This window comes from Ochlerotatus camptorhynchus, unplaced genomic scaffold, assembly GCF_037179485.1.
Source record: "Ochlerotatus camptorhynchus isolate MF236.1 unplaced genomic scaffold, CSIRO-AGI_Acam_v1.1 ptg000220l, whole genome shotgun sequence".
Taxonomy (NCBI): Eukaryota; Metazoa; Arthropoda; class Insecta; order Diptera; family Culicidae; genus Ochlerotatus; species Ochlerotatus camptorhynchus.
In genome coordinates this window covers 3026109-3236368 of record NW_027040710.1, presented here as the reverse complement: position 1 = coordinate 3236368, position 210260 = coordinate 3026109, and the positions used below count along the sequence as shown (strand labels likewise).

Sequence of the window (210260 nt, the reverse complement as noted above, 5' to 3'; positions counted from 1 at the left end):
AGTATTCATTTTACCGTGATGCTGAAACAGATGACAGTCACTCAAATTAAATGTCACTTGAAGTAAACACAAAATTGCGGGTTGCCAAACCTTGCAGAAAAATAAATTAGTTGGCCGTGAAATCAGATTTACTTTTATTCTCTCCGCACGTCTCGCCTATGTTATTGAAATTCTTCTTCGCTCTCAACCTGGTCTATACAAGGTGTGGAGATCTAGCCCTGACGTATGGGTTGGTAGAGGGAAAAATGTAAACTTTGTGGGAGACGATGGTGACGACGTCATAACACTCGAAAGGAAATTTGCGAAATAAGAAGTAAAACAAATCCTAGCTATTTTAGCATGATGATTTTGCTTGACTGTATTCTTTTGTAAAGTCGCCGCGAAATATCAGCTGGTGATTTGTTAACTCCTTACTTGAAAACAGGCAAAAACTCACAAACCGGCCGCTTTTTCATGGTATACAGTGTGATAGTTCAATAATTAATAAATTATCTCAACATTTAGTGGCAGACCATTCGTAAATTTTGGTAACATACATAAATTCTATCATCCACATTAATTTTCCTATGCAAGCGCCGATCGAAACAAACGCTATGACGTCACTACAAGGGTGATTGAGTGAACGAAAGAAACGAATCGTGCGAAGCGGAATGAAAGCCGAATGAAAAACGAAGTGCACCAATACATTCAGGCCTTCAATTCCACACCTTGTATAGACCAGGTTGCTTCGCTCTCACTATGGCAGCGACCTTAGTGTTCTACATGCACTTCTACAGTTATTAATTGATTCGATGCCTGTACCATTTCTGGAATAGTATAATTATGTGGCAAATACATTCATACTCTATGCCAAAGGGTGTGTTATAATTCATCTCAACCAATAGGAAGGGGGATCACAAAACTTCACGATCACTCTATTTTACAATCTAAAGGACGAGTACAAGGAGTGCAGCTCTACGTGTAATGCATTGTTAAACCAGTTCTACACCTACGGGAAAAAGTTCCACTGTTCTTCTCCCGTTTCCACCAACTATGCCTAACACCGAACTGGACCCCTTTACCAGTTCATAAACATGCTTACATAAATGTTTGTTTATACACAACACGAAAACTACATCAACACGGATCATAAAACTAAGTTCATTGATTTGATTTCGTTGTTCTAAGCTTAGCGCGGATTATTCTACAAAACACACATACTTGTGTCGCAAAAAAATAAGAAGGCAAAGGAAAAGATGAGGACAGCGCGCGATGGACTAGAATCAGTGGTTCAATTTTTCTTTATAAGCTTCCGTCCCGCCCCCTGTTACTGGTTGATCGATATAGCGATCGTTGGAATGTTTTACCACCCCTCTCTTCTAAGGTTGGTAGGTATAGGTGCAGAGAACAACAAAAAGCAAACAATTTGAGAACGGGGAAATTTGCGTCGATCAACAACTGCTGCAACGGTTACGAATAACAATGTTATAGAAAGATGCAACGAAAGAAGAATTAAGATGTGTTAAAGAGTTCGTTGTATGACTGTTATACACATTTCCCGAGAGAGAGAAAAAACGCACATCGAATGTAACAACAACACACGACAAATGATTAAACATTTCCCTACGGTGGTGGTGATGAAAAGTTCCATCATTTCTACCAGGGGAGGAGGAAACACGAAGGCGCACACGCGCGCGAGCTTGGGATTAGTTAACTTAAGGATTCGGCTTTTAATTGAAGCGTGTTTTTTTTTTGGTTACCTTTACATACGCTGCAACTTGTTCTCATCTCATTTCAAAAAACGAAACAAAATAAACATCCCTTAAAATAGTGCCTTAATACGTCTAGTTATGCAACTCATCTCATCTTACTAGCTCTCAATCGTTATTCACACTCTTAAAAGAAAGAGAGAGAAAAAAGAAAAGAAAATAGATAGTTTATTCAAAAAGTTCGGATTTTCCATTTTTTTTTAAACGTTATAGCTTTTACATAGCTTGTTCTCATCCTAATTACTACTGCTTATAGTTTGTTCAAAATGTTTTGATTTTAATCTCGTCAATTTTTTACGATTTTTTTTTGCATTGTGGTAATGATAAGGGTAAATTAATACAATTGGGAAAATATGGTCAATGGTCAAGGTGGTTGTTGTTGTTGTTGGTTTTGGACTAAGAGCTTCTCCAAACAATCACATCCCATACGCTTGTGGAACCGAATGTAATGATTCAAAAGCGAAACGGTTAAACAATAGGAAAGAAATGGGAAGTTTTGCCTCGTAGGTTGCGGATCCACCGCTCTCTGTCGGAGTGCATTGTCTAAGTTAGGATAGATAGCTGTACACAGACGCACACACACACAACCCATACAGCCTCTCTGCTCCTGGTAGAGTCGACTTGAGGGTGGTGTGAGTGGTGGCGGATAGGATTGTTGTACAACAGGTTGTAATAGATTGGGCGGTTGTTGTTGTTGTTGATGATGATGATGATAATGTTCACGCACCTACAAAACCGTACACTTCGAGCACTCGTATTTCAAAATCGCCAGAGGCACAGAGCGGCGGATTGTTGAATGTCTGGCAGCGGTCCGTCTTGCCGAAGCGAATGTTTTCGTCCATCCAGATTGCTTGTCCTTGACTGAAAAAAAAAACGAAAAAAAAAGTGTTTTTATATGGTTATAATAGAGGAAATCTACGAATTCTTCATTAATATTTCAAAAGGGCTTTATAAGTAAAAAATCTCGGGAATAAACGCTCACATATCAAGATCAACAATATTGAAAACGCCTCAACTCCATTTTGTAAACAAACCTTGTAAGGCCATTTTCTCAATCTTGATATACAAACTAATAACATCACCAAGTAGAGGAATGTTTCCCCTACCAACTGGTATGGTTAGCTTTAGGGTTTTTTTTTTTTTTTTTTTTTTTTATTATAGTCGCTTTAACACTCTTGGGTCATTCGTGACTTGTCCGGGGGTGAGATTTGAACTCGTGACTTTGGCGTGAGAGGTATGGATGTTAACCACTACACCGGGGTCGCCCCAGCTTTAGGGTTGTCAGTACCGGACCCTTTTTGCGAGTACCGGTATTACGATACCGAGAGATTCAGTACCGGTGAAATACCGGTACCAAGGAATTTTATAAATGGATATCGAAAGAAAAAATAAGAAAACACTATTTATATAAAGGAGTTTGGCCAGGTGTAGTACATATTTCACATCAATTCCTCGGTCACAACTTCAAATCTTTTTTGCAAGACAAGTCCCGAATAACCTAAAAGCGTTAAAGCGGCTATAATGAAGAAATTATGCGTTTATTCAATCTCCAGAATATCATATTATCCCACGTATTTTTATGATTATTCATTTCCAAAACCCGCAGTACCAATGTACATTTTAAGCATTGCCTTATGCGAGAACTAACAATGGCTTTAAACGCAAATTCCTCGAGAATCAAAGCACATCCAAGCAATTTAACACCGTCTTCTGATAGAGCAAGCTTCCTTTATCGAATGGCATTGTTAGTTTGTGTGGGAGTGTTTTGATTCTTGAGAATTTTGTGTTTAAAGCCATTGTTTACGTTTGGTTGTTCCGCCTATTTCAATTGTTGGTCTAGATTTCCAGACACATACAAAAGCTATCACTAATTCATTCTGAATAAAAAGACTGAATTGGGTAAAGAGGTGACATCTTATCCATTTGACAGGTCGCCTCTTTATAAATTGAGCCTCTTTAATTCTGAAGAATGGTAAACCCTAGGGGCGGGACAATTGGATCAATATATCAAATTATTTCGTTGATATTTATGATTACTCAATTACGTATTTGTCGGTGTTTTTCCTACCAAGAATTAGAGATTTTATGTAATCTTGAAAAATGTTCAATATCTATGTTTTGTTTTCCGTGTAGTCAGTCAATTGGGTTGTTTAACTTAGAAAAATATACCAATTTTTATACATCATCTGATAGAGCTTCGTTTTCTGAGCACAACAATATTTCTATAAATCCCGTAGACATTCATCTCGATTCTTAAATCAAGATTTAAATGTTTGATCGTTGGCACTAAATCTATCCGCTGACAGCTCGCTCCCATACAAAGTCCCACCAAGGTGCGCTAAGATGGTGATTTTCGTTAATGTAATCGTACTTATTTAAAATAGTTCTAGTGTACCAAAATTGACGAAATTTTGGATTTTGGTTCCATTTTTAATGCAGATAACGAATATGTATTTACCTCAATACCCCTAAACAACCCAATTTGATCGAACACGATGCATTTTGCAACTTTAACCCAAACTGATGAGTTTTTTTTACGTTTAATCGACTTTCTCTGCCTGTCTTCTAGCGGAGATGCTATTTTCTGTTTCTCCCTTTTTTGGTCCCCTATTCCGTTAGTCATACACACCTAATCTAGCTCGATAAAATCTCCAACAGCCGATTACTTCGGCATTCACTTTTGCTGACATCTCTGCAAAATATCACTGTTTGTTAACTGATATCTCAGCAAAATGTTATTTCTCGCGTAACATTTGAAAGGGGCCTATGATTGTTGATTGATTCTCTTCATCGACTTTCTCTTTGGTTTACCACGGCTACATAAACGAATTTCTTGCTTAACTCGCAGCACAGTGCGACAGAAGATGATGTTAGCTTGCACCTGTAATAACACACTCAATGGAAAATTCAGTTGCAGTCGGGTTATTCGCGAAAGAGAAAATCGATGAAGAGAATCGATCAACAATGATAGGTCATTTTCTCGTGTTGCGCGAGATTTGTTAGCTGAGTCTCGGCAATTGTTTGACTGAATCTCAGCAAAATAAATTGCAGAATTACTCGGCTGTTGGAATCTCGGCGAAAAAATTTAAGTGTGTACTAACACTTACTTGTTATGATTAGACTAGAGTCGGTGAATAATGAGTCACGCCAAGAGAAAAACAGTTGAACTCGCATCACGGTTTTCGAAAGATTCCCTTTCGTTTCACTTGGCAACAGAGGACTTCAACATCAACTTCAAATGACTTTCAAGCGAGAAAAAAAAATAGCGGCTGCAGTAAATCATTATATCAGTAGTTTTGTCAAATTATCTTAACAAAAAATAGTAGAAATTCTGATCATTACCAAACGTATCCCATGACAATTTAATGTTCATTGCGTGTTTATGATCATTTCTTCGATTATATTTTATATTTTATTGTAATGCCTTTCGTGGACCTTTCATAGCATCGTAATATTTTTTTACTTTGCACGATAGGTAGCCGGTTTGACAGTTCAATAGGTAGACTTGGCTTCACTTTTGGCGTGACTCATTATACACCGAGTCTAGATTAGACTATCCAATGTGTGAGATTGAAGAACTGATTGCTCGGTCCAAAAGTCCAAAATTGCGCGTGATTTGTTTTCATCCTTCTCTCGCTCGCAAAGGTTTTATGTTTCGCGAAGCCTTCTTAAGACGGCCTACCGATAACTACCGATAAAAGTTTTGAGAAGCTACCGATAATGAAAAAATAATCTGGCCACCCAGTTACTTGCAGATATCTAGATAGAGCTATAGATGATTTCTAGGAATTCAAGGCACGCCCACGCAGATCAACATAACCATCGGATAGGGAAAGTCTTTCCCTACCCGATGAGGATGTTGGTTTGCGTGGGCGAGCCTTGAATTTCTAGAAATCATCAAGAGAAGTCATTGTTTACAAAAACTCTTAGGCCCTAATTCCAGCTCTATTCAGATAAATATAACATTGAAAACTTGTGTTTATTAGAAACCGGCAAAAAAGGGGGTGGTCTCCAGCGGCTAGGGGTAGGCCGATTGGCTTAAGACTATGGATTTTACAATATGAAATAGAATTGTTGTTGTTATTCACATCGTCTTGATTTTGCGCTGTTAAATTTGATGATTTTTTATCACACGGTCTATCATTCTTCGTTTTTCCCGTTCTGTAGACTTGCAAAATTGTACCGGTTGGAGCATATTTCTTGTTGTGAAAACTGTGAAAAAGTTATCTAATCGGACATCTTGTAGTGTTAATGTTGTGTTATTGTCGATGTCAGACGCTCTGCGTATCAGAGCATCTCCACCGCTGTTTCTAAATTGAAACTGTTTCTGAGTCAGCATGACTTCCGCCTATGACCAATGCGCTAAACCAGTTAAATGTGACGAAGAATTCGTTTCCTGCATGGCTTTTTGCGACAGGATGATTCACCTGAAATGCGGTGGCACAAAGTTGAACAAGGCTTTTCTGAATATTGTCCACACTAGCCCGAACTTGTTTTGGATGTGCAACGAGTGCGCTAAGCTGATGAAATGTGCTCGGTTAGGAAGGAAATGGCTAAGTAAGGACAGCAGATCGCTCAGCTGTCGAAACGAATCGCATTGACAACTCCAACACACTTGGGTTCCGGCGATCTTATGCGTCAAGCACCATTAAAATGGCGCCACGACGAAGGCTCGCTCACCAGTAAACCACTTGTTGGTGGCACTAAAGTAACGGATGACAATGTCTTTACCGAGGTCCTTACTGTTCCTGAACCCAGCGAACTGTTTTGGCTGTACCTTTCTCGTATACATCCTAGCGTGAAATCGGAATCAATCGAGAAGCTGGTTAAAGGTTGTCAATTTCATCTCGTACAAAGTCGGATTGGTTCCCAAACCACCGACAAACCGACATGACACTTAATTCTGACTAAGGGGAAACGCTCCTATAGTTGCGGTACGTTAGAAGCGGTAGGTTCCTATATTTGTGCATGGAGACTCAATACCCAACTATAGGAACCTAACGCTTCTAACGTACCGCAACTATAGGAGCGTGTACCCTATGTCCGAAAATCGTAAACAGCCGATTTAAATGTGCAGATAAAAATAATTTGTCCAGAATAGATCAGACACGAACCAATTCATAACTTTTGCATGCGGGTTCATGGCTTACCTAAATATTTCCCGCAAACACGAAGCCGGATGTCAGTAGTGTGCTTTGGTCAGAAATTTTATTGTTTTCACCATGGTCATTAGACTGATGCAAATTTTGAGATTTTTGCTCCACAGTGCTCATACGGTTTAAAATCGGGTCCTGACTAGCCTCCCAAAATTTGAACTCATTCGATAAGAAACTGACTTGGCACAAACCATTTGAAGTTTATATGGGAATTACTATGGGAAAACTTATTTTTTTGTTCATATCTATCTAACAATTCACCACATCACCATGCTTTTGAAAATGATTGCAGTGATTGTAGAAAATTTTCTCAGCTACAACTTTGTTCATACCCACTTTTCAATCAAATGTAAGGAACAAAAGTTATTAATGATTCAAGTCACTGATGTCTTATGATTATGCTCATTCAACTGTTCAGCAGGCAACATTGGTGTTTCTGGCGCTTGGAATAGAGCACAAAAATCATGGCTACTATGTCACACTGCAGAATACAGTGTTGCTCACAAACAGCTGCTTGATCATGCCATAAGATTATCAATCTCTTAAACAATTAATAACTATTTTATTTGACGTTTAACTCAACAACTATATTATGCTAAGTTGAAGCTGAGAAAATTATCCATAAGGGTATAGCTTTTGAATGTTTGAACAGTGCAATATGGAAAAAGGTAAGAAGATAATGAACAAAAAGTTTGGATTTCCCATAGTAATTTCCATATAAACTTCAAATGGTTTGTGCAAAGTCAGTTTCTTTTCAAAGGAGTTCAAATGTTGGGAGACTAATCAGGACCCGGTTTGAAACCGTTTGAGCACTGTGGAGCAAAAATGTCAAAATTAGCATCAGTCTAATGGTCATTCATGTCGGTTTGTCGGTGACCCCCCCCCCCCACAAAGTAGCTCTTACATCGGATACATGGCCGAAAGGAATTATGTTCCATGAATTTGAAGACGGTTCAAAAAACATGTGGATGCCTCGTTTGAACACGCCTACCATCACGATCTATCCTGTTCCGGGACCTTCCGGACTAGACCCAGTATGCTGATTCAGAATTGGATGCCGCGATGTGAATTGAAACACTGTAAACAGAACGCACTGCCTGTCGCATTATGGGAGACCTCGAACCACTCGATCCAGTCACATTAGCAGTTTCCGCCATCAAAGTCGTTCTATTTCCTGCCATCAGCGTCGTTCTGGACCTGCGGTCGAGTTCAGTGGTGGGGTCTCCCAACCATCGTCTTCAGGCAAGTATGCATACTTTAGTTACAGTAATTTTCCTGATCAGCTTCCGTGTTCCAGTGCAACGCATCAAGCGTCTACCGGCTGTTTCCAGTTGAGAAGCACTTCTGATACTGCTCATTCACAACATCCGCCTTACTGTTCGAACAATCCTAATTCAACACCGGGACGCACAATATAGACCGCTCTTTGGAAGCTCCTGGTTCCTCCAGCACAGTCGTGCCGATTCCTGCCAGCGCTCATCATAGTCGTGCTGCACCTGTGGCTGGATATGAATCAGGAGTCTTCCACCTTGTTTCTACAGCCAGTGCAATCAATATATTGACTATTTACCGCCTAATGCCGATCAAATTTTCAGCAATTCGGACTATGTTAGTCATTGTGATGATGCTTCTGGAACTCCCAATCCTGGGAACCCGAACGTGCCGTAGAAAGTCCCATAGAAGCCCCCCATCCCTTCGTCTCAGTCCTGCCATCAGCAGCCTTCGTTCATCATAGTCGTTCCGGCCCTGCTGTCGGATGTGGAGAGGCGGTCCACTTACTATGGCGAGTATTCAATCACACTTGATGATGGTCAGTTATTGCCTGATGTATCTGTGACTTTCAGGGAGAACAGTCGTTCGATTCCTTGCCGCAAGCAGGACGTCGTGATCTTCTACCAAAACATTCTGATGTGGAAGAGTACCGGCTAGCTGTATCGTATCGTTGCTAGGATGTAATTGTCCTGTGCGGAACGTGGCCCGATTCTCGAACGCTTTCCAGTCATGTCTTCGGTCCTGACTACTAGGTCTTTCGTTGCGATCGGAATCATAACAAAAGCCGTAAATCTACTGGTGGAGGTGTCCTTGTAGCTGTCCGTGGCGGGTTGGAGGCAAAGGCCATCGAGAACGGTTCATGGAACTATGTGGAGCAGGTTTGCACAGCCTGGGAGATCGTACACTATTTTTATGCGCTCTGTACATTCCCCCTGATCGAGTCCGGGACATTGAACTCATCGATACTCACTGTTGGTCAGTTTTCACAGTTATCGAAAGTGCCACTCCAGTTGATGGGATATTCATTTTGGGTGACTTCAATCTGCCTGGCGTTTCGTGGAGTCCATCTCATAGCGGATTCCTGTATCCAGATCCTGATAGTTCTCCATTTCACGCAGGAGCTATTAGCCTTCTCGACAACTAAAGCGCAGCAACGCTTTCTCAAATTAACCATGTAGTTAACGAAAATGATCGTAGTTCGAACCTCTGCTTCGTGAGCACTCAGGACAGGGCTCCATTAATTTCATAGGCTCCTTGTGCACTAACTAAGCTAGTTCTTCTGATTGTCACTGTTGAGGACAAACTCGTGCGTGATTCCGACGATTATCCTACTGCGGTTTCTTATGACTTCCGTAAAGATGACCACCGTAGCATCATAGATGTATTGTCTAGCATGGTGTGGGAGAACATCCTTGATCTAGATGACGTTGAGGCTGCAGCGCAAACCTTTTCATATGGCTTGGCATATGTCATTGACAGACACGTCCCGAAAAGAACTCATCACAAAGTTTCTCACCCTCCTCCCTGGCAGACGATAGAGCTACGTAGGTTGAAGATTTACGAAGTATCGCACGCTTCCTTTGAAACTGAAACTACATTATTTGAGGCTGAATCACATGTACCAGCGAGTCAGTCGTGAATGCTTTTCAAGTTTCCAATGAGGCATCCAGTGCAAACTTAAGCTACACCCGAAATCCTTTTGGAACTACGTGAACGAGCAACGCAAGGAGTCCGGCCTCCCATCGTCTATTGAATTTAACGGAGAAGTTGCTACCACCGTTCAGGATATACGGCGCCTTTTTTTCGACAAGTTTGCCAGTGTATTCACTAATGAGATACTAACTTACGACCATATTATGATGGCTGCCAGGAACGTTCCAGTAAATGATCAAACGCTGGGTGCAATTGATGCTGAGATGTTGTCCAAGGCCGCAACTCTGCTTAAGTCATCCTTCAATCCTGGAGCTGATGGAGTTTCATTTGCATTTTTGAAGCGAAATATTGCTATCTTGTTAATTCTGCTTCATCGTCTGTCCCGCATGTCTCTCTCCAGTGGCATATTTCCATCCTGCTGGAAATTGGCGCACATGTTTCCCGTCCACAAAAAGGGAAGGAAACGAGCTGTGGATCACTATCGAGGAATTACATCGTTAAGTGCCGTTTCGAAGCTATTCGAGCTAGTGATTATGGAAGCGTTGCTGTCCCAATTCAAGCATTATTTGAGTGCTTATTAACATAGCTTTACTGTCGGCCGCTCTACAACCACCAATCTGCTGTGTTTTACATCGTATATAACCGAAAGCATGTCGGATCGGGTTCAAACGGGCGTTATTTATTCAGACCCATCCGCAGCATTCGACAAGTTGAACTATGCTATTGCGATTACTAAACTCGACAGGCTCGGTGTACGCGGTAATCTTCTGAGTTGATTTCGATCGTATCTTACCGGTCGCCAACTAAAGGTTGCCATAGAAGATTGCAGATCAGCTAGCTTCTTCACCACATCAGTTATTCCTCAGGGAAGTCGGCTGGGACCGTTGATTTTTATACTGTACTTCAACAACGTGCAGCTGGTCATCGAAGCTCCTCGGTTATCATATGCAGATGACCTCAAAATATTCCAACGAATCTGCTCCATTGCTGACTGTCACTTTCTTCAACGTCAGCTGAATGTATTCGCTAGTTGGTGAAGTTTAAACAGAATGGTAGTGAACCCAGCCAAATGCTCCGCTATTACAAACAACAACTGATAATATTTAGCTATGATCTGCTTGGCTCGACAATCGAACGCGTGAACCAGGTGAAAGACTTGGGTGTGAGCTTGGATTCGCAGCTATATATCATTCAAGCAACACATTGCATATGTTGACGATAAGGCGTCAAGAACTTTAGGGTTCATTCTTAGGATAGCTAAAAACTTCACCGATATCTACTGTCTAAAATCTCTCTATTATTCGCTTGTTCGATCAACGCTTGGGTATTGCTCAGCGGTTTGGAACCCAAACTACAACAACGGTGCCGAGAGAATTGAATCTATTCAACGTCGCTCTCTTCGTTTCGCGCTACGTAGTTTGCCTTGGAATGATCCGTTTCGATTACCCTTGATTATCGACCTTGAACTTCTCCGGACTAGAAGAGGCACAAGCAGAGCCCTAACTGTGGCCGATATCCTGCAAGGAAGGACAGATTGCGAGGCTATCCTGAGGCAAATTGACCTGAATGTTCAACCCCGACCGCTTCGTAATAACCTTATGCTAAGGACTGCCTCAACGTTGCACAAATTATAGAGCATACGGTGCGATTTTCGTACTGCAGAGAGTAGACCTTAATCTCTCCCGTAATGCGTTTCGTCGAAAGATTTCTTCTGTTTTCGCCGGCAGGAGTAACTGACTACCTATAAGATATATGTTTTTTAACATTTCTTATGTCATGACCATGCTTGAATGTAGGTATTTCTTTTACTATAGTTGATAAGGTTAACATCATTGGGAACTGGCTAGGTCACTTGAGATGAAATGACCCATATGTGTCCCATTCTTAGAGTGGTAGATTCTAATGGAAAATTCTAAATAATTCCAAAGGTACTTACCCTCCCCCGATCGTGATCATCTTGGAATCGGCGGCCATAAACAGTTCTGACGCGTGGCCCAGGCCCTTGTCACCCTCGATGCCGACCCAGGGATACTTTGCGCGCTCCGGATAGAGAGAGAACAGGAACGTTTCGCCGGTACCAAAGTACGCTTGCCGCTGGCCGCGGTCGTTCCTCACGTTACGCTCGTACCACCGTGACGAACAGTAGGCACCAAACACCTAAGGAGATTGAGGAAAGGTTCATTTAGTAGTTGTAAATAGGATTAATTTCGACTTCGAAAAAAAATTACCTCATTATTGCAGGTTTTGATCATCAGCAATGTGGGTTCGTGCTGTTCGACTCGTACGTAGAATGTCGTCAGTGAGCAACCGTGCTCCTCCGTTGTGTAGAGCAGTACAGGTTGGTACATTGTTATTCTAACTGGCAGCCAGGACCAAAGCGTAAAAAGCTGTTGGTATCGTCGTTGGAAGGGAAAGAAGAACGAAAGCCGTCAGCGAATAATGTTGGTATTTTACGACACGCTATTCAGAATGCACATTGTGACAATCGCGTTAGTAAAAAAAAAAGCCAATGATGGAAAGCTACAATGTTTCACACCTTCACAAAAATGACGAAATATCAATCACTCTTAGTACAAACACACATAACATTCACACTACCTCCGTATAGCAAACGTAACATAATTAGACAACATAGAAGCCAGTTAGTAACACTTACGTCATCCTGATCACAAACTTTACTCTTTATTGATTGAGTCGGGAAAACTCCCATCGATAAAACTCTGACATCCGGAGAATGGGCACCCTACCGGCACAGCCAGGCAGAAGTATTTGCGTATCCGATTAATTAACGCGCGCGATTCGCGGAAATCGATTTGCGAGCGTGATCGAATTAAGAGGAACGATTTCCATACAAGAGGCGCGAAAATTGGATCAAAGAATTTTTTTATCGATGGTGGATTTTCCGAAACCGTAGTGAATTCATTAGTTGATTTTTTTTTCCATTTGGGGGATGGTGAGTATGTAAGAGTAGTGCGTGGAATTAATTGTTTAGTAATGGTATTCCCATTGAAAAGCAGCGTGAATTAGAAGGGGAGAGAAAAGGAGAAAACGGTTAGATGCGTTTGATGGAGGCCTTATTGGAGTACAGTGGGAGTAATTGTGCCTTTTGGAAGAATTTATTGAAGATAAGAAATTGTAATTCACTACACATTGCGAAAGAACATCGTTTGATAACTCATAAGAAAGACGGGTTTCGCTTGGAAGTAAATGATTTTTCATATTCGATTGATAATTCCCGTAAAGTTCACTTAAATGTAGCCTAACCTAACCACCGTTATCAACATCTATGTCTTGACCATTCAGTTTTCTAGGTTGTTTGTGCCTTGTTTTCATAGAATCGGGTTTTATCTCGATCGTTAATTGCACGGGATCAAAAGTTTTGCAAAATTTTACGAATCTCACGTAGGTAGTCATGACATTTGATCTTCGAAACCAAAATGAATCGGAAAAAGGTCTTTGGAGCATACCTGTTTAAGATCTTCAGAATGAATTTTATCAACCTGAAGTCTTGAAAAATATCCAGAGAACACTTGACGATCTTCTGATCACCATTTTGATCAACCAGAAGTTTTGAAAAATGAATCAGAGGCAAACATTTTTGAACAGCCGAAGATCTTCATAATAATGCTTGATTAACCTGCAAAACTATCCAGAGGACTTAATTGAAATCTTCGATCAACTGAGGAACTTTGAAATATTTCCTGATCAACCTGCCCTCTGGAAAGAATATCTGAGAGATAACATTAAAATTTATGAATAGTAGAAAACAGGGTGTCCATTTTTTTCATTTCCCGGTTTTCCCGGCTATTAAAAAAAAAAACAAAATCCAAACATCACCCCTGCCTTAAACAAAAAAGGCGTTAAAAATAACCGTTTATAGATAATCATAATTTTTTTTCAGCAGATTTGCTCTACAATATGTCTACTTTGTAGAAAAAAAAATAAGATAATATTTTCATAGATCTCCAAAATCTCATGAAATCATGAATTCGTATAAAATCAAAGAGTCTCCTGTTTTGGTTTGTCGGAAAAAGCATGGCAGGAGAAACGCAGTACTAAAAGTCCTTCAAATCTTCGTGGAATTTAGATCTTGAGCTTCTATAAGCCAAACAACATTTTGTGGGATACAAAGATATTTTACCAAAATATTTAGCATTCTCCGAATTGTCCTGGAGATACTACAGGTTAATCGAAATTTTGTTCGATTTCTCGATTTTTGATCTAATTTCCGTCCTACTAAGCACATCCCGCACTTTACCTCTCTTTTTTGAAAGGGTTTGTATAAAACATGGAATGTTTTCATCAAAGATAACTTCTAAATTTATTAACCTTTCCATACGTACCGTTGAATTTGATAAAGAGTCAATCAATGTTGAGATATTATTACAAATCTAACACTGCTTCTTCATTCTAAATTCGTCCTACGAGTTTTAATTCCGTCCTAACGCATTGAAACGCCATTAGATTTTCTTCGTCCTACGGATGATGGTAAAAAAAGTGGATTCGCTAGGATTTTTTTTTTTTTAATTCTTTATTTAAGAGATTTTTAGCCTTAGGCTAGTTCATCTCTAAACGGATTCGCTAGGAGCGCTTCTTTTGTTTTGAGAACAATGAGTGTAAATATTCATACAATACGCTGTAATTGGCTTCATATTGTGGCTTATGAACTAACGGATCGGATCAAACGTATTAATGTTTTGTGCATGGTGAAACCATTGATATTATTGATGATTTCTGCTCGATAGAACGGAAATGGGCGATTACGACGAAGTAGCGCTCTTCCCTATATGATATAAAATTGATTGATTCCAAGTAACATTGCAAATTTTATAAAGATTTAAAGAATTCTTCAAGGGCAAATTATGGCTTACAAGACTATGATAAAACCAAAATTGTTACTTGGAATATGTACATATCTAGATAGAGCTGGAATTAGGGCGTAACAGCTTTTGTAAACAATGGCTTCTTTCGATGATTTCTAGAAAGCTGAGGCTCGCAAATCAACAACACCATCGGGTAGAGGAAGACTTCCCCTAGCCGACGGTTATGTGGGTTGGCGTGGACGTTCCTTCTTGAGTTACTAGAAATCGTCGATAGAAGTACGCTGTTACGCCCCAATTCCAGCTCTATCTAGATATTCTCTTTCGCTGCAATTTGGGTTTTCCCAAATTTTTCCCAGATTTCCCAGTAGGATGGACACCCTGAGAAGATCTTTAGAATAATACTTGATCAAAGTCCTCAAAAATATCCAGAGGACTTTATTGATCTATTATTGAAAATCCGTGAATATCAACGACATTATCTAGAATTCTACGAAGTTTCCTGTTCTTCCACAAAGTTCCTTAAGCTTAAACTTAAATCCATCAACTCAAACGAATCTCCCTGAACTTCTTTTTAATCTATTGAGCTCTTCTGAAGTTTCCTGAGCATGTATGAAGTTCCCTGAACTTTTGGGAACTATTTGGAAGTTCCATCAACTTCTACAAAGTTTCCGAAACTACTAAGATTTTTCCATAGCTTATGCGCAATACAACTGAAAATCTTCCAAGTTCAGTAAATTGTACCAATTTTGTATAACTTTTACAATGTTTCCTGAATATCTAAAAAGATTCCTTAGCCTTTACTTCTTGAAAAAAAAAATTCAACTTCTGTTCCCTGAACTTTTTCTAACTTTCATAGTATTTTTTTGAGCTCTTTAAATTCGACCAAGAAACCAGGACATCCATGAACTTTTACAAACTTCCGGGAAGATCATGAACCTTTTTTACAAATGTTCCTGAACATAAATGCGAGACTTAGTAAATCACTGAAGTTCTAAAAAGTTTGCAGAACTTCTTCGATATTTCCTGAGCTTCTATGAAATTCCCTGAACGTTTACGAAGTTCGCTGAATTTCTGTATAGATGGCCGAACTTCTACGAAGTTCCCCAAACTTTTACAAATTTCCTTGCACTTTTTTTGAAATTTTACGAAGTTTCTCGAATTGCTACGTAATTTGCTTAGTTTCTAAAATGTGTACCTTATATGCTAGTATTTCAGCACTTTTACGAAGATTCTTGGATTTTTGAGACTTAAATTGATTTTCTGCGTATTTCCCTGACAACGGTTCCCGAACTTCTACAGAATCCACTGAGCTATTGCAAGTCCATTAAACTTGAACGAAGTGTCCCCCTTTAATAAAGTTGCTTGAAATTAAACAATGTTCTCTTAACATAACGTACACTGAAAAACGAATCTTATTCAGAAATTGAGTTACTTTTACTAATTATTAGGGGAAATGCCGGCTTCGGCAACACCTTAACCTATTATCTACAAGGGGGTAAACAAAGTTCCAGAGCACTCAAATTTAGCTAATAGATTCTCTGAAACACATTGTATCTACATGCCAAAATTGAGCTCTCTAGGACATTGTTTAACTCCTAACGATAATAGGTTAAGGTATTGCCGAAGCCGTCATTTAACTTATTTACTTTATGGAGAAATTTCGAATAGCGTAGGTTACTCATGCGATAAGTGATTTACGCTTTTAGATTGTTCTCCATACGCATGAGTAAAAGTGACTCACTCTTTGAGTTAGTTTCGTTTTCAGTGAAGCTTCCGAGTATTGTACAAGTTTCCCATTTCTACGAAGTTTTCCAGACAAAGCTCCCTGAATTTCTACTAAGTTCTCTGCAGCTCAACAAAGTTCCCAGAATTGCTAATGCCTCCTCACCAGAGCTGGTAAATATCACGGTCATGTGACGATGAGAAAACAGGTCCTCTTACTATCACGAGACGAAACTACCGATCATTAGCTTTCTTGTCATTTTTAATGATCAAGCAATGGGGGTGACCTCGGCGTAGTGGTTAGCATCCATACCTCTCACGCCAAAGTCACGAGTTCAAATCTCACCCTCGGACAAGTCACGAATGACCCAAGAGCGTTAAAGTGACTATAATAAAAAAAAATATGATCAAGCACTCATGAGAATAATTCTGATGCGGTTTTGACATCAACATTCCTAATTGATTTAGATGAATTTAAGCAAACGACCGTATGTAATCAGTAGAGTGAATATATTATTAAGATTTTCTCGGTACAAGTAACTTTAATATAATTAAATGAGCTAGTAATAACGATGATCGCCACACTGTCACGCTCTGTCATGACACAAAATTCGATTAGATTTGTGCGACTATTTATACATTTCATTTGACACAAGATCTTCATTAACTTTTTTTCAAGGCACCTGCTTATTAGTTGACTTATACATTTTACGAATAATCAGTTATAGAAATTTGCCAAAAGGTATATGGGGATTTATATCCGTGTACGAAATGCTCTGATATGAAAAGACGTTCTCTTAACTTCTACAAATTGTCCTTGCCTTCCAATAAGGTCTTGGAACTTCTGTAAAGTCATTTCATAAATCCGAAATATTGAACACCTTCCCTCGCCGGAAAATTTTATAAGTAGCGGTGTAGACATGTGAACAAATTTCGTCGATCTCGTTGAAGATTTTTTGTTAATACACCTGGCATCCCTGCCGAGAACATGGAAAGCAGTGTTTGCAGTGGAAAAAAGAAATCCAAAATATTGATGATGAATATTCGAAAATGATTGAGATAGGAACAGCGCAACTTTTACAAACTTTTATGGCACCGCCACGATACGTATTATTATCGAGGACCAGCGCAGTCTGCATTCATAAAAATAAACATATTTTTATTAATGAAACATTCAAGAGTAAATTTTCAAATAGCCGTATCTGCTTTTGTAAACAAAGATTCGAACGTCAATGTGTGGAAGCTCTTAGCTCACCCACGCAAGCTAATAGCACCATCAGATAGGGGAATTTTGGTGTTCGTTTGCGTGGACGAGTTGAGACTTTCGACAAATTGACGATTGAATCTTTGTTTACAAAAGCTATTTGAATATTCATTCTTGAATTCAGGGTACCTTCCAATCAATTTGGCTAAACAATGTTTTAAGAAATTATGGAATAATAAGGTATTATGAAAATATTTTGATTGTGTAAGCAACAAGAAAAGATTGTGAAATTTGAGAGCCGCAATAAGCGATTTTGTAATTTATCTCACCCACTCTTCGCGAAGAGGCGATCAGAAAAACGCTCATTGTGACCAGGCTTGCCAAAAGCTCCATCAAGAGTCATCAATAAGCTGAGCTCCAGCATATTTTGATGATGAAATATTTTGCTCTCACGGAGCTATACTTGAAGCTCAAGCTGGGCTCTTGCCAACCCGCATCTTTGTGAAGGATGCGGAGCTCGTTCTCGGGTGTACATCGACTCTGCCTGCCGAGCAGAAATTTTAACTTCGTGATGCGCTCGCGCAAAGCAGTAAACTTGGAGCTTCGTGATGTATTCGTAGAGAGCATGGCTCTTGATGGCTTCTCCCAGAGCGCATGAATGAGTGATTTTGTATTGTATTCGAGAAAGAAGTGCACAACCAAGAAATGAAAAAAAAACATTATGGAACGTATGCATACATTCCGTCACGCAAAAGTGGGAAATGGATTCATAGGGTAACTGTCTATATTCTATTCTATATATTCGTGTTGAAAATAAATGTATTGGTTTTTGTTTGGTTTGACAGCTATGCGAACAAAATAAACATATTTTGAAATTATTTTAGTGTTTGAGTGCAGGGTCAAGCAAAATAAAACGGATTGCAAAGAAATGAAAATAAAAAAGATCTTCGGGCAGGGCATCTGAATCCCTGCTTATTTTCGGCGAGGGGCTGTCAACTTGAGTATTTTCGATTCATCTACCCGACTTGAAAATGTGTATTTTGCATTTTTTCGTATTTATATATGCGGGGACCCGTCGGGGTGAAGTTGATACAGTTGGGTTCCGCCGGTTGTGTCATTTTCGGGCCGTTTTCTGTTAAGTTGAGCATAGCTGGGGCAACTTTTTCCGAATGCGTTTCTGCGACATCTTGCAACCAACTGAAGGTTATGAATAAATCGATGCAGACTCCACCTGATTTAAACAACGCTAGACCAACAATTGAAATAGGTGGAACAACAAAATGTAAACAATGGCTTTAAACATAAATTCTTCGAAAATCAAAGCACATCCAAACAATCTAACGCCATCATTTGAAAGAGTAAACTTCCTTTATCAAATGGAAATTTTAGTTTACGTGGTAGTGTTTTGATTCTCAAGAAGTTTGTGTTTAAGCCATTTCTTACGTTTGGTTGTTCTGCCTATTTCAATTGTTGGTCCAGAAAGATTTCCGAGCTACCGTGTGTGCAACGAGGGTACACGGAGAAAAAATACTACCCAAAATTTGAGTTCTTTTTACTTAATATTGACTTCAGCCTCTCACTTGCACTCGTTATTGTTGTCAAAAAAGGAACAAGAGATTCGACCCAACGATATAGTTCAGCCCAATAAGCTACTTTTGAGTAAAATGCATATTCTCAAATTTACGTGAATTAAACTTAATTTTGGGTAGAATATACTTAAGAGTAGGTAATTTTTTTTGCTGGTGTTAAATGGAAACTACTATATGCGATTTACTCAAATTTGGGTTATTGGGTTGAACCCCGGAATTGAGGGAAAAGTTCTTAATTTTGGGTAGTTTTTCATCTCCGTGTAGCGAATTGATTGAATGAACATGTTAAAAGGCAACAGGAGAATACGAAGACAGCACCAAGGGATAATCCATAAACGGAGTAATTAGTGCTTTTACTAGTTTTTGCCTCGTACATTCTAGGTCAGAAATATAATTTCGTTTATGCACTCATAAAGCACTTAGCGGAAAAAATGATCAAAGATTTTTGTGACTGAGTGGTCCGCGAGTTAAAAAAAACATCAATCTCTCAAAACGTTACGTTCTCTGGGAATGATCCTATAGTATTAGTATAGTATTGTTGTGTATCATAATATTGAATGGAAAAACCGTGCATAAATCAAAGGCCGTGCGTGCTCTCTCCGAATGCATAACGAAGCTCTATATTTACAGTTTCACCGAGTTCATCCCGAAGTTCAAAATGTTGTTTGGTAAGCAGAGCCGATGTAAATCACGCCTCACTCAAGAACGAACCCCGCATCACTCATCGTGATGCGTGTTTGTGGAAGTCCAGCTTGAGCATCAATATGAGCTCGAGCTCTTTTGCGCGCTTTGGATTTGACACCTTGGCTCTTTATATGTGAGGGATGAACTAGCTCACGATGAATGAGCATCTCTACGGCATAATCTGAGTTCGAGGAGTTTAGGCAAGCCTGATTGTGACTCTGTCAAAGCTAAATTTGCAGGTTTGATGTGTCAAACACAAACTTTACAATCTTTTCTTGTTACTTACACATACTAAATATCATCATAATATCTTATTATTCCATAATTTCATTTTTTTTTTAGCCAAAATGAATGGAAGGCACCGTGCTTGAATTACATGTCATGTGATCACACTCCAAATCTCACATAAAAATTATGTGTCCGATGTGAAGTATAGGACAAATCAAACACAATCCATGTGGTCCCATGAATGTTACGTAAACTCTGATAAATGTAATTTTGAGGAAAAACAGTTATTTGCGTTTCCAAAGGAAACTATACACAGCAAAAAAATAATTTTGATATCACATCAAAGTGGATGCACCACAATCATGTCGAAAATTTTATGTAATTTTTATGACCACATAAATAAACAAATGCAGTAAAAGCAGCGTAATGTCAGTTCATGCATTGTATTAATAATAATTTTGTCCTTTTTAGCAAGTAATATTACACCATATTAACGACATGATTGTAGTGCATCCACTTTGACGTGATATCAAAATTATTTTTTTGCTGTGTATGAACATTATTTTTCGATGTGGTTAGGCTACATTAAGGCGTGCATTTTGATTTTTGTTTTAAACTAAATCTGATCAAATCTGCTATGAACTTCACTTTTAACCTCGATACTTTCGCCAGCAATTAAATTTTTACCAATCAGATGAAGGATAAAGGGGATGATGAATACGGAAATACTAACAACAATCCGGCGCACAGCACTGGAGATTAGTAATATAATTACACCGAAAAAGAAAACAATACAAAACGCTAGGTTAGTACAAAAATTGCACCCATACCATCGCCCGACAGGAATCCCGATCTTCCTTCAACTTCTAGACAGTTTTCGTTTGGTATTTCGTGTTTCGAGAAAGGGAAAAATATGATGGAAGCAAAGGCACGTAAACGAGTTTCAATATGAGGGAAAGAAAAAAAGAGAACAGACATTTCTTAGAAACGAGTTTCATAAAAAAAAAAACTAAGGAATTATGATGACGCCCGCCAGCAGACTTAAACCCAGCCATGGAAGGATGGATATGATGAAGAACGACGGGGGCAGCCAGGACGAGAAAACTTTTCTAATAAAGTGGAAATGTTCATGTTTGGAACAGCTCCCCGGTCGGTCGTCTTTTAGTGTCAGTGTCGTCGGAAAACCTCAACCAAGTAGGAAAAATGAAATTATGGTAAACTTGGCAATGACATTGGTTTCACTCACCTCTCTAATGGTTAGTGTATGTGACATCATTTGTACGTTGACTTGGGATTGACTCGTTGGTAAATTATCGCTAGAACGTGATCTTACCATCTGCTTTGAACCACTAAGAACTGACTTACTCTTTAGTACCATTTCAGTCTTTAGAAAAATCCTAGATATGTAGGTTGAACTGAAATACAATTAACACAATTAAGTACGTGGTTAAAAATCTTTATCAGAAAGAGTAGCATCCTACCTAAGTGCTCTTATACTAAAAGCTGTCCGCAGGAGCTTGGTCGGAGAGACCGGGATGTTTTTGCAGAACTTGGGTAGCGCGTTGTCGATGTCGTTCTTGATCGTGTCGGCGTCCCACTCGGAATTGGTGGCGGTCGAGTGTTTGTGAAAGAGAATGAGGATGGCGAGGGACACCCGGTAGAACACCTTGATGCCCTCGTGGAAGAAGCAGTCCATCACCCGCACCAGGTGCGGAAACGGAAGCCCACCGAGGATCCACCAACACCAGTCCATGAAGATGCGCTCCGACTTCTGGCCCGGACATAATCTCGTTAAATACAGTACTGCGGATTTCTGTAGGGAAGGAAAATGGAAGAAAGCATTGAAAGGGGTTAAGTAAACTTTATAGCAATTTGTTAATGAACACATCGAAATAAGGCAGGTTCAATCGAATAGCCGGCATTTCTCAATCTATCGGCCGTAGCCCATCGGTGGATCGCGGGTTGGCCTTAGATAGGTGACAGGAATTCAGACAACTTGGTCATACTAAGATAAAGTTATATGGAAAATTGCATTTTTTTTTCTGTTTGTTAGCAAAAGCGATTTGAATTTAAAACTATCAAAAAGTTTTTGATTGGAAACAATGCAATTTTAATTAAACGGAATCCTTCATGAAGAGTTTCACAAATGGGTTGAGTTGTTTTCAATTCGCTGAAATTGCTATTTTAGCACCTTTTAAGTCCTTTTTGCGTATTTAAATAAAAGTTGGAGTTTCAAAGGATATTTATGGCGTCATTTTGGCCTTAAAAAAGTTATTTAAACGAAATAGGCCATGTAGACATTTTTACCGGCGTTTCGACATTTTTAAGATTATTTTGATGGCTTTAGGCCGCTTTGACGTCTTTGACGTTTTAAAAGCAATTTTATGTTCTCAGGTTTCAGTTGTAAATCACAGCTACTTAACAATCATTTTTAAATGTTTAAGCTGTTTCGGCGTTTTCATGCTAATTTTGGCATTCAAGATTGATGTTCCAACATGGCCCAATTTAAAGCAGTACATATAGGTTGGTAGATCTGCTTAAATGTTAAGTTTTTTTTATTGTGTTTTGACCATTCAAGCGTTTTATGGCTCTTTTGGTGATTGCAAAACCTTTTCGAAATTTTAAGGCCATTTTTTATTAGATACTAGCTGAGTGTGCCTGGCCTTGCTCGCGATTCAATATTAGCCGATTAAAAAAAAACATACTATATTCAGGGTGTCCATTCAAATCCAATTTTTCAATACCCGGTTTTTTTTCCCGGTTAATTAAAAAACCTCTGCCTTATACAAAAAAGACTTTCAAAATTAACCGTTTATAGATAATCATATATTTTTGTCAGCAGAATTGCTCTACAATACGTCTATTTTGTAGAAAAATATGAGATGAGATTTGCATTAATATGTTGATGTTCTAGATCTCCAAAATTTCATGGAATAATAAATTCGTATAAAATCAAAGAGTCTAGCAAAAATGAGCCTAAATGTTGTTTTGTTAAGTCGGAAAAATCATGTATTAATGGTACCTGAACAGGAGAAACGTAGTATTATTTTCTTTTAATCTTCCTGGAGTTTAGATCTTAAAGATCTATATGATGCTCTGTTTATGTGCTGTAAAAATTATATCGATACGGACCAACATGGTTTTTACCCCAAGCGATCGGTTTCCACGAACCTGGTGCAGTTTAGCTCTGACTGTCTGCGAAGCTTGGATGCTGGATGGCAAGTTGATGCTGCATACATGGACTTAAAAGCCGCTTTTGACAGGGTGGATCATGAAATCCTGCTTGCTAAGTTGGAGATACTAGGTGTCTCGTCTACGGCTGTGAAATGGTTCAGATCGTACTTAGTGAATTGCTCTGTACGAATCAAGATTGGCGCGACGGAATCAAATGTTTTCTCAAACAACTCGGGAGTCCCGCAAGGCAGCAACCTGGGACCTCTGCTGTTTTCGATCTTTTTAAACGACATCGCTCTGTTGTTACCATCTGGATGTCGTCTTTTCTACGCAGATGACGCCAAAATCTACAAAATTATCAAAAGCCTCTCGGACTGTTGGGATCTCCAGCATATGCTATGTATTTTCGCTGACTGGTGCACGAGAAATTTGATGGGCCTGAGCATCGAAAAATGCAACGTCATCTCCTATCACCGTAAAAACGAACCAATTATGTTTGACTATGTGCTCTTTGGACGTTGCATTGCCCGTGTAGAACAAATAAAGGATCTCGGTGTTACTCTGGACTGTGGGCTAACCTTCAAAATCCATTATAACGACATCATTTCCCGAGCCAATCGCCAACTGGGTTTTATTTTCAAAATTGCCGATGAGTTCCGGGACCTGTTATGCCTCAGATCACTTTACTGCTCACTTGTGCGGTCTATATTAGAATCAAGTGCAGTTGTATGGTGCCCTTTCCAAGCCACTTGGATCGCTAGAATCGAATCTGTTCAACGAAAGTTTGTGAGATATGCTCTTCGTTTCTTGAACTGGCGTGACTCATCGAACCTGCCACCGTACGAGGAGCGTTGCCGTCTTCTAGGCATCGAACCGCTAGTGGTGCGACGGACGGTCGCTCAAGCTATGTTTGCTGGAAAGCTTCTCACGGGTGACATCGACTGTCCAACGTTGCTGGCCCAGCTAAATATGTATGCTCCTGAGAGACCTCTTCGTCAACGCGAATTTCTGTTTTTGGAGCCACGAGGCAGAAATTATACGCAGAATGAGCCAATTCGTGCAATCAGCCGACAATTTAACTACTTTTATGGCGAATTTGACTTTAACGTATCAGCAAATGTGTTTCATCACCGGTTACTTGACCGTTTTCGTTTCGTTGACCATAACTTTATTAAGTTAAGATTAAGTTTTATTCATTAAGACATTAATTGTCAGTTGAATTATTAAATAAACAAATAAACAAATAATAAGTCAAACAACATTTTGTGGGATACAAAGATATGTTACCAACATATTTATCATTCTCATTTTCATTATTTTCTTGGAGATATTTTACAGGTTAATCGAAATCTTGTCCGATTTTCACTTTTGAGCAATTTTCATAACATAATTTAAAATTATCAATTGTGTTTAAAAATAACATTGTTCGATTAACAAAATCATCCTGGATATCTGTTCTTGAGGTTCTGCAGACTCAACAAGGCATACGATGATTCGACTTAATTCTTAATTTACCATTCTATCGGGAAACCCCATAATATCATTGATTTGGATTATTTGGTTTTCCAAAATGCCTGAAGTTCAGATCTTATTCTTCTTTAATATAGTCACTTTAACACTCTTGGATCATTTGTGACTTAAATTTGAACTCATGATAATGATGATTACCCCTAGAAAGGTTTGAGCTGTGGATGAATTATCTCTAAGATAATTAAGTACTTTGTCTTTGGCGTGAGAGGTATGGAGTCAAATCTTTTTGTTTTACAGACTAACCTAGGTATTCTACGATGTCCTAAATAATCTGGTGTAGCTGATTAGCACAAAGTGCAGAAATTATTTTAATTTATCTCTGGACCAATCATCTTTGTTCGTTGATTGTGTCTGGTGTCAAACATTTGCATGCCAAGTATGATGGAGCATGTATGGAGTTTGAGATCGGACATTTATTTATTGGCATGAATCTGCTTCTTATATTCAAGTAGCTTCGTAACAAGATATGTCTCGCTCAGGCTTAATACTAGAACTTCTTCACTCGGAAAATTGCAGCAAAAGAATTCAACTATTTTTCTTCAAATGACACCAACAGAAATTCTAAAAAATTACTCTGTAAGCTATGGTCGAGGCTATGGTAGTATGAACGGCAAAATCACGGGGCAGTGCGCGAACAGATTGTGAGTGAAAGAAAAGAATAGAGTTTTTGTAATTTTGGGGATTTTTGATACTTTAACATATTGTATGTATACGATATAAAATTGATTGATTCCAAGTGACATTGCAAGTTTTATAAAGGTTTACATGATTCTTCAAGACCAAATTATGGCCTACAAGACTATGATGAAATCAAAATTGTTACTTATATGATCTTTCCCGGTGCGATTTGGGTTTTCCCGGATTTTTCCCGGCAACTCCAAATTCCCGTTTTTCTCCCGGATTTCCCGGTTTTCCCGGTTGGATGGACACCCTGTATATTGTACGTAGCCCCATATTACCATGTCCTTATACCTCCACATGCCAAATTTGGTTCCATTTGCTTGATTAGTTCTTGATTTATGCAGAAATTTCTGTTTCATTTGTATGGGAACCTCCCCCCCCTCTAGAAGCGGAGGGGTCTCAAACCATCATAAGAACCTTTCCCGGCCTCAAAAACTCCTGCATACAAATTTTCACGCCGATCGGTTCAGTAGTTTCCGAGTCTATAACAGTCAGACAGACAGACCCGGCCTTGCTCGGGATTCAATTTTAGCCTGAGTTTATGCGCCAATTAAAGAAAGCATGCTATATTGTACGTAGCCCCCCCCCCTATTCTTTAAGGGGCTACCCCCTATGACCTCCACATGTCAAATTTGGTTCAATTTGCTTAATTAGTTCTCGAGTTATGCAGAAATTTCTGTTTCATTTGTATGGGAGCCCCACTTACAGAGGGGGAGGGGTCTCAAACCATCATAAGAACCTTTCCCAGCCTCAAAAACCCCTGCATACAAATTTTCACGCCAATCGGTTCAGTAGTTTCCGAGTCTATACGGGTCAGACAGACAGACAGAAATTCATTTTTATAAATATAGATGTTATTTTAGTGCCATTTTGCCATTTTAAGCTACTTCACGGTTTGCTAGCTGTTTTCCATTCTATATGCTTTTTTTCTATTAGGTGTTTATGGGGTAGTCTTGACTTCATTTTGAAATTATGTTTTGGCTAGTTTGATAGTTTGATATTTCGGTGTTTTTGGGCCATTTTGGCCCTACAATATCTAGCTTTCAAATTGGTGGATCACAAGTTAATGGCATCGCTCAAAATGGGTAGCAAAGAACCGCTGAGTAGACTACAGAGGGATAATTAAATTAATTGAATTTAGTTACACTCCTACAATCTTCAAAAAAGTAGTACTTATACACTTGCATGACAAATTATGAATACGAGCACAAAAAAGACTATACAAGTGTGATCTCTATTGCAAAAACTCTAGTAATTTCATGAGCTCTCGCAATATCATAAACTTTAGAAACATCCAGAACTGCGATAGCTCTTGATACTCTAGAAATTTCCAGAAATTCAATACTGAAGGATTTTTTGGAGCTCCTGGAACTTCAAGAAATCTTGTACTTCGGCAACCTCCGGAGCTGTTCGAACTTCCGGAACTTATAGCAACTAAACAAAATTTTAGGAACTCTGAAAAATCCTGGCGATGCTTCTAGAATTATCAAATCTTACGAGTTCTAGTAGAAACACTACTTCAGGAGATTCTGGTGTTTCTTATGGAGTTCTTTTCTGGAATATAAGTTTCCGAAGTTCCGGGAACTATCGAAGTTCTCAAAATATTTGGATTTGCTAAAAGTTATCGGAATTACGATATGTTTCCCATTAGCATGTTATTGTTGTACCAGTTTTGAGGTTGCACAGACTGAACACTTAACATTAGACAACAGCCAACACACAACGTCTAGTAAACCGGTAGGAAAATTTTCTTTTGTCGAAGAGCTCCACTGGCTGGAGCGGGAATCAAGCCCTCACTCACACTAACACTGATATCCGCTCAATCACAAAAGACACAAGATATATTAAAATTGCGAAGCTTCTGTAGGGCAAGTATTTACAAGCAGTGTAGAAAGCGAGCAAGGACAACTTTAGGAATTTTCAAATCGGTTTGATCATCTCTCTTTATCAAACTCCCCCGTTGGAGAGGGATGGTGAGGGGTATTCCCCTCAGCCACCACTGGCAAAAAGATATGATCGACCTACCCTACCCATGCCCCTCGAGATCGTCAAGTCGACGATGACAGGGGCACATACCGTGGTAGAGGTAACAATTGCTGCAACCTACGACTGGATGCCTTCCTTCAGATGACAACTTAAGTGCGGTAAAAATCGATAGAACTGTTTCAAACACATCGTCGGTACATGAGCGAGTCGGCGATCATCTCTTTTTGAAAGTGGAGGCGGATGGGAATACCACTCACCATCCCTCTTCAACGGGGGAGTTTGGTAAAGAGAGATGATCAAACCGATTTGTACCTTCCTAAAGTGGTCCTTGCTCAATGAGGTACAGAGAGAGGTTGCGCAGATCGTGAAATAGAGTTGTATTAGTAAACCAAAAAATCAACGTAAACGCAAGTAGTGACGTCACTACTTGCGTGTACTTGCGTGTATCGTACAGTGGTTGTGTGAGTGATTGCTTCACCTCGGTAATCCATCTCATTGGTCCTTGCTCGCTTTCTACTCTCTATATACAATTTTCACACTGCCGTACTCTAACGGAACTATCAACTCTATCTTTCATCTCCTCATATATCGTATACAAATTATCACTTTAGTCTGTTTTTTGAAACTAGCATTTTCAACTACGGTTTAACAAGCTAAAACAACAAGGTTTTTTTTGTCAATTTAAATCCCAACTAAATTTTAAAATGTGATGAATTTACCATTAGACTTTACATCAACGTTAGTCTAATAAGCTTTTTAAACCGCTACAGATCTGTATAAATCTATCTATACAGATTTCTGTATAAATTTTAAAAAGATTCCTAAAATCTAGTTATTGCAAACACATTTTGAAGTTTTAAATACTAAGCATTTTGCACCAAAGAAGACTGCTGCGCCAAAGATAATTCCCAAGATTCACTTGCTTGGTTAGTAAAAATAAATATTGATCATTTTGAATATAATACAGCGCTGCATTTTACAATATGGAGCTTAAAAAATTAGCATAATCTTAGCATAATCAGCTCTGCGGGATCATCCCTAGCGCAGGAATTCACTTTCCTCTACTTTGATCACTTTAGGCGAATTTCACTTACTTTAAACTTTTATTGGATGCTTAAAAAATAACTGTTGCTTCTATCAAGCAGATAACTGCAAATAGACTCGGTACTGATAGCAGCAGTAGAACGAAGCAGGCGAGAAACTGAAAGAAAATGAAAAACGTTCTCACCCACTGAACAATAAGATCATTTTTGACTCAAATTACTCTCAGACCAATTTGGATTGATTTTATGTACTAAAACATAGTAATTAACTCTATTGCAGTAACAGTTTCAAAATTATGTGTAAAGGTGGGATTGATTCGGTCCACCTACTGCCAGTAAACATACTTGAAAACGACTCAGTAATTAATCACTTCACTTGACAATTTTCACTCGATTCTGCAATCAACGAAGCACTTCGCTATCGTCAATACAATTGAGCCGAAAAAATAATCTTAAAAAGAACGATAAATACGCAATACTTTCACTAAACCTTACTTGAGGTACAATTCTGTACAACTTGAAGCATATTTTAATTTGTGTTGAAGTTTTGTTTGAACAAAATGATTAGTTTTGAAAATGTTTAAACATGTGCTAATATCAGTTATATGAAATTCAGAAACTCTCAGAAATACGTTGAGAACTATCAAAACTATAAAAGTATCTAAAACTCGCTAATTCCAGGAGCTCTAGGACCTCCAAACACTATCAGACCTTTGAAAAATTTCAGAATGACAGGAATGTAGAGACAGTTAGAAATCAGAACACTGAGCTATTTACACTTTGCGCGACGACCACAAGGACTGTAGAACTCATTCATCATTAAGTGCTCCATGAGCTTCTGTTTCTAAGTTTCTAGAAGCGTAGATACCTCAGCGCATGCGTAGCCTGCGCTAATAGAAATGTCTCCATACAAATCTGAGTAAAAGTGACTCACTCTCTGAGTACGATTCGTTTTCGGTGAAGCACACTGAACCTCGGAAGTAAGTTAGGTCGGTTATACCAAACGATAGCATAACAACTCACAATCAACCAGACTCACCGCATGTTTTTTGGCAATTTGCATCACAGTCTTCCAGGTGACTTCGTACAGTAGTTTTGTCTGTGTGATAAACACTTTTTCCTTGGGTGCCACCAAACTCGCCATACAGTGGTAGCATTCTTCCTCTGAAATGAGACAAAAGGAGAACATGGAATGGAATTAGAGCGATTACCTTGTCGTTATTGAGTAAGTATAGGAACGTGTTCAATTAATCAAAATTTGTGTAGGAAAATTGTTGAAGGGTTTGGAGCAAGAACATGTTTTAACACTCCGTATTCTGTATTAAGATAAATCATAATGTTTTTTGAATTTCTGAAAAATTTCCTTTATTGTAAAGCTTTGATATTCTGAGTCAAAATACTAACTTTTTTTTATTGAGATTTGTGTTTTGAAAAAAAAAATCTTTCTGGATTCAGAACAATAAAAACTTGATCGTAGTTTTTCAACAATCGAGAACTGAGATAAAGATTTAAAATGAGGGATTTGAAAAAATCTAAGATTAAATGTTTGTACAAACAAATAACGTTTAGAGGCTCTGGGAATTGGATGAATTTTCTGGTTTCATACAATTAAAAGAATATTGAATTCAGAGGAAGTATAAAAAACAACAGTGCCGGTGGTGTAGTGGTAACCGTGATTGCCTCTCACCCACAAGGCCTGGGTACAATCGCAGTCGGAGCCACAGGGATTTTTTTAGGCATAAAATCTCTGATCGAGCCTTTCTTCGGAAGGGAAGTAAAGCCGTTGGTCCCCGACCTCCGGTTGATGGGTCGATTGGTAGGGTACAGGTGAGGGAGCTGCCTCCCTGGGATTGGTAGCATAGGTAGCAAGATCGACGGAAAACAAATCAAGAAAAACAAAGAATAACAAAAGTGACAATTTCAAAAAAATGTTGACGAAGATCCAAAGAGTTCTAAAATTCAAAGATAATTTGAGATGAAGTCCTAAGCAATTTTGAAGAAGAAGTTTAAGAGATTTCTTGAGAGATAAAAGTAATCAATTGAATTACTACGCAGTTCTTGAAAGAATTCCAAGGTAGTTGTGTTGTGAGGAGAACTTCAAGGGGAATCCCTTGATGATGTTGAAGAGAGTTGAATGGTGATCTTGAGAAGAACAATAGGTAAATTTTAATGAGAATCCCAAAACGATTCTGATGAGAATCAGGAAATACTTATAAACCGAATGTAAATGTATAAAGAAAGAGAGAATGATTAGTAATTTCCATTTAATTACACTACCTTATTTGCCTATCCTTGACAGATAGGCGTATTTCGTCTACAATGTGCAAACTTCTTCAGTGTATTGTACTAATACTCGACTGTACAAGATACTGAAGAAGTGTGCACATTTTAGACGAAATACGCCTATCTGTCAAGGAAAGGCAAATAAGGCAGTGAAATTAAATGGGAACTACTAATGCTTCTCTCTTTCTTTATACAGGTATTCCACTAAGACACCCACATTCATCAGGAGAATTTAAAGGGTTCAACAATAATTTTGTAAGGAAGATTCATAAGAGAGCATCAAAATAATTAAAAAAAAGTACGGTATGGTATTCTGAGGTTAATTGCAACGAAATTTGGAAGCAGATTTAAATTGAATTCTTACAAAAGTTCTCAACTTAATTCAGAAGAAAATTCCAAGGGATTTGGGATGAGGAGAATTCTTTGTTAAATCTGGGTTTAATATAATGGAAAAGAATCGCTCGAAAATTTAAAATTTGATTTAATACCGTATACAAAAATTCCGAAAATTGATTAATTCTGTTTTGGTTTTCACATATGTTTATTCCAAAGTTTGACACATAATATATTTCTCTCTGAGGTTCATGCACAAGAAATATCCGGATTTGAGTAGGGACGAAATGTGTTGGTTGAGTTAAATTCTAAACGAACACGAATGTCTACATTTTGCAGCAAAAAGAGCAACTCTTATTTTTTAAACTCGCTTGGTTTAAATAATTGCATTGTGATCAGTGAATCTAGATTAGCAATTTCCAGTTTTTTCCCAGTGTTTGGAAAATTTTTCCCGGTATGCGATATACATTTCAATTGAAATTAAGCATAAAACTGAAAGCAGACATCAGAATTTTTCTTGGATCTCAAAGTTGGTTCTTCGTTCGAAGTCTTCAAAATTTGTCTGTTTTATTGGAATATTCTCAAGCCTTTCCTTTAGAATCCCTTAGAATTTTGTTTCAGAATTAATCTACAATAAATTTGAGATTCTCTCTGAGATACAATTTCTTATTAAAAGTCCAGAAATTCCGTACAGAGCAATCCAAAAAATGCATGAAATTCATTCTAAGCTTCTCTTGGAATTTTAAAGTTTTTTGTAAAAATCCGCTTAAGCTTTCATCCATATATCTATTTAAAATTCGCTTGAATTGTTTTTAGAATTTCCATGCAATTCAACTTAGAAATGTGTTAAAACTACCCAAGTAAATGGTTACGTTATTTCGCCCTTTTGGCTATAAACGAGCCTCATCAGAACTTGAAAACACTGGTATAGCCGTTGTTCAGCTGTATATAGCCAAAAAGGCGAAATAACGTACCTATGTTTACTTGGGAATCCTGCTATGCAGCTTAGAGTTCTCTAACTTACTTTCGTTAAAATTCTTTAGAAATTATTTTTGAGAAGCCCTTGGAATTATCTTCGGAATCCCCTTAAAACTCTTCTCAGAATTAACTTCGAATTGTACATAATTGGCAGCCAGTGCTAAACCACCCTAACTTGACGCCTATGACCCAAACCAACTTTGGTGAGAAAGCAGTCACACTTACCACTCAACAACTGGCGCCGTCAAAACCTGACCCTAGATTTTTTTATTAAATTTTGAAAGGGGCGTCATTTCAAAAGATTTCAAAGGGCGCAGTACACCCTCACTAGTCACAACGCCTCTAACAACTCATGAAAATGTGTTGCAGGACCACCCTCCTACTAACAACATGCATTTAATGACATCATCTTTGAGTAAAGAAAAAAATAATTCGATCGATCCAGAAGCACTGACGCCATAACCGACGCAATAATCACCATCGTATACCTGGAGCCACTACCAACCTCCAGCCACCCACTGGCTAGACTGCAGTAGGCGTACAAAATCGGCTCACAATTTGCATACGTACCGTGTAGGGCACCTAGCTACATACATATGTCAGTACATAGGTTTAGATCACAACTGGCCACCGGGCGAGGTGTGTCCTGCTACTCTCTGTCATCGATTGAATGTTTCCTTGTGGTTGTTCCGTTTTGAACGCGCGCTGCATGCATCGGAGCTAAACATAGTGTACCTCGGGCACCCGTCGTTACAAATGTAATTTAGCCGTCACAATCTAGCCATCAGCAGCGGTCGATGGGGCGGTTTATGGCGTTGGATAATTAACTCCGATCGTATAATGAACCTAGAGGATTTCGCGCGAGACTAACCGGCGAAACGTGACGATGCGAAAGTTTGCCGGACGGCGGATTCTATCCGGTGACATACTATACAACGAAATGGGCTTGAAATTAGGTGCCTTAACGATGGGTTCAAATTTATGCTAAGTGTGAATTATCTAGTTTGAGGGATACTCTTGACAGGTTATTACAGTTGTCGATGATGGAATATTAAAAAAGAAGATTTTCCGCACGCGTGCGGTGTAATAAGATGGAAACTCAAAGCTTCTCATTACACGTCAACAAATAATTATTTTTAGAATAATCTACTAGACTCACATCCTTTCTATTCACTGCTATCATTATTTTAAAACAACCTTGTGGTGCTGTAATGATCCCGCTGAATAAACGTTTCGTTACATCCTTTGGTTTAATAATGTAACGACACACCTCTTTCCATCCCGGTACTGTTGGTCTAAAATTAACCTATCGCGGAGCATGATTCCATTAAAACGAGTTAACTTCCAGACGAACATTTTTGACACGCTAACGGTTGACGTAACCACGGGATCCTATTTCCAGCGCCAATCTCAAGATCAAAACCGGCTTGTAATAAGTCGAGTCATGGGCATACATTTTTCGTATTGTTCTTATCACCACTACCGAACGTGACCCGGAGATGAGTTACCAATTTTCGTTGCAGTTTCGAGAATCTCTCGATTTAGGTAATTTCATTTAGAATCACTTCATCATCGTCGCCAGTGGTAGGCGGGGAACAAAGAATGGAGGTTTATTTTAAAGACGCCCTAAAAAAAAACACGTGACCATTCGGGGCGTCATCCTTTGGTTAAAACTTTTTTGCTCTCTTCGGAACTGCGGGCTGAAATGGATTTGGATTTAATTTGGCTTGATGGAAGAATAAAAGACGGTTACGTCGATTACGGAAAGTATCGGATTCGCATCAGGATATGACTATGCAAAACGGTAGGCTTAATACAAAGCACAACAAAAGGGCTTTGAGATTAACGGGAGTCCTTCAAAAAGAGATAAAACCGAGTAAAAATCCTGATGAATGTGGGCGGCTTAGTGAAATACCTGTATAAAGAAAGAGAGAAGGATTAGTAATTTCAATTTAATTCCACTACGTTATTTGCTTATCCTTGACAGATACGCGTATTTCGTCTCAAATGTCCAGACTTCTTAGTAGACAAGACACTTAGTCGAGTATTAGTACAAGACACTGAAAAAGAATATGCATTCTGTGAAGACAAAATACGCGTATCTGCCAAGGATAGACAAATAATGTAGTGAAATTAAATGTAAATTACTAATCCTTCTCTCTTTCCGTGTAAAAATGTTCCACAACACGTCGCGTCGGTACAAAAAGAACCTTGCACATATATACAAATTACACTGTGCAACAAGGCTTTCTACGACTGGGAAAATTTACTTTATTTGACTTTCTCGTGGTCTCCTGAGTAAAAGTCTCGAACAAACTTATACCCTAACACGTCCTAATTTTGTGGTACCACCCTCTTTATGAATTTTGGTATGTTGTCCTGATGTCAGTTGTATGCTGCCTAACTAAAGCATGTTACGACATTGTCGTCGAAGAGTTTTTTTTTAGAAAATTACATGAGGAACATTTTTTTTAGAACATTTGAAAACGATATCTCGTTGTCCTACCCCTTGTTTGGGTGATTTTTCAAATTGTGTACCTCCCTAAAAATCTAGAATTCATGGAAATTCACTATGAAAAAAAAACCATAATATGTGCTGGTATGTTGAGATTTCCATAAAGTAATTATTTTAACAACCCAAAAAAATGAAAACACTCTAAATCCGATGATCTTAGCCATACTTTATTGTTATTTTATTCATTTTAATATTGTTACCGGTCTTGTCTGATTATAAGAATAACACGACCTTCTAGGACTGAGAAAATTCACCATACACTGAAGTCGCTTTTTACGCGGTTTTTTTTTACACGGTTAGTGCCGCTGAGTCGCAATTTACGCGGTACGTTTTTAACGATTTCTCGACAACGATACGAGCTATCGACTTGATTCCAATCACATTATCCGTTTCAAACTATAGGTAATCGAATGGCATACTTTTAAAAAACAAATCGCAATTTTTGGTGTAAATACAGAAATTTTTAAAATATGTCTATATGGACCACAGCATGCTATAATAACGAATGGCATCAAAATCCGATTTATAAAAAAAAATATTTAAGCATGTGAAAAATCAAAATTTCGGTAGTTTTTTTTACGCGGCACGTATCCCCCGCGTAAAAAGCGACTCCAGTGTATTTGACTTTCTTGTTGGCCTCTGATTAAAAGTCTAGAACATACTTATACCCTAACACGACCTAATTTTTTAGTACCACCCTCTATATGAATTTTGGTATGTTGTCCCGATGATGGTCGTATGCTGCCTAAGTAAAGCATGTTACGATATAGCTGACTGAAAGTTTTTTGTTAGAAACGATTAGGGGAACATAAAACAGCAAAAAGGTTATCTTCTATTTAATTCCACTTAATTAATTTTGGTATCCATGACAGATACGTATTTCGACTACAATGTGCAGTCTTCATCAGTGTCATTCCCACTAAAGAACAATCTAACCCCCTTAAGTACTCATCCCATAGGTAAAAAAGTCAAGATCACTTGATTAGGGGAACATTTTTCTAGAATATTTAAAAACGATATATCGCCGTCTTACCCCTCGTTTGGGTGATTTTTAAAATTGGGCTCCTCCCCTCAAAAATATAAAATCCATATAAATTCTCAGTACAACCATTACACATACTATTATTCCTCATTTTGGTGATTTTTCTTATAAAGTACTCACTCAAAGATCTAAAGCTATGGGAAATGTTCAATAAAACCAAAATTGCTACTATTAATTACTCGGCTTCAAATAATTCCAGCATAATTCTGTCAACAGAGATACCAATTTGTTTCCTGCATAGCAAGCTTCAAATGGTGCAGCAATCTGATGGAATCTTTCGCCGTGTTCATGGGTTTCGGTGCTCAATTGTTTTTCGCGTTGATCGAGATAGCAATACAGGAAATGGATTTTCAGGGACATGTGCACATTTATATCGTTGAACGCGATCGATTATCATACTCTCAATAATTGATCAGAATCTTCGAGACCGATTTGTTCCGAAACCTATGAATCACATCTTTAACGCATCTCCAGGCAACTGGTTCCTTTGGCAAAAGATTGTTTTCGTAGACTGTACTCTTCTCTAGATTCCTGATATCCGGACCATTAAGTATTCCTGTCGAACGAATAAAATTAAGATTATTCTATCATATAGATATTTACTTGCTACCTTTTTAAAGGTTTAGCTGGTCTTAGTTTATGGAACATGTCACGCAAACATAGAAACGCTGGCATTTGCTTGTCCAATGACTTAATAGATGAAGAGCTTTGAGTTTGAATTCCGTTATAATTGCTTATCTTTTGACAGATACGCGAATTTCGTCTACTACTTGCTTGAATTTCGTCTACTACTACTACTTGAAATAAACCAACACACTCAAAGCTCTTCATAAAGGGATTCCGTTAAGAGGTTCAACAAATTTAAAAAATTGACTTAATAAAGTTTTTAACTATCCCTAGCTGATATGAAGAGGAAGAAGCAAGATTGAGTCTCTGGGAACGAGTGGTGGGTAGATTACATTAGAATTCCCTAGCTGGTGTTGTCCACGCATTTCCCAATCAGTTTTCAGTATACGACCGACATCGGGACAACATACCAAACTTCATAAAGAGGGTGGTACCACAAAATTAGGACGTGTTAGGATATAGGCATGTTCAGGACTTTTACTCAGAAGTCTACAAGAAAGTCAAATATGGTCAACTTTCTCAGTCCTAGAAAAAAAAAAAGTTTCGATTTGTTGCACAGTGTTATTAAGGGGGGAGTACACTTTGATTTTTCAAAAAAATGCATTTTTTTTGCTTAAAATGTTCCTTGGGATGTATACTTTAATTTAGAAAAGACTCCAAGTCCGCCAGAATATTCCTTACCGCTTTACGAAGCGATTTCCTAAAACATGTACCGGCGCGCTGAGAGAGCATTTTTATCTTTAAACGCGTTTATCTCGAAACGGGGTTTTTCAAACTGGCGTGGGAAATAACTTTAACCAGTTATCATCAAATTTGGATATCGCCTAGGTTTTCTTGTTCAAAATTAAATTCTGCTTAGAAATACGTATCCACATTTTAGATTTTGTCAAAAATCGATTTTTAATCCACGATTTTGTAAGTATTTTTAGGGTGAAAAAATGGACTTTTTTTTCCTAAGGCCACAACTTTTGAAAAAATTAATTTAAAAAAAAATCGGAATACGTATTTCTAACCCAAATTTCATTACTAATCAGGATTTTTGTTCGATTTATGTTCCAGGATCACATGGAAAGGAGTATTTCCCCACGCCGTTTTCCGACTTCCGCGCGAGGACGCCCGCGCGACCTAGTGCACCGGCCACGGGGAAACGCCAATCGAGTTCAAAAAAATACAAATTGCAGTTCGAAGGATGACTAATAAATGGGTTATAACATATTTGCCCTCCCTGTTTTTTTTGCTTAAAAAAATTAACGAAAATGCCTTACTTTTTGGACGTTCAAAGTGTACTACCCCCTTAATTGTAAACTTATAATATATTCAAAGCAATATTATTGCAGATTTGATCATTTTAGAAGTTCGATGACTGTTTCTGCTTTTTAACTGAATGCTGCAAACTTCCAGAATATCTTTTAGAATTATTACTATACAAAGAAAACATTAATAAATAATGACAAGCAGTGTTCGGAAAACGATTCTTACATATAATTTATTGAGCACTCCTGAGCCAGAATCAACTCACGTACGAATTTGCAAGCAAATTCTATGTTTGAAATTCGCATGCATTCTTTTATCTAGGGTGAATGTGCCAATTTTTAACCCAAGTGGTCCAAAATGTATTTCGATACAAAGTTAGGACATACATAGGGGTCATAAGTCAAAGTGAAATTTACATCTTCCGATTTGGACCAAATTTGGAGGGAATGTTCATTTGAGTTCGAATTTTTAAAATCCAAATTTTTATGCTTTGTTCATATCTCCGGAACGAATGAAGCTATCAATTGCATTAGGTATTGTTTTAATAAAGGAATTAGAAAAGGAATCTGAACCTGTAATCTTTCTTTCTGCACAATGTTGGCAAGTATGTATTATTTACGTTTGAAAACGTTAAATGCAGTTTTCTCATAATACATGTCATTTAATTTTTAATTGAAGGGGAAATTCACCGCTCCGAAAAAATAAATACGTTATGATTTTTCTAAAAATATTGAAAAAAGGTATCAACAATCTAAAAACATAACATTTCTTCTTATTTTTCAAAGAAAATTCACGTGCAAAAACATTTTTTATAAATCATTATGGCGTAAGGACTCAAAAAACCACAAAACATCGATTTTTCGGTTTTGCTGATAGTCCAATTCTTTTTCATGATGAGATAGAAAAAATATGTTTACATGTAATTTTTGACCAAAATCTAAGGAAGAAACTTAAAACTTCTTTGATTTTTGAAAGTTTTTCCCAATATTTTTATAAAAATAAAAACGCACCGAAAATATTTTTATTTTCGGGTTAGTAAACTTCCCCTTAAGGACACCATCGTGTTCTTCATCCTTTTTTACATAAGACAAACCGCGGTCCATAACTTTTAATTGCACATTAGCACAGTCAGAACAAGTCATTGAGGTTAATAATTATTTTGTAGGCAGTGTTTCATTGATTAATCAATCCATTAAATTGGTCGATGAACCTGACAAAATAAAACAGCCAGTTAATAGTAGTTACAGGTTTGCAGTTTTTCACCCAATTACAGTAGATGAACTTAGAGTTATTTGTTTTTCATTAGGAAAATCGACTGGAGTAGATAATTTTAATGCTAGAGTTATTCAAGATTGCTTTCATGTCATTGGCCACATCTTGCTGGACCTTATTAATGAATCATTACAAACTGGACATGTGCCACAAATTTGGAATGAATCCTTAGTGGTCCCTATTCAAAAAGTTGCTGGAACGATTAAAGCCGAAGAGTTTCGTCCCATCAACATGTTGCACACATTAGAGAAAATTTTAGAACTTGTTGTTAAAGGCCAGCTGTTGGAGTATTTAAATAGTAATAGTTTTTACATTCAAAGTGTATTTATTTTACTTCATACACGAAATTAGCGATTTTCTGAATTGGTTGGAAATGCTAACATGAAGCTTTAGTGTGATAATTTATTAGCTAGAGAATGATCTTTAGAAGAGGGTAGGTGGATAGTTCCGTTGAAGTACGGCAGTATGAAAATTTAATAGAAGTTGAAAATAAGCGAAGGCCCATTAATGCGACAGTATAAAATCAAACGCACATCTTTTGCCTAACGATGTACGCGGAGACTTGAAGTATGTCTTCAAGCCTACAGGCAAAAGATGTGCGTCCGCTTTTTGTTCATTGCGGCTGTGGCATAGTTCTAGCGACGTTTCATCACTACCTAAAGCCCCACGTTGCGAGAGCATTTCCAGTCGATGGTGTGTTATAATGCAATTCTTCTTTACCCAACTATTCAACTATTCATACTGCCGTACTCTAACGGAACTATCCACCTACCCTCTTCTAAAGATCATTCTCTAGCTAATAAATTATCACACTAAAGCTTCATGTTAGCATTTCCAACCAACTCTGAAAATCGTTAACTTCGCGTATTAAGTAACATAAAACACTTTGAATGAAATCAAAATAAGGTATGATTTAATGTGATTTTTTAAGGTAAATTGACTTTAGTGACTACATTTTAAGAGATAGTGACATTAGTGAGTTCTTGGTGAAAAAAGTTACTTTTTAGTCCAGAGATTAACCAGCCGATAGCTGAAAATCTTTTTAATGAAGAAAGATAAGTTAAGATACTTTTTAGTGACTGACTTGAAAATAGTGACCTAGCCACTAAAAAGTGACCTTCTACCAGTCCTGCAATGAATAACATCAAAATATAAAGCAATGAATTTTTGGACCGAAAAAAATACAGTTCATTTTCGCAAGGCAAAACTTATAGACAAACAATCTCACGCATGAGATTTGATTTTTTTGAGATTGTCGCAACACTGACCAGACAAAACATTGTGCATTTTTCTCTGCTAAAAATTCCACTGAGCTGCTTAATAGTTGGCTGCTGGTTGATAAGTATTAGAGTGGGTCACCGTTATATGGAAAAACGTAAACTTTACCTCACCAAGCGAGAACAACCCTTTTTGGTTCCATTTGGGGTCCCAAACAACTGTGCAACATTTGCGGACGATTGGTTGTAAGTGTTGTAACCCAGCTTTCCGCATTGCGTTTGAAATTAGTATGGGAAAACCATTTTATGCCTAGAAACCACAATTTATCTTGAACCATGCAACAAACCATGCACACATATAGTCTAGGAAGTGCCTAACATCTTTGCCAACTGAAGTACGGTGCTAGAATGTCTCTAGAAAATAGATATAACTGTTCAAATATTTATGGTTTGAATTAAATGCCAAAAATCGCTTTCTCTGCCAACACTGCCGGTGTACCAATGGGAGTCAGATTCCAAACTTGAAATAATTTCGGAGTTTCTTACCTTATCGATTTGGTATGTTCAGATGAATTATTCAAAAAACAATTGCTCAATCTTTACACGAAGATGCTCACCAAATCGTGTTGCATCGTGATGGATGACGAAACTTACGTCAAGGCCGACTTCAGTCAACTTCATGAGCAAGAATATTTCGTTGCCAAGTCTAAGTTCGAAGTTCCGGAGGATGCTCGAAAGAAGAAATTATCGAAATTTGCAAAGAAGTTCCTGATCTGGCAGGTGATTTGCGAATGTGCTGAAATAAGCGCCCCTTTCATAATTTCATCATTTACACGGAAGAGTGCCTTAAGAAGCGTCTCTTGTCATTCATAAGGAAGCACAAAGGATCAGGTCTGTTTCGGCCTGATCTAGCATCCTGCCACTTCGCGCGAAACGTGTTGGAGTGGTACCGAGCCAACGGAGTCAATTTTGTGCCAAAAGATATGAACCCACCAAATTCATCGGAACTTCGCCCAATTGAAAAATTCTAGGCAATTATAAAGACAGAACTTCGCAAACATCCCAAAACTATTAAAACAGAGCTGGAGTTGAAGAAAATTTGAGTAAAAACAACAAAAACACTGGGAAAATCGGTTATACAAAATTTGATGGGAGGAAATTGAAAATTTCAAGAAAATCTGATAATCGGTTTAATTTTGGTGAGTAAATATGTGTGTGCCATTTTTTATCGAATACACCCTTTAGTGACCTTTGAACTTCAAACACAGAGAACAGACGTTGAGACGCTCGAACAAAATTTCTCTAAAAACTATTGTAAAGATTCCTATTCGACTTAAGTGCCAATAACGGCGACTTACCCACTTAAAAATCCTCTTTGACAACCTGATGGCGCTGGTGTTGGAAAACTTACACTAGACACTAAGTGCTGGTAGCGCCAAGTGGCAATTTTCAACAGAATATGTATCGATACGCCAAATTGGTCGAAAGTGGAAAATTTATAGATGAAATCAGGAGATGCTTGCACCACGTAACGGCGATGTTCCAACTTATCTTTACTCAAGTTGCTGACCGAAGTTGGACGTCTGTTCTCTGTGCTTCAAATGACTAGTCCAATGTCAGGTTGCTTAAGATTGCTAAAATTTTAAGAAAAAGCTCAGGATTCAATTTGGAATCAATTGAGCTACGTAAAATGGATATTTTCAACCTTCACTCAACGATGGATCTAAGCAACATTTTTCAAGACGTGCAAACAATCTGTGCAAATACATTCATTTGAAGCCTGCTCCAAATCTCCGTAGAAGTAGCACCGCTTCCAGTGAATGATGCTATTATATGTGTGCGACAAGCTTCGTCAAGGATCCTACCTCAGCAATCAACAACCTACACATAAGAATGAGGAATATTTCACACCACAGGTGCATACCCGTCCTCGTGTTCCCTCATCGTTCCTTTGATATGAAAAACAAGCATACCGAGAGCGCTTGTTGACGATGAATGAGAATTTCCCCGGCTCAAACACGACTGTACCGCTAATTTTCAATTACTTTTCCGCTTCGGATACTCGGCCAATGAATCTGATTCATTTTTGAGTTGCGTTCACTCAAATTCGCAAAAACGAATGTCACTGAGTAAACCTCAACTTTCCAGGCAAAACTTTTCGAATGTGAGGAAAATCAATAGAGGTTTCACTAAGTCTATTGGTATACTCCTAGACTGAGTATAATTTACGTCGATTTTCTTCATATTCGAGCTGAATTTTGATGAAAAGTAAGAACAATGATGCTCAGTCTATCAATGAAATACCACTCCGTTTTGAGTCGATCTCATTGGCCGTGTAAACTGTGAGATCGACACAGAAATATAGCTTTGAGCGCTTTGAGCATCACCAATCTAGGTGCAAAATGTGTTGGCAATTGTTGAGCATAACATCGGAATTAGAACACTTTAAGAACAGACAAGCAGACGTAGCGTTTGATTTTGACGTTCGATTTGCTCATTATTAGTTTCGAGATTTACCTACCGCAGCGCTTTCATCGGATCACTTTGACGTTTCGAGATAATGTATTTACCTTTGTATGCAACATTGAAGCTAAGCAACCAAGCTTATGTTCAACGGTTAGGCTCACGAGGAAGATTGTTATTGTCTGTATGTCTGTACCTTTAGGATAAAATCCAGAACAAACTCAATTCCTGACAAACTTTCCGGCATGATAACGAACCATCCGTTTCGTGCATGAGGAATCATTTACTAGCAACATTGAACGTTTTAAAGTTACATTTCCCGGCTGCTTCCGGCTCGTCAGGTGCAATAATGCTTCTCGTTTCTAGAACGTTCATTCTTGAGAAAAAATTTGCATTTCCATGCTAAGAAAAGCAAACAACCAAGCTTGATGAACGTTGGTTGTATTCGGAGCTTCCGTCATCGTCCTGATTCACGAGTGTTTTATGTAGTTTTGCTGATGTTTGAATTTTAAATTCGACACCATTTTCATGACGCCCTGTCAAGTACCTACCACGTTACTGATTTTTGGTCTTCCTCCGTATATTTCTAGAAAACGACGTCAAGTCGAACAATGGATTAGGTCCTAAGTAACATTGACAGATTCTCTTCATCGATTTTCTCTTTACATCCTCACGGCAGTTGAAAGACATTTCCAACTATTATCAAATCTAATATGCCAAACACGAGAAGAATCGTTGTTATAGCTAAGTTATTAACGAAAGAGAAAATCGATAAAGAGAATCTATAAATGTTACTTAGGACCTAATCCATTGTTCGGCTTGATTTCAAGAAAAAAAAAGTATAGCATAACGTGAATTTTATCATCTGGATAAATCGTTCCATCAAACACAACCATACGGCATCGTAAGCCGGAAAACCAGCACGTTCTTCTTCCATCATCTGAGAATGGAGACTATGCCAGGCAAAATACATACTGTCAATATAGATATAAACTTATTACGGCTCAGTAGAAGCAATAAAAGCCGACTCCAGGCTGTTTGTTATTGGCTAATAAAGATTAATACACAAACGCAATTTGGGTTGAATATCGGTCGGTCAGATTGTCTGCCATTTTCTGCTGATCGATCGAAGTCGCATAATAAATGCAATTTATTTATCCCTCGCAGGTCGAGGAAAAAGATGGAAAAGCGATACTATGTTCTGCGTAGATGGGAAAACGGTTCGACCTTAGAGTAACCTTCTCCCGAGGGAAAGGAGCCGTAGAAGAAAAGTAAAATTTATTAAATTTCTCTTTCATTGTCGAAAGCTTGTACCCCTTGGGATGAGAAGGAGCGGGGACTGGTTGGCAAGGCGGTTATGTTTTGCTACCAAGGCAAGGTATTAGCGCAAAGTTTGCGATAGCTTTTATCCACCGTTCATAGAATTTCCACAGGGAAGCACTAAGTCATGCGAGAATTTGCGTTTTGATTCGCGTTTTTGGTGCTGTTACACTTATGATGAGAGGAGCATGTGTATAAACACCTCATGTATTTCATTCCTCGGAAAGATAATGTCCACCTCGTTTTCACGGTTACTTATTATCGGAAATCTCACTCTTGAATTCCATATCTTTGGGTCCGTGCGCCAAGGTGACCCCCTTAGTTTGCACCCTTTTACCCTATAGCTAAACGCCTTCTTGAAAAAAAAAAACTAATTACAATCTGCAAGTAGTCGCTTATGCGGATGGTATTTCGGTTATCATAATCGATGATAACAAATTGGACCGTGTTAAACAAGCTTTTTTTTTATTTTGGAGTCTGTTCAGGAGCAGTTTTGGAACAGTAAACATTGAAACACAACGAGGAGAACATTAACCAGCATGGCCAAACTGCAATGAATCAGTTAAGGTGCTCGGCGTAACCTACTATAACACCCTGAAGAAAGCCATCGATTTCAACTGGGGAGAAGCCATCCGTAAAGCATCGCCTATTATGTGGTTATTCAAAACAGAAAACCTGACTCTGCATCAGAAGGTAATTGTTTTGAATTGTACATAACGGCACGTTTGTGGTACTTGGCTTCAGTTCTTAGAATGCCAAACTCTGCAATTGCAAGAATGATTTCCTACAAGAGTACCTATGGAGCAACTTACATTGTGGCGGTCTTAATCTTCATCTTCATATGCACAACAGCATATCACTTCTGGTGAACAGATTCTGCCGCGCTATATCCGTGCTTTAAATATATAGGGAAACTAGTGGCCTATGTACCGGAACAGATCATAAGAAACCCGTCATCACAAGGACTTCGCAGTTTCTTCCGTGACAAGTTGAAACGTCGAACAATTGTTCAAGAAGACCGCATGGAGGAAAGTATGGAGTAATATGCAAACATCTCACATCGGCTAAACGATCAACATTCTTCCTGTTGGTCAACCGGAAAATACCCCAGCCCATGTGTCAGTTCTTTCCAAATGTTCCTGAGGAGTTAGAACATACATTTTCTAGATCGAGTTCGAGATTTATGAATTTATTATCTCCGTCTGAAATTGGAGACAAACTTAGATAAAAAAGTGGGATTTAGGGACTTTTTGATTCCTGAAATAATTAATGTCAGAAGAAGTAGTAGAAGAAAGGCCCTAAAATTGATTATATGTTTCGTTAACTTTGTATTAGATGCCAACAATGTTTTGTCTGTTCAAGCTCCGGACTTTGTTTTGGTCAAGAAATTAAATTCCCGGTTTATTTCCGGATGTCCAACTTATTTTCCCCGGTTGCATATAAACAGCAAAATATGTTAAGAAAAGGAATACCGGAATTATTAATTTCAGCCCAATCACGAATCGAAAAAGCTCGACCTTCCCCGATTTGCATAAAACTTTGTATAATTGTTTGTTATGAGCAATGATTCACATTTTTGCTAAACTTCGACCATTTTGAAATTTTCAAAATTGTGTTCTTGATTTCAAAATTTTTTAGCACGGAATCGGCATTTCTGATTGAAATGAAGACTATTGTAGAGAAAAATAATGTCTTTATTGGAGAAATTATCTAAAAATAGTTGGAGATGCTTAACGTCAAATGTCAGACTTAAGGTGGACATTTTACACGATAGATGCGGAGATGAAAGTATAGAGTTGATAGTTCCGTTAGAGTACGGCAGTGTGAAAATTGTATATAGAGAATAGAAAGCGAACAAAGGACAATTTTGAGGAAGGCACGAATCGGGTTGATCATCTCCTTTACCAATCTCCCCTGTTGGGGAGGGATGATGAGGGTTATCTCCCACCACCACCACTGGCTAAAGAGATGATCGCCGATTTTCTCACGTACTTTCGATGTGGGGAAACAGTTCATCGATTGTTTCACCACTCAAGTCGCTATCTGACGTTATAGGTTAGGAAATTGCAGCAATTGCTGCCTCTACCGCTGTACGCGATTCGTGCCTTCCACATCTACTCATCTATCGTATAAAATGACCACTTTAAGTCTGATATTTGACGTTAAGCATCTCCAACTATGTATACCGTTAACTTCACGTATGGAGTTAACATGATTAGTTAAAGTACATAACTATAGATGGGAGTTTATCATCAATCATACTGTCATTGGTCGAAAGGTACTGCACCTCCCCTACTCGCAGGGCTGGTAGTGGATATGTAACACAATAGTAGTGACTTTAACGACTAAAATAACAAAAATTGTGACCATATAGTGACTTTGAAAGAAAAAAAAGTTACATTTATTAATTCTAAAGATATTTATTTTTTTTATTAAATTTTTGGTGATTACGACCCACTTCAAGAAAAAAGTAAGAGGTTGTATTCAAGACACGATCGTAGATTTGACGTAGGATTACGAAAGGTAGCTTTGATGTCACAGCAAAAGTATAGTAAATATTAGATTGATTTCTTAACTCGTTATCAGTGAGAAAGTTTTATAGGTTGAAATTCGGCAGCAGTTTGAGGGTTCTGTTTTTGAGGTGTTCTGTAGTCAATCCTGGACGATGAGTCTTGGATACAAGCTCTTACTTGAAGTCTTTAGTTAACTCTAACTCAGTCATTTGTGGCCCTGAAAAGGACCGAAGGGTTGAAAGTTTAGAATCCAGTTTAGAACAATGCTGTGGAATTCACACCAGAAATGGCATTCGGAAATTAAATCGGTGATAGGAAAAGCACATCAATCACAGAATCTGAGCAAACCGGACGGTACGTACGTTTTTGATTTTTCAAGCAAATTTTAGCACCTCTTATTGAGAAAATTCGTGCAATTTTCAATGGTGACCTTTTGAAAATTGATTAAGTCTTAATTTTAACAGATTCGTAGAAAAATTTCATACGATTGGCGCATTAAGAATTGAAATCCATCATCTCTGGATCAACCCACTTTCATGCCGCAACTGACTTTGGTTTTCGAAATTGCACCCCCAATGTTGCCTTAAAAATACATGGTATGTTAGATTTGAACTTATGGGAACTGAAATCCGATCAGTAGCGGTGCAACTTTTTCCTCCTTCTTCGGCGAATGGACTGCGCTCGCGCTTGCGGGCAGCCTTTCGTCGTGTACTGGAGAACAATCTACAACACCACACGCTGCTGCTGCTGATGATGATGACCCCTGGACACCACTACTCACCACACGCGGTGGTTGAATAAACACTGTTCCACCAGAGTGAATTCGATTTTTAAATCTGTGTTAGGGAAAGCGCTTTTCGCAGCAAAATTTTCATTATAATAGCAACAGTTGCACATTCATGCAATTTTCAATAGTGACCTTTCGAAAATTGATAAATTATTCATTTTAGCAGATTTGTATATGACACTTCAATCGATTGGCTCGTTTAGAATTAATATCCATCCGCTATGGGCAGAGCTATAAGTGGTCAAGACCTGACCACTTTTCGTAACGCGGTCGATTTTGGTTTTTTTTTTAAATTGCACCCCCAATATGTTGCCGTAATCCTACGTTAAAACAATTAAGCTCACACCAGGGCTCTCTTCCGAAGGAAGATTGCAAGTTTTAACGAAGTTTTAAAGCATTCTTAAAGTCTAAATCATGGTCTACAGAACCCTTATAAACCCAAAACTGTTACTTGAGATCCGATCACTCAATGCGCGCAGTACGCTGATTTTCTGAAATCCACAAGGTTAATAAAGTCCAACTCAAAATTTGCTAACCTTTCTCCCTTTGTAATTGTAAAACAGCGCAGAAGAAAAGAAAGACACACACCCAGAAATAACGAAAACGCAAAGTGTAGCCACCGTATTCTATTTGTTCCCTGCGTTAATTTTACCACCACTCTTTGTGTGGATTGCTTTCTCAGATAAGTTGGAAAAGAGTGCGAAGCAAAAAGGGAGAACCACATTCTCTTTGCCGAGTATTGTGAGATGCATATAAATCAGGCCAGTGACAAGGCCTATACCAACAGCAGCGTTTGACAGTAGGCAGCATGTCCCGGGCTCAAATCATTTATTTTGCTGTGCTGGGCCCGCTGTCACGGAATAACATGTTGCCTACGCGCCTGCCACTGGGCTGATATAAATAGTTGCTGATTTCCAACCCTGAAACCCATCATGAACATTTTTCATGCTTCTTGAAAATAAAGCAAGTGGTTTAAGGATTCCATTAATTTGTTCTCGAAAAATCAGTATTAATGAAATAAGCAAGAATACGGCCCAATTCTAACTTCCTTTTCGTCACTCTGCACTCATGTTTCTACTTCGATTTTTTTAAACATTAGCAACTTAGTAAGTTGATTTTAGTTGAAATTGAGATACACAGAAAAATATTCAAGTTGTCGGACTTAAAGGGTGTCCACGATGAAATTACCACACACAAAATTGATTCGCAAAATTCGAGTTTTCATCCAATTGCCATCAAATTTTCAGGGATTGAGAAATAACTATTAAACTTCATTTTACCATTTTACTCGTATTTTATTTACAGTCCATACGCAAATGCCCGCACCTTGGCCTTAACCCCGGCCATAAGATTCTGCACAACCTGTGAATCAACCGTTTTTTGCATGTAAACCCATACTTTCTTCAGTTCCTCGACTGTCTTCACTACCTTAGGTCGTTTAAGAAGGTGCTGCTTCATAATCGCCCAGTACTTCTCGATGGGGCGGAGCTCCGGAGTGTTGGGAGGGTTGAACATTTTCGGCACGAAATTGACCTTATTGTCCGCATACCACTTCAGCACGTCCTTGGAGTAGTGGCATGAGGCCAAATCCGGCCAGAAGATTGTTGGGACGTTGTGGGCCTTCAGGAGAGGAAGCAGCCGCTTCTGGAGGCACTCTTTTATGTACACCTGTCCGTTCATCGTGTCCTGGGTCACGAAAGGTGCACTTCGCTTCCCGCACGTACAGATGGCTTGCCAAACCAGGAATTTCTTCGCAAATTTGGACATCTTCTGAGTGCGAACATGCTCCGGAACGCTGAACTTATCCTTGGCCGTGAAAAACAGGTTGCCGGGGATCTGTTTGAAGTCGGCCTTCACATATGTTTCGTCGTCCATGATGCAGCATTCAACTTTCGTCAGCATGTTGAGGTACAACTTCCTGGCACGGGTTTTGGCGGACTTGTTCTGGTTCTCGTCGCGATTAGGGGCCTTTTGTACCTTGAACGTTCGAAGCCCAGCCTTAGTTTTGGCCTTCTGGACAAAACTTCGGCTTAGGTGCAGCTTCTTAGCCACATCCCTAACGGAGGCGTTCGGATTTCGGTTGAAGGCCCCAACTACGCGGTTGTGATTTTTGGTGTTGTACGGAATACTTTTTCCTTCACTTCTGGGCTTCCGATCGGTGGTCAACCGTTCCTCGAACCGCTTAATCACTCGCGACACCGTGGAATTCGCGATTCCCAACGTTTTAGCGATGGAACGATGCGAGAGATCCTTGTTCTCGTGATGAATGCGCAAGATTTTATCACGCACGAGCTGTTCTTTCGACTCCATTTCCGCGAGTTTTGATCACAGGACTTTAAAACTTGCAGGATGTAAATAATGCACTATGAACTAAATCCACCCAAATTTTCATTAAATTCTGCCCAACGGTTAAAAAGTTAGAACAATTTCATCGTGGACACCCTTTAGACAAATGTTGACAATTTTAAGACAAAGATAAAGAATCTTCTGTACTTCTGGGATCAAGACAACTTTTCAAGATCGTAGTCTATAAAAAATCTCATTAGGTTTTTTGATCTAATTTCCATCCTACTAAGCACAACCCGCGCTTTACCTCTCTTTTCTGAACGAGTTTGAACGAAAAATGGAATATTTTTGTCAAAGATGATTTCTAAATTTATTCACCGTTGGATTTGATAAGGAGTCACAAATTGTTGAGATATTGTTTAAAATCTTATACTGCTTCTTGATTCTAAATTCGTTCTACGAGATTCAATTCCGTCCTAACGCATTTAAACGCCATTAGATTTCCTTCGTCCTACGGATAAACGTAGGAAAAGGGGATTCGCTAGGAGTGCTTCTTTTGTTTTGAAAACAATGAGCGTAAATATTCATATCATGCGCTCTAATAGGGTTTACGTTGTAGCTAATGAACTAACGCATCGGAACAAACCTATTATTGATTTGTGCATGGTGAAATCATTGATAATATTGATCTTTTCGAAGTATTGCAATACCTTATTCTAGAACGAGGAAAATTTTGCAACATGGAACGATCACGGGCATAGAAAATGTTGCATGCGTCATGAAAAGACATTTTAAGATTCCGGGATAAATTTAAAAGAACCATTTTTTTTAATTTAGCGGTCATGAAGCTTTTTTTTCGATAATTTGAATATTTAGTTCACAGTCCTACAACAATTCAAATGCTTCTGAAACATAGAAAACATTTCATTGACAAAGATTTTTTTTCAAACTGGGCATGGACATTTTCTGATGCCAGATTACAAGTTTTGAAAAAATATCACTGATATCACTGTTTCCGCACATCGAAGGTACGTGAGCAAATTTTCGATCATCTCTTTTGCCAGTGGTGGCGGGGGGAGTTTGGTAAAGGAGAAGATCAACCCGATTCGTACCTTCCTCAAAATTGACCTTTGCTCGCTTTCTACTCTCACAATTTTCACACTGCCGTACTCCAACGGAACTGAGCATGTATTTTACCATTACACAGTGGAACGAACCAATTGAAACCGTGAGTTTTTTTTTTAAATTGCGTTTAAATTTGTGCTTTAACAAGGGCAATGCCTTCGAAGAAGTTTATTGGACTAAAATAGTCTATCTTTTTGTTTCATCAGTGTGATGATGTATCCACGTATTAGGGTGATACAAAATTTACTTTTTTTTAAATATTCATAAAATGAGCTAGTGTCTTCGCAAAAAATGTAGATCACATTAAAACAAACAACTTTGCTGAAAACAGAAATTATCTCTATACGTTGATGAGATAAAATGTTGTGCATATTTTAGCCGAAAGTTAGTATTTTTCCATGAAAGTTGACTGATCTGCCACAACTTGCCTCAGTTCAAGATATACTTATTGGAAAAGTGTCAAAATTAAAAAAAAGCATTAATTACTTCTCAAATATGCATCATAGCGATACACAATATTCGAAAAAAATGGGAACTTTGATGCATTGATAAACTTTGTAGAATATTTTAAAGCAATAAAATGATTGTATTATTTTATTGTAAATGCGGCATTGAAGAAAAAACTGTTCCACAAACAATGCATTATATCTCGTCAACGTTTAGAGATATCAACTTCCTGTTTTCAGCAAAGTTGCTTGTTTTAACGTGATGTACATGTTTTGTGAAGACACTAATTCATGTTATTTTGTATCACCTACGTGGATACATCCATCATCACCCTAATGGAACAAACAGATAGACTATTTTAGTCCAATAAATTTCTTCGAAGACATTGCCATTGTTAAAGCACACATTTACTCGCAATTAAAAAAAAGCATGATTTCAATAGGCTCGTTTCACTGTGCATTAGTGCAAGTAGAATGAGAATCTGAGTAAAAATGATCAGTTTATGGCAATCTAAAAAGACCCACAGGGCAAGAATGCAACTTTTGTTTTTAGGAGACATATAACATGCACCTAAAATTCTGAAACTTTACCATAAGATTGAACTCCAAAAGTTAGGAAAAGTCGCCAAATTTTAAGATCATTGAGCGTGTAGCTCAGATACTGTCATTTGAATAGTGCGTTTGGATCGAAAAAGGTGCGTTAAGAAATATTTATCTAAATTTGAATGAAATTCAGTGAGATTTCCTGATTTTCCAGGTCCACAAGTGAACTCTCTGATATTCCTTGATTTTTCATGGTTTCTAGGTAGTTGACACCCTGATAATTATCATAGTAGAGACATGCGACATTTTGCACATAATCAACTTACCTTGCATCTAAAACAGAAAAAAATAAACTCACATTGAACTTAACCGGCATACGAAACGCATATCACACAAACGATAAAACACTGATTATTACAACCATAACACAACGCCTACCGGTGGAATGCGATATGACAGGCGAAACGCCACCGCGCAATTCCACCTCTCCACTCAACTCAAGACTCGCTGTAGCTCTGTGTAAACAGTAAACAGCAATTCAATCAGCTTCCCTCGGCCATACTTTGGGTGTGCAGATTAAATAAATTATATTGTTATTGCCACCTTTCACTCGCGGGTTCTCCTCCTCCTTCCCCACCACACACCACAACGATCGTGGAACGTCTAGTTCCCGGTGAACAAGGGCATCGCATTTCCAGTTTGCAGCGGATCACTGTTGCACTAACAAACCGACTGGCTCACGTGGGATGTAGGGAAAATATTTTGAATTGTTCGATCGTGCCACTCCATCATCGCCTGGTATGGGCCTACCATAGGCGGTCCCCTGGATCTCGCAGATAGCAGAAGTTTGATAAGATAAGCATCTAAGCGTACGTACACGACACCGGAATGACACATGCATCGGGTGAATGGCTATTTACAGCAGCCTGTTTATTGCCACAAGCAGGAAATCCGGTAGTTTTTGAAAGTGTCAATTTTCAAAAGTGCTTTACTACTGCAGCAGCAACCGTGGCGAACTTTTGTACAAGTTGTCTAAAAATAACGTGATAATCAAACTGCCACGACTGCGTATAATCTTGTTACAGTAAGCAAATTGAGTTGTTCTTCTACATTGTTAAAGAAACTGGATACAACCAGAGTGGGTAGCCGTTTCAATAGCAATTTCCATGTACAATATATAAGTCTCGCGTCACTTTTCGATAGGTCCTATCTACATTGATCGACTTTCTCTTTGGATCGCCACGGCCGTGTTAAGATGTTTCCAGATATTTTCAACAAGCAGATCGATGGAAGAAGCAACAATCTAGCATCTAATACAACGTTTCTGTAGCCGAATTATTCACGAAAGAGAGAGTCGATGAAGAGAATCGATCAAGGTAGATTGGTCTATTTGAAAAGTGACGCGAGAGGTATAATAGCGTTTAACAAGAGAATAAAATTTCGATTCCGAGAATGGGTTCGGAAAGCTATCAACCGTCTGTGAAGAAGTTGAAACTCAATTTCTTCTGAGAAATTCGTATAAAGCATGGATTCATTCTAATCCATTGGAGATGGGAATTGCTACCGAACCGTGTAAGTTTCAGGAATAAGAAAATTGAATACCGGTTCTTGGTTGGATACTTTCTTCACCATCCGGAAAATCCATATAAGAAGGTCGATTAAGTATTTTTTTTTCTTTTTTCTTTTCATGTAAAATTTTATTCGATGGTAATTTTCCACCGGTATTGCGCGTACTAAAGCAACCTAGGAATGGCTTCAAAGATTTCAACATCGGACACTGTGTGATTGTTCCGGACCAGTCAAGCCACTACTAAAACATGAATCTGGATTCACATTTCAGGACTTTCTAAGTAGCTAGTACAGAAAATTTTGAATCAACATTAGTTTTAATTTTAAACACACTAAACCATTGTATAAAAAATGAATCGGTCCCCGAAAAATAATAAAACCGAAACGAATTGAAACAAAAATAACTTCCTTCGGTTCGGATGATGATAACAATAACAATGATACCCATTCGCTTGCGGTGAGCGCGAGATTCGCGCACGCGATACACGGAAAGTGCGATCGGTGGTATGGTGGTGGTGGTGTCGAAGTGGGATGGTACCATAAGCGAAAAAGCAAAACAAACAACGACGACGACGACGTCAATGAACGTTTCGTGCTATAGTTCAAGAGACACAGAGGGGTGTGTTTATGCGTGAACTCAGAATTTGTTTCCCCCAAAAATAGCAGAAAATAAAATCTGTTTTGATGTAAAGAAGTAAATCTCCTGCCGTTTGTGAGTGGTTTTGTCTGTTTGATTTGAACTCGATATCTGTTTCTTTGAACATGTCATTCAAACGAGAAGTGATGAAGCTCTGCGGTATCAATTCGTTTTGTGGTTGTTTTGGATTCCATGTGGAATCGAATTTCGGTTAGTTCGAACAGTGGAACTAGATTCAGCGGGATCTTGTACGGAAAGCAAATATTGATAACGTGGCTATCAGAATTTACGAGCAGGTAATTGTCGTAATTCAATGCTATGAAGAGTTATGTTGTGTCTGGCTGGTAAATTTTCAGACAGCGCTGATTGTCATATCACTCTCGTTACAAGTAGACAACAGCTTAACAACGTGTAATGGCAAAAATGGCCAAGATTTATGACTTGGCATCGAATCAACGAATTTAGGGGCCTTAAGGAGAATAATCTTATCCCACGTCTAATATGCCAGCTGTCGCTATTAATTATTGTGTCGATCGGGTAGTTGTACACAAGCGTTTATTTTTTGCTAGCGAGTTCTCGCTGAGATTTGATGACTAAATAAATCCACTTCAAAAACCGATTTTTGTCTCAGAATGTATTAGAGATGTTTTACGTCTAGTAAATGACTAGAATTTCTAGATTTCTTGAAGATAACTCTTCAAATGATATCTTTGAAATTTTCTCAACAATTTCCTTACAATGATCCAAGATGCATGCAGAGTTACTTTCAGGATTGATTTGAATAATCTTATGATTCTTTCTGGTATCTATTTCCCTGATATTTTCACCATACCAGTCCAAAATTAACTGCTCTATGCATCCTAAGGACTCCATTTATCTCCATAAGGCCGAAAGTTTTACATTGATCACCCCACTCAAAAGTTCTGAAAATCATGAGGGGGAAATACAAAAAAATATATGTTTAATCTGTCTTTTTTTTTCTTCTGTATGTATAAAATTTCATGCTTTTTCAAAAATTGTAACACGTTTGATTGCTTGCTCATAAAATCTATACATCTATATGTTTAATTGGTATTTAATTTATTAAACAATACTTTATAATTAAAAAACTAATTTTAAAGAATATGTTTGTTTTCGTTTTCCTAACTCCAAAGTATGATAATACTCATCATTACGATCATTGGGTTGTGATTGGCATTCACACTTTTCAGATTTGAGATTTATTTACGCAGACTAGTACAAACACACATAGTTTTCTTTCTTAAATATCTAAAAAAAAACTGAACGAGTTTGTATAAAACATTTAACGAAATGTCGTTTTAAATTGAACTACAGACCTGATTTAGCAGTTGTGAATTTGGATCCTTTTGTTAAGTCCGCTCATAAAACTTGTGGCATGATCTTTAAGTTGATGCCTATGCACTGTTTTATTCAAGAATTCCCCAAGTATTATTTCCTCAGTATTATTTACAAAACTCCCTAGATAAATTTTGGAATTCTTTTCAGAATGCCCCTGAAATTTGCTGCACAAAATTTTAGAACTTCTCTCCGCAGAACAGATCAATCTATGTATTCATTTTACAATACTCTTCGATTTTTTAAAAAAATTCTACAATTTATTTCCGTATTTTTGTTTAACGTCTCCTTGAATTATTCAACTCATTTTTATTGTATTCTGAATTCCCTTGGAGTTCTTATCCGAATATGTTTGCAAATATCCATCAAGCATCATCCAAGAATTTCCCCATCGTTTCGGAGGTGTTTCTGATGTACCCTGAAAATTTTCTCCACAACTTTCTTTGTAGAACACTCATGAAATTGTATCCAGCAAAAATTGCATTCACTTCATAATTCTTTTCAAATACGTTTACATACTTTATTTTTAATTCTCGAGAAATATTCCTCAGATATTTGTGGCTAAGAATAACCTTGGATTGATTCTTCGAATTTTCAAGTAATTCACCTTAAACATGATCGGTGGGGTCTAGAGGCACAATAACACCCGATCCCGATAAGTTTGATTTCACCCCTTCTGCAATTACCATGAACCCTCATGTTTCTTTATTGCAAACCCACACATGTCAAACCGCACGCACAGCCAAGCCAAGTAACGTTTGTCCTTACCCTCATATAAATCAACTGGCATTGATACTTTGATGATTGGAACAAATATATAATCATTCAGCAAGATTGTCCCATAGCAGATCGCAACTTTTATATAATTTTTTAAAAATCTCATTTCATTCGAAACAATTGGAGCGCTTTTAAAAGATCTTCAAAATATGATCCGTGAAATCCACGACTTCAACTACTAATCCGCTACAATTAAAAAACTGTTTTCAGTGCTTAAGAATACCATTTCAAGCTTATTCCTTATAGCATATTAGAATTTTGCCTGCTCTCAACTTAGTGTTATATTGGAGGCGAACCAGCCTAAGGCTGAAAGCCTCCTAAATAAAGCTAAATAATAATAATAATAACTTAGTGTTATTTGAAGCACTTCCACAATTTAATTGAGAGCTTTCTATGCCTGTACCATCCACCGGGAAGTCGAGAAATTTTCCAACCCGGAAAATTCCTAGACCGGACGGGAATCAGACCCAGCTGCCTCCAGCATGGGCTTGCTTCGTAGCTGCGCCTTTACCGACTGAGCTAAGGGAGTATCGTTTTTTTCCTTGATTTGTTTTCTCGTTCTTGTTTTCCGTACTGAGTGCCAATGCTACTGAAGTCAGGAAGGCCTGGACCCTACCTATCGACGCATGATTATGACTTTGAAATTCAATAGCTGAATCCCCTAATTTTCAATTAATGTTGTACAAAGCACCTACTTATTGGAAACCAAACGTTTAATTTGAGAAAAGTCACAGTATTCTATTTTGCAATCATTCTACGAACATGCTGTTAAGTACATAATGATGATGCATGGTAATTTTATGTTGGGGTTGTCCTCCAAATTGGAGAACAAAGAAGTGCTTAAACCCCGTATGATCGTTATACCCCTTCCTCCCATACTTCGTTGACATATGAACCAACATTTTGTTCAATATTTATAGTACCGTCTTCTGACAGGTAAAACAACTGCCTGTTGCGTTATCATAAAATGCAATCTTCACTTTCTTATCTGCTTCAGAAACCTATCTTAAAACTAATGATGGAGCTATTGAAAAAAAATAATGTATTTTTTGGCAATTGTTTTATCCCACCACATGCATGGCGTTTTTTGTGTACTATACTGAGGTGCAAATCAACAAAAACTGTGTGATGAAATAGTGTCAGTTCTTATGGTAGTCGATGTCGATGTCAAATTTAGTGTACATTGATCACAGCAAAACAACTTAACATTGATCAACCCAAGGTAATTATGTAGGGGAAATTCTGTCAATTCTTAACCATTACATTAAATTTAAAGTAGTGCTGATGCGATATAATAGTAGTGACTTTAGTGACTAAAATTACGGAAATAGTGACCAAATAGTGACTTGTACATACTAAATAAGTTGCCATTTATGTGGTAACTTAGAAATTCAAATACGGTTTGATATTGAAATAAACTTTTTATGACATGGAACTTACAATCAAATTTCATAAATTCGTCTCATTTAATCGAATCTCACAACGGAATCTCCTGTGAAGAGCATTTGAAGTGATTTGAATTATTTACTTTTGCTTACGTTCTACATGATGACTAGCAAATAGTAATTCCCATTTTTTTATGATCTTGAATTTGATTCTGTGTCTGATATTTGACGTTAAGCATTTCCGACTATGTAAAACGTTAAATTCACTCCCTGAAGGCTCCTTCCATAAATCCATTTTAAATTTACTTGAATTCTCTTTAGAATTTCCATGCAATTGACTTCAGACATTTCATAGATTTCTGCTTAGAATAATCTTGGACCTCTCCCCTGCGTTCAATTGGAAATTCAATTCGTATTCTCCTTAGAATTTAGAATTCCCAAAGTATTTCCTCAGAATTCTCAAAACAAAAATCCATCACAGAATAACTTTGAAAATCTTCTCAGAATTCCTTTGAGATTGAACCCACAAAAAGCTGATTGGAATTCTTCTCGGAATTTTTTTTCGAACTCTTAAGAATTCTCTTGGAAGTATCTTCAGAAATCATCCCAGAATTCTTTTAGAACTATCCGCAGAGACCATCTTTGGAGTTCACGGGATTTTCATGGAATTTTCATCAGAGCTCCCTTAAGCCAAATTTCAGAACAAATTTTGAATTCTTATTATAATTGGACCTAGAATCCTCATCATCATTCTTCTCAGAACTCTCGTTAAAATTCGCTCTCAATTATATTGGAATTATTTCCAATATTTTGTTTCGGCGCTGAATTTTGCGTCTCTAGTAATTTAAACAATAATCAAAAGCGGCGCTCGTATGTGTTAAGCCAAGTTTAACTATGTAGGTAAACCTGGCTTTAGATTTAAGCGGAGATGGAGAAATCGGTCCTCAGAACACTTAATTTTACATGAGACTTTCGTAGTCTGTACTTTGGTATTCTTCTCTGATATATATTGGTGTCATTCAAAATTCTCTTAAATTTACTTTGGATTTTTTAAAGTTCTTAATCATCCTTGAAAGACTTTTGAAAACCTATTACAGATAAATACCTTTGAAACATAGCCGGTCGAACTCCAGACGAATCTAATCGAAATTGAAGGCATTTCCCAATATTTTTCCTGGTGTTCTAAAGTTTTGCGGTTCACTGGTCACCCTGATTAAAATTTTCAATTTTTGTTAAAACTACTGTAGACTTTCTTAGTGCCAAGTACCCAATTTAAACATTTTGTTGATATTCTTAAATTTCATTCTATTTTAGTAGTTAAAAAGTGACTTTAGGGACTATTTTTAGGGAAATAGTGACTTTAGTGACTTTTTGGAGTAAAAAGTAACCTTTTAGTGACTGGCTTCAAAATAGTGACCAAGTCACTAAAAAGTGACCTGCTACCAGCCCTGCATGCGTAAGGTGAACCGTGGTCTGGTTATGCTAACATGAATTGTCGCGAGTTTTGAACCATAACCGAAACATTGGAATACTTTAAAAATTTAAGATAAAGTATAATAATCAAAATGCATGACATACATCAATTTTGCGTAGTTCTACGTCCTACTGCGGTCGTGTATAGGACACAACCCTTTGATTTTTTTCCCTTTTTTTTATTAAAGTCACTTTAACACTTTTGGGTAATTTGTAACTTGAGGTTTACATTTTTAATAAAAATAATACTGAAAATAATTATTCTTAGGAGTATTTCAAAAGAGTTTTAAGGAATTTAAATCCTGGATTATGAGGATAGTTCTAACAAAACTTTGAGGAAAATTTCTAAGGAATGCTGAGGAGTATAATTTTTAGAAAATTTAAAAGAGATTTCCAAGAAAATTATTAGGGGCATTTCATAGAGTTAATGGGAATTCTGGAGAACACTACCCAAGTAACAATCTAAATGCTTGGAAGATTTATTCTTATTTTATCATTGTTTTATCATAGCATCCCTTCCAGCCTGTGGTTGTATTACGGTTTTGTGTGCTTGTCATAAAATCAGGCCGTGAAGTCGTCTATAAAACTGTTTTATGACTACTAAATTAAAACTCAGACTTCATAGTTTTAACGGTAGCTGTAAGGTGGTTCTGCATCACTACTTATAACTGAAGAATAAAACCAAAACAAAACATACAATTATGTTTTATGATACACTTTTTATGACCGATATAAAACTTGAAGCAGTCTTAGACCTTCATTAAAGCTTCATTACAACTATCATCTTTATCAGAGGCCTAAGATTCACAGATAAGAAATATACTGCTACAACAAAAAATACTCTGAATTTTTTTGTCATTATAAAAAACAAATCTATTCAGATATATGAAATGAAAACCCCTTCAGTGCTTCTGAACACGATGAAGATGAGACGATCGACAATATGAAACTCCTGGAGGAACTACAGTTATACGATCCCTACATAAGGCACAGTGCGGTGAAGGAGCTCTTAAAAATATTGAACAAGCGGCTTTCCGATACACTTCCGAAAGATCCACAAACCCTTCTTAAAGCAACGCCGACAGTTTCACTAAATCCGTTTGGAGATGGCCAGTATTGACATCACGGCTTAAAACCTTGTATTGAAAAAGCTTTTAGTGGATCCAATAAGCATTTCTTACATCTTGATTACAAGCGAAAATAGGAGGATCGCTTGGAATGTTGACTTTTTGACAGGTGGTCATGGTTTTTGTTTTGTTTTGATTCGCTGTACCGAATAAAACCAGCAAGCTAGTTATATAGCTTAAATATAACTTAACGCTCTCAATTTGGACTACGAATTGCTAAGATACAACCATTAGGTTTATGTTATGCTATAGAATTCCAATCTAGGAGAATATGTTATATTGAGGTTTTTTTTAAGGAGTAGCAAGTTATAACGAAAAAAAATGTCGCCGTATGCACAAATTTCACACAGTATGAATAATTACGCTTTAATTGATAGGCAATAAAACACTTTCATACATCTATGTATAATTAAATAATATGTGACTGGTTATTGCTCAACAGTAGTAACAGTTTTGTACTAAATAGATAACCTTTGAACGTCTCTTTAATGCATGGTGCTAATGCAGACAAATTAAAAATATCCCTATATTTTAGTATTCATATGGCGCACTTAATTTATGCTCCTATTTGGTATAATAATCACCATAAATATTGTACGGCATGCTGTGAAGCATATACAGATTGGTTTAAAATTATAATAAAGTCGTCTTATTTTCAATGTACAATAATATCAGCCATTATTACCAACTGACAAGGATCATGATTTCACATCAAACATCGAAAGAATAAAACCACAATAAAATATTTCTCAATATTAACTATCATCCAAAAACCCCAACTTAAAACCTTCAAAGTTGTCAAAATGTTTTGCGTATCATGTTTTATCAACTTCTTCAGGAGCGATTTATGCGGTTGTAATATAGTTTTATGGTAGTCATTAGAAGGCTGCTAAAACTTTCTGACCTGGAGGAGGTTTTATGTTTTCATTTTTAACAATCACGTCTAGATTGTGATAAAACTGACATAAATCCTATGCTCCTAAAGTAGTTCGCATATCAAGTTTTAATGACTGCATTAAAACTGGGCCAATTGGCCATGACATGGCTGTATTGCGGTTCTCAGGAGATTGTTAAAGCAATGTGGTTGTCAGTGAAGGTTTTATAATTTGGTTATATCAACTGCTATAAAACTTAAATAAAACAAAAATTGTTGCTTGGGTAAGTTCATTTCAGGAGAACACTAAGTACATGGGGATTTCAGGAGAACACTAAGTATATCCGTTTCAAGCCATAGGTAATCGAATGGCGTACTATCAATTTTTGGTGTAAATACAGAATTTTCTTGAAATATGTCTATATGGACAAGAGCAGCATTGGCATCAAAATCCATTTATTTTTAAATATTTTAACATGTAGAAAATCCAAATATTGGTAGGTTTGTTTTTTACACAGTTTTTTAAACGGTATTATCCCCCGTGTAAAAAAAAAGACCTGAGTATATTATGGAGGAAATTCTAATAGAATTCAATTTTGCCTAAATTGAAAACAGAAAAGATCACGATTTAAGGTTTGGGATAACAATGAAGATTGTGAGGCTTACATTTTTTTAAGATTTCATGCTTAGAAAATTATATGATCCTTGATTTATAAAAATCTTCAAGGTTCAGGGTGTTTTATTAAAAATTCAATATTCCGGACATGGAGCGGGGGATTTGGAAGAAGATTAGGGAACGTGAGAAGTTTCCAAAACTAGCAATATATTTGAAACGCCGAACATTAAAATTTAAGGTTCCGAACTTGAAATTAATCAAATGGCTGAGACTTCACTCATCTAATTCTGGGATCATGGAATTTTAAAAAAATGTTTAGATCTCATGGTGACCAACAAATTCCGATTATCCATTTCCCGGTTGTGCGATTAAGCATAAAACCGAAATTCGAAATGATCACTAGGTTGAATGAGTCATTACTAAACAGCAGCATTTTTCCTGGGTCGAATTCAGACCTGTGTTCGAATTCTTCTTAATTTGACTATATTTTTAACTACCCCGACAATAAAGGATTTTATTAAAATATTCTCAAACATTTCCTTTTGAATCTTTTCCCAGAGTTTATTTCAGAATTCTTTTGAAAAATATTGAGATTCTCTCTGAGAGTCCCTAAAAATATATTTGTGACAGTCTAGAAAATTTCTGCAGATCCATAAAAAAAAACATGCAATTCATCCTTAGATTTTCTACGAATTTTAAGCTTTTTATAGGAATTTACTGAAGATTCATGGTATAATTATATTCAAAATTCGATTCAACCATGTTTAGAATTCCCAAGTAATTCACTTAAAAAATTCTTGAAATTTTGTTGAGAATTCAGAATCCTCCTTGCTCAAATTTCTATTTACTTGGTATTGTTCACGGATCCTGGGATCCTCTTCATAATTGATTTGAAATTTTCCACAGAGCCACTTAAAAATGTTACTCTGCACTCACACAAGTCAAGTTAAATTCTAAAATCATTATGAGTTCTTTCCGAAACTCCCTTTAATTTTCTCTAAAATACCTTGGTGTTATCCCTGACATTAATTTTACAATGTTCTCAAAATTCCTTCGAAAAAAAATCTAGTCCGAGAAATTAAGTATTTTTAAAGGTCCATTTTGCTAACACCAAATTCAACGCGGTTTCACAATAATGACCTTCCCTATATTTCGAATTACTATTAAAATACTCTAACAGTTTTCAAAGGAATTCAGACGAGAACGGTAAGAAAGTTCCATGGAGAATTTTTAACAATTTTTATAAGAATCATAACGAGATTTAGGGGGACTTCCAGGAGGAGGATTTCAGAAGCCTTAGTTGAATTTTAAGGGAATTTCCTGAAAACAAAAACGTGAGAATTCCTAGATGGTTCTATTTAAGTTTCCAATCTGAGATTAAACTCCAAGGAGGTTATTAGGAATATTCCAAGGATAAATTTCCAAACGGTAACTTTTAAAAAGGATTATGGAGATAAATTAAAATGTATTCACGTGTACTATTGAGAATACTAAGGCAATTGTAGACTGAATTCTAAGTGATTCCTAGAGAGGATTTCTAAAGTGGCTACCCTGGAGTGATCCTGTGATCGCTGTAATTTGATGTCCATACAATTACTTAGTGTTCGCCGTGGCGTCTCTAAGGTTACCTTCATTGCTGATATCTTACGGTCGGCAATCAATGTCCGGCTCACTTCTACAGCAGTTGAGTGTCAATATCAAACGAGTAAATTTAGATTCTTAATATTTTTCAACATCTCGGCTTCTCGTACAAATTACGGTGCTAATGAGCCTTTAAATAGCATGTGCAAGATTTTCAACAAATGTTATAGCTGATACAGGATACAGGATGTGGTAAATAGCATTTCAAACACTGAAACTTCTAACAGTTGTTAAGAGTTCATGCTTACAAAATAATTGAGATCCAGGTCTAAGAAAACTCTCCAGAAAGGAAAGTCGGGGTGCAAGTTCAGACAACCAGAAGTCGTATAACAATGAACAGATAAACTCGTAATTTGCTGAGGCATAAAATCTTTGGTCAGGGAAATAAAGCCGTTGGTCTCCCGGTCCATGAGTTGATGGGTCGATAGGTAGGGTAAACACCGTTTGAAAAATTCATGTAAAATTCTGCGAGATATAGCGCACATAAAATTAACGCTAGATTTGGCATAAATTTACGCGATATTTTGTGTAAATTTAAGCGCAATATAGAATAATTTAGCAATATTGTATGCAAGCTTGTAAACGATTTCGCTGTTTATGCTACACCCAACCGGTGCATGTAAGATTCGCTTACAATTATGTGGGATTCATCATCAGAGGATGTAAGTGGAGACCGCATGAACCGAGGATGCGATATACCTAGCTGCGGTCCAATGCAAGAAAATTGGAGACCGAAAAATGTAGAGTGTATTAGTGAGGTAAATTAATTATGTCGAAAAAAAAAATTGGAAAAAGGTTGCCGACTGGACTCGAACAACGAACGTTGCGACCTGTGCTTTCTCCACTACTCTCTCCATGCTTCTGAATAAGGATAGCCTAAAAGCAAACAAGAAGCGCTTATTTCCTCTCACACTCGACTTCGTATGCTTTTTCTGCTGGAGAGATTCGAGGCAAGGGTGTGCGTCGTTCTACCATGTTATACATAAAAATCAAGGCAAATGCTTGCTTGTGTAGGTGAAAGCACAGACAAAACACGAAATAAAAAAGGCAAAAAACCATAACATCGCCTGCAAGGTGAACTTCTAACATTCGCTGCGATGTTCATGAACAGAGGATGATAGGAAATGGAACTAACAGTCATTGTAATAGATTTTTGGTTTGCGTGTAATGATAGCTCAAAATCAAACGAAGGGAGATTTTGCGCGATGGTTTAAATTCAGAATTTTTTTCTGTGCAGGTGGGGGAGTTGCCTCTCGAAGTAATCCCGAAATTCACAAGAGAAGATGACGACGGCATACCAATCCCCGATAATTTCAAATAATATTGGTAGATAAACAACAGAGATAGTCGAGTATTATCACAAGACACTGAAGAAGTCTGCACATTGTAGATGAAATACGCAACAGATAAGCGAATAAGGTGGTGGAATCAAATGGCAATTACTAATCCTTCTTTCTTTATACAGGTATTCCGCTAAGACACCCACATTTATCAGAATTCAACAGAGATACATCATTAATATTGATGGAAAGATTTGTGATAGTTCCATTGTTCTGAAACTTACTGATTTGTTCCAAGTTCTCAAGCTCAAACGAGTTTGATCGTAGCGTAACCACGAATTTTGTAAATTTCAATTGTAATATTACATTTCAATTAAATACTGCATTTCCAGATTTCAATTACAATATAAAATTTTAAAGTGCAAGCACTTAATCATTCTGTACTGGTAATCATACTTCAAAATATGTTGCTATTAACAGAGGAAAACAAGATAAAACTGGGCGAATTCTCAAAAAAAGGAAGATTTCAAACTTTAACTTTTTGAGTGTGTTGATTTATTTCCTTTTACTTTCGTTATAATTGCTTATCTTTTGACAGATACGCGTATTTCGTATACTACTTGCAGATTTCATCAGTGCCAAATACTAAACACGGGGGAGACCCCGGCGTAGTGGTTAACATCCATACCTCTTACGGCAAAGTCACGAGTTCAAATCTCACCCCCGGACAAGTCACGAATGACCCAAGAGTGTTAAAGTGACTATAATAAAAAAAAAAAACAAAAAAAAACAAAAAAAAAATACTAAACACCAATAATTGGCATTAACTAAGTCTGCAAGTAGTAGACGAAATACGCGTATCTATCAAAAGATAAGCAATTATAAAGGAATGAATAGGAAATAAATCAACACATTACAAAAGCTCTTCATAAAGGGATTCCGTTAGAGGTTCGACAAAATTAAACAGATTAAACTTTAACTGTTTGGCTGGATGCGTCCAAAAAACTGGAAGAATCCAGTTTAAACTGAAATTTTGGCATCACTGTTCTGTACATCATAATACACGATAAAGAGAAAATTGTGATAATTTTTCCTAAAAATTGCCATACAAAATTCGCGCCATTGACATGAATCTTTAATGTTTCCACGATTTTGACGGCTGGAATCCGCAACAAATCCGTAAAAGTCGTGAAATCCGCGAAAATCGCGAAATTTGCGGAACCCGCGCCTGTTGTAACAGCCTTGCAATTGAAGCATACTTAATCAAAAACAACTTCAAACACAACGATAATGCCGACAAGCCAACTTCAAAAATTAAAAAGAAAAGCATTTCACGTAATCGCGAATAGTCTTGGACTTCAATCAAAATCAAATAAAAATCTTGATATATCGATCAGTGGCACAGCCAGGATTTCTGTCTGGGGGGTTGAATGTATTGAAATACCAGTACCGGCATCCTGGGAATCAATTTCCACTACTTTCACCAACAATCACGTTTCCCAATTCTAAGGAAGTTATTTTGATTTAGTGTTAAAAAAGGCATGCTAAATACACATTCTTTCCGGAAACATTCTATATATAGCATTCCCGGGAAATTAACTCTGCGACGAACTATCAATAAATTAAAGGAATTGCAGAGGTTGGAAAGATCTTCCAAAGCAGTCAGAAAAAAAAAACTTTCGGAGAAAGTTAGAAGTAACTCCCAGAAGAAGACAGACAGAATCGCGACATCCAAGCGGGAAGAAATTTCCACTGCAAGTCACCGATTTCTCTCGGATGAATGCTAAATCTCGCAACAAACTATACCAATGGTAGAGCAATCGAGATTAGCTTTTATTCGAAAGAAATCGGCGATTGACGAGCTTTTTTTTACAAAAGCCTAATACAACCTAATCACGGATCCATCCGGAATAGTTTTTTTTTCCTCTATTTGTTTTCCGTCGATCTTGTTTTCCGTAATGCTACCGACGCCGGGAAGGCAGCTCCCACACCTGGACCGTACCTATCGACCCATAAGTCCGGTATCGTGATTATATATATACAATTTTCATACAGATATACCCCTGAAAATATGAAAACTTAAGATTTTTGGATTGATTTAAATTATTACTTGTAGATTATTAGAGTTTATCAGAATTAACGTAAAGCTTATAATTACTCTGAGTGAACTAATAAACATCAAACATTAGACACATAAATTACCGGTTTTCAGTTTTAAACCGGTATTTCGGAATTACCGGTAAAACCAGTTTCGGCAAAACTGGTTAAACAGCCCAAATTTCAGATTACACCGTAGGGATAAGATCTTTGATTTGTTTTCCAGATTACTGCTGCTAGGATTTGACCTATCCAAAGTTGCTGCTAACTCATTGCTGACAATTTATTTTGCAATGTTTATTATGTCTAAGACAAAACGATGATATGTCGACTCGATCTCTAATCTGAATACCACATCGATGTGTAATAAACACACTCCACCCAAGTGTATCAAACTATTTAGGACACTTACCGCGCTCTACACGTGTACATTGTTCACGGAACTGCGTCGTGCCGTCTTGCCGACCCCAAGGAAGATTTGCAGCAATTATCACTGAACGGAAGGATAAACATCCGACACACCTAAACAGTCCCAGTCTAGCCCCGTTTGTTGCCGTTCCGAGCTCTCATTTGATTTTATAAATATTTAAATGAAGATTAATGGTAATTATAGCCGTGCAAGTTCGAATTGGCTAATTAAATACGGTTTAGAGCGGTGGCAGGGTAGTACAAACAAAAGTAAAGGCGACGCTGATCACGACACGATGTCATAAAATTATATTTTCAAGCTGTCAAAGATAAATGGCGGTAAAGGGCAGCAGTGAAAATTTTCCATTGCTTTGAAAAAAAAAATAGCAGGTAATGTGTGAATTTTGGATTGGAAGCAACATTTTACGTTTTAAACAGGCGTCGAAGATGGTGCTTCCAAGAATGCGATGCTTGTTTTCCATACAGACTTATAGTCGTCGACGACGACGACGACGGAAGCAATGAGTTCATAATTGGATTAGCCAATGTTTGTGTTGGTGGTAGAATTCATGCATCGCCGCGTAAATTGAAATTGCAAACATTTGGTGGTTGTTCCACTTATTATTTTAAGGGGATTATTCGCGCTCTGGGAAAAGGTGGAGTGATTTCCTCTTGTGAAATGAGAAAAGCATTTTCTCCAGTTAATCCTGTTTTACGAGCAACCTATAGCGGGGCTATTCCGGTGAAAGGCGTCAGTTTGAATGAAAATACTTTAAAAGGACTTACCGGACATAAAATGTAGCAGAATAGCTGTTATGGGATACAGCGTGGGACTGTAGGTGATGTCGGGGCACGCGTAGCCGAGAACACTGACAACCCGATCTGCCACCGCCCGACCTTTCCGCGTTAAGTGATATGGTAGACAGTGGGTGGAATCGACGAAGGGCGGTAGCATGATGGGTTTCTCGGGTAGTTCTGTCGTGCCAAAGACCTGGAATTGAACAAGCACATTTTTCCTTACTCTTCAGCTTATTTTATCAACTGTGTACAATGGAACATACCTGATTCACCATATCCCAGTAGAAGCCATCCAGCATCGTTTTGCCGACGTGGTGCTGAGTGCAGAGCGCCGGCCATAGCTGCGATCGGATCGGCGAATTTGTGGGCCACGAATTTTCCCTTAGCACTAGTTTGGCTTCACGTTTCTTACCCTGCTGTATGAGTGATTGCACATCTTGAAATGTTTTTAGGTTTGGTTTCTTCCCTGAAATTGAGTGGAAAAAAGAAAAAAAAAATTGACAAGGGTTGAAAATCGATCGGTTATCGAAATGGATTATTCACGTAATTAATAGTCATTTTTCAACCACACTCAGTCACGAACGTTCGCACACAAACTGCTGCAGCAGTCGTTAACCTCACTCAACTTGTGATGTCAGAGGTGTTTACACAAAAGGGGGCAACGGACGTCGAGGTAGGTTCAGGTACAAATTTACAGGAACAACAACAAACTGCATAATGGACGAATCAACGAGTGGGTGACGTCCCCAGCGCCCCAACTGCCGACGATGAGCCTCAGTCTACAGAATAGCAATGCGTCATAACAGAATCGATCCTAGCCCACACGTTATGTGACCAGTTGGAGTATAAAGGGATACGGTATATTACGCGACTGAATGCAGAACACTTAAATGATTGGAAGTTCATGCAACAATTGCCTACATGCCTTGTAGAAATGTGCATGGATGGAGCTCTTATCGTCATTGAATGCCTGATGACCCCGTTTAGTAGAGTCATCGACCAAGTAGTGTATTTCATACGCAATCTACCGTTCCCCATAGATTACTCTGGAAACGTTCAAAGGATCAAAGGCTTACACACTTCCAGCTCGTTTCCCTCTAAAATAACGCGTGGAAACTTACTTTGAGGCTGCTATTAATTGCTGTTGAAAGTTTACCGCTATAGATTGATTAGCTCTAGAGCAACTATCAAGCTATGATTGATATAATTGGTACTTGAGATCGACCGCGAGCTTGATTACCTTCAACGTGTGATAAAAGTCATGTGTGCTACCGTGCGCACACGATAGACCTTTTCCATCGAAGTGTTTGGATGATTGTTTTAATCTAGTTTGAGTTGTTATGCTCGAAAAACGAAGGCAATTAGCTTCCGATGGATTACAACTAAAACGGTCAACGATTATTATTTTCAAGCGTTATGGGGAAGCATGGCGTGATTTAAAGTAACATAGTGGATAAAAGAACCATGTGTGTCCATGGTTTTTCTTCAAATCGAGTTGTGGGTGATTAGATGAGTATTCTTTAAGGTGACAAATTTTTCAACTCATATCCACGTCCTAAAAATAGGGCAATATATAGTTGTTTTGTACACATGGCCATGAAGGACATTTTACTTCAAGCTTTGCTTGAGCTTGAGCTTGAGCTTGATTGACCGCCCACGGTTGCTACTCTGTTATTGCCAGATCAGCTGTAATTACACAGAGAACCAATAGACGATGCTTGGGACTAGCAATCATCCTCAATGTGTAAAAACTGGTGATCTTAAATTAGGCAATACCAGCGCCGGCCGCGCCCGAACACAGGTCAAGAAAGGAATGGGAAGGATTGTGTTGACATGACACTCGCTTTGATGGAAGCCGAGAACACCTCTGCACTTCCACGAGGAATCACTGGGATGTTGGATAAGAGGGTTGGGTTTGCAGCAGGGTTCGTTTTGGTAAACGATAAGCTGAATTGATTTCCTAACGATCATATAACGCGAAGGAGCTTGGGACTAAACCCACGGTCTTCGGCTCAGTAAGCAAAAACGTTTGCCACTAGGCAGACGAGCACCTTTTTAATCACCGAGTTGCTGTTATTACCATGTAGTCATATTAACAAATAAAACGATTGACGAATCTTGAATGTGGATGGGCCTGAGATTAGACTCATGATGTTCTGCTCAGTAAGCAAAACGGTTGCTCTAAGGCCACCAAGCCCCTCATATCACATAATACCGTTGCTCAACTTTTTGTATCCCTTCAAACCCGGAACCAACGACAACAACGAGTTTCGCAAAATACACGATACACAAGCGATTTTACCATAAATCTCTTTGATATGTAAGGACCTGGGACCGCGTTTTTCTGCTCAGTAAGCAGGCCACTGTAACCGACGATCTTTCAAATCCGAAAACTAAAAACTATGAAAAAGTACTTAGGCCTTCATTAAGTTGCACTTTCACGCGACGTTCAATGACAGGGTCCTATCCAGGATTATATCTGAAAAATCCAAATCTGGCCAACGCCCACCTAAACCTGTTCTAATCCACCTGAAATGACTAACGAATGGAAGACTTTGACTACCCAGCCATGCAATAGTCTCACTCCGTGCCTTATGGCAACTTGATGATTCTATTGCGCTCATCTTTTGGCACCACCCAGGGGAGACTTGGTCCTGTACCCAATGCTTAACTTATCTCCATTCCACTCAGCTACTCGCAATTTCTTGTGATATAGTGGGCGGAATATTATTATATGAGACAATTCAATGCAGACGTCTTTCCAAATTTGGCAGATCGACAGGTAATCGGTGAGTTACCACGATAGTCGCTATTCAACAACTCGCAACGTCCCATCGTCAACGCCTGCTATGAGAATTTCCCATTGCAGACGCTACCGAAATGATGTCATCGAGCTATCGATCAACTACCCTGGTTATCGCCTGGTACCTTATAGCACGATGCTAGGAGGCGAACCGGAAGAATCGATGAGCTACCTCCCCCAACATTTTACTTCAAGCTTTGCGACTTAAAAGTCTCAGCTGTGAAAAACGGCGTTAGAGATGCAGGGCTGTTACAACATTTTCAAAATTTAAACTGCGAAATCCGCGATTCCTCAAAAGAAATCCACGACTTCAAATACTAATCCGCGACAAATAAAAAAACTGTTATCATTGCTTAAAAATACCATTTGCATTACTACTACATGACATTCCAAGCTTATTACCTATACCTTATTAACATTTTGTCTGCTACCAACTTTTAAGTGAGAGCTTTTTATGCCTGTACCATCCTAATGCCCAAGAAATTCGAGACATTTTTAACCCGAAAAGTTAGTTTTTCAAGGGGAAGTTTACCGCTCCGAAAAAAACTGGAAAAAGATATCAGATGTTTTCGACCGAAATTGATACCGAAAGTGTTTAAAAGAACGTGTTTCGCAGTTGGGTGTGGTGAAATTCGTGCATTCCCGGTTGATTTTCAGGTGAGATTCCGTATCACAAAATTGCTCACCGATCTCCTTTTCTTTTTTTTTGCCGTTCGAAGACGACGGGTTTGCTTTCGCGAAAGTGACATTTATTGGATCCGTTTAATTGCACGAGTGTGTTTTTTATAACCAGCGGTGTGTAAGTGTGTTTGTGATTTTCATTGCCTACCGGGAGGCCGGTTCACTGTGTTCTGATGTGACGCTTTCGGCGTGTAGTTCTATCGAGATTCTCGTTACCGTGTGCGAGTTTGAACTAGGTCCGGTTGGTAAATTAGCTGGGGAAGTGCTGATAATGTGTCCGTCGTGAGATTTGGTGGTTTCGATGGTATCGCTGGATACGCAAAAGACTGGACGGATGATAGCAGGTGGACGTGAACGGTTCCTGACGCGGACTAGACGCGAACCTCCTCCCAGAATTACCATGGAAATGCAGGAAGTATTACAACAAAGGTAATTGCTATTAGATATTTTTGCAAACAGTGACAGGATAGCAGACATGAAGCTCAAGTGGAGGTGCCGGGCAAAGGTGTTATATCCTGGATAAATGGTAAGTTACAAATTCGCTGTTCGTATTTTATCGTATTAGTGTATTTAAAATTTACCATCAACCGCTGAAACTATATGAATTATCGCATATTTCTGTTGTGCATTACATACCAAGTGAAATTCGAGAACGTAATTTCATTTAAATACCTTGTTTAACCAGGGTATTGCCTGAACCATGCATAAAGAGCAAATCGAAACATTGAACGTCGCGTGAAAGTGGAACTTAGTGAAGGCCTAAGTACTCTTTCGTAGCTTTTAGTTTTAGGATTTGAAAGATCGTCGGTTAGTGGTTTGCTTACTGAGCATCCAGATCCTTTCATATTGAAAATGTATGGTAAGATCGGTTATTTATCGTGTATTTTGTAAAACTTTTCGTTGTCGTCGGTGCCGGCTTTGAATAGTTGTAACAACTTGAGTAACGGTATAATGTGATATAAGGGGCTCGGTGGCCTTAGAGTAACCGTTTTTGCTTACTGAGCAGAACACCATGAGTCTTATCTCAAGCCCATCCACATTCAAGATTCGTCAATCGTTTTATTTGTTAACATGACTACATGGTAATAACAGCAACTTGATGATTAAAACGGAGTTCGTATACCGTGAGTTCAATCCTAAGCTGCTTCGCGTTATATGATCGTTATGACATCAATTCAGCTTATCGTTTACCAAAACGAACCCTGCTGCAAACCCAATTCTATTACCAAATATCTCAGTGATTCCTCGTGGAAGTGTAGAGGTGTTCTCGGCTTCTATCAAAGTGATTGTCACGTCAATACGTTCTTACCCCTTTCTTTCTTGACCTGTGTTCGGGCGCGGCAGGCGTTGGTATTGCCTAGTTTGAAATCACCAGTTTTTACAAATTGAGGATGATTGCTAGTCCTAAGCATCGTATATTGGTTCTCTGTGTAATTACAGCTGGTCTGGCAATAACAGAGTAGCAACCGTGGGCGGTCAATCATGCACATGCTCTTGAAATCGTTTGTGGAAATAAAGATGTTAATCCAAAATAACATAATTTTTAACGCAATTAGAAAACAGCATTAGAAATTACCCAAAAAGTTCTGGAAAAACCTGCAAAATTCGAGAAATTTTATTTAGCTAAATGAGTAGACATCCTGCATAAGCAGTTAAGCGCTGCAAATTCATTTGTCTTAGTACCTTTATCTTAATTTACTTTTAGATAACCAATATTTTTAAGGCCACTTGGCCAAACGTTATTGAGCTGAATGGGTCATTAGATCGAATTGTAAAGAGTGAGAGATTGAATTAAAAAGGCTATAACTTGATACAAATGAGATCTAGGGAAAGTTGTTCAAGAAATATTTCTAGATTAATAGGTTACGTCATAGGGGGGGGGACCTCAACTTCAGATTTATGAAGCGACACAACTCAAAAGTTCTGATCTCTAATGAGTGGAGGCTATGGCCTATGCCAGTGGTTCCCAATCTTTTCAGCTCCCCAACCCCCTTTGTGAACAATTGGGTGTTCCGCGGCCTCCTGGAAAGTACCTTGTATAAATTACACTGAGATGAATAAAAACTATTCATTTGATCTGTTAGTTTTTAGTTTTATTTCAAAATACTATGCTAACAACAGCTAACAACTCGTTCAGTGCGATTGTTGTATATCTCAAATCTACTTACGATGCTAAGTTTGTGATCATGCCAATCTCATGTCTTCGTCAACGTTCAATCTGTTTCTTGTCATGGTTTTAATGTGGAGAATAATTGAAAATCCTCTCTCTTACGTACGTACGAAGATGCAAATGGGACAAGGATCTTCAATGTCTGCTAGGAGACTTGGGGCACGTCGGAACCACGGGTTCAAATCTTTTTCACGGAACAAATCACGAGATGAGGAATCATTTCTCAGGTCCAAATATTTATCCTGTTTTAAATCAATACTTCCACATCTATTGAGGAAGAAAACGGATTGCGGACTACATCAGCATCGTCTTGTATCAGCTCAGGGAAACACAGCTCACATTGATAATCCGGTGAGTGAAAATGAGCAATAATTTATGATTAAAGATCCGAATTTAGATCGTTCGGTCTTTTGTCAGTTATACTTCAGAGTCTATGGAACATGGCAACATTTCCAATACTAACCTTTCGGGGGCCAGTTTTGCTTGAATGCTTGAAGATCGTCTTGGAAGTGAATTAGATGGGTTTGCTAACCCTCTGAGATGAACTAGCCATCGGCTAAAAATCTCATTAATAAAGTATTTAAAGAAAAGTTTACAGGCTCCGCTCCGTAGTTCATAGTCCAGCGAATTTTGATGCACAAAATTGTATTGAACAAGCGAGACGTTTATGCCAACCTTCCAGACTAAAATTAGCAATCAATTTTCCCTTGGACTTCCAAGAACGTTTTGATTTCGTCCTTCAATTAAAAAACTACAAGGGACAGGGGGTTGTACGCAATGATGACGTAGGACTATGTGGTCTTATATAATAAATCTTATTTGTTAACTGCGGCAGAAGCTTTATTTTGTGTAGGAATAGGAATTATAGCGGGATTCTCTCTGTGTATACTCTTTAGTATGCTGCTGATGCCAACGACCGGACACCACCACACACGGTGATTGGAACTGAATCCGATCAGCGATTGAGGTCGCCTTGATAGCTAACTTGTTGTGTATTGGAGAACACCACCACTCACCACGCGGTGATTGAATAAAAATCGTTTGGTGAGACCGGATGGAATTCAACTTTGAAATCTGTGATAGGGAAATCGCTTTTCGCAGGCAATCGGTGATAATTTTAATTATCATAGCTACAGTTACACAATCGTGCAATTTTCAATGGTGACATTTAGAAAAATGATAAAGTCTTAAATTTAACATATGCGTCGACATATTTTTGATCGATTGGTGATAGAACTATTGAAATTGGTCTAGGGGAAGCTGAGTTATTAACGTTCAAAATCTTTCATTATTATGTTACATGCTCCATTTTCGGTTTTCACAAAGTGTACCCCCATATAGAAATCAAAGACGTAGTCCTACGTCAAAAAAAAGCACGGTTGAGAACATTGTCCTGGGACAACCAGCGCACAACAGTGTAGAAAAGAAGAACCACGTGATCTGAATTAATTTGCTTGTAGAGTTCTTTCAATAAACGAGTGTTCAGAGCTCCAGATTTGACATAGTTAACAATTTTGATGACAGAATCAAGTTCTTTTAACATTAGTTCCGGCAGAGTCTTGCTCTTAATGACAAGGGCATGTGAAACACCTGTGGCGTACGGAGCAAGCTCTATAATCTTTTTCTGAAATCTTGATTTGTTACCAAGCATTGCTAGAGCGCCATCGGTATTAACTCCACTTACTTTTTCCCACTGTAAGCCACCCGATTCAAAAAATGGTTTTGATTTTAGCCACTATCGGCATATATTTTTTAGACCAATCAAACCAAGACCCTCGCGGTCACCCTGAAAATTACTTGTTACTTGTTTACTTGTAACTTAAAAGAAGAGGTTGTAAAGTAAGTTCTTGACACATCAAACCTTTCCATTTCGCTTTCAGAGTTTCACAATCAGCGATTTTATGATTCGTGAGCGTTCAATCAGAGTGAGCGCTTACGAGTCGTAAAATCGCTGATTGTGACTATTTGAAAGCGAATTTGACAGGTTTTATGTGTCATGAAATAGATTAGAAAAATCCAAGTTCAGATTAATTCACTCATATTCAGTGTTGGAAAAATATCATAAAATCAAATGTCACCAATGCCAATGCCCAAGATCACGCTTGATTTTCGTAGACACAAATCAACAAGCAAACAACTGCGGTAGATTTTGCAAGCTGTGATGTCAAGCTAACAAAACTGACCAGTTGCAAATCTCTCCAAACTATGGTGATTTTGAGTTTCATGATTTTTGCTTTACATTCGAACGCAACCGAAACTTCCATAACGACTGGCAGCAGTCCCTTCGTGTCTGCCATCGGCGAAGATTAAAAAGAGATAGCAAACTATACTTTCTCTTTTTAAGAAAACAATGTGAAACGGAATCAATGTTGTGTCGAGTCAGCTCTCAGCTTGATTGTTGCACGTTGTGAATAGTCTCGCAATATCAAAGGAGCTTGTTAAATCAATATCAAGCATGATAGTAATATTTAGAGCGTATGAGAGCGGAAAAATATTATTTGATTTATAATTTTGCCAACACTGCTCATATTCTTGAAAACGTTAACTCATAGACTGAGTAAAAGTTTACGAGATTTTACAAAAAATTGTTTTCTAATATGAGCATCATTTCGATGAACACTCATAAAATAAATCATATAACCAGTGGAAAATATCCATGTGACTTTCTCATAACATTCATGTGATCCTATAATTGGAAATTGCACCATTAAATCACATGAACGTAATGTGTCCAATGAAATCTATATGATTACACACATAGAATTTCTTATGTTATGTGATATTCAGATTAAAATCATTATTTTTGATATTGAAGGTTCATGTGATTTTGTGGTGCGATTCCCAATTTGAGTAATTTAAACTTTAATTTGAGTCGATCTTATATGCCATGTAGTGTGTGCCATCTTAGTGAAAGATTCAACTCTCCACCACCTAAATATGGAGAAATCGACAATCAAAAGAGCAATTTACTTCGTGCTCAACAAGTGTTGATGAATCTGGATCAGGGTTGCTGAAACAATTCAGATAGGAAGGAATATCGAAATAAAGATCATCGAGAAATGGAGAGTACTGTACAACGAAGCCAAGTATGATGAATTGGTGCTAAACACTAACACTGTTGTAACTATTTTACAAATACAGTTCAAGCAACATATTCATTACATTTTGCAAAAACTGGGGGAGAAAATCTTGGTTGAATACAACACAATTTGCTGTTACCAACCTTTTTGCCTTTCACGTACACCAAGTTGTACCGAAAGGCTTGATATCACTTGAAAAAAAAAAACAATTACGTTCCAAGATCCGGAGAGACGAATGGCATATACCAATAAGCTCATCTCAATGGGATAGGAAAATGTTTCTGTATGTGTGTATATATGTATGTATGTAAGTTCGTATGAGTGTAGCTTACTCAATTGTCCAATTTGAGTGGAACAAGTTCCAATAGATGTGTTTCAGATCCCCATAGATTTCTATTGATTTTTTCCCGATCGCGAATTTCTAATGCGTGTTGCAAAATGCATCGCTCGTGTAATTTGTGTAATTTGATTAAAGATGTAAAACAGTGTAACGAAATAAATTTTAAAATTTTCCCTTGATTAAAAAAGTCTGTAAATATCTGTGAAAAAACTAAAAAGTCTGTAAATGCTGTAATGAAAAAAATGTCTGTGAAAAAAAACAAAAGTCTGTAAATTTAAAGACATGTCTGTAAATTTACAGACATGTCTGTAAATCTGGCATCGCTGGTGTGTCATATAAAACCTGTCAATTTCACTTTCAGAGAGTCCCAATCAACGATTTTATGATCGGTGAGCGTTCACCCAGAGTGAGTACCCAACGATCATTAAATCGTTGATTTTGACTCTCTGAAAGCGAAACGGACAGATTTTGTTTTGAAACAAGTCCAGATCTTTTGAAAAAAAAAAACTATAAACATTTTATTGAGACATGTTTAGAGGTAACACCCGTTAGACTTCTGATGGTAAAACAAAAGAAATTTGGAAATGACCTGTAAGGCCCTTGGCGTTAACTCGTATGATTATCGAGATAAGCTCAGAAGACGTTCATATTAAACGATGCGATCTGTACTTTGGGTTTTCCTATTATGGTTTGTTCCAATTATGGCCAACGGAATTCCCATATTCCATAATTGGAACACACCATAATAGGAACGTATAGCCACGAAGTGAGGGTTCGATTCCCACTCCAGCCGGTGGATTTCTAGCCTTCTCGTTAACCCCACTGGTCTACTGGGTGTTCTGTGTTGTCCGTTGTTTAGTGTTAAGTGATCAGTATATGCAACCTCTGGTTGAAGACGGTGTCAGTTGTCTTTTCATAACTGGTATACCAACCCTATTTCAATAATTTAAAAATAATGCGGCAATAAATTTCACGTTTTTTTTCAGTAGCGAATAAGCATGAGTCGTGATGAAGGCAGTTTCATTTCTTTGATGTACTCTACTGTTCACAATGTCACGATTCTATTCTAATGGCAATCACAATTCCACAGCATCCCGCCATGTCAGTTCGACTTCTGTTAGATCAAATTTACATTCGATTATTGATTGTTTTCATGCAAACACATCAATCAATTAGAGGATATTATCAAGTCTAATAGGTTTTTATGTCTATTCGCTCCATCATGAAACCGGTACGACGTCAAACATACGACAAGCGTCAGACGTGACCCACGAGTCCCACAGTCAACACAGTTTAATTTATGGCCAAACCGTGGCCGGTAGCAGTCGATTAGGGCACTTCACAGCTCGATAGTAATGTTACCTGGTGCTAGCAAGTGCAAATCGAAGCAGTTGCATTTGTTGAAATCCGCCGCCGCCGACTGTAGGTACTGCAGTTCCAGATACAAGTCACAATCCGGATCAATGTATACCGAGGCCCGTTTGCTGAGATTCTCGAGCGAAATGCCTTCTGGCGTTTTGGCCACCATGTTGTTTTTCTTCTCTCTCTTTTTTTCCTTTTCTTCTTCGTTTTCAACCCTCTCTGTCTCCCGAAAATAGACACCACTAAATCCGCACGGGGTTCTGCTGCTCGCACTCGTAAACAAATAAACAGCAGTATCTCTTGGCTTCTCCTTTGAACAGAGCTTTCGCTGGGGGTTTCTTCACTCACTTGTCTGCTCGTTTTGATTGCGTTTTAATCACTACTGATCTACTTCTCCACCAGCCGAAACGATGCACAGTAACTCACTCATCCTCGCCTGGTGTGTTTCTTCTAAATATAGAACCTTCTATTAAAATTGCACATATTTCTTCGCTTCGTTGAACCGGTCGAATATCCAACCAAATAAGGCCGAACTGCGGCGCAATCTCCACTCCGATTGACTCGATCAAAAAATCATTATTCACTGCAAATTAAAACACCATCAATTTCCATTTGATTCCCGCTGCTGCTGTGGAAAGGAGGAGCCGTTCAATAAAAGACAAAGGAACCGAACGAGACGTCCTTCGAAGAAAATTCGCGCAATACGCGTACGTGATCGATTAGAATGGCGTACGCGGCGCGGCGCGAGATCGTTACCCAGTTGCTGAAATTTACACACGAGATGTAAACACAAAGATCAAACACTCTTTAATTCCGGAGGCGCCACCGGATAGCGCGATCGCTCTTCCTTGCTTACTGTCCGGTTCAAGTCCAAAGTATCGAATTTCAAGATTCAAAGCAAACACACGTCCGCTCGATTTCACCGGCTGATCTCGACTAAGTCGAATCAGCAGCAGCGGGGCCGTCGACGGCGGCAGAACAGGCTCTCTACCACGCCACACTCAGGAGAGGGTGCGATAATTGTATACAGTGATTAAAATTGAAACCGACGGAATCGAGAAGCTCGTATGTAGGTGAGCACAATCCCGCATCGTTGTTGCGATGATAGTGATGCTAAACAATCACACCAATACAAACTATAGGTCACCACGGCAGAAAACGACTTTGGGACGAAATGAGCGAAGCACCGCACGAGATATACAGGCAGATACGAAAGTAAACAAACAAACATACATTGAACTTGTGTGTTGGTTGGGTTGATCGCAATTTTCTTGGGTTGATGTCGAGCAGGTTGCGGTTCTAGGAACGAGATCGTAAGAATTTCTGGTGAAATTTGTGAAACTTTCAATGTAAATGTTACTTAGGACCTAATACAATGTTTAGCTTGAATTTTCAGAATGTATATTGTTACTGATGGTAAATCCACTTCAGAATTATTATGTTGTGAGTAAAAGTGAATAACGAGGAAGATGAACTTGGTTGTATTATAAAAAGTTTTGAAATTAATCGACAAACTTTAATATATTCTATTCTTTTTGAATGCTTAAATAAATTCCCTGAGGATTGCCAGTTTTCCAGGTTTTTCAATGTAGTAGACTCTCTGTAGTATTATATCTATGGACGTAACTTCCTCTCTAGCAAACCGCTAACTAAAGTCTGGAACGCGCAAAAATTGGTCAACTACAAATTGGTGTATTTCTGTTAAAAATGCATAAAAAACCTGAAATGCTGCATTTGGAAGTTGAGTTGCAATGGTACAATGGTTGCTTTGATGAGTTTTCACCGTTTGCTCTCCAGTTTTCAAAATGACGTCCTAGAAAGAGGATCAGCGTGTCAATATTTTGCTCGCGCAGCAAGAGAATCCGACGTTCTCACACGCCAAGTTGGCAAAATTGCTGGATGTGACCAAATCGAACGTGACAAACGTTTTAAAAGTGTTCGGGGAGCATCTGTCGACCGCCAGGAAGCCTGGAAGCGGCGGCAATCGTAATCCGGAAGTGGACGACGAAACTTATGTGAAGGCGGATTTCAAGCAGCTTCCAGGACAGGAGTTTTATACCGCATCAGGAAAAGGGAAGGTGGCTGAAATTTTCAAAACCTTCAAACTATCAAAGTTCCCGAAAAAATATCTCGTCTGGCAGGCCATATGCACGTGTGATCTAAAAAGCGGAATTTTCATTAGTACGGGAACCATCAATCAAGAGATCTACGTCCAGGAGTGCCTGGAAAAGTGGCTGCTACCATTCCTAAAGCAACATAATAGACCTGTGCTGTTCTGGCCGGACTTGGCGAGCTGCCGCTATGGGGAAAAGGCAATCGAGTGGTACGATGCGAACAACGTGGTTGTGGTACCCAAAGACCACAACCCTCCCAACACCCCAGAACTCCGCCCTATCGAACGGTGTTGGGCCTTGGTCAAACGGAATCTCAAAAAAAAAAAAAAAAAAAAAAAAACTAGTAAATCCATGAAAAACGAGCAGCAGTTTAAATCTAGCTGGCGTTCGGTGGCGAGTAAGGTCGATGAGACCACTGTGCAAAATTTAATGGAAGGGGTTAAGCGGAAGGCACGGCAGTTTGGATTTGGCAAACCAAAAGAATAAACGAACATTTTTTTCTTTAAATATATGAATTGAACTACCAAAAGAAAAATAAGAAGATTTTTGTGATATGAATTTTGACTGAAAGAAACGATTTTTGTGTCGACCAATTGTTTGCGCGTTCTTTACTTTAAAAATAAACACCATAGTCAAATATATAGAATTCTTTACATCACGACAACCACTGTGAAGCGTTCATCTTCAAAGTCGAGGAAGTGAATCTATTACATCTCAAAATGAAACGTATTATTTGCAAGCGCTGTAGTGTCGATATTTGTGTTCCATTGGTTAAAAATAAAATGGAATTGCAAAAATCCAGCTGAGGATGATGATTGATTTGTATAGCTGTATTTTACTGGTAATAGTTAAATCGTTTTTCAATCGACATAGAATTTCATACTTCTTGACAATTTTCTAGATGACATTCTCAATGTGAGAGTTGAACTTAAGTCTGTCATCAATAATCACGCCAAGATATGTAATCTCCCGAACGTGATCAATAGCCTCATCATCAATTACAACGGAGACGTTCTCATTTACTCGATTCCGTGAAATTACACATTAGTTTTACTTATATTTTCGATACTTTAACTACTTCGATAATCTTAGAGAATTAAGAGAACGCAAATCTTTTTTTCCTTGATTTGTTTTCCGTCGATCTTGATTTCCGTGCTGAGCACCAATGCTACCGACGTCAGGGAGGCAGCTCCCACACTTGGACCATGCCTATCGACCCATAAACTCATTAATCGGGGACCAACGGCTTTACGTCGCGTGATCAGAGATGTTATGCCTCAGAACATCCCAGCAGCGCCGACTGGGATTGAACCCAGGCCTGATGGCTTGAAAGGTAATCACCACCGGCGCCGCTGATCGCAAATCTGCAATCAAGTGTAAAACGACATCATCTAAATTCTTAGCAGCAAAGTATAACATAGTATCATCTGCAAAAAGAATAATGTCACAAAATCGTAAAACACGTCGCATGCATTTATATACATAATAAATTAAAGGGGCCCAAATACACTTCTCTGGGGCACTCAAAGGTTATTCCTCACGGGTTTGAAAACATAATCATTAAAAAACAGTCTATTGAGTTCTATCACACAAATAGTTTTCAAATCATTTAAATGTGGTACTCGTATGTCCAAAGCGCTTGCTTGTTCTTGGCAATAAGGGCTCAGAAATTGTATCAAAAGTGCGTTTTAGATTTCAAAAATAGCAACAATCGTACCTCCAAGTTATCTTTCCATTGTGCTAACACCAAATTAAACACGGTTCCACAAGAATGACCTTCCCGATATCCCAAATAACTATTTAAATACTCCAACAGGTTTCAAAGAAATTCAGACGAGAACTGCAAGAAAATTCCGTGGAGAATCTTTGACAAATTTTGATAAGAATCTAAACGGGATTTAGAAGAACTTCCGGGAGGATTATTGAAGAAGCCTTAGTTGAATTTTAAGGGAATTCCCTGAAAAAAAAATGCTAATAATTCCTAGATGGTTTTATTTAGGTTTCCAATCTAAGATGAACTTCAAGGAAATTATTGTGAATATTCGAAGGATAAATTTTCAAACGGTAACTTTTAAAGAGGATTATGGGGATACAAAAAGAGTATTCTCGTGAGTATTATTGAGAATACTAAAAGAGTAATAGATTGAATTCTAAGAGTTTCCAAGGGAGGATTCCTAAAGTGGCTGCCCTGGAGTGATGTTTTCAGACTCCTTAGTAATGAAAATCGCTTTAATTTAATTAATAAAATAGTAAGTCCCTACAATTACTTACTGTTCACCGTGACAACATTCATCTGATAGCGGCCCACTTCTGCAGAAGTTGAATGCCAATAATAGACGAGTAAATTTAGGTTCTTATTATTTTTCATGATCCCGGCTTCTCGCACAACCCAAGTAACATTTAGGGTTTTGTGAGGCTTCTGAAGACCATGATTTAGACTTGTTGAATGCGTTAATACCGCGACAAAACTTAAAATGCTACTCTGGAAACTACGGTACTAATGAGTCGTTAACTAGTATGTGCCAACAAATGTTATAGCTGCTTTGATTTCAATATCTCCCGTGTTTTCTGTATATAAATTAAGTTAATTATGTTATCATTAATATAGTTTTATATGTTTAGGACTTAGTTCAAGCAAATTTATCTGTAGGATTCCATGTTATCTGTTGGTACTGAAATGATGAGGTTTTGCACTAACATGTGTGCGCTTTTCCCTCCAAAAGAAGAAATAAATAAATAAATATCAATTCAAGCTAGAATCATAATATTATTCAGGGAAATCCTGAAAGCAATTCTGAAGACATCTTGAGATGGTCCTAAGGAAATTCTTGAAAAAATTCCAAAGGTATCCTATAAAGAGTTATCTTTTAGAAGTCTAGGTTTATCTACGTAGGTTATTAAGACATTGATAATTTTCACAGAAATTCAAGATGTAGGATTTCAAATTCTGAAACTTCGAACAGTTGTTAAGATTTCATGCTTACAAAATAATAAGATCCCGGTCTAAGAAAACTCTCCAGAAAGGAAAGTCGGGGTGCAAGTTCAGACAACCAGAACGCGTTTAACAACGTACAGATAAACTTGTAAATTGCTACTGATGAAATCAGTAGACACATTTTTTTTCCTCAAATTTATTCCCTCAACATCATCATTTATCGATAAATAAATGGATACATTTTTTTCCCAAAACAATCAATATTCTTCCGGTTACGTCGCCTATCACATTACTCCATGGCTACAAATATTACTACTTCCATTCCAGTCGTCCGGCTCCCATTCGCCTGATTCACCTGATTTGTTTACCACCCTTTGCAACGTGACAAATCACATGTCGATTATTCGCCTACGACCACAGCAATATCAAAACAACCAAACCGAGCTGAACTGCCAGCCACTTCCACATCCATAGTGTAAAATATGCAAATTTTTCATCCACCTGTACAGTGGGGCGAAGCCGGTCGTAATTGAATTATTGTTTTCTACTAAACATATTATGTTCACAGATTTTCAGATAGATTTACGCTTCAAATGCAAAATTTCAGGATAATCCAATGTATTTTGTTCATAGCGGTAAAGCTGAAAATACGTCTAAAAACTGTATTTTTTTTACATGAAGTCATGAAGCATTGATCTTTCAATAAATTCAATGTATAAGAATAGATGAGTTCAATTGCATAATTTTTCATTAACGAGGAAAACTAACACTAAGACTATTATAAAACTTAATCACTACTTAGACATAATTTTTAGACATCTATGTATAACTGAAATGCGCCGAATTGCGTCAATATCGGATTTCTGCTGTCTGAAAGGGATTTACAAGACCTATCTAAATACCTGGACCACATTTTGCACAAGTTTGTGCTTCTATGTGGAAATTGATTATTTTCATGAAGATCATTGTTTTTCGTTTATATTTAGGAGCCACCCTAGGGTTGCAATTTTGTCTTGATCTAGAGCGTTAAAATGTTTAGCGATATAAAAAGAAATGTAGTCAACGATCCAGAAAATGATCCCATTATTATTTTCCGCTTTATATGATATTTGCAATAAATAAAAGCACAAGCAACATGTTAGAACCACCCTAAAATATATAAATATAAATTTATACATACGAGCATCAAATTACTTATGAAGTACATCTGTCCGTTACGATTTTAAACAAAAAAAATAATCATTACGCCCTGCTTTTGTATGGGGTCGCCCCACTGTGCACTATCAGCAACCTGCATTTGGCATCGAATTTCCGCGGCAGTCATTCCTCAATTTTGATCAAGCCACCCGTGCAATGCCCTCCTGATGATGATTACGATGCACACACGTGCAGGGCCATGTTTCGGAAGTCAGCGAAATTTGCCGGTCAATCCCGGGACATTCGACTCGAAATGGGTGGATCTGCACACTAATGATGGATCGAATGGCAACAACATCGACATTAGACGATGACTCAAACCGTATCGTTTTCCAAGTAGCCTGATAGGCTTGAGAGGTTAGATTAATTCGTATGTGGTGCTGCTGCTGCTGCTGCTTCCTTGGCGTTTCGCTTGAGCGCCTGACTGCCCGTGTACGAAAAATAATATTGCGACGGACGTATGTTTGTATGTATGAGGACAAGCGCACGCGGGGCACCGGGCGGCGGTCGGTGGCATGCCTTTTGAGACACCGGTTGTTATTAATGCGGTCAGTGTTCCGCATCTTGGCGATAAAGAAGAGCAAGGTCGGAAACTTTCTGTTTTTAAGTTATACTTCTTCCGTTTTTGCTCCCAACCGATGCATGGGCGGTGGGCAATGCGAAATCCGATGCGGTAGTCAAAACATGATTGAAAGTGCTTTATGAGCGGGACATAAATCGAAATCCAATATGCGAATGTATTCGGTGGTACTCACATCAACAATTTTCCAATGTCAAAATGACGTTTGATTGATTAGGGATTAGGTAGAGTGACAACAACAAGGTGGTCATTATCACTGCGAGTAAACGCGAGCTGAAGCACGAACACAGCCAGCGGGTTTGAATTAGGTATTCAATGACAACCAAGAAAGCATCCGGCTGCTGATAAAGATCGACATTGGCTTTGAAACTGGTGCTGAAGGTGTGAATTAGTTTATTTTAATCGTGGACAATAGTTTCTGTCGATGTGAAAATAAGATCAAATAGCATAGTTGACAAACATACGGAAATCCTTCTGATTCTATCAGTACCGGAGTGAGGCAGTATTTATACAGCGTACTTGCTTTTGGCTAATAGCAGCGATTTAAGTCTTCACGTGACATGTACCAGTCACCGGACGGATTGTTCAAAAGGTTTGAATTATCATTCATTCAGGTTTTGCATGCATACAGTGAAGGATTCAATTATATTTTAGAAACTTGTTTATAGATGCTGTTACGTTTCAATATCTGCAATTGCATTTATGAAATAATGAAACTACACGTACTGTGATGAAAAGTTGAAATTATAATTGCAAGCAATGCTGAGCTGCTCTATAATTAGTTGGCTTAAACTGTAAATCGATGATTTTCTGATGAAATTGATTCAATGTTTACTAATCATATGTATTTTTTAATAATTCACCTAAAAGTGCAAAATATCATTTTCTAGGTGTTTAACTATTTACGTTGAACTATTTATCTAATTCAATTTATGTGAAATGTTAGAACATTAAGGACACCCCCAAAAAAACATGACAAATTTGTTATGTTCATATCTCTGTCATGTTACGTCCAATTTTCGTTCTCTTTAGATCATTTGAAAGGTATTGAATGGAACTTTCCTCGTAGGCAAATTGTTCAATTTAATTTTCAAATTTTTTGTGCTTAAAGTTCACCCAAAGTTACAATATTTTTCAAAATTTACTCTGAAGAATCGTGACTATTTTTCTCAGAATTTAGTTGGTCTAATTTTGAAATAAAAGTAGTAGTAGAACACTTATGCTATACCATTCTTAACATTCAAATACCCTTTGGAGATCGAAAATTGAACGTAAAATGAGAGATCATTGAACAAAACATATTTGCATGGTTTTTTGGCGGTGCCTTAAACTTATGATCGGTAGTGTATGTCATAAAAATTCTCTTTATACAGGGCTGGTAGCGATCAGTGCTGTCAAAAATAGTGATTTTATTGACCATGTTGAAGAAATAAGTGACCAAATAGTGACTTAAAGTTGTAAAAAAGTGACTAAAAAGTGACCTAAGGGAAGAAAATTAGTCGTTCTGATGGCATACCTAGACTTAAAGGGTGATACGGTCAAAATTTGGTCAATATCAACTCGACGTATTTCTTTCAATTTTGCATTTAAAAAACCTGAACACCCCTCATTTTGAAGGTGTGTGTGTGTAGAATGTTGCTCTTATTTTGATTTTGGAATTCACTCTTCAGTTGTCAAAATGCCGTCCAAGCAAGAAGAGCAGCGTATCAAAATTTTGCTCGCGCATGGCGAAAATCCGAGCTACTCGCACGCAAAGTTGGCAAAATCGCTAAAAGTTGCCAAATCAACCGTTACAAATGTAATTAAAGTGTTTGGGGAACGTTTGTCGACAGCCAGGAAGTCTGGATCGGGGGGAAATCGAAAACCGAAAGCCGCTGAGACGACAAAGAGAGTTGCCGGTAGTTTCAAGCGAAACCCTAACCTCTCTCTCCGAGATGCCGCAAATAAGCTGGGTGTATCGTCTAAAACCGTGCATCGAGCCAAAAAACGAGCCGGACTATCGACTTACAATAAGGTAGTGACTCCAAATCGCGATGATAAACAAAATACGACGGCCAAAGCGCGATCCCGGAGGCTGTACACGACGATGCTGACGAAGTTTGACTGCGCGGTAATGGACGACGAAACCTACGTCAAAGCCGACTACAAGCAGCTTCCGGGACAGGAGTTTTATACGGCAAAAGGAAGTTGAAAGGTAGCAGATGTTTTCAAGCACATGAAACTGTCAAAGTTCGCAAAGAAATATCTGGTTTGGCAAGCCATCTGTACCTGTGGCTTGAAAAGCAGCATTTTCATAGCTTCCGGGACTGTCAACCAAGAAATTTACGTGAAAGAGTGTTTGAATAAACGTCTGCTGCCTTTCCTGAAGAAACACGGTTGTTCCGTACTGTTTTGGCCGGATTTGGCATCTTGCCATTACGGTAAAAAGGCCATGGAGTGGTACGCCGCCAACAACGTGCAGGTGGTTCCCAAGGACAAGAACCCTCCCAACACGCCAGAGCTCCGCCCAATTGAGAAATACTGGGCTATTGTCAAGCGGAACCTAAAGAAGACCAAAAAAACTGCTAAGGGCGAGCAGCAGTTCAAGGCAAACTGGCTTTCTGCGGCGAAGAAGGTGGACAAGGTGGCTGTACAAAATCTGATGGCAGGGGTCAAGCGTAAGGCCCGGCAATTCGGATTTGGAAAAGCGGAAGCCTAACTGAATATTTTTCCTGAATTTTATACTAATTGAACTTGAAAAAGAAATTTAATTTGATTTTTTAAATAAACGATTTCACCGATTTACACGCGTTTTCCCTTGACCAAATTTTGACCGTATCACCCTTTATTCAATTAGAATCTCATAAACACTTAAATATGTACGCAATACTCTTAAAAGCGAAAGATTCAATAGAAAGCTTATGACTAAACCTCCAAGTGTCTACTACCGGGAATTCTCTGGGAATTTTATTTCTCTTGAAAATCATCTTATCATTACTCAGGAAACTTAAAAATTTTTTACCAAGGATATTCCAAAGAAAATAATGCATTATAAAAGAAAAACATTCAATATAGTTATTTTCATTCACACATTGGAAATCGGAGCATAAGTCTTCGTATTTTTTTTTATGAATATTTAGGGGGTGAAGGGGATGCTAAAAGGAGGATTACAATTAAATCTGAGAATAACTCCAGGGGATCTTCAAAGAAATTCGGAAAATAATTCCAGAAGAGATTGCCAAACAAATTAAGGTGAGAAATCTAAGGAATTTGTGAGGAGAAATTAAAATGAATTCTTAGGAGGCTTTCAATGTGAGTAGAATTCCAAGGGAAGGAGTGAGATTAAAAAGATATCTGAAAAGAATGCAATGAAAATTCTGAGAATCTTTCCACAGGATTTCTTACAGAGGAGAATTTCAAGGCAATTCCTAGGAAAATTAAAAGAAAATTGGGTTCAGAGGATAGTTGCGAGAAGTATTCCAACTATATTCTTGTGCTATTTTTAAGATAACTTAGATAAGCGTTCCAAGTGAATTTCTAAATTAATTCCATGAGAGTTTCGGGAGAATAAGAGCGAATGATGAGGAGAACTCCGAGCGAATTTTCATGAAAAATATCCGTTGAATATGTAATGGGGTCTTCTGAACAACTTCAAAGTTCCAAAAATATTCCTGAAGTTAATGAAACTGCTTTGAAGCTCTTTTGTAGTTTGAGAAACTAGACTGATGCTCGTAATACTTCTCATCATTGTTTTTGACTTCTCTAAACTTTTTCGGACTTCCCAAAGTTTCCACAATTTTCCTATCGATCATGAATCTTTTCTAAAGTTTTAACAGTTTACTGAATTTCTCAAAACTTTTTTTTTTTAAGTTTATGTAATTTCTCTGCTCTGGAATATCTCTGCTCTAAGGATATTTGTTCTTTCTTGAAGTTTTTTTTTTGCGAGATCAGTATCTTTCTTGAAGTTCTTGAAACTTCTCTATAGTGTTAGCAGTTCTCATGAAGCTTGTTGTACAACCCTGAATTTAATTGAACTGTTCTAAAAATGTTTAAGCTTCCATGAACTTCTGGACTTATGTGAAAACCTCAATAATCTTCTTAACATCTCTAAAGTTCTCTGAAAATCGTGATATTTTCCACTAATTTAGTGAAACTAATGGAACTGGACTCCCCTGAATTCCCCTTGTTTTTAGAGCTTCACTAAACATATTTGAAATGCTCCCGAAATGTCCATATGAGTTCCTGAATTTCTCGGACCTTCCCTTAAGTTCCATAGATTTTTATGAAGTTCTCGAAATGTTTCTAAAGATCTCTGCACTTCTGTGAAGTTTTCGAAGTTATTCTGGAACTTCTTTAAGTTCCCGCAACGAAATAATTAATATAGTTCTATGATTTTCACTGAAGTTCTCAAGATTTGTCGGTTTTCGAAACTAATTCATAGCTTCTTCAATAGTCTAGAGTTTCCACATGTTTTTAAAACTGCCTAAAATATTTCTCAAATTTCCTTAAAATGAATATCTTAGTTTTTGTTTAAAAGAACCCGCGATTTTACTGGAATTGATTGAAATGCCTTTAAGCTCTACAATTTTCCTTTAATTTTATAAAGTTTATAAACGCTCACGGAGCTTTGCCTTCAATCACTAAATTTCCCTGGAAAGTCCAGCCCGGAAGTTTTCTATGACTACCTTAATTCCTCTAATTTAATTCAATTTTCTGGTAAATTTCTGATATGTTGTCATAATTCCCTGAATATTCTAAAGTTTTGAGATCAAGCATAGAATTCTCGGAATATCCCATAATGCCAAGGAACTTTTTGTAAGTCGCTGCAAATTTCATTTCATCAAGGTAATGGGAGATTTGTGATATTATCTGATCGTCTTTGAAGTACTCGGAACTTCACTGAATATAACGAAACAATCGAATAATATCTAAATTTCTTAGAAGTTATCTGGAATTTCTTGAAAATATCGGTGCTTGCTAAAAGTTCACACATTTTTTTAAATTAATGGAACTTCGTTGATGTTCTCCAAACAACTCTCTGAATTTCTGTAAAGTTCCTGAAGATATCATAAACTTTTTGAAGGTCTCTGTACTGAATCTCTCGGAGCATCTTAAGGGTTCTCGATTTTATTTCAGCACATCATGAAATTATACTGAATTTGTCTAAGCTCAGGTTATATAGATTCAAAGACCAATTCAATAGTCTGGGCTAAAATTTCGGGGACTTCCGCTTAAGATCTCTAGAATTCCCCAAAGAAGACATTAAAAATGTTGTGATTTTAGACTCACTAAAATGAAGGCTTCTGAAGCAACGTGAGGATTCTACTTGGAAAAACAAAGTTCGGTCATATCTCAAGCTTACTCGTCTTTGTACGGAGGAAAATTATTTCACTTTCAGAGGATTTTTTTTTGCTAACGACCATCTAGCACTCGTCTGTATGGCTAACGAATTTATGGCAAATAGGGTGTCATCACATTAAAATTAAGCATATAACCGAAAGTCCAAGGCATCACAAGATTGAATGGGTCATTACTAAGACAGCAGCATTTTTCAGCGGCGCCGGTGGTAAGTGGTAAACGTGATTACCTCTCACCCCAGCAGACCTGGGTTCAATCCCAGTAGGCACCGCCAGGATGTTCTGGGGCATAACATCTCTGATCACACCTTCCTTCGGAAGGCAAGTAAAGCCGTTGGTCCCCGGTTCATGAGTTGACGGGTCGATAGGTAGGGTCCCTGACGTCGGTAGCATTGGTGCTCAGCACGGAAAACAAGATCGACAAAATACAAATCAAGGAAAAAAAAACAGCATTTTTCCTTTATCAAATTTGGTGCTGCTATCGAATTCTTAAAAATGTGTCTGTTTTAAAACTATCTTGAACATTCACTTAAAACTCTTTTCAGGATTTTGTATGAGCATCAAGCATTTCCATTAGAATAATTTCCTTTCACAGCTTTTAGTTAAGAATTCTTCTAAAATAAGTTTTTGATTCTATCTGAGCATTCTTTAATAAATTCGTTATGACAGTCCAGAAATTCTCTTTAGATCAATAAAAAAAACATCATTTGATTTTCTGTGAAGTTTAAAGCATTTTTATAAAAAATTCCCTGAACCTTCCTTCCATAATTCTAATTCTCTATAGAATTCCCAAGCAATTCACCTCAGGATGGCCTTGAAATTTTGTTCAGTATTATCTTGCAGTTCTTCTCTTAATTCTTCTGAATTTTGTTTGGCAATTTATTTAAAATTCTTAAGAAATTATTTTCGTGATGCCCTTGATATTATCCGCGGAATTTCCTTATAATTATTCTCAGAATTCCTTTGAAAGTGTACCCGCAAAAATCCGATTTCCTTGGTATTTTTCACGGATCCTGAAATCTTCTTTACAATCGTCTTGGAATTTTCCAGAGAGCTAATTAAAAATTTCAGACTAGAATTGGAGTTAAAGTCTAAACTCTCTTATGGTGGTAAGCTGAAACCGGTATTACCTTCGGATTGAATCCCGATCAAGATTGTCCGGTTGCTTTGATGTCGATATCAGAGTGTTGATTAACTCTACGACTCTACGAAAACATTTTGTAGATCATCCAAACAGGGTCGGTAGTAAAAGTTAATCCGAGTTCGTGCTTACCGCCATTAAAGCTCTTTCTAAAACTCCCTTTGAATATCAAAGAAATTCCTCGATGTTATTTCAAAAATTCATTCCAAAATCATCTTAAAATTCATTTGGAAAAAATTATCGAAAATTCTCTTAATTCTAGAGTGAATTTTTAAAAATTTTGGATTTGGAATGGTAATTTTGTCATGGCTATGACATATTGTTAAAGGTATACCTCGATGTAACGTAACTGTCACTTTTGATTCTATCGCTAATTTCTCGTAAACGATCATTCAATCAAGCAATATAATGACACCATCGGACATATGAGACTATCCTCCCCCTATTGGTAATCTTGGTTTGTATGATTGAATTGTTATTTGCGAGATATTGACGATGAAAGTCCAAAGTAACAGTTGCGTTATATCGAGGTATAATTGTACTAAAAACGTCAAAAAAGCATGATATTCATGCATTTCGGAGTTCAGACTATTGCTCAACTTTTTTGATGAAATACTCCTAAATATGCGCGTCGATGTAGAACTCTCGAGGTTTATTCTGCTGAAGTACAATCCCAAAAGCGAATTCAAACAGGGATTCCACGTAAGGCCAATCCCAACAGGCATTCCGCCGGAGAAGAACCATTATAGGGATTTCCAATAATGGAGAATCGCAACAGGACATCAGATAAAGGACAATTCTATCAGGGTTATCACCGAAGAAGAACCATAATAGGGATTTGTCATGGAAGAATCCTAATGGAAACTACCCCCGGCAACAATCTCATCACGGATTCCACCAGGGCAAAACCTTATACTGGGATTCTACCAAAGGACAGGCCCAACAAGGATTATGCTGGAGAAGAATCCATACAAGGGTTCCGTTAGAGGAAAATACAAACAGATATTCCAACGCAGAAGAATCCACCAAAGGAAAATCTAAACAAAACAAAAAAACCTCGAATGAAATCTACTGGAGGAGAATTCTATTATGGATTCTGTCAGAGGAAAATCCCAAGAGTGATTCCTCTGGAGAACGACTCCAACAGTGTTTCTTTCAGCGGGACATTTTAACATGGATTTTACTCTATTGAGATTCTACAACGGTGGTATCTCTTCTGGGATTTTCTTCTAGTGAAATCCCTGCTAAAATTCTCCTTTAGCGGAATCACTGTTGTGATGCTCCCCCGGGGAAACCAATTGTGGATTCTCTTCTGACGAAACCTCTGAAAGGATTGTTCTCCGGCCTCACCGTTTTTCAGAGGAATCCCTGTGGGAATTCTCCTCCGGTGGTATCCCTGAGGGGCCTCATAGCCTAGTCAGTAAGGGCACGGTATTATCAAGCCGAAGGCGGCGGGTTCGATTCCCGGTCCGATCGAGTGAATCTTTCGGGTTGGAAATTTTCTCGACTTCCCTGGGCATAGAGTATCATTGTGCTTGCCACACAATATACAAATTCATGCATTGGTATTGGCATCGAAAGCTCTCAATTAATAACTGTGGAAGTGCATTTAGAACACTAAGTTGAGAGCACGCAATAAGCTAATATGCGCTAAGCAATAAGCTTGAAATGCGAACAAGAAGAAGAAGAAGATGGTATCCCTGTTGGTATTTTCCTCCAGCAGAAGTCCTGTTGGAAACGGCGCCAGCGGTGTAGTGGTAAGCGTGATTGCCTCTCACCCCAGCAGGCCTGGGTTCAATCCTAGTCGGCACCGCCGGGATGTTCTGAGGCGTAACATCTCTGATTACACCTTCCTTCGGAAGTAAAGCCGTTAGTCCCCGGTTCATGAGTTGATGGGTCGATAGGTAGGGTCCAGGTGCTCAGCACGGAAAACAAGATCGATGAAAAACAAATAAAAAAAAAGTCCTGTTGGCATTTTGCTCCAGCAGAATCGTTATTAGACAACTGTCCCGGCGGAATCTTTGTTGGGATTGTCTTGTAGATGAATCACTTTTAGGATTCTCCGGCGGACTCTGATCTGCGGAATCCCATTTGGAAGTCATCTCCTATCTCTGTTGGGGTTGTCTTTCGCCGGAATCCCTGTTGTGATTTTTCACCTTCGCAATCCCCGTTGGATTTCTTCTCCGGTGAATATGTTTGAACATCTGATGTAAAATTTCTCATAGACCTTGTTGCATTTTTTTCTCGTAAGTTAACGATCCATTACCAAAAAGGCAATATAATATTTCCGAAATGCAATACAATGTTGCAACTTTTTTCCGTGTAGAGTCTAGTCTATATAATAATAGAGACTTCAGTGACTGAACTAACGATAATAGAGACCAAATAGTGACTTTAAAACAATAAACAAGTTACCAATTGTGACATTTAATGATCGAAAAGATATGGTTTATCCGTTGATTGCGACCCAATTCGAGAAGTTTCAAATACTCATCCCATCATGAGCATGTTGCATGCTTTTTTTTTAATAAAACAAATGGTTTAAGGATCCCATAAATGTGTTCTTGAAAAATCAGTTTTAAATGAATAAGTAAGAGTACGGTCCAATTCTAGCTCTTTCCCACCCATGGTTACTCTGATGAACCACACTCTTTTTAAAATGTTATGCAATGGCTACATGACAGTTCAACCGATTTTTGCGAAATTATTGTCAAATGATAGGGGAAATGGCTTTAATGTTGGCCTATGGATCTAAGATTGGGCCCATCGCTAAAAATCTGCTATTTATCAACTTTACCTAGATGAACGCGTCATTGGGACGGTACTAATGGATATTTTTGGTCGCTATTGCAAATTTAGTCGATTGCTGAATTTATGTATGGGCCCAAATTAGGGGCATTTAGGCCGAAATTACATCCATTTCCCCTATGTAATACTGCTACTATAATTAGAAAAAAAAACAAATCCATATCTTCAGACACTTTAGAGATATTGGTTTTCAAAGCCTGTTTTACCAAAACGCCCTATTCTCCATTTCCTCACTTGGCACTCATTTTTTGAACTAGATTCAGATCACGAATCGGTAATTAGAACGAGGCACATAAAAAATTGTTCAAAGTAAGTCCGATATGCTTTTACAATGTTAAGACAACCAGTTTTAAAGATCTAAGACAAAGAAACTTCAGCAACACCTCACACATAAATTTGATTTTCATAACTCTAGGACCTAGATAACTTTGCTAGACCGTAGTCTAAGAAAAAATCTTATTATTTTGGATCCAAGAAAATTCTACAACGGATATAGAAAAGTTTGAATGCATCTAGGATTTCAAATCTCGATTTTGAAATAAAAAAAATGCAAGATTCCGGGTCACAAGTCACATATGTTTAAATTTATTAAATATAATGATTGCAATATAGCTATTTTCGAGGTACTTAGAATCAATTTGAATATTTTTTTTTATTAGACTCGAGTCCTCTTTATGTGGATTTTTGAAAAATTGTCTAGATCCCTGATTCAGAAAAATTTTCAAGATCCAGATTTGGAAAAATACAGTCGCTGGAAAATTGTGTGGTCTTGGAAAAATTTTCGGGGTTCCAATAAGAAGAATTTTTAATAGAATTTTGAAAATTCAAAATTCTGAGAATAACTGCAAGAAACATTAAACGGAGCTCTGACACTAAATTAATTATATGATTAAGTTCTGACGAAGAAGAGTTATAAGGGAGTTGTGGAGAGAACTTCTAGGAGAATTCCTAGGTTATTCTTAAGAGAATTGCGGATTGTGGAGAGAGCAGCAGGTGTATTTTAAGGAGAATTTAAAAAGTAATATAAACAGAATTTAAAGGGTTATCTGGTAATAATTTCAAAGGAATGCTGAGGAAGATTCACAAGACAACTTTAAGCAGAAAAAGAGAAAAATGTCGAAAGAATCGTGTTTTTTTTTATTAAATTCTAAAGAAAGTTTCACGAAAATTCAGCATAGAATTCCAAGGAATTCTGAGGAGAATTTCAACGGATTTCTGAGACAAATTTTGCGAAAGGTCAATTAAATTCAAAGGTTTAAGATAATTAAGAACTGAATAAATTATTTTTGAGATGAAGAAACATATGCTTGCTTGATTAAATTCAAGCTGTCATTTAACTTTTAATTTTTGTTGGAATATGTTAAGGTTTATTTATTTTCCCCGGATCTCCCGTCAAATTCCCGGTTATTTACCGGTTTTCACGGTTTTCCCAGTTCGCTAGCCGCCCTGCTTTAAAATCTGAACGTTCTACTGAATCGTCAAATACGACCCGCATAGAAATCTAAGCTTTTGTATTTTGCAATACCTCTGGGCGATTTACTGCTGCCACCAGAGCTAGTGCATATCCCTTCGGAGAATAACTGCACCGAGCAGCAAAGCAACGAGGAGGCTTTTCGCTCCCATTACCGACAGCCATTATTCACTGAACGGCACTGCGCAGAATACCCACAACAATAGCAGATTGAAACGGCTCGTGAAAGCATCTATCCGCCGGACTACCCCACAAGCAATAAATCACTGTGTCACCAAATCGATTCGAATTGGGAAAACGAATCAGGTGGGAATCCCAATAAAAGCCAAAAATAGCCATGATCCATCGCTGCAATTGACATAATGGATTGAGTTTTCCTAGAAAATCAGATGGGACGAGAAATTGCAATGATCCGTGTCCAATACCGGAAGGTCCAGCGAGCTCACGGGAAATATTTGCACTTCGCATTGATATCATCGATGTTGAAAGTTCCGATTAGTGGATATGGCGGATACGTAAGGAAAAATTCTCGTGATCTTCGATAAATGTTTACTTTAACAAATTCGCGCCAGGCACCAAGTGCCCATGTTAACACTATACGTATATAGTGTACATATGTACGTCGTGGTGCGCACCGCAGAAGAACTTGCACCCAAGTCAAACAGGCAAATATATGAAAAATGTAACAGTTATACGAACAATCAGATATTTACAGAAAAGCCTTCCGGAGGCTGCATTATAGAATCTGCAGATAGCGCATATTTTCTATACAAAACTGTAGGCAAATCTTACATTTTCCAATTGAGTGGGACGAATCGATGCCTTCGGTTGTTTATAAATAAACGGAGCGAATAACTCGAGACCGACTGCCAAATGTTTCGTGTTGTTTGCTCGCGATGACGTTTGTTTTTCCTGCCAAGGTGCTGTTCAACTCATCTCAAATTACCCAACACTCGAAGATATTGACGGGTGGCGGCACAATCGGTTATCACATAGATTGGCCTGAATTCTTGCTAAAACCGATTGGCCTTTACCAGTAGTGTGATTAACTTAGTTCACGAGACGTGCACAAACCGATGCTCGACTGCGTAAGCGCTAACTGACACGCATGCATTCCGATCATGATCAGTCGAGGAAAGTAAAATTAGATTGGCATCTGACGTGGTCTGCCGATATTTGCGTGATTAGAGTTTGTTGATTTTGGGATACTGCGATAATGTAGCGATAGTTCAGCGGTTGGGGTGAATTGACTGGTCTGCATTAGAACAATGATCGATTAGGACGTTAGTCATTGTGATAAACATTCAATTAACTTGGAATGAAACTCAGGAAGTCTACACAAGTTTCAAATAAAGGAAAAAAAAAAGTACAAGTCATTACCGGTTTGCCAACCAACTCCAATCTAGTTCATATATTTATAGGACAGGGCCTCAAACAATCTGATAAGACGAGGTGCATCAATCTTATGTACATGCCTCGCAGCGAAAGCTCATTTCCCAGTGGACATAGTCCACAATAAAGCAACCTTATTAGGATGAGACCGTTTCATCCCGAGCAGGGTGGGATTTATTGTTTGTCTCCAGTGACGACATTTCATCAGACTACAACAACCGAGGCTAATTACCGACAACAATTCGTACTGGTCGTCTGCTTTGTGAAAACGAACCAAATTGTTGTGACAGAATAGACGGACAGCCGTTTTCATCGTCTTCCACTTGGACGGTAATTATCATCTTGCTGGTCGGCGACTACGCACGAGATACGTGGTTGTATCTGACTCGAAGCGGATTCTAATCAAAACAATATCTAAATGCAGAGACTATCAGATGTCAACGGCTGATTACGTCAGATTTGCCAATGGCACCGAAGCGGCGAGCATGCAAGGGACGCATTACTAGTGAGTGGTGACCACTGGTGGGTTTGTCAAGAAAAAGATAGTAGATTAGCAATACATGCAAAATATGATGACTTAATCCTCAGGTTAATTAAATGATACGCCTTCGTGGTCAATCGAATTATTCGTTAGAAGCATTCGTAAAGTTTGTTTGGCTTAAACTGTCTGGCAAAACCATAAACGGACTGTCTTAATTGGTTCATTAACATTCATATCGGTTGACGATAGGCAACCCCTTATCAGTGAAATGGTATGCTGTTTTCGATTCTTAAATGTAACTTGATTTTTGATATGACAATCGGATGCGGTAAATCAAAATTCTTGAAAAGGGTTGATCTAAAAAATGTACAATCTTAAATCCTTTTGAATACTTCCGATCAAAACATTCAATCTGTGCTAATGAGTATATTTTCACGGCATCGATATATATCACAACATTGTTACCATCCTGCAACATCGTGAATACGTGATAAATTTCACCACCTATCGATTCTCAATACAAAATCTACAATCACGTGACCGCACATCATCAACCGATACAACACCCCACCAACACACACGATTCCGGATTCCGTCTTTTCGCACGTTATTGGGGTGCTCCCTTTCCCAGCGTTTCCACTCGATATCTAAAGCCTCAACCGAAAGCCGACCGTGCTGATCACGCCAATCTAAGCTAACAAATAGCACGAAATTACTATTTATACACCACCGCGTGCATTAAGCGATCTATCTACGACACCGACCACACTATCATCAGAATCCGGTGCGCGCGTTCAACGGGGTTGGACGAAAGATCATTCAACTACCACGGTCTCACAGCGGTCGGTGGTTGGCTGGCACATAGTGTAAGTACTAACGACGACCCCGAAAAAGAAAAATCTCAACCACGAATTCAGTCAGCAAAAACAAACTAGCAGCGAAATTCGCCAGTCAACCAAAGTTCACGTTGGCGCTGCTGACGAGGGATGCTGGCTGGCTGCCCTGAGAGGTTGGGTGGTTCTAAGTGAGTCGGTGGTGTTTACATAATCAGTATTTTTACAGCATGTTTTCCTACATGGTTCACAGCACTATTCGACGTTGATTTACACACATTTGTTTGGATTGATTTCTGGGTTATCACACCGACAAGTGTTGGTTGTTTTCGTAAATAAATCACTTTCGTCTAAAACAGAGCAACCCTGTTTGATCCGACAGTCCGGAGTTCCGGTATGTACCACAGAGGGGAGTGCTTTACATCACTTTTAAAATTAACTGCAACCACACCAATGCCACCTTATCGCGACGTTCTCCGACGCTGAACTGATGGATGGACGGACGAGCGCGGGACAATCGGAAAACATCAACCACTCGATTAACGACCCATTCCGAAGATGATTGCTGTCGTCGTGGTAGGTTCTAATAATAAAAGCGCACTTTTCGAAAGTCACAGTAAAAGGGAACGATGATGACAATGAGATCCACGGTAAGCAAGCTTTCTTACATTCTTTGACAGATACACTGCGTTGTCACCTCCACTGACAATACAAAATACAACACAGTGCAATCAAATCCATAAACACAGCTCTTTCTCTCTCTCTATCTCACACATATAGATACCACTCATTGAGGCACTGATTATCAAGTTGAATTGTTGATAATGGCTTGACTGGTGCTGCGCCGGCAATTGTGGTTTAATTTCGCACCAGTACAATCCAACATCAACAAAGCGCGCTATTCGTTGATGACGATCATATAAATACTCATGTGAACGAGGCCGTCCATTGATAGCTCTGTGTATGTTTTAAAAACATAGTAGAATAAATCTTCGTGGGATGCATGTGTTAAAGATACGTTGTCACGTGGTGGATTTGGGTGTTTTATGCATCTCGTGAACAATATTCGGCTCACTTCTTTTCCTTCTTCTTCTTCGCATTTCAAGCTTATTGCTTATCCTATATTCGCTTATTGCGTGCACTCAACTTAGTGTTCTACGTGCACTTCCACAGTTATTGATTGAGAGCTTTCGACGATGCTTGTACCATTTTTACATTCGTAGAATTGTGTGGCAAGTACAATCACACAATACAAATTTACAATCCGAAAAAATCCTAGACCGAACCGGGATTCGAACCCAGCCACCATGGTCTTGCGTTGTAACTGCGCCTTTATCGGCTGAGTAAAGGGAGCTAACTTCATTTAATAAGTAAATGATAACATACGTAATTATGATTGTGTTTACGTAAATCGATAGAGTACCCCATGTCACGATCGCAGTAGAACAGTTTAGATGAGGTTCTCTCATTGCTCACTCTTCTCACCCACCCGACCGTACGCGATCTACAGGATAGCTAGGTCCGATAAGAGATAATAAATTAGTTTCAATCTTACCACACAACGAACAAGTCCGGTGTTAGGTTTACCCTTCATACGGTTGCGGAATAAACCCAGTGATTCCAGTGACCGAGATTTGAAGAAGGTCAAGTGGAGGTCGGTGACCTCAAGTACACAGTGAGGTCTGGACGGATAGAGCCCTACAGTCCACTCGTAAGTCCGATCCAGAACAGATTGAATCAGCATAAATTAAGTTTTGATAGAATTGAGACTTCAAGACAAGATTACAGGGTGTCCATTCAAATCCATTTTTTTAATTCTAGGTTTTTTCCCGGTTATTTAATAATAAACCCAACTCAAACATCACTCCTGCCTTAAACAAAAAAGGCGTCCAAAAATAACCGTTTAGAGATAAACATATATTTTTTCAGCAGAATTGCTCTACAATACGTCTACTTTGAAGAAAAAATATGAGATGAGATTTGTATGTTGATGATCTAGATCTCCAAAGTCTCATGGAATCATGAATTCGTATAAAATCAAAGAGTTTCACTGCAAAAAAGATCCCAAATCTTGTTTTTGGTATGTCGGAAAAAGCAAGATCTGAGCAGGAGAAAAGCAGTATAAAAAGTAATTTTATAACATTTTCAGCAATACAAAGATGTGTTACCAAAATATTTATCATTCTCCAAATTATCCTGGCGATATTTTACAGGTTAATCGAAATCTTGATCGATGTCCATTTATGCTTCACGGAGACTCATAACATCATTTAAAATTATTAATTGTGTTTAAAAATAACATTATTGGATTATACAAATCATTCCGGACTCAACGAAGAAAACTAAATTCTTTGCTATTCCCTGATTTTCTAGTTTTTTTTCAGAAAAAAACGGGTATAGAAAATCAGTTGCATTTTTCTAAATTCACAGATACAAGGCATGTTATGAGTCAGGTAAAAATAAAAGCAGTAACCGGGGCGTTATTTTGATTGATGATGATGTGTGAACGAAACTGCAATCATTTCCAAATCAACCAGCTTGCTATTTTTCAATCTACAATAAATTAATTGATCGCCAGAATGCGTTCAACAAGTTCATGATCCCCTTATTTCGTCAATTTACTCCATTTCCTCTCCTTGACATGTCAATTTACTCCCCCTTATTAGTTATTTTTTGACTGTTTCTGGACTTTCCGTTAGGAATATTTCTCCGGATATGAAACACTTGTCTTTAATCCCTCGTTATAAAATATAATCCCCGTGCACAATTCAATGCCCATCTCATCTCCATTTCACATTTGTTATGGATAACAGGTTTAACCAAACACTTAATCGCAGCGGGATACCTCCGGTGGGAAATCGTTCACAAGCACATATTGCACATGGGCTGGGATGTAACAGTACCATTGCAAAATTTTTTTTTGAGGTTTTAAAGCATGTCTAAATCATGGTTTATAGAATCCTCATACGACTAATAAAAATTTTCGGCAAATTATTAGTCGAATTATTATTAACCACGCTTGTTAATTACTTGGGATTGCCCCTACTTTCTTCCCATCAACAAAATCGAACATTTTATATTCAAAGTTGTGCTTTCACAAAATTATAACTTTTGGTCAATGTGACCTGAGTTCAATATTTAATCATAATCTGCTACTTCAAGCAATCAAAAATCCGTCCTTCCAAGCAGGATCATAATTCAAAAATTTCATTGGATAGCTTAATGTCTGAATTTATCCGGCTCTTAAGCACACAATGAGGAACTAGAACTACAAGTATTCAGAAATATATCTCTTATCTTTTTTCCATTCTTACATTTACAAAAAGACGCTCCAAACAATTTTCTGAGTTTTTTTTTTTTTTTTTTTTTAATTATAGTCACTTTAACGCTCTTGGAGCATTCGTGACTTGTCTGGGGGTGAGATTTGAACTCGTGACTTTGACGTGAGAGGTATGGATTCTAACCACTACACCAGGGTCGCCCCCCTTCTGAGGTTTAATTTTTGTTGAATCGAACTAAACAGCGCCACCCAGAATCGCGCTAATCCACTTGGAGCATGAATTTTGTCACAACCTACAATGTATAGGTCTACTCAAAGATGTAAATAGATTTTTACCGATTCTCTGAATACCACTTCAACTCAGGGACGGCCCAAAATCACCAAAATTAAGTTCACCAAGCAGAATGTCACGAACATAAGCGTGTAAAATCATAGTTCTTACAGTAATGCATCTGTAATTTTGATACTATACATATGCAGCTGGAGAAGACTATGTTCCTTATTTAACCAATTAAAATAATTCATTTGAGCACCCACAAGCTTACGATTTTATGGATTTTATTAATTTACAAACATCCTAAAACTATACCGAGTAATCAAATTGTATGAGACTAGCGAGATATGTAATACTATTCAAAGAGGATTAAGAAATATTTCCCTGATTTCTGAAGAAATTCCCTGTGATTTCCTGATTTTCCAGGATTGAAATGGAATTCCCTGAAATTCCAGGTTTACAGGTAGTCGACACCTTGCCGGATATCTGATCTTGAAGTGCTGCAGATTCACTAAGGTATACGATGATTCGACTAAATGATAGAATGGTTAAACCTTCGTGAAACTCCTTAATACCATTAATTTTGTTTATTAGGTTTTTCAAAATGCCTGGAGTTCAGATCTTTATTTTTTTTATTTCGTTTGGCGTGACTGCAACCAAACGAAATTCCAAAAAAACATGAATGCTATAGGGGTAGGAATAACGGCAAAATCACTAATTGCCCCGTGCACGAACATATTGCGAGTGAGAGCAAAATGTGCAATAAATTTGTGGATTTTTTTAATACTTTACCACAGTGAAAGACATAATATTAAAGTTATGAACATATGTGTAAACATGAGAATATAGCGGTATATGTGATTTAAAATTGATTGATTCCAAGTAACAGTGATTGTTTTAAAAAGTTTTAAATGATTCTTCAATACGAAATCTTGACCAACATTGTTACTTGGGACGATTTTTTATGATCTTTCCCGGTGCAATTTGGATTTTCCCGCATTTCTCCCTGTTTTTTCCCGGTAAATCCGAATTCCCGGTTTTCCCGGTTGGATGGACACCCTGAGATTAGCACCAGTCGCATGGATAAAGCGACTGGTTATGAAAATAGATCATGCAGGAGGAGGCGGGTTGGGTTAGGTCAACTTTTTTTTGTATTAGACATCTTTAATAAATAAATCTAATCCAATTGGGTTAGAAATGTTCTTGATGTTCGTGGGCATAAGGTTACACTGGTTACTGAGGTCTCCCTTAGCTCAGTCGGTAAAGGCACAGCTACAAAGCAAGACCATGCTGGAGGTGGCTGGGTTCGATTCCCGGTTCGGTCTAGGAATTTTTCGGGTTGGAAAATTTCTCGATTTCCCTGGGCATAGAGTATGATTGTACTTGCCACACAATTATACTAATGCAAAAATGGTACAGGCATCGAAAGCTCTCAATTAATAACTGTGGAAGTGCATCTAGAACACTAAGTTGAGAGCACGCAATAAGCTAATATGCGATATGCAATAAGCTTGAAATGCGAATAAGAAGAATAAGAAGAAAAGGAAGAAGAAGGGTTTCACGATATAAACCGACCGTTGAGTCTGACTCATATCCCGAGCAAAGTCCAGCATCAAAATGACAGCAAATTGAAATCAAGTTTTGATATCAACATCAAACTGAAATCATAATTTGATTTCAGTTTACGCAATTAACAAATTTGATAACTAATTTTGTTTTCATTTTACTGTAAATTTGCTCGTCACAAATATGTTGTTGCGGGTTTGTTTTCATTGCCTTAGCATAACAACAAATTGAATACTTGTTTTGTTATCAACAGGAAAAATTGATATCAAATTTAGTTTTCAGTTTGCTCTCACTGATAGCAGAAATAGTTTTCAATGTGATGTCACAGGAAGATTTGTTTTCTTTCAATTGTGATATTTTAACCGTTAAAACGACAAAAACGACAGCAACCTGAGTAATCATTATCAGCGAAATCACAGCATCAAATTTAGATTTCAATTTGATCTCAGACTCTGCTCGGGATTTGAGTTACGTTTACTTATATTCACTAAAACATAGGTCATCCATACACTGGGTAAAACTTAACACACATATAAGTAAATGTCACTCACATTTGAGTGACACTTACTCACACATGGGTGACATTTACTCATATTTGAGTAAACAATTACTCAGTTTATGAGTGACCTAGATTTATGCAAATTTGAGTAAACGAATAATTCTGAAATCAGGCACATGTACCAGTAGGAATGCTATAAGGCGCTGTTCACAATCCGTGTAGTTCATGAACAGCCCCCAAGTCAAGAAGAAGCAGAAGAGCTAGATTTTTAACAGAAAGACAAGTTCATGGCTCGAGTTCAAGCTCATAAATTACATAATTTACCTGTTTAATCACTATTATCCATCTGCAAACATTCAGTTAGAGACATCCAAACATTATACTATAATAGATACATACCTGGAATGAAAGTAAAACATATATAAGAACATTAGCAGGAGATAACTTGGCAATGCTTTATAATTATAGTACATATCTTTAAACGAAATTTGGTTAGGTATGCTCATAAGTTTGGGGTCAACCCCCAAAAAAACATGCAAATGTGTTTTACCGCGGTGGTGGACTGGTAAGCATGCCTGTCTCTGACTCCAAAGGGCCTGTGTTTAATCCCAGTCAGTGCGTGAATCATGCATTTAAGACTAGTTTGGAAATGTAAAGATGCAAATATCGAAGAAAGAAATACGGATCGGACCAATCGGCGCAGCCCTACGCGACGAAATAAGGACTACGATTGAAAACTCGGAACATGGAACTGCAAATCGCTCGGCTTCCCGGGCTGCGATAGGTTAATCTATGACGAATTTCAACAACGCAACTTTGCTGGACGGGACACAAGGTATGGAAAAGCGGACTACTTTCTACCAGAACAGAGGCACCACGTGTGGGAACCGGCTTTGTAGTACTGGGTAAAATGCACAAACGCGTGATTGGTTGGCAACCAATCAACGCGAGGATGTGCAAGTTGAGGATAAAGGGCCGGTTCTTCAGCTACAGCATCAACAACGTGCACTGCCCACACGAAGGGAGACTCGACGACGAGAAAGAAGTGTTCTATGCGCAGCTGGAGCAGGTGGACGGCGGCTGTTTGCAACGGGAGGTCAATGAACGCTCAGGTAGGGCGGGAGGCAATGTACAGACCGGCAATCGGGCCAAACAGCCTACATGCCGTATCGAACGACAATGGCCAACGATGCGTGAACTTTGCAGCCTCTCGGGGTATGGTAGTCCGAAGTACCTTTTTCCCCCGCAAGGATATTCATAAAGCCTCCAGGAGATCACCTGACCAACACACAGAAAACCAAATCGATCACGTCATAATCGGCGGGAAAATCTTCTCCGACATTATCAACGTCCGTACGTAGGTACCGCAGTGCGAACATAGATTCGGACCACTACTTAGTTGCAGTATGCATGCGCTCAAAACTCTCGACGGTGCACAACACCCGCCGAAGTCGAACGCCGTGACCCAACATTGAGCAATTATGGCGCAGCTGCTCTTTGAGATGGCTGAAGAGACATCTGTTCCGCCATAGGTAGTACTGCTGCAGCGGCACTAGGTACTGCGATCCCGAACCGAAAAAATGACTGGTTTGACGGCGAATGCAAACTGTTAGTAGATGAGAAGAATGCAGCACGGGCGAAAATGCTGCAACACCGCACGAGATTGAATGTGTAGCGATACAGACAAGCGTGCAGCAGACAAAACTCGGTTTTGCGAATGAAGAAGCGTCTACAGGAAGACCAGGAACGCGAGGCGATGGAAAATCTGTACCGCGTAAACGATACACGGAAGTGCTATGAGAAGCTAAATAGTTCGCGCAAAGGCTACGTGCCGTAAGCCGATTTGTTCAAGGACTTGGACGGTAACCTTCTCACGAATGACTGTGAGGTTATTGAGAGGTACAAGCACTACTAGGATGAACACCTCAACGGTGATGCAGCAGAAAACGAAGCTGGCACGGCAACAGACCTTGGAGATGTTGAGGAGGAGATCGGTCGGCTGAAGAACAATAAAGCAACTGGTGTGGATCAACTACCCAGTGAGGTATTAAAATACGGTGGTGAAGCACTGGCTAGAGCGCTGCACTGGGTGATTGCCAAGATTTAGGAGGAGGAGATATTACCGGAGGAGTGGATGAAATGTGTAGTACATATGCCCAATGTACAAAAAGGGCGACAAGTTGGATTTTTGCAACTACCACGCGATCACACTACTGAGCGCCGCCTACTCTCCCAAATTCTATGCCGCCGCCTGTCACCATTTGCAAGAGAGTTCGTGGGGCAATATCAGGCGGGATTCATGGGGGCCCGCGTTACCACGGACCAAATTTTCGCGATTCAGTATTGTGCCCATACATCATTTGTTCATCGATTTCAAATCCGCATACAACACAATCGATCGAGATCAGCTATGGCAGACCATGCACGAGTACGGATTTTCGGATAAACTGACGCGATTGGACAAGGCGACGATGGATCGAGTGATGTGCGTTGTTCGAGTATCGGGGACACTCTCGAGTCCCTTTGAATCTCAAAGGAGGTTATGGCAAGGTGATGGGCTTTCGTGTCTACTATTCAACATCGCGTTAGAAAGTGTGATAAGAACAGCTGGGATAGACACGGGTGGCACGATCTTCAGGAAGTCCATCCAGCTTCTTGGCTTCTCCGATGACATCGACATCATGGCACGGAACTTTGAGACGATGGCGGAAACGTACATCAGACTGAAGGCTGAAGCTAGGTGGATTGGACTTGCGATCAACGCATCGAAGACGAAATACATGAGAGGTTGTTAGCCTCCCACCCCGAGTTCAGATTGATGCTGACGAAATCGAGGTGGTTGACGAGTACCTGTATTTGGGCTCACTGGTGACAGCCGAAAATGATACCAGCAGAGAAATTCAAAGACGCAGTTTGGCAGAGAATCGTGCCTACTTTGGACACCGGAGACGCTCCGGTCGAATAAAATTCGCCGCCGCACGAAGTTGACTATCTACAAGCCGCTGATTAGACCGGTGGTCCTCTACGGCCATGAGACCTGGAATATGCTCGTGGAGGACCAACGACCTTGGTGTTTTCGAACGGAAAGTGTTGCGTACCATCTACGGTGGAGTGCAGATGGATGACGGAACGTGGAGGAGGCGAATGAACCACGAATTGCACCAACTTCTGGGACCATCCAACGTCCACATTGCACAACTTGGGCGACTACGGTGGGACACGTCGTAAGAATGCCGCACGACGACCCAGTGAAAATGGATATCGAAAGTGACCCAACAGGAACAAGAAGAAGAGGCGCGCAGCGGGCAAGGTGGATCGACCAAGTATAAAGTGACCAGCGGACCCTTCGCAGACTACGAGGTTGGTGAAGTGTGGCCATGGATCGAGTAGAGTGGAGACGACTTCTTCGGACAGCAGAGGACAACAAGGCCTTAGCCTGATGGGTAAGGTAAGTAAGGTGTGTTTGGGAAAGATTCTGGATAAATAAAGCTCCTTCTTTTTACATTGACAGATCAATGATTAATCCCCCTAAAAGTAAGATCCAAAAGTAATATAAAAAAAACATATTTATAATCGGTGTCTTCAGGAAAGGGAGCATCCATAAATGACGTAGCATATTTTTGATCAATTTTAGACCCCTCCTTCCCCCCTCGTAGCGTATTTGGCTATATCCAATACATGGCCGGTCACAAATTCTGAAACCCCCACCTCCCCCCTCAAATGCTACGTAATTTATGCATCTTCCCAAAGTTATAGAAAATATCAAAACAATAAACTTTTCTGAAGACGCTAGGTGTCTATTTCTTTATCTCATTGAAATATGGAATGTTTTTCGTGGAAAATCCCCTAATAAAAGTTTTTACTTTATAATTATTTTTTTATAAACTTCTACTGGTTTGAAATTTTCTTCAAAACATCAATATATATTCAAGAATTTTTTATGTTACTTCATACGTGAAGTTTACGATTTTCAGAGTTGGTTGGAAATGTTATTTAACATGAAGCTTTAGTGTGATAATTTATTAGCTAGAGAATGGTCTGAAGAGGGTAGGTAGATAGTTCCGCTAGAGTACGGCATTACGGAAATTGAATAGAAGTTGAAAATGAGCGAAGGGCCATTAATGCAACAGTACAAGTCAAACGCACACTTCTTTACCTAACTCGTACGATATCCGAGGAGATTTGAAGTATGTAGATTTGAAGACATACTTCAAATCTCCTCGTACATCGTACGAGTTAGGTAAAGAAGTATGCGTTTGGCTAATACTGTCGCATTAATAACCCTTCGCTCATTTTCAACTTCTATTCAAGTTTCATACTGTCGTACTCTAACGGAACTATCTACATACCCTCTTCAGACCATTCTCTAGCTAATAAATTATCACACTATAGCTTCATGTTAGATAGCATTTCCAACCAACTCTGAAATCAATACACATACATTTGATGAATATTATAGAACACTAGATCGCTAAATAGAGGAGTTATTATTGATTATGTTGAAAATGTTTGCCTCATTAGTACCATTTCCCACCACATCCTACGCCAACATCAATAGAAATAGCACTGTTTAAGTCTGTTTTCTTCGAAACATTCAACATTCATTGCAGAGACATGCATAAGATGTGAAATACTGCATGGTATGAATGTTGCTTTTTTATTGAAAACCCATTAAAAGTGATTTTCTCCACAGGGCTGGTAGCGATCACTGCTGTCAGAAAAAGTGATTTTAGTGACCATGTTGAATAAATAAGTGACCAATTAGTTACTTATAATTGTAATGATAGTAACTAAAAAGTGACCTAAGAGAAGGCGCATCAAATAAATGTTTGTTGTTTTAGATAATGTACGATATGAACGTTTAAGGCGAAAGATTAAATAGAAAGTTTATAACCAAACCCACGGTATTAGTCATGGTGTCCACCAGGGCCTCACAAAGTCACTTTCAATCGAAAATCATCAAGTGACGATGAAGCTGTAAACCATCACTTTCAATTGAAAGTCATTCTGTCTTCTCTTCGAGCAGATCCCCGTCAACATCAACAGAACCACTTTCGATCAGTTTTCATGCTGTTTGTTTTGGCTTGACTCGTGTTCATTTCTTCTTTCATTATCAAATGAACTTACTTTTGCATTGAAGCAAAGCTATTCGATCAAAATTCGCGCAGTTTTTATGACTTTTGCTGATTGTTCACTCGGTTCATTTAAGCGTATGCGCATAGATCTGTGCACGTTGATGTCAAATTAATCATTGTCGGGTGGTTTGTTTACCCATCAATATGGGCATTTTTCGATGCCATTTTTAAATCCAAGATGGCGGCTTACAGTTTAATAAACAGTGGTAAATACTATCAAATACCTATCAATAAAGGTATTTTTGGAATCGGGGTGATGTCTACGGGATGAAAATCGATATCCGACGACATTCTGAATCGAAGAAGGCGGCTTCCGACTCAGTAAAAAGTGGAAATACAGTCAAATACACATCAATATTGATATTATTGTAATCTGTATGAAGTCTAAGTTGTTTATATGTGACGCCATTTAGAAATCCAAGATGGCGACTTCCGAATTCAGAACAAATGGGAAATATTGTCAAATACCCATCAATTTAAGTATTTTTGGAATCGGGATGGCGTTTAGAGGCCGGAAATCGATATCCGACGCCATTTTGAAATCCAAGACGGCGACTTCCGATTTTCGTAAAAGTGTCAAATACCCTAAAATATAGTTATTTTCAGAATGGGGATGAGACGTAGATGCCGAAAATTGATGTCACGCCGTTTTTAAATTCAAAATGGCGGCTTCAGTTCAGAAAAAACTGTGAAATACTGTCAAATACCGATCAATGTGGGTTTTTTTTTGTAATCGGGGCGACATCTAGAAGCAAGAAATCGATGTCTGATGCCATCTTGAAATTCATGATGGTAGCTTCCGATTTCAGAAGAACTGTCAAGTGGCCTGAAAATGGCATCGAATATCGATTTTCAGCATCTACGCGTCGTAAGAATCGTAAAGGTTCCCGTTCCGAAAAATACCACGATATTAGGGTATTTGACACTTTTTATGAAACCTAATGGCCGCCATATTGGATTTCACAATGGCATCGGATATAGATTTTAGGCATCTACACGTTGTACCCATTCCGAAAATACCCATATTGTAGGGTATTTGACGCTTTCTGAACCCTGATGGGTTCATATTGGATTCCAAAATGGTATCTGAACATAGTGTTGGATATCGATTTTTCACATCGACGCGTTGTTCCCGTTCCTAAAATACCCATATCTTAGGGTATTTGACATTTCCGAAAACCAATTGTCATATTGGACTCCAGAATGGCCTCGTTAATTTAATTTTCGTTTAACATAACATAATATATTATTACTATTTATAACCCGGATGCCATCTCTATCGGCAACCGATATTGTGCGGATACTATATTTTGTTGCTTGACGACGCGATGAGTGAAAAGTCGAATGAGCCCGAATTGAAGTGAAAGTGGAAAAAACGAAGGAAGCAGTTTTCGAGTCATTCATTGCGTCAATTGAAACAAATATTGAAATGAACTAAAGCACTTGACGAACGAAACAAGCGATAGTCAAGTAATGTTTGAAAGGAGTAATGTTCATCGTGACTCGATAACAAGAAAACCAATGACTTACACGAAAATGATATTGCTCGAAATGAAGCGATTCGGCGGAGAGTTCATTTTCTTTTCTTTGTTTCGAAAATGCATAGCCCTGGTGTCTACTAACTTATAAAAAATTGGAAACCGGAAAAAAATACCTGGAAGCCTCAAAGAATTTAAAAAATTTCTTACTAAGGATTTTTTTAAAGAAAATATTGAATTTTTAAATAAAACCAATAAATTTTCTCGTTATTTCCATTCACACTTTGAACTTTAAAGATTCACTCACAGTGGATTAATCTTCAGTAAGAAAAAAATATTTTTTTTTTGTTTCTTTCGACCGCTATCCTTCTGTGAAGTTTTTCGAAATTGATGGAACTTTTGTGCTCCCGAAATTTTTCATGGCATTAGAACGAAATAATTAATATATTTCAATGATTTTTAATGAAGTTCTCAAGATTTTTCTGAAGTTCATAAAACTTCCGTTAAATCATCGACACAAATTTAAAACTTCTTCAATAGTCTAGACTTTCCTGGTGCCTAAACGATTACTGAATTTCTTTAAAGTTCTCTAGACTGCCCTGAATTTATCAGTAATTTTTAAAGAGCCCTTACGTAAATTAATTAATTTGCCTTGAAGTTTCGAAAATGTTCCTAAAGTATTATAACCACACAGCAAAAAATAAATTTTGATATTACATCCACTTCAATCATGTCGAAAATCTCATGTAATTTTTATGGTCACAACAATAAACAAATGCAGTTAAAGCAGCGTAATGTCAGTTATTGCACTGTATTAATGATAATTTTGCTATTTTTGGCAAGTAATATGACACCATATTTTCGACACGATTGAAGTGCAGCCACTTTGATTTGATATTAAAATTAATTTTATGCAGTCACTTTTCCTGAACTTATCTTTGCTTACCTGAAGTTCTCTAAATTTGTTCAATAATCCAGGAAATTTTCTGATATATATTCATAATTCCCTGACGCTTCTGACGTTTTCATTTTCATTTTCATTTTGCAGCGTTTGGTGGGGCAATGGGAGCGCTAGTCAATCCAAAGCCGAGGATAAAAGACAGGTAATGGCTGAATAGTCTATGCGGACCACTTGAACGCCATGGGAAAAGAAAGGGATTGAAGAGGCCGGTTATTGGGGGGTTTTGAGGAAATGACACATAGTGATGCTAAATGTAAAGAAACCGAAAATCCATCTCCCACTGATTCATCCTTTCACATATATACCAAATTGATATTTTAAAGCAATAATCAAAATAAACAGACAATACATGAAAAGGCTAGTTGCCAGTTGCTTTAAAGGCTAGTTGCCTCCCTAAGCGGACCCTCCGCATCCTAACTCTTCTGTTAATCCACTTAATGCTACCAGGCTTTCTAAATTTTCTTATTTAAGTTCTTTTGATGATTATGATATCTCTAGTCTAATTTAATAAATAATTGAAATCTCTAATCTACCTACCATGCTTTATTAAGTACCTGCACTTGTATATGTAATCTAAAATTTAACGTGTTTCAAGTTGTTTTTGACTTTGACCTGTATTTAATATAAATATAGTAGTTCGTCTCAGGTGACACCTTCAAGTGACTAAAATGCTTCACTTTGAAGTTAGTTTCCTAGCTGATTTTTAAATGTCATAGGGTATATGCTTCAACTACGCTCACACGTTTCCACTATGTCACACCACAAAAATACGTATGGTTATGTCACAATAGAAGCACGCCACAGTGGAAATCCCGAGCCATAGTTCAAACACTTATCCCAAATCAAAATGAAGCACATATAAGATTAGTTGCAAAACCATGTACAAAAATGGTGTTTAACATTGTTCCCTGAGTAATACCTCAATGAAAACAATAACGAAAGCTTGTCACGCAAGTAGAAGGAGCACTGTTGGGCACTTTCTGAAATATTGCAATATTTAGTATAATTCCTTTGCCAACCCAAATAAATCTATCTGCGTAAAAATAAATAAAATAAGAGTGATTTGCGGTAAAACCCGCCAGTATCGCACCCAACGTCAGTGCCTATTCGTAAGCGTACTACAACGCGGCTTTCAAATAAAGGAGTAACAAGTCTGATACTATCACTTCAGGCTAGAACTTTGGTTCTCTTATGCAATGGTTCATCAGAGAGGGGAAGCTCAGTAATCCTCATCGCATGCTCATGACGCTATTCTGTCACGGCATGAGCCAACGATGCCGGACCATAAACCAACCGTCTCCAACGCTCCACTATGAAGCATAAGATTAGGCCCGCCCACCAAAGTCCAGGTTAAAAAACTAGCCAAGGGGAGGGAATTCCCTGACGCTTCTGACGTTTTAGGATTAATCATAGAATTCTTGGATTACCCTATAATTCTATGGAACTCCTTGTGAGTCGCTACAAATTTGCTAAGTTGATGGGATTATTCAGAAGTTATCTGATCGTCCTCGAAGTACTCGGAACTTCGCTGAATATCATTAAACTTTCTAAAAATATCTATATTTAGTTTTCTGGAGTTTCTTGAACATATCGCTGATTGCTAAAAGTTCTCACTTTTTTTTATTAATGGAACTTCGTTGATGTTCTCTAATCAACTTAGCGAAATTTTCGCATTTTTTTAAGTTCTTGAAATCTCCATAATACTCTCACATTTTCCGGATGTTCATAAAATTTCCAGGAATTCTCTCGGAGCTTTGCTGAAGTTTTCGGAAATTCACTGAGTTTCTCGAAACTTCTTTAAGGTTTCTAATATTTCCTTGAAATTATTTGAACTGCCCTTTGATTCTTTGACCTGTCTTGATGTTCTCGAAGCTTCCATAAAGCTCTTAGTTCTATTGATGATTTCGGTTCTGCTCGGAAATAAATAGGATTCCCGTAAACACCTTTAAATTTCCTTGAAATTCTCTGGACTTCTGTGAAGTTTTTGAAATATTTCTGAAGTTTTCATAAATTCTCTGAAGGTCTCTGTACTTCCCTGAAATTCACGGAACATCTTAGGGGTTCTCGAATTGTTTTTCAGCACATCATGGAACTATGTTGAATATATCTAAATTTACGATTATAGATTTTTAATCTATGTTGCTTTTCTGAGTTGCTTAGAACTTCTTAAACATTTGCTCAATACCCGTCAAGTATTCTAAATTTCTCAAGTTCGCTTGACACCTGTAAAGTTCTCTGAAATTCTAGGAACTTCATCAAAGTTCCTAAAAAGTCTCGGATGCTAAAAGAACCGCTTTGAGGTTCTTACAGCTTCCAGTAAGTTTCCCATATTTTTAGCGTGTTAACTGCCTTTATGTTCCTGCAGTTTGTAGAGCTGGAAACCTGGTTTAGTGTGTAAATCAAAGAGTAATATATATTCTTTGTAGAACAAAGTTGGTGTACACTTGTTTATCATTATAAATCGGGCATTGAAAACATGTAAACTCAAACTTGCGTTAACTTATTATTTGTATCTCTCAACTGGGACAACCTTTGATTGGCCAAGGGAGACGGTGAAATATTCAATGCATCCAAAGACTCAATCTCTAACCTAAAAACAAGTTGAAGTATCAGCGGATAAAAAGACGACTGCCTCGATTTGACAAAACGGAACTTGCACTCAAAAGAAAATAAGTTCCGAGAAAACCATACATTGCTATGCAATCACCGCATCTGACCTCGTTTGCACAATGTCACACCATTGCTGACAACCTGCACGCGCCTGCTAATTGTCACGTTCTGAGCCGCCAAATTTGCATTCATTTGTATGACAATTAGGAAAATTGTCATCCACTGCGCAACGGTTTTCGAATACAGGATCAGTGACGGAACTCGGAGTCTCGGCGTAATTTTTAATAACCCCCCCGCTAGTGCCGCCGCGAATGTGCATGATGCGGTAACGTGACGCCACGTTGCAGTACTGGGTGTCGATGTCTGCCTGCGCGGGGGATAATTATAATGTCCAATAAATGCATCTCCACACCCTTATGGCGGGAGTCGTTGTCACCTGTATCCAGCCAAATTACTGCTTTGAGATGTAACCTATCATTTTTGAATGCGTTAATTTTAGTATCGTAAGATGATTTATGAGCAAAACGATAATTGAAAAATTCCAATTACGGTTGGTCGTGGTTTTAGAATTGTATGACTTACTGAAAACCGTGAAAAGTATTTGTATTATGTATTACAATCTTCCATCAATGTTTTTTTCAGCAGTTTTTAATGGAAACATTACTAGGTACAAGTCATATCGTATACACCATCACGTTGTATGTTGAGTTGTAGCCACCGGCGAGATTAGTGTCGGTCAATGGCATTGTGCTATGAACTAGCTTTAGGTGATCTATAGTGTTGTCAGTCACCTAGACATGATAGATCGACTATGCTGAACATATTCGCCGTTGATATGATCTCGAAAGTAACAAACTAGCTGGTTTCCATAAACCAAACAAACTTGACCTAGATTGATTCCACACAGCCCATGCAGTGCGTAATTTACTTGATTGTTTTAAATCTTTTACTTCCAGTGAGCTGGATACACTGAACATCAACCACGCATTTTACCTACAACAACTCGAGACTTTTCAGTGAGAAAACATCTTGAATAAATCATGACATCAAATTGAGAACGACCAAAATAAAATTAAAAAAACTAGAATGTTCAACTGCTGTAGCACAAATCAATCAATGTTGTGCTCGTGCTTGACCAGTGGTGTGTGGAAATGTGAAAATTATCACAATCTTACCATTCGAATACACTTCACCACTGATTGAAAACGGCCTATCAGCTTTTGTAAACAAAACATTGTAAGCCCTTTCCTTGAAAGCCGAAGGACACCGACGTAGACCAATGGCATCATCGTGAAGGGGAAAGTTTACCCAACCCGATGAAGCTGTTGGTTTGTGTGGGCGGACTAAGCTTCGCGAGAAAATGGCTAAAAAGGTTTGGATACCAAAGCTAATAAACCCTTTTCAATTGTTGGTCGATCCATGATGTGAGATATCACCCTATGGTATATGGTGCTTTACTGCTATCGATCGAAGTGATGCTACGTCGCTGTCGGGGTTAATTTATGACGCTCGCTATTTTATTGGTTCATTTGATTCGCGCATCCATGAATCCATTTCACTTTTTTTTTGTCTGTATCGTATTTGATGGATAAATAACCAATTAAGAGAGGTGGCGAAATACGATGGTTGCCGGCGTGCGATATTGGTTATTGGTTTATAAATGATGAGATTTTTGCATTCTGATTCATTCTGGCTCCACAACCATTGACATATGATTGGAGTTATGTCAAAGGAGACTAAATAGCTAAATTAAAAAAAAAGATAATGATAGCATTGGACCTAGGATTCCTTCAGCTACATTTCACTTTTGTCAGCTTCGTTAAATGAAAACAGCCAGACGGGTAAATTAGTTTTTCTCGAAAAAAAAAATGTCACTAAGTCCGGTCTGACTTAACACCAGAAAAAGTTAAATAATTTCTTAAATCTGGCTTGCTGTGAAATTAAGCCAGAGAATACATCTTCAGAATCTTCCAATCATTCCTGAAGGAATATTCCATCTGCTATTCTACGTCGTAACTTCATCAATTCTAAGGAAAAGTATTGAGCAACAAATTCAAATCTGAAGCAGTAGATCCGCCTAAAACCAGCCCTATTAATACGAAGAAAACTCGTGCCCTGTTCGTTCCCCCCGAACAATCAAACGTAAACACTCTACATACAAGATATGTCACATCAACAGCCAAGCAGTCTTGTTGGCTCGCCGCCAACCGGCCTTCTAATAAATATTATCTTCATCCACACGAACTGACACTGGCAGCGCACATCGGCGACAATGTAGAAAAAAATTGAATTAATAGAAAAACCGACATTGACTCCCAACCAGAGCTAGTCACGTGGATCGAATCAGCTGAGCGAACAACGCATACAACCCTGACTCTAATGTTTATTCGTCGTGTATGTGAGTGCGCGACGCCGCCTTCGGACACACGTATTTCTGACATCCGACGATCGCAATCAATATCTATCTCGCGCACTCACACTTCTGTGAAGTCATGTTTATGTTTGAAATTTAATAGCTACTTCCGATTGTTTCCGCCAGTCGCGCAGCAAATCTACGAAGATGCCACGGCCGATGCGATCGACTCACAATTGAGTGGTTTTTCACTTCACAAAATCGTAGGTTACTTATATACTATGAGTCCAATTTTTCTCTAGGAAAATCGACGAAAGTTTTACTCATGTGTAGGTTTCCTCATACTGTAAAAGTTTTTCCTGGAAAATCGGGGACAATTTTACTTAGTCCATGAGGAATTTGCGTTTTTTTGAAATTAGAGTAATCGAAACTCAAATTTGAGTTGGCTTAATCGACCGTGCGGTTGGGTATTCGATTCATCCCATCAGATAACAACGTGCGATCGCAATGACATCTCGCAGAATATTCCCACAACAAATTGCGCTTGCACTGATCACAGCTCATCCGTGAGAACAGTGCCGCGCAAGTCACGTTGTCCTGATGCTTGTCGCAGCATGGCGAGCGCTCAATCGCACTAGTCAGTAGCTAAGCTATGGGCTCTATGGAAGAACGAAAGCGATGATTGGAAAGGCATGACACATTACGGTACGGTACACGCTCGCGGTGGGGATTTCTTTGTTCCGCGCGGGCGCGTTTTTCGTTGAATGTGGTGTTCTCGAGTACGAATTTCAAAAGACTGGCTCAACGACTGACTCATGTGACGAAATTGGATCTTCTCTGGAGTGGCATGCTATCGCTTCGTTGTGCGAGATTTAGTTTCATGGGGGAGGAAAAAGTAAACTACAGGCCGTATGATGATTAATGCATTAATCATAACAATGAGTATTGTAGGGAGTGTTACGTCTTCGTTACTTTCTAGCTTCATGGGGCTTGACTAGTGTTTCCTATCCGGTATATTAACAAAAATCACGTTTCCCGGGAGTCTGCTCCAATTTCCCGGGGAACAAATTTGGCAGGATTGTTGAGTGAAAGTTATAAGAAATTTCCCAAAGGAGCCAAAAGAAACTTCTAAGGAGAAAGTTTGGATTAACTTACAAAGAATCTTAAGATCCCATTTGGTACATCGGAAGAATGTTCCATAGGAAGTCGGAAGAATTTTCCGGGGGAAGCCAGGAAAAACTATTAAAGAAATCAGGAAAAATTTACATGCGAAGCCAAAACTACTAACTAACGAAGTCGGAAGAAAATTCAGGATAAATAGGGGAAATGGATGTAATGTCGGCCTAAATGCCCCTAATTTGGGCCCATACATAAATTCAGCAATCGACTAAACTTTCAATAGCAACCAAAAATATCCATTATTACCGTCCCAATGACGTGTTCATCTAGATAAAATTGATAAAGAGCAGATTTTTAGCGATGTGCCCAATCTAAGATCCATAGGCCAACATGAGAGCCATTTCCCTTACTTTTTCTTCTTCTTCGCATTTCAAGCTTATTGCTTATCGCATATTAGCTTATTGCGTGCTCTCATTGCTTATTGCGTGCTCTCATTGCTTATTGCGTGCTCAGTAGTGTTATAATAAATGAACTTCCACAGTTATATTAATTGAGAGCCTTCGATGCCAATTACCAATGCATGAACTTGTATATTGGGTGGCAAGGCAAGCACAAGGATACGTCTTAACAGAATCTGAGACGAGGGTGTGTTTCCCGTTAGCTGGCGGAATGCTGTCGTCGTCCCCATTCCAAAACCGCACTGCCACGACTCCAGACCTGATGCTTTCCGTCCAATCTCGCTCACCAGTTGCATGGCGAAGCTGTTCGAGCGGATTCTGAATCGTTGATTAACCACCGGCTTGACGCTTTTCGTACAGGTTCAAACATTATCTGAAGACTCTGAAAGAGCTATCTAATCGCATGAGTAGCATAAAAAATCTAGTATTAAAACTACAGTCAACTCTCCACAACTTGATGTCCACTAACTCGATATTGAGTTATAGAACCATAGTAAACATTAATTTCATGGCTTCTGTAATAGCGATGTTGTATGGGATTGTTATTCTATAATTCGATGGTCCCTTGAATATCGAGCTAAAGAAAGTTCAATGTATTTAGTAAACCACCTCATAACGATGTTAAAAAACCGAGTCAAAACCTACGCCAGAATGATTATAAAAAAGTCAAACAATAAAAGCTTTAAAGCGCGAAAAAGGCCTCAAAACACTACAATGGCTTTGAAACGTCAAAACACCAACAAGGTCTCACAATCGCTAAACAAGATTAAAAAGACCTAGAATTGCATCATAAACGTCTATTGGTCTATTGGTCTACAAATCTTATCAACAGTCTAAAAATGACAACTCCTATAATAATCATGACACGTTAAAATGTCCTGCGTCAGACATGATTTGTAAATTTCTACACAGCCGCACAATTCGACAGTCAAAATGGTTTGTACTTCTTGTTAACATCTTTCTTCTGGATATTTGTGAACATCGATCTGATTGTTTATACCGGTAAACGGCAATGCACTCAAAAAAAAAAAAAAAAATGACACGTTCCATTCATGTGTTTTGGAATGTGAAGACCGTTCATTACTTGTCACCATGTGCTTTTCACACGGATGTAATGAGATTTAATTACAAAAATAATATGTTTTTGTTGCTTATGAAATCAATACTAGCACACATTGATTTCATGTGTTAACTTTTCGAAATCAAAGAGATCCCCATATATTTCTGCGCTACTGTTTCCTACTAGTGTATTTAACGTGTATGACACATGAGTTACACGAGATCTTACTATTAGGATGAGAAAAGTACCTAAAGAGTCAAAACAAACATGGAGAGAAGACTTGTTAGTGGAGTTGGGTTTTCCTAACAAAATCATCGAAATTATCAACCGTGAGTATGTGAGTATTGTTTGTAGGAAATTATATGTTTTCACATACTGAAACCCGTTCAATAATTATCTTTTAAGAAGACCGTAGTAATGTTTTGATTTTCAAAGGTATTGGACAATATGTTTTATGTTTGTACGATACTATTTGAATGTAGTATGCATGACTACGATTTTCTCAAATGAAATTCCGTTATCTTTTTCACATCAACAAATAAAATCTAAATCCAATAGTTATACTATTAGATTGCTACAAGGTCTTTCATCAAATTCATGTGCATCACGCATAAATTTAGCATGTCTGGTTTAACATATTCATATGCAAAACATTTCATGATTATAAATCAAGCACATGACTTTGACGTTTAAATCACATGAAATTCATGTGTGCTGTAAGTGAATGAAGCATTTGAAATTAATGTGATTGCCACATTGCGCCAATTCAAATGCAAAACACATGAACAGCGCGTGTAGATTTTTTAAAGTGTGTAACATGCGTGAGCCGTAATTACGGTATTTTTTTTAGGTGGCGAACTCTCATTTTTTACGCCTTCCACCCTGCTCATGTCGTTGATCACATTTCATAAGGGAAGCGTAAAAGAGAAAGATATATCGCAACAAATTCTCTCTATCATACCTGTTTTCTAAGACATGGAGTGGAAGTTGTTCCATCAACGACCTGATGAGACAGCTTATAGAAGTTACATTCAAATTCAAATCCCTATTCAGAAATTTTCCCTTGATTTCGTTGAACTTCGATGAAATTCTTTAAACTTTCCTGATGATCTTAGAACTTCTTTGAAGTTCGCAGAACGTCTCTGAGTTTGTCATTTTTTTTCCTGGATTTCTCAGATATTTCTTAAAGTTCACAGTACTTTCCTAATGTTTGTTAATTTTCCCTGTGGTTCACAGATCATCCTAAAGTTTGCAAAAATTTCCTGACGTTTAAAGAACTTTTTGCAGGGCATCATTAAAATTCATATAATGTTGCTATAGTTTACAAAACACTCTTATCTTCGCAGAACTTACCAGGAGGACATTTAACTCGCCTGAAGCTCACAAAATGTCCCTGAATATGGCATAATTTTCCTGAAGTTTGTAGAACTTCTCTCCCTGAAGTTCAATGAGCTTCTCGGAAAGTTCATAAACTGCAAAACTTTTCTAAAATTCGCCACAGTTCCCTATAGTTCGCGGAATTTCCTAGAAAGTCGCTGAACCTTCCTGAAAGTTTCCTTAGACAAAATAAGGGAACTGCAAGAAGCTCTAGCAATTCTTTAGTAATTCAAGATGAGGGCTACCTAAGCATACTGGGCAAAAGTTTCTAACATCGTGTGGGTTTCATTCCTGTATTATGGCCATTATCGGTTAAACGATTTTCAAACAAATTTGTCATGGTTGCCAGAATTTATTTTCTTCGCTGTTGAATCAAACATCTTTATTTATTTTTAAAAATCCAAGCAAATTTACCACCTCTCAGGATTGCAAACGCCACTTTCGCCTCTTATTGAGTACGGGAAACAATAATTTCGGATACTTACTATCTCCTGGGTTAATTCAATCAACTTTTGGACCTTGCTTGACTGAATTTATTCAATTCGTAATAGTTTGGTATCGTCAATAGTCCATATACGCCTTCATAATCAGCGTTTTAAACTTCAAAACACATTTTCTCAAAAAACCTAAGATGAAATATTTTAAAACCATCACAGATTTGTTTGTTAGGATCAATACTAACATCCTGTGAAGAAAACACTGAGGTACATGAATGTTGCAAAAAAAAAGTGCCTTCAGACATAGCGTGCCCCGGCACTGATACATATTTTGCCAAGTTGGAAAGATCGCTGCCAACCTACGATGAACATTGCCTGATAGCCTCATTGGACCAGTCCAAGGCAGACGATACCACCTGGCGACACGGAGCTATGCGCACACTAAAATCATGGCTATTACGTGGTTGGATGATGAACATGCTGCAAAGTTTCCTTTCGGAAAGGACGTTCCAGGTGTCAGTAGGAGAACATATGTCTCGCAAATACCAGCTGAAAAATGGAATACCACTGAGTTCTGTCCTATTATTGAAACTATTTCTCGTCTCGATGCAGCCTATCTTCCGGATAATACCAAGAGGAGTCCACAATCTCTTGAACGCGGACGACCTCCTTCTCGTCTTACGAGGGGCAAAAGATGAAGGCCTACATCGTAAACTGCAAGCCGCCGTCAAAGCTGTCGATAAAGGGGCAAAAAGCGTTGGATTCACCATATCAGCTACAAAATCGTACACCCTTTACTGCAGTGCGAATGCACGTCGAGGACCCTCGACCGTACTCTGAAGTTCAAACCTCCCTATCAAATGGTGAAGGCAGCGTCCCTCGGACAGACCTCGGTTACAGATGCTTCAGATGATCGGTGCCAAACTTCCGCGTGGCGATCGAAAATCGCTACTGCAGGTGAGCTCGGCCCTAGTGACCGCGAAATTGATGTACGTCATTGGAGTACTTAGCCGAGGAGGACCGGTAACCCTGTAGAACCTCGCCCCAGTCTACAATAAAATGGTATTGTTTGCTTCCGGCACCTTCGTCACTAACCAGAATTAATCAAGTATGGCTGAAGCGGGCAGCACATTCCATAACGAGAAATGTAATTCCTCCCACTTATCTGGCGAGCATCGGATCGACCTTTATGAGCTGACAAACTCAGCGGACCCCGCTGTCGGTCAAATTTGCGGCAAACCGATCGTCCATGGCACACACGAAAACCATCGATCCTGTAGGACGTCCAAAAATGCATACGAGCCGACGATCCGCCCGGTAGTGCGACAACTACTGTCGACCCGCTTCCACTGATCAACCGTCGTCTACAGGTGCCGCATTCCTAGCGGGTTAGTTCAGCCTTCCGAAGGAATGGAGTGTTCTCTCTGCGGAGGCGTACGCCATTAAGATGGCTGTTTCCATCCCGAACATATCTAACATATTAGTCATTCTTACGGCCCCTGCAAGCTGTCTCCAGGCCTTTGAAGCGGGAACATCTAAGCACCCGTGGATTCAGAAAGTGGAGCAAATAGCACGAAACAAATCCGTCCGTTTCTGCTGGATACCTGGGCACGCCGGTATCCACGGAAACAACGAAGCTGATCGGTTAGCAAACATGGCGAGAATACCACCTCCCATTGATGTACCAATCCCAGGCGATGATGCGTTAAGAATAGTGATGCGGAAAAATACAGCAACGATGGAACGACCATGGTTCGCGTTCTGAGACTCCAAGCTGAAAGAGGTCAAAGACACAAGTGGACGGAACGGGGAAGCACTTTCGACAAGCGTGTGCTAACACAGCTGAAAATTGGTCACACGCGACTAACCAATACGTTCTTATTGAAGAACAGGGTGTCGACTCAAAGAAGAAACCAAAATTCCCTGATATTCCCTGATTTCCCAGTAAATTAAAAAAAAATCCAGGTACAGTGCCTACCCGGTTTTGGCCACACAACTCCTCAGCTATAACTTTTCTCAGAATATATTAGGGCTTTATGGACATTTTTTCATGAATTACCAGCCGGACCTCTAACCCATGAAGAGTGGTCCAGTACAATTTCAAATTAAATAAAGCGTTCCATATATTTTATAGAATGTAAAAAAGACAGAAATCTCGTGTTGCCAAAAACGGGAAGGATCCGCATTCTACCCTAAATCCATCCAAATCTCCAAATCATCTTCATGGTGACCAGCAAATCTCGATCAGCAATTTTCCCGTTTTTCTCTCGGAATTTTAGAAATTATCGCGGTTTAGGTATTTTAATTAACCAAAAACTGAAAGCGATGAAGCCAAAGGTAAAATGGGTAATTTCTAAGACAGCAGCACCCTTTATGGATCTTGAATTTGGATCTGCGACAGGTTCGAAGTCTTCACAATTTGTGTATAAAAATTTCGCTCAAAACTTTACAGGCTTTTATTTGATTGTTCTCAAGCCTTTCCTTTAGATTAATTTCCTTTCACAAAGATCTCTCCAGAATTCTTCTACAATAAATTCTCTCTGGAAATATCTTGAAATTATTTTTAAAATAGTACATAAATTCTCTGTAGAACACTCCAAATAATTCTTAAAATTCATCCATTCCTCGAATTTTAAACCATTTCTAAAAATTCACTGGAGCTTCAATTTTTTTTAATTTGCATGAAATTCTCCGTAGAATTCACGTCAGACCAACCATTGAGAAGGGCCTATTAGCTTTTGCGAATAGAGAATTGTTTTCAAATTTTGCTCAGAATTATCTTGGAGTTCTCCTCTAAATTCTTCTGAAAATTGTATGGAATTATCATTAACATTCTCTAGAAATTCCTTTCGAAATGCGCTTGGAATTATACTCGAACTATCCTTATAGATCTTCGGATAATTATTTTGGAATTGTACCCTCAAAATTCGCGTTCCTTGGTATTTTTCAAGAATCCTGGAATCCTCTTCTAGTAAAAAGATCTAGTAAAAACTCACCTAGAGGTTTTCCTAAAGCTACCTAAAAAATCCTCTCTGAAATACCTTGGTGTTAGCTCTAGAATTCATTCTAAAATCTGCTCAAATTTGAAAAAAAAAGTTCTAAAATTTTCTTAATAGTTCTTCAAAGTGACTGTAGTTATCCTGAAAATCTAGACCAGTCCAAGAGTCTTGAAATATTACTGTAGAACGAGGTATATTTTTCCAAATTTGTCAACTAAATTCATGGGATTTTCCCGGTGCCTTCAAATTCCAGCTTTTTTCGGTTTTCCAGGTCCACTGGTCACTCTGCATTTCACATATGAAACACTTGTTTTTAATCCCATTATATTTGTTTTGCCTTGAGCACATTAAGAAAATTTTCCGGATAATATGCTTAACCAAAAGCTAATTCGCGGGCAGATTCCTCCTGTGGGAAAAAGTAAAAACAACGCTTTCATCTCCAAAATTATGTAAGTTAATTCCATCTAAATTGCAATAGCAGCAACATTACCATACTAAAACTTTACTGTGAAGCTAATTTTACGAGTTAACCAGGTTTACAATGAAGGCCTAGAATACTTAATACAGACACTCTATGCTGTCATCAAAGCAATGCTTGTCTACGTATCTTTGAATCATTATTCAATCATAAAAGTGCTACTCCGAGTAATCAAAAAAAAATTCTCCCAAGCAAGACCATTATCGTAAATTATCAATTAGTTAGTTCTCTGAGCTAATCAAGCTGTTAAGAACACAATAAGGAACAAGAGCTAGAAGAATTCAGAAAAAAATTATCTTTTCTTAAAGCTAGGTTTAGACAAGGCAAGATAATTGATCAACTCAGTTGAATTCAACTGACTTGAACGTGTAAACTATGCGATTTAACTGATTTTAATTAAAAAATTGAACCAAGCTCAACTTTTCAAACCAATTGAATTCAACTGAGTTGATCAACGACTTGCCTTATCTAAGTCCAGCTTAACTCTTAATCAATCTTGCATTTGTTAAAAAACCCTCCAATGCGCTCATGGGATTGATTTTTGTTGGACACAGCTGTATCGAGCAGACGCAGAATCTACTTGAAGGTTAAATTTTGTCAGACGCAATTAGGTATAACATCTATTAAGAGACGCACATTCCCATAAGCAGCTTAATTTTGCAACAACTAACAACGTCTAGCGACTCTACGGAACTGAATTTTTTATCTCGGTTCAACTCAGGAATGTGACAACACGCAGTGGGAGCTGAATTTATAATAGGATCAAAATCATCGGAATACCCTTTTATTTGATTAACTTTTGCTCCACTTGCAAAAATGCAACATCAAGCATAGAACATCCAAAACTTCGCAACTCTATTTAAAATTTGAAATTGAAAACCATCCTCAAGCTACAACGAGTAATGAAGTTGTTTGAAACTAGCGAAGTCAGCCATACTTATTAATATGCTTCTGTTATAAAGAAATATTTCCCTGACTTTGAATGAAATTCCCTGATAATCCCTGATTTTCCAGGTCCAAAAAGAAATTCCCTGATTTTCCAGGTTTTTCCCTCAAGAAAGAAGCCACGCCCAGTTGTTGTGGAACGGTTTTAAATGTGTGACACGTGATTTTGCAGTGCAAAAACTGCGAGCGTCAACGACAAAAGAACGACATTGGCAAACCCCCATGCTGAATTTTCTAAGTCAAACTAAACTGTACCGAAACATTTGAATGGATGCAGAGAAAACAAGGAGGAGCAGCCAAAACTCGGTGTAGCGGTAAGAAGCTTAAGCAGTTAACGGAGCAAGGAAGGGAAGAAGAATGTGAAAAAGGAAAAGATGAAGATCAAAGAAGGAGAACTAAGCTGTAAAGAAGGTGAAGCTAATCAAAAACACAAAGCGGATAGCGCATGGAAAGAGTAAGGAGAAACAACCTGAATTGTGCAGAAGTAGAAGAAGAATAAGATGAAATAATTTAATTGAAACCAAGTAACAGATGAAGGCGTAATGGAAAACGAAGAAGATCAAGAAGATATAGCGGAAAATAGCGAAATGAAGAAGACGACACCGAAGGAAAATTGGGGAAGGCATGAAGACGTAGGAGCGGAAAATAAGGCAATTGAAATAAAGAATAAAGAAGATTGTGAAGAAATTAAGAACATAAACAGAAACATGGTGAAAATAGATCAAAGAGTGAATTCCAAGATAAAACAAAAGATCAGAAGAAGTGAAGAAGATACAAGAAGAATAAGAAGATGATACGCAGATGATTCAGCAAAGGAGGAGATGAAGCAGACCCTTCAACAAGATCAAGATAAGTGAAAAAAATCACATTTTTTAATTAAATGAATATGACAGGAATGCATGCATGCATGTAAAATGTCCATAATATTAAAAAAAAAAACAAGGATACTTTTTTTTTTTTTTTTTTGTTCTTTATTATAGAGATTTTTAGCCTGAGGCTAGTTCATCTCTTAAACAAGGATACGTATGCCTCCACAAAAACGATAATCACACCCGTCGCCTCCGTCTTGGTAATACCGTGCCTTTACTGACTAAGCTATGAGATCCCTTCCGAAGATGTCGAAAAAAATATGGGATGGCTTAAAACGATTGAACCTTCCAGCGGAAGTCAAAAGAAGTTATCGTGGAAGCCAGAAGAACTTCTGGAAGAAGCTTCCGAAGAAATCAGATGCACATTTTAAGGAAAGTGGGAAGAGACTTCTGGGATATATCTTCTAAGTCAAAAGAAACTCCCGAGGGTAGTCGTAACTAAAAATTACGCAATCAGTCGGAAGAAAAACCGAAGGCAGCTCGGATTTTTTTTCCAATGGAAGCAAATATACAAACATTATGTGGTTAAACTATTCTATACTTGATAAATCGTTCTACCGAAATCAAAAAATAAAAATTCTAATTTGTAACTGCCATGAATCGAACTTTATAATTTTCTGGTCTTTGAACAAAAATAATTCGTTTCACGGGAAACCAAAAATGGCCACAATATAGAAACACTACCCTTGACTAAGTTGTGGGGTCTCCTTGGAATTCTTATCCAGGGCTGGAAGCGGTTAGTGCCCAAGAAAATAGTGACTTAGTGACCAAATAGCAGTGGCGTCGCGTTCACATGTGCAACCTGTGCACAACACAGGTGCAAATAATATAAAATTATGCATTTAGATTTTTATAGATTTTCTGGTCACATTATAGTTATACTTATAGATCAAAAGTTATCATTAATACTCTATTTTTAGTATAACGCAATTACATCTACGACCTTGGCTTGCCTCAAGAAGAATTCGGTTCCAATGGTCTGCCTAATGCATTCATTTATAAACTCGATAATCCCTACCACGACAAAACTCGTTAAATATTTCACCTAAAAGCGAGCTTCTTCGGTGGCGGGTGGCATCGTTTGTTAATCGTCAAATGCCTGATGTCTAAGTGATTTCCAAAGCTACTATTACCTGGAGATCAAATTAAATCATGTTTGAAACATACCACACATTGCCCACAATCCAATACATGGTGCCTTGCGCCACTAATCTTCATTGAAAACAAGCACGCGCTAAACGGGAGCAACACGAAAACAGCACTCTGGTAGGCTTTAGATGTGTATCATACTTGCAGAGTGGTTTGAATGTGTGAGTTGGAATTGGTGAATGGGTGGTGATGTATATGTACCTAAAGCGTGCACTTCTCGCTGTGCATTTATAAGCAAGAAAGGGAGTGCGAATGCTTTCTCAAAATTTATTCGCTCTCACTCTCTTGCCTGTTGCAATGCTCTCAATTATAGCGAATAATTCGCTAAATTATTTGTTGATTATAGAGGTTGGAACCAGTTCCAACCCAGTGCGAAACCGAACCTTTTGTCAGTGCGAACCTGTAAAGGTTTTAAAAACAAACGAGCAAACTGACGTTTGTCAGAAAACAAGCAGAGCGTTGATACCCGATCCAGGTTGGAACTGCATAATAAACAAATTCGCTATTAGCGATGTTTGCGCCGGTTGCGTCTTTCAAAACTTGAGAGCTTTCTGTGGTTCATTCTGATAGTGTTGTTCTGATTAATGAAGTGTTGAATAATTCGAGTTTGCTACCCAGGGACTTCTGGAATATTCTCTCGGAAGTGTTTGACTGATATTCTTTATTACACTTCAGTCGAAGAGCTTTGTAATAAAAACGAGAATAAATTTAAGATAAGTTAAGATTTTATGATTACTTCGCGTAAAAAGACTCTTTTCAAATAATACGCGAGGTCTCAGACTCGGAGATAAATCCGGAGTGATTTGAGATTTGGGCGTAATTGCTTTTGCAAACAAACAAGTCAATCGCCGATTTCTCGCAAGTAAAAGCTCAATCTTGTAAACAAAGTATACCAAATGATAGAGGAATCGTTCCTTTACCCAACTGTGTTATTAGTTTCAGAGGTTGGGCTTTTATTTGCGAGAAATCGGTGATTGACGTGATTATTTACAAAAGTGATTACGCCGAAATCTCAAATCACTCCGGAAATATTGAAGCTAGTTTATCTGTTTAACCCAGGATCAAACATTATTTGAGAAACACAATGGTTGATGATACATTAAATTGGCTTATGCTTATGACGATCGATAAAAGCTGTTGCATGATGCATCTAGATGTTGTAGATGCAGTGATTAATATAGTATTGAGTATCTTTTGGAATTCTTGGAGCATTGAAAAAAATAAACCAAAAACTATTATGAGGTGGTAAATCGTTAACAAATATAGTTTGGTGCACAGGTAAAAAAAAATGATGCCAAATAGTTCAAAAAAGTGAATTATGGTCAACCGAAATTAATTTACGTCATTTTGTGAGCATTTACAGATTGGCCTACAACAAATACTGCATAGCCTTTGAGAAATCAAATGGTGCTACTTGATTGGAACCTTGTTCCAGATACGCCTAGAAGACCACGCCACACTGTTTACATCCAGTAGCCACTTCTGTCGGACGCAGCTTCAAGAGCTATCGGCTCAGTAGTCCACTTATCAAAATGCCACACTAAGATATCACGAAACATCAACGCTCCACAGCTGTCGATGATAGCGACAGAAAAATACAACAACAACCTTCAAAGTGTATTGAAAACACAACGAACGCCTCTCGAACATAAATAGCACAGTAAGCGCCGTTATCACTACTGTACTCGGTAGCGCTCTCAGCTGTTATGTCGAGCCACACAAGACCCCCGTCACACTCCGCGCGGTACGCCAGTGTAGAGCCCCAGAGCGCACACAACACATGACCCATCTGTTTTCGGATTTCGTTCAAATCCCGCAAGAATGGAAAATAGCTAATGGAAAACAACCTACCTGGTGGGGTGTCGGTCAACACCGAGATGTTGGCTGTGTCCACGTGCGGTGCGAATGCTTCATAGATGTCCGATTCTTCCTCGATACCGCTCAGCTGATCGGTTCCGATGGCATTCACCGGCATTGTGGATCGGTTGGATTCTCTTCTCACGGTTCACACTTAAGGATAAACTCCCCCTCGAGCTGCTTCTTTCACTAAACTCTAAAGGTAATACTTTTTGCTTTGTTTTTCTTCTTAAGAACCTCCAGTCACGAGGTGTTGTTGGAGAGCTTCGGTTCAGTTACGTATCGAAAGCTTCTTGAACACACTTTTGCGATGAATTCCGCCAACAACGAACTCCTTTCACCCTTTGTGGCCACCGGATCTTGAACACTTTCCGCGAAAAAATATGAACCAGTTTCGGTGCGAAACGGGGTCTGATAACCAACCACAAATCGCTCTTCTGCTTTGCCTTGCTCGTCACTATCTGTTGCTTGATTATTTTTTATTCATCAGCAATATATCGAACCGCACGCGAACCCCGATTGCATTCTCTTCCATCGATACAAGGCCCGAAAAAATACAAATAATCGCCGGACTAATTGTCGGTACCGCGCTGCTGAGATTTGAACATGCGAGCCCGGTATAAACACTTGACAGAGTTAGGAACAAGTCAGGTGTCGTGTAGAGGAGGGCTTTGAAGGTGCACACACAGCTTCACCACCACTGAAGCAAAATTGAGGAAACGTTGTCGATGCGATAGACGACTTTGAGGGATTCACCGGAATGGAGGGTTGATAGAGAGCAGCTGATTTGGAGTATGGATTTCTGTTGGGGATATCACAGCGAGTAACAGCGAACATGCAAGAATGAAATGACTAGACTTGAGCGCTCTCTTGGTTGCTTATCTTACTACACACACACACACACTCGCGTAAGCGAGATACTAAGGTAATCTCACTATATATTTTGCTTTTCTTTGCGTTGTCGATTTGCTTCCGAAAAAACTAATCTCAAATGGATCGCTGAATGGCTTTTCGCTCGCTTGCTCGTTGGTTGCTGTCGCAGTCAGTCTATGGGGACACTAGTACCCCGGGGCGTACTCTGAATGCATGCATTGTCCTTCGATCGATGCGCTTATGTGAGATCTTCAAAAAGCATGTTGTAAGCTGGGGGAGAGAACCGAAGAAAAAAAATAATTCATTAGTTTGTGCATGTAACGGACAGAATGTGACGTCAAATCAAACAGCGGTGTGTCAAAGGTTATGAAAATACTGTTACTAACAGGGTGGCCAGTGAGTTTTCATTTTTAAATTCCCGATTTTTTCCCGGTTTTCTCGGTTCAAATCTGATAAATTTCCGGGTCTAACATAGTCAGCAGTAACGGAAGTTTTCAATGACTAGATTTTTTTTAAACGTGACCAAGTGCACATAGTTCAACTTATATGTGGGCAAGAAATAAACAAACAAACAAAAAATGTCTAAGCTAAAGGCCTCTTATTTATGCAAAGCCCCAGAACTTACTGAGCAACTGAGTCATGGAATATATTCATGATCACTATGCCGAACGCTGGATTGAATGGGGCATTAGACCGAATTGCAAAAAGTGTGGGATTGAAATGAAAAATTGTATTAGAAATCTTGAACATAATACAAATGAGATCTAGGGAAAGTTGTTGGAAATCTTCAGATTCTGTACTAACAAAAATCTTACTATGGGATTAAGAAATTTTTCTAGATTCTGATGCTTCATCATTTGTAAGCAGCATTACCCGAGCAAAGTTGGATAACAAAATTAAAGCAAATCAGTATTAAATTTTGCAGTTCCTATCATAATGAAAACTCATTTATAGCATATTGTTCTTTTATTATGTCTTATAGCAGATTGTTCTTTTATTATGCAGTCAAGAGTTTTTTTTTAATGAAAGTAACTTAGCTTCAAGTTCTGCTGTTAACGTCTTGTTGAAAATTAAATTTGTTAGTTCTTCTGTCGTTGAACTAACAATTATTGTTAACCCCCCCAAGGCAAATATCCACGGCCCATACAAAATTTTAAAAATTGCCTATGGACAACTGTCTACGCAGGGGGAGGGGGGGAAGAATCCCAAAAAACTGTCTAAGTAGTTAATGAACAGCCCTTTTCTCTAAATCTGGCTGAAAATCTGACGTACGTAATTATCGTGGAATAGCCATAATCTCTTGCATTGCAAGCTCTTCGAGACAATTGCCAACGATTATTATATTTCTTCAAATAAAAAAAATAGAAATACTGACGTGCATCAAGGCTTTTTCAACGGTCGTTCGACCTCTACAAATTTACTTTACTAATTGACTATTCATTGAATGCAACGGATAATGGAAACCACGTAGAAGCCTTCTATATAGACTTTAGCTAGGTATTTGATCGCATTGGCATACCAATGCTACTCTTTAAATAGCAAAAACAAATGGAATTGGGTCAGGACTCCTGAAATGACTTGAATCGTATTTAACTTACCGACAACGAATAATTCAATTCAACGGAAAGAAATCGAGTCCAATTCAAGTCACTTTAGTCGTCCCCCAAGAATCTCATTAGGGACCTCTTCTTTTTATTCTATACGTAAACATTTCTTTAATTCTCGAAAAACTAAAATTGCTAATATATACCGACAATATGAAGTTTTTTTTTTCTTCAATATATTCCGGAATGAAATACACATATTCTACATACGGCGTATAAAAAAGTCTACTAGAATTAAATGTAAACAAATGCAACTTAATATCATTACGGTATTCTGGCATAAAAAAAACTTTTGTTATCCGCCAGTGTTAGCAGTTAGCAGTACTAAAAAGATATTATTCAAAATCTTATAATGTAGGTATACCAGTGTTGGCAAAATCAGAAATCAATTTATATTTTTCCGCTCTCATGCGCTTGCAATATGACGCGTGATATTGGAACAAAAAATCATGCTTGATATTGATTTTACAAGCTCCTTTTATATTGCGAGACTATTCACAACGTGCGAAAATCAAGCTGAGCGTTGACTCGACACAAAAATGATTCCGTTGCACATCGTTTTCTTAGAAAGAGATAGTATAGTTTGCTATCTTTTTTTTACTCTTCACCGACGACAGACACGAAGTGACTGCTGCCAGCCGTTATAGAAGTTTCGGCTGCATTCGGGTGTAAAGCAAAAATCATGAAACTCAATCTCACTACAGTTTGTTGAGATATGCAACTGGTGAGTTTTGTTAGCTTGATATTCCGAACTGCGATATCATTGTTTGCTTGTTTATTTTACGTGACCTTGGGGGTTGATGAGATTTGATTTTTTTGATACTTTCCCAACACTGATTTATACAAAACACTGGTACAACCTATCGGGATGATTCCGAATTAGTTCGGAATCATGACTGGCCACAATTCCTGAACAACAATGCAGAAGACAGCAACTTTGTATCTAATAGGAATCTCGAGATGTTCACGAAGTTTATAAGAAAACTAGTTCCACCAAGTGAATTATGGACGCACTTTCCGAACTAAATTATTATTTATTAGAGATTTGACCATAGAACAAAATTTGAGAAAGTATAATTTCACATCGTAGTATTACTTTCCCAATACAATTATCTTCATAAATTGAATGATATCATACTCTTACTCCTGCTGAACATACTTATTCAGAATTACCATTACCATTCTTCGAATTTCTAATATGGCAGATTAGTGCAATGAATTTAAGCTTCATATATAAAGATTATTATCTTTTATTAGAAAATGGCAACATGAGCAAATTTAGGACTTCAAGATAGTTCATCTCCATTAATAGAACAATTTAACTTTTTTCATGATCATACTCTTTTAATTTTAATTATAATTACTGTATTAATTACTTACTTAAGGGTCCTGTGCACCACCAGCAGTGCAAAGGGCCAACGTGAAAGACTTCCATCCTGGGCGGCTGCTCGCTTTTGCCTTGACCTGGGCCCAGGTCAGATTTCTATCGACTTGCTTAATTTCCTTATTGAGGCTCCGCCGCCATGAGCCCCTGGGTCTGCCTCTGCTGCGATGTCCTGCTGGATTCCAATCCAGCGCTTGCTTGCAGATTTCGTTTCCGCCTCGTCGAAGTGTGTGGCCGACCCACCTCCACTTTCGCTCTCGAATTTCTGTTGCTATCGGCTTCTGATGACATCGACGATGGAGCTCGGCATTCGAGATCCAGTTGTGTCGCTCTTGGTCCCGCCGTCCGACGCTATTTGGCTGCCAAGATATTGGAAACTTTCGACCTTCTCCACTGCTTGCCCCGCTACCGTAAAGTTGGAAGGGTTGCCCGTGTTGATATCCAACGATTTGGTCTTGTTGACGTTGATGGTGAGACCCGCCGCAGAGGAGCGTTCGGCTAGGTCATTGAGCTTACTCTGCATATCAGAGCGCCATTGTGCTAGTAGAGCAACATCATCAGCCAAATCGAAGTCGTTGAGATGCTCCATGGTGATAGGCTGCCAAAGCAGCCCACGGTTCAGTACACGGTCAATTGTACTTACCATGATCTCGTCGATTACGATGAGAAACAGTAGCGACTAACCGGATAGGGTCGGACAAGGCTCCGTTATGCAGAACTCTGCACGTCAAAGCCTCATACTGCACTTCGATGAGGTTGACGATTTTATCCGGGACTCCCTTGCGTCTCAGGGCGCCCCACAGATTCTCGTGATTGAGACGGTCGAAAGCTTTTTCGTAGTCAATGAATACCAAATAAAGGGACTCTTGGAATTAATTGACCTGCTCCAGGATGATGCAGAGCGTGACAATATGGTCCACACAAGATCTTTCTGCACAGAATCCTGCCTGCTGCCGTCGGAGAGTCGCGTCGATCTTCTCCTGTATCCGATTCAGGATAACTTTGCACAGAACTTTGAGAACAATACACAGTAGCATGATGCCTCGCCAATTGTCGCACACAGTCAGATCCCCCTTCTTTGGGACCTTCACTAAGATGCCCTGCATCCAGTCGGCCGGAAAAGTCGCGGTGTCCCAGATATTACAGAATAGTTGATGCAACATTTGTGCGGATAGCATGGGGTCAGCTTTGAGCATCTCTGCTGATATGCGATCGACCCCTGGAGCCTTGTTGGATTTCATAGCTTCAATAGCTTCGGATAGCTGCTTCAATCTCCTGCAGTGATGGGGCCTCGGAATTGACGCGAGTGATGCGCCGCACCCTAGGCGGATCATGCCGAGATGTTGATGGCTGGTTGGCCGTCGAAACTTGAAGAAGTTGTTCGAAGTGCTCAAAGCAGCGTTTCAGCTGGTCAGTGGGGTCGGTAAGCAATTGTCCAGTCGTGTCCTTCACTGGCATCCTCGGGTTCATCCTTGCTCCACTCAGGCGTCGTGAGATATCGTATAGGAGGCGTATATCGCCAGTGTTTGCGGCTTTCTCCCCTTCGTCGGCCAGGGAGTTCACCCACGCTCGCTTGTCCCGTCTGCAAGAGCGCTTGACTTCCTTCTCTAGAGCCGAGTACCGTTGACGGGCTTCGTTCTTGGCTCCTCTGGTTCTCGCCCGCTCTATCGCGGCTTTTGCTTCTCTACGCTCCTCAATCTTCCGCCAGGTTTCATCTGTGATCCACTCTTTCCTCTGGGTGCGCAGCTCACCCAAGTTGTTCTCGCTTGTTTCTATAAAGGCATTCTTGATGGCCGTTCATTGTTCTTCTACGCTGCCACCTTCTGGAACGTCCGCAGCTCGAGTCTCAAGTTCATGAACAAAAGACCTTTTTACCGCTGGATCTTCAAGTCGGCGTGTGTTGAACCGCCGCCCGAGACTCTCCTCCCGTCGCTGGATCCGCGCCATGCGTAGGCGGATTTCACCGATTAGAAGATGATGGTCAGACGCGATGTCGGCGCTGCGTTTATTCCGGACATCAAGAAGGCTCCGTCTCCATTTTCGGCATTGATGCAGATGTGGTCGATCTGATTCTAGCTAAAAATATTTATTTGCATAATATAACCTGGAAATTTCAGGGTTACATCTTCCTTTTTGGGAGCTGAGGAGACATAGAGCTGCATCATATTGTATGTAAAATAATTATTATTTTCATTGCGGAATACCAGTTTTTTTTTATCCATATAAATGTATTTTCATTATTACGTATTTTAATGTTCTGATATATTTCATTTCTCCATAACATATGTTTACTATATATATATAAATAAATACTGGGTTGGGAGGGAGTATCAGGGTATCATTTGACCTGGAACTGGACGATTGGAGTGGTATGACAACCGGAGTCTAGGAGGGAATAAACACTATCATTTTCTTTATCCTACCGATTCGATTGTGATGGTGTGAATTCTACTCCAACAGTTTCATGGAGATTGACGCGCCCTTCTTAACAAACCATCCTGTAGGAAGCTTAATAAGTATTGCGAATTGCGTTATTCGATTTGTTGGATCGTATCGTTGGAAGGAGAATCTTAAATTTCCGTGGATTTCGCGTAAGTGCCTCTGCTTACGGGTCCACCCCTCAAATTGATCTTGCTATTAAGTGGAGCTGCATACAAGACAAGATCTTCGAAGGGAGGGTGGCTACCTTACATACATACATACATACATACATGCAGATGTGGTCGATCTGATTCTCGGTATGTCCATCACGGGAAACCCACGTGACTTTGTGCACTGGCCGATGGGGGAAGAGCGAGCCCCCGATCACCATGTCGTTATTGCCACAAAATTCTGCAAACAGCTCACCGTTCTCGCTCATTTCGCCGAGACCATGGCGTCCCATGACACGCTCATAGTCCGTGTTGTCGGAGTCGATCTTCGCATTGAAGTCGCCAGTGTAGATCTTGATGTCACCCTTTGGAATTTTATCCACGACGGCATTCAGTTGACTGTAAAAATTCTCCTTGCCCTGTAGCTCGACAGCATCGGTTGGCGCATAACATTGGATTATGGTAAGGTTACGAACCCGTGTTCTAAATCTGGCAAATCCTCTCATTAATAGGCTCCCACTTGATGAGCGCAGCACTTGCCTGGACGCTAAGTAGGAGACCAACTCCACGATGGCGGGGAGCGTTTTCACCTCGAATACCAGAGTATAGTAGTACCTGTCCCGACGGCAGTTTGTGTTCTCCAAAGTTTGGCCAACGAACTTCACTCAGTCCCAGGATTTCCAGCTTCATGCGTTGCGCCTCGTTGGCGACTTGTGCCAGTTTACCCTGCTGGGCTAACGTCAATACATTCCATGATCCACGCTATGTCTGAAGGCACTTTTTTTGCAACATTCATGTACCTCATATTTTTCTTCACAAGATGTTAGCATTGATCCTTACAATCAAATCTGTGATAGTTTTAAAATATTTCATCTTGGGTTTTTAGAGAAAAAGAGTTTTGAAGAATACTTAGTCGTTTACAAAGGCGTATACGGACTATTGATGATACAAAACTGTTACGGATCGAAACAAATTCAGCTGAAAATGATTCAAAAGGAGATTAAAGTTGTCAAAACTCTAAGTTTCAATGATACAGTAAGATTCCCTCTTCGGTACCGTCAGATATCGTAGCAATGTCATGATCTCAGAATGTTTAAATTAATAAAATAATCAAACATTGGTTTAGTCTCTAAATTTACTATTATTTAGCCATTCCATTGCAAAACGATATATTGGTTCTCAGAATTTGGTAGGAAATGGTAGTTTTGATCCTTATCGTAAATTTTTTTTTGTCATTAGGGTGACTATTTCAACGTTAGGGTAGTCCAAAAAGCGTTTATTTTTTATTTTTTTCAAAAATGACTTTTTTTTTTAAATTATAGCTTTTGAACAACTGGGCCAATTTTAAAGATCAAAATATCAAATGAAAGGTAATTAAAAGTACTTGTAATGATGCAATATAATTATAGCAAAACATCGGGATTTTATATTTGAAAACATTGATTGTATTCGTTTATTATGGTTTTCACGGTTTGTAGATAGAGGGTGCAAAGTGTTTTTATATTTTTCCTTAAAAATTTAGGCTTTTTTACACAACATATCGAAAAATCAGCGATGTGTTGTTTTTCATTAGCTGATGATTAAAATTTCATCCTTCAAAAACTGCACGATTATCAGGCAATGGCGTTTATCAAGCACCTACAATGGTGACCAGCGAATCCAAATTGCGTATGCTGAGTCGCATTTGCGGCAGCCACCATATTGCGTTATTGGGATCATTCTTGGCCGCGTTGTCTTTCCTCATAGCTGATTTGAGGCCGGGCTGGATAGTTTGACATTTAGCCAATTTTAGCGTCTGTAATATAACTAAAGTATAGTTTAAAGTCATGTAAAATATAAAGTTATAAAGATAACTGTTACATACTGACCTTATTAACACTCAGATTAAGATCTTTCTTAAAGCTGAGTAAATGTTCGTGAGAAATCTTAGATTTTTTCCAGACTGTTTCAAATTTAAACGCATTGGTCTTCCTGCGACGTTTGAAAAACTAACCGAGACTAGTTTTTTGCCTGCTAACTAACTAATGCTTTTGGCAACAAAGTGATGGTTACTTTCATCTGCCAATTTTGAGAGATTCTGAAGTCTGAATCCTGAAACCTGCGTCCGAAATTTTTTATGAATTTCTTTTTTTTTCTGTGGTGTTTTTTTCTAACAAATATGTACACACCCGCACAACTTTGACTGTCGAGTTTGGTCTTCTGGATATTTATGAACCTCAATTTTCATAAACTGCTCCCTTTTTATACCGGTAAACGGCAATGTAACATGCGTGAGTCGTACTCACGATTTTTTTTAGGTGGCAAACTCTCATTTTTACGCCCTTCCACCCTGCTAATGCCCTCGATCACATTTCGTAAAAGAGAAAGAGATATTGCAACAAATTCTCAATATTATACCTGTTTTCTAAGACATGGAGTGGGAGTTGTTCCACCAACGACCCGATGAGGCAGCTTATAGAAGTTACATTCAAATTCAAATCCCTGTTCATATGTTTTTCCTTGATTTCGTTGAACTTCGATGAAATTCTTCTAACTTTCATGATGTTCTTTGATGTTCTTGTTTTTTTTCGTGAAATTCTCAGACGTTTTTTAAAATTCATAGTAGGTACTTTCGTAATGTTATTAAATTTTCCTGTGGTTCACAAACCATCCTAAAGGTTGCAAAAATTTTCTCGCGTTTAAAGAACTGTTTGCAGACCATTATTGAAATTCATATAATGTTGCTATAGTTCACAGAACTCTCTTCAAGTTCGTAGAACTTAGCAGGAGGGCATTGCACTCCCCTGAAGCTCACAAAATGTCCCTGAAGTTGGCAGATCTGGAGAGCGAAGCACACCTTTAAAGTTTGAAGAATTTTCCTGAAGTCTTTCCTGAAGTTCAATGAACTTCTCTGAAAGTTGTTGAATTTCTCTGCTTCTTTGGAGGAACTTATTTATAGTTTGCCGAACTTTCCTAAAATTCACTACAGTTCCCTATAGTTCACAGAATTTCCTGGAAAGTCGCTGAACCTTCCTAAATGTTTTCTTATTCAAAATATGGGAATTGCAATGAAGCTCTAGCAATTCTGTAGTAATTCAAGGCTAGGACTACCTAAACTCACTGGGCAAAAATAGCTAACCTCATGTGAGTTTCTTTCCTGTATTATCGGTTAGACGATTTTCAAACCAATTCGTCATGGTTGCCAGAAATTATTTTCGATCTCGCCATTGAGTCAAACATATCTATATTTTTTAATCCAAGCCAATTGTCCACCCCTTGGGATGTTTTGGTGGCAAATACAACAAGCAAACGCTCTATTTTCTTCATGAAGTTTTTTTTACACTCGAATGAGGGAAGAGAAATTAATAAAGAAGTTGTTCTGGCAACAATTATTAATAGATTTTGGTCAAAGTCGACATAATCAATACGGATCTTACTTGAGAGTCAGAGTTAGAGTTCTATTTAATGCCATTTAGATTAATTCAATCATCATTTGAATCTTGTTTAACTGCATTTGTTCAATTCGCAATAGTCCATATACACCTTCATAATCGGCTTTGTAAACTTCAAAACACTTTTTCTCAAAAAACCCAAGATGAAATATTTTAAAACCATCACAGATTTGATTGTTAGGATCAATACTAACATCCTGTCAAGGAAAATCTGAGGTACATGAATGTTGCAAAAAAAGTGCCTTCAGACATAGCGTGTGATCCAATTCGTGTCCGTTGTTTTGCGCTAAAAGTCGCTGCCGTTATATCAGTTCGATGTCTTTCTCTGTTGGTTTCTGTAACAATTGTAAAGGTTTCAGAGACAGTAGATGGTTGGCCTAAGGTCTCCTATCCGCCGTGATGGGGCTGCCATCTTAGGTGTAGCTTCCGGGGAAGAGCATTTCTTATTCAGTCGCTGGATGCCAGTCAGACGCTGTTTGAGCCGCACCTCCATGGTGAACAGACGCTCGGGTTGGCGAAGCATTTCCTCTATCACCGTGCTATGGTTACCGCGCCAGTGTTCGCGTCGCACCTCCTCACTCTGCTATTGTCGGATTGACAACATTGCCCAGGCTACGCCAACCAGCTGTGTCCATGTTTCAGCTGGCAGTCTTTTGTGATCATATGACTCGTGGAGGCGTGAGGTAGGAACTTGTGAGGACCGGAGCTAGGTATATCGCCCTGTATTAATTGCTTATATTATATTTATATTACATTTTAATTAATTTACTAACCGATATTTACTACATGGACAAACAATTTAAATTATTTGAACAATTTTACCAGTAGTAATTTTAATATTTATTGCTTTCCCCTCATTACGTTTATTATATTTAATAGATGAAAAAAAAGCTATTGGTCATCAATGATACTGACAGTAATCAAAACTGACCTATAAATATATCACTTGCCGTTATAGGGTTCTGATCTATAAATAGATCACTGGGTGTACCTGTTAGGTTGGGAATTATCCACGGCCCATACAAATAAAAAAAATATCGTACGGACAATTGTCTAAGCAGGGGGAGGGGGGGGGGGTCAAGAATCCAAAAAAAATGTCTACGTGGTTAGTGAACAGCCCCTTAAACCACATACACATTATTCCAGCAAAGTTGGTGGGGTTAGCGAAAATCTACTCAGCTCTCTAATCATAGACGTGTTTGATCTGTAAGCATTGAAAACAAACTTCTGAGTCACCGCCGACGACGGGTAGCCACAGAGTAATTCCCAGATTTACGACATAATACCTCGCCGGCTTCCAATCCGGGAGATACCCCCACCGCTGCAGACAGCATCGTCCGCCGTCGTCGTCAACGTAGTTCGATTGTGAAATGTGTAGTATCGATGACGGCGACCGCCCCCGCCGATCCATTCCATATCACAGTTACGTAAGGTCAAGCTTGCTGCAGCGGCAGATTCCGATTTCTCGTTATCGGACCGTCCGCTCTCTCGTCGCGCACCCTTGTGACTGGATTTTTTGGTCTAGGGCCAAAAATAACTGAAATGTGTCTTCTGTCGTCGTCCTCGACGACGACGATAACAAAACCTCGGTGGATGAATGATGTGACGGCCGACTCCATTTTTTTTTCTATTTATTTTTGTTCGGGGACGTACCAAACTAACAAGCTTTGGAGCTTTTATGCAAGCTCATTGCTGTGGCTGTGATCATCACAGAGGGATACTAATTGGAATTAGAAGCATTTTTGGGGAGAAGGCTGTTGGCATGCTGTGTTAATATGACCTCGACGGCGATGATGTGGTGAGTGTAAATCGGCCGACATTCGCCCTTATTCTGCGCGGCGAGTTACTCTCTGTCACTACTATGTTACATGATGTTAAAGTAGACGAGGAATACGATCCCGCGGATAGAAAGTACATTCGTTATGAGTCACGTCGTACGGTGTGAGTCCCCGTGCACGAGGTGCACGTTGCGCGTCACACGAGGTGACTATTGTCGCCTCACTAGAGACAGGGAGTCGCTAGCCACGCAGAATAGGAGGGGGTGACACTAAATTCTAAGTCCTGCTTAGACAGATAGCGGATTCTGTCTGCCCCGGATGTGTGAAATTTGTCAACATGCAACATGATGTTGCGGAAAATTATGTTAAGAAACAGAGGCTCACAATTCTATATGATACTTTATTAGGCAAACACAGGCACTAAAACTTCGTCAACATAGCAGCAATTTAATCTCATATCTAGACAACTGCACAATCTGTGTCAAGCAAGTAGATAAAAGTATTTTCACAAAAATAGTAGGTAACCCATATAGAGAAGAATAGTCACCAGTGAAACATTTTTCAAACTATTAACTAGATCCATTGAGGGAAGAAAAAAAAGTAAGAAGTTGTATAGAAGACACGACCGTGGATTTCACGTAGGATTACGTGCTCGGTCTCAATATTCGGCGACTTTGTTAGCGTAACCACTTTTTCCCATCACGGAAACGCCTCGTTTTCTAATTAAATTAAAAAATCGTGCACGGAATTTTGGTTTAGTCAATACATAATAAAAAAAGCGAAAATTTATTGGAGGAATTTCTTGCTGAAATTTTTTAATCACGAGATATTCGCGATCAATCATATAAATTCGAGGTTTTCATTGCTTTTTTCTAGCGTCTTGGAGAAAACCTTTACTTTAATTCTAAGTGATTCTGATTAATTGACAAGGTCATGTGGTATTCGGTCATTGCGAGAATTTTTATGTACCACTTCCATACTGTTACACATTTGACCACAAACGTTTCCTGACCAAAGTCCAGCATCAAAATGACAGCACATTGAAATCAAGTTTTGATATCAACATCAAACTGAAATCATAATTTGATTTCAGTTTACGCAACTGACAGATTTGACATCAAATTTTGTTTTCATTTTGCTGTACATTTGCTCTTCAGAAATATGTTGTTGCGGGTTTGTTTTCATTGCTTTAGCATAACATCAAATTGAATACTTGTTTTGTTATCAACAGGAAAAATTGATATCAAATTGAGTTTTCAGTTTGCTCTCACTGTGAAATAGTTTTCAATGTGATGTCGCAGGAAGATTATTTTGCTCTCGATTTTGATATTTTAACCGTTAAAACGATCAAAACGACAGCAATCTTTGTAATCATTATCAGCGAAATCACAACATCAAATTTAGGTTTCAATTTGATCTCAGACTTTGCTCGGGTTGGTGCTGGGTACATTATCAAAAAGCTTTGGGGGTGATGTGGCTGGCAGCAAGGCGAGGGAACGTTCAATGAAAATTAACTCTTAAATAACAATAATTTATGGTGATCCCGAAAACAGGGCCGGTAGCGCTGATGCGATATAATAGTAGTGACCTTTAGTGACTAAAATTACGGAAATAGTGACCAAATAGTGACTTGTAAATACTAAATAAGTAACCATTTATATGGTAACATAGATTCAAATACGGTTTGATATTGTGTCATGGAATTCAATATCAAATTTCATAAATTCCTCTAATTTAATCGAATCTCACATCGGAAACTTCTGTGAAGAGCATTTGAAGTGATTCTAATAATTTACTTTTGCTTACGTTATACATGATGACTAGCAAATAGTAATTCCCATTTTTATGATCTTGAATTTGATTCTGCGTTCGAAATCTCTAAATATTTGATATATCTAGGTAGATAAATTAGGGGCCCCCCTTAGCTCAGTCGGTAAAGCCGCAGCTACAAAGCAAGACCATGCTGGAGGTGGCTGGGTTCAATTTCCGGTCCTGTCTAGGAATTTTTGGGGTTGAAAAATTTCTCGATTTCCCTGGGCATAGAGTATGATTGGACTTGCCACACAATTATACCAATGCAAAAATGGTACAGGCATCGAAAGCTCTCAATTAATAACTGTGGAAGTGCATCTAGAACACTAAGTTGAGAGCACGCAATAAGCTAATATGCAATATGCAATAAGCTTGAAATGCGAAGAAGAAGAAGAAGAAGAAGAAGGTATATAATTTTGAAAATTTGCTATGAAATTTTCACAGAATTTCTTCAGAATGATCTCAAGAATTTTTTTAGAATAATTCCTCTTCTCTTAAACTTAGAGGCAAATAAGCTTTTACAAACATAATACTGCATTCTTGAATTCTTTGCAGAACAATCAACAAAATTCTTGGAAATAGATCATTTTCGTAGTTGGAAACGCTTAACATCAAATATCAGAATTAAAGTGGAATTTAATACGATAGATGAGGAGATGAAAGTAAAGAGTTGATAGTTCCGTTATAGTGTGATAGTGTAAAATTTGTGTATAGAAAGTAGAAAACGAACAAAGGATAGTTTTGAGGAAGGTACGAATAGGGTAGAGCATCTCCTTTATCAAGCTCATCCGTTAATGAGGGATGGTGAGGGGTGTTTCCCCCTGCCACCACTGGCAAAAGGGATGATCACCGATTTGCTCATGTACCTCTGATGTGCGGAAACAGTTCAATTGATTGTTTCACACTCAAGTGGCCATCTGACGTAAACAACTACCCGATTCGTACCTTCCTCAACATTGTCCTTTGCTCGCTTTCTAGTTTGATAAACAATTTTCAAACTGCCGTATTATAACGGAACTATCAACTCTATAATTGAATCTCCTCCTCGGTCGTATAAAATCTTCATTTTAAGTCTGATATTTGACGTTAAGCATCTCCGACTATGTAAATCGTTAAATTCACGCATGAAGTAATAACATATGATTAGTTAAAGTAGATTATTTTCGATTTTTTATTGATTCTTTTAGACAAGGTTGCAAATGCTCATTTCTGCTAAAACAATGATTTTTTTAATTATGAAATAATTAGATGCCATGATCATATTTTGAATTTGTAGGATACAAGAAGAGGTTGCAAAGAATGTGTTTGACATATTAAACCTGTTTATTTCACTTCATGAGAGTCATAATCAGCGATTTTTCACACACTCACTCACTCACTCACTCACTCACTCACTCACTCACTCACTCACTCACTCACTCACTCACTCACTCACTCACTCACTCACTCACTCACTCACTCACTCAGCGATCAGCAAATCGCTGATTGTGACTCATAGAAAGCAAAATTTACAGGTTTTATGTTTCAAACGCATACTTTGTAACCTCTTCTTGCAAGTTACAAGTAAAACATGCCATCATACCATCTTTTGGTTTTATTATTCCGAAAAACATTATTTTAGCTGAAATGAGTATTTGCAACCTTGCTTTTAGAAACTCCCTGAAGACTCCTTCCATAAATTCTAAGGATGGATTTCCATGCAATTAACCTCAAAAGTTTCATAAATTTCTACTTAGAATAATCTTGGACTTCTCCCTTGCATTCAATTCGTATTTTCCTTAGAATCCCCATAGTATTTCCTCAGAATTCTCAAAACAAAAACCCATCACAAACTTTGAAACTCTTCTCAGAGTTCCTTTGAGATTTAACCCTCAAAATGCGATTCCATTTGAATTCTTCTCGGAATTTATTTCGAACTCTTTAGAATTCTCTTGAAAGTATCGTCAGTAATCACCCCAGAATTCTTTTAGAACTATCCGCAGAGTTCACGGGATTTTCATGGAATTTTCATCAGAGCCATTTCAAAACTAATTTTGAATTCTTATTATAATTGGACCTAGATTATTAAGATGCACTTTCAATTACATTAGAATTAATTCCAAAATGGTTTCGGAGCTGAATTTTGCGTCTCTAATAATTTAAACAATAATCAAAAGCGACGCTCATATGTGTTAAGCCAAGTTTAACTATATAGGTAAACCTGGCTTAAGATTTAAGCGGATATGAAGAAATCGGTCCTCAGAACACTTAATTTTACATGAGACTTTCCTAGTCCGTACGTTGGTATTCTTCTTTGATATATCTTGGTGTCTGCCCTAGAATCCTTTAAAATTTTCTTTTAAATCGAAATTGAAGGCATTTCCCAATAGTTTTCCTGGTGTTCTAACGTTTTGCGGTTCACTGGTCACTCTGGTTAAAATTTTCAATTGTTCAACAGATATGTATATTTTGTTAAAACTACTGTAGACTTTCTTAGTGCCAAGTATTCAATTTAAAAATTTTGTGAAAAAGTGACTTTAGTGACTATTTTTAGGGAAATAGTGACTTTAGTGACTTTTTGGTGTGAAAAGTGACTTTTTAGTGACTGGCTTCAAAATAGTGACCAAGTCACTAAAAAGTGACCTGCTACCAGCCCTGCGAAAAGAACCGTTTTGTCGTGATGGTTGAGTAATGCTGAGCTATTAGGGTGTTCAACACGGATAAGGCTGGCGACGACGAGCAACTGAATCTGATCAGTAGCGGTGCGGCTTCTTCTCCTCCTCGCTGTGATTGAATAAACACCGTTCGGCGAGACCGGATGGAATTCGATTTTGAAATCAATGTTAGGGAGAGCGCTTTTCGCAGGCAATCGGTGATAATTTTAATTATCATAGCAACAGTTGCACATTCGTGCAATTTTCAGTAGTGACCTTTTGAAATTGATAAAATATTAAATTTAACAGATTCGTAGAAAATTCCTATCGATTGGCGTATTAAGAATTAAAATCCATTATCTCATTTCATTTTCATTTTCATTTTGCAGCTTTGGTGGTGTAATGGGAGCGCAAGTCAATCCAAAGCCGAGGATAAAGGAAGGGTAGTGGCTGAATAGTCTATGCGAACCACTTGAACGTCATGGGAAAAGGAAGGGATTGAAGAGGTCGGTTATCGGGAGGTTTGGAGGAAATGACACATAGTACTAGATTTGTGATGCAAAATGTAAAGAAACCGAAAATCCATCTCCCACTGATTCATCCTTTCACATACATACCAAATTGATATTTTAAAGCAACCATCAAAATAAACAGACATTCTATGAACAGGCTAAATAGTTGCCAGTTGCTTTAAAGGCTAGTTGCCTCCCTAAGCGGACTCCCCGCATCCTAACTCTTTTACTAATCTACTTAATGTTATTAGGCTGTCTAAATTTTCTTATTTAAGTTCGTTTGATGATTATGATATCTCATTAGTCTAATTTAATAAATTATTGAAATCTCTAATTCACCTAATCAATCATAACTTATGCTTTATAAGGTACCTGTACTTGTGCATGTAATCTAAAATTTAACGTGATTCAAGTAATTTTGACTTTGACCTATATTTATTATATTTAAGTTCGACCCTGGTGACACCTTCAAGTGACTAAAATGCTTCACTTTGAAGTTAGTTTCCTAGCTGATTTTTAAATTATATAGGGTATATGCTCCAACTATGCTCCAAGCATGCCACAGTGGAAATCCCGAGCCACAGTTCAAACACTTATCCCAAATCAAAATGAAGCACATATAAGATTAGTTACAATACCATGTACCAAAATGGTGTTTAACATTGTTCCCTGAGTAATACCTCAATGAAAACAACAACGAAAGCTTGTCACGCAAGTAGAAGGAGCACTGTTGGGCACTTTCTGAAATATTTCAATAGTATAATTCCCTTGCAAACCCAAATAAATCTATCTGCGTAAAAATAAATAAAATAAGAGTGATTTGCGGCAAAACCTGCCAGTATCGCACCCAACGTCAGTGCCTATACGTAAGCGTACTACAACGCGGCTCTCAAACAAAGGAGTAACAAGTGTGATACTATCACTTCAGGCTAGAACTTTGCATAGGTTCATCAGAGAGGGGAAGCTCAGTAATCCTCATCGCATGCTCATGACGCTATTCTGCCACGGCATGAGTCAACGATGCCGGACCTAAACCTGTCTCCAACGCTCCGCTATGAAGCATAAGATTATAACCCCCGCTCACCAACGTCCAGGTTAAAATCTAGCCAAGGGGAGGGAAGAATTAAAATCCATTATCTCTGGATCAAAATCGCACCACTATCATGCCACGACTGACTTTGGTTTTTTTTAAATTGCATTCCCCATTTTGCCTTAAAAATACATCGTATGTTAGATTTAAACTAATGGGAACTGACATCTGATTGATGACCTTGACAAATGTCCAAAAAATAGTAATGCTGAGCTATTAGGGTGTTCAACACAGATGAGGCTGGCGAGCTATGTGTTGTTTGGAACGAAGGTGACGCGCTTGGCATAGATGGCCCACAGCGATTAAATCAAATCAGTGGCTGCTTGCGTTGTGTACTGGAGAACAATGTTCAACACCACGCCGAAAGCACTGCTGCTGCTGCTGCTGATGACAACCGCAGGGCTGGTAGCGATCAATGCTGTCAAAAATAGTGATTTAGTGACCATGTAGAAGAAATAAGTGACCAAATAGTGACTTATAATTATAAAAAAGTGACTAAAAAGTGACAAAGGGAAAAAAGATTAGTCGTTCTGATGACATACCAAATAAAAGTTTTATGTTTTGGACTTATTCAATTAGATTCTCATGAACACTTAAATATGTACGATACGAACCTTTAAAGCGATAGATTAAATAGAAAGCTTATGACTAAATCTCCAAGCTTCTACTACCTAAAAAAACCTGAAAACCCGGGAATTCTCATGGAATTTTATTTGACCTGAAAATACTTGAAAGTCTCAGGGAATTCAATAATTTTCTTGCTAAGAATTTGATATTCCTAGTTATTTTCATTCACACATTGAACTTTATAGATTCAGAATGGATTAAGTAACAAATACATTTTCGACATTCAGAGCCATCACATGTTTTTTTTTTGTTCTAAAATATGCATATTTCCCACAAATTTTATAAATTCTGAACTGAAAAGTAACTTCAAGAAATTTTCAAGAATCTGAAGTCAAATTCAATGCACAGTTTTAAGGCTCATGGAATTTATCATAATTTCTAAGGACCTCATTCCACGGGAGTTCTGGGAAAAAATCTATGAGAAAAACATCAACTGCACTCTGTTCAACAGTTCTGAGTAATTTTAGATTTCATGCCTAAGATAGTAAACTCCACGTAAGTTTTTATGAGAAATCTCCGTTGAATATGGAATGGACTATTCTGAGGTCTTAAGAACTACTTGAAAGTTCCCAAAATATTCCTGAAGTTAATTAAAAGGCCTCGAAGCTCTTTTGTAGTTTGATAAACTACATCATATTTTAAACTTTTTCGGACTTCCTAAAGACTCCACAATTTTCCTATCGATCATGAATCTTCTCTAAAATGTTAACAAATCACTGAATTTCTCGAAACTTTTTTAAAATTTATGTAAATTTCCCTGCTCTGGAATATCTCTGCTCTGAGGATATCTGTTCTTTATGGAGGCGAACCAGCCCAAGGCTGAAAGCCTCCCTAATAAAGATAAATAATAATAATAATATCTGTTCTTTGTTGAAGTTTTTTTTTTTTTATTTAGAGCTTTATTAGCGAGATCGATATCTTTCTCGAAGTTCTCGAAACTTCTCTAAAGTGTTTGCAGTTCTCATGAAGCTTGGTGTACTACCATGAATTTAATTGAACTGTTCTAAAAATGTTTGAGCTTGCGTGAACTTCTGGACTTATGTGAAAACCTCAATAATTTACTCAACATTTCTAAAGTTCTCTGAAAATATGGGAACTTCTTCATTTTTCCCACTAATTTAGTGAAACTAATGGAACTGAACTCCCCTGAAATTCCCTTTGTTTTTGGGGCTTAACTAAACTTATTTGAGGAAGGGGGTCGAAATTTCCATAAGAGTTTCTGAAGTTCTCGGAAGATCCCTTAAGTTCCATGGACATTTATGAAGTTCTCGAAATGTTTCTGAAGATCTCTGCACTTCTGTGAAGTTTTCGAAGTTATTCTGAAAATTCAGGAACTTCTTTAAGCTTCCGCAGCGAAATAATTAATTTAGTTATATGATTTGCCCTGAAGTTCTCAAGATTTGTCTGAAGTTCAAATTATCGAAACTAGTTCATCACTTCTTCAATAGTGTAGAGTTTCCTGATGTTTTTAAAACTGCCCAAAATATTTCTCAATTTCCTTAAAATTCTCTAGACTGCCATGAATATCTTAGTATTTTTTTTAAAAGAGCCCACCATTTTACTGGAATTGATTTAATTGCCATTAACTTCTACAATTTTCTTTAAGTTCTATAAAGTTTATAAACGCTCACGTAACTTTGCCTTAAAACACTAATTTTCACTGGAAAGCCTGGGCATCCCAGAAGTTTTCTATGCTTACCTTAATTTCTCTAAATTGATCAAATGTTCCAGTAAATTCTCTGATGCATATTTATAATTCCCTGAGGCTTCCAAAGTTTTCGGATCAATCATTGAATTCTTTGTACATTCAATAATTCTAAGGAACTCCTTGTAAGTCGCTGAAAATTTTCTTTAGTTAAGGAGCTGTTCATTATCTACGTAGACAGTTTTTTTTGGGATTCTTGCCCCCCCCCCCCCTGCGTAGACAATTGTCCATACATTTTTTTAATTTGTATGGGCCGTGCATGATTCTCAACCCCCCCCCCCCCCTAACCTGTCTACGTAGTTTATGGACAGCCCCTAATGTGATTTTTCTGATGCTATCTGATCGCTCTCGAAGTACTCGGAACTTCACTGTATATAATGAAACAATCTAAAAATATCTAAATTTCTTAGAAGTTCAATGAGATTTCTTGAAAATATCGGTGCTTGCTAAAAATTCTCGCCTTTTTTATTCATGGAACTTCATTGATGTTCTCTCAACTTAGTTAAATTTTCGATTTTTTTTAGATCTTGAAATATCCATGATATAACACCCTTGAAAAACTATCACATTTTCCGGATGTTCATATAATTTTTAATGCGTTCCATAAATTTTCGCTGAGCAAACCGAAGTTTCCGGAAATTCCGTTTTCTGCAATTTCCTTGAAATTTTTTAAACTACCCTTTAATTCTCTTATCTGTCTTGATGTTCTCGAAGCTTACCTAAAACTCTCAACTCTAATGAAGATCTCGGTTCTGCTTTAAATTAAATGGAATTCTTGTAAACACCTTTAAACTTCCCTGGAATGCTCTGGATTTCTGTGAAGTTCCTGATATTTCTGAAGTTTTCATTATTTTTTTGAAGGTATCGGTACTGAATCTTTCGGAACATCTTATGGGTTCTCGATTTTATTTCAGCACATCATGGAACTATCCTGAATTCGTCTAAACTCACGCTTATAGATTTTTGAACCAATTCAATAGTCTGGGCTAAAGCTTCAGGGACTTCCCCTTAAGATCTCCGGAATTCCCCAAAGATCTCTAGATCTAGCTTTTCTGAGATCAATAGAACTTCATTAAAGTTTCCACATTTTTGTTAGTACAAACGTCAAGACATTAAACATTTTGTGATCTTAGACTTACTTAAATGAAGAAAGTGTTCAACTTCAACATTTAATGGATTGGATAGTAAAGCTGTTTCTTTAAAACTGATTGTTATATCTTAAAAACGTTTGCGTTAAAAACATATTTTTAACGCATTTCATCAATGGCATTCTTATTATAAATTTTGAAATAATCCGCCAAAGTTATGGAACAATCTGGAAAACTCAGGGAACTTTATTAAGCCAAATGAATGGACACCCTGTAGATAGAGAAACACGATTAAACGTAAAAAAAAAACCCTATGCAAGGTAGTCAACTTCGAATTGTTCAAAAAATAGAACAAAATGTAGACCTATTCAGAAGAATGATCAATCTTGAAATAAATTCACGTTTTAAAAAGTTTAAAATAGTGACTTATTACAAGAAAAAGTGACTTTAGTGACTTGGCCTTAAAAAAAGAGACTTTTTAGTGACTGGCTTGAAAAAAGTTACCAAGTCACTAAAAAGTGACTTGCTACCAGCCATTCAACCGACCGGACACCACCACACACCGCTCGGTGAGACCGGATGGAATTCGATTTTGAAATCTGTGTTAGGGAAAGCGCTTTTTGCAGGATAGTATTCTTTTTAGATTCGTATCATCATTCCAATCAAATGGCTTGCTTAAAATTAAAATCCATCCATTATTGACAGAGTTGTAAGTCGTCAAAACCTGACCACTTTTCGTAACGAGGTCGATTTTGGTTTTTTTTTTTAAATTTCACCCTCAATATGTTGCCGAAAGACGTAATCCTACGTCAAAAAGTTATGATTATTATGAGCTATGAGTTATGTCCATGCATGGATGGATGGCCGCACGGATAGAAGGTGATCTGAAATCTCTCAAAAACTGTTCACATGGTTCGTATGTGGGGACAGTCTCTTGATCTATTTTTTGGTAACTTTTTGTAATCCAAAACCGAATGAAGAACAAAACAAATCGAATGTCCGAATTTATTCGCCTCATTACTCAGGCAGAAATGTTCACCTCAGTTGCTTGCCTGTGATGAACCATATCCAAATCGTATTATTAAACCATAAAACCCTTTTATTTACACCCTGGTGTCAAACATGTTTGCCAAATGTATTTCGGCCGCTCGTTGTTGCTCACACCGCGTTGTTTCGTTGGTTTGTTTGTTTGTTTACCTTCTGTACATATAGCACACTGTTTCCAATTATAGGCTCCATTAAAGGCAATTTGACCCGCACAAATTTGGTTCGGCGGCTTGAAACCGGCCCGAGCCCGACCGTACACTATTGATTTGAAATTCCATTTTTATTGTCGCTCGCTAACTAAGTGCAAATACAGTCGACACTAAAGTCGTTGTTTTTTTTTTAGAAGCAAATAAAAACAGATCTGTGCTGGGTGAAAAATGGGAAAAATGACAAGAATGATAATGATGGAATCGCAATATAAGGGTGGTGGTTTGGGGCTGAAGACAGGTACTCGTTTCGAATTCATTCACGCCAATGAACTTACTGGAAGAAGGCTTGGTGCCAAGTGCAAGAGTGGATTCGCAGGTGTCGGTTGGAATTTTAATGGTGTTTGAATTTGCAATTTTTTCAGACAATTCTTTGAAATTTTAATCAGCTACCAATTGGCCGCCAGGATACTTCTTCAGCGTTGCTCACGTTCTTCAAATTCTTCAGACTTGATGGAAGTTAGCTGCGTGCGAAAGGTTTTGACTTTGCAAATTAGATTCAATTGATTCATTAAAATCGCACGTCTCGAGCGTTTTATCAGGCTGGATTACCCACTGGTTGGTTGTAATTATGAGCACCCGCTGTTTCTAAACCCGCTCGGATGCTTATTACCTTGTTAGGTTGAGTGATTAAAATGCCAAAATTAGCTGTTTGCTGCTCCGTCAAAGGTACAGCTCCCAATCTCCTTAAGCGATGCAGAAGTCGTGCAAATTCCTAATAAGACTTTAATTGAGAACGATGCTATGCAAGGCGGGAAGGGACAGAAAGCTGTTTGCACGAGAGATAAAAATATAATCTTGATACCGAGAGTTGCTACGGTTAGCTCGACGGATGGGGGGAGTGGATTCGTCTAGAACAACCGACGGCGATGATGACGTACGTCGAAATTAATTAGTGGTGGCTTGAAATCGATTTATAATTGCCGGACCTGAATTAGTTGCAGCAGCAATGATGGTGATCGAGGTGCATGTACTTAGATTATGGACGATGTTTTCTCTTAAGGGCATAAGTACCTATGCCTTAAACGGTGAGTGAGAATTGAAATGTCCATAAGAATTTAAACGCTAGATGTTGATCTAGCGTCCTTTCATTCACTTTAAGCATCACTTACCCCGGTTCATTCTCATCTAGTCTCAAGATATGATGCGAACGACCGTAAAAACTCCCCACTGTGCTTTAGAAACTACTGATGGTACTGAGCATTTCCAGACTAAACATCAAAGAAAAATGAATTTCAGACTAGACCTTCTCCGATTTGCATGAAACTTTTCATAATTGTTTGTTATGGTCAATCATTCACATTTGATCAAAAATTCGGCCATTTTGAATCGAGCAATAAGCTTCAAAATAGCGTATTGGATATTTTTCAACAAAACAGTTACGAATAAATAAGTAAATTTTGAAAACGTTACTTCCAATCGAAATGACGTCTGACAAAAAGTTGTTGGAAAAAAATAACGTTTCAGGAAGAATATTCTCGGTAAAAAAATTCAAGTCATTTTGGAAAAAAATAAAATTAAATTTGTTAAAACTTTTTAATTATTTTTCATTAGAAAGCTTATAATAAATTATATCTTCTGTTTAAATTTCAAGTTGGACACTTCAAAATTTACAAAAATCATTACACACCGTGTGTCCAACATGAAATTTACACAAAAGATAGCTTTTTTATCAGCTTTTTAATGAAAAATATTCAAAAAATATTGAAGATGTGCCATTATCGATAAGTTTTTAACATTGATTTGGATTTTTTTTACTGAAAATTACATGAATTTTTTACGCCACATTTCCGAATTATGATTTGTTGAAAATTATCGAATACGCAATTTTGACGTTTTTGCGATTTTTAAAAGGGCCGAAATTTAGCTGAAATGTGAACGATTAAAACCATAACAAACAATTACGCAAAGTTTCATGCAAATTAGAGAAGCTCGCATCAGATCGATTCGTCATTTGGCGTGGAACTGCTCTACTGCGAGATAACGACAGGAATGAATAATGAAAAATGCTTTTCCACTCCCCCACAGTTAAGCGTTTTACCACAACGAAAGGAGAAACTCGTTTTGTTCTGTTGCTTTCACAGAATCACAAGTCGTCGTTGCCATACGCCCACTAACAATTTTCCATTTATAAAAAAAATGAATTATAGAAAAAAAAATAGGCTTGGAGGGTTCGATTCTCGGTTTGCTCCAGGATATTTTAGGTAAGAACATTATTTCGACTTCCCTGGGCTTGCCAAACAAATCATGTACAAACCAGTCCCATTCAATTTACATAGAAAACTAGTTCGACTTAAGTTTAGCATGAGATCTTCAAGCACCACAATTGAAATTTTCGCTCCACAGAGCTCAAACGGTTCCAAATTGGGTATTGATTAGCCTTCCAAAATTTTAGCTCATTTATTAAGAAACTGACTTGGCACAACCCATTGGGAAAACGAAATTCTTTGTACATATCTATCTAACAATTTACCATATTGCTTGTGTCCCAAGCACGTCCGCATTATTGACGTAGGACTACGAATTATTGATTTATAAATTTTATTCTAAAATAAACAAACATTCAATTTAAAGTTTTGAAATTAGGCGACATTCAATATACTTATTTGAATTTAATTTTCATATTTCAAAATTCAGTTCTTATCCTATTCAAGTTTGGTCCAAATTTTACAACTGAGGCAGTTCTTACAACCTCCTCTCAACTAAAGTCATCAAGTGAAATTATAGTAGGGTAGAGCACTACTTCGTCGTAATCGCCCATTTCCGTTCTATCGATCAGAAAAGATCAATAATATCAATGATGTCACCATGCACAAATCAAAGGCACTGAAGGAGTGCAAATCAATATTAGGAGATGCAGCAGGCCGTCTACGGGAATCCGATCCCATTCTACTCAGGGTCAAAGGTCTCCCCAAAGTCCACAAACCGGGAAATGAAATGCGAGAGATCGTGTCTGCAGTTGGTTCCCCCACCCACAAACTAGCGAAGTGGCTAGTCACAGAGTTCCAATGTACCGTTCCGATTCAAATTTCGGACGATTCAAATTTCGGACACTTTCATTTTTAATTAAATATTACATCCAGTTAGAAACAAAGTAATAATGTTAGATGATCGTGGAGGGCACTAGTCAAAAAATTTCAAAATTTACAAGACATGTGGATCATATTCGACCGAGATAATCAACTCTTAAAAGTGTCCGAAATTCGAGTTTAAGTGTCCGGAATTTGAATCGGCACGGTATGCCGAAGAGTAAAGCAGTTAGTAACTCCCAGGAGTTCGCCCAGCAACTACAATCTTCAGGAGACATCAACGAGGACAAGATTATGGTATCTTTTGACGTCACAGCTCTTCTTCTCAGCGTACCGGTCAAGGAAGCGATCAACCATTTGGAGGACTGGCTATTAACACAACGAGAGGATGCAGCATGAAGAAACAAGATTCGGACGTACCTTAAGCTGACCCACCTTTGTATGGAAGAAAACTACTTCTCTTTCCGTGGTAACTTCTACAAGCAGACGAAAGGAGCACCAATGGGAAACCCCCTATCACCCTTCCTGTGTGAACTTTTCATGACCAACTTGGAGACAATTCTGAAGGAGAAAGGACTATTCAAGACCAACAATTGAAATGGCCTCACCTCCATTTTGTAAACAAACCTTGTAAGGCCATTTTCTCGCAAACCGAAGTCCGCCAAGGGAAACCAACATAATGAACAGGTAGGGGAAATTCTCCTCTACCCGATTGTGGTTTAGGTTTGCGAATGTATGTTTCGGTTCGCGAGAAAATGGCCTTACAAGATTTGTTTACAAAATGGAGTTGAGGCCATTTCAATTGTTGGTATTGTATTACCAAACCATTGGTAGAGGTTTGTTGAAGCTATCTTCAGCGTAGTTAAACGGGAAGCTCTTCCACAAATTTTAGATGAGATCAACAGAGTTTACAAGGATATCAAATTCGCTCACGAGGTAGAAAAAGCCGGGAAACTCGCATTTCTCGGTATTCTAGTCATCAGGGAATGGTCATCATCATCTTCGCTTGAATACGAAATGTACAACGAAATGTACAGGAAACCAACAAGCACCAAAAGAGTTATCCCCTATACTTCCAACCATTCGTTCCAGCAGAAAATGGCCGCCTTCCACCACATTATTCATCGGATGCAGATTCTTCCACTCAGCGATACAGGAAAGGTCAAGGAATTACAGTACATCTTCGAAACAGCGAGACTCAACGGATACAAGGAGACCACAATCCAGGCAATCATTGATAAGGAAGCGAGAATTCTACAAAGGAGATTATTTACAACCCTCACCGCAGCACCTGAACCCTTGAAACGAGTGTCCGTTCCGTTTGATCAAGATATTACTTGTAAGCTAAGACCACAGTTAAAACGATTCGGATTAGGTTTAGTTTTCACCAGTAGACATAACCAGTTGAAATCATTGTTATGATCCACTAAAGACCCAGTTAATGTTTTAGGTAAAGCAGGTGTATATGAAATAAGCTGTAATCATTGTAACAAAGTATACGTAGGACATACCAAGAGATCTATAGCAACTAGATTTAAAGAACATATAGCGGAGGTTAATAAGGCCAAAAAGCAAGAGGAAAAAGGCCTAACATATGATTAAAAAAAAAGCGTATCTGTCAAAGATAAGCAAATAAGGTAGTGGAATTAAATGGAAATTACTAATCTTTCTCTCTCTTTATTCAATTTAATGTTTTGAAATTAGGCGACATTCAATATAAACGCATTTCGCGCCAAATCAATCGAAGTTGGCCACACCCTCTCAGATTTCAAAGAAATGTTGATGATGTGTAGACTTTGACTAAATAAGGACTTTTACATACTCAGTTTTTCCAAAATTTATCTTGACAAACATTTGAGAAGGGCCAAACTTTTTCTACCGATTTTTTTTTTCAAAAAAAAATATTATGGAAAAATGACAACTCCTACAAAAATGGAAAGTACACTGACCTACACTGAAAAAAAATCGATTTTTAATATTTAAAGTCGATTAAAAAAGGCCATGTTTAATTTGGATGAAACTTTGTCGCAAGATAAGTAATTATGTTTACTACCAACCGTCTATACTTCGCGAGATGGGCACTTTTAAGGAAAAAAAGTTTTTCGTACAAAAACTTTTTCATGTCTGAACTTACCAACGTACCATTTTCACACAAAACTAAACCAGTGAAGCTCAAAATCATCTCAGAACCCAATGAAGCTCAATTTGTGATTCAATTTTGTCTAATCAGCAACTAATCACTTGGATTAATCGAGAATTCCATATGAAAAGGGTTTATATCATTATATCGTTATCAATCTGATAACGAAAGTTGTGAAGGCAAGTTTTAGCAAAGTAGTAAATTAAGGCTCAAAGGATATAAATGTTGTGCAAACATAAATAATCCGAGATGAAACCGAAATAAGTTACGGGCCATATCGTCAACGATGGTAGAAAAAATATATTCTATGGGATATAACCACAACATTGATGAAACGATGAGCATTTGTGAGTCAGCGTGATATCTCATAATAGAAGTCCAGTTATGAAAAAACGCCGATCGGTTGGTAATGAAGTAAATATCCAACCGTCAACTAGTGGGTAGCAGCATAGTGATGATCCAGGTCCATCAACGAGTGGCTATCAATCCGTAGATGAGCTAGGTAAGAACAGTCATCCTGATGATTCTATCAACTTTGTAACTGCAAACTTCTAATTGCACTTATTAATTTTTTTTTTAATTTTCTTCTTTCCTTCAGATACGGTACCATCATTGAAGTCAGTGCCATCAGCAGATGATCTGCAACGCCCATACAATGTTGAGAAATTTAATGGCTTTGTGGAAACGTAGAATTTATCTCCATGGATGGATTATCACTCAAAAAAAATTTAGAAATTACACAAGCAGTGCGAAAAAAATATTTGGCCTACATTTAGCAAAATAGAGGCATACGAAGAAATGATTGTGCAGCTAAAACATCAGATAACAGTATTATCGGTATTGCCAAAGTCTTGGTCCGTGAATAAAGTCATAGCAGAATTCAACGCACCAACGTACATGGTGAGGCAGGTGAAGAGCCTTGTTAATGAGCAGGGTATTCAAAGCACACCCAACAAAAGAAGTGGGCATGGGATCAACAATGATACAAATAAAAATAGTTAGGGAATTAAAGTTTTATTGAACTCTGAGAGGGTACTGCCGATTCCGAATACGATTTGGCGAGAAATACATCATGAGCCCTTTTCATATGAAATTCTCGAATAATCAAAGTGAACTTATGTGCTGATTAGACAAAATTGAATCGCAAGTTGAGCTTCATTGAATTCTCAGATGATTTTGAGCTTCACTGGTTTAATTTTGTGTGAAAATGGCAAATTAAAAAAAAATCAGTTCAGACATGAAAAAGTTTTTGTTAGTAAATTTTTTTTTTCCTTAAAAGTGGCCATCTCGCGATGTGTGGACGGTTGGTAGTAAACATAATTACCTATCTTGAGACAAAGTTTAATCCAAATCAAACATGGCCATTTTTTTAAATCGACTTCAAATTTTAAAAATCGATATTTTTCAATGTAGATCTCTAATGGACTTTTTTTTCGATAATATGGATAATTATATAGATAAGATAATAAGTCATGCATACAACACATTTTTGTAGAAGTTTTCATTTTTCCATAATATTTTTTTGAAAAAAAAATCGTCAAAAAAAGTTTGGCCCTTCTCAAAGGTTAGTCTAGATAAATTTTGGAAAAACTAAGTATATGCAAAGTGGCTTATTTAGTCAAGGTCCACACATCCAGAAAGTTTCATTGAAATCTGAGGGTGCTGGGCGGTGAAAAACAGTAGCCCCGGAAGCTGCCAGAAGTCCACCTTGGCGTGATGGCATGATGAGACAATAAGGCTTCGTCAGTATCTGGGTGTACAGTTTTCCGGGCCCGTGACTTTCCCACCGTATTTTGCCGTTCGGATCAAGCGTACGTCACTTTTGTATAATCATATGTCTCCCAACTTTCTGGGATGTAATTTCATTTTAATAGCTTCTTGTAACCGATAATGATCGACCGTCGATCGTACCTTGTTGTGATGTAAGGAGCATGGTGGTCTTAGAGCGACCGTTTTTGCTTAGTGAGCAGAAGATCGGGGAGATTAGATTCTAATCTAAGCACCTTTACATTACAAGATCGCATCACTTTCCAATGTGAATTCAGATCTAATTCACCCTTCCAACTAACAAAAAAGCCCTTCGCAACTAACAAAAAGGCACTTCGAAAGCTCAAGTGCTTCCGCAATGACGACCCCGATCGTGAAGCTGCCCTCGGCAACTACCGCAAGCTCCACAACCAGTGCCGCCAAGAAATAAGAATTGCAAAGCAATCCAGCTGAATGTACTTTCTTGACAGCATCAACGATTCGCAGTCCTCTACTGATTTTTGGAGCCGAGCTAACGGCCTCAGTGACAAGCGGCGTATTGCTGCACTGCATACAGAGATGACGGCCCCGCTGTATCCGACCCTGATATTGTTTTGGACTAACTCGCAAATACTTTGCTGCTCTGCTCCGCTCCGTTCCACTCTGCTCCGTTCCGCTCTGCTCCGTTCCGCTCTGCTCTACTCCGTTCCGCACTGCTCCGCTCCGCTCCGTTCCGGAGTGAAACGGAACTCCGCTCCGTTCTGCTCCGTTCCGTTCTGCTCCGTTCCGTTCTGCTCCGTTCCGTTCTGCTCCGTTCCGTTCTGCTCCGTTCCGTTCTGCTCCGTTCCGTTCTGCTCCGTTCCGTTCTGCTCCGTTCCGTTCTGCTCCGTTCCGTTCTGCTCCGTTCCGTTCTGCTCCGTTTCACTCCGCTCCGCTCCGGCTTTTCTGTGCCCCAGGGAACTTTTTAACATGGCAATATGGGAAAGGCCAATGTTTTCCCATAGTACACTGGAGTCGCTTTTTACGCGGGTGATGCGTCCCGCGTAAAAGAAAACCGCGTAAATTACGGAGTCCACGTAAAAAAACCGCGTAAATTCCGAAATCCGCGTAAAAAAACCGCGTAAAAATGACCGTGTAAAAAAACCGCGTAAAAAGCGACTCTAGTGTATAACGATATACCGCGTTAATTCTGAAATCCGCGTAAAAAAAACCAAAATCAGCGTAAAAAACCGCGTAAATTCCGAAATCCGCGTAAAAAAAACCGTGTAAATTCCGAAATCCGCGTAACAAAAACCGCGTAAAAAAAACCGTGTAAAAAAACGCGTAAAAAGCGACTCCAGTGTAATTTCCATATAAACTTCAAATGATTTTTGCCAAGTCAGTTTCTTACCAAATAAGTTCAAATTTTAGGAGGGTATATGGAACCGCTTCAGCGCTGTGGAGCGAAAATTTCAAACTTAACATCAGTCTAACCGCCACCCAGCCGGGGAATGTAAGATTCTTAAACAGTTTTGTAATTAATAGGGAATCGTGACATACTATTTTATTCAGATTCAATAATGAAGTCGTGGGAAGACTTTTCAAACAAATGTGTAAAATTAACGTTAGCTAGTTCTGTGAAGTACCTAAGTACATTACTGCCAAAGATTAAAAGCTTGAACATTGGGTGAGGAAAATTTTGAACGAAATATGTTATTCTGAAAAAAAAAAAGTTGCTTGGCTGTTCTAAGAACTACCGTTACATTTCTCCTAAGATATATCTACAGATGACGTACAACATACATACATACATCATTTGTATGTGCCGTTTTTTTGTGTGGTATGTCATCATTACGCACTGTGGCTTAGAAAAACCCAAATCGAAAAGGAAAATTAATATTTCATTCCTCCGGTGTTCTCTGTCAACCTTGTTGTAATTGAAATGGAAATTACGATTCGCGACAGAAAAAAAAAAATCAAACACCGAACACCTCTGCCTGATGGCTGGTGTACCTAGTCGGGAATGATGGGCGGATTACAACATTGCCGAAACGTGGAATGTACCATATTTTCATTGGCCATACGCCAGTAGCGCTCATGCAAATGATGGCAAATAGTCATAATTTGAATAAATCACTTCTCTCGATGTGAAAGAATAATTTATTCCGGGCTGGTAAAAATCAACCTGCTGACGTTTGGGAAAAGATGTCGAACTCGTGTGTCAGCATATTGCTGTGAATCTGTAGAGAACTTCAAAGCGAATGCCGTTTTACCGGTCGGCGGGGAGGAGAAGGTGGTAATAAATTCTCGCTAAATTATTGTATGACACATTTCAATTTGGTGGTTTTTATAAATAAAATTTCACATCTAATTTCGACAAGGTCAGTGCAAAATTCATACGATTCATGACGATATTGTTTCAATCACTGTAGGTAGACTAAAGTGTTACTTAGAAGGTTTGAAAGACCGAGGTTTTAGTGAATTTTGTCAAATATGATTGATCGCGAATCCTAGGTCCGTTTCTTCCCTACTTCAAATCCAGCTCTGATCACACCTTTCTTCGGGCAGTAAAGCCGGTGGTCCCCGGTCCATGAGTTGATGGGTCGGTAGCATTGGTACTCAGTACGGAAAACAAGATCAACGGAAAACAATGAAAAAAATACTTCAAATCCAGGGTTGCTACAGAAATCACAATTTTGAATCCGCAAAATCCGTGCCATGTTAAAAAATATTGAATTTACAACTCAAATATTCACAACAAATTAGGAATACACTCAACAATTTTTAATACAGCCTTTAACTTTCATGATATCGAACCTCTAAGACTGATAGTTCAAGTAGTTTGTGAAGAATGTGAAATTTTCGAAAGTCCGATAACAGGGTGGCAACTCAGAAGCTCAAACAAAATTCTCTGAGTTTTCCAGGTTTTTACAGGTATCAACACTTAATTGCCTGGTTCACATTTTATGCTGGTTTTCGATAAAAATCAAACAAATTTCATCTAGTGTGACGGGTTAATGACTGATGAATTAATATATTAAATGAAGTGAAAATCAAGCAAGCGGTGTGAATCATCTCTCGGTGAGTAACCGAATGTGTGTTTGTTTGCTCTTTTTAAGCTCCCTCCCTCATTCACCGTCAGTGAGTTTTTGTGAACTTTTCCATCACTGTTCACCGTGTTGAACAAGATATGTGGATAGGGAAACGAATTATATGGTGCGGCGCTATAGAAATCAGCCTTAACACTGTTAACACTATTAAGTTAACAGTCAAGAATTTTACGTTCTGATTATAGCTTGTATATGAAATGTTGGTCGATTTCAATGCCAAACCTAGAGCTTATTAATATTCAATCAACTATTAAAAATAAAAACTCTCTATAATGTCACAGTGTTACTTCTATGTAAAGATGAATTCAAGTTGAACACTGCATTAGGTCCTAAGTAATATTGATCGATTCTCTTCGTCGACTTTCTCTCTCGTTAATAACTTGAGCACATAACCGTTTCTTGTTGGGTTTGTCGTATTAGATGCTAGATAAAAACTTCTTTTACTAATCTGTGTGCTGAAAATACCTGGGAATGTCATTACATGGCCGTGGGGATACAAAGAGAAAGTCGACGAAGAGAATCTGTCAATGTTACTTAGGACCTAATGCAATGTTCAGCTTGAATTGTATAACCAAAATCGAAATTAACCTTATTTTTGACCAACTTTAATTAGTAAAATGGATTTTCAAATTTGAGCACATTGATAATTGTTACAAATTTATGATCCATCATGAACATTTTATAACTTTTTTTTAAGAAAACTAGATTTGTTAGGATCTCATAAATATGCTCTCAAAAAACCTTTTTACAACCTCACTTTTCTCAACCTTTCAAATGCCTAAGGATACTTGAGCTTAAATTTAGATAGTTAAAAGTTACTTAGAAGGCATTTCTGGTAGTGAAAAATGGACCATAAATTGATTGATTTATTGCAATTGAAAAGTTTGAAGTCGAAGGCAATATTACAGAAACAAACTTCGTGAAATTCTGAGGATTTTTCATTTTTTGAAAATGCTGGGAATTGTTTTTTTTTTTTTTTAATTTCGAAATAATACAAATTTACATACTTTTGAGACTTCGAAAAAAATAAAAATCCCAATATTAAAAAAATGTATATTCGGAATGCAGGGTGACACTTTCTAACTGCTCCAACTAAAGGAATCTCAGCAGATAAAAAAGGGCTACGTCTACTTTCCATCACCAGTCACTCGCGACACAATGGCTTCAGTTCACCATTACAGTCTGGAAGACGCAGCGCCAGCTCCACACCGGCCGAATCAAATCGCGACCAACGACGAAATCATAACCTACAACTCCAGCGACCGAAAACAACCGCATGACATAAGTAAATTGTAGACATTAACTCAAAGACCAAAAAGACGAAACAGCCTAAGGCTAAAAGTATCTTTATTAAAGAAAAAATAACTAAAAGGGCCACAATAGAGTAATATATGATTATATTTTTCTGAAGTACAAAACAAATAATTACAGCTCTTCACACAGTGGCGTAGGATGGGGATTATGAGTAGAATTCTAAGGAACTCAACGTATCAAAAGGGACGGTACGATTAATTCACTTTGAATTCTTCTTCGAATTCCCTTAGAATGCTCCCTGAAATTCCTTGTGATGTTTTGAGATCCCTGGAATATTATGACTACACAGTTAAAAAAATAGAGTAAATTTGCGTTACTATGATGCGACATACACAGAAAAACAAAACTACCCACCACTTGGGTTTTTTAAATTCAAATTTGAGTTATTTGACCTCTGCCCGTTTCATTTCCTCTCGCTATTGTTGCCAAAAATAGAACGAAAGATTCGACTCAACCGTCTAGTTCCGTACGAGAAGCCAAAATTGAGTAATATGCGATGTACCCAAATTTGAGTTAATTGAACTTAATTTTGGGTAGAAAAAATTGAAAATAAATTAGCGATGGGTAATTTTTTTTGCCGTGCTTAAATGCAAACAACTTTGAACCGGTTTACCCAAATTTGGCTTATCGTACGGGTAATTTAAAAGAACTTAATTTTGGGTTGTTTTAAATTTCTGTGTACATCACACTAGTTTACATTACAGATCGTGTAAATTTATGACACATGTCATGAACTAGTCCATATATTGTATGCAACTGTCCTTCTTTGTAAGCAACATTTCTTGCAAGCTGCTAGTTTACGTGAAATGGAAATTTACATGCATACATTTTTGCATGCATGGATGTTTACATCACCAGTAAAATTCCGAATTTTTAACTGTGTACCATCCTGAAACTACACCTATGTGATCATACAGCAGAGAATCTATTAAATGTTCTTTCCGGAGAGAGCTACAAGGAAAAATTGGGAACATTCGAAGGGAATATAATTCTTTAAATAGATCAAACAATTATTTGCAGAATTTCAAGCTAGTGTGAAAAGAAAGCTTTTAGAGATTTCCTTAGAGATTTCATAAGAATTGTGAGCATATTCACATACAAACTCTGCGTACGGTTACAGGAGATTCTCGAGATTTTTGAGAAATGGAATTTTGAGCTGAAATTCATTAATGTTTTTCAAAATTCTAATTGGCATATTACGAGAATTCCAAATTAAATTCAAAGTGAACTGTTAAGAAAATCAAGGAGAGAAATTAAAGCAATAAAGATTTTTCTGGGAGGAATTCCTAAAGTTTTATGGACAGAATTCTGAGACTGTTTTTTTTTCTGACAAACAATTTTTTTGGGAATTACCGGAAATAATCATAAGATTATTGAGGGGAATCCTGAAAGTAGAAATAATTCTGAATACATTTAGCAATGATTCTAAGGAAGTTCCTGAGATTTTTCCGAAGATATGCTGAGATAAGTTCCAAAGAAATAATTTAGTAAAAATTTATCTTCCATTTAATTCAACTCATTTAATTTTGGTATCCATGTATTTCGATTACAATGTGCAGTCTTCATCAGTGTCTTTACCACTAAAAAACTTTTTGCTGTTTTATTTAAGCATTCCGCTAACAACCCAATTTCATTACTTCATTGAAATTTTTTCAAGATTCCGTACACAGAAAGTAAAGATCCAGGATTTGCAAAAACATCTCAAGATTCTGAGACTTCGAGAGAACACATATTAAGAACCTGATCTTAGAAAACTGTTCGAGATTATGGGACTATAAATTTCAGAAAAATGTAACAGTAAGGTTTATGAGATCTCAAACTAGGAAAAATCCTCTACATAAATACATGAAATATTCCAAAAATGGAGAAATTTTCTAGATTCTGTGACATGAAACGATTTCAAGGTTAAAATTTAATCAACAAAAATATTAAAAATGCCAAACTCGGGTGCATTGCTATTTTCTTTAAATACTCAGACCAAATTTAAGATATTCTGAACTATGGAAAAGTTAAAAATGCCGGGCTTGAAGAAATATCCACGATTCAATGAGAAATATTGAGGTATCAGACTTATAATATTTCTTGTTTTCGATTCCCTGTCATTTCCCGGTTCTTCCGGTTTTCCCGGCTCAGTGGTCACCCTGCGATTGGGTCTTTTAACCAAATTTTACAAAGCGATATATTGAAATTAAACATTTATTTAGAAAACAATAAGATCCCTGAAATAACATTGGGATCAATGAACTACGAAATTTTGCGATAATTACATCAATTACATGAAATTGTTTTCGAGATTTTTTAGACTAGGCCAGTATTTTGAACAATTGTATATCATTTGAAAGATAATGTAAGATTAGTTTTTAGGAGAATTGTAAGAAGTATTTCAAAACCATTGTAAGGAGAACGAAACGTAAATTTTAAGGTAGTTCTGTATAATAGTTATGAGGATTGTGAGGTAAATTCCAAGGAAACATAGAGCAAAATTGAGGGAATTTCAGGGAGCATTCCAAGGGAATTCAGAGGAAAATTCAATGTGCTATTTCTACTGAAGCACCAGTGACATCCTGGGAATCAATTTTCACTGATTTCACCAAATTCTATGGAAGCTATTTCAACAAAACTACCAATTTTTACGAAATTCTGAGACCCACTATATCGTTTTGCTATGGAATGGCTGCAGTCTGATTGGTAAAACCACCTCAGAAATTTGAAAATGTGTGAGCTGGCATAGGATTCCCTATATGATTTTTATCCAATGAATCCATTCATCCCCGTGTGGTAGATAGATATTTTGCGATTTCAATCAAAATCCGTTTTTTTTTTTCAGTTCGTTTCGATTTCTGGTTCTCCCGGTTTTCCCGATTGAGTGGACCACCCTACATTTGACGCTCTTATACGATCTTGTGCATGTTCTCAACGTAGTGTTCTTTGAAACACTTTCACAGATATTAGTTGAGAGCTTTCTATGCTAACCCGTACAACATTGTGTGGCAAGAAAAATAATTCTTTAGGGAAATCGAGACAATTTATAACCCGATTGTTTTTCCTAGGTCGAACTGGGAATCGAATCAGTCCGGTACCGTGCCTAAGCTATCTAAGGCCCTATGATAAAATATAAGTGACAATTCAATTTACGGCCTACTTATACGTTGGACCTAACGACCAGTGATGCCACATATACAGATTTATCTGTAATTATATAGATTTTTCTCAATATTTTGATACAGATATCTGAGAATTTTTGAGAAATATACAGATTTTTCAGATGTTTCAAATAAGCGGAATATATTTTTAACTCTGGATTATATTTATTCATTCCGATATAAAATAGTTTTTTTTTTCCTTTTGAGCAGCTCTACGAGCACCAAACCCAAATCGCATTTTCATTAAATAAAATAGGGGAAAAGTTGGCTTCGGCAATACCTTAACCTATTATCGTCCCCCCCCCCCTGACGAACAGGGGGGGGGGCAAACAACGTCCTTGAGAGCTCAATTTTGGCATGTGGATACATTGTGTTTCAGAGCAACTATTGGCCAAATTTGAGTGCTCTAGGATTTTGTTTACCCCCCTGACGATAATAGGTTAAGGTATTGCCGAAGCCAACATTTCCCCAATTATTTTATTACCTTCGATCATTTTCAAGGTTTTTTTTAGACACAATGTAAATTACACAATTTTTGAAGAATCCCAAGAGAATTATGGTGAGAATTCAACAAGACACAGAGTTCTAAGAGTGTTCGGGCGATAATTTCAACCCTAGTGTGAATGATTCATCAAAGAGTTAATAAATTAACTAATAATTAGAAAGAAATTCTTAAAAATACTCCAAGGGGTTTCTAAATAATTCCAAATTCTGAAAGATTTATGCTGTTTTGAATAGAGTTAAAAGATTTTTTTTAAGGATTTCAATGAAATCAAAGTCTTCGAATAGGTTCAACGGAATTCCAAGACGGATTCCAAACAATTTCTTAGAAGGGGTTCAACGAAATTCCAAAATGATTTCAAGTGTAATTATTACGCAGAGTGTTTTATGGTTAATTTTAGAAGAATTCTTTAATAATTCAGAGCAGAATTCCAAGCTCACTCTGAAATTCATATCATGAGAATTTTGGATAAAATTAAAACCCGGGAAAATAATACTTCAGTTTCAGTTTGTACAAATAGTCGCTTCTTAAGTTCAGCATCTTCAATATTTTGTTTTAAGACCCATGCACTTTACGTCTGAAATTGAATCGCAAAAATCAATTTGAAATATTGCTGAGTGATTAAATGCTAAAAACAATAAGGCGGGAATCTGAAGAAAATTATGCAGCATATATGGTGTGGTTAATTTATTTTTCCCGGTTCTCTCATCGAATTCTCGGATTTTTCCCGGTTTTCCCGGTTACTTTTCAAATTCCCGGATATTTCCCGGTATTTCCGGTTTTCCCTGTTTGCTGGCCATCCTGTAGGGAAATGCGATTGTTACTTCATTAAAGAAATTTTCAGGATTGTCTCTCACTACGGGCACTTAATTTTTTGTATAAAATTATAAATCACAAAAAAATCGAGATTCAGGATTTTGAGATGTATTAAATAGGTTCTTCTTCAGAATACAAACTTCAGAATTTTTTCAGAATTCTTCAGAATACAAACTTAAATCATTTTTCATGATTCTAAACTTTGAATAAACTCTTTATGAACTTTGAATGATTCAAAGGAGATTTACGAAAATCCGCACTAAAATCATAATAAAGAAATTATACAGTTTTTTGTATATAGTTTCTAACTGTGAAAATACAGACTGAAACTATAAAAAAATGTGGCTTCACTGCTAACAATATTGTTTGCTTAGTTACACGGCATTCTGTTACCATACACTGTAATCCAAACACCCAAAACGGATGACACGTCAGCATCCCTCGACCCCACAGTTCTCAGCACACGTCGTTTTTGCACCAGAATACTAATATATGAGTAAGTCGACCATTTTTCGCACGAAATGAGAAACAATTCCACCACATTCCTTCTGGCGGCTGTTGATTTATGTTATAAATAAAACATTATGTTGTTGCAGCGATGGCAGAAAAAAAATTGCAAGGCAGTCCGCTCAACATCAACAGAAATTGCCTAAACAACCCAACGGCATCCGATCGTTCAATATTTATCAAGCCTCGTTGCTAGATTGCACAGCGCGGATGCCCAAAAGTGGTTGGCTCAAAGTGCGTGTGCACGAGGTTCTATCTCTTTCTCACGGAAAGACTAGGGTGATCCAAAACACAAGACCTGCGGAGTTTGTCGAATGCAATTTTCAAATTGAGTTGATTGGTACTTCCACGTCCACCCCAGGGGACACATCCTACATGGTTATAACATGTATGAGCGCAAAAAAAAAAACCGCACGTATGGTGACATGGTGTGGTTCACAAAAGGTGAGAGCAATAACTCATGATAGCGGCTACAGTGACCGATTGCAATCCGTGATGGGCATGGACGGACGTATGCTCGAGAAAACGTGACATTTCCGAAGTGGTAGGATCAATGTAGGTGCATAGACAGTGCGTCTTGTGTTCTCTTTCGCCACAAAGGGAGACGTAAACTATATTTGGCGCGAGGCAATATTGCACACGTTTGCTTGATTGGTGATTATCGCGATAAGAGACGCGTTTTTCGCAGCAGCAATATGTGGTCCGTCCGGGAGGAGGTTAAGGTAAAATTTACTAACAGAGGCTAGGGGTCATCAAGCAATAATTGAATAAGAACGATTAGAAGGAACGTACAAGCAAAAATCATAGAAGTTGGATATCAAAGTAAACAAGATTGCTCAACTGATAAGCAGAAAGCTTCCTAGAAGAACGATTGAAACAACATTGTAGAGCCTCTAGACAGTTCAAATATTTATCGTTCGAAAAACTTTACTCGCTTGAGAGCAGATGAAAATGAGTATCTTACTGACAGAAGAGAATTTGGTTTGAACGTAGATAGGGTTTTTGATCTAATTTCCGTCCTTTTTTGAACGAGTTTAAACAAAAAAATGGAATATTTCTATAAAAGATGACTTCAAATGTATTCACCTTTTCATACGTACTGTTGGATTTGATAAAGAGTCACAAATTGCTGATATATTGTTTAAAATCCAATACTGCTTCTTGATTCTAAATTCGTCCTACGAGTTTCAATTCCGTCCAAACGCATTGAAACGTGGATTCGCTAGGAGCGCTTCTTTTGTTTTGAGACCAATGAGCGTAAATATTCATAAAATGCGCTCTAATAGGATTTAGGTTGTAGCTAATGAACTAACGCATCGGAACAAACCTATTATTGATTTGTGTACGGTGAAATCATTGATATTATTGATCTTTTCTGATCGATAGAACGTAAATGGGCGATTACGACGAAGAAGCGCTTTACCCTATTCCCCAAACTAATCAACCTTCAACTAACAAATTCATGTCAATCTAAACGTTCCACGTACGTTTCTGTTTCATTTCAATCAACTACACACAACCTGTCAATCGTTTCTGTCCAATTTGGCTGTGTGTACTGACCCGCAAAGATGACATGAAATATAACCACCAGGTACATAACAACACAAGTACGAACGTGGCTGTGACGCACCTCGCTGGTAATTCCATTAAATTATGTATCAACTCAGAACAGACGGATACCGTTGCAGCTGGCCTTCTGTCCTAGAACTACAGCTGAAAAAAAAAAACATCATCACGAGCACTACGTACATAATAAGTTCCCTGGTGAGCACTATTAAAGGAGGTACACAGGAACAGGACTCGCAGCGCGTTTAACGCAATATGATTTCAGCTAGTTCGTACCGTTGCTGGAACTCTAACAAATTTTATGTTTGCGTTTTGCGAGTTTTCACATGGACGTAAGTCGGAAACGGAAGCAAAACTCTCGAGATTAAAAGCACTCCCACGCAAACCATCAAGAGTGCTACTAAGACCCTTATGAAAGAACGACGTCGCATTGGCATGGAGGAATGAGTGTTTTTTTACGACTGCTAAGGAGGCCTCAGCCAGCCATTACATAGGAGAGCACAGGTTCTATACTGGTGCGTGGTGCCACAGTCGGTGCTGGTTGGTTAGTTACAGTGCGAAACGCTTCACTACACGTTTTCTTTTTGCTCTTGATCCAATCGTGCTTTTAATGCATTTGAGTGGGTAGCATCGTCTGCCCCGGGTCGAGTTGAAGCAAATAAAAATCAATAAGTGGGGTTTTCGTTTTTTTTTCGATTCCTGAGCGAGTTTTCCCTAGCGGTTGCTGGAATCGAAGTGGAAGTGACTGTCGGTTGATTTTCTTTCTCAGGAATTCTCAAAAGTTATCTTGCTATTATACTCAGAATCTTAAGACAGTTTTCATGCCTGAGATATTAATTGTTATGCCTATGTCTGGCTTACTGAAAATGTTTCCTAGAAGATCTTACCAGTCGCAGAATGTCGAACAAAATGTAAGTCGCAGTTCATCTTGAAGGATTTTCTTAATCCTGCATTTTGACTATATTTCAAAGCATGAGATTTTAAATTGTTACCATAAGTTTTGGATCATGATTTTATTCGTGTCTAAATTACATGGGTAAACTCCTCTGCGGTATTCACTGCATTTCTTTGGAATTTGCTACGAATCATTTCGGGGTTCTCTCTGGTATTCCTTCTTCCAGTCTGTTACGTCAGGCAAGTATCATCTGTTTCTCGACCAGTACCACTCCTGATTCGTTCATTGGTTCCAGCGCATTATCAGTCATCAACCATCCATCGCCCGCCTGTCACCTGAACACTCTGGGACGCATTGAAGTTTGCACTACGGAAGCCCCTTCTTCTCCCGCCACAGTCGAGTTAATCCAGTCATCGTCCTGCAGTCGTCCTGGACCTGTGTGTGGGCTTGGAGAAGGGATCTTCCAACCTACAATTCAAGGCAAGTAAGATCGTGTCATGATCAGTCCCGCTCCTGATTCGTTCGTTGCTTCCAGCGCCTCACCGCCTCAAGAGCAACAACCGGCTGGTTCGACTGAAACGTCATACTCCCATGGCTTCAAATCCCACATCACCGATGGGACATACAGCACTGCACCGGATCTTGCTCGCCACGTTTTGGAACATCCCAGACCAGAACGCGTTGTCTGCTGCCTCAAGGAAGCCCCTGAGCCACTCAACCCAGTCGCGCTTGCTGATTCCTGTAGTATCGTAGTCGTTCTGGCCCTGTGGTTGAGAATGGTGAAGGGGTCTTCCAACCTTCTACATCAGGCAAGTATGCGTTTGTTGAAAACAGTTCTTCTCCTGATCCGTCTCTGTGTTCCAGAGTACCACCATGCTCGTTTCGGCTAATCGATCATTCTGCAGACCTCCAACCGACTTCGTTCGACCGCCTGTTGGTGTATTACCAGAACGTTCGTGGCCTGCGAACAAAGATTGATGATTTTTTCCTGACTGCCGTTGACTCTGACTACGATGTCATAGTTCTTACGGAAACTTGGCTCGATGAACGCATTAATTCATCTCAATTATTTGGCAGTCTATTCACGGTATTGCGAAACGACCGCAACCACCAGAATAGTACCAAATGGCGTGGGGGAGGCGTCTTGATTGCGGTATCCAAACCCCTAAGCTCCTGCATCGATCCTGCTCCAGTTTGCACTTCTCTAGAGCAGCTGTGGGTCAAAATAACGACGCCTCGTAGATCAATAAGCATTGGCGCTATGAATCTACCTCCAGACCGGAAATCTGATTCGAGCAGCATTGCAAACCACAACAGTTCGAGTGGTACCGTGTTCTCTCGACTAGAACAAAACGACCTAGCTCTGTCAGTCAGTCTGGGCTCGCATGGAACGTTCCTGCAAACGATCTTCCTAGCATTGATGTTCTTCGCTCGAACATGCCGCATCATGCTGTGCTCTCCTTGATGGTTTCAACCTGCATGGCTTAACGCAAATCAACTCGATACTGAATAGCAACTCTCGGCTGCTTGATCTCGTTCTGGCGAACGAAGCTGCAGGACTGGAATGTTCTATCCTAGAAGCCCCAGAGCCTTTGATTGGCATCGACACCAATCATCCTGCGTTGGAAGTTTCCATCAACCTATCTGTTTCTGTTCGCTACGATAACCCCCCTGTTGATGTACATGAGCTCGACTTTCGTAGAGCAGATTTCGTCGCGCTGAGTCACTCGCTTGCCCAGGCAGATTGGCAGTTCCTTGACACGTGTTCATCTATTGATGAAGCCGTCAACTACTTCGCTGAGGTCGTCGGCCGGGCAATAACTGATTCTGTCCCATTGAGGAGACCCTCTCCCAAACCCGTATGGTCCAATGCTCGACTACGTCCTCCGTAAATACTGTCGTACTCGTAACCCATTCACCAAACGATTATTTTCAACAGCGAGCAACGAATATCGCACATATAACCGCATTCTTTACAAGAGCTACACAAGGCGTGTGCAGGCTAACTTACGGCTTAATCCAAAGCAGTTCTGGTCATTCGTGAATACCAAACGAAACGAGGAGGGGCTACCAGTCGAAATTCACCTGGGTGATAGAATCGGCAGCAATTCCCTTGAGAAATGTAATCTTCTGGCAGAACATTTCAAAAGCATTTTCAATGACACTACGGCTTCGTTGTCCCAAGTTGCTGAAGCGGTGAGGGACACTCCCAGTGATGCTTTCAATTTTTCGATTACCTTGGTTACAGTAGACCTCGTCGAATCCGCCATCAAGAAGCTGAAATTTTCTAATGCTGCTGGCCCTGACGGGATCCCCTCAAGCATCCTGAAGCGATGCTGTTCAGAGCTTGCAACACCGCTTTCGAAGCTGTTCAATATTTCATTACAGCAGGGGGAGTTCCCTAGGCGTTGGAAATTGTCATTCATGTTCCCGATCTACAAGAAAGGAGACAAGAGAAACGTCGAAAATTACCGAGGGATCACATCACTCAGTGCCTGCTCTAAAGTTTTTGAAATCATCATCAACGACGCATTATTCTCTAGCTGCAGAAATTACATTTCTCCTGACCAACACGGTTTTTATCCCAAGAGATCAGTTTCAACAAATCTAGCTCCGTTCATTTCTTTATGTCTTCGGAGTATGGAAGCTGGAGCGCAGGTGGACGTTGTATATACAGATCTCAAGGCTGCATTCGACCGGGTTGACCACTCCATACTGCTAGCTAAACTTGAAAAACTCGGTGTATCCTCGGGTTTAACTCGGGAACTTTGTGTTAGAATCGGATCAGAGCAATCGGACTATTTTACAAACAGCTCCGGTGTTCCTCAAGGTAGCAACTTGGGACCATTGCTATTCTCGATTTTTGTGAATGAGGCCGAACTGATCCTCCCAACTGGTTGCCGATCGTTCTACGCGGATGATGTGAAAATCTATGTGATTGTTCGTAGCTTCGCCGATTGCTTGCGGCTTCAGCACCTAATCGATACTTTCGAAGAGTGGTGCTCAAGAAACTATCTCACGTTGAATGTACAAAAATGTAATATTATCTCATTTCATCGCAAGCTGAAACCAGTGGCATTCAACTATACGATAAATCACCAACTTCTGCAACGTGTGGACAATGTTCGTGACCTAGGAATCACGCTGGACTGCGCCTTAACATTCAAGCTTCATTACTCGGGCATCGTTGCGAAAGCTAACAGGCAACTCGGGTTGATTTTCAAGATCGCTGACGAGTTTCGCGATCCTGCTTGTCTAAAAGCTCTATACTGCTCTCTAGTGCGATCGATCTTGGAATTCAGCTCGGTAGTATGGTGCCCGTATCAAGCAGTTTGGATAGCGAGGATTGAATCGGTTCAAAGGAAATTTGTTCGGTATGCCTTTCGTCACCTTCCTTGGAATGACCCTGTGGACCTTCCGCCGTACGAAGATCGTTGTCAACTCCTGGGTCTTGAAACACTAGAACATAGGCGGACGATTAGTCATGCCGTGTTCGCAGCGAAAGTACTTATGGGTGATATCGACTCTCCAGGAATCTTGGCTGAATTCGAAATCTACGCACCCGAACGACTTCTTCGGTCGAGGAGTTTCCTGCATCTTGGACCTCGTGCTGCGAACTACAGCTTGCATGACCCAATACGTTTCATGTCTGGGCGTTTCAACGAGTTTTACGAGTTTTTCGACTTCAACTGTGCAGCGGAAACCTTTCGTCACCGTATTCAACGCAGACTTCTGAGAAGGTGAGTAGCTGTCCATTTAATGAACACGTGAAGGATTACGCCACCTGTTTATTTTTTTTGTTTCCGGTTCAACTGCATGACGAGGACTTCTACCTGATTCACGGACAACTCTATGCCATAGGAGGATAACTTTTTTTATGCTATAGACTTGATTAATGTTTGTTGTAATTGTATTGTATTGTATTATTGTGATTCATGTATTTCGAAAAGATATGGGGTTTTTACGCCTTTTCTAGGCTTTTCCCCATCAGGCTTCATTTAGACACGTTAAGTCCGATGAAGAAAAACAAAATAAATAAATAACACGTTAGAAATTGTACTTAGTGATTTCCAGGAAATCACTCTACAATTTTCTCAAATCCAGGGCTGGTAGTGAGTGTGTAATGTAATAAAGGCTGACTAAAAAGCCAATTGGTACGTACAAAAAGACCTGTAATTCGTGATTCAATTAGTTTAAAAAGACCATTAATGGTTGCTTTACAGTACTTTTATTAAAACTTCAAAGTTACAGTATTAGATACACATTACATTTCTCCAGTTCGAACGAAATCTAGATGGAGTCCATCAGCGCCCGCACAGTGGAAACGGACACGGAATCAGCGCATTTCTTCCATTTTGCCCGCATTTGCTGGATGGCCTTGAATGCCCCACTGCTTCGTCGAAGTCACTGCTTTGAAATTGCCCAGTATTTTTCGATTGGTCGAAATTCCGGGCAATTCGGAAGATTCATTAGCTTTGGGACAAAATCGATCTTGTTGGCAGCACACCACTCCAGAACCACCTTGGAGTAGTGGCGGCTGTCCAAATCGAGCCAAACGATGACTTTACCCCTATGCTTGCGGATATACACGCAAGACACGCTTTTTCAGGCATTCTTCGATGTAAACTTGCGATGTCATCGTCGAGGATGTGACGAATGGTTCCATTTTCAGGTCACAACTGCAAATCGCTTGCCAAATTATGGACTTCTTCGCGAACCTGTCGGCAAACACGAAATTGAATCTTCCCGGCACATCCCCACGTCCAGTCGCGATGTAAAACTTTTGACCGGTCAGCTGCTTAAAATCGAGTTTGGCGTATGTTTCGTCATCGATCAAAGTGCAGCCCTTGTGTTTCGTCAAAACACGGTCGTACAAGAGCCTTGCATGCTTTTTGGCCACGGAATTCTGCTTCATGTGCCGGTTCGGATGTTTACTGGTTTTGTACGACTTGTATCGTTCCCTGACAAGGATGTTCCGCACCGTTTGAAAGTTGGCATTGTACCTTCTGGCCACATCTCAGCTCGGAAGACCGAGATTGACTTTTACGCACCTCAACACCTTGCTGCGCAGCTGGCGATCTCTGGTTCCAGTTTTTTCGTAGGTCCGCTGATTCTTTTCCACACTCAGGGTTTCCTTGTAAGTTTTAAGCTGTTGTTTTCGGCAGCTTCAGCACTTCAGTCAGCTTGGAACTGGATCACTCCCGATTTTCCAGGTGTTTGTGCACAATATGTTTCCTTCTTTCGAGTTGCATTTGACGTTATTTCTAAACGCGATCGACTACTTTGATCAAACTTGCACCAGTTGTTCTCTATAGAATTGTAAACAAACCACTGTCCAAGATTTTTGATTCCCAACACTAGAGGCGTTCTAGCGGCGTGCGAGGGGCGTACCAATTTACAGTATGCAAAAAAAAGTTTATCCACCCCCTATCAATTTACATTTTTTTTGGTTTTCTGGTGAAAATCAGTTTAATTTTATGAGTGTTCAAATATCAAAAAAAGATTTAAGTTGGCCCAGGACCACATTTCATGGACCAGTGATACCTGGAATAAGGTGATCTGGTCAGACGAGACAAAAATAATGCTATTTGGGTCACCATTGATACCATCAGACCCAACTAGCATTACTTTCGTCTCGTCTGACCAGATCACCTTATTCCAGTCATCACTGGTCCATGAAATGTGGTCCTGGGCCCACTTCAATCTTTTTTTGATATTTTTTGCGGACAACTATGGCTTCTTAAGAGCTACTCTGCCCTTAAGACTTTTCTTATCAAGACGATTTCGTACGGATTGTGATGTCAGTTGAATGGAAAACTCGCTTTCAATCGGTTTCGCAATTTTCGTAGCTGATAGTCCCCGGTCCAGCTCTTTGAAGGACGCCCCGATCGCTGAGCTGGTGAGATAGAACCACGCTTTTTCTACATCTGCACAATTCTAGGGACCGTATCTTTGTGAAGCTGGACAATATCGGCAATATTACGGTAGCTTTTGCCAGTTTTGTGATGTTCAATAATCAAATTTCGGATATTGATCGAAATTTGTGCTTTTTTGGGCATTTGCAACAAATAACTTCCAATTTTGAACAAGAAACTGAAATTTTGAGCACGAAAACTTCAAGAGCATTAAATGACAGATAGACACAACGTTCAATGATTACATTCGATAAAGTTGCAGAATACACACTAAAACTCTGTAAAACACACTTAAATCATAGTATCTGTTTGGGGGTGGATAAACTTTGTTTGCGTAATTTTTTACCATTTTTCATAATTCATCACATGAAATCTCAAGACAAGATATGAACGCCGTATTTGCAATGGCAATGTGATATGTTAACATAAATTGATAAATCATGGAGGAACACTTATAAAATTAAACTGATTTTCACCAGAAAAACAAAAAAAAAATGTTAATTGGTAGGGGGGTGGATAAACTTTTTTTGCATACTGTACTTTTAGTCAGTCTTTAGTGACTAAAAAACTAAAATAGTGTCCAAATAGTTACTTTATAACAATAAAAAAGTGACTAATAGTGACATTTATTGATCGAAAAAAAGGAATGTTTCAAATATTCACTTTGAGAAATTTTATAAACTCACAATCTTAACCCATCAGGATCATTTTTAATGCTTCTTTAAAATAAAACAAATAGTGGCTTAAGGATCCCATAAATTTGATCTCGAAAAATTATTATTTGTTTAAATGTTGTTGAGTAACCATATAATAGTTTCCTTAATTCAATAAACTAGTGCAGAGTTCATTCCCTCACCCTGTACTCATTTTTCTGACTCGATTTATGACAACAAACAGTTTACTAAGATGATTTTAGATTCAGATCGCGAATTGGTGATTGGAAATAAAAATTGAGACACATTTAAAAATGTTCAAAGTCTCGGAGTTAGACAAATTTTGATAATGTTTAGACAATCAATTTTAAGCTGTTTCACTGTGAGATCCTTATTTCCGTAACCACTTGGAAACTTTAAGCGCACAAATATCAGCTTCTACGATACGTACCACAATGAAACTGTTACTCCCCGTTTGCTGTACTGCAGCATACATGAAGTAGCAATTTCAGGTAAAATTCGAAGTGGAAGTGCATGTATAGCCTACGTGGTGGTCATTTGTAGACTCTACAAGGATTCACCTCAAAGATCTCGGATATAGAAACTACACGACTTTTCTAGATGCCAGTCTAAGGAAAAATCTCATTATTCTGGAATAAGGAACGAACATAGTTAAAGTTGAAATCTCGTCTCGAAAAAAAATTGTAATATTCCGGGATACATTTTAGAGATTTTGGACCAATTTTTCAATTCAGGGTTTTAAAAATTCGAGATCTCTCAAATCTCTCTCAAGAAAATTGTGCGGTCTAGAATAATGTTCATATTTTAAATATATAGAATGTAAAATGCAACGAAAATTGGTCACCCTTCAAATGCTAATAACTTGGCCAATAATCCATGGTTTTTAATGATTTATGTGTCAATCGATTCGGTAGTTTTTAAAAATGTGTGTGTTATGTCACACATTATAAATTTTAGATATTTAAATAGCAAAAAATTAAGAAATATGCAAAAATTCAAATCTCTCATACATTTTTTTTCGACCGCAAGATGCTTACCCCTAACACAGTCATCAGAAAGTTGGTCCCTAACAACACCAGCCGAAGCCGCATAATCATTCAGTGTTGCACGTTGGACGGGTCGACTTGTTCGCTGCAGCGTGGGCATCGTAGCATTTTTTTTATGTTCATTCACCTACATCAGCTAAATAGGGAAAAAATGAGGGGCATAGAATGATAATCCAAATTCTTAAGTAAGCGAAACGTAGAAACTTTGACTGCACCTTGACAGATCTACCAAATACCTTATAAGACTCCGTAACACCATCCGAAGGCAGTACCAACGCTCTGGTCTGCCTGTCCTTAATACCCACTGTAATCGCCTAACAAAAACCAGCCAAGCCTCTGGACCTCAGAAATCAGGACTTTGCTAACAGGATCCGCTCTCTCCCAGACTGTCTCCCTTTTGGAAACTAACCAAAATTCTTAAAAAATAAGCCAAGAACCATTCCACCACTGACCCCACTGGATAGTCCCGCGATAGGTCAACACTTCGTCAGCTCTCATAATCTCGGACAAAACATCGTCAGCCCTCACGAAGCTGGGGTTGCTGAAAACGCAACCAGCCTCCATCAGATTACCAATATTTTTCCGAGGAATCAGAGATTACGGCTGACGAACTGTTGGCTTATATCAATTCATCTAAAAACATGAAGGCCCCAGGTTCCGACAGCATCCTGAATCTGGAACTCAAACACTGGAGTTCCAGATTATACAACCATCTGGCACTGATTTTTAATCTGTGCATCCGACTTGGCTAGTTCTCCTCGTGCTGGAAGTCAGCTAAAGTCATACCCATCCGGAAACCTGGGAAGGATCCATCCTCTCCTTCAAGTTATCACCCTTCTCTCAGGGTTATCAAAACTGTTCGGAAGAGCAGTCTATCACCGGCTCCTTGTTACTCGAGGAACAGTTTGGTTTTCGGAAAGGTCGTTCGACCGTCCACCAGCTGACTCGAGTAACAAACATTCTCAGACGAAACAAGTCTGTTTCGAAAACATCTGCCATAGCGTTGTTGGACGTTGAAAAAGCGTTCGACAATGTCTGGCATGATGGCTTGGTGTTCAAATTGCAGCATTACGGTCTTCCAATCTTCCTAGTGAAGATAATTTACAACTACCTATCGAACAGGACGTTCCGAGTCTCTCTGAATGGCATCACATCGGATGCTTTCAACATCGGTGCTGGGGTTCCACAAGGAAGTATCCTTGGGCCCATCCTGTTCAACCTATTCACCTTCGATATGCCGGCTCTCCCTGATGGTGGATCGTTGTCTCCGTTCGCGGATGACACATCCATCGTCTACAAGGGTAGGGTTCGGAGCTCTGACTGCCAAACTTCAGAGAGGCCTGGACGTCATGTCTGAATATTTCAACAGCTGGAAGATCCGTATCAACACGGCAAAGACCCATATTTCGACACTCTAAATCTCCCAGACTTGTTCCGTCGGTGAATAATAAGATCTGCCTGAACGGCACAGTGGTGGAATGGTCGAAAGAGGTAGTCTACCTCGGCTAAACACTAGACAGCAAGCTGATTTTCAGGGAGCACGTTGACAAAACCAAAACCAAGTGTAACATGTCTACTCTATCCCTGAAAAAAAATGCTTGCTATCTACAAACCAATCATCCTTCCCGTAATCGAGTACGGTATGACAATCTGGGAAAATTGCGCCAAATGCCATCACCTCAAACTCCAAAGGACCCAGAGCAAGATCCTTAGAATGATTCTAAACAGTCCCCCGCGAACTAGAAATTGTGACATCCACCAATTCAGACTGGAATTCAGACATTAGAAGAACGGAGGGTTTTATCCTGGAAAGGTTCAGAGACACCTGTCTGAGATCAACTTATCAGATCATACGTGATCTAGCACGTTAGGCTAAGTTATACTCGTAGTTAGGTAGATTATCACTTTTTTCAATTCAAACAAAACACACCCCCAAAGGGGTATTCTAGGGTATAAACTAGTGGAAAAACGCAAATATTAAATTAGAACATAAAATTAAACAAAGATGAAGAGTCAGGTAGGCTAATCAATTAAAATGTTAAATCAATGTACTACCATAATCAACAGAAATAAACATAATTTTACTATTACTAATTTTGACTGCAGTCATCGGTTGGCTGCCGAGTGATAAACAGGGGTGTTCGTTGCGTTGCACACTGGGAAAGAAACTAACTCAGAGAGTGAATAACTTTTACTCATTCGTATGAGCATTTTTCTTAAAGCGTAGGTTATTCAAGACATGAGTAACCTACGATTTAAAAAATATCATACAAATCAGTAAAAGAGACTCATTGTCTGAGTAATTTTCGTTTTCAATGTACATATTTAGCTTGCCATCTCGACTAGTAATTGGATATTGGATAATCAAGCTTAGTGTTTAAACTTGACAGCACGGCCAGAAAGCAGGTTTCTGTATTCTGTGTGAAGTTATTCGGATGGACAATACCTATCGCATGATTGGCCTCTTAGTTAACTCACCATGCACCGCTAGTAACATTTGAGTCAAAAGGCTTGCTTAAGCAGTCTTCATTCACTGAAAACGAATCTTATTCAGAGAGTGAATCACTTTTACGTAGGTTACACATGCGCTGAGTGACCAACGCTTTTAGAAATGTATCCTTACTAATGTGCAAAAGTTACTCACTCTCTGAGGTAGTTTCGTTTTCTGTGTAATGTTATTCAGATGGATAACACCTAAAATCACTTTGAAGAACTAATCAATAATTTTGATGAAAATTTCAAAAGAATTTGTAGGTGAATGGAACCGAAAAATAATCTCGCAGTTCTACGTCAACAATGCGGTCGTGCTTTGGACACAACTCTCAACTTTTTTTTTAATTTGGTCTTTGAAATTTTTTGATTCCAGATTACAAGTCCGGATAATATACAATACAATGTAATGGACTAAGAAAAGAATTTAAGATTCAGCGACATGATTTTTTCTCGATGTTTGGACGAATACTAAAGCACCAACCATATTTTTTTTTTTCAAAATTCTAGTCTTTGAAAAAAGGTCTAGAGCATAACAATTTTCCTAAAGCATTTTTCGAAAACTAAGGCTTAGAAATTTTCAAAATTACAAAGTAAAAAGCCAGGATATTGAGACCAAATATTTTTTTGGAAATCTCAGAAAATTTGTGATGAACCTGTTTATAACTATTTCGAGATCACAAAGGAAAAAAATATAAATTTTATAATCTGATCTGGACAAATTTGGAAGATAATGGCCTTGAATGTCTATATCACGGAGTTGAAAAAAATAAATATTGGTGATTCCATCAACACCAATTGGTCAGTTCTGATCTGTTCGCAACTCTTGTTCGTCCGACTTAAGCGCTGATTTTCAATTAATCTTTTTAACTATTTTTTTTACTAAATCAAGCTGTTATATGATGTGATTTTTAAAGACAAATTTTTTACTCTCAACGTTATTGGTCGTAAAAAAGTGACTAGTCATTAAATTTAAAGTGTAAAATGTGACTTATTAGTGACTGACTTGAAAATAGTCACCTAGCCACTGAAAACTGTCCTGCCAGCCCTTCATGATGTATATAGGGCTTGGAACTAGTTGATTGAAAATCATTTGATCAGGTTCAAACCAAAGAATACTGAGATTCTTCCATTAAGGTTCTACAAAGGGTAAGTAATTTTGTGTTCTTCTTCTTTTTTAAATATCATAAAATCATCATCATTAGTTTACACATACATTCATATATTATGAATACGAAAATTTAAAACTTGTATTTCGTGGGTAAAAAACGAAAATTTCCTGGGTAAAGCACATTCACTGTATTTACTTACTTGTGTTCTTCGAAGTATAGCACAATTAAACGCAATCGAATACACGAAACTCAAAACAACTGCTTCACAAAACTCTTGGTGAACAAAATTCATCACAAAGAAAACCATTTCTACTTTACTGCTTTGCTAGCAATCGTAAAAGTATCATTGAAACAGCGGTGCCAGATGTATTGCCTCTAGCAATGAATTTAAGTTTATTAAAACAATTAATTGCGAAGTCTGCCTTATTAACATAGATGAGTGGATGTATTTAATGGTGGATAAATATCTAAAACTGATTAAATAAAACATAAATGACCATTTTAAACATTTTACCGGTCCAATTAAAAAAGTCACAGAAGATTGAATTCAACACTAACAGGGTTGATGGCAGCAGTGCACGTAGCCTGTTATACACTTTCCCGCTCAGGGATGTAAACAAACTTGCATACAGCGCAGTCTGGCAGTGCTTATGTTTTGTCTGCTACATTCTTATCCACTAGATAGTGTGACATCACATTTGCTGTTGTATTGAAATGAAGGAAGAAAAGAGATGGTTAAGTTTTCCTCACCACCAGTTGATATTTATGAAAAATGGGCAGTTTTGGCGTGGGGACATGCACTTCCAATGAATTTTACCAATACATTTAGAAAATGATGATCGAAGAATATTTCAAAAAGAAGAAGTAAACAAAATAATGACCCTTTGTAGAACCTTAACTGAAAAACAAGTTAATTGATGTTTACTAAACGCACCGCTCACTCGTGCCCCCGTCATTCTTTCGTCGTCATACGGCAAACGAACAGCCGCCTGCGTGAGACGAGATTCCGGCTAACTGTCGGCAGTATAGTTGTGGAAATAAGCAACGTGCCCCCCGAGCACGTCATTTTCGTCTCTGTTTCTATTTCAAACAGAATACCCATCCGTCGTCATAATGACATCATTCTACATCATATACCTTTCTTATAACCAAACGCAGATCTGTACCATTCTAAGGACCAACCCGCTCCACGACCCGCATAAAGCAGCACCAATATGCAAATCATTGTCGTCGGAAGGAGCCAAGTAAGAGTGCATTAGCATCGCGCGCTAGCAGAATGCAGCTTTGGCCACTGCCCCGAGTCCGTCAGTCTGTCTCCATCTTACTGTTGTTGGTTGTTTACCTTTCGCTGGTGTGTGTTTCTCGCTAACAAATTGTAAATAAATTCAACCAGTCATGTCGTGTGAAAGGCAGGTACCTACCCAATACAACTTATCGTAGTTGTGCAATCATCGATTCTTAACCTAGGTTCTTTCTTGCTATACGGCGAGACTAGACCGGAAGTGAGAGGATTTTCAACTTACCTCCAGCACCAATCATAAATGTTTCCTCCTCCGTCTAGGTGTTATTTCTCCTGTCTATTGGCTCTGCAGCTGCTACGGCAGCTAGTTCTGTGCTAGTTGCGGATACCACCGATGATAATCACGAGTGCTCCGTTATCGAAAATAATTATTTCCGACTTCTTCGAATTCCTGCTAGTTTCTTTCTTCTGTCCCGATTTTAGCTTTGCACAAAAAATACCACTCTGCCAACAGCTAGGTTCTTCTTCAGCTGGTGCATCGGAATTTACTGATTGTCGCTTTCTTCTAGATTTGCATCCCCAGCACTCCAATCGAAAACAATTAATCGCAATCACTCTTCTGCCTCGATTTGATAAAAGGGTGCCAAAGGCTAGTCGCAGCCAAAGAAAAAAAAAAATTAGCAATGAACCAAAAATGGAACGATATTATCAAGAGCACCACACACCGTAAATGTACACAGTAACAGCATTAGAGGGTATAATCAGCCACAGAAAAAAAAGACCACTATTCGCCACAGGACATCGTTGCCCCGGCTGCCACCGCCGTCGCAGTCGAAATATTTTTTCACTGCCTATTCCCAACTACTCGGGGATCAATCGAACCACTTCCGCCGTGCTGTCTCACGCGTTCCGTGAGGATTTCCGCAGGTAAGGAAAAAAGTAACACTACTTCTACTCTGTAGCGGGACTAACGCGAACCGAATTCATGCAAAGTTTGGCATTAAATGACGACGAGAAGGAGTTGGAACGGTTTGTACATAGAAAAGACCCCGAAGAAGCAAAGCGAACGGGCGAACGTAAACGGACACACAGAAGAGCATCCGAAGAATCGAACCAACACAGGCGCGCATCGGAGCATACATTTTGCTGTGTTTACACGGGCGAATGGATAGTGGTGTGTGTGCGGTTTGTTGACAGAAAAATATGCTTCGGCGCTGTGCACCCGGTGGTGAAAAACAAGTCAACGAGCAGTGATGTTTCAAGGCGTTACGAAGCGCTTCGCAATAGGATAGGATAATTTGAGTCTAACCCGGAAAAAATAATCTTCACGGGGAAACGAAATAACTCAAATTAAGTCTTTTTTACTCATCTTGACACCTAAGTGAAACCAGTCATAATAATTGAGCTCTTTACAAAGAATCCAAATTTAAGTATTTTGCAAACACTTCGTTTTAAGGTAGAATTCAACTGTTTCAGGAAGAGTGAATATTGGATAAAAACTACGCAAAACCGGGTTTTAATTATATAAAATTTAGTTGAAAAGAGGATTTTTCAGTTGTTTTTTTTTTATTTGTGAAGAGTACTAAACACCAGTTTTATGTTTGACTTTATTTATACTTATTACAATAAAATCTGTTTGTTGAGCTTACCATCTACCGGTTGACAGGGTAAAATTCCAAGCTTCTCCATTTTCAGTGGATTCACTCTCGGCTCCCGATTCCGGCTGGTGCATTCGAAGTAAACGTAGCAGACCCATGAAACTCAGCCTGATTGTTCTGTATTTGTGGTAAAAAAAATGGAAAAAGAAGCAAAGATCAATCATCCTGAAAATTGGATCGAAAAACTAAAATGTCGTTACCTTCATTGATCCACTACCTTCGGATACTGAGTGATGGTTATCTTACTAATTAATCATTTTGTTCGACCATTTTCCACAGAGATGGCGCTGTTCCGCTGGTAGGAAGTGTTAAAAATCCCCATATATAAATTGAGAGAAGTGGGAATAATTCGCTTTCGGTGCATATTCAGGTCAAAAAAAGCGAACGATAACCTAAAGAAATTAATCAGGGACTTTGTCGTTCAGTTTTTTCCCGGAAATTATTGTTAAGCAAGCTACAATTAAATAAAAATGGTTTTTCCCCATACAATTTTACCTGCTTTACTACCAGTCCCCAGAGAGCCAAAAAATTCAAATTTGAGAGAGAAATTCTCTCTCACGAGCTCAATCTCTCAACATGCCATGTATTTTGTTGACACTCGATTTGTGATTTCCCTTTCACAGATTACAAAATATAGTACCTGACACTACAAAACATGTCTGGTACCTCTATATCAAGAGCAAATTTTCATTACGTCGAATGTAACAAAGGTAAACAAAGTCGAGCTATCAGTGTTAATCGATTCCCCTGCTATTACACTATATACTGTCCGAATATAGGATCAAATCCCATTTTTAAATTTATTTACCAGTCAAATTGCTTTTTGACGTAATCACCTTCCGATCAAAATAGTTTTCGATGTTACTTAAGTCACCCAATTTCTATGGAGATGCCGTTTGACTTAAGTAACAGTGCTGACAAACCCGTGAAAAGTGTACGTTCGTCGTTTCGCTTTCTCATTATTAAAGTGAATAAATCGAACTGTTTGTTGCTAAGATGATTTCGGTGGTTCTAAAATGATGAATGGGATGCACGTAAGGAGACGTAATTGATAATTCTCCCGAATATCCTGGTAAATACACTTTGACTTAAGTAACAATAGGGGCCACCAAACGACGTATAATAAATTTTGACTCAAAAACCAGTATTTTTTAGCATGAAAGCTAGCGATTTGCATTTGTATGATTAAAACCCTGCTAAATATGTTAAACATTGCTATCACTATGAGATTATATGTGTTTACTTGGAAATAGGAATAACTTTTCGGTCATCAAAACAAAACTTTATTTTTCTCGGATTGGTGCGAATGTTACTTACGACATAATGAAAATTTGCTCTTGATATATGCATTTGCTTTAACATTTGAAGTCCCTCCTTTTTTACATATTCTGCGCAAAAGATACTTTATGCCCCGCCCTATACATAAAATTCGGCGGTAAATTCTGTGAGGGGTGAGCTATTTTGTGTGCAGAATGTGTAAAAAAGGAGGGACTTCGAATAATAATCTAAATGCATATATAGAGGTACCAGACATATTTTGCACTGCAGTGTCCTCTGTGAACAACTATAGGAAAACAGATTGTGTCTAGTTTCCGATAGATGTCACCGTAAACAACAGCTGTGACATCTGATGGAACATGAATGTAGAAGCTTGACAAAATGATCAATTGTGGACTCGACTGTGGAGCAGAGCGTAAAATTATTGACTGCCTAGGCTGAGTGTGAAAGCACTTCACTATTCAATTCATTGCTCTGTGCAGACCGTTTGTACCAAACGGTAAAGGAGAGGCAATGAAAGAGCCAACAAAAACATTCAGTCACTCACGAGCAGGCGACGCACACCGCTGGTCTTCGCTCACACAGCATGTAATTGAGTCATTTTTCCGTAGAAAATGTACGCTCAGTCATTCAAAACAAATATTGGGTACCATCACGGCAGAATAAACGTGTTGACTGAGCTACTGACTGAGTGCTCGGCTGTCAGTGACTCGTTTATCTCTCAATCATTCAGGCTCTCACGAGGCAGTGAATGATGAGGCAAATGGCAGTTCATATTCATATCAAAATGACTCAATGAACCTGACTGTTTTGCGCACTGCTGTGGAGTAATCGTTGGCTGGTGGAGGCAGTGTCGCCGGCAAGATACTTTTGGCCAGCAGGATGGAGACCTAAGAAGGAATTATGTTTAATTACTACATCTTTCCGGAATTCAATCACGTACTGAAGAGATGAACTAGCCTATGGCTAAAAATCTCTATAATAAAGAAAAAAAAAATCACGTACTGTTTATGTTTAGTAGAACCATGTAGAACTTACCTTTTTCCTCTCCGCAACAGTAAACATAGTAATCACTAGATTAATCCTTTATGGTACACAACTTCGAGGTTAAGATTCCAAACGGGAAAAGACATAGCTGAAATAAAAATGTCGAACGTCACAGTTTTTCGTCCAAAACAAAGTACAATAGCAAAACTCAATTTTGGATACTTTCACAGTAAAAGTTTGTCTGTGGTAAAAGTAACTGTTTTGGTTATACTTTAAGATTAAGTTAAAAGTACTCATCAATAAGAAAGAAATGTATCCCAAACAGTAGTGTTATAGAAGAACTTATTTTTAAGTATTTTCTATCTCGATTTTGAGTTGCTTCGGTTCTCCGTGATACAATTACGATAAAATAATATAAAATCACAATCGATCTTATTGTATGTATATCATACAAGTAAATTGAAAATATTGTCATCCCTAATAAACGGGTACCATACTCTAACGATATCATAAAGTTGGGATGATATCCCGAATTGGTGGTTAGGCGCTACTTATGGTTATTGCACAGACAAACAGACATAACACTCGCAATTTGTTCATCGAACAAGCATTTAACGGTCAATTTAAAAGTATCGTAGTTAGTAGTACCGCCACCTGTGGCGCGCATAGTCAATTCCCTTGCGTTTGACGTTTACACACTACCGCCACCTGTTCAGCGTACTACCCACCACAGTGTATTCAACAGATGGCGGTAATGTTTTAGCGAGGATGTTTTACAGCGAGAAATATTCAATGTGTTATGTCTGTTTGTCTGTGGTTATTGTTTATGCGGGATGGCATCAATAGATTAATTAATAGACCTACAATACGTTTCATATAGCATGAATTTTCAACAATAGAAAAATAAAAACAATAAAATGAATTGTAAAAGCATAGAGGTAACTCTAAGACCAGAAGGTCCGAAGAAACGAGCTAAACTTTTTGGCTCAGCTCTGGTACTATCTTCGGTCCCAAGCTAATCGATGCACCCCTCGAAACAGAAAAATCCACGAACCTCTCATTTAATCTGTCGAACTTTCATATTGAATCCAAACAAACAGTGTAGTACTAGAATTTCGACTAGAATGGGGTACGTTAATCGATTTGCTTGGGACCAATACTAGATAAACATTTCAAAAGGTCCTATCTGCATTTATCGATTCTCTTCATCGACTTTCTGTTTCGTCAATAACTCAGCTGCAATACCTCTCCCTGTTGTATTTGACGTTTTGGACGCTAGATAAGAACCTCCTTTATCAAACTAGGGGAAATGCAGGTAATGTCGACCTAAGTGTCCCTAATTTGGGCCCATACATAAATTCAGCAATCGACTAAATTTTCAATAGCAACCAAAAATATCGATTAGTAACGTCCCAATAACGCGTTCATCTAGATAAAATTGATAAATAGCAGATTTTTTAGCGATGGGGTCTCCCTTAGCTCAGTCGGTAAAGGCCCAGCTACAAAGCAAGACCATGCTGGAGGTGGATGGTTCAATTCCCGGTCCGGTCTAGGAATTTTTCGGGTTGGAAAATTTCTCGACTTCCCTGGGCATAGAAGTATGATTGGACTTGCCACACAATTATACCAATGCAAAAATGGTACAGGCATCGAAAGCTCTCAATTAATAACTGTGGAAGTGCATCTAGAACACTAAGTTGAGAGCACGCAATAAGCTAATATGCCATATGCAATAAGCTTAAAAAGCGAAGAAGAAGAAGAAGAAGAAGCGATGGGTTCAATCTTAGATCCATAGGCCAACATTAGAGACATTTCCCCTATGTGGTAGAATTAGCGCGAAATCTGTTTGCATAGCAGTGGTTATGAAAAGAGAAAGTCGATGAAGAGAATCGCTCAAAGCAGATAGGACCATTTGAAATGTTCATCGAGAATAGGCTAGTCAAGTAGTGAACCAATTTATAATCGATAGTTTCGTATTGATTTTTGGTAAAACTTCATAGAAGTTATGGGAATTTTAAGTTCAAGGACTTCGTAGAAGTTCAGCCAAAACTGTAGGTCCTCAGCGAACTGAACGTAGAAGTTCAGAGAATTTTGAACTTCAGGCTTTGATTAGGGATTTTACTGGAAGGTTTGGGATTTTTGTTTCACTCAGATGTTTAGAAAAAATCGTAGAGAAGCTAGGTTTGTGCAGAAATGCAGCCATATATAGTAGTTGTAGGTTAGTTGTAGTTGTAGTTCTAAATAGCATTTATAAGTAGTCTCCATTATCCAATTCAAATCAAACCAATCCCACCAAGGTGGTCACCCGCATAAAAAATAACTATAAGAAGCGCCTAACCACCAATTCGGGATATCATCCCAACTTTATGTGGTATGCTCATACTATCTATGATATTGTTAGTGTATGGTACCCGTTTAATAGGGATGCTTTAAAACAGACCTGATAAGACTAGGAACTGTAAATAATAATTAAAATCTCAAATGTACTAAAGTTGAAAAGACGCATCTGTGTCACTTGAAAATTCATACATGTAAACCACACAGACACAAGAAATAAAGATCATTTAAAGTTAGTTGGAAAAGGTCATGAAAGTTCGGAGACCTTCGTCAAAATGAGATAACTTAAATAAAATAATCCTGGTAAGAAGTTGATGAAACAAATCAAAGAACATTGGAGCAGGTTTTCCGCCCCTCAGGATTTTTTTAGTGGCAAACGTAACCTTCGTCCACTGCTGAGTACGGTGCTGAATACATTGCAAATCTGTTACTTAAGTGTGTAACTAGAGCATTTCCAACCATACCTATTCCTTCCACGGTTTATCGGTTTCGTAGCTTGACGGATATTGGATATTATTGAAATCGTACCACTTTCTCAGTAGGAAATCTTTGTTTTTATTTTTATCTTCAACTTACTTTTAACACTCCCACTCTACTGTACAACAATCGCACCCGATCAGTCACTCTCTTCGATTGGTAAATCAAATTCAGTAAATCAATTAACTGCACTTCAAATTCATCCTAAACGGTAATTTTTGGGAGCAAAATGGTTGCCTTGGTCTGTCGTATGGACCAATCGCTTTTCATCTTATTCGTCTTCGCCTTCGTTCCGAACCGGGATCAGCTTTTCGCAATCAGATTGCACATGTCGTTATTCTTCTGGTTCAGTGCATGCGTATGACCAGGTAGTTTGTACGTCATCTTGCTGGTGTGCACCTTCCGGTATTTGGTTCCAGGAACGGCAACCGACTCCACCACATTCCGACTGAAAACGCTGTCCGTCTGTCTCAGCTGCATACAGAGCGTATTATCCGTGGAAAAGTCCAAATCCGATGACAGATGCAGCTGCGGTTCCTGACCAACGTTGAAGTGGACGTTTAGTGAAACGAACGAGGTATCCAGTGAAAGGCTTCCGGTTACGGTTATACCGGTGCTGTAAAGATTGTGATGTTATTTTTTAAACATTAAAAGATAATCCTCTAAAGACTCACTTCTGCTCCACCTTGGATTGTGCATTTCGTCCCCAAATGCTCATCGTCACCTGCCCGTTCAAATCGATTGAGATGGCACCAAGGGTACTAAGTTTGACGATAGCACCGTTCTGCAGAGGGAACCGTTCTTCATTGTCCTGAAGCAACGTGGTTGCCTGATAGGCCGGAGTCGATTCGGAAGCCGTTCCACTCCAGACATGTCCCATGAGCTCACCTTTGCCGTCGAAGAAAACAAGGGGTCGTAGAACGGATCCCTGTACTGACAGTTCCATGCCAGCGGTCGAATCAGTGTCATCCTCAACCTCCTCGTCACCACTACTAACAAACGAAGAAAGTCCTCCGGCGAACAATCCAAGGGTGAACATGCTGAACTTCTCCTCGCCGACTTCCAAGGCTAGATCCACGATACCTCGCTTCAGGACACCTCCATTCATCTCCTGAAGAGACTCCAGAGATGCGTTGAACGAAGGGACTTTGGAATAAGTTCTCATTAAAGCCACCGATAGTCCTCTAGCACCAAGAATGTGGTAGTTATTCAATTGGGGATCACGTCGTATTACTTTCTCCAGCAAGGCAGCAAAGTCCGGACAGCGATCAGCCAGCATTCGTACCTTCTGAAGAAGATATTGCTTCACTTCGTATGCTTTGTCGTTGGACTTCAAAACCTGCACTAGATGCATCAATTCTTCAAAGTCCGGCTTCAGGTCCAGAAGGATATCGAGAGCCAACGCTCGGGCACTTGAGTCGTATTTCTTGGATACTTGCATGAAGATGTCCTCGAAGACTGCTCTGAATTCATCGTTCCACAGGAATACGGAAAATGAACGCAAGGCTTTCATAGCTGCTACGCTGATCTTGGCGCTACCTTCCTTGGCAAGCTTGATTAGAATATCCAGTGTTTTCGGTGACTTTAGATTGTGCAACCCCCGGATGAACTTCTCCTTACATCTGTCTTTCTTGCACCAGTCTAGCTGCGAGAGCAAAAAGTTCTTGACCTTTTCGACCAGCTCAGTGTCGTACGAATTTCCAGGAAGTTTGGCATAGCGGTGTGCTAACGATCCAAGTGTTTGCAGCAAAGTGTCATAGAACTTATTATTGTTTGGCTTCTTCTCGGCCATCTCTAGCAGATCTTCGATAATGGCCTTCTTGGGTCGACTGCCCACAGCAAGCGCTTGCAGATACCGTTCAGCAAGCAACAATTCTTCATCCGATTCGTACTTCAGCAAGGTCTTGGCAGCTTTATGCGATTGAACGGTTTGAATGGCACCCAGCAGATCGAGCAGTTGCCCCTGTTGCTCATCCATAGTCTTTGCCTTGAGAATACGGTGGAAATCTTCCGTTGATGTCTGGCGACCTTGTTTCACCAGAGCGACTAGCGCAGCAGACGCATCCTGCTTTCCGATGCGTACATTCGTGAGACTCTTTTTGAGGTTTTTAACCAACTTGACCAGCTGGAAGAAATTAGTTTTCCATTTGAAATGTTATTCTTGATGTGAAAGAAATTAATCACTTACATTATCACAGCCATCTCCATCACATTTAGATTGAAATTCTGCCGATAATAAGCCCTGTTCTGTCACCGCCAAGGACTTGACAACCTCATCGACTGTCTTGGCCTCAACGACACTCACTTTACTGGATCCTTTTTCTAGTTCCAGCTTAGTCGTAGACTCAAGAAACGCTCCAAGGGCATCGTATGCATTGACAAGATATTTTACGTAATCCAGAGCGTCCACCTTCACCAGTGTTCCTTCCGTACTGACGGTGAAATCAACACTGCGAGCTGTCTTGATCAAACTACGCATTGGATATTCGGTCCGTTCGTGGCGATCACCCGCAAACTTGCAGTTATTCTTCACTTTGTGATAGCGGGTTGACGAATGCGATGTGTACTGCACCTCGCACGTTCCGGATGGATCTTCCTCGACGTACTGTCCATCGAGAAGCTGATACTGGAATAAGGTGGCAACTCCTTTCTTGAAGTTTTCCAACGAGGCATCTTCTTGCTTTTCAAAGTAGATCTTCTTTACAGATCCAAGGTTCCAGTAGACGTAGAATGGGGTCGAATCGATGCTGGCCAGTGTTGTCCTTTGTTTCACCTCACCTGGTGTAGTGTATAGACTGGGACTCGAGATCTACAATGCACAAATAGGGAATTTCAAATCATTGTATGCAAAAAAGCTCACCAGCATAATGTAAACAGGGCACCAGCGGCTATCAGCATGAGATTTCAGGAGCAACTGAAATTCCTGCTAATTGACTAGTACACTAGCGCTAGCAAATCCGCACAGATGTAAACACCACATTACTGTGAATATAATTACCTTGAGCCGCAGCAGTTTGTGCTCGTCATCGCCCCAAACGGTGGCCACGTGGACTTTGGCCTTGACGAGGTACCCGACGGTGTGAGTTGCGTTTTTGGCGTCGCCCACCCGAACTTCGTTCAGGTAATTGTACGATTGTTCCGTGCCCAGCTGGAATGCGTCACCAAATGCTACAAAGGAAATAGATTATGTAAGTGATATCAGTTAGTGATGTGTAACATGGACATTTCATGCTAAAAAGCCATTAGTCTTCGTTGAACTGTGCATTACCAGCAGATCGAGTGAGCTGATGGAAACCTATCGAGAAATAAAAAGAGGTTGAACGTGAATAGTTGACGCTTTGAATCGGATGAATAATTGTGCTATCCAATAAACCGGAACTGTATCCAATGGATGACCTTGGTTCCTTTCATACCCATGGATATCATCGTTCTATTCCAAAGCTTTAATTTTGAGGGACAATGGAGCACCGTATATCAAAAATCGTATCCTCTATGATCCGCCTTCTTCATTAAGTGCTTGGTAGTTTCCAGACTCCGCATTTTCATTGGCCTGCTAGTTGTGTTTGGTGACTGTTCGGATCAATTATAGAATATGACTAAATTTTTGCAGCAACTTTTCAAGCAGCTCAACTGTAATATATATTTTAATAAAGAACTATTTCACCTTGAATTAATTACTAAATTACTTACAAGAAATAGTCCCCTCTAATCCCTCGTGCTACGACACTGGTTATGCTGCTGTTTTCAGTTCCAACACTAGTCCTAAATAGGTAAGTTTAGTTTCTAATTGTTTTGCTTCTAATCTTATTATTTATAGGTACTCACAATCAATCAATTAATTCAACTTGTTTACGGAACTATTCTGATAGTATCTTCAGCTTCTGGCAGGTACTCATCCGATTTAGAAAGTCAACCCTAATATTGAAATAGTTGATGTCACATCTAGTAAGTATAGTACATTTCATTTTGTTTACTTACGGAATATTTAGCACTAAACTAAGAAAATACCACCTCCACAGAAAACTGATTTAAACTTTAATTTATTTGTGATTTTACAACTTTATTAAACAAAACTGAGCTCCTCCACTATCTCTTGGGTTTGGTTTTGTTTGTATCCTCCGTTCTACTTCTCCACGAATCGATGTAAACAATCAACGACGGTCCTACCGCTGTAGACCGGTGACACATACATCTCGCTTCTCACATCTCACTTCACGGCAGGCCGGTCGCGAGTACAGCTGAAGCCCAGTGGTGTCAACAGTGACTCCAATCTCCCGGGGATTTCATGGAAAAAGTATCGCAACGGCTTCCTCTATCCTGATATGGATTACTCTGTCATCCATTCCACCGCTTCGCTCCTTCTGGACACTTACAGCTCAGCCACTCTTTCTCAAATCAATCATGTTATTAACCAGAACAACCGCAGTTTAGATCTTTGTTTTGTAACCGCCCAGGACATAGCTCCTTTCTTATGCAAGGCGCCCACTCCTCTGGTGAGACTGGATTAGCATCACCCGCCGCTACTGTAGTAACGCCGAGTAACTCTCCAGTTTAGTTGACATTGAGTCCGCCGCTCAAACTATATTCAATGTCTTGGCATATGTTATTGACAGACATGTTCCGAAAAGGATTCATCATCATACGACCCATCCACCATGACATATGAGCGAAAAAAGAGAGCCGCTCTTAGGAAATTCACCAAGCACCACAAACTATCCCTTCAACGTCACTATGTCAGCATCAATCACGAATACAAACAAGTTGCGAAACGGTATCTTCAGTATCGACGTGGATTGCAAAGAAAGCTTAACTCACGTCCCAATCAGTTTTGGAAGTTTGTCAACGAACAACGTCATGAACCTGTAAGTGCTAGCTACCTCAGTTGGGAGCGATCCTGAGAATCCCTGACTACAATGGTCTCAGGGTCAGCACGCTTACCGAACTAGGTTTCACTATAGTCGCTATATTCATAGTCTGGCGGATAGAATCTCGGGAACCAATTGAGCTGTCAAATAGCGGAACCAATCGAGCAAATCACGACCAATAACAGAAAAGAGCACATCAGCTATTGCGAACAAAATTTCGGAAAGCGTTTTCTCGTGACTAAAGGATCAGCTACACAAACTAACGCCATCTTTAGGTTGTGGAAAGTCTCCCCTATCCGATGAGGCTGGTAATTTACCTTCAATTGGCGGAGAAAGAATAAACAACGTTTTGTTTATAAAAGTTGATAGCACCTTTTCAATTGTTGGTCTACAATATATTGAAATGGTTCCGCTTTTTGATAGATCGAAATTCTATTCGCCAGACTATGAATATAGCAACTATAGGTTTCACGTGGCAAGGAATGATCGCACTGGTTACAGCAAAAACTCCTACAGCACTTCAATATTCCAAATTATCACTTTTTATTGTCGGATTCTACTAACACTTTTATTCCTCCCTACGTATGTAACACTCCCACTTTCTTAATTTCTATCTGACCTGTTTCTGTTGTCTTTCCCTTCTTCTTCGGGGCCCCTTGCAGATCCACCACCACGTTTCCTCGACGACGGCTTTGCTCGGCACCACGTTCCATTTTCTTCCTTCTCTCCTTCGGTGGCGTTGGAAATCTCCTTCGCGCGCTATTCAACTTCTTATGCTGGCTGGGCCACCGAGTGTGTTGACGGACTCGGCTTCGGCAGTTCGTGCCAGAATTGTCCTTACTTGGCTGGGGACTGGCGTAGCCTACCGGTACATCTACCAGGTATACCTCAGCGGTTCTGTCTAAAATTTAGTTTTGGGCAGTGGAATCCGCGTGATTCAAGTGTGGAATTCGGGGTAATAAAATATGACTCGCGATTTTATTGTACTTAACTGAATTGCGTTTTATTTGTAACTGATCGATAGCAAAAACAAAGAGATAGAATAGGGTTACCAACTCTGTGACATCGCACTATATGCCCTGTGGGAACAAGGCGGTTCAACACTCCTCCTCGATGTTCAGGGTTGGCTGGCTGCTTCACTCCGGAAGCCCAGCATTTCGGAAAACTTCCGAACCTTGACAGCTCCCAACGGTTTTGTCATTATGTCCGCGACCATGTTATCCGTTTCGCGATACTTCAGGATAATCTCCCCTGATGATGAAAGTTCTCTGGTGAAGTGATAGTTAGTATCTATGTGCTTGGAACGACGGTTCTGCTTCTCCAGAGTAGCGAAATCCAAACAGCTTTTGTTGTCTTCCCAAACGATGGTTGGACTTTGTTGTTCCTCGTTGAGCTCCTTCAACAGCCTACGTAGCCACACAGCTTCTTGTCCAGCCTCTGTTAACGCCACATATTCGGCTTCCATCGTTGAAGTAGACACGCATGATTGCTTGCGACTTCCCCAGCTCACAGCTGCACCGCCAAGAAGAAACACGAATCCGCTGTTCGACTTCCAATCAGCAGTGTCACTTGCCCAATCGGCGTCGCAGAAACCCTCCAGCTTCAGGTTGCCAGCATCGAAGTACAATCTGTAGTCCACCGTTCCGCACAAGTACCTTACAATCCGCTTGAGTTCATTCCAATCCGCTTGCAAGGGGTTGTTGATCTTCCGGCTCAATATTGACACTGATGCTGCTATATCAGGCCTGGTATTGGTGGCAATATACAGCAGCAATCCGATCAAACGATGATACTCGACGTTGTTCGCCAAGCTCTTCGACTCCAATCTGCTCTTGTAGTAGCCAGTATCCATCGGAATAGTCGACCGTTTCGCCTCCTCCAAATCGTAGACCTTGGCAATCTTCCGGATGAATGATGCTTGGTTGATTGAGTAAACTCCATCCGCTCCTCGTTTCACACTGATCCCAAGAAAATGACGGATTACTCCCAAGGAAGAGATGTTGAACTTCTTCCGTAACTGCTCCTCAACCTTGCGGATCTCCTCCTGCAGACGACAAACGACGATCATGTCGTCCACGTATAAGAGCAGTTACATTCGCTCTCCGTTCCTCAGATCCTTGATGAACAAGCAGGCATCCGAGGCAGACTGTTGGAACCCAATGCTAATGAGGAAATCCTTTATAGTATGGTTCCAAACCCGAGCGGCCTGCTTCAGGCCATAGATGCTTCGGTTTAGCTTGCAGACCCAATCCTTCTTTGCGGGAACTTTGAAACCGGGTGGCTGAGTCATGAAAATCTCCTCCTTCAACTGGCCGTAGAGGTAAGCACACTTAACGTCAATATGCCTCACCTCCATCTTCTTGCTGCTCGCCATAGCCAGTAGTACCCGGAATGTTTGTTGCATCGCAACCGGCGCGAACACTTCCTCGAAGTCACGCCCGAATCGCTGAGAATAGCCTTGCGCTACAACCCTGACCTTGAAGCGCACAACTTGACCATCCGAATCCTCCTTCTTCTTAAACACCCATCGACTACCAACGGGTTCGCGCCCCGCAGGAAGTTTCACCAACGCCCAGGTATCACTTTCTTCCAGGGAACGCATCTCCTCCTTCATCGTTGTCAGCCATTTCTTCTTGTCAACGGAAGCCATCACTTGCTCGTATGTCGTCGGTTCTTCACTGCAGTAGGTAGCTAGGCTAACCTTACCTACTGCATAGTCGTTCAGCCGCTGCGGAAGAACACCCCGCGTGCTTCGTTGCGATCGGCGCAGGCCACTAGCTTCTCCTCCTGTGGCTTCACCGTCCGTATCTCCCGCTGAATCGCTTTGCTCATCTGATCCGGAATAGAAAGATTCATCACCGTCTTCGTTATCTTCTTCATCCTCATCCGGGACCACGTCCGGAATCAAATCCTCTTCGGTTCGGCCGAACTCGACTTCAACTTCCTTTGAGCCGCAATCTCCTTCTGAATGGATCTCCGCTCACAGTTCCAGAAAGTGAGCGTCTCTGCTAATAGTCAACCGTCGAGTCTCCAAATCGAGGAACCGATACGCCTTGGCTTGGCTACAGTAGCCAATGAAAATCATCTTCTTGGCCTTGCTCTCCAGCTTTCCCCTCTTCTCGCTTGGGATGTGGACATAGGCCTCGCATCCGAGAACTTTCAGATCCCGCATCACTGGCTTACGTCCGAACCAGCGTTCGAACGGCGTCCGGTCGACGGAACGGGATGGCAGCCGATTCTGGAGAAACGTCGCTGTCGACACTGCCTCACCCCAGAATTCCTTCAGATGGTTGGCAGCGATAAGCATACACAATGCCATTTCTTGGAGGTAACGATTTCTTCGTTCGGCTACCCCATTCTGCTGAGGGGAGTATGGGGTAGTGTACTCAGCTTTAATGCCTTCCTCAGCGAAAAAACTTCGGAGCTCGTTGTTTACGAACTTGCCACCGTTATCTGACCTTATCACCTTCGGTTTCCAGTCGAATTGGGTCTTAACCATATTCACAAATGCCTTGATCTTCCCAGGCACATCAGACTTATTTGCCAGAAGATAGACCGTAGCATATCGACTATAGTCGTCGATTAATGTGAGGAAGTATTTGTTTCCTCCTGGGGTGATGTGCTTGAACGGACCGCACACGTCCGAATGCACTAGCTCGAGTATTTCCGTTGCACGCCTCTGCGCTACCTTCGGGAACGACTGTAGGTGCAGCTTGCCTTCAAGGCAACACTCGCACACCAGCTTTATCCCGCAATCAACCACCTTCATCTGGGTGCCGAGCTTCTTTTTGTTGATCAGGTCCACCACGTCGTAGTCCCTGTGGCCAAAACGACGATGCCACGTATGCTGGCAGAAATCGGTATGCCGAGCAGTAGCAGCAACCATAGACCTCGCAGAACATCTCAACAAATACATCCCGTCGCACAGGTCGGTGGTATTTCGGATTCGACATCCATGTGAATGGAACACAACAGAAATATTCTTAGCTACTAGCTTACTTACTGACAACAGGCTACCTTCCAGCTCTGGAATGAACAGGACATCTTGTACCTTCACCTCTTGATCCTTTCCATTGCCGTTCACGCACAGCAGCATCCCGTTGCCGACGCCTGCAGCAACTGTCTTCTTCCCGTTCGCAAGAGTAACATCGACATGCACGTCTTCCACCAGCTCCGAGAAAAATCTCCTGTCGCCTGTCATATGATGCGACGCGCCGCTATCGACGAACCAGTAGCTCTTCAAACCGTTTGCAAAACAGCACTTCACCTCCTCGGCATCGGTGGTTCGACCTGCACTCGCCCAGAATAGTAGGGGTGCACCGGAATCCTGTGCTTGCTTCGCCTTTGGTCCATTGGAACTCCTGCTGCTTCCTGATGCTTGCTGCTTCTGGTTATCCGGCTCGCCTTTCAGTGAAGCCAGATACTTCCGGCAGTTCTTGCGATAATGGCCGGGCTTATTACAATGGAAGCAAACCTTTTTTTTTTTGCTGTCATCGGAGCTGCGACTACGATCCATCCGCTTCTGGTATTCGTCTCGAAGTTTTGACTTCACCAGCTCCATCGTAATATCCTCGTCGGGGCGACTCTCGAGCGCAGTCACCAGGCCATTGTACGTTTCCGGAAGGCTTCTCAAAACCATGGCCACTTTCATCTCCTGCTCGAGCTCCAAACCAGCCGCCTGCAACCGATCAAAAAGCTCCTCGACGTCCAGCAGGTGCGATTCCATATCGCCTCCTTCGTGCAAATTCTGCACAGTAGCCTTTTCGTGGTGCGTTTTCAACGCATTCCACATCGCACGCGCACTCTTTGCATTTTTGAGCAACCCTAGCTGATTGTTTTCGATGGTGAGACCGATGGTAGCTTTGGCCTTTTTATCCTCCTTCGTCCACTGCGCAGTGACGGGCTCGGGCTTGGCCTCGTCAATGACATGCCACAACTCCTCACGAGTAAGCAGCATCTCCATCCGGTATTTCCAAACGTTCCAATTCGTGTTGGAAAGTCTCGGGAACGAAAACTTCGCAGCGTCCGCCATCTTCTTCCACCTCGAGAAAAAAAAAATCCTCGTGCGTAAAACTCGGAACTTCCCGAATGTCCGCACGAAAAAACTGGGCCCATAACCTGTCGGAGGTTTGGGCAGTGTAATCCGCGTGATTCAAGTGTGGAATTCGGGGTAATAAAATATGACTCGCGATTTTATTGTACTTAACTGAATTGCGTTTTATTTGTAACTGATCGATAGCAAAAACAAAGAGATAGAATAGGGTTACCAACTCTGTGACATCGCACTATATGCCCTGTGGGAACAAGGCGGTTCAACAGTTTTTTCCTCTCACTCTCTTTCACTTTCCTCTTACTATCTTCAACTATCTTCTGTCTGCACAGTAATGTTTGGTATTTTTTAGGCTTTGTCTGGTTTGAATATTTCACCAGAGACTATCGACCGTTTATCTTGATGGTTCTTTGATGATAGACCTGATCGGTGTATGTAGCCTAGAAATACGTTCTTCGGGTCACTGTCCTTTGACTATTGGTCAGTGACCCAGGCCATTCGTTTTCCATTGCCAGTCATCGTGTCCGTTATGCCGTTCATAATGGCCTTTTTTGTCGTCACCTCTCATGGCCGCCTAAATGCTGCTTTTACTCCATCTGGTGGTGGGTTCTGTAGACTACGGTGGGTGGATGGCTGCGTAATACGGTAGGCTACTCTACTCTGGCCTACCAGGGAGATTTACTGACGGAGAAAAACTGCACACATATACGAACATTACTTGCCATGATTTTTCAACATATTAACGAGTACTCTACACGATATTCTAAAAATTACTCGACACTGTAACGTGACCACTCACAAACCTAATGCTTCTAACGTACCGCAACTATAGGAGCGTTTACTCTATATAATCAAAAATGATTAAAATTCATTCAACAAATATTAAAATTCAATCAAAAAGAATTAAAATAATAGAGTAAAAACTTATTGAAATTTATTCAAACACGATAACTTTTTAATTTGCCTCCCAAAAACGTGTAACAGCAAGTTTGCAATGACATAACTTAGCCATTTCTTGGTGAATTTCAAAAATTGTGGTAGGGGAAATGTTGGCTTCGGCAATACCTTAACCTATTATCGTCAGGGGGTAAACAGAGTCCTTGAGCACTCAAATTTGGCCAATAGCTGCTCTGAAACACAATGTATCTACATGCTAAAATTGAGCTCTCAAGGACATTGTTTACCCCCGTGACGATAATAGGTTAAGGTATTGCCGAAGCCAACTTTTCCCCTACCTCTAGAATTCCTAGGCTCTGTAGATTATTTTCATTGCAGAAACGTTAAAAACAGGGTTGTCTAATTTTTTTAAACGCGTAAAGAATCGTTACACGTTTTTTAAGGTGTGTTTATGGGTTTTGCAAGTGGTTTAAGATCCATAGTTTAGATTAATGGGCTCAAATGTTCATAATTAGCCAGAATACAGTCATGGTTCCTATATAACAAAAACCTGGATATAATGAAACGGTTCTCGAAAGATCCGGAACATCCGTAAAAGCGGTCTATCCATAAACCCCTGATCCTAGAACTCCGTGGTTTTTCGAAAACATTAGGAACAGTGATATAAGAAAGAAGTTGGGTTCATGACATAAACATGGACCTAGATGGCCATGGGACCGTCCTCGGGAAGATCTGGAACATCCTTAAAAATAGTCAATCCATGAAACTGATCCTAGAACTCCGTGGTTTTTTCTAAAACATTAGGAACTGTGATATAAGAAAGAATTTGGGGTCATGGCGTAAACATGTACGTGCAGCCTAAGGGAATCAAAGGGATTTATTGACTGGACGAGGGTTCGTGGATTTGCCAGTCCCTTGTCACGTGATTACAGATGGCCATCTGGTTGTTTTGTTTTCCAAAGGTCTTCAATGAAGCTGATTCACCCTGCTGCAACAAAACCATCAGGCAGAACTTTACAACCGGTAAAGTATCTGCAGACATTGGTAATCCTTGCACTTGATTTTAGAGCTCGGCAGTTTTAGAAAAACACTAGGAGCTATGGTGATAGAATGAATTTGGGGTCGTGACAAACATAGGGCCTCCCTTAGCTCGGTCGGTAAAGGCACAGCTACAAAGCAAGATCATGCTGAAGGTGGCTGGGTTCGATTCCCGCTCCGGTCTAGGAATTTTTCGGGTTGGAAAATTTCTCGACTTCCCTGGGCATAGAGTATGATTGGACTTGCCACACAATTATACTAATGCAAAAATGGCACAGGCATCGGAAGCGCTCAATTAATTACTGTGGAAGTGCTAGAACACTAAGTTGAGAGCACGCAGTAAGCTAATATGCGATATTCAATAAGCTTGAAATGCGAAGAAAGAAAGAAGAAGACAAACATGGACCCTGATAGCTATGAGACCGTCCTCCGAAAGATCCGGAACATCCTTAAAAGTGGTCAATCCACGAAACTGATCCTAGAGGTCTACGTTTTTTTTTTTCGAAAGCATTTTAAACTGTGCTGTAATAATAAAAAAAAATTGAGGTCATGACATAAACCTGTACCCGGATGGCCATGGAGCCGTCCTCTGGTAGGTCCGGAACATCCTTAAAAATGGTCAACCAATGAAACTGATCCATGAGTTCCACGGTTTTTTCGAAAACACGTGGAACTGTGATATAAGAAATAATTTGGGTCGTAACAAAAACATGAACCCGGATTACCATGAAACCATCTTCCGGAAGATCCGTAAAAGTGGTGCATCGATGATACTGATTCTAGAACACTTCGAACTGTGAAGTTTTTCGAAAACAAAAAAATCATCAATTTTTTCACAGTTTCATGTATGAAACACTTTTACGGATGTTCCGGATCTTCCGAATGACGGTCCAATGGCCATACAGGTTCATGATTATGTCACGACCTTAAATTCATTCTTATAACACAGTTCCTAATAATTTTTTTTAAATAAACTGCGGAGCTCTAGGATTAGTTTCATGGATTGACCAATTTCACAGATATTTCGGATCTTCCTGAGCACGGTCCCATGGCCATCCGAGTCCGTGTTTATGTCATGAACACAGTTCCTAATGTTTTCCAAAAAACCGCGGAGTTCTAGGATCAGTTTCGTGGATTGACCAATTTTACGGATTGTCTCCAAGATTTATATGTAAGAACCATGACTGTATTCTGGCTAATTATGAACATTTGTGCCGATTAATCTAATTTATGGATCTTAAGCCACTTGCAAAACGCATAAACAATCCTTTAAAAAAAATGTGTAACGACTCTTTTCGCTGTTCAATAAAGTAGACGACCCTATTTTTAATCTATTTATAATTTTTGAAATTGTCCTTCTAGGGGAGGCTGTCTGCGTAGTTAGTTAATGAACAGCATCTTAGTTGAACGGAACCCAAGTCCCTTCCACCCCTTGGTTGTCAAGGTGATCCACCTTTAACCGCCGACTTGCTCCTGCTTACTGCAGGACAACGTGCCAAGCCGTCCGAAGCGGTAATGTGCAGTGAAGAAGCACGACAACAGCGCTGTTTTATATATTTTCAGGTTCAAGCAGAACGATGTGCAACCAAGTGGTACTCCATTATGACGACTGGGTTTGGGAAAAATGTTTATTTCATGAAAACAGTGATAATTTTCAAAAGTTTTTTATGGAAAATTGAAAAAGTATTTATTTTAGCAGATACGTAAGGTAATATCCTATCGATTGGCGTATTTGGATTTTAATTTCATCTATAAATGAAACAGTTACAAGCGTTCAAAACCTAACACTATTTCACCACACATATTTTTGATTTGCACCCCAGTATAGTCGACAAAGACGTTACTCTACGTCAAAAAACGAAAAAAAAATTGAACCAGTTTTGAAAGCTTCTATGATACCAAAACAGTATTCAAAACAAAGATCTCATTTCTTTTTGATTCCACGCTGCTTCTCCTTACAAACTATACAGCCGGTCGAAAGAAGAGAAAAATAACCGGTGGATGATAGCACGGAGGATGGAAGCCCGAGCAGGAACGAATATCTCGATACCTTAAATTGGTATGGATGATCCTGACGTAAGAGGTAAAATACCGAAAAATTGTTCCCACAATACCATTTCAATACCAAATTTTGATAATGCAATTCCTAAACAATACCAACAAGGTATTCTTTTGGTATCCAAGTATAAATTTTTGGTATTTACAATTTGCTCGTAATTTTTTGGTATTATTCTTGGGTATTTTACCTCCTATGTCATGCTGGTCAATACCAAATTTTGGTATCTGATCAGAATTAGGTATTCATTAGTTATTTTTTCCTGCTCGGGAGGCCTTACAAAAGAACCTACACCGCATTGAAAGCGCCGTGCCGCGAGAGTGACGTACATATTTTCCCATCCCATTCAGAAAGGAACCGTTATGTTTATATTTACTACAGCCCTAATAACCACGGACTGGCAGTGGCTGATTCGGTGCGGATCTTTTTGCCAATACTTTCTCCACGCTTGTCTGGACACTGTTCGTACTATATTTCTTATAAAATGATTCGGTCCACTTATTCAAGCGTAGGTACTAGGTGTTACTGCAATGAAGGGATCGTATGTGGTGATTATTGTAACGATTCTTACCCGGAGCTACGTGGCACTGTCCTGCAATGGAAAGGGTACATAAATGAATAAATTAGCATCTCAAATAAACTGATAGGAGATATTGTCAGTAAGCACAAGTGAGGACCAACCGGCGATAAGAGATCGATGGCTCAATCAGCTGACTCAACGATTTCATGCATTGCTTAGGAACATTGAGAATTTGACGGAATGAGGCGGGCAAACAGAGACTGGCAGACACGTCGACCTGTTTTCGTGAATATTATTACTCAACCCGGCTCTTCTACCGCACTGGAACACGTATTCTATTTTGATACTCTGGACTGCTTCTTGGATGAGGAGAAACTCATCCACCAGTGTCATTCACTCTCGACTTCACTGCCAAGGTCAGAGGTTATCGACTCTCGCGAGATTGTTTTGTTCTCTCGCATGTGGACTCGAATAAGATGCCAACACTGGAGTGATTCCGATAATATTGAACCATCATCATTATAGGTGGATCCTCACGAAGGTTTCATAACAATCATACTCACCCACAAAGAGTGACACCACGACGAGTACCGCTAGCTGTATCTTCATTTTCAACCACTTCCTCCAATTAAATCAAATCAAACCAGTTTCACCCTCGAATCAATGCAGCATATTCGAATTGAACTGTGCCTCTTTGGTGGTATTTATGGAGCAACTGTAAAACTATGCACCACACAATTGATATGCTCCCGTCCCGGGTTTTCACTGTTAACACTTGGCAGCTTTTGGGGATAGCAGCACGGATACTGCAGTAGAACGGAACGGAAGGGACTAGAGACGGGATATGGGAGAGTTGAACGTATATAGCTACATGCGATCCTACACCGGAAAGCGGGGACTAGTAAACTGATCGCGACGGGTGCTAAAAGAGAACTGAGTTTCGAAAGAGAAGCAGAAGAGATCAATGTAAGGCCTGTCGGTTGGCTGATGTAGAATAGCGCTCTTCAACAGACGAGATTGCCGGCTTCCCAATTCCAGCGTGGTATCTGGTTGGTGTGCGGATGGAAACGGTGTTTCAATGAGTGGATTTTATTGGTATATGAAAACAATATGCACTCAAAAGATTGTTAAATTTAAATAGATTAAAAGATACGCTAAATCACCACCCACACTAATGCAATATGCTTTGCAGTATTGGGAAATTGCCGTAAAAGCTCTTCGCAGATGTCACTACTGCATCATGATGATAATGTTGACAGACTGCATAGGAAATTCATGAAAATGAACAATTTTCATCAAACGTGCAAAACACCCTTCCAATACAACCTTCGAATTGTGTAGGAAAACGTCATTCCGATTCGAGCTGGGACTTCAACTATCTGGATACTTTAGTTTTTCCAATAAAATTACTTTCAAACATATGAAATATCGTTGAATTTCCCTAATAAAAAATTACCATAAACGAACGATAACCCAAACGATTGAACTATTTCACAAATTGTTTGGATGAGTCGTTAAGCAAATTACCCATAACATTTTAATTAGGGTGATATTCAGTATACAGAATATCATGCCCAATATTGAAATAAAATAAATTGAGAAAACGTTGAGATGGTTTTCAGGCGGATAGTAACTCTCCGGATATCCGGATAGTGAAATAACAAATTTATTATCCCTTTAACAGCTTTCTTTTTTACTGTTCTAAATATTTGTCAAAAAGTTTGTTTTTAGGTGCCAATGATGTGGAATGGCAGATCTGTTAATTGCCAAAATTTAATAAAATTGAAAAATAAAAATATCCGGATAATCCGAGTCCCAGCACTAATTCCGATGAGACTTATGTGCATTTTTGACTTTTGAATTTCATACGAAACATTTATTTCATTTCACGACACCGTCAATGCTACAGCGTACAAAATATGTAAACAAAGGTAAATTTCATAAATTGGTTCAAATAAAGATGATTTGCTACTATAGTATCACCACAGACAAACAGACATAACTCTTAGAAGAAAATTCTTCAAAAAATATCGTCAAGCGTATTTTGCATGCGCACTAGCACCATCTATCATCCACAATCCCAAGCATTGATGTGCAACTAGAGCATCCCTCGTTCATGCCATTTTTTCACCAGTTGCTTTCCCTCGTTCTGTCAACGCGTCAGCTGTGTTGAATAAAAACAAAACAGATGGAAGTCAGTGATGTCGGTTCTACTAAATTTTCCGTAGATCTATAGAATTGATTGAATTCTGCAGAAATATGGATCCGTAGGAAAAATTCACAGTTGCTAAGACTTTTTTTAGCGATTTGTTTTGTTTGTTTATTGTGCTTTTTCTTTTGCTCGAAACAAGTTTTTAAACGAGGTAATGTATCACTAATTAGTGCCCTTTCTACCACCGCTCATCACTTTTATGTGTGTACAGCAAAAAATTAGTATATGTATCAATCAATTAAATTCATGGAGAAGTATTGAACATCAATAACTGGTAAAAGGGGTAAAAGTTGAAAGAATATTACAGTCATCAGCATAATTTGTTCTCGCATTCTGTGTCAATCTTACAGCGTAATATTTTAATTATTTAATAGGAACGGAATGACTAATGTGCAGCACTTTTGATGTAATATTCAACAACTTTTTTTCTCTATTCGTCAGATGTGGTATGTGTCTCCAGTGGGATGCCATGACCACCTATCATTTTCAAGAGCTGACATCTACTATCTAGACGTGAAAAAGAACTGGCATCACTGATGGCTTGCTCAATGCTTCAGTGGCGCCACCATGACAAATGCAAGCACATTCCCAACTAAAACATTATTTGCGATGAATGTGATTGTGAGAGTTATGTCTGTTTGTCTGTGGTATCACTGTAAAACCATCTAGAATCATTCTAGAGTAGAGTACCTGTTGATTAAATGAAGGTCAGTTGTATTTTCCATCGACATGTGTGAGTTTCCAAATGTTTGCCTAAAAAGTATTATTATTAACTATTATTGAATAATACCGTCCTATACAACCATTTCTCCAATATCCCCAGCATAATTAAAGCTTTCTTTAGTAAACGTACTCAGTTCATCTAAGTTAAAATCACACATTTTCAACATTTCAAAAAAAAACAGCTGCGAAAGAAAAGAGATGAACTAGCCTCAGGCTAAAAATCTCTATAATAAAGAAAAAAAAAAAAAAAAAAAAAAAAGCTGCGAAAGAAAAACGTGTTGTGATTGTTGTGCCAGACAGAGAAACAGATGTGTTTCTCAGCCAATTCGAGTTTTCTTCTACAATCTGAACATTCGGTAATCGATTCGGTTATTTTTTATCTACAATTTGTTCGGTAAAGCTGTCTTGAACAATTTGTTCGGTAAAGCTCTTGAGCTGTCATAAGTTACTGGCCTGGACTGTGAAAAATATTGAATGATTGGTAAAGCTTACAATACAGTACTTGTTCGCTAACTGGGCTAGAAGTGCAGTTTAGTTAGCGAATTCCACTCGCTGACTGGGCTGACTTGTCAAACGTCAAAAAACAGTGATGGGAACTTCGATGAATTGTTTGATCGACGTTAAAAATTTAATGTGCATTGAATTGAAGCAGTGTAAAGCTTGTTATTGTTATTTTCACTGCATTCAATTGCGTGAGTTTAGAAAAGCTTATCGCTTTCGATAAAAACGCATTAAAGTCCTGATTTCAGTGTGAAATAAAAAAAAAATCAAGTTTATTTATATTAGCACTTAATGCCTCGCCAAGTTATAGCATATTCTAACTTTATTTTGCTTTAATTTTTTTGTTTATATGGGAGAATGTAGCAACTTTATAGAACTTGAGCAAACCTTTAAGAAAAAAAAGTTGGTTTTGAGGCCTCACTTGCCCCATTCTCTCCTAAAAGCTTATGAAGTATTGGAAAAAAATATCAAATTTGCTATAACTTTACAATGAATAATTATAATGATTCGTGATCTTCAGCAAAAACGTGTGTTTTGATTGTTTTAATAATTGTCTAGAATTTTGCATACTTAAAAATCAAATTTAAAAAAGTTCAGCATGAAAAACTATTTAAGGGTACTTCCATAGAAAAAGCTCCATATCTCTGAAAATACAGGATTTAGAATTTTGACGTCTTCAGTGAAGTTGCTTGTTTTCATATTGTCCACAACTTTGTTGAAGACATTATTCCTCTATATCATCAAAAAAGTTAGTTATTATATTTTTATTTTTTGCATAGTAAGAAATTACTAATTTTTGACAGTTTTATATTATGAAAAAAAAAACATGCAAACATTTTTTTCCGAAGACACTATACGGCTAAAATGTAAAAGCCAGGCTCTAGGAAAATAGTTCCACTTTTTGCTGTTTTGGACCTCAGTGCTGCCCAGTTAACGAACGCCCAGTTAAAAAGCAGCCTAGTTAAAGAACGCCCAGTTAGCGAACAAGTACTGTAGCGTTCAGTATTTTTTACCGAAATATCAGTACATTATTTTCCTTTCTGGTTAAATAAATAACAATTTAATCAGCAATAATTACCGAACGTTTTGTTCCATTCACATATATAGTATTGTGTTTTAATCAAATAAAATGATAACAACAAAGCAAACAGTTTATAGTCTATTTTTAAATATTTGCGACAAAAAAAGAAGAGTTCTCCAGGTTCAAGTCCAGCAGGGAATCCACATGGAATTGGATTTTTGAAGTGGAGAGAAACATTAGGTCGCCTTAAGTCCAAGATGACTGGAAGCGATGGTCTAGGACCGCACTTACTTTTCACACAGGAGAACCAAAGAACATTCAACCTAGAAATAGTGGCAAAGGATGTTTTTAACAATATGACATTTATACATCTGTTCCGTAGTTTTTACAAGAATCTTGTACTTAACTACCGTTCGCCACTTTTTGGTACAACATGGAAATGGTCACCCTAATGACAAAAAAAAAAAAAAATCGGGTCTAATATTTTGCGATAAGGAACATAACTACCAATTTTTACGAAATTCTGAGAACCATTATATCACAAACGAAGTGTAAGTAGGGTTAACTACCCTATTTCCGGCCTATTAAGCACTACCCGCAATCAGTCTTTCTTAATCTAGCGCAGTTTAGCACCAAACGGAATGTTATTATTACTCATGGCTTCCAAATGTATTTACCTTTCCGTACGTACCGTAAGATTTGATAAAGAAAAACCAATCGTTGAGATATTGTCAAAAGTCTAACATTGCTTCTAGACGCCAAACTCGGCCTACGGATTTTAAACTCGGCCTAACGCATTGAAACGCTATTGAAATGCCAATGAATTCACTTCGGCCAATCGGATGAAGATAAACATTGATTCGGTCAGAGCGCTTCTTTTGTGTTTGGGAATTATGGATGCAAACCTTCATATCACCCGTTTTCATTGACTTCATTCGGTAGCTTATTAGCTAACGTATCGTACCAAACGCATAATTGACTTGTTAACTCTGAAATTATGGATTTATTTGAAGTTTTCTGCTCGATAGGCCCAAAATGAGCGATTAGGCCGAAGTAGTTCTCTACCCTATCACTTCGTTTGTAATTATATCGTTCTGCTATGGAATGGCTGTACATATGAATCCTGCTCATTTTCAATAGTTTATTGCTATACACAAGCAGGTTTATTGGTAATTACGCATTAAACTATTGGAGTTTCCCCCTCTTTTAGTGAGCATTTATTAAACTGCCATTCCGAGATAGAGCTGATTTCTTACTTCTGGTTTTAAACTGGACCACATTGTATTTGCTTAGTTTAAGTGGTAATTACTTTCTTGGAAATAAAAACCATATTTTAAAAAGGTCTCCTTCTTAATCACCGTAATACTCTAAAGGCCCACGCACATTAGATCCGGATCGGACGCGTTGCGGCAAAGTGACAGCTAAATCTATTGTCTTACTGTCAAATTTACGTCAACGCAACGCAAATGGATCTAATGTGGGTGATCCTTAAGGAACCTGTTGGGATCAGTGTCTGTTTTTATCATTTACTATCACAAGCAAGGAACAGCACTTCAACCCAGTGTAGATGAATTGCGTTTGTTTTGAAAATCTTCGCTGTTACATACGAGCGAAATGAACAACTGAGTTCATTGTACATCAACGAATACGCGTGTGTTAACATTAACCAGTCTTGATAATCCAACCCAAAATTGTCAAAATCAGAATCGGCCTTCAAAAGCAAAATAATCAAATTCAGTTGGGCAAAATGATTATTTTGAATATTGTCAACTCCAGATCCTAACACCTCAATATTATCATCAATTTAGCAAGAGGCAATTATTTGCCATCGATCTGTGTGCAAAACCCAACACTAGAGTCGGTGTATAATGA

At 38.7% G+C, this 210260-nt stretch overlaps 2 protein-coding genes across 8 annotated transcripts; both read right to left on the bottom strand.

The window, feature by feature from the left end:
* Positions 1 to 731: 731 nt before the first annotated feature.
* On the bottom strand, positions 732 to 183793 carry sky (GTPase-activating protein skywalker). 6 transcript variants are annotated; one of them, XM_065225032.1, is made up of 12 exons: positions 183052 to 183793; positions 129158 to 130306; positions 67799 to 68001; positions 67524 to 67728; positions 29533 to 29657; positions 21561 to 21892; positions 21326 to 21494; positions 12486 to 12572; positions 12058 to 12216; positions 11766 to 11986; positions 2476 to 2609; positions 732 to 1874 (listed from the first exon to the last, which is right to left on the bottom strand). In XM_065225032.1, exons 2-12 carry the CDS (start codon positions 129279 to 129281, stop codon positions 1864 to 1866), a joined length of 1770 nt encoding a protein of 589 aa, XP_065081104.1. In that variant the 5' UTR covers positions 129282 to 130306; positions 183052 to 183793; the 3' UTR covers positions 732 to 1863. The 6 variants fall into 6 exon arrangements, with proteins under 6 accessions (XP_065081104.1, XP_065081102.1, XP_065081101.1 ...); XM_065225030.1 differs by lacking the exons at positions 129158 to 130306; positions 183052 to 183793 and adding exons at positions 77972 to 78554; positions 98502 to 98753; XM_065225029.1 differs by lacking the exons at positions 129158 to 130306; positions 183052 to 183793 and adding exons at positions 77972 to 78599; positions 78728 to 79073.
* A 5766-nt stretch (positions 183794 to 189559) lies between these two features.
* On the bottom strand, positions 189560 to 204847 carry Mtp (microsomal triacylglycerol transfer protein). 2 transcript variants are annotated; one of them, XM_065225007.1, is made up of 6 exons: positions 204495 to 204847; positions 203983 to 204003; positions 192504 to 192673; positions 191694 to 192314; positions 190180 to 191630; positions 189560 to 190121 (listed from the first exon to the last, which is right to left on the bottom strand). In XM_065225007.1, exons 1-6 carry the CDS (start codon positions 204538 to 204540, stop codon positions 189809 to 189811), a joined length of 2622 nt encoding a protein of 873 aa, XP_065081079.1. In that variant the 5' UTR covers positions 204541 to 204847; the 3' UTR covers positions 189560 to 189808. The 2 variants fall into 2 exon arrangements, with proteins under 2 accessions (XP_065081079.1, XP_065081080.1); XM_065225008.1 differs by lacking the exon at positions 203983 to 204003.
* Positions 204848 to 210260: the final 5413 nt, after the last annotated feature.

What these genes read in the sequence shown, in the direction of transcription:
- Mtp (XM_065225007.1), bottom strand. Translation starts at nt 204,540, where the DNA reads ATGAAGATACAGCTAGCGGTACTCGTCGTGGTGTCACTCTTTGTGG. An exon ending in ACAAACTGCTGCGGCTCAAG is followed by an intron (nt 192,315 to 192,503) that starts GTAATTATATTC and finishes TGTGCATTGTAG; the next exon opens with ATCTCGAGTCCCAGTCTATA. An exon ending in ATGGAGATGGCTGTGATAAT is followed by an intron (nt 191,631 to 191,693) that starts GTAAGTGATTAA and finishes AATTTCTTCCAG; the next exon opens with CTGGTCAAGTTGGTTAAAAA.
- sky (XM_065225030.1), bottom strand. Translation starts at nt 78,137, where the DNA reads ATGGTGGCCAAAACGCCAGAAGGCATTTCGCTCGAGAATCTCAGCAAA. An exon ending in TTTAGTATAAGAGCACTTAG is followed by an intron (nt 21,495 to 21,560) that starts GTAGGATGCTAC and finishes ATTGTATTTCAG; the next exon opens with TTCAACCTACATATCTAGGA. An exon ending in ATGATCACGATCGGGGGAGG is followed by an intron (nt 2,610 to 11,765) that starts GTAAGTACCTTT and finishes TTTTTTTTTCAG; the next exon opens with TCAAGGACAAGCAATCTGGA.